Genomic DNA, 288,358 nt, shown 5'->3' with positions numbered 1-288,358 from the left:
CTGGTTCCATGAAGGCCCAAACCAGTTTGGGAGTATGAGAGGGAAGCCAAGAATGGTGAAATTTGAGAATGAATGCTTATACATGGTCTTAGGGATCATTAGAATAATAGAAGTATTGTGATTATTTCAGAAATGTTTTCCCATATATCTGTAAGCGGTATCTGTGAGACCTCTCTGCTCTACATTTTTATTGCAATTACTTACCTTAATAAGCCCAGCTTGTCACACTAACTGTTCACTGTGCATATATGACATAGTCACAGGTTTCTTCACAGTATGAAGGTTTGTTTCTATTTGTCCACATCCCCTTCAGTTTATTTTTAGGATTATTTCATGTAACCCTATTGTGGCCCCTTGTGTAGTATAAGATGTACACATAAGATGTAAACCAATAAAATACAATTTATTTTATAAATTCAGGGCCTGAATCCCCTTTGTTATGTGAAAGATACTGGCAATTTCAATGCAGTGCCTCCTTCTAGTGGGCTGAGGAATGACACCTCAAGAAAATTCCACTAGGCCCAATAAAACATACCAGTGCAGCAAACAAAGAGAACTTTATATACATAGTTACATAGTTACATAGTTAAATTGGGTTGAAAAAAGACAAAGTCCATCAAGTTCAACCCCTCCAAATGAAAACCCAGCATCCATAAGGGCAGAAATGTAAAATGTAATTACAGTTCATCCCTGCATCCAGGTATCCATGTTGTAACTCCCAATCCTGGGAAATTACACATTTTCCAAAAGAGAAGTATTTTGAATTTTCAATCTCAAAACCAGGATACCTTTCTGCATGAATTCCAAATTTGATGTTACACGCTATTTTTCTTAACAGGATATTTATAACTCTTATATACATTGTACATTCTAGTCGTAACCTTTTACAAATATTGTGTATTCTTGCTGCGTCAATATAAACTGTGGATTCTTGTTGTTATCATTCATGTCCACGCTTTGTTCATTTAAAACATATTTATTGTGAAAATCCATTGTATATTTTGTATCTCTCCCTTTGGATTAGGCAGTAGCTCCCATGTAGCAGGCACACACGGACAATGCCTGTCCTCATACAGGGGACCACACGCTGGAGCCTTTCAACAACCTCCCTCACCAAAGACTCACACTGAAAGTACAGGCATCCAAAGAATCTACAAAGCATTTTTAATCTTCAGGATGAGGTCCAAAGCTATCTAGCCAAGCAGACAAAGCTTCTTTCCTTGTTTTCAGGGCAAGCTTTATCTGGAGTGTGAGCACACCAAAGACTGAGTCCACCAAGGGCCTTACCACCCTATGGGCTTTTTCATGCTCCATCCACATCCACTCCCTCCTGAAGTGGAAGGGAAAAGAGACTGAGCACATGACAGTTCTCCTGGCCAAATCTGGAACTGCCAGGGCACACTTCACTGGGGAAAAAGGAATCACTCCCACTCCCATATCCAATTTAAGCCCAATTCCTAGCTGCCCACACCAGGGGATTTACAACCAGGGGATTTCCAGAAAATAGGTGAAGTTAACCCTATGGACCCCTACATTCACATATAAAGTTCATCATTCACTATAGAAAGGGCTACAAAATGCATTCTGCCTACAATGCACCCCACTGGGGTTGCACCTACAGACCATAATGGAATGCAAAGAGTTGTTCCCATCAATGTATTCCTTTAGTCAGGGTGCAACACAATGGCACAACCCTTTTGTGTCCTTTAGGAGTAAGAAGATGGAGCACCCAAGGATGCAAGGATCGTCCAAACCCTTAATTCAAGACCTGTTGAGGGCTGGTGTTTCCAGGGCTTCCATCTGCTTGTGAACGATGAGCTCTGTACCCAGTGCTGTTTTTTTAAAGCACAGGTCGTATCTTTTGAACATATGTATGGCTTCTAAAGGGATCATTTTTTCCATCACTTGGACTATAATAATCATTGAGAACCTTGTAGTAGAGCTGGTAGCACCCTCTAATCAGCACATATATATTTACCAGAGTTTTTAAAGCAAAGTAGTGCTGGACCATATATAAATTTTAACAAGCCATAAGTCCATCAATGAAATGACTGAATCACAAAGATCCCCTTGCAGGACCCATCATACTAATTATAATCAGTGAGCCTTCAGGCTTCAGTTTGCAAAACATATATTTAATGACAAAACATTGGGATAAGCATTAAAATATATGCGGAACCATTACACGGCTGGGTAATTTTGCAGCTCCAATAAATGTTACTCTTGCTAAGTCTGCAATTACTGAGACAGTTTTGGTTCTGCAAAGACATGTGGCCTAAGGATCTATGGCAGTAAAATAGAATAAACAAAATTCTAAATAATGCAACCATGGTTTGAAATTCAAGATGGGTTTTGCAAAATTTCAATCATTTGGAGTAAATCCACATTTGGTCAACTGCAGTTGGTTGTCAGTAAGATGCTGGAAGTTGGACTTCAACAACATCTGGAGAGGACCAGGCTGCCCAACCCAGCAATACATATTCCTACCAACAGGCCAAAATGTGCAGGGACAGTCTCAAATCATGGAACCAATAAGAAGGTGTGTTTATTAACAAGTAAGTGGGATTTTAGCCTGTCTGGTTATAACTTGACAAAGTCAAAGCAGGTCAAGGCATGACCTAAAATATCCTGCATTTTCATGTTTTAATGTTAGAAGATAAGTAATAAAATGTATCATTTTTAACTGATAAAGAATATATAATAGATTTTTTAGTGAATACATTGGTAATTCAGTATATGCCATATTGTCAACAGATGGCACCAGGGACGCCATCAGGGGGGACAGCAGTGTCGGGCCGCATGGGTTTTTGTGGAAGATGGTTGCCGTGAACTCAGATCACTGAATCTGTACTGAGGGGTAAGTAAAAAGTATGGGGCATTTCCCCTGGGTAGCAGCTAGGCTGGGGGGAGGAGGGAGGGGGTCTATGTGGGGTAGGGGGTAGGGTTTTTTTTAGTTAAGGGTTGAATTCTCCTTTAAGGCAAGGAAAAGCCAGACTGGGGGCAGAGAAAAACAGGGATGTGATGTCAGAGGAAGAAGCAGTTCACTTCCTGGAGCAGGAAAATACATTCCACCCACCCTCCCTTTTTTTGCATATTTTCTGAAATGTATGGAGTTTCTCTTTATGTTCTCATATTATCTATTAATAAGCAAATGTGGATGTATACCTGCATGAACTGTTATATTGTGGTGTTGGTACAGTTATACAGTATTAATATGAGAGAGTCTACATGTTATTATTCTGTTAAATGAATGTCAAATGCTTGATCCAGGAAATGTTTCTGAATTGGCAGTGGCTTCAGGCTGTTTTTTTGCCTTTCTCTGGATCAAAACAGTGGATATATGATAATGTATTTTAAGTTGTATTTGTCACAGCAGCGGTAGGACCTTGCCAGAGAACTGCACAAGTAAATTTAGAAGAGGGAGAAAGAAGGCTCTCTCCTGTGACTGCACAGTTGGTTAATTGTTACAGATATTACTACTTGTAATGTGCTAGGTAACAGCCTGCTTGGATTTCCTATCATTGAGACACTGCAGATTCAGGGCTGATGAACTTCTATCATGGTGGGAGATGCAGCTCCTTAATGTAGCAGAGTTTGGGGCCATCCTCTCTGTAGGTAGAGGCAGCCTAATACTCAGTGGTGGATATAATGACATAGTGCTGATCTCAAGTGAGCATAGAGCAGCAGAGCATAGTAATGATCTCTTATGGAATTCTGGCTTTGAATATTGGGGAGAGGCTGGCAAGGTCCTATTTATTTGATAAAATTTGAATAAAGGCTGTGGCCATTTTCACCATTTCTGCCTCCTGATGTTTCATTATGGTATGTAACAATGGGGTTCAATGGGATGGCTGAAGGCAAGGGTCAATTGAGGAGTCTCCTTGTCATGCATTCGCCTTAGTAAATGAGCCATAAGGTTGGTGTAGGGATTAAAATACAGAAGCTCCTACAAAACTAAATTCAGTTTCCCACACAGAAGAGCCCACAAATACTCAACATAAAGTGAGCTCCTTTTAACAAAACAGTAATTTTCAGACTACTGAGCAGAGCAAGACATAATCAGCCCACTTCCCAGATCAATATCATATCATGGTTTATTAAATATTTACTTAGCTAGCGGAACCTGGTAATAATATTGATTGCAATTTATTATTAATATTATGAAAATGAAATGGATGTAGGATCAGCACTAATGCAATCCTATGAAATTAAAGAAAGCGGCAGTCATCAAAGAAACATAAGAGTTTAATTTTGCCTAAAAACATTGCACCTAATTTTGTGAGTAACAGTAACACTGGCAACATTGGATTTATTTAATTAGGATTAGTATTATAAACACATTTCCTATTCCTAGACAATCAGAAGGAATGTAGTTATGGGATAGCAGGTATCGTGCTCCCCCTCAGAAATGGGAATTGGTAGCTTGGGTAAGGTTGCATGTAAACAATGTTGTGTGCTTTGGGCAACTCTACTGTGTGAATTAGCAGGGGCAGCTGTGGCTCTGATGATAATCATGGTGGGCTATTTGTCCAGACAAATACATTGTCAGAATGTCTAGTCCACTGATTAGTCTTAGGTTGCTCTCTGGTTACATAATATGCTTTCATGGAGGCAGGCAATATGGTACCAAATGGTCTGCATATGTTAGAAAAGGAAAGCAGAAGCTTGCATCAGGCTATAGGTGGACCCTGCTGGGTGCCTTTGGGTAACGGCTGCAAGACATTACTTAAGGTCATGATGGCCACAATGATTACTATAGTAGTGTGACAAAGAATGAGAAGTAGATGCGACTCAGTAGAAGTAAGGTGGCAGCTATAGGCTCAGAGGGATGAACCAGCTTTTCCAGGACTTTGAAGATGTGCTGCAATATAAAGAAACTTAGGGTTCACTGCAAAGTGTAATTAAAAGTTGTTAAGGACAAAATTATATTTAATTGGATGTTTCATCATCATCAGTCTAGATTGTACGTTCTGAACACGGCCCTCTAATCCTGCTGTTTAAGTCTCTAGCCCCTGTTTATTCATTCTTTCATTCATTCACTATTAGTATCCCACTGTGAATGCTGGGTAACTTGTTGGCACTATATAAATCATGATAAGATGGCATTTTGCAAATTTATTTTTTTTAAGTGATCCTCCTATGACTAAACTGAATCTGAATTAAAGTAATAGTGATACATTCCCAGAATGTTGCAGCATGGCTTCAGTTTCATGCTATAAAATGTACCTTCAGCCTCTCCCAACTCACCCGATTAGTTGCCTCCAAGAGTGCACAGATACACCAACAGTGCTTTCCTGTAATCTGTCTCAGGAGTGACATTGAGGTTTGGGGTTGATGCAAATACAAAAAGACTAAAATAATTCTTTGATCCAGATTATATTTTACTGTATAACACAACAGTGACAGTGTACAAGTCTGCACATTTTTACTGTATTTCTATATATACTGTATTTCAATCACTTTGTATGTTCACATGGGAAAGTGTACTTTCTACCTACTTTTGTTCCTGCAAAGAAATAAAAAGCATTTCTGTCTTGCTTTATGGCAGGGATCCAATATCTACTGTATATATATATACTTATTATCAATGTAGATAGTCTCATTGTAGATATCAATCACATAAAAAGGCTCTTACATTTACTATTATGGAAGATGCAAACTATGAGGGTAGATTGTCTGGCTAAGTGGAATCTGTTTTCTATGGAATAAAAGACGTTTGCAATGAGACACGGTTACTATTTACAAGTGCAGTAGATGGTATTATAGACAGATAGCGGGAGATCTTTCTTACCCTATAGGGACCCTGTCATTGGAAAACATGTTTTTTCAAAACTACTCCAGCAGAATTCTGCACTGAATCCATTTCTCAAAAGAGCAAACAGATTTTTTTATATTCAGTTTTGAAATCTGACATGGGGCTAGACATTTTGTCAATTTCCCAGCTGCCCCTTGTCATGTGACTTGTGCCTGCACTTTAGGAGAGAAATGCTTTTTGGCAGGCTGCTGTTTTTCCTTCTCAATGTAACTGAATGTGTCTCAGTGGGACATGGGTTTTTACTATTGAGGGTAAGGCCAGACGAGGAGATTCGGGGAGATTTTGTCGCCTGGCGACTTATCGCCACTTCTTTTGCGCGACTATCTCCCGAACTGCCTCAGCGTCTTTTCCCCATAGGCTACAGCATAAAATCGCCTGTGCTATGCGCCAATGCGTTTTCAATAGTCTCCCAAAGTTGCCTCGGAGGCAACTTTGGGCGACTATTGAAAACGCATCGCCGCGTGTGCATTAGCGCAGGCGATTTTGTGCTGTAGCCTATGGGGAAAAGACGCTGAGGCAGTTCGGGGAGATAGTCGCGCAAAAGACGTGGCGATAAATCGCCAGACGACAAAATCTCCTCGTCTGGCCTTACCCTGAGTGTTGTTCTTAGATCTATTAGGCAGCTGTTATCTTGTGTTAGGTAGCTGTTATCTGGTTACCTTTCCATTGTTCTTTTAAGAAGGATCAATGCACCAGACACCACGCCTTTAGACTAGAGGAAAAGAACTTTCATTTGAAGCAGCGTAGGTGGTTCTTTACGGTGAGGGCAGTGAGATTGTGAAATGCCATTCCAGATCATTGATCATTGTTGAGGTGGCAGATTCTATTAATATATTTTAAATTGGCTTGGATGATTTTCTGAACAAGCATAATATTAAAGGCTATTGTGATGCTAAAATCTACAGTTAATATAGATATGGGTAAACATGTATATACACTAGTTTATATAAGCAAGTTTAGATATCGATATAAGTATGTGTATATAAGTGCCCTGGGGATTGTTTGGAAGGGTTGAACTTGATGGACTTTGGTCTTTTTTTTTCCACCCAACTTACAAAGTACTATTTAAAGGGGGACATAAACACATCATATATTACGTGTTTTTATACCGCCTATATCATTATGGAGTAACCCTAATGCCCCCTGCTATGTGTCAGAGGGTGAGGGCTGGGCAGATTGGCAAATACTATTTTTACTGAAGCAGAAGGGATCTCCTGATGGTTGGGTTCTCATTTGTCCTGTTACAGTGAATGATAGAACTGAGCACAGAAGTTCCAAGAGATGCCTCCTGCTTCAGTGAAATCCCCCTTGCAATGGCTTGCAATGGAAGTACACAGAAACCTAATGCTGCAAATTCCACTTTACTTAGCACTGGCCTGAAACGTGTATAACCTGCAGGGCTTCACATAGATGGAACCACTGGTATCACCAGAATTCTTCTGATTAGTCTGTTATTACACAACACTCACATTAAACATGAAGCCTGCCCACATAGTCTAACCTGAGTTGTTAGTTACTATTACAATGAATAATCATGAAGTATCTCATCCCTAATTATCTCCACAATTTTTTGTTAAACAAGAGAAAATAAATCCTCCTTTAGTTGCAAGGCATGACTCATTGTTTAGAATATTAGGAAATATTTGCTATCTATATTCAAACTCCCCCCTCCCACCCACTGCCTCACACATATTGTCTCCCCCTGCTGTGACTCCATTAATTCATCTTAGATCACTCAATAGCTGCTGTAATTGTACCCTGGTCAAACACTTTTAAACTGTTTAGAAAAGGCTAATCCAGATTCTGTAAAGGTCAGGAGCTGGCATTTCTCTGCTGATTGTAAAGGAAAAGAATGAAGGGGGGGATGCAAAGAGGACATAGAGGAGGGGAGCACTGATGGAGATGAGGAGAGACAGCTGTAGAAATATTCTTATAATGGGAAAAAAATATAAGCCATTGCTTTCTAAATTTGGTAAAATTTGGTATCCCTGACCCAGGATCCTTGGGGTCGGTTAGTTGCATCTCTCCATTTTACTTATAACACAAAATTATTGTAAAAGTGCAGCTGAATCGCAAGCCAGTTACAGATCTAAACTCCTGAATGTCAGGTGTGGCTGCTAGGATCAAGGACTAGTGAAAATTTGGGGCGTTTCGCTTCGCTGAAAAATTAGCGAATTTCGCTGGAAATCCACGAAACAGCAGAAATTTTTTTTTGTTCTCTGCGAATTTTCGCCGCAATTCGCGCCTGGGCGCCCATCACTATGAAGGACCCAAAAATTGCATCTCTAAAGGGTCCATACATGGACCACATGTGCCTATATTAGTGCATTTGGCCCTTATTTGCTCTGTTTGTACTTGCTTATGAGAACTATAATTCTATCCATCTGGAATATTCTGCATATACACTATGTATTACAAATATATATGATTTTTGGGGACAACGTCATATTAGTGGTATCTGTTACATACAATAGGTGCTCTGCTGATAAAATAAAACCTATGAATCCCTAAATACTGTGTAAGAAATTTATTTATGGAAAATAATGCATTTTATCCCTTAAAATAAAAAAAATCTGGTGCAAGGTACATATCGCAGCTTGAGCAAGAAGTAAGTACAGGACCCAATGTGGCTTGTGTGCAGTGCTGGAATTGGGGAGGGATGCACGGGGATGCCATCCCTCCACTTCTTTATTTTCTGTGAAATAGCATCCTCTCAGGGGAGATGCAAGAGTTTTGAATCCCAGAACTTTTTTATTGTAATACCGGAGCTTTAGTGCTGGGAGAAAAGTAGAGAAGATATGGAGAAGTGTTATACAGATGAAGAAGAGAGAAGAAGAAAGCAGGGGAAAAAGGCAAGAAAATGACGGCAGAGAAGAGTAGAAGATTGAGGAACGGTAAGATAATGATTTATATGAAATAATGTGGGATAATACAGAATATGCTGGAGTTGTGTTACGACACACAATACACAGGAAATTGAAGTCGAATTGGCAGGAAATTTGCACAATTTTTATTTTGGGGTCCCTACAGGCTACATAAATAAATGTATGCATATTGGGCATCAAGCTGTTCATTAGAAAGACATACAAAAATTAAAATAGCAAAATGGCTTTACTTTACAGTGGCTGAAACCAGAAAGTGTTGGTGGGTGAGGTTTATTATAATAGCAGGTGTGGCTTTAATTTGGGGAGTGGCTTATTTTAAGCACACCATGCTACACAGGGGGAATTCCTCCACTTTTTTTTAGCCCAATTCCAGCACTGCCTGTGTCCACTACATCTCTCCTAAACTTGCACATCTGCATGACATACAGCAGGGTAGAGGCAGCTCTTGGGTGCCTACATATAAAAAGGGAATTATTCACAAAATATCAAAGCTCTCTCCTCACAGCAGGATACCTGCAAAGAAATCTGGCACAGAGCTGAGGGGGAGAGGGGCAACTCTCTTCAGTCTGTAACTGTCTGTGTGCACCCACCAAGTGTATCACGAGGAGGGTGACTTGGAGTGAAGGAGTGACTAGGGCAGCACCACATATAAATCTGGCTCGAATTATGGTTTCAAAGATTTGCCTTATGTACCACAACACTGCAATATATGAGTTTAAGTTTCTGTAGAGAAGCATAAATTCACAATTCCTGGTGCAGAAACTTCTATACAATATGCAAAACCAGTAGTAGGCCCAGATTTGTGGCAAGGCCATAAAGGCCCGGGCTTAGGGTAGCAATGTAATATGCCAACCAGCATACTAGAAGCACTAGGGGACTCGTTGCTGTGTGCCTAATCACCAGTGCTAGGGAGGGTGGCTGTGCATGGGCGCCTGCGTACTAGTGAAGGGCAGATGTATTCTTCTGAATACACTCTGTACACATGTATGAGAGGGAAAGATAAACCAGAGAGTGTAATACAATTTTAATATTTAAAATAAAAAACCCAAAGGGGATTCTCACAATTTAATAACATAGTCAGCATTGTACAACAGATAAATCCAAATCCTTGTTGGGCTAATGTCCTATATGCGTTTCACATGGAACACCATGTTTCCTCTGGAGACATATCATACCTGCCATACATCAACTGATTTCATAACTTAGTCCCTTTATTTTTTTTTAAGTTACTTAAAGTGAAGTTTTTGACTACCTAGCTCTGCAAGAGCTTAAGAAATGGCAGTATAAAATTTGGTAGGGGTCATTTACCAGTGCCAAAGTGCTAGTACTATAGGGTACACAATTATGAAAATAGATTGCTTTGAACCTGCTAATTTGCAGGTTTGTGTAATTAATACGAATATGCCTGACATTATGCTACATGGTGCTCTGTGCAAAAGAACTGCACCTCATCCCCATTCAGCTTTCAGAACTATGTTAAACTTAGCTCTTTATTAATTTGATAACCCTTTGTTTGTCCTTGGGCTCTGCAGCACTCACTGGGCTCATTTATACATTTTGCACAGGGCAAAATGGTTTGCACAGTGAATATATGTAAGAGGGTGAACAAATTGATGTAATTGATTTATGTTCAAAAGTTCGTTAAATAATGCATGAATGAATGTGTTAAAAGTGTTGGATTATCATGTGGTCAACTGGCCACCAGGTGGTGCACACAGGTAGAGAGTGTAAAGGGTATAAAAGGGAGCCACACCCTAACCCTAGAGTTAAGGTCTTTTGATGGGAGGAATCTGCCAGATACAGAGGCCCTGTGATGAAGAAGACCTAAAGCAGTAAGGGAAGATAGCAATTAGCACAGAAGTTGTAAGTATAGCAGGCACTAGGTGTCTGAGTTAGGGAAGTTGGAAAGGGTAGCTTGTGCCCCAACTAGGAGTATAGTGGGAACAGTTTCCTGTGGATACCCCATGAGATAGGGACCCAGAGGAAGGGATTAGGTGAGATAGAGATAACAAGGGCTGCTAGTGAATCCTATCGGAATAACAAAGGGGTGCTGGACGAGCACCGGATTGTTGAGACGGGAAGGCTTGGCAGAATGGTTAAGGGGTGCTAAGGTGCACCGGATTACCGAACCAGGCAGAGGAAAAGACCGGAGCTGTGAGTGTTAACCCACCCTAGCATCTGGGAAAGGCCCTATGGGATTTTGGCACGGAAACTGTGAGCCCAACTGGAAAGTGGAATGATGTTGGATTCATGACTTGAAATGTACATGTGGTCGTTTGGATTTGTGTGCCTAAATAAAAAGAAAACATTTTTATTCACGACTTTCTGGCTCTAAATTGTTTATGTGAGGGGTTAATAGTTGGTAACTACCCTTCCATATTTTTGCTAGAGCATGGTAAAATGTATAAAGCTGGATAAGAGCGGTGTATTTAATGTGAAAACAGAATTTAAAATTTTTTTCTGCACTGTGAATGCCCAGAAAAGCTTTTAAAATATGGCAAAAATTGCAAAATGTGAATATTTATGCACACACTTTGCGGTTGAGTTACGCCACAACTTTTGTGGCAGAGAAAATATTTGCGAAACAGTTTCGAAAATTGTGAATTTAAACTAATGTCAATGCTATTTTCGCACACAAAAATTTGTGCGCAATGTGAATTCGCAAAAAACAGAAAGACGGGCTTAGCAGCGCAACATTTAAGCATTCAGCAAAAAATATGGACAATACAACCATTTGCAAATAAATATGCACTGCGAGAACTTTACAGATGACCCCAACTTCATTTAGTTTGCTACGTCCTAACTCTTATGAAACAAAAGCAATACTCTTTTTACCAATATAACAGAATTTAAATATTTCTCAACCCTCTATTTGGTATCAAGTGGGTTTGAAAGCTTTTAGGCCTATAAATGACAGTCCTCCTCCCTAACCCCCAAGATTTCTTTCAGTACTCACTCCCCTGACAGCATGCCTGTTCAGCAGCATCTGAGTTTCTGTCAGCCAGTTCTCATTGGATTTTTTTATTCCAGATGGCTCTCTGAGTGTGAATCTCCTTCCGACGCTCCCCTTAGTCCATCATTGAAAGAGGCAACATCTGCTCTAAGCTTCCCCTGATACTTCAGTCAGCCAGAAAACAGGAGATATGCTGTTTAGAAGTATCCCCTGCCTCGCCGCCCTCCTTTTTTTACCTGCTGAGAGCAGAATAAAATTTCATCCCTGTATTATGCAGAAACACTCCCTTGTGGTGCAGAAGATGAAGGGTCAATTTTGTGGGTGCTTGCCATGTACAACTGCAAGCAATTCCCTTTTCCAGATTTATGTTTGATATCTTCATTGAGTGTTGCTGTTGAGTTCAACAATTTATTAAGGGCCATGCTAATGTATCTATCTCATATTATCAACATCCAAGAATAGGAAATATGCAATGTAATACTGTAGAATCTACAGTACATTAGATGTAACTGAAATAAATCTACAATGCAACATCTCTGCTGTCTGATGGGACATTAACAACTCACTGCCCCCCACCCTTGATCAAAAATATAGCACTGTAGCTAATTGTCCATACAGTATACCTTAACAATCAGCCAGTGTATGGTCACCTTTACTTATGTACCCCCTGCCACATTGATTTTGCTTCCACCCTCTGCCTTAGAATTTTCTGTCAAAGTCCACAGAAGCCATTTTTTGCTAGAAAATCCAGCAACAATGCTCATTTTACTTAAGACGTTGCCAATAAAGGAGCAGTTACTCAACAAATTAATAAGTGAATTAGTAGTCTTTTTAATAACTATACCCTAAGGGTAAGGTCACACTGGGAGATTGGTGACTAGTCGCCTCTTCTTCTGGGTGACAATCTCCCCGAATAGCTTTCCCCTGCCTTCCGTCTGCTAAAATGAAAAATCGCCAGCGGCATGGCACTCGCGGCTCTTCGTTTTCGGAAGTCGCCCAAAGTTGCCTCGCGAGGAAACTTCGGGGGCCAGTGCCATCCCGCTGGCGATTTTTCATTATACCCAGCGGGAAGGCAGGGAAAGCAATTCGGAGAGATTGTCGCCCAAAAGAAGAGATTATTCACCAGGCAACTAAATCTCCCTGAATCTCCCCGTGTGACCTTACCCTAAAGACTCACTGTTTATCTCATACCCAGATATCACTACAGCATATCAGCAAATAACACAATTCAACAGATAATTTTAAGAACTTCAATATAACGAATAATGAACTGCAGGGTAGGAATTTCTAACATTGCTCTTCACTGAACTTTACTGAGCCAATGGACCATGGCCAGAACTAGGGGTAGGCAGAAGAGACACCTGCCTAGGCACAACAATAGGGACAGTTGGTTAGGTATCTGTTAAAATGTCTTCTACCTACCCCTAGTCTGTGTTTACTGCCCTCTGACGCTCTCCCCTCCCTCCGGCGATATTGGGCTGACCCGATCGTGGGCCCTAGGGCCCGACTTTCGGCCAGATATCGATTGGGGAAGCCCGTCAGGTGGCCCCACAAATGGGCCAATAAGATTCAGCTTTTATCGGCCTGTGTATGGGGGCCTTTAGCAATTTTTACATGAATTTGATTTACATTTCATCTAAGAAACACTGGTACAGTATAGACAAGATGCCACCCCTTTAGGATTAGGGAACAGAAACACACATATTTTTGTTGTGAGGGTAGAGAGGAAGTGGAATAAATGCCTTGCTGGGTGATGGCAGAGACCTTTAATGATGGAAGTTAATGTTTTTATACAGTATTTGTGTATGCTTGTAAATCTGTATATATGTTTAAATAATAGAATAACTGTATATGTACAGAGAAAGTAAGTACGTTTTCTGTTCCTCTCCTAATGTGATTCCATGATGTGATCACATGACAACAAGGGTTTCACTTGATGCAAAGTTGTCTTTTTGCAACACACCCCACAACATTTCTTTGCCCATCTACTGCCAAAATGAAAAACAATTTGCAATGCAAGGCAGTAAGAGGAAGCATAAAAGAACTGTCACCCTGCAGAGTCATATTGATTAGCTGCATTGCTTTCCAACTGATCAAAAACCCCCACACATCCAATGTCGAAAGTCCCCTGATGCTCTAGTTAGCACAACGATCAATTTGCCTATTTTGTAATCTGGAGAAATAATCTGGAGAAGTCAAGTAGAACAGCTCTGTCACTTCCTTTTTTTTTAAAACTCTGCCATTTGTGCGAACCTGCCCAACGTTATAGCACTGTTATACAACGTTATAGCACTGTTTTATGATTTTAATATGAAAGATGCGTTCAAATGATTGCTTGGTATAGACTTTGATCTACAAATGAAAAGATTTAACAGCTTTAAAAAGGGCTATCTTGGTAGAAACGTTGACCTGTCTGTAATCTCTGAACTTTAGTTTATCTAACCTAGATCAGATTACTAATGGCCCTTAATGGGAACTGTTAAGTATGAATAATTAGCTCTTTAATATGAGGGTTGACACTTGTGAGAACCTCAATGCTGATACCAGAGAGGCAAATGTACCTGCAATTATCACAACAGCACCGCTGTATGTACCGCTGTATGTACCGCTGTATGTAGATTATCTAGAGGTCCATAGACGTTTGAACCTTGTTTGTACCCGGAATTTTTTGTGTCTTAGTAGTGAAGTCAACTGAGTTGCAGACAAGGCTAGTTTTGTCTTAGTATTCTTCAGTCCATATTAGATCGGACTGCCCACATAAGGAAAGCACTCTAGTCTACTCATGTTAGGTTTTGGAACTGTGAGTGTTTCATAGGGGTAGAGTGACATACTAAAAGCTGAATTGATAACCAGTCTGGTAGACAGTAAGGACAGTCAGTTGGGGGTTGAGTGCCCTGAGGAGGCAGGTTTATTTATACAACCATACAAATAAACATCTGGAGGGAAACACACAGTTCTTCAAGCATGCGCCTCCTCAGCATTTGCTTCTGAGCAGAGTCAACAGTCAACCTTGGCTAACAGAGTCATACAAAAAACAAACAGCTTAACAGCTATGTCAATATCTGTGATGCCTTAATAATGCTTTGTAGGCTGGAAATGCTTTTCAACAGCTCTCTATAAAAAGGTTACATCCTTAGAGTTAATAATAATTTGCAAACAATCTCCAGATTTGCATTACATCAAATGATGTTATTATTAGTTCAGAAACTAGAAGGCTAATTTCATACTTAAGAATGTTGGCTCTCTCGTTGCTGCACGTGCAGATGGTTTTGTTCCTTATAGGCTCTTCACAGAAGATTTTTTTCAAACTGGTTAAAAGGGACTTGTCTTTTACAGCTAATAGGTTTTGTATAGAAGTCCTGTTTCCATCAGCATTTCACTGGATCACATTTAAAATATTTTGCTTTCTCGGCTTTCCATCGGCCAAGGACTCAACCATGGCACAGTGGGCCTTGAGGACCTGAAATAAGAAGGGCGATACAAGGAACAATCATTTTATATGCTCAAGTTCTGCTCTGCTGCAGGATTAAGCAATGCCACAGAAGCCTCAAGTACTAGGAAGATTTCCTCTCTGAGAAGTAAAGCAGCTTTCAACCTCCATAGCTGCAGGGGAAGCAACTATCGGATTTGGTTTGTCATTCCACTTTCCTACTTAGGGCAATTTAGCAACTGTATCTGGTACTTCTCTTCCATAAGCCAGTGTGCAACTAAATACAAAAGTATGTGGAGGTCCAGTGGGTTGTAATAAGGTTGTAATAAAAAATTAAATTGTATCTGTTTGGCCAAAGTTTGTATCCTTTCATCACAGCCAACAGTTGTGGCCAATTGAATGGTTTAAAAGCTGGTGTTACATTAGTCATTATGAATTTTCTTTGTAAATTACAATGTGCCATTTACCAGCTTGGAATTCCTTTATTTCAGAACACCACACATTTATTATTAAAGTCAGTTCCTAAGTTTATTTAAATATCCACAAGATTTTTTCAGGGTAAACAGTTAACAGTACTAATCAGACATTACTATGAAATACACTATACAAACCAATTATGTGACAGCTCTTCTCTTAAAATTATATGGTGAGAATAAAAACAATTGCACAATCCCAGCTTTTACAATGTGAATTTCCTAGCATAAAACACTAATAACTCCGCCTGTAGATAAAAAAGTTTCCTACAGTATGTAAAAATCTTGCTCCCTGCCAGGGTCTACAAGTTGAAAATGAAAGCAAGGGAGCTCTGCTTCTCTGTTCCCTGCTGTGCATGGTATGATATCATGCCATGTAAACATCGTGTCCTATGTCACCACACCTAATCTTCCAGTGGAACTCGGGCAGAGCAAACTTATACAAACTTAAACATACTTATATAGGTAAACTGTTTTATCTACAGGGTGTTCTTAGTGCTATTTTAAACTGCAAAGTGTTTAGGATTTAAAAGGGGAACTTTTATAGATATAAAGAGTGTTTTAAGGAGGAAATTCCCATTGTAAATGTTGGGATTGGGCAATTGTTTTTATTCTTTCTTGATAATTTTATGAGAAAAGCTGTCACATAGTCAATTTGTATAGTGGAATTCATAGTAATGTCTGATTAGTACTGTTAACTGTTTACCAAGAAAATATTTTGTGAATATACTACTCGATTGGTACATCTGGTGGAAATTTTACCCACTATTCTTCTGTCGTATCAAATAGCTTCCTCAATGCACATGTCCAAAGTACAGATCTATAAATATAGAGAATCAGAGACCTTAAACACCTTTTAAATATTGTAATTATATTGGCTTTCCATTGGGGGGGGGGCATAACTGGAGAAGAAAGTGTCTGTGAGGATTAAAAATACTGGCCTGATTAAAAGTGAAGGAATCGCTTTAAGGACTCATGGGTCCTTAAATACTCCATTAGACTGCAGAACTTCATTAATATTAAATTTTCTTATATATTAAAGGAAAACTGCATATATCAGTCACTCTTAACTGTAATTTGTTTAACAAATGAACTTTCTAGCTGTCCACCCATCTCTCCTACTTAAAATTGTGGTAGTATCTTAACTTAAAGGTATTCTGTCATGATTTTTATGATTTCGTTTTTATTTCTATTTACACTGCAAATAATTCACTCTACAATATAACATTTTATTCCTGAACCAGCAAGTGTATTTTTTTTAGTTGTAATATTGGTGTGTAGGCAGCCATCTCAGGTCATTTTGCCTAGTCATGTGCTTTCAGAAAGAGCCAGCACTTTAGGATGAAACTGCTTTCTGGCAGGCTGTTGTTTCTGCTACTCAATGTAACTGAATGTGTAGCAGTGGGACCTGGATTTTACTATTGAGTGCTGTTCTTAGATCTACCAGGCAACTGTTATCTTGTGTTAGGGAGCTGCTAGCTGGTTACCTTCCCATTGTTCTGTTGTTAGGCTGCTGGGGGGAAAGGGAGGGGGTGATATAACTCCAACTTGCAGTACAGCAGTAAAGAACGACTGTTTATGAGCGCACAAGTCACCTGCCTGGGGGCAGCTGGGAAACTGACAAAATGTCTAGCCCCATGTCGGATTTCATAATAAAAAATAAAAACATCTGTTTGGTCTTTTGAGAAATGGATTTCAGTGCAGAATTCTGCTGGAGCAGCACTATTAATTGATGTGTTTTGAAAAAAACATTTTTTTCCCATGACAGTATCCCTTTAAGTATCTTAAAGGGATCCTGTCATCGGAAAACATGTTTTTTTCAAAACACATCAGTTAATAATGCTACTCCAGCAGAATTCTGCACTGAAATCAATTTCTCAAAAGAGCAAACAGATTTTTTTATATTCAATTTTGAAATCTGACATGAGGCTAGACATTTTGTCAATTTCCCAGCTGCCCCTGGTCATGTGACTTGTCCCTGCACTTTAGGAGAGAAATGCTTTCTGGCAGGCTGCTGTTTTTCCTTCTCAATGTAACTTAATGTGTCTCAGTGGGACATGGGTTTTTACTATTGAGTGTTGTTCTTAAATCTACCGGGCAGCTGTTATCTTGTGTTAGGGAGCTGTTATCTGGTTACCTTCCCACTGTTCTTTTGTTTGGCTGCTGGGGGGGAAAAGGGAGGGGGTGATATCACTCCAACTTGCAGTACAGCAGTAAAGAGTGATTGAAGTTTATCAGAGCACAAGTCACATGACTTGGGGTAGCTGGGAAATTGACAATATGTCTAGCCCTATGTCAGATTTCAAAATTGAATTTAAAAAAAATCTGTTTGCTCTTTTGAGAAATGGATTTCAGTGCAAAATCCTGCTGGAGCAGCACTATTAACCGATTCATTTTGAAAAAAATTTTTTTCCCATGACAGTATCCCTTTAAGTACTCAATACTCATGATGTACTCCGTCATTCCTAATAAACCTCAGCTTGGCCAAAACAAAATGTCATTATAGTAACATTCCACATTTAAAAACTACTTAGAAGTCATGCACTTCTATATGCCTCCTGGACACTACTGGAATTATAACAACAGAACTGGTACCTTGAAGAAATATAAATGACAGGTTGAAAATAGCTTTCCCTGTAACTTGCCGATGAGTCCACAAGGAGATAACTTTTTAGTAGGGATGCACCCAATCAACTATTTGGTATTCGGCCAAATCCCCTAATCCTTTGTGAAAAATTCGGCCAAATACCAAACCAAATCCGAATCCTAATTGGCATATGCAAATAAGGGGTGGGAAAGAAAAAAGTGTGAACATTTTTTTCACTTCCTTGTATGTGATTTCCCATTCCCGCCCCTAATTTACATCAGCAAATTAGGATTCGGATTCGTTTCGGTCAGAAACAAGGATTCGGCCAAATCCTGGCCGAATCCCGAACCAAATCCTGGATTCAGTGCATCCCTACTTTTTATGATCCATATGTGACTACATAATATGCAAAGCATACTTTTAGATACTTTTAGATGAATTAAAACTAATATGCTCCATGGTATTGGATTGATTTTGCTCTATGGTGGAAGTGAAACAGTTTATGGGAATTGTCATATAGTGGAGCAGACCTGAGCTGAGATTCCCCAGTACCCTAGCAGATCAGTCAGTGAAGTGAGCTTTTCAGGCAAGTGTTTTGGATTTTTTTTCAGTTTGTGCCATATTGATTACATTTGTTACAGTTTATTCTACAAATGTCCCTCCCAAAAGTCTCTCATTCCTTTCTTTCTCTCCTCTCAATCTTTCTGCTGTTTCACCTTTGCTCGGAAAGCTTTTCAAATGAATCTTAGATCTGAAAGATGCTAAAATGCAGGAGAAGGAGTGCCATAGAGTGCACTTTCCCCTTACACAGTCTCAGAATGCTAAAAAGCAAACAAAACCATCAGATACCTGTAAATAAATGGGAAATTATGTTTAACCTATAAAGCCAAAACCACTAGCACTGAAGCAGTGTGAAAAATGCCACCCACTCCCTCAAATAACTTGAGAGTACTTACAAGAAATGCAACTGCCAGGAGGTACTTGCATTATGATAAGAACTAAAGGAGGTCACATTTGTGTTGAAAATGTCACTATTAAATAAACATATATTTCATTATTGATTCCTAGCCCCCATTTTTAATGGCATTTGCGCATTCCATTTCCTTTACCAGATGTATGTGTGCGTAGGAAAGCATAAATGTATTCTGAACCTGCTTGATACAAGAAGAAAAAATTAAAGCTTGTTCCAAGCAATGACGTCTCCCTTTCTAATTATTTTTGTGTTTATCACTTGATATCCTTAATTTGCAATAAAGTAATTTTTTTAAAGAATTTTTTCCATGGAGAATGACTCCTGGTAACACTTATAAAAACTTAGTAATACTTAATACTATGAAAATGGAGAAACAACATCAAGGGTGGGGGGCTCCAGTAGGTTGTGGTATCAGTATTTACCTTTAGTCCCACCTTCATATTTTATAGGCCATATCAAGGGGGTAATAACTGCATACATACTACATGGAGGGTATTCCACTACTTAGTCAAGCCTACAATATCTTGTGCCACAACAGTACATGCCTGAAACTTGGGCAAAACTAGGGGTTTCTGCCTCAGCAATAATTGGACACCCCTCTTCCCTAGCATGAATCCAAGAGACTAAAATATACCTTGGTGTGATCACTAACCAGAACATTGCTATTCTGTCTTTACCCCAATCAGAGTTGGACTGACCAGCTAGAGTAGCAACATATCTCTTGATGAGCCCGAGCCAAGGACAATTCCAATCATTTATTTCTTAATTCCACCATACTTTTAATATGGCTACTACATTAAGCAGTGTCGATATCTAATTGTTGTGAGATTGGGTCTTTAATTTCAGGTTTTTGGTGGGTCTTAGAAAGCCCAGTCTGACACTGACCCCCGGGATTCAAGAAGCTGATATACCAGTGTGGTCTGGAATCACATGGGACTAGTCAGAACATTTTCATTCTCTCCCTCGCTCTCTACCATAGGGATACACTTATCCAGCAGAATCTTTCACCCATACTTTCATGGTATGTTGGTTTGCTCAATCCACTACATCTCTACATTCATATTGGCTAGCTCCAATCTATAAGTGAAAAAACGGTACATGTATCCATAAAAAGGCGGAGTATTGAATAGTGTTTTAGTCCCTGCGTTATCTCGTTTCTCTCTAACTATACTGACATACAATTAGTTCAACCTCATTAAAGTCATGCATTCCAATTAAGCAGTTATTAGAACTCAGCACAACAGCTGGTAAAAAATGACTGTCACTGCTTTGCTGATCTCTTTCAGGTGCAGCTAGTTGTGCATTAAATTCATTTTACGGTAAGTACTCACTGCAAACAGTAGACTGTCACCGCAAATATACGGTTCTACAGGGCAATTTCATCAAAGTCTGCCAAACTGGCATGTAACCCGGGCATAAATGGAGTGGAATGCTGGGAATCTAAAAGAAAATAAACAACAATTACATTTTTATTGATGAATTTTGTTGTAGTTTTATTTCTCCTGTTTGACAATGGAGAGCAGACATGATAAATGGCCCTCTTAGTCATTGTCTACGATACTGCGCCTTACATTATTACCATCCTAATAGCAAATTAAAGCAAAACCAGTTACCTGCGCTTATACATAGATAATATTTTCTAACGTTCATTTATTGTTATTAGTCTGCAAGACTGCACAGAGCAGAGAGCAGAATTCCTCTCTCCACAATACAAAAAAATTTGACTGCTCTAGTGCTAAGCGATGGCTTGATTCTATTAGTTGTGACAAGAAAGGTACTATTGTATATTATACCTCAATAAATATTATTACAGGAGGGAAGACTGAATGGAAGCTAATTGAGCAAAGCCAAAAACTTTAAAGCTAATCTGCTGTAAAGACATCCTTCTCCCTCCTGGATGGAATGACATTTTACTGGAATATGAAGGCAGACTAATACCAGCCATCAAAAAAGGGGCCCTTACATGGCCACATCTTATCTGTATAGTATGCAGATTGTATTACAAGTAAAGAGGAATTTGTTTATTCTGGAACTTTATCCTAAAACTGCCTGGGTGATTGGGGATTACATTTTATGTAGGGGAACAACCACATTGTCGCTGTTTTGGGTGCCTTGTTTGGAAACCTTATTGGGGTTACTTAAGGCACTGGTACACCCATCCTATCCCATTCATTGTAAAATAATAGTGATAGTAATAAAAGTAATAATAAAGCTGCAGAGCAATTTAGCAAACATTTTGCATGCAGTGGGACATTTATACTGCATGCTCAAGGGTTGGATTATATTAAAATAATATTCTATAAAAATGCCTGTAGAGCCTTTAATGCCCCACAGACTAGGGGGCAATAAATCTCTTGGAAGGCTACCTCTGCCAGCAGGAGACAGTCCAGCTGTAGATTTTGTCTGTAAAGTCTGTCAATAAAATTAACATAACACATACAGTAAATTAAATTTCAGTTCATGCCCCCCTTGAAGGTCTAACCTTTGGTTGGGTCCCCCATAACCTATAATATGATAAAGATATTGGATAATATCGGAATATTAGCCGTAGTTTGAAAACGTGTTTTCTTCCCAAACGTAAACCAAATTCACCTTCAAGGTTAGTAATCCTTGCTACTGTTCCAAGCAACCCCATGGGGGGCATGCCCACAGTTAGAGAAGCTTTGATAAAAAGCTTATTGCGAAAGGGGTATTTTGGACACCTCTACTTGAGCTTCTTGCTGCTGGTCACTTTCCACTAATTATCATTAGGAAATGTACAGTGGATACTGTACACCCAATGTTCTTAAATCCATCAGTGTTGGGTTCTGCAAAATAGCACCATCCTATGGATGATAAATGCATGGGTTGTAAGATACACCAACTAGCTTTCTAGTACTTTCTTTCTAGCCTTTGCGCATAATCAGTGAACCCTAATAATTTTAATTTGATCCATAAAGGAGCATGTTTTAGGGGTTTTTGTGGTCGCGACTACAACTAAGCTCAGTGTCCTAAGTAAATAATAAATAATTTAACATGTAGCCAGACTTCCAGTGCACAGGTTCCTGCTAGTTGATGGAGTGATTGGAAATGTGTTGTTCTATTAAAAACCTGTGGTGACCACATATGCCAAAACATTCAATAGTTAGGGAGGTGCCAGCCTATATTGTCTGTACATTGACAGTATTTGTTTTTTAACTTTTTATTTATTGACTTAGTATTTTTATGAAAGCACATATGCCTACAAACCTGTTTTTAAAACTACCTGTAGATAAAATGCATTGGTCAGTCCTTGTTCTGTGAGCATGTGCTTTTGTATTATGTTTGTACGTGTGTGTGTAGATTTGGAATGAAACAGTCTGATATTCCCTAGGTATCAAGGAATTAAAAATCCCAGAATCTCCATAATTATTTGTATTCGTCATGCACTAGTGTCACAGCTGCTTATTGTGAGCGCAATTCAAGTAATTATGAATGAAATTTCTCCCCACATATTAAATGTTACACTGCTGGGTTATGGTTATGTGGATCCAGCTGTACAGCACCTGTGCTCCGATATTTTAGTACAAAAGGGCATCATTGTTGTAGTTTCCTATGAGGTCTCATAGCTAGTAAAGGTTTGGCAACTTGTAGCCCTCCAGATTCACCCAGCATCCTCTGCCAGCCTTCAGCTTGTTCCCCAACCTTACAGTAAAGCACAAAAACTACTCACCTTTAACTGCACCATCATCGAACACATAATTATGACATAAGAACGGCACTGAATCAGGTGCACAGGGATGTGCTTAGATTTGATTTCATGTCATTGATGTGAATGGCAGAGGATGCCATCAAGTGTTCAGAATATGAAATGCTCACTATCGAGAATATAACTGGCTGCATTATAAAAGTCTGGTTCCGCTGGAAAGAATTTTGTTGGGCATATTGTTATTATTAGCGGTTTGTACACTGAACACTTTGACAGAAGTGGGCAAAGATTTGTCAGGAGAAGCTCCCTACATCTGTAAATTAAGCTTTAGTCATTCTGTCAGGTCCATTAACAACAGCAGGGGGACCTTCTGTTACACATTCATGATGTTAGTAAAAACTTCTTATGTCATGCAATCTAAAAACATTCAAGCAAAAGTACCCAGAAGAGCCTTTTGAGTAATTTTACCTTTCTATACAGGTGAATATATGTGATTTTTAATTTTCTGGACAATTGATTGTTTATTCAGATGATCCTTTGTAAATGCAAAAGTTACAAGGGCTCATTTACTAATGCAGCTGCAAGTGCAGTCATGCTAAAATAAGTGCAAATATTGCACAGATTGGTCTGTAGGATACCAGAGAACTTCCTCGCTGGTCCAACTGTATGACATATCCCATCAGTTATCTTATTTAAACCACAGAACTGTGTACTACATATACAATTTAGTAGAATTTATATTTAATAGTACATACGTCTCTAGATGTCAGGTTCTCTGGCAGGCCTAGGAGGCACAGCCTAACTGTTAATAAAGAAGTAGAAGATATCTAAGAGAACAATAGACAAATATGGAGTCATTTACAACCATGGGGTTTATGCTCTCTGAATGACATAATAGAAAACAAAATTAAGAAAAAAGAATCTTTGGGGTGGACTCAGCAAAATGTATAAGGGGTCCAGGGGCACAAACCTAAAACCTTCAATCTTGAAAAAAAAAAGATTGTTAAGAACATAATCCTCTTGATTGTATAGGCTGGCAAAAACCGGGCCATTTTAATTGCACCACTATTGTGATGGTGCCACAGCCTAAACAATTAAGAGGATAATACTCTGCAAGAAGTGCCTGATCAGAAATCCAAAGACACAGGCAGTGAAGAAAAGGGTCCTATTGTGGCTGCACCTCCTTTGTACTTTGTGACTCCCAATAATGCATACATGGCTCCCCCATCCATCCATCCCTCATTAATACAGCACTGACTAATGTTGTGTTGTGCTGGTGAAGGAAGGCACACCTGAACACAGCATACAAAGTTCCAGAAAATATCCAATTGCAACCTTTTTTTTTTTAGCACGGTTGACACTGCGTTTGGGTTCTCAAATGAGCCCTATAGAGTAATAGAAAAGTTGGTTCAGTAACTAGGAAGGAAGGACAGTTAACTACTGTAGTTCAGCCATTTCTTGTCAGCTGATGTATATGTCATTAGTGCCACACACTGCATAGGAACAGTAAACAGTGCAGTTAAAATATGTGTGAAAATATTGATATTTTTGGAAGCACCATACACCTAAAGAGCCCAGGCAATAGCTAGGCACCAGCAGTCCTGTCCTCCAGCTTCCCTCTAATACATTCCTTTCTGCCTTTTGAAAGCAATTAAAGTAGATTTCTCCCATCCCCTCTCACAAAGTGAATATGTTACGGTATCACGTCTTTGCCATTACAAATAATTACTGGCAATAAAATGGGCAGGTTCTGTTTTATTAATATATCTATATGTAATGTACCCTGTGCACAGAAACACTGCTGAATTGATGGCAAGGATGGCATTTGTTATATTACCATTGGATCCTGCAGACCAATACAATATATTATATTCTCTTCTCGTAGTACAAAGAGTTAAAGCATACATCCCCTAAGCAAGAGAGCAGGATGCAGAGCACTCATTACATTGCAAGTAGGGACTAATGTGGTCAACATGCTGGTAAATAAGATCTGGATACCCAGTTGGCAACCCCCATGGCTACACAGCAGCTTGTTTGTATAAACTATAGTAGAGTTTCTGAAACACACCAGTTTTACCAGTGTAGGGCAACTGTACATTATATGGTCATTCCTTTAAACCACTTTAATTTTTTGAAAATGACTGTTCCTTTAAGCACAGGACACAATACTCACTGATTGCCCAAATGTCAGTGAAATTAACGTAAATGTAAGATAAACTGTACCTCTGATAAAAAATAAAGTTCAGGATTTAGTATCGCAAATGTGTAAAAAATAATAATAAGCTTCCAGGCATACAGACCATACAGGGAGTTTGGTGCGCTAAGTCGATAATCTGTTCCCAATATCTAAATAGGATAGAAAGAGTATATAGTGCAATATAGCCAATATAATCTTGTTCAATCAAACAAATGTTAGTACCAAGCTGTTTGCCACTGAATAAACAAAAACAACCATCAGATCCTTTTAAGACTGGAATATCACATGGATTCTTTGCTTGCAGAACATGTAAAGGGTGCAAAACGAGTAAAGTAAACGAAAGAAATGTTACTAATTTTAAATCAAATATAACCGATGCAGAATTTGCTATTAAAGATATAATAACTTGTAACAGTAACAATGTTATATATTTATTACAATGTCCCTGCAATTTGCAATATATAGGAAGAACAAACAGACATTTAAAAACACGAATTGGGGAACATATGAATAACATCAGAAAAGGACTAATGACACATAGTGTATCTGCACATTTTAAAGTTCATCATAATTCAGACCCTTCGTTACTAAAATTCATCGGAATTGTCCTGAAAAAAACACATTGGCGTGGAGGCGATATAGTTAATGCAATTTCGAGAGAAGAGACACAGTGGATACACAAATTAAAAACACTGACACCACAGGGTCTAAATATAGACATTGATTTAAAATGTTTTTTAAATGACTGATCCATTATCCGATGTCTGTAACATTTTTACTATTTTAATAATGTATAAATTTAATGTAATTATATATGTAATTCGAAAATACTATTTCAGCTGTATTGAAACAATCATGCAATTAAGCTAATGAGCAACCATGGAAGCTATTTATACACCAGAAAAAAACATGGCGTCTACCCCTGATGAAGTATATGAAATACGAAACGCGTTGGGCTTTTATCTTTTGAATAAATATATATTTTTTAATATATTTGCTAGCCAAGTCGATTTCTATTCCCTCAAAGACCTCGAAAACCTTTTTAACATCGTACCCGAGTAGCTGTAAGAGATCGCCGGTAAACCTGCACTTACACGCCGGAAGATTCCACGCTGCAAACGAAGACGTGAGTGACATCCAGGAGGGTACGATCACCGTGCCGACAGCCCCCGTGCCAAGTTTGAGATTGGAGCTATTGGTCCGTACTCACCGCCTACCTCAAAGCGTTGAGACCGGTAACATACAGAGCACTGTTCTGAATGAACTTTGACGCACCGAAGAACATCGCGGAAACTACAGACTGCATTACCGCAAGCCCAATACCCATTGTGAGACGGTATTCCGTGCTACAAGCGAAAATCTTTAAACGCCTACATTTACCCTACACTCGGTGAGTACAACTAACCCTCAAAAACCTCTGAAAGACCTGACAGTATTACACTATTGCAGCTATCCATTGCAGGTTTACGCCAAGGATTGACTTCAGCGTGAATAAGCCAATTAAAAGCCCGTTAAGAAACTCAAAATTGTGAGTAGCTCTGAGTAGCATTTTTTAACAAGATTATATTGGCTATATTGCACTATATACTCTTTCTATCCTATTTAGATATTGGGAACAGATTATCGACTTAGCGCACCAAACTCCCTGCCTTCTTATTCATTATCAATTTGCGGACCAGGTGGACCCGCATAAACCCTTTGGTGCAGAAAGCAAGAATCTATATGTAATTGGGACTGAGCGCAGCACTTACAACCCCTAGATATACAGACCATACAGTTCATATTTCAAGGGGCTTTTTAACCCTTAGAACAGAGATGGATGCCTAAAAATTAGATTGTTATCAGTAGATCTTGACCAGCAGATCACATCAGCATTGCATTGTTTACATACAGCACCATTAGATTGCCCTTCTGTTAAGGCAGTGATATTTTAAGGCAATTTGCAATTGGTTTTAATTTTTTATTACTTGTGTTTTTTTGAGTTATTTTGCTTTTTATTCAGCAGGTCTCCAGTTTGCAGTTTCAGCAATCTGCTGGGGGTCAAAATTACCCTAGCAACCATGCATTCATTTGAATACGAGACTGAAATATGGATAGGAGAGGACCTGAATAGAAAGGGGAGTTTTACAAAGTGGAAATAACAATACATCTGTAGCCTTACAGAGCATTTGTTTTTAGAGGGGGTCAGTGACCCCTATTTGAAAGCTGAAAAGCAAAAGGTGTTACTACCTGCTTTCTTTTATGAAGCACGTTGGTTAAATTCCCAAAGAAGTCCAGCTCTCACATAGATGTGAGTAATACAGGCCTATATCATTGCTCAACTGTGATATGAAAAATTGATAACAATTTTAGCTACTAGACTGCTACTAGGGACAGATTCATCCAGACCAGATTGGCTTGTTGCTGGCTAAAACGACTGATGTGAATCTCAGGTAATGCAACTCCACTGGGTGATAAGCACCTTGGATACAGAAAAGGTCTTTGATACAGTAACATGGACCTATCTGTGGGAAATTAGATATGGCTTTGAGCCCGTTATAGATCCTGGGTGCAAGCTCTATATGCCTCCACATAAGCCAGAATCCAAATAAAAGGAACAATATCATCTACCTTTTCTCTTCACAGAGAGACTAGGCAGAGATGTTGTTTCTACTATAGGTTCTCCAGGAATTTAGCAGCTTCTCATGGCTCCAGGTGAATTACATCAAGTCCTTAGTCTTCCCCATTCCTTTTCCACAAGACATGATCCATAAAGACAGTTACAGCTTTACATTACCCCTATTACCCCAGGACCAGACTCACCATTACCATTCTACAAGCCTCCTCCACCAAAGTGGAACCCACTTTGACCACTTAACCTTTTGCCTGGACTTGATCATTCTTCTTCTTCAAACTGTAACAACTTACTTCCCCGGTGGTCCAGCGGTGCGGCGGGGACGCCAGCCACGACATCGGCGGGGATGCCCGCCTCGCCGTCCTGTTGTTCCTGAATGCACCGGTAGTTAGTGCGCGTGCGGAGAACCTCTGCTGCATTTATTGGCGAATGCGCGCTGGCGTGTTCATAGCCAATTCCGGATAGGGCTCTCTGATACTGTCAAGGACAGCTTAGTACACTACCCTCTGTCTACTAATTTGGATGATCTAATGTCTCTAGCCATCCAAGTAGATAGAAGACAAAGGGAGAGAAGAGGTGAGAGGGGTACTTCTTTTCTTAATGGGTTTACTAATACTAAACCATCAAACCCCTCAGTGCCTCTACCTCAGGAGGAACCCATGCAGTTGAGTATAACTCATCTAACTCCTGAGGAAAAGGCCCGCAGGCAGTCTCAGGGTCTGTGTATCTACTGTGGGGAAAAGGGTAATTTTCTTAGTGTCCTAAGAGGTCGGGAAACTTCAAAGCTTAAATGGAGAAGGGGAGCTCCATTTGGGTCAAGAAGTTTTCTCTCCCCAATATTCCTCTAGGATCATGGTACCTGTTAATTTAACCTGGCCTATTGGCGGTTTCCGCTTTTGTGGATTCTGGGGCTGCAGGGAATTTTGTGGATGCTGCCTTCGCAGTAAGGTTTAATATTCCTCTAACTCTTTTAATTCCTCCCATGAGAATCTTAGCCATTGACAAAAGCCCTTTGGGGTCAGGTCTGGTAACCAGGAAAACTGTGGCCTTGTCCATGTGCACTAACAATCTGCACTCTGAGGAGTTATCTTTCTTTGTTATCAAAGGTTCTTCTTCTCCTCTCATTTTAGGTTTACCTTGGTTACAGGTACATAACCCACATATTGATTGGGTAACTGGGGGGATTCTTCAGTGGGGTCAAAAATGTAAGGGCTCTTGCATAAGTGTTCCTCAATTGGTGGCAGTCACGTCTCTAGAGGGGTTACCCGTGGCTTATTCTAATTTTTCTGACGTATTTTCTAAAAGAGCTGCAGAAACCTGCTATGACTGCCCAATTGACCTCATTCCTGGGTCTACTCCCCCTAGAGGGAGAACTTATCCTCTTTCTTTGCCCGAAGCCCAAGCAATGAAAGAGTACATTAAAGAAAACCTCGAAAGAGATTATATTAGGCCTTCTAGTTCTCCTGCTGGTGCTGGGTTCTTTTTCGTGGGCAAGAAGGATGGAGGTCTTCGCCCATGTATCGACTATAGAGGTCTTGATAAAATTACCATCAAAAATCGTTATCCCCTTCCGCTGGTCAAGAATGCTACTATTTACTCCAAACTTGACCTTAGAGGTGCATATAACCTCATCTGTATCAGGGAAGGGGATGAGTGGAAAACCGCCTTCAACACCAGGGACGGCCACTACGAATATTTAGTGATGCCATTTGGTCTTTGCAACGCCCCCGCAGTGTTCCAGGAATTCGTCAATGATATCTTTCAGGACTTACTGGGGTTATTCGTAGTGGTATATCTTGACTATATTCTAATTTTTTCCTCTAACTTGAGTGACCATCAAAAACATGTCCGGGAGGTGTTGCTCAGTTAAAGGAACAGTAACACCAAAAAATTAAAGTGTTTTAAAGTAATGAAAATATCATGTACTGTTGCCCTGCACTGGTAAAACTGATGTGTTTGCTTCAGAAACACTACTATAGTTCATATCAACAAGCTGCTGGGAAGCAATGGCGGAAATTGAAAAACGGCTATATGGCACAGGATAACTAATGGATAACAGATAACACCATTAGACAAACAGAGCTTATTTGCTATCTGATGTGTAACCTGAGCCTTTTCTCCTTTGAATGGCTGCCACCATTGCTACACACCAGCTTATTTATATAAACAATAATAGTGTTTCTTAAGCAAACACAACAGTTTTACCAGTGCAGGGCTACACTGCATTATATTTTCATTACTTTAAAGCACTTTTATTTTTTGACATTACTGTTCCTTTAAGAAAGAATAATTCATTTGCAAAGCTTGAGAAATGCACCTTCTTCTGTCCAATTTTTGGGGTTCAATATCTCCGGTAAGGGTTTTGAAATGGATCCTGGGAAGGTTAAGGCCGTACTGGATTGGGCTCAGCCTCTTTCTTTATGTGCAACTCAAAGATTCTTAGGCTTTGCTAATTATTATCTTCAACTCATTAAAAACTTTTCTTTGGTGGTGTCTCCAATCACGGATCTAACCAAAAAGGGTGCAGATCCAAGTATGTGGCCTCCCGAGGCTATTCAAGCTTTTGAATTTCTTAAAAAAGAATTTGTGTCTGCCCCCATTCTCTGTCACCCTGATACTACTCTTCCTTTTATTGTAGAGGTTGACGCCTCAGAAGTTGGGACAGGGGCGGTCCTTTCTCAAAGGCATCTGATAACCAACAAGGTGCATCCATGTGCATTCTTCTCTTTGAAATTTTTATCTGCCGAAGCCAATTATGACATTGGAAATAGAGAATTGTTGGCTATCAAATGGGCCTTTGAGGAATGGCAACACTTGTTTGAGGGGGCTAAACATGCTAAACATGTATAACAAGAATCTGTTATACATCGAGTCTGCCAAACGGTTGAATCCTAGGCAGGCTAGATGGGCTTTATTTTTTTACCCAGTTTAATTTCTCTCTCACTTACAGGCCTGGTTCCAAAAACACTAAGGCCGACGCACTCTCTAGGAGTTTTGAGTCTAACCTGTCTGAACCTAGTGAGTGTGTTCCCATCATTCTGGGTGAGTTGATTGTGGCAGCTCTGAGATCAGACCTTGCCACACTATTGTCCTCAGTTCAGTCTTCTGCCCCTGTAGATACTCCCCCCCCCTGGGAGGTTATTTGTACCTGAGGGCTTAAGGGAACAGGTTCTGGGTGAGGCTCATAATTCAAAAATGGCGGGACATCCTGGTATCTCTAAAACTGTCTGTATTGTCTCATAATGTGTGGTGGCCTTCATTTAAACAAAATTTTGTTAATTCTTGCGCTGTTTGTCAGATGTCAAAGTCTTCTAGGAACCTGTCACAGGGATTGCTAAGGCCATTACCTATTCCTCACAGACCCTGGTCCCATCTGTCTATGGATTTTATTGTTGACCTCCCTTCATCTCAAGGGAAAACTGTGATTTGGGTGGTGGTGGATAGGTTCAGCAAAATGAGTCATTTCATTTCCATCCCACACCTCCCATCTGCTAAGACGTTGGCTGAATTATTCATTTCTAATATTTTCAAATTACATGGTTTTCCAGTTAATATTGTTTCTGATAGAGGGGTACAGTTTGTTTCTAAATTTTGGCGAGCATTCTGCTCTTTGGTTGGGATTGATTTGTCTTTCTCTACTGCATATCACCCTCAAACCAATGGTCAAGCAAGAGCCGAGAACAGGGTGCTTAGCATTGGTTTTGAATTTAGGGTACCGACCGTGACACAACACCTTTGGATACCTCAAACTGTGTTGGACTTGTTACATCCTCCTAGGTCCACAAATACTAGCGGAGCTTTCGGGCCCTGACAGTTTGTGGCTGGAACTGCACCTGATTCATGAGTGACTGCTCATGCTATTTAGTTAATTTTGATGTTCTGGATGCAATTGCATCAGTAAAATCAACACATTGTGGTGGAATAAAGGGAAAAACTGTATTGTGGGCAAAAAAACTGGTGATATCTTCTGAAAGTGCACCAAACTGCCCTTGTCAGTCACAATGAACCCTTATCTATTTCCTCTGAGAAGGATGATAACTTTGGCTCATGGCACCCCTCTACTAGAAAGTAGGGGTGAAACCCGTGGCCCTACAGATTCCACAATTTTACTGAACCAACAGCTGGCTGAGACTGCTGGGCATTAAAGTAAAATACAGTATTTTGTTTCGCTTTAATGTTTCAGTCTATAAACTTAGTAGATTACATTCTATTTTTTTATGAAGCATTTAAACTTGGCAATGACGCATGAGATCCTTAGGGGTAATTCAGAAACATGCCAGTGGCTCTCTGATAAAATTAGGTTACCCACTGCTGATTTGTATAAACTGTGTTTGCATGCCATTATAGAGGCAGACAGTGTGAGCCACAAAGTAGCATACAAGCCCTGGGGAGTGATGTGCTTACCGACAGTCTATGTATGCCAAGGGGGAAATGATGGCAAGCTGGTAGGTGCTTAGTTGTAGTAAAGGAAATGAGAGATTCCTGTAATGGCCATATCATATTTGCTTAATTATTTCTGTGCCAAAGGATATTTGCAGACTCTGTGCTTTTCTCATATTATAGGAAGATTACAATGCCTAGATAATGTGATTTTGAAATTGCCACCATTGTTGGCAGAGGGTATCTGGTAAATATGTTGCCAGTGGATGGAGTGCTCAGCCAGTTGTGATTGCCAGCAACAGGGTGTAGGGGTGAAGAAAGTAGTCAACCCATCGCCCTCAAGATACTGTTGAACTTAATCAAGCTAAAGTACAACTAAGGAAAGCAATAGAGGACATCAGAAGTCCAGGAATGTCCAGTCCAGCATTGGACTGGGGTAACTGGGGCCCAGAGGGAAACCGGACGTCTAGGGAACTCCTAGTCAATTTGACCATTGTTATCTTTCATCCCTCAACCTGCCTGCATAGTTAAATCATAGTTAAATCAGGTTGAAAAAAGACAAAATCCATCAAGTTCAACCCCAGGCAGCAGTTAGTGGGAAGAGCAGAAGAGGGGCCCACAGGGGTGGGGCAGTTGTTTGAAGAACTACAACGTTCCTTGTCCACAACAGTCTTTGTCAACAACCAGGGTCAGACTGGGTGGATCCAGTGCCCTCTGTGGTTGCCACCTCAGGAGACCTCACTCCCCCCCTTAGGGGCCCCAGTCTTGAGCTTGTCGGAATTGGGCCCAACAGGATTTTTCCTGATGTCCTGCCACCCAGTCCAACCCTGTCAACAACTGCTGGAAGGCTGCAGCTTGGACATCTTTGTAGTATTTAATGAGGTATATCTAGCAATTGTTACATTTTTACAGTTTTAGTGAGTTCGAGTTTGGTATGTTTTCAACTTTATTCACATTTTTTAAAAAAAGACTAGAATTCACAAATTCGAATTTTAATAAATAAGCTTTAAATAATTTTGATAAATATGACTGTACAAAACTGTACAAACCTAGTGTGAAATCTGCACAATACTTGCATTTAAGCACAAACAGCAATTAGAGAAATACTGTACATGCCTTTAATTTGGAAAAACACTGATGTTCTTGGTGGCAATAAAATATGTGGTATAATTGTGCATTTATCGGAAACAATATTTTCACCTACGTTTCCATTTTCTTTCATCTCTTTGTGTCTTATCTGATAATTATTGTTCTGTCACAGGATCATTTTAAACTAATTATGCCGCTATTGTGAGGCAAACTAAACAACCAAAGGAAACCACTATAACTAGAAGTGATTTACAATCAAACAGCGCAGCCGAAAAACAATCACAAAGGAGATTAAGATTTTGAAATATTTGTTTGCCTTTTATAAAGATATTAACAGCACAAAAAGGAATATAATGAATTAACATATTTCTGACAGTAATCGGTGTATTTAAATAGTCCACAGGGACAATGCAAACAGCTGGTAACGTACTTGAATATTGTCCAGTTTGGCTTTTAATGGGTACCGTCAAACATAAGGGACCTACTTATTTCGCCTGGGGTTAAAATGACTGCGTCACAACACAAGTTGGAGGTGGGTAATAATTCAAAATCTGATCAAATTGTAACTGCAATCCAAATGCAACTAACGACAGTCTGTTACTCAAGGAGGTAACAGTAGTTTAACGTTAAAGATGGCCATCATGTATGGTACCTGCCCATTAATGAATGTACCGGTAACATACGAGTGGCCAAGTACAGTATGGCCACTTTTCTGTTGTTTTGTTTACACTGTTCGTATATCATGAACTGCCCAACATGGTGCACTGGCAGGTGACTTTTTCAAGCCTGCCAGATTAACAAATCAACTAATAACCATGGCACATAGATATTGGGTGGGATTGTCTTGTAATGGTGAGCAGGTCAGCCTGAGACCAGAATATTATCCTCTGTAGCAGATGTTGGCTATTAGCAACATTTCCGTCTCACTGGTGACCCTGACCTAGACCCCCATCACAATACAGTGTGTCCTGGCCCCTATAGTGATTTGATTGCTATTTCTCAACTAACCGTAATCACTATGGCCGGGTTAGCAGTGGGAGGGATAGGGTCCCCAGGAGTCCACAAATTGTTAACATCATTGTCATCCAGCCAGCACAAACATACACAAAACAAATCATTTGTATGATTTTATCAGTAAATGGACACATGATACACTGTTTTTTCTTCTTATCTACATGCACCCCTTGCATTACAGATACTCCTTCTGTGCCCTGCTGGTGAGATGAATTTTATCTTCTTTGCACAAGCATCACCATAACCTAATTTTTATTGTGCTAAAACGTCCTTGATCATAACCATATAATATAGGTGCTGCATTTGCTGTTATAGTGGCCAATGAAATTAGTTTTTGCAGGATGAAGCGTCCCACTTATATCTTATCTTATATCTTATCTTATTAATATCTTTAGCAAGAACCACAGCTACTAATGCTGAACATGTATCCCAAATGATTGCTATATATATATGTGTACTATATAGTCAAAAATAAAATGTCATCTCTTCTAACTAATGCCACACCCATTGCTGACATAGGAGAATAATTAAACACACAACCATGTAATCTTAGGTAACAAACATGTCCAGTAGACTTGTTTGCAGTTCCTGTTAAAAAATGATAATGCCCCCTGGGACATAGCATGGTCCATTAGTAATAAAATAACTGTGGGATGAACCAAATGATGACAGATGATGAGAGTAAGGCCTTATACCCAACCTCATGAATACTCTTGTGGATAAATGGAAGCCAATCCCAACAACATTTGCATGAAAAAAATCGAGATTTTCATATTAGTATTCTGATTAGTTACGCATTTTTTATTAATTTGTGCTTTTAATGTTAGGCTGTTTTAATAAATTATTTGGCATTTGTGGTTTTAGAGATTAGTTTTCCCTGGACGCTCCATGCCATACACACAGGATAGCCCCACCCCAGTACTCCCACTAGAAGGACCTTCCCCAAAGCTTTAAAAACTCAACTCAGCCCCACCCCTTCTCCAGTGTCTTTTTGTCCTTCTGCTCTAATTTAATTTTTTGCTCCCATTGGAAGAAAGTTTTTATTTTTAGCATTAGGACTTGCAGGAAAGCGTCTTAGGGACTGGGGTTATTTGGTCCTTGAGATCTTCCCCTCCCCCAAGCAAATTACCTCATTTGTATGAGTCCTCAGGGTTCCATCTTCTGGATCAGGTAGGCACAGTGGTACTGTGGCTGAAATCACTAGTTTGTCCATGATCCATGTACCATCCCGGCCTACTCATAGCTTGCCCTGTGGCAAGTGCTCTTTCCACCCATCCGTGTTCCTTACCAGGTTTGTCTGAAAGAGCATCCAGCGGCAGTGGTGTGTATGGCCCCTACATCCCGTATGATTTGTGCTGATGGGAGGGGGCAGTAAGCTATGGTATCTGTTATTTTCAGAGATTTCAGCTGGCCCAACCCATTGGGGTGATGAGGAATGAAATAGCTGACTTCTTCATTAAAGTTTGGCTTTTCGCACTACTACGAATGTGCACCCGCGCAAAGAAAATAAAGCAAGAAGCCAGTCGCTCCGTAGTGCTCACTGGAAGAACCCCTGGCCGGTGCAGTTTTCTGCTGATAGGAGCACTGGTCCGGGGTATTAGGTAAGTATATACAATCACTTGGGAGTGCCTAACACCAAGTAAATACAGCCTTTCCTTATCATTTAATTTAGGTTTCAAAGCCAGCTGCCTCTCCCACAAGTTTTTTCCAAGGTTGAGGTAACTTTAATTTTAAAAAAATGTTGCTTTGAGTGCCATCCTGATTTCCAGTCTATTTATTCTTAAAATGGATGGGTCAGTTTGGACAAATGGACGCGCACTGAAAATCAACAGTGTAGTTCTACCCTAATGCCGACCAATGCAGTAACCAGCTGTAGGTAATCGGGTAATTATTTTGGCTAGTGTGCAGGTGATGAACTGGTAAGTTCCCCTCCCACTCTGTAGCATCAGGTATGATTTCTGTATTACAATTCAGTCCTGTTACTTTACAGGATTGTTAGTTTAAAGAACTAATATTTTACTTACAGCTAGTTCAGAGGCTAGGGATATGTTGTCTTAACATGTTAACATACTAGTAACAGCTAGTGTGTACATTGGGATACTATCTAGCAGGGAATTGCAGCCAGAGAGACTGTGTTCTTCACTTTTTAGCAGAGTACTCGCAGGCTGGTGTAACGGGCTTGCATAACGCAACAACTGGATTGAATGTATATACTGACATTTTTTAGTGGTTCCAGACCTGGGTAAAGTAATCATTAATTATAAATGTACAGGATGCACATTTCTCTGGTTTTGGCACTGTTTAATTAAACAACCAAACTGAATGGATATAATATCCATAATAAAATATTTCAATGGTTCCCATGGCTCACTAATGTAATAACCAAATAAGAATGTGCAGGTTTTACATTCCTCTGGATAAGGTAACAGCCAAACCAAACATATATGCTTAAGCAGCCCAATGTGTACCGTATATAATGTGTGTATAGGTGCAAATTTATTTATATTCCTATGCACTTAGGTTATATTGGTGTCATTGTTTTACAGACTTGCTTTCAGGTAAGCGGTTTACCAGATCATAGCTCAGTCAGCTGGCTAAGGATTGCTTCAATGGCCAAATTATACTGACTGCCACATATAGTCGCCTGTAAAGGAGGCACACACCGTTTTTGCTGCTGCAGCTAAGGTGGTAAATTTGTTTAGAGACTGTCTATGGAAAACAAAAAAATATATAAAAGAAACCTGTTTTCATCCAGGTTAATGTTGCGGTCTGTTTTCTCATTATATAATATTATATTATGGTTGACAATTGTGTTGCTCATGAAGCATGTATGGCATGAGTTGGAGTTTCCTTCAGTTTGACATAGACCTGCATTTCTAGTTGGTATTCAAAAACCTATGGAATACTTTTAGGACATGCTGCTTTACAGAAAGATGTCCTATGGATATGTTTAGACCAAGGTGTCCATGTTAGCCTTTATGTAGGGCCCTGGTTATGGCATGACTGCCAATGGGCTGGTATGTAGATGAACCGCACCTCTCGTCCTTCCTGTCATTTTCCTGCCTTGGTGGTGCAGAGGTCCACACGTCTGTACAATGCAGATAAGTTCTTAAAGAGAGTCAGACAGGCACCATCATATGTGTTCCCAGTGGGGAGTTTACCCCTTTTATTGTGACCACCTGTGCATCAACGTTTCGGGGAGTTAATTCATTCAGAATTTGATGAAATTTATCCAGCTGGCCAGTGAAATTGTGTGACATAGGGATGCATATTCCAGTCAATAAACTGCTACCTAATTAAGAACCATTGGTTTCTAAATCATAATTTATGCTGTGAAAACTTTTCTTCCAACCTACATTTAGGTCTCATGTGAGTGACAAGACTTCTGTGTAGCCAGTGTTCTACTGAAACAATATCTAATCTAATATTACTAGATACCCCTACAGCTCAAGTTGAGTTTTGGGTAGTTGCTGGTAGAGGTTTGGACTGTCCCAGCTCCATTTGGTAGATGTTTGGACTGTCCCAGCTCCATTTGGCAAAGTGTTTTGCTCTAACACCAGCAATTCATCCTCTATTCTGCATGATTCTGATTCCTGGGAAAAACATATAAAATAGTAGTAAGATGGGCAAAAACAGGCATATTTATGAATCATTTATTTGTGTGTTTAGGTGCGGTTAGCGAGCAGCAGGTGAAAGATAGGTGCGCGGTTCTGAATCAGACATGCCCAGATCTCAGTGATTTAAGAGACTTTTCATTACTGTGAACAAACATCTATTAATCTTGTTTTAGCTAAAACTTTCATGCATGAAGATTTATCATCAACAGGAAAAAAATGCCAAATGTGGACTGTTCCTAGAGTGTCATGGAAATAGCCTCATAATCCAGCAATTTAAAACATTGATTATGCGGCTTATTGTAAAATAATTTGTAGTAGGCATCTTTATGAGCAAAGCAAAATTTTTTCAAGAGATGAGATCCACAGGATAATTATTATGGATATATGCACATTAAAGGAAAAGGGTCAAATATCGGAAATGCAAAGATCAAAGACAACCCTCAAGATAAGGCCACAGGGAGGAAGTGGGAATGAATACAAAAACACCATGGCATGAGAGAAAGAAGGGGTTTTATAACTTATTCCCCAAAGCCAAGCTTCCTCCTCTGCTATAGTGCTGACCCTGTGTGAGTCATATATGTTACCTGTAATTCCCCCTGGTATACATACAGCATATATAACTCCTCTTTCTTCATGCTGAACACCATGGGGTCCTGATTAAGTTAGAAACACATTCTGGGCACGATAATGGATCAAGAATTGCAAATGAGGAGACAAATGCAATATTTACTCAGAGCATGTTCTCTCACCTTTCCTGTCAAACACTTGTCACCTTCCTGACATGTCTCCTGCAGGGACTCACCCTCTTGCCATTTTCTGACGTCTGCAAACTGATAACATGTAAGATCATTGTACAACTCAGCTACTACATATCAGCATATTTAGGGCTTGCCACCCTCTCGGTGCCAAAGAGACTTGCCAAAAATAAAGATTAAAATACCACATCAAAATAATAGTTTAGTAAGTTAACAATTTAACTAAATTAGACATTGTAAGCCCATTGTAATTTCTTTGTTCTCCCGGTTTACAATGTCTAATTTAGTTAAATTGTTAACTTACTAAACTATTATTTTGATGTGGTATTTTAATCTTTATTTTTGGCATTGTAAGACATGTTTGACAGATTGATATTTGGATATACCTTTGCTTGTATGGACTGCATAACAGCCTCACTACTAATATATATTATTATCTGATAATTTACATCCCTTTATCGTGTGCTAGTGCACGCTTCTATGTGATCTTTTTAACCAGGTGTTTCTTTTTTGATCTTAATGATAACTGCTATATTAGTGTGAGCCCAGTAGGGGGCACCTATGCTTCTGATGAAGTGACTCAGAGGTCACGAAACGCGTCAAGCACATCCCCTGCCCGCTTGTGATTTTAGAAGGATTCTCAATAAAGCATGTACGATTTTATTAAGATGGTTTCCACGCGATGACTCAGTTTGTCCGGTGAAGTCCCTTTCCTATTCCTTGAAGTGTTTGTAAGCCGCGGCCAGAGCGGCCCCTTTTGGGATATACCGGCGTGCAGATCACCTGTTCAAGGGCGCTCCCGACCGGCTACAGACTGCTCCTAACCCCCATATTTCACCCAGACACCCCAGTTTTCGGAATCAGGAAATCTGGACAAGACATTGCAATCAATGGCATGGCAATCAGCCAATCACTGATGGCCATATCATCAGCCCTGCCCCAGATGTAACCCGTCCACGACATCACCCTCCTCCCACCCGGATCTAATTTAGAAATAAGGTGGAAACCCTATGATAGATACATAAAGGTACATACTGTGTATCACAAGTATAGGCAGCATTACTTACAGCTTATTGTTCGTCCTCTTTTTTTATACACTTATATGTATTCCGGTTGGTCCCTTTTCTTTACAACCAGTGGGTTATAATCTTGAGCATGTGTGGGGAACATGGAATGCCCTGTTATACTTTTGTCTGGGTTCATGGGGCAGCACTGCACTTGGGATTGAACCCAATATTGTATTGGGGCTCTGTCCCTTGAAAACGATCTTTGTCTCATTACAGATTATACCAGCATTACATAAAATGTGCAGAAGAAATAAAGATTAACCTATTTATTCATTGGCCACATTATTATAAACTAAAGAATTCAATTACTAACCATGGAATTTTCCTCTAGGAACTTGTCCAGTTTCATCCTGTCAGCAATGAATTTGCCTTAACTGTATTTTCCTCCAGTTTCTTCTGGGGTGTAGAGAGATGAGCTATTGCTAGACCAGTTCTATATCTGATGTGGGTGCTGGAGGCATATCTGCTTTTGTGTCACAAGACTGCGCCATATCCATTTGTTCAGCACTGACCCTAAAGCTTTTCTTGTACAAAGGGTCATACTGCATATTGTGAATTCTTCAGGCACCAAAACCCCTTCAGTTCAGGGTAAATAGTGTACTTTTCTTACATCAGTATTAACAAGTGGAGCTTATTATATTCCAAACTCTTAACAGAAATATTTAAAAGGACTGATACTAAAGTATTTGTTTTTCTATACAAAACAGGGGTCGCATTCTTAAATTTACTTGTATGTATATGCTAATGTATATTCCTACTGTATGGCCTGGAATTACACAGCCGAGGAACAATATAAAATCATGAACCAGATTTTAAAATTATAATTTAGTTTAGTTGTTCGAGGAAGAGTTAAGTGTGTACCTTGATCATAAAATGACTGAACTTCTGTATAGTTGTGCTCAGTGCCTGATCTCCTTTATTATCCAGTGAAATTATACTTTAATGCAAATGGTTTAAGGTTACCCTTTAACATGCACCTCCGTGTATTTTACAAATGTTTTCACAATCATTCATCTTTTAATGGGAGCTACAACACATGCAAGCATCTATAAGCAAGATGCCAAAATTTACTATATACATATGGGATCTATTATCTGGAAACCCAGAAAGCTCAGAATCATGGAAAGGCCGTCTCCCATAGCCTCCATCATAATTAAATAATCCAGTTTTAAAATTAATTTTAATTTTCTCTGTAATAATAAAACAGTACCTTGTCCTTGATCCCAACTTCAATTCTTTTTGGAAGCAGAACCAGCCTATTGGGTTTATTTAATGTTTACATGATTTTCTAGTAGACTTAAGGTACGAAGATCCAAATTACAGAAAGATTCATTATCCAGACAATCCCAGGTCCCGAGCATTCTGGATAACAGGTCCCATACCTATTATTATGCTGTATAAAATATAATGTGTATGTATATCTGTCTATAAAATTTCTCAACGTGTATATAAAAGCCACAGCACTGCCAATGTGCTAGTGTTTATTTAGGTCCCGAAAACTGTGAGGTGTGGGCAGTTATTTGGTTCCCTGCATTTTCTCTATGCTCCCCATAAACACAGTTTAACCCTACACCAGAAATGATTATGTATATTGTGATATAATTTACACGTTTTAAATTTTAGTTCTTTACCTATATAAAAGTGCTTGACCTGCAACCTTGTGCTTTTATATTGTAACAGAACCTAAAAAATAATGGCAGAGCACCCGACCTGCAGCCTTCTCTGACCCGGCCTAGTCACAGATATCCTCAGTGACTTTTTATATTGTTTTACAGTAGGAAGTACATTATGTGAAATGTGTGCGTATATGTATGCACTATGATTTTTAAATATGTCGGCTTCTTTACAGCCAGTAAAAGCCAAAGCAATCAACAGTTTCTGTCCCTCATAATACATTAATGATACTCAGAGTTCCCAGTATAACTCAGTCTGCAGCCTTGTGCTTTTATATGGTCACAGAACTCTTCAGTGACTTCTAATATCCTTATAATTTACATCAAATATGTACATTTCCCCTTATATATGAAATGTATGTGCATATATATGTATGTACTATGGTTTTTAAATAGTCTAGCTTCTTAACAGCCAGTAAAGCCAAAGCAATCAACAGTTTCTTTCCCGTAGTGTTTTCCTACTCCAATTTAGTCTTCAACCTCCATGTCGAAATTGCATATTGGCTCCCAGAGTGGAATGTGCAATCTGTTCAGCTTTTATGAGTGAATGAGATGTAAGTGAGAGGCCAGCGCTGCAGAGAGCTCACCCGTGCTGTGATGGGAACTGAGTTATGGGGCACTTCCTGGAAAATTTACAATGGTGGTTATTTTTAATAGGTCTTGAAAATGGGAAAACTGTAGGCATGGTAAAAGAAAAGTAAGGCCAATAGAGAAAACCTGTCACTATTAAAAATATATATTATACGCATACATATATCTGTTTATTTTTAGCCATAAATTCAACCTTGGACTTTCACAAGCTTTGCTAATCCCTTTGAATTGTTGCCTTTACTTCTAGTATTTTGAGATGATCTGAACAAGGCAGTAAATTATGTGCTGCAACTGATAAAAGGGAGTTCAGAGTTATTGTTCCATATAACTTATATGTAGGCAGTGTAGTAAAGTTTAAACTACTAAAACTGCAGAAGTCTGTGATCCCTCCAGGCTCATTTCATAGGGCACAATTGTGTTAAAGGGCCACTGTGCTTTTAATTAACATATTTACCTTTGTATTATTAATGTACAGTTTTGCTTTGTTTTCTGTTGCTTCTATGAATATATTACTAACCAGTTTTGCAGTTTGCCATTCTTAAACTCCTACTATCTGACCCTTGTTGGGATGTTGGAACTTTTCTGATAGCAGTGGTGTGACCAGATAAACAGTTTGGATAAATAAGAAACTCCACAATATGCCAGTAGAGAGATCTCCCTAAACAGAGCATAATTCATCAGGAGTAGTTACCTTAGTTTGCTAATAGCCTGTACAGAGAGATTACATAAAACAATGACCGCATAGGCACAATTCAGCAAGAGCAGCCCCATGCATTTGTTCATAGGCTGTATAGAGAGATGTGTATGTAGGCTTTAGGGTTAACACAAATACAGACTAATTATTCTATCCTTAAAAATGCTTACTTTGCTAGATATACAGTTTCACTATGTTTAACTTGGCATCAGGGAAAGCTGTTCCATTGCCCTATACAGCAGCAACATCCTGCCAACTAACATTAACCCCCTCCTGGTGTTCTAATAATAGACCATGTAGCCTACAGGGTGCCGATTCCTACTGCCTGGTTTATTCATCCCTGCGGTTTCATTTCCTAGCCTGGCTTTGTATTGAGATGAGGAGGAATATGCAATCCTCTGCTCTTTCATGTACCAATAAAAGCTCATTCATTGGAGGAAGGTGTGTGGCTCCAAAGAGGAAATAATAATTCTCCTACCAGTGCTCCATGCAGTAGTTGGCAGCAATGGTCCACAGAAATTTGTTAAATTTGTTTGGCCAATAGTTGAACGTCAATGGTAATATATATTATATTTTTGATTTTTACAATAAAATCATAGTTATTCATTATAAGTCATGTAAATGTGATCTCTGATAGCATCTACAATTTACTACTACGTGGATTGCACCCAGGCGTCATTAAAAGCCTTAGTCGTGAGTGCTGGGACCCTCGGTTTCATTAATATATATATAATATATATATATATATGTGTATGTATGTATGTATGTATGTGTGTGTGTATATATATATATATATATATATATATATATATATATATATGTGTATATGCATATATATATATATATATATATAAATATATATATATATTATATATATAAATATATATATATATTATATATATATATATATATATATATATATATATATATATATATATATATATATATATATATATATATATATATATATATATATATAGTGAAATGGGTTGCACACCGCTTCCCAACATCACCAGTTGCACAGTTAAGGCTTGCATATGCTTTCTAGAAAAGAACCAGCAACACCGGGATATTCTTGAATACATAAGGATATAACTTATGTTTTCAAGAATATCCCGGAGTTGCTGGTTCTTTTCTGGAAAGTATATATAGATATAGTATATATATATTTGTCTATTTGTCTATATATATATATAGATAGATAGATAGATAGATAGATAGATATATCACTCTGTAATCTATGAATTAGTCCTCTACTGATAATGTATACTGCCTTCCTATGATTGGAATCTGTGCATATGGTACAAACATATATACTGTAAGCATGCACCCCTCCGCACCCTGAGCACTCATGTTTAAACATACATGAATGCTACATATATTTATTTATTTATTGTGGTAGAGTGATTCAGGAATGAAAAAAAAGGTATGTTTTTCCTTTGATTTCAGTAGAAGATGTAGGCACGAGGATGGGCGTTAATAAACAGAAGAGTTACTCTGTTTAAAGTGTTTGGTAGCCAGGTCCTGGAGGATGGAGTATTCAGGAAGGAGCAAGCACACCAGGTACTCCGATCGAGTAGTCCAGCTCACGCATTAGAGCTCACTTTCCACAGGAAAGCTGTGGAAAGGTAATTAATTCTAGTGAGACTTGTAGGATGGTCTCTCAGAGCAGGGCACAGAGCAGGAAAGATACCTGCCTGTGTGAGGAACTTGTTATGTTTTGGGTAGCCAAGGATGAGTACAGAATAACAGTGCTTTATTAGCAGGCTCTCATGCAGCCATTTCACAACAGTAACTGTCACTTTTAAGCTACCAGGAAGTATGCACAGTATAAGTCTGGGCACAGTGACATCTACAGGCCATTTGTATAAACACCACATATTACCTCTATAGTAGGAAAGCATTTGGACAACTATAATAAACAGCAACAATTAAACAGTATGCATTTTAAAACAATATTGTACATTCTTTATATCACAAAGTCCTCGTCCATGCAGGTAGTTTTCTGATTCTTTCAGTGCGCCTTATAGGTTCACTTTCTTCAGCCCTATTGCAGTTGACATCAGAAGTAGGAAAATGTCCTTCATCAAATGGAGCTTCTCCCAAAGTCAAATCTAACAGGAGCAAGACAACTTGCATTCCATATGCGTCCATCAGACAGTTCATATGTGTATGGTCCTCGCTGGCGCTCACTTCAAGCGGTGTAGTAAATTTAGATTGTCCTTGTTTCATTATTCCTGGTTTCGTAATTCTGACTAAAGATCCAGGCTGAAAGTGTACTTCTCTGGCACCATGTTTTCTGTCAGTATAAGCCTAACATTTGGCTTGTTGATGTTTGACAATGTCAGCAGTAGACGATTTAGTAGGCACAGTATTTTGTGGAAGCTTGATGTCTGCAACATGTAACTTAGTGCGCATCTGTCTGCCATGTAATAATTCAGCTGGAGATGATTGGGTTGTTGCATGGTGCGTTGCTCTGTAGTTATGTAGGAACTCTGTTGTAAATACTTTCCAAGATTTCCCAGTAAGATTTGCTGTCTGTAGTGCTTCTTTCAGACTTCTGTTGAATCGTTCGATACCCTTGCTTGTGGGTAATACACTGAAGATTTCCTATGCACAATATTCCTCTCTCTCAGAAAGGATTCAAACTCAGATAAGACAAAATGTGGTCCGTTGTCTGATATTTACTCCTTTGGATTACCTTCTCTGCTGAAGACTGTAGACAGAAATATTATAACTGTAGCTGATGTTATATGAGAAACAAATGCAATTTCAGGCCGTTTACTGTAATAGTCTATCAAGGTTATAGCAAATCTACAGTCTATAGGAGCATCTGTAAAAGGACCGACAATATAAATAGCAAGTTTTTTCCATTCTGAATCAGGAAATGGTACTGGTTTTACATCTGGTCTCTTGTGTACAAGGTTCTTTGCACAATCCAGTGCAGTGTTGCAGGCACTGGTGCTGTAGTAATGAGACCATCAACTAATTGTAGGTTTAATGCAGCAAAGAGATCCCTTCCAAGTATAGCAGTTCCCTTATTAACAATGTAAAAGTCACATTTTGCATTCAAATTGTACAGTCACTGGCTAGCAACCAAGCACAGGGATTGGATCCTTTAAGTAACTGAACAGTTTCAGGGCAGGTGCAACAAGCGGATCTTTTGCAAAGAATTTCAAGAAAATATCCTTTGGTAGTATAGAAACAGCTGAACCTGTATCAAACATCAGGTTAATGGAGTGTCCCTTGTCAGCAGAAGCAGTACTGACATTGACACATATGCATATAAACTTGTCTGGAATAAATGTACCAGCTTTATCCACACTTAATACTGTGACATTTGTAGTAGTGCCTTCATGAACATCTTTAGCAGAACTACGGCAGATCTTAGCAAAATGTCCTACTTTTTGTGCAGTTGCAGCACCGTAAAGCTTTTGCAGGACATGTAACATAATTTGCAGTGTGTTGTGTTAAACTACAGCAAAAGCAGTATTTTCTATTTGTATTTGCTGCATGGTTTTGCAGTGAATCCCTTTCCTTAGCACTGTATTTTGTCTGTGACTGTACATTATTAGGCCACAGTGTTGAATTCACAGTCTGTACATTCCCAGCAGTTCCCCTGACTGAGCGTTTTAGCCTCTGCCACTGCTGTTTCAATTTGGCTAGCAACTGTAATAGCCTTTGCAAGGGTTAAATCCTGCTATAGGAGCAGTCTCTCTCTAATGTGAGGTGAGTTTGTTTTTTCCACTATTTGGTCTCTTAGCATTTCATCTGTTAGATTCCCAAACTCACAGGTAATAACCAGATCTCTCAAAGCTGCTACAAATTGTTCTGTGGATTCGCCATTACGTTGTCCACATTGGCGGAATTTATATCTTTGAACAACCACATTTACTCTTGGCACAAAAAAGTTCTTTATAGCAGTAAGAGCAGTTTCATAAGGTAATGGTAATGTATAGAATATACACTGTCCCTCTGCTCCCAGGCAGTGAATAAGTAAAGCACGCTTTCTAGCAGCAGAAATCTCCCCTTGGTCAGCAGCAATAATGTTATTTTTAAACATACGGATCCAAGCAGTTAAAGGTATAATAGGTTTACCAGGGTTTGGAAGAAAAGGTGCAGGCTGCTGCAGAGGTAGAAGATCCATCTTGTCGTCAATTTGTTATGTTTTGGGTAGCCGAGGATGAGTAGAGTATAACAGTGCTTTATTAGCAGGCTCTCATGCAGCCATTTCACAACAGTGACTGTCACTTTTAAGCTGTCCAGGAAGTATGCACAGTATAAGTCTGGGCACAGTGACATCTACAGGCCATTTGTATAAACACCACAGAACTCCCAGAGGGTCTGGGGAGCCGTCTGCCACTGCAAGGTAAAGAGAGAGACAAGACCAACTGACAGAGAATCGGTCTGAGCAGGATTTATTTTTGTGATTTGTGTTTTGTATCTTGAGATGGTCACCCCTGTGTGTAATAAACTGCCTAAAAGTAAAGTGTTTTTATATATATATATATATATATATATATATATATATATATATATATATATATATATATATATATATATATATATAGATATATATATATATATATATATATAAATATGACTCAGGGCTGGCCTACTTTGGTGGGAGCCGAGTCAGTACTGCCCCACAAGTAGCCGGGAAGAGGTTTGAATTGATTTTTTTTATCCCCGTATTTTTAGTATTCAACTAAACAGATTTAAAGGGATACTGTCATGGGGAAAAAAAAAATTTCAAAATGAATCAGTTAATAGTGCTGCTCCAGCAGAATTCTGCACTGGAATTCTCCATTTCTCAAAAGAGCAAACATATTTTTTTATATTCAATTTTGAAATCTGACATGGGGCTAGATATATTGTCAATTTCCCAGCTGCCCCAAGTCATGTGACTTGTGCTCTGATAAACTTCAATCACTCTTTACTGCTGTACTGCAAGTTGGAGTGATATCAGCCCCTTCCTTTTTCCTCCCCAGCAGCCTAACAAAAGAACAATGGGAAGGTAACCAGATAGCAGCTCCCTAACACAAGGTAACAACTGCCTGGTAGATCTAAGAACAGCACTCAATAGTCCCACTAAGACACATTCCCACTAAGACACATTCAGTTACATTGAGAAGGAAAAACAGCAGCCTGCCAGAAAGCATTTCTCTCCTAAAGTGCAGGCACAAGTCACATGACTGGGAAATTGACAAAATGTCTAGCCCCATGTCAGATTTCAAAATTGAATATAAAAAAAATCTGTTTGCTCTTTTGAGAAATGGATTTCACTGCAGAATTCTGCTAGAGTTGCACTATTAACTGATGCGTTTTGAAAAAAACATGTTTACCGATGACAGGATTCCTTTAAGAAAACTTGGAAAAAACAAGAGCTACTTTTCACCATTTAAGGTCCAAAACTTTTTCATTCACTGGAGTTGCCCAGGTTCTGGATAGAGAGCAATAAATTCTTTGGCAGCAGTGTGAAAAGGCATGGTTTTGCCTAAGGCTGTTGCCAGTTGTGGTGTTCTAATGTGTCCAGCCATATTGGGACACAAACATATTTTTCAGCCTAAACATGGTGAAACGCTTCTCCTTTTATAACCATATTAATACTACCGCCAAAACTTGTTGCTTCTTCCTCCACAACGTAGCCAAGATACTCCCCTTTCTTCCAGAAACAACAGCCAAAACATTAACTTTCCTATCCCGTTTAGACTATTGCAGTCTCCTACTAACCGGTCTTCCCTTCTCTCTCCTCTCCAATGAATCTTAAACTCTGCTACCAGGATCCTCCTGCTTTCTCCTAAGAGAGAACCTGTTCAACCTCAACTAAAATCTCTAGTATGGCTGCCTGTTAAGAAATGGATAGCATATAAAATTCTTCTGCTAACATTTAATCCCTTCACTCCTCTGCTCATCACTACATTTCTGCACTTCACTTGTACATTCCTGGTCATCTTCTCTCAGAGCGACCTTCTTCACACCATCTACATCCATTGCCACCTCCTGTCTCAAACCTTTCTATCTTGCTGTTCCTTACCTCTGGAATTACGTCCCTGAATTCCTCCATAAGTGCTCTTAATCACTTGTGGCGGATTAAGGACATGTGAGGCCCCTAGGTTACACTTTCCACGGGGCCCCCTTCTAGGGTTGGACTTTATTTCGGCACGGTACGTACAGTGTTTTTTTTTTAAAAACCTGGTCGCCGTGTAAATATGCTAGCGGTTTCAAGCTTAGGCAATGGCACATGACGCTATTGTTTTTAAGCGGCGAAAAAAAATAACAAAAATGATTTCACTGTCTGCAGAAATTATTTCACTGTCTGCAGGCCACTAAAATGATTTCACTGTCTGCAGAAATTATTTCACTGTTTGCAGGCTACAAAAATGATTTCACTGTCTGCAGAAATTATTTCACTCTCTGCAGGCTACAAAAATGATTTCACTGTCTGCAGAAATTATTTCACTCTCTGCAGGCTATAAAAATGATTTCACTGTCTGCAGAAATTATTTCACTGTCTGCAGGCTACAAAAATTATTGGCTGCATGCTGCAAATTTTCTCTGGCTGCAGTGCAGTACAGCAAAAATTACTTCACAGACAGAGACTGTTTTATGCGCAGGCTGGCTGTGCCTCTAGAGCTGTTGCTGGGCCCGGCGGGTGCCCCCTGCTGCTGGCTGACCCCCGCCTCACGGTAGCTTTTAATTTAATTTAAAAAAAAAATCTCTGCCCGGTGCCCACTGGGCCCCTACCACTAATGGGCCCCTAGGCAGAGGCGTAACTAGAGGGGGGCGGGCCCTGACGTGGGACGTGCAGCCGGGCCCCGCCCCCCTCTGTACGGCCAGAAACAGCCGCAGAACTGAGTGGTGCGCGAGCTGACGGGGGGCCCTGAGGGGGTGCGGGCCCTGGCCCAATCGCACCCCCTGCTCCCCCGGTAGTTACGCCACTGCCCCTAGGCTATAGCCTAGGGTAGCCTAGGCGTTAATCTACCCCTGCTGGTACCTATTGGACAATGTTTTTACCTTGTGCACTTTTTCCCCCTCCAATTTGTGCCTGTATGTTAGCCACACACCCACCTAGACTGTAAGCTCTATGGGGCAGGGACCTCCTTCCCACTGTCTCTTACCACATACTGTGTGTCCTGTGTATATTTATTGTATGTACTTTTATATATTGTCATTTTATGCATTGTACAGTGCTGTGGTTCCTTAAAGGGGTGGTTAACCTGTAAGCTAACTTTTAATATTGTAAGCTAACTTTTAATATAGAATGACTATTTCCAAACAACTTTTCAATTGGTCCTTATTTATTTGTTATAGTTTTTTTAATTATTTGCCTTTTTCTTTTGACTCGCATGGGAGTCACTGACCCCTTCTAAAAACAAATGTCTGTATGCTACACATTTTTTGTTATTGCTACTTTTTATTACTAATGTTTCTATTCAGGCCCTCTTCTATTCACATTCCAGTCTCTTATTCAAATCAATGCATGGTTGCTAGGGTAATCTGGATCCTAGCAACCAGTTTGCAGAAACTGCAAACTGGAGAACTGCTGAATAAAATGCTAAATAACTCAAAAACCACAAATAATAAAAAATGAAAACGTATCACAAATTGCCTCTGAATATTACTCTTTACGTCATACTAAAAGTTAACTCAAAGGTGAACAACCCCTTTAACAGCACTTTACTAATAACGTTAAATATACATACATAGAAATATCTGGCCAGCTTGTTGAACTAATCAATTTTCTTTAGCATTTTGGCCATCCCAGTCTGGACAGCCTGAGAACTCTTGGAGATTACACAGGTCATCTATTATATTTATGGATAATATTCATTTTACAGATTTAACACAGCCTGATTGATATCTGTCTGATAGTTGGCTTTGAATGTTATTTGCCAATGTAAGAGCACCTTCTCAAGCCCCAAGGAAGGAGCTCCAGAATTATGATTCATTTAAGCACTATGTTTACTTTAATTATCCTCTGTTAATTTCTATATTTCCCTGTGCCCTTATCCCTGCATAATGTTAAGTGCCTCTTGAAGAGCTTGGTGCTGATTAAAGTTTACTCATTGTTTCTTTTTATAAGTAGCAGGTTGTCTGTGGTGGATGAATCGTGCACCTCCTTCTCGCCTGACATCAGTTATGACCACACAGAGGATGATCTGGTGAGATGTCCTTATAGTTAGCCAGGTTGTAACATCATAGCTTCCCCTATGCTAAGCATCTATGTGCGAGGAGGTTATATGTGTACAGTATGTTAATCAGCATTTTGCTTTTATGTCCACACTTAATTTTTCTTTGAACTCAGCCCTCAGGCAACCTGTGGCTTTTCCACAACTTCACTCCCTCTCACTCCAACCCTCCTCTGCTCTCTCACATAGACTAGGAGCTCCTGGGTCCTTGTAAAACGTTTTTCCCTTTTACCAGCACTATGCTCTTGCTCCCTTCCCTCTTCTGACAACTGGTTTATATTTATTAATAAAATAAAACCACAAAATCTCATTCCATCCAATTTAAATGCTAATTTCTGTCCCTTTCGGTGTAACCGGGAGCCTTTTGCAGAGCGTTCAGCCGAGAAAGGTCCCTGTGGGGAGTCTTCTCCCCCCTCCACCCTCTTTAACTCTCCCTCCCTGCTCACATACAGTGCTCCTGAGAATACATCCTGTTTGTAATTTGCTTTCCTTAATGCTTTGAACCATCCAAAGCAGCCTGTGGTGTCTCCAAGAGGCAGCATTAATATTTAGTCAGTGAGATGGCTCTGCAGCCTGGGATACATTGTAGTTTCAGGGGTTGGGTCACATGCCTGGGTCATCTACATTTTCTACTATTTTCCATGCTAAGAAAGTGTCCTTTGTACCCCGAAAAGCTCACAGGGATGCCTTGCCGTGCTCCCCAGCTGCCTTAATACGTCTGACACTTGATATGCAGTATGCAAGTTTCTAATGCTTATTTCTCTTTTATGATGGAATCAGCCAACATTAGGATTTTAGGTGCAACTGATTACTGTGTAATATATTCTCTTAGGATTTGGATGAGTTGGGAGGAAAGCCACTCAAGTTAAAAGCCCGGGAAAGAAGGGTAAGTGCGGGCAATGGGGGTAGGAATTCTTATAAAGAGGAAATATTATTAGGCTGGCATAGTTGCATTTCACAAGGTAATATATTATCCTCTCATGCTCATAAAAGCACGCAATATACCATACTGTCTAAAGGGAAACAATATGGCAGCTCTAATGCTTATGTGTAAATAACAGAGCATTCAGTGCATATTATTTCCAACAACGATGTTTGGCAGCAGGCAGGAGAGAATCTGACTTCTAGCCTCCCACATATGTGAAATGAATCATTTGTCTCACAAGTATCTTCATCTCCCACTTAGCGCTCATCTCTGGCGCCACTGATTGCCATGTCCAAGTGAAGCTGCAGCTATAGTGGCTGAGAATGTGAGTGACAATCTGTACTATAAACTATTAATCTGGGGCTACATGAAATGGTCACGGTTATATAATAGACCTGTTTGAGGTCACTGAGGAGTTCTGTGCCCATATAAAGGCACAAGGCTGCAGGCTGAGTTATACAGGGAAAGTAGGATCTCTCATCTATTATAAAGGATTAATGTACCCCTTACTGTAAATTACAAGTCACTGGGGGGGTTCAGGCTCATAAAGGTATAGGGCTGCTTACCAAATGCCCTTTATACCAGGCAGATCACTCATTAGTGATGTCTTAGATCCCTATGACTTCTAGAATGGATATGTTAACCTTTATAATGTGAAGGCTTTACTTATCAGATGGCAAAAAGTAGGTTGACTGGATCCTCAGAAGTAAGTGACGGAAATGACATTCACTATATGTCAGAAGTAGCAGAATGTTTATATGGCTACACATTATCTGAAGTTTCATTAATATAAATGTCTCATCTATTATAAAGGAAATGCTATGGTCTCTGCAGGTACATTATCATTCTTCCTTATGAATCTGATTATCCACTGTTAATGGAAAATTACTAATTTTCTATTTGAAAAACTGTAATGAAAGGATGTATTTTGAGTAAACCAGTGGGTTGGTTAAAGGGGTTATCCGCCTTTGAATTAACTTTTAGTATGATGTAGAGTGTGATATTCTGACAATTTACGATTGGTTTTCATTTTTACTGTTTGTGGTTTTTGAGTGATTTAGCTTTTTATTCAGCAGCTCTCCAGCAATTTCAGCAATGCACTGATTGGAATAAGAGACTGGAATATGAATAGGAGAGGCCTGAATTGAAAGATGAATAATAAAAAGTAGCAATAACAATAGACGTTTAGCCTTCCAGAGCATTTGTTTTTTTACATGGGGTCAGTGGATCTGAAAGCTGGAAAGATTCAGAAGAAAAAGGCAAAAAATTACAAAAACTATAAAAAAAATTTAAAAAAAATAATGACCAATTGAAAAGTTTCTTAGAATTGGCCATTCTATAACATACTATTCCCTTAATTTTGTTTATTAATTTATGGATTTATTTGATATGAGTTCTTTGTATGTGTGGATTACTTGGGCTGTTGCTGACATCTGGTGTACATTTCATGTCAATAGCCCCATTAGAAATATATTTACTGAAAACAATTATGTGTTCAATACTTATTTTCCCAAGAGAAAAGTACAAGAAGGACAGGGTTTTTTTTTTTAACTCTTGCAGGGTGCTGGACTAACATTCTCACAGGTAATGGATAAATGGAAGAGAGTGGTAAGAGCACGATTGAGCAATGGATAGCCCTACTGCCTTACATACATATGCTGGAATTTAGTTCCTGCCAGGACTCTTATCTCTACAGAGTTTGTGTTTCCCCATGTCTCTTTGAGTCTCCCTCAAAAACATTGGTCCCCCACCCCCCACATTCTCCAAAACATACAGGCAGGTTAACTGTGTGTGAATGGCATGGGGATCTTCGATTGTAAACTTCACTAGGGCAGGGGCAATGTCAATTATGTAAAATATCTGTAAAGGGTCACAGAATATGCTGGTGCTATATAATTAAAGAATTAAAAATAATTAATGTAAAACTTCTTTCTGATTTGAAGATAGTTGATCTCAGGGTAAAGATCAATGCTCACTTATTTTCTCCTTATTTATAGAAAGTTTAAATGCAGCCAGAGAAATAGAGACATGCAGGGTTGGACTGGGGAGCCCAGGGCTGCTGTCTCGGGGGCCGAACTCTCCGCCCGTACCACAAAGCCTACTCTGGGTCCCCTGCCACATGCGCACGACCCCCACCCCTGTGTGCATTAATGCTCGATTTATTGTACCTTTCGCGAGCAGGAGGAGTAGGTTCAGCGCAGAGGTGACAGGGAGTGTGTCTGTGCCGGCCGGGGCCCACCGGGTTTTTTCCTGGTGTCCTGCTGGCCCAGTCCGACCCTGAAGACACATTATACCATGTACCTGTCATGGCTTCAGTGCAGCTGCAGTTACACATAGGGATGGACGAATATAACTTGTTTCGCCAAAAATTTGCCACCGGCGAAATGTCGCCGCCGCCCATTATAGTCTATGGGCGTCAAATTTTGATGTGCTGCAATTGTTTTTTTTTCCTGCGCATCTTTTTTTTTTTTTTGACGCACGACACCATACAAGTCTATGGGCGTCATTTCCGCAGTGAAACAAGGGGGAAAAAATTCACCCATCCTTCGTTACAGGCACAAAGCCCTAGGTGACTTGTACATTCCAATCTTCCAGCTAAAGTGATAGATGTTGTGGCTTTTATAAATGTGTAAAAAAGATGTACATTGCCTTCTGTGTAAGTCATATTTTGGTGTGTGAAGCTAATCTAGAAAAACAGCATATTTCCAGATATTCCATATCCCAATACACCCCCGAATTCTCTTTAAAAAAAATATATATATATATTGTGCCCCTTTTGTTAAAAAAAAGTAGCATCCATTTAATGTTTGAAGGCTGAATGGAGATCTCAGCTGGCTCGGTTGGACACAACCCTACTTATATCTTTAAAGGACCTTTTTAAATGTGTAGCAGATAGAGGATTAATTGTCTAGACCTTAAATCTCCCTTCCCGGCTCTCGATTCCTGCACAGAACAGTAGTTTTGCTCCAAGGGAAGAAACAAATTTGAGGAGAGGGAGGAAAATGCAGCAAAGAGCACACAGTCTGGCTCCTGTCACAGAACAAATGGGCAGTACAATAAACAGCCTGCCGAAAAGGTCAGTCTACTGAACAACTTTGGGAATCCAGAGTATTATACACCAGTGATTTATATATGTTTTTTAATAGCAAAGTGTGGCCCTTCCTCACCCACCAAATTCTTTTTACTTGTACTGTCCATACTGCCTGGCATATCACAGAACACACACATAAATAGTTGAGCAGAGTGTAGGGTAGCTTTATAACATAACCCCATTATCACATCTTGCCTCTTCACAGCAGCACCTGTAGTTGCAGTGGAGAAAATCGTCTCTGGTCCAATAGGTTAAAAGGGAGGAAATGACAGGAGCATTTACCAACTGGAGAAATATAGATTAATGCTCATGTCCCCAAGAACAGTACCCCAGATATTGGTTATTTCTAGGGATGCACCGAATCCTCTATTTGGGATTCGGCCGAATCCTTGGTGAAAGATTCGGCCGAATACCGAACCGAATCCGAATCCTAATTTGCATATGCAAATTAGGGGCAGGAAAGGAAAAAGCGTAAAATTATTTTGTGTCAAAAAGTCATGTGATTTCCCTACCCGCCCCTAATTTACATATGCAAATTAGGATTCGGATTCGGTTCGGCCAGACACAAGTATTTGGCCGAATTCGAATCCTGCTGAAAAACGCCGAATCCTGGATTCGGTGCATCCCTAGTTATTTCAAATACTTATTCCTGTAATCTTAGGTACACTAATATTGGCAATTTGAGCATAATAAACAGATGCCAGAACTTGATCCATATATTGGAGAGATGGTGCTATCTGCTGGCCAGTACCAGAAATGCTCCGGTGAGTGTATTAAATTGAAGACCTTATAGAAGCAGATTTAAGTTCAAAAGGTCTGTGCCCAAAACATGGCATTCATTACACATACAGTAGTTGATTATGTAGCACACGCCCCAATGTGCAGTGTTTCAGTTTGAAGCTGCGCACAGTCTATACCCTCACCTTCACATCTTCAGACACCCCATGGAAAGGTAGTATCTTGTGCAATAAACAAAATACATTTTAATAAACACCTATCAGTCACCAGAAAAAGCAATTCCACAATTAGCTTGAGTTTTGCAGGCTGCTCTCTTTACTATGGGCAGCTTTGGACGTTTGGTCCTGGCACATAAGTTGGTTATTTGTTTTTCCCTTTGCTTTGGTTGTTATGGGCCAGTGGAGGCAGTCTAAAGTTTGATGGACCACAATATCCTTCTAGTGCCCAAATTGTTATCACCCTGCCTAAAGTGATTGACTAAATCCCCTAATGAATACATCTCCCTTATAATCATTCATTACACATTTTCAATGGTTTTGGTTTTATTTGTAAATGTAGTTGCAATTGAAAGCATTCTACCTGTCTTGTTAATATTCTTTGCCCTGCTGGTTCCAACTCCTGAAACAATTTCGTAGAAGCCTACTAATTATTAGACCACTGTTAATGTGCAATGTATATATATTGGAAAATTAGCTTTTTACTAATACAATTTGGCTTTACAGGAGGATATAAATTCATGTACAAAGCAGATCTTAAACCCACTCCTGCACTGAAATGTTTTTTCCCCCACATGTGACCTCTATTGGCTGCAGAGTAGGGATGTCGCGAACTTGTTCGCGCGAACATCGGCTGTTCGCGTCCGCCGCAAGTTCGCGAACGTCGCGCGACGTTCGCCAATAGGCGTTCGCGTCAAAATCGTTCGACCATTCGATCGCTAAAATCGAAGGATTTTCGTTCGAATCGAACGATCGAAGCCATTGGATTGAATGAAATCATTCGATCGAATGGCTTCGATCATTCGATTCGAACGAAAATCGTTCGATCGAACGATTAAAATCCTTCGATCGTTCGAATCTAACGATTTTCGGATGTTCGAAGTTCGCGAACTGTCCGCAATTTTTGCCGGTGTTCGCGAACGGCGTTCGCGAACACATTATCGGCGGTTCGCTACATCCCTACTGCAGAGCTGAATAGCTGGTCATCAAACCTTTCCACACATTCTAGGGCAAATTTGTACTCTTATTACTTAGATCTGTGGAAGGTTAGGCCTGAGCAAATAATCACTTACTCGCATCCTCCACCTCTAGCACAGGAAGCCTTTTAGCTCATGGAGCTGGGACTTGCATGTCAACATCTATCGGCGAGCGTGGATAAAGCAGAGGGGACTGTAATCCCCTTAAGCTCAGGTTCAGAGAGATAAAAGGATTTGCCGGTATCGTGCAACTCGTCATTGGCGGTGATTGGTTTTTCCATCAAACATTATGCTGCTCGGCTTGCTTACATGTTTAACCAGTGAAGAGATACAAAGCATATGAAAGGGGAAGGATGATCGGAGACTTCAAAGTGTGGATGGGTACAATAGTGATTAAAAAGGAGCCAAAGCCCGGTATTGCTGCTCATATCAATATGTAGTAGAAAGATGATGCACTTATGTAAAAATGCAACTGAAACAAATGGTCAGGTCCAGAGGGGGTAGAAATGACTAGTGATGGTTGAATCTGTCCCGTTTCGCTTCACTGAAAAATTTGTGAAACTCCGAAAAAATTTGCGAAAAATTCACAAAATGTGTCAATGTGCATCCAAATTATTTTAAAGCGCATAAATTTTGATGTGCGCAACTCTTGTCCAAATGCATTAAACTCAATGGGCGTCTGAATAATATTGACGCGTAACAATTTTTATGGGCGCAACAATTCTGACGTGGGACAAATTTTTTTTGTCACAATGAATTTTTCCATGGTGAATTTTTGCAGCAATTTCACAAAAACAATTGCAGGCCGCGAAGTGCAGAAATTTGTCTCGAATCCATACCTGGGGAATAAATTAGCCCATCACTAGAAATGACCAATAATTAATTGATGCAACTGGTGTACAGGCCACTCCATTCACTTTAGAAAGGGGGAAAAGGGGTGTGGATGTGTGAGTCAGATACTTTTATTAAAGCAGAATCCCCCCAGGGGTGTATCAGTTCAGGGTACCATTGTGTGTGGGTTATTTGGTGTTTGGGGTTGAATACTCTAGGCTTCTTTGGTGAAATTCCTCTCCAGAAAGTACTTGCTTCCAAGCAGTGAAACACACTTTCCTCAGCTCCATAATAATGCCTTGCTGTTTTGTACCCATTTTAGTACCTCAATGACATCATTAATCCTCAATCACCTAGTCTCGCTTATCTATGTCTGCTTTCCTGGTCTGTAGCATGAAATGTGGGTAAACAAATACCATGCATATATGCGCCCTGGGCAAGGCAGAGCAATAATTTTTGGCTAATGGCACATTAGGTGCATCCTTACATTCTCTCCACCTGCATTTTCTCTCTGCTAGTGTGCTCCCATGTACTAATGTCCGTGCACTGGCAGGCACAGTGTCAGACTGATATCAGTGCTGGAACATAATATGCTTTGTGCTTTGGTTCTCCTCTGTAGAGCGTAATGTATTGGCACAGCATGTAACCATTGGTATGGGATCCATTATCTGGAAACCCATTATCCAGAAAGCTCTGAATTACAAAAAGGCCATCTCCTATAGACTCCATTTTATCAAAATAATCTAATTTTTAAAATTTCTTTTTTTTCTCTGTAATAATAAAACAATACCTTGCACTTGATCCAAACTATGATATAATTAATCTTAATTTGAAGCGAAATCAGTTTAATGCTTACATGATTTTCTAGTAGACTTAAGGTATGAAGATCCAAATAGGGAAATATCTAATATTTGGAAAAACCCAGGTCCAAAGCATTCTGAATAGCAGGTCCCATACCTGTACGAGGGTAAGGGTGAAGTTACACCCAAGTAAAGAAAAGATTAGTACCAATACTTTTTAGCACTTAGCAGCAGGGAGGAACTGGGCAATTACATGAAGTTCCGTATTTTTGCCTTCCAAGGAATGTGCCATATGCTGCATATGTCCATAAGAATGGAATAATCAAAATGAGCTGTGGGTTATCAGATATGTATATACATGTGCGGTGATATGTAATGTGCACATTAATTACAAAGGGTGCAATTATGTTTCTCTTGTTTACAGGTAAGGGAAACCGTTATAGCAAATACCTCCTTGCTAGTCACAGACGCAGGTCCCATTCATTAGAATAATATATTTTCATTATACAAAAAAAAAAGTTGGGGTGCATTTCTCTTTTTAAGGGTTTTTTAAAGTTTTTAATAAAGCAGCAGTACCATCCTCAGGTCAGACATTCTAGCCATGGTCTCATCTCATTGTATGAGGACAGAAGGGGTGTGAATTGGATGATTAAGGGTCATATTATGAGATAATGGAAAGGGGTTGTGTAATGTCAAAAAGGAAGGACTAAGGCAACCTTTAAAACACCAATAATGAAATGTCTAGATATGTAAGGGCTATGGCAAAAAAAAAGGATGGCTAAAAATGCCATATTTTATATACTGAACTAATTGCACCAGACTAAAGTTTCAGCTTCTCAATAGCAGCAATGATCCAGAACTTCAAATTTGTCACAGGGGGTCACCATCTTGGAAAGTGTCTGCAACACTCACATGCTCAGTGGGCTCTGAGCAGCTGTTGAGAAGCTAAGCTTAGGGGTCATTGAGGTTTGTCTTTAATATAAGCTGATTATTAAATTCTGATGCTAATTGCGCTGGTTTCTGAGCTGATGTAGTAATTATCTGTATTGATTACTAATCAGCCTTATATTGTGACATTTATATTCTGTGAAGTGAATATTTTGAGTTGGTCCCTGTTGTTGAGTTGACAACAGCACAGAACATGTGCAGTGAATCAGTAGAAAAGAAGATGGGGAGCTACTGGGGCATATTCAGAGGCACAGACCTTCCCTGTTAAAGGGCTTTGGCTGCTTTGGGCTGGTACAGAAGCCCAACAAAAAATTAAAAACATTTCAAGCCTACTTCTTTAGTTAGGCTTTAGTTCTCCTTTAAAACACCAATAAAGAAGTGCACCAATATGGAAGGGCTATGGCACATAGGGCACATTCACCAATTCCCTGATAGTACACCAATTTGGAAGAAATGAGGCAATGGGGTGGGGTGGACATGTTTGCTAGTATCCTTAAAGTTGACCTGTCATGCAGACACAAAAATCTGTATAATTAAAGTCCTTTTCAAGTTAAACATGAAATCCAATTTCTATTTTTTATTAAAGCATTCATAGCTGTTGTAAGCTCATTTAAACATCTCAGCTGTCAATCAAATATTGTCTGCCCCTCCTCTATGCCCTGGGTATAGAAGCGGGGCAGACAATTACTTTTACTTTCCATTCAGCACTTCCTAGATGTCACTGCTCTCCCCACACATTCCCCTGTTCTCTTTACTTTAATTGTGTAGCCAGGGCATGGGGATGGACATCGGGTCCCCCATTTTGGTGCAAAAACAAGACTTTGAGATGATGCAAGGCTTGTCTTAATAACAGTGGCCACAAAATGACTCCTGCCTGCTTGCTATAATTTTGAATTCCCAGACTGAAAGAAACAAGATTCAAATAATTTATGTAGTGTAATTAAAGTTCATTTTGCTTGACTAATGTGATAAAAAAGGATTATGAATATTTTTTTGGGGTGCCGGGTCCCCTTTAAGACACCAACAAGGGAGTGCATAGAATAGAAGGGCTATTTCAGGAAATGCCCCATGTCCAATAACCCTACTAACAATAATGAAACCTTGCTGTACTGATGGTGAAGTCTTTTTTTTTTTTTTTTGTGAGAGGACCAGGCATTGTCTAGTTATGCAACTGCACTGAGATTTTTAAAAATTTGCCCCCCCCCAATATGTACTTCCATATTGGGGTTGTTGGGCACTGTGCTATGTAGGAAGGGATTTGCATTGTAGCATTATACAAGGATCCCCCTTGGGTTCTGTTGTGTAGCTCTCTGCCTACATTTTATATTAGTCCGGGATGTGATAATAAGAAGCTGTCCAGGCTGCATTTGCTAAACAGCTTAGAATGAATTCTGTGGTGGCTTTAGAGGTGACAGTGGCTAGAACTGCATATGAACCAAAACAACCTATTTTAAAAATCCATTATTTTCCTTTTGTTTTTTTAAAGGAATGACTAGACAAGGGGCATTTTGTTACGGATTTAATTCCCTTTTCATATCTTTCAAGTTAACAAATGATCAAGTGTTCCAGGCTCCCCGGATTTTTCTTTGCAGGGCTGCCACATAGTGCAAGGTAGTAGTTTTAATATATGGAGCAGTCGGAATGGGTTATTAAGTGTGTCCCTGACTAAGCTGACAAGTGAACCCTAAACAAACAAACCCAAAGATCTAATTTAGTCATAGAAACTGCATTAGCCTGGGGGGGCTGCTGCTACATTGTCGTTGGGAGGAGTGTGCTTTTGTAGACAAGCTCTTGGAAACAAGGTGATGACTACATAAGTACAGCGCTGCAGGCTGTTCATGCAGAAAGCCAGTCGTCTGCTTCTTTGAAATGTCAGCTGTTCTTTAAAAAGTAATGGAATGAAATAAAATGGAAATCTATGTTCTGTGTGTAGATTTATGTGAACTGTGTTTTGACGCAGCGTGCTCCTGAATATTAACAGTTAGGGCAGAGATAGATGAGAAGATTCGGGAGATGCCAGTGGGATGGCACTCGGATCGCTTTGTTTTCCAAAGTTTCCTCGTGAGGCAACTTCGGGCGAATTTGGAAACCTAAGCGTTCAGAGTGCCATCCCGCTGGTGATTTAGATTCTAGCCAGCAGGGAGGCAGGTCGGGGAGATTAGTCACCAGACGACAATCTCCCCGAACTGCCTCCCTGCTGGCTAGAATCTAAATCATCAGCGGGATGACACTCTGAACACTTTGGTTTCCAAATTCACCGGAATTTGCCTCACGAGGAAACTTCGGGAAAAAAATTGCTCCGAGTGCCATCCCACTGGTGATTTAAATTGTAGCCGGCGGGAGGAAGTTCAGGGAGATTAGTCAGTGTCGGACTGGGATGTCAGGAGCCCACCAGAAAACCCTAGACCAAACTATTATTCCTCCTCTCCTCACTCAACCTTTTTATTCTCCTAGTCTTTTATATCTACAGTACATACTATACTCAATTCTTCCATTATTAAGCCTCTTTGCTCCCATAAAGAATTAGGGAATGACCATGAAATAGGCCAAATGATTAGAAGCAAGAGGGCCCACTGACACCTGGGCCCACCAAGGGGTAAATTTATCAAAGAGTGAATTTCCGCCACTAGAGTAAAATTCCGCAGCTCTCAATTCATTTCTATAGGAATTTTGAAAGGCGTATTTATCAATGGGTGAAAGTGGAAGTTCACCCTTTGATAAATACGCCTATAAAAATCCCATAGAAATGAATGGAGAGTGGCAGAATTTCACTCTAGTGGCGGAACTTCACTATTAACTTCACTCTTTGATAAATATACCTCCAAGAGTTTTCCTGGTATCCCGTGGGCCAGTCCGACACTGTTAGTTGCCCAAAGAAGAGGCAATTTGTCGCCGGGCGACTAATCTCCCCGAATCTTCTCGTCTCTGCCCTTAAGGACCTGGGATTCAGTTCCAAAAGTTCTCTATCTTAAAGATGGGTAGGACTGATGCCTACAGTGGGGATCAGATAGGATCTTTATCTTAGTCATAAAGCACGGCAATACTTTAAAGAGATCATCTGTTTCTTCCCAGTGCAAGCACTTAAAGTCATAATCGTGTAAGGCTATACATGTCCTAATAAATAATCTTTAAATTTAATTATTTTTGCTACTGTCTTCACTGTTAGTTGGTCTCCATACTTTAGTGTTCTTTCTAATTTTGGTAACCCTTAAACTGGCATCCATGTAGTGAGACCGAACATCACCATTTTCTACATTCTATACTTTAGCATTAACACTTGTTTTTGGAGTAAATCTACACACTATTCATTCTCATTGGTTTTGTCTAATTTCTTTTTCCAAATTTATATTTATTTTATTCCATTTTCTGATGAAAAAGCAGTATATTACTGTTTTGTCTCATTGCACACAGGTTGTATACCAGCTGACAAGAAATGGAGATAAATAAGACTAACTGAGTAGAAGCTTTGCTAATGTGTTTTACTGGACATTTATAAAAAAATAAAAATAAATAAATAAAATGGATGTGATTCTTTTTTAGAGACAGAAGATATTTCATGCCTTAAGAAGTTCAGGCCTCTGTTTAGGGGAACAGCTCAATTTTTCTTTATGCCACACTGTTCTGATACTGATGGATCTACCACCTCAGTACCCAGACCCAATCCATCCACTGAATTTAAATCCGCTCTGGCAGATATAGTTCATAGTTCTGAGTGATGGAATGGCCAACAAATAAGGTTATTAATATCTCTACTGTTTTTTTCTGCCTTGAGAGTGTCGGTTACAAGGAACCTCTTAGTATTTCATGATTAGGCCTCTGGCTCAAGTGTCTTTTTAAGTTGAAGAAGAAAAGTGTGCTCTGCTTAAATTGTTTTGCGGCTCTGCCCAGACCCATGTAATGACAGGGTTACATTGGGAAAGTCTACTTCGTTTTCTATTGTTAGAATGTTCTAAGTCCCTTTCCTGTTTTGAAGGGGATGTAAACCCCAAAATAAAACATTGCCCAATGAAAGAAAATATAAATCTAATCAACTTCCTAATACACATTCATACACATTTTTACTGGTTTTAAAGTTGTATTTGTAAATGTAAGTTATGTTGCCCGCAAGGAAGTGAAGTGAAGTGTAGTCACAGTTTTGCAGTTCCCTTCTCACTTCATGCTGCTCTAGTCATTTGCTTATCACAGCCTAAACTGGGATTCAAAATAGGTCCTGGCATTTCAAGTACACACAGGCCCAAGAAATCCCCCCACAAGTCCACTAAATAGTGTCTTACAGCAGCACCTCTGGTCTTTCCCAGAATCCACAGATTGCCAGTGCTCATTAGCCCACAAAACTGACACAGTAGAAAAGCCCACTAGCCTGATGTACAGTATACCATACAGTTATTCCCATGTATCGGCACTAGTCCAGTGCCAAGGTATCATCCCCACCATTCCTGAAACATAAGGACCTGTTGGTATTGTCACTCAGCAGATTGTAATGCTGCAATTCTCCCCTGTGTTGGACTTAGATCACACTTCAGCTTTACCCCAAATTAATGATAATGAAAAAGAGATGGAACTATAGACTGTTCCAGTTACACCACCGAATCCAACCCGGACACATGTATATTTATCAAGAACGGTGAGAAATAGCATGAATGTTGATGTTTTTGAAGAATGTGCTGTTTTGCTTTATGTTGGCCACAAGGGTTAAGTTATCATTTGTATTTAACATTGGCCTTTCCAAGCTACAAAGCTCCATTTACTGGTATGGGATCCATTATCTGGAAACCTATTATCCAGAAAGCTCCGAATTACTGAATGGCAGTCTCCCATAGACTCCATTTTATCCAAATAATACAAATTTTAAAAAATTATTTCCTTTTTCTCTGTAATAATAAAACAGTACTGTTATGTTTTGGGTAGCCGAGGATGAGTAGAGTATAACAGTGCTTTATTAGCAGAGTCATGCAGGCATTACACAACAGTAACTTTCACTTTTAAGCTGACAGGAAGTCTGCACAGTATAAGTCTGAGCACAGTGACATCTACAGGCCATCTGCACAAACACCACATATTCCCCCTATAGTAGGAAAGCATTTGGACAACTATAATAAACAGCAACAATTAAACAGTATGCAATTTAAAACAATAATATACATTCTTCACATCACAAAGTCCTTGGTCCATGCAGGTAGTTTTCTGATTCTCTCAGTATGCCTTATAGGTTCACTTTCTTCAGGCCTATTGCAGTTAACATCAGGGGGCAGATTCACTAAGGGTCGAATTTCGAAGTAAAAAATACTTCGAAATTCGACCCTCGAATTGAAATCCTTCGACTTCGAATATCGAAGTCGAAGGATTTAGCGCTAAACGTTCGTTCGATCGATCGAAGGATTTTTCGTTCGATCGAACGATTAAATCCTTCGAATCGAACGATTCGAAGGATTTTAATCCAACGATCGAAGGAAAATCCTTCGATCAAAAAAAGTTTAGCAAGCCTATGGGGACCTTCCCCATAGGCTAACATTGACTTCGGTAGGTTTTATCTGCCGAAGTAGGGGGTCGAAGTTTTTTTTAAAGGGAAAGTACTTCGACTATCGAATGGTCGAATAGTCGAACGATTTTTCGTTCGAATCGAAGTCGAAGGTCGTAGTCGAAGGTCGAAGTAGCCCATTCGATGGTCGAAGTACCCAAAAAATACTTCGAAATTCGAAGTATTTTTCATTCGAATCCTTCACTCGAGCTTAGTGAATCGGCCCCCAGGAGTAGGAAAATGTCATTCATCAAATGGAGCTTCTCCAAAGTCATATCTAACAGGAGCAAGACGACCTGAATTCCATATGCGTCCATCAGACAGTTCATTTGTGTATGGTACTCACTGGCGTCTCACTTCAAGTGGTGTAGTAAATTTAGATTGTCCTTGTTTCAGTATTCCTGGTTTCTTAATTCTGACTAAAGATCCAGGCTGAAAGTATTCTTCTGTGGCACCACGTTTTCTGTCAGTATAAGCCTTGCATTTGGCTTGTTGTCGTTTCACAATGTCAGCAGTAGATGATATGTAGGCACAGTATTTTGTGGAAGTTTGATGTCTGCAATATGTAACTTAGTGTGCATCTGTCTGCCATGTAATAATTCAGCTGGAGATGATTGGGTTGTTGCATGGCGCGTTGCTCTGTAGTTATGTAGGAACTCTGTTGTAAATACTTTCCAAGATTTCCCAGTAAGATTTGCTGTCTGTAGTGCTTCTTTCAGACTTCTGTTGAATCGCTCGATTCCTCCATTTGCTTGTGGGTAATACACTGAAGATTTCCTATGTACAATATTCCTGTCTCTCAGAAAGGATTCAAAAACATATGAGACAAACTGAGGTCCGTTGTCTGATATTAACTCCTTTGGATTACCTTCTCTGCTGAAGACTGTAGACAGAAATTTTATTAATGTAGCTGATGTTATATGAGAAACAAATGCAATTTCAGGCCATTTACTGTAATAGTCTATCAAGGTTATAGCAAATCTGCAGTCTATAGGAGCATCTGTAAAAGGACCAACAATATCAATAGCAATTTTTTCCCATGCTGAATCAAGAAATGGTACTGGTTTTACATCTGGTCTCCACTTAACTTTGTGTACAAAGTTCTTTGCACAGTCCAGCGAAGTGTTGCTTTGTGGTGAAATTTTAGACACTGGCTGTGTGGCAGACACTGGTGCTGTAGTAATGAGACCATCAACTAATTGTAGGTTTAATGCAGCAGAGATCCCTTCCAAGTATAGCAATGCCCTTTTTCACAATGTAAAAGTCACATTTTGCAGTATTTGTTTCAAATTGTACAGTCACTGGCAAGCAACCAAGCACAGGGATTGGATCTTTTAAGTAACTGACCAGTTTCAGGGCAGGTGCAACAAGTGGATCTTTTGCAAAGTATTTCAAGAAAATATCCTTTGGTAGTATAGAAACAGCTGAACCTGTATCAGCATCAGGTTAATGGAATGTCCCTTGTCAGCAGAGGCAGTACTGACATTGACAGTGCATATAAACTTGTATGGAATAAATGTACCAGCTTTATCCACACTTAATACTGTAACGTTTGTAGTAGTGACTTTGTGAACATCTTTAGCAGAACTACGGCAGATCTTAGCAAATGTCCTACTTTTGTGCATTTGCGGCACCGTTTAGCTTTTGCAGGACATGTAACATAATTTACAGTGTGTTGTGTTGAACCACAGCGGAAGCAGTATTTTCTATTTGTATTTGCTGTATGGTTTTGGAGTGAATCCCTTTCCTTAGCATTGTATTTTGCCTGTGACTGTACATTATTAGGCCACAGTGTTGAATTCACAGTCTGTACATTCCCAGCAGTTCCCTGACTGAGAGTTTTAGCCTCTGCCACTGCTGTTTCAATTTGACTAGCAACTGTAATAGCCTTTGCAAGGGTTAAATCCTGCTATAGGAGCAGTCTCTCTCTAATGCGAGGTGAGTTCGTTTTTTCCACTATTTGGTCTCTTAGCATTTCATCTGTTAGATTCCCAAACTCACAGGTAACAACCAGCTCTCTCAAAGCAAATTGTTCTGGGGATTCGCCATTACGTTTTCCACGTTGGCAGAATTTGATTGATTTTATTTAATGTTTAAAGGATTTTCTAGTAGACTTAAGGTATGAAGATCCAAATTACGGAAAAATCCTTTATCCAGAATACCCCAGGTCTACATTCTGGATAACAGGTCCCATATCTGCACAGTGCTGCTTTCCTTCCCATGGTCAGGCAGGAAGCTAGGTCCTGGATACGATCTTTCAGTGCAAGTTTTTTTATCATTAATAACATGTATTTATATAGCGCCAACATATTTCGCAGCACTGATTATTATTTAAGACAGCCATACATAAGCCAATCCTATATAGTATCCAGGATAGTGACCCACATGTCAAATGACAGACACTTGAGGTCCTCATTTCTACTAGTTCACGTTGAGCATCTCAATGACTGAAACAGCAGGAAGTAAAGAGGAGCTGCAGATTTCTCCACTTCCTCAGCTGCCGTTGCAGCATTCACTGGCCTACCCAGTGCATTGGTACATTAAATTGTAAAACCTACCCATCAGTGAACTAACAGATATCTGTGAATTGGTCTTATCTGGGCAGCAAACTGTACTAAATTCAACAGGGAGTGAATGGTAATGAAAAGTAGCCACTTTGGGTCACTAGAGTCACTCATAAGGCTCACAAGTATTGAATCTCTTTCATATATACTACTGATACTAGATACCACTCCCATTAACCCCTAACATGCTTTTTAGATTGTTATTCCACTGCCTGACAGATTCGCCAATATACAGTGAAGAGACTGGTTACATGGTTGTTTCCCTACAGATGATCCGAGCAGAGGTCTGCTTGGTTTGTGGACAGAAGGTCCGTTTTGGCAAGATGTGCCTGAAGTGCAAGGATTGTCGTATCCTAATACACCTCGAGAGTAAGGATTTCTGCCCCAAAATGTGCTCTTCTGCCTTCCCAACCCCCAGTATAAACTTCAAAAATGGGCCGGTAATTACCTTTTTTGTGTTTTGTACTCCAAGCCTCTGTATTGGCACCTCACACACTCTCCCCTCTATACAGGGAATTGTGGCAGATTTCATACCTGCAATGCCTACCGACTTGCACTTTCCCTACAGTGAGTTGGGTCTAAACAGATACATTGTGCAATCACATCTGATTCATCCCTCATTGCACATTCTAAGGTGTATGAATCCTTGGGAAAAGGTGCATTGTGGGGGAAAAAAATCATTGCAATTGCCTCCAAAAATTCACTTTGTTAACTGCGTCAGGGTAAGTGAATAAGCCCTACTGTTTTATTAATTTTATAGATGATTAGTTGCAGTACCACTTCCAATAGCCAGTTTTCCTTTCAGGGATGCAATAGAACAAAGCCAACATTGGACTAGCGCTGCAGATGTTTGAACAAATGATCTCCCAGAAACAACATCCCCCTCGTTTTAATTAGCTAAGTTGGCTCTGGAGTATATGATTTCTATAAATGTCTCACACCAGCCCTTACACACGATGAAAGTAGTTAGTGTCTATTTTTGTGCCGTTTACAGCTTGTCTTGGTTTTTATAAAAGCATGGTCTCAAAATATCTGCAGCCTGTGAATATGACGGTTTGGGATAATTACACATGGCAAGCAATGAATTAGTTCAATTTACTATATGCTGCTTCGGAACAACCAATGGGGTTTCACATGGTTTCTATTGCTCTTTATCCCCTGCCAGACATTCTTGATGAGTATGACGGAAGAGCTGAGACTTGTCAGGCTGTGCATGCTCTGCCTGCTCCTAACAGAGACTAGAGATGTCGCGAACTGTTCGCCGGCGAACTTGTTCGCGCGAACATCGGGTGTTCGCGCTCGCCGGAAGTTCGCGAACGTCGCGCGACGTTCGCCATTTTGGGTTCGCCATTGTTGGCGCTTTTTTTTGCCCTCTCACCCCAGACCAGCAGGTACATGGAAGCCAATCAGGAAGCTCTCCCCTGGACCACTCCCCTTCCCTATAAAAACCGAAGCCCTGCAGCGTTTTTTCACTCTGCCTGTGTGTGCTGAAGAGATAGTGTAGGGAGAGAGCTGCTGCCTGTTAGTGATTTCAGGGACAGTTGAAAGTTTGCTGGCTAGTAATCGTTTTGATACTGCTCTGTTATTGGAGGGACAGAAGTCTGCAGGGGTTTGAGGGACATTTAAGCTTAGGTAGCTTTGCTGGCTAGTAATCTACCTTCTACTGCAGTGCTCTGTATGTAGCTGCAGTGGGCAGCTGTCCTGCTTCTGATCTCATCTGCTGACTGCTGCAATAACAGTAGTCCTTGTAAGGACTGCTTTTATTTATTTTTTTGTTGTTTTACTACTACTACTACTACTACTATAAGAGCCCAGTGCTATTAGTCTAGCAGTGTTGGGGAGTGGGACTGGTGTGCTAATCTGCTGCTCCTAGTAGTTCAGCAGCACCAACTTTAATTTTTTTTTTTTAATATTCATTTTTTTTTTATTTTACTTTTTTTTATTTTACTACCGCTGTAGTAGTGTATAAGTTGACCTTTTAGGCATTATTTGCCCTGTAGGCATTATTTGCACACTGTTTTCTTCAACCCGCCATCTAGCTGTGTGACCTTGTTCACATTCTGTCTAAATATCCATAATATTACCGTCTCCAGAAAAAACACCGGAGTGACTTTTTTCAAGCAGCCATAATATATTTTACGTAATCCGTATCCACCGCTGTAGTAGTGTATACGTTGACCTTGTAGGCATTATTTGCACACTGTTTTCTTCAACCCTCCATCTAGCTGTGTGAGCTTGTTCACATTTTGTCTAAATATTGATAATATTATCGTCTCTAGAAAAACCACTTGAGTTACTTTTTTTCAAGCAGCATTCATATATTTTACGTAATCCGTATCCACCGCTGTAGTAGTGTATACGTTGACCTTGTAGGCCTTATTTGCACACTGTTTTCTTCAACCCGCCATCTAGCTGTGTGACCTTGTTCACATTCTGTCTAAATATCCATAATATTACCGTCTCCAGAAAAAACACCGGAGTGACTTTTTTCAAGCAGCCATAATATATTTTACGTAATCCGTATCCACCGCTGTAGTAGTGTATACGTTGACCTTGTAGGCATTATTTGCACACTGTTTTCTTCAACCCGCCATCTAGCTGTGTGACCTTGTTCACATTCTGTCTAAATATCCATAATATTACCGTCTCCAGAAAAAACACCGGAGTGACTTTTTTCAAGCAGCCATAATATATTTTACGTAATCCGTATCCACCGCTGTAGTAGTGTATACGTTGACCTTGTAGGCATTATTTGCACACTGTTTTCTTCAACCCGCCATCTAGCTGTGTGACCTTGTTCACATTCTGTCTAAATATCCATAATATTACCGTCTCCAGAAAAAACACCGGAGTGACTTTTTTCAAGCAGCCATAATATATTTTACGTAATCCGTATCCACCGCTGTAGTAGTGTATACGTTGACCTTGTAGGCATTATTTGCACACTGTTTTCTTCAACCCGCCATCTAGCTGTGTGACCTTGTTCACATTCTGTCTAAATATCCATAATATTACCGTCTCCAGAAAAAACACCGGAGTGACTTTTTTCAAGCAGCCATAATATATTTTACGTAATCCGTATCCACCGCTGTAGTAGTGTATACGTTGACCTTGTAGGCATTATTTGCACACTGTTTTCTTCAACCCGCCATCTAGCTGTGTGAGCTTGTTCACATTTTGTCTAAATATTGATAATATTATCGTCTCTAGAAAAACCACTTGAGTTACTTTTTTTCAAGCAGCATTCATATATTTTACGTAATCCGTATCCACCGCTGTAGTAGTGTATACGTTGACCTTGTAGGCATTATTTGCACACTGTTTTCTTCAACCCGCCATCTAGCTGTGTGTATTATCGTTTCCAGAAAAACCAACTGAGTTTTTGTTGTTGTTGTTGTTTTTTTAAAAATAATGCCAGGCAAAGGCAGGCCGCCACGCAGAGGCCGTGCTAGGGGCCGTGCTGCTATGCAATCCTGTGGCCCTAGCAAATTGCCCAGTTTTAAAAAGCCAATGACCCTGAACTCCCAAAATGCTGAAGAGGTAGTTGACTGGCTTACACAGCACACCCCATCCTCTACCGTTTCTAACTTTACCACAACATCCTCCTCATCCTCCACTGCTATGGCCACCCCACGTAACACTTCCTCCACCACCGGTGCCCCTTCTTCACTGGGGTCAGAGGAGTTATTTTCCCATGAGTTTCTTGAACTGAGTAATGCGCAACCATTATTGCCAGAAGAAGATGAAGGAGATGAGGACCTTACACCAGATTTAATTCTGGCAGAGAACACGATAGAGATGGACATAATGAGTGATGAGGAGGAGGTCCCCGCTGCTGCTTCCTTCTGTGATGTGTCAGAAGAAATTGATGCATCTGAGGAGAATGATGATGAGGAGATTGATGTTTTGTGGGTGCCTAGTAGAAGAGAGCAAGAGGAGGGTAGTTCAGATGGAGAGACGGAGAGTCAGAGAGGCAGTAGGAGAATAAGACTTAGAAGAAGCAGGGAGGACAGCCCGCAGGGATCAGTAGGGCAACAACATGTATCGGCACCTGTGTTCAGCCGGCCAACGCACCCGCCATTGCCGCCAATGCCGCCAACTTCTACTGTTACCGCCAGATCGCACACTTCCAAAAAGTCAGCAGTGTGGGATTTTTTTAATGTGTGTGCCTCTGACAAAAGCATTGTAATTTGCAATGAGTGCAGTCAGAAACTGAGCCTTGGTAAGCCCAACAGCCACATAGGTACAACTTCTATGCGAAGGCACATGAGCGGCAAGCACAAAGCACTTTGGGAGCAACACCTCAAAGGCAACAGGCAAACTAAAAGCCACACTCCTTCTGGTCCAGCATCTTACTGCTCTACCTCTGCTCTCCTTGACCCGTCTGAACCACCCTCCACTCCGCCTTCCACCTTGACCACCTGTTCCCATTCCCAGTCATCTGCCACCAGCCAAGTTTCTGTGAAGGCCATGTTTGAGCGTAAGAAGCCAATGTCTGACTGTCACCCCCTTGCCCGGCGTCTGACAGCTGGCTTGTCTGCACTCTTAGCCCGCCAGCTTTTACCATACCAGCTGGTGGACTCTGAGGCCTTCCGCAAATTTGTAGCAATTGGGACACCGCAGTGGAAGGTACCCAGCCGCAATTTTTTTTCTAAAAAGGGAATACCACACCTGTACCAACATGTGCAGAGCCAAGTTACCGCATCTCTGTCACTTAGTGTTGGGCCAAAGGTCCATATGACTACTGACGCATGGTCCTCCAAGCATGGTCAGGGCAGGTATGTCACCTACACTGCCCACTGGGTGAACTTGGTAATGGCTGGGAAGCAGGGAATGGGTAGCTCAACAGCAACAGTGGAGTTGGTGTCACCGCCACGGATTGCACGCGGTTCTGCCACCACCTCTACTCCTCCATCGCTCTCTACCTCGTCTTCTTCTTCTTCTTACTCTGCTGCTGGGTCCTCCTTCTCCTCCTCCACACCTGTGCACCCCCAGCTCCCCCTAGGCTATTCGACGTGCCAGGTACGCCGTTGTCACGCTGTCTTGGGGATGACGTGCCTGGAAAGCAAAAACCATACCGGATCTGTACTCCTGTCATCTCTGCAGTCACAGGCCGATCGGTGGCTGACCCCACACCAACTGCAGATCGGAAAAGTGGTGTGTGACAATGGAAGCAATCTGTTGGCAGCGTTGAGACTAGGCAATTTAACACATGTGCCCTGCATGGCACATGTGTTAAATTTAATAGTCCAACGTTTTGTCTCCAAGTACCCAGGATTCCAGGACGTTCTCACCCAGTCCAGAAAGGTGTCGGCCCATTTCAGACGTTCCTACACAGCCATGGCACGCCTTGCTGACATTCAGCAGCGCTACAACATGCCAGTCAGGCGTTTGATTTCTGACAGCCAGACTCGCTGGAATTCAACGCTCCTTATGTTGGAACGTCTGCTGCAACAACAAAGGGCCGTCAACGAGTACCTTTTTGAACTGGGTGGTAGGACTGGATCTGCACAGCTGGGGATTTTTTTCCCCCGTTACTGGGTGCTTATGCGCGATGCCTGCAGGCTCATGCGACCTTTTGAAGAGGTGACAAATATGGTCAGTCGCACCGAAGGCACCATCAGCGACCTAATACCCTTCGCTTTATTCCTGGAGCGTGCCGTGCGACGAGTGACAGATGAGGCTGTAGACCAGCGTGACGAGGAGCTGGAAGCGCACGATTTCTGGTCGGAATCACCAGAACGAACCCAGGCACCTGCTGCAACGCAGGGAGAGGTGCCAGAAGTGGAGTCAGAGGAGGAAGGTGGCTTTGTGGAGGAGGAGGAGGAGGACCAACAGGAGCAGGCTTCCCAGGGGGTTAGTGGTGACCTTTTGGGGACCCCTGGTCTTGTATGTGGCTGGGGGGAGGAGACCGTGGATGATGCAGTCCTTGATAATGAGGAAGCGGAGATGGATAGCTCTGCATCCAACCTTGTGAGAATGGGGTCTTTCATGCTGTCATGCCTGTTGAAGGACCCCCGTATCAAGAGGCTTAAGGAGAAGGACCTGTACTGGGTCGCAACGCTACTAGACCCTCGGTACAAGCATAAAGTGTCAGAAATGTTACCAACATACCACAAGTCCGAAAAGATGCGGCATTTACAAACCAGCCTGCAAACATGTTGTACAATGCTTTTAAGGGTGATGTCAATTCAGGAACTCATCAACATTCCAGGGGCAGAGGTGCCAGTAATCCTGCCACGAGCACACCTGCAAGGACAAAGCCCTTTGGCCAGTCTGTAACGTCAGACATGCAAATGTTTTTCTGTCCAAGGCAGCGCCACAACCCTTCTGGATCCACCCTCAAAGAACGCCTCGACCGGCAGGTAGCGGACTACCTGGCATTAACTGCAGATATCGACACTCTGAGGAGCGATGAACCCCTGGACTACTGGGTGTGCAGGCTTGATCTGTGGCCAGAGCTGTCACAATTTGCCATGAACCTCTTGTCTTGCCCAGCCTCAAGTGTGCTCTCAGAAAGGACCTTCAGTGCAGCAGGAGGGATTGTAACTGAGAAGAGAACTCGCCTAGGTCACAAAAGTGTCGATTACCTGACCTTTATTAAAATGAATGAGGGGTGGATCTCGGAGGGTTACTGCACGCCGGAAGACTTGTTCTGACTTCTATGCAGCTGTCCTTCTCTTCAAGCCTCATGACTCCACACACAGCTGTCCTTTAGCGTCCTCCTCCTCCCTCCGCCACCATTACAAACTAGGGTGCAAACCCTACTGGTTTAATTTTTTCTGGCCTCTGTGCTTCAGTGGCTGCAACCAAAAAAACTGGGCAAACAATGTCTACAAGGTCAACGTATGGCAAAAAATGACTATTTTCAGCATTTATATGGCATATTTTTTCTGGCAACTGTGCTTCAGTGGCTGCGTCCAAAAAAATGCATATTTTCTGCATTTATATGGCATAATTTTTCTGGCCTCTGTGCTTCAGTGGCTGCAACCAAAAAAATGCATATTTTTCAGCATTTATATGGCATAATTTTTCTGGCCTCTGTGCTTCAGTGGCTGCAACCAAAAAAATTTATATTTTCAGCATTTATATGGCATAATTTTTCTGGCAACTGTGCTTCAGTGGCTGCGACCAAAAAAATGCATATTTTCAGCATTTATATGGCATAATTTTTCTGGCCTCTGTGCTTCAGTGGCTGCAACCAAAAAAATGTATATTTTCAGCATTTATATGGCATAATTTTTCTGGCAACTGTGCTTCAGTGGCTGCGACCAAAAAAATGCATATTTTCTGCATTTATATGGCATAATTTTTCTGGCCTCTGTGCTTCAGTGGCTGCAACCAAAAAAATTTATATTTTCAGCATTTATATGGCATAATTTTTCTGGCCTCTGTGCTTCAGTGGCTGCAACCAAAAAAATGCATATTTTCAGCATTTATATGGCATAATTTTTCTGGCAACTGTGCTTCAGTGGCTGCGACCAAAAAAATTACTATTTTCAGCATTTATATGGCATATTTTTTCTGGCCTCTGTGCTTCAGTGGCTGCGGCCAAAAAAACTGGGCAAACAATGCCTACAAGGTCAACGACGTTGACCTTGTAGGCATTGTTTGCCCAGTTTTTTTGGCCGCAGCCACTGAAGCACAGAGGCCAGAAAAAATATGCCATATAAATGCTGAAAATAGTCATTTTTTGCCATACGTTGACTCAACGTATATGGCAAAAAATTACTATTTTCAGCATTTATATGGCATATTTTTTCTGGCAACTGTGCTTCAGTGGCTGCGACCAAAAAAACTGGGCAAACAATGCCTACAAGGTCAACGTATGGCAAAAAATGACTATTTTCAGCATTTATATGGCATATTTTTTCTGGCAACTGTGCTTCAGTGGCTGCAACCAAAAAAACTGGGCAAACAATGTCTACAAGGTCAACGTATGGCGAAAAATTACTATTTTCAGCATTTATATGGCATATTTTTTATGGCAACTGTGCTTCAGTGGCTGCGTCCAAAAAAACTGGGCAAACAATGCCTACAAGGTCAACGTATGGCAGTTGTTTAAAGAGAACAGTAGATTACTATCCAGCAAAGCTACCTAAGCTAAAATGTCCCTCAAATCCCTGCAGACTTCTGTCCCTCCAATACAGAGCAGTATCAAGCAGATTACTAGCCAGCAAACTTACTATCATCTGTCCCTGAAATCACTAACAGCTCTCCCCCTACACTATCTCTTCCAAGCACACACAGGCAGATTTTTCAGATACATTTTTGCCCTTGATCCCCCTCTGGCATGCCACTGTCCAGGTCGTTGCACCCTTTAAACAACTTTAAAATCATTTTTCTGGCCAGAAATGTCTTTTCTAGATGTTAAAGTTCGCCTTCCCATTGAAGTCTATGGGGTTCGCGAACCATTCGCGAACCGCTCGCATTTTTGCGCAAGTTCGCTAATATGTTCGCGAACTTTTTTTCCGACGTTCGCTACATCCCTAACAGAGACACTCTTGCCTTCCTCATCTTGCATCTCTACAGGTACTGCAACAAGCACCACCCAAGTTGACCTCAAAGAATTACCTCTGTCTATACCCACCAAAGCCAAAATGTATTGCACTGCCATGTCTTTCATCTTAACCATAAGCTGCCATTACAGAACTTTATCCTAACACACTACTTACATTAGAGATCCTACTGGGAGGATGTTAAGGACATTATAGTCATGGTAGCTCACAGATAAAAAAAAAAACATTTTAACTGCCCCTCCGGTAGGGATGCACCAAATCCACTTGGCTGAACCAAATTTGAACCCTAATCTGTATATGCAAACTAGGTTCAGAGAGGGACTTTTTTTTTTAGTCCCTTGTTTGTGTTACAAAGTCACATGATTTTAAGGATTTGGTTCGGCCAGGCACTTGTATTTGACAGAATCTGAATCTTACTGAAAGAGGTTGAATCCCAAACTGAATCCTGGATTTGGTACATCCCTACCATGCAGAGCTGGTCAGTAGGTTATTGTGGTATGAGGAAGAACCAACAGACTGGCTGGTTAAAACCTATTGAAGTCCTGTCCAGACATCTTTAGATCAGGGTCTGGATAGGTTCCTGGGGCCAAACAACTGGATCATGCTTTAAAGGATCATCCTTTCTCTTCCAGAGTAATGCAGAGCCCAGAGTGTAAGATGGACCAGGCTAATATATCTCGGATCTTTGGGCCCACACTGGTTGGATATTCTGTGCCTAATCCAAGCCGTCTGATGATCATGCAGGATACCCCTAGGCAAGCTAAGGTCAAGTCATATGTGTGTTCCAATAATATAATTTCCTGTATTCGGAGCTGTAGTATTACCCCTGCCTAGTGCCATACTAGTGTAACAATCATGTACTTAGCTGTTATGAATGTAACCGTGATGTGCCAGTTACAGTGCATTGAAGACATTTAGCCTTGCAAAAGAACAATGGTTCACATGCTTCTTGGTACACTGAGCTATAAAGTGGACTTTACCCCATGATTTTCTATAACTCCACAGGTGATGTCGCTGCTGCTCTCTATCCCCTGTCTATTCTGGGATCAGTTTCTCTTTACTAATCAAGAAAATACAAACGTAAGCTCAGCAAAACTGGGCCAGGGTGAGGACCCTAGATACAGAAATGAGGTCTGGAACATTTATGCCACCTGTAGGATAGGGGAAGGAGTGCCCAACAGCACAGAATTCTAGTCATCATACTGAACTGTGATGTTTAAGATGTCTATAATTTCATAGGAGTTGTGCTTAGGTAATTTAAACTGTCGATCCACAGACAAAGATATACAGTCGTGTTTAGAAGAATAGCAGTCCAACATCACTAACTTGATCAATCACTGTTTTTGCTACAAATTATATTTCTACATGGCAAATAATTTACTAGTAGGTGGAGTAATAGTAAACCAGCAGAACCAACAACAAACTGAAGTTAAACAGAGCATTGTCTCTATTGCTCTTTGCCTTTGTTTTGTATCAGGCAGAGAGAAACCGCTACAAACACCTCCGCACACAGAGAAATTACTGTTCATGACTTGCTTCTAAAGTTGGTTCATTTTGCACTTCCCTTTGCAGAACGGCTCTTTCATCCCCTGACTTCTCCAGAAATAAACTCTTCATCCTCTGGCCATCTAAAAACCACCCCTTACCTGTAAGTACCCATTGGTTTCCAGCAGGGTTTGGAGTTTACACCTACACTTAAAGGGGAACTAAATCCTAAAAATGAATGTGTCTAGAAATTCCACATTTTATACTGCATATTGAACCGACCTAAAGGTTTAGCATCTCTGTAGTAGTTATACAAAGTCCTTCAAAGTTGTCACAGGAATTTCTCATTTTTAATTATGTTAGGAGTGTCTGTGACACGGACACACTCAGTGGGCTTTGAGCGGCTGTTGAGAAACTAAGCAAAGGGGTTGGTGCAAATAATCAAGCATAAAATGAGGTTTGTCTGTCATGTACAAATAATCTGATTGACTAATCAGTATTGCATTGTGAATTTTATACATATTCAGTATATTGCGCATCCGGTAAGTGACAGTAGTGCAGTGAATCAGCATAAGAGAATATGGGGAGCTACTGGGGCATCTTTGGAGACACAGATCTGTACTGCTAAAGGGCTGTGGCTGCCTTGGGCTGGTAAAAAAGCCCAAAACATAATGTACAACATTTCAGCCCTACTTCTTTAGTTAATGTACAACATTTCAGCCCTACTACTTTGGTTAAGCTTTAGTTCTCCTTTAAAGGAAAACTGTACACACCGAACAATGTGGGTCTCCATAAAAAATATACTGCATAAAACAGCTCATATGTAAAACCCTGCTTAATGTAAATAAACCATTATCATGATATAATATACTTTTTTAGTTGTATGTGCCATTTGTAATCCTAAATAGACACTTGGCATTTTAAAAAGAAGGGCCATCCGCTGGGATGACAGACAGAACTCTGCCTTTTGCTTCAACACTTCTTGATGTTACAGTTAGAGTTGTAGTATTTCTGGTCAGGTGATCGCTGAGGCCATCAAGAAAGGGTGGTTCAAGGCAAGAGATGTAAAAGGGCAATATTTACTAAAATATATACCAGTTTGGTAAGATTCTTTAATATAAATGATCTGTTGCTTAAGTATAATTTTGGATGTATAGTTTTCCTTTAAGCCATACACATATTATTCTTGGTACAGATATGACCTAGACGACATGGATATCAATCAGTTCATTGTATAATGACTAGTGATTGGATATCTTTACTATGTGTTATATGCCTGAATTACTAATATCTTATTCCTCTCTGAGCAGAACACAGTCCTCAAGTAAGAATGCCCAAGAATCTGTTGTTCCATGACCATATAAAAACACGAGGCAGAGTGTTTTTATACAGGTCATGGAACTCCGAGGTTACTTCTAATATCCTCATATTTTCCGACAAGGGGTACATTATTTATTATAATACACACGTTTTAGTGAGTCATGTGACGAAAATTACATCACTATTCACCATTTATAACTGATGACATCACTAGTCACCGTTTATAAGGATATAATTTAGAGGATAGTCATGGCTTTTGTGTATTATATACAAATACATTCTGCACATGGAGCCTAATTTATTTTCATTTGAGTATTTTCAATTATACAGGATTCGGCTAGGATTTAGCCTATTTCAGCATGATTCAGCCAAATCTTCTGCCTGGCCAAACAGAATCCTAATTTGCATATGCAAATTAGGGGCAGGGAGGGAAATTGCATGACTTTTTGTGACAAAACAAGGAAGTAAAAAATGTTTTCCCCTTCCCAAACGGGTTCAGTATTCGGCAGCATCTTTCGCAAAGGATTCGTGGATTCGTGCACCCCTACTATATACACAGACTCCAATGAAACTGCACTTTCCACTGACCAAATGATCATTGATTAAAGTAGTATTCATACTTTGTATTACTAAGCTGACACTAAAGTACCTTTGTTTCTGTGCAGTGGCAGGGAAACAATATAGAATACCTGCCCGTTCTGTTGAATAGCAATCACTATTTTTTTGCAGATGCACTTTTGACAGAGGTATAACTAACATACAGCAGGACCAAGACCAAGAGGGAGACTCGAACAAGGCCTTCTGCTCAAAGAATTTTTTTTTTTTTTTGGGGGGGGGGCCCTTCTACATCACACCACTGACTTCATTAAGCAGGAGAAAATGTGACTCTGACTAATACATTTCTGTGACCTGCAACTCAAAAGTGGGTATGCAAAGTCATGCTGGAAATGTTACAGGCAGCAAAACACTCCAAATTGCCCTGTGCATTGTTCCAAGCATGTGTTTTTGGCTAGTTTTGTACCCATTTAAAATACGCAGATATCATTGCCTCTGAGTATCTAACATTTTTTTAAGATAGAACACCCCAAAAACACGGGAATCTGAGAATCTGGAGATGCCTTTTGTGATGTTTAACTTTAAATTGCAGATCATTTGCAGAATAATCCTACTTGAGTTATTGCACTTTAGCACCCTTGTTACTCTGTGGCACGTAAGGTCATTATGTGCGTATTGCCAGTTTTTCCACCTATAATCAGTCTCTAGCACATTTCCCCTTGAAATTCTTTGCCACGTTCCCTGTTCCACTGATGGCGTGCCTTTCTTCCTGATGAGCCACTTGGGTGCTGAACTCCATGACCGTTGTTTCCAAGCCAATCTCAATAAGGAAATCTCCGCAGACAAATTCCTTTATTGGCTCAGCATGACTGCTCTTAGACATAATTGGGACACAAGCTTTCAAGGCTTCGGGTAGCTCTGGAGTCTTGAGGTTGTTCTGTGGTGGGAAGTCTACTTGTTATGGAGTAACAGGTCAAAAAAAGGCCTGACAACTTCTATTTTAATAAGCCGTTTGAGATCCGCTCACATGAAAGAGATGAGACGCTCAGAAATAGAAACCAGAACAGAATTCTGAATACATCTCTTTGAACTCTAGTAAGCGCACACACTTTCAGTTTTATTTACCTAAAAGACAGTTCATTTGCACAGAGTGACTGGTGCCTATTACACAATACCATTAAGTCTGTACTTTCAGCCAGTCTCGTAGCAAATGGTGCAGCAGATATCCTTCCTTTATCCCTAGCATTGTCACTGAATGCATCAGAGGCTTCTGGAGTGGGACAGGTCCTGCTTTCTGCTGGGGCATACCATATATACACACACCAAATAGAAAATCCTAAAGTTGCTCTGTCCACTACAGAATAATCTGGTTCTTGAAGCTTCTGCTCAACTCTTTGTGTGGGAGGACAATGGAGTTTAATATCACAACCTCAGCAGGAATGGATACATTACATCCTGAAAAGAAAGAGGTGAACAAATCAAAATGGGAGCAGGAGTGTGGGAGGAGTGTGAGTCTGTGTGAACACTTAAGATGGGGGTTGGCTACATGCACATTCTACTATGAATGCATCTATAGCCAAGCAAAGTCTTTCCTTTTTGCTCATGCTATTGCACGACCCTCTAACCGTGCAATTATATTACTGCTTATCATGGGCAATTATGTGCAAGCTAGCTGGGCTGACTGAGCTTCAGTTAAAGGAGAAGGAAAGGCTCTATTTACTTGGGGATACCAAAAGATAGGCACCCTCAAGTGATTGTATATAGTACTTACCTCACATGCCGGACCGGTGTTCCTATCCGCAAAAAAGTGCAATGGTCAGGGGTTATACCAGTGCGATCGGCTTCTTTCTTTGCGTGTAGCCGAACTTTAAAAAATAAGTCTGCTATTTCACTCTACTGCGCATGAGTCTGCCCCAGGAAATTTGAAGAAAGAAGGAGGGAGCCGATTGTTCCGTGGTGCTCGCTGGAAGAACCCCAAGATGGAAGTTTTTTTTTTTTGATAGGAACACCGGCCCGGGGTTTCAGGTAAGTAAATACAATCACTTTCGGCACCTCAATAGGCCTTTCCTTCTCCTTTAAGAGAAGGGAGCACCAGCAAGTTCCCTCTAAAGCCAGTATGACTCTGCCTAAAACAAAATTCTAGGTCTGTTTAGCAGAGCAGAGTTGTAGTGCCCAGACCACGGGCTACCCATGGCAGCTATGTAGCTGCAGTGGTTGTTTAGGCACAGAATTAAGCCAACCATATTACATGTTTATAGTGAGGAAGGAAAGAATAATGCTGCTGCTCATACCTAAAATTGTGATAGAAGGGGTAAGCTTTCCATCCCTGAACAGGGTCTCACTGTCAATTTTGGAATATGGGTCGTTTGGATTGGGGTCACTGGGTGTTCCTTCCACGCGTGCCCATCGCCCAACCATGCTATCCCAGCCAACAATAGTGTTCAGCACGCAGCTGTGGTCCTGTGGGGAAAGCAGAACATTATCACTATTACAAACAGAAAAGGCCTTGTATGCAGCACAAAATGCCAGGCAGAACCCATTTTAGGTTGCTGCTCCATTTAAATGATTACCTGCAGAACTGCTCCATGCAGGATAATGGATTCTCGAATTCGCACTCCGGCCGCAACAGTCACCCCCATACCGATAGATACATTAGGGCCCAACTGCAAGAAGAAGGCAAGGTCATGTTTGCTGGCCAAAGTAATGTTCCTCTATCAATAGACTCTACAATACAAGGCTCTATTAGTGCAATGGAACAGAACTTAACTAGATTTACAGTCAGATCAGAAACCTCCTGATACTAGTGCACCCAAGGAACAGTAGAAATAAAGAAAGAATCCAATATCTGCAATGGGATAAGTCCCAAGAGACATTTTGTAATGGAGCTTATGCAACTTGCCCTGGTTTAACAAATTAAAAGTTGACAAGATGGTGCCCAACCAGCGATGTTGACATGTACTCACCACTGCCGAGGGATCCACATTAGCTGTAGGATGTATATATACGTTGCCTGAGCAAAACACAAGTAAAAACACATTATTTCTCCAAAACTGGGACACAATTTCATTTGATTCCGAGAACAGATGCCAGAGCTTTACCTCTGATAGTTGGACCTCCCTCTTTTGTACTAGCCAGCCGCTCGGGATGGGTTGTGCCATACTGGCTCAAGTAGAGGCGACTGGCATAAATGGCTGATCTGTAGAGAAATTGAAGGGGTAGTAGAAACAACTATATCTCCATTATTCCCAATGGAGCCCCTGCAATCTACTGATCTCTTCATTCTCACCCTGCTGATTTAATCTGGCTCCAGCAACCTTCTGTTTTGTAGACATAGAGCTTTCCGCGTCCAGCGAGGGTGCTGAACACGTCCTGCTCAAGGCGAATAACTTCCATGCGCTGCCAGCTTGAGTTCTCCTCACTGTGAGTGAAGAAAAAGTTCTAAGTGTTTACTGCTATAAAAAGAACCGCCAACATGAAAAACTCATGTCGTTAGCAACCTTAGGTCAGGTCTACAATTCCCAGCATCTGTCTTTTACCTAAGCTTAAGTAGTGATGCTGGGAGTTGTAACAGCCTAAGAAATAATGCTGTCCTAGAGAGTGTGAGGAAAGAGCAGAGGTGGAAAATGCTGCTGTATAGGGTATTAAGGGAAATAAGAGTTCTACCAGAGGTTACATTTTATTTATATATAATATTAAATATACATGTAATTAAGGATGCAGAAACTTCATAATGAGAGATGGATTCTTATAATGATTTCCTGTTACTCCTGTCACATGGCCTTGTTTAAGTGCTGTTACTTTCTTGTTCTAATTTATTCATTGCATACAGAGATCGGCTTTTTCTAGTCAGTGGCCTGTCTAAAACACAGCAGTCTGTTAGATTCTGACCTAAAGCTGGCCATAGACGCAAAGATATAACTATCGTACGATTGCTGTCATGGCCAGAACATTGTCTGATTTGTTCTTTTACTACTTTATTAAATCTGAATGGTTAGTGGCAGATTGGAAGATTACGACGTCCGATTGTTCGGGTAAAATCTGCATGTCTATGGCCATCTTATGTCTGCTAAAACAATGTAGTAGAAGCCAACTCTATTCCAAACAAGACTATTTTACACAATGCTTCTTCATAGGTGTGTTAAAGGGGTTGTTCACCTTTCAGTTAACTTTTGATATGAAGTAGAGAGTGATATTCTGAGACAAGTTACAATCGGATTTAATAATTTGTGGTTTTTGAGTTATTTAGATTTTTAGCCAGCAGCTCTCCAGTTTGCCCTTTCAGCAATCTGGCTGCTAAGGTGCAAATTACTCTAGCAACCATGAACTGGTTTAAAAGAGTGATTGGAATATAAATATAAGGGCCTGAATAGAAAGAGGGGTAATAAAGGGTAGCAATAACAATACATTTGCAGCTTTACAGAGCATTTGTTTTGAAGATGGAATCAGGGATGCCCATTTGAATGCTGGAAAAGGTGAACTGAAGACCAATTGAAAAGTAGCTGAAAATTGGCCTATTTATACATAATCACCCCTTTAATCAGCTGGCTTCTGCTACTTTGTGTCTTCTTATATTGTGTGCCAGTGAGATGCATTTTGGCAGTTTTGGTGTCACATGATTTATGCCACAGACTGCTACTTACCCCCATACAAGCCACAGATTGTATGTTATTTTGAGAACTGTGAAGACAACCACATCACACCAATAGTTGGTGCTTAGGAAAAATAATGAGTTTGTTTTGCATTTATTTTTCCTTCCCTGATCATATAGAACAACTACCTCTGTGCAGGTTAACATCTATGTGCAGCTCCATCACAACTCAGTGGGTCCCCAGAGCCAAACACAGACACTGGGTGGGTGTGTCTTACCGCAGGCACGAAACTATTTAGGAGTTGCGATGCTGCATGTATTTGCTTAGCCTCTGTACATTGACAGTTACATACTAGCACATTAAATGGTTCTGTTCAATTGGCAGCTGTAAAGTATGCCTATGGCCTCATGGTCACTGGCCATTCCGCTATGATTTTAGTTATATCTACTGGTTTTTGCATCCACTGAGTTGAATTGCAGCGAGTGCACATTCTGGTTATACCACTTGCCTCTGTTGGTCCAAAGTGGCACTACCCACTCGAGGTGCCAGAGGCAGATGGACTGCAAACATATCTCACTGCAATGGAAGTTAAAGGTATGACTTAACTGTACTGTCTAAGGTTAAGAATGTGGCAGCTCCACCATGCATAGACCCTATTTAAAATGGTTCTGTGTACACAATAATATATGAAAAATAAACGATAACCCACATTAATGTCTGTATGTCTACTGCAAAGCTCAAACAGCATGTGCCACCAAGCTCACATCTAGGTGCTGTACCCATGCCATGTGCCAGTATCACACAGCACTCACCTGATACAGGAAAACCTGGACCATGCAGGAAGAGGTACAAGGGATATAGAAGCGGAGGAGAGAAAGAAAAAGCATGATTGAAAAAAAAAGTATGATGAAAAGAAAGTATGATGAAAAGAATGTAGAAGACCTGGACAGGGAGAACAGTGGGAAAAGGATAATGTGGGAGAAGGGGACAGATTTGGGGGACTCACAGCTGCAGCTCCTGCTGGTTTTGCTGGAAAACCTCAGCGATGTGCTGGAAGATGGATGGTGAGAAGAGGTAGATCCCGCAGTTAATGATGTCACTAACAAAGGTGCCAGGCTTTTCTACATAATGCAGAACCTAAGGGGATAAATGCACAGCACATATGACTGCTCCATCCTGACCTGCCCTAGGCTTAACTAATATAATACATTTGAAACAACAGTGCCATCTGCTGTTCATTTTGGCCAACTGGCAACAACCGAAAATAAATTTACTGAGTGTTGTGATGTTAATTTGCTCAGAACTGACCAGACAAACATCAAATGACTATTCTGTGCTCATTAAATTAATTTTCTGAGCAGCATCACAAGGGAATTCTTTTCTCAGTTAAATTTATTTTCTACTGACTGTGTAAAGTTAACAGAAATAAACAGCAGGTGTTTCAATCTTACATTCATTTGTTTTGTAGTCTACATTTCCTTTAACTTCTTAAAGGAGAAGGAAAACTTTTTAAATAAAACCCCTCTCAGATGTTCGTCTTAACCTCCTCTCCTGAAACGCTGCCTTATTAACTTTCAAATCGTTACCATTCTCACACATTATTAGTTAAAAAATCCCCGCTATTTAAAAGTTTGCTGTCGCCATATTCTTCTGTGCATGTCACTTCCCTTTCTCCACTGTAATGCTACTGTGCTCTCACCAGAATTTGACCCTACCACGTCGTTTTGTAAATTGAATGCTCTATTCGTACAGACCACTGTCAGACAGACCTGAACGCAGCTGATATATCTGTGTGCACTGCTCCTCCGCTCCCTGATACACTGAGGAGAAAGCAAGTGAGCACAGTAGCTTCAAAACTTATCTTAACTTTGGGGTGTCTCCATGGCAACGGGACAGCAGTAATCCTACTGGTGCTTGAGCTAGAGCAGGTGGGGGCAGAGAGGTCTGCAAAGACTTTCAAGTCATGTGACATCTCTACTCTGGGCAAAGCTTTGGAAGTTGTGCGCATGTGCAGGGTCCTCAGAAACGAACTGTGCGTGTGTGTGCCCTGAATAGAAGAATTTATGGACGGCAGCAGAGGTATACTTTGCAACAGTTTAAAGCTTATTTTAAAATCGATTCCACCTTCAGAATAACTGACTAATTGTTAGAAAAAATTACTGATGGTATGTATATGTACATTTTATGGGCAATGATTGGAACATTATTTTTAGCCTTTCCTTCTCCTTTAAGTCTACAAAAAAAAAGTCTGCTTTGCACTCACAGCTGCCTTAATGCAGGCCAATCCACAGTGAAACAAGATGCAGCAGACAAGACAATTTTTGGGGAGCTCTGAGCAAGATGTCAGATCCACTCTGTTGACCAACCCAATAAGGGGCACACATTGTGAGGGGTGGCTGAAGAAAAATGAAGAATGTACGTGGTGGACTGAAAGGAAATTGGATGGAAAGCAGAAGGAAAAATATGCAAGATGTCCTCCTACACAGAGGGATGTATAGTAAATAAAGGGGTGTTAAAGTATATGCTCTACGTGATTGGCTCATAAGTAACATCAGACAAGCCATCAACCAACCAAGACTGAAGTTAAGAACAGTTTACTTTGTCTGACTAACTATGGAGGGACATAGGGACAATCACTCTACCGTGGCAAGGAGAAAAGAGTGGATCTAGGTGTACACACAGGAAAAGACAGATATGGAAGGAGAGAAGAAAGAAGCACAGGCAAAGGAAAAGTTAAGGCAGAAGCTTTAATAAAGGGGTAAGTAAACTACTCAACCTGAGATTTCAGCTAAACATGACTTGTGTCATTAGATGGATAATCATCCACTCCGGGCATTTTAGCACCTTATCTTATGTTATCCACTTAAAGGGAAGAACTTTGGTGAAAAAATATCCAGGACTGGATCATTATCCCCCTAATGGCATGTAGTTAAGGGACATTCCTTCTCAGTGGTGGTAACAACCAAGGAGGTTGATGCAGATGCTTTCCTTACCTCTTGTGTATCCCTATTTGCCACGATGCAGCCATAATTCAGTGACTGTGTGCGATTGGCCTGTGGAAATAATAAGTGTTATATATACGGCTCCCATACACATTACAGTCGCATGTACTGTTTTTTTTTTTTTATAATTCAGAAGTACTTATATATTCACAAGTCCAACTGGAGTTGGTTTATTTGGCCTTGCTATGTGATTATATAAGCAAGGAAAAAAAGCCCTTGGCTGGGCGTGCTTATTGTCTAAGGGTTACTTTATGTTTAAAACAAAATTGGGCAGCTTGCAGCATTCCAGATGATCTGAACTCCCAGCATTTCCTGATCAAAAGTTTGTTTAATTCGCAGTTGTAAATGTTTTTTGTTGGGAGTAGCAACATATGGGTCTTCCCAAGATTATAACTTATTTATTAATAAAGAAATTGCAGGGTATTCACATTAAACATAAAACATTAACAGCTCAGTACAGACCCAGCTAGTTATAGTGGACAGAACCTTGTCTGCCACTTACTGTGGTTCCTAAGATGACGTAGCTTTGTGAGCCTCCATGTTGCTTGTGGAAGTCCAGCATGGGGACAAGAGGGAACTCAGAGCAGACATCTGCATTCATGACAAAAAAAGCCTGTGGCCCACCAGAGAGAATCTGATCCCGGAAGTGGTAAATCCCACCTCCAGTGCCGAGGGCAGAATACTCCTGCAGGTACCTACAAAAGAAGGAAAAATGTGGCATCTCAGTATTAAATCACAAACCCCTCAATGGGCAATATAATATTCTTTTTCAGCTGACTGTAGGCAGTTGGCCAAAATTAAAAAGCAGGTGGTGATGTTGTTTCAAATTCATTCAAGAGCTGTAAAAACTGCTAATAGTTTGAAAACTAAAATAAAAATTATGTAAATTGCTTAGCACTCTGACCAATTTTACATTCATTTGTTTTGTGGTTCTTTTCTTTTAAGCAACAGATAACTATGCATTGCAGAAGAGAAATACAGAGAGAATTACAGTATAGTATATGCTAACCTATGGCTGATTTGCCATAATCTCAAACATTGCTCACCTAATGGCTACTTTGAATTCCTGCTGGGCTTTGAGAAGGAAGCTGTTCAGAGCCTCATTCGGTTGATAGAATCCAATCAGTAAAATCTCCTTTAGATTGGGAACCTGGAAGTATATCATAGCAATCATTTTCCTCGTTTAAGGGCACTACTGTAAATAGGTACTGGCTGTTCATTCACTGATATGTGTAGCACTAATCAGCAGTGACCAACCAGGTGACCCCCTGTGCAATACTGGCTCTGAAAATTAATGCTAGAGCCCCAGATTCTATATGGCTAATGAGTAAAAGTCCTGTACAGTTCAAGCAGGTATGTGATACACAAGGATAGTTTTGAGCCCTGGTTAGTCACTGGCCCTCACAGATTGCATGCCACAGACACACGATCAGCATCTGACCATTACCTAGTCACTTTCAGACATGTAGTGCCATGTTAGCCTATCACAAGCCCCTTAGTGAAAGTTATATACATGGCAGATCAGAACGTTGGCTTTACCTTGCTGCAGGCTTCAATGTGATGCTGGACCATAGGCACCCCTGCAACTGGAAATAGAGGCTTTGGCACCTCAAAGGACAAAGGGCGGAACCTGGTACCTAGGACAGGTAAACAATACATCAATTAATATGACTGTATTTAGGGACTCCATGGGATAACCTTAAGGATATGACATTTGGCAAAAAATGAAATCAGTAGCACAACTACATCTTCCATGATTCCCTATGCAACACAGCTAAGTATCCTCTTAGAAGCCACACAGTACTTCACTAAGCACGACTGTGGCACAATTGATTAACAGCTGGTCCTCTGAATGAAGCTTCAGTGCATAATGTTGAAGGCCCGGATCATTACTGGTAGAGAGATTCTGACACTTCAGATTGGCGCAGTAATTTCAGTATATAAAATACAGCATATCTACTTCTCAATTAACACTCTGTTTGCTTACCTCGCTAGCAGAGTCTAGTGCCAGTATATCTATCCGCAGGAGATGAAAACAAAAGTCCCAGACCAGGTCTTCCATACTCACCCTTTTGGGGGCCACCAATCAGGATGACAGCTTTCAGCATCTCTGTAGCGATTCTAAATGAGAAATAATAGTAATTATTAAATGTACAGGCTATGGAGATCCCATCTATACCCCTTTTTTAATCCCACCTTGTACATGGAATGGCCCATTAATTATATACAGTAACCAACAATCCTGCTACTTTAACTGTGCTCCATAACACATCAAGTGTGTAGCAATCAAAGCTTACAGAGTACTCAATTATTCATATGCAGTAACCAGATATTCTCATTCACACACCTGCCATAGGGCTAATTACATTATATAGTCGCAGTATTATGGAAAATTCATCCAATTAAACATACCCTGTACAGAGGATACCCTACACATGAAGCCCATTCTTCTATACGTATAGTAGTGATCACTTCCCATTAAATACCCCTTTACAGGCGATAGCTCATAATATAAATGTAGTGACCAGGGATTTCCCCATCTCATGGACAGCAAACGGGTATAAGAAAGCTAGAGATATAATAAATAGAGGTTGGGCTGCAGTGACTATAAAAATGATATAAAAAGCCCTTCTAGTTGGGAACCTCCAGGATCTGGTAAACTTACCATGTAATAGATACCCCTTATAAACACATACTCTGGCAGCTCCCTGCTATAGTGCATCTGTATTTGGGTATCTTCATACACACACACTCTTTCGCATTAAATACCACCATTATAGGTCCTCCCACTAGCCCTGTCCCACTTGCACTCATACAGCGCCAGTACATCACTCACATTTCAGAAAGTCACACAACTGTATGTGCCAGGAATGCACTAATCTGTCTTTCCCTGCCTCACTTCCGTGTTAGTGTCTCCGACTGTCCTGTCATCAGGCGCAGGGAATGCCGGGAAGTGCTGTCAGCGCGTATGTTCCAGCTTATCTGATCCAGCGATCTGATTGGCTAGATCGTACCAGGTGCCAGACACGTTCGAGCTAGCTGCGCGGTTTCCATGGTAACGGAAGAATTACATACGTTCTTATAGAAAGATGGGTAGACAGATGTATAGGGTGAATGCAGTTGCTTAGTTTACGCTAAGGCTTTCCGTACTGTAAGGAAATGGAGGAAGACTTTGGATAGATAAATACTAAGACAAATTCTCAGTGAAGTGAAATATATATATATATATATATATATATATATATATATATATATATATATATATATATATACACCAAACAAAGGAAGGTTGTGCTCACCACTATTTTTAAAACCATTAGGCGGGGGTGCAATGAGGCTGTGACCACAGAATACATATAGTCAAACACAAGAGTCCTCTGCACTCAACCCATTATCAATATATTTAAGACAGCGACATTTTGTGCATACTGCTACTAAAAAATGCCTTACCCTTTAAACAAAACAGGGATTGTTTGTCCATATATTGCAATATATTTAAGCTGGCCAAATACGTCAAAGTCATCCCATATCTGGCCAGTCCTACGCTTAATTTTCATCTGATTCATGGGATGACTTTGACGTAGTTGGCCAGCTTAAATATATTGCAATATATGGACAAACAATCCCTGTTTTGTTTAAAGGGTAAGGCATTTTTTAGTAGCAGTATGCACAAAATGTCGCTGTCTTAAATATATTGATAATGGGTTGAGTGCAGAGGACTCTTGTGTTTGACTATATGTATTTTGTGGTCACAGCCTCATTGCACCCCGCCTAATGGTTTTAAAAAATAGTGGTGAGCACAACCTTCCTTTGTTTGTTATAGTTTATACAGGAGCAGTGACCAGCTCCATGTTGTAGCCCCCACCCTTCCCAGCTATAGTTAGGTGATCCCACTGGTGTCTAATAAAAGGGCAGCCAAGTATGGAGGTTTACTTTGAAAGCAGCTAGTAAGTTGCAGGTAAAACCTAGTCCCTTTGTTTAATGAAGCAATAGAATTCTTAATGAATCAGATGAAAATTAAGCGTAGGACTGGCCAGATATGGGATGACTTTGACGTAGTTGGCCAGCTTAAATATATTGCAATATATGGACAAACAATCCCTGTTTTGTTTAAAGGGTAAGGCATTTTTTAGTAGCAGTATGCACAAAATGTCGCTGTCTTAAATATATTGATAATGGGTTGAGTGCAGAGGACTCTTGTGTTTGACTATATATATATATATATATATATATATATATATATATATATATATATATATATATATATATATATATATATATATTGGAAGGGCAGAATGCAAGTGGGTGTGTAGCAGTGTACTGTCTGTGCACCAGGCAACTTTGCTTTACACCTCCCTGGAGCCATTAATTATCAAAACAATTTAAAAAAGCAGCTTGGTCCCCATGTATAAATGAGGAGAACGTTTCTTGTATGCTTGTATTTACATTTTATATTTATATAGTGCTACTTATCTACGCAGCACTCTACTGCAGAACAATAAATTAATAGAACAAATTGGGTCATTAAATAATAGTAAATACAAAGAACAGTTACAATAAAGACTGTGACAAATGTCAAAGAGGAGTTTGGTCTCTGTCTTTAAGAGCTTCTTAATAGGAGGGTACAGACACAAATCGGTCGGACGATATTAAGTGCTGCAGGGAACAGTGGGTGACACTGCAATATAAGTGCCCATTTCCAGTTCAGGTATTATGTGAATGCTCCATGAGGTAGTTTTGAATTCAGTTCTGAAGAGACGAAGGGTGGATTCAGGGATGGAATTCCAAATGTAAGGCTTTCAAAATAAACATCCACACACATGACTTAACTCTGTTGCAGTTGTTGTAAGCCTCTCACACCCTGATCCACTGTAGAAAGTCCACATGCAACAGAATACATAGTGGCAAACAAAACATAGTTTCAACAGGGAATTACATCCCTTCCATTAAAACTATTATATAATAAATATATATATATATATATATATATATATATATAAAACTATTATATTATTATGAATTATATAGTTCAAACAGTGTGTTGCATGCACGTTTCATTGGGTCCTGCCTTCCTTCCTTCCTTCCTCAGATGAAGATGGGGAAATATTCCCCTAAAGGTTGTGCGTAACACACACTTTGCACAGTATAATTCATTTATAGAACAGATTTAGTTCCCCATTGAAATACGGGTGTAGTTGCCTCCATTCTGTTGTATTCCAAATGTAAAGAGTACTGCAGTAGTAGTGGGGGCTGTTGTTGTCTGAAGATGTGCATCTCTGTGTGTCATTAGGTGTATTTTGTAATGGAAATGAGTTTTTAACCAATAGAATGATCTCTTCTAATAGAAACTCTGCACACTTACAAGAGTGGAATAGACATATATTTCTGGGTCCCACAGCAAATAATTTTTAGGCAACACCAAACTGCTAAATCTGGGAAAAAAAACATGGCTTGCTCTGAAAGGGACAACAACAAAACAGTGTAATTTCTGGGAAAATGTAAAATCTGGTTTCTACTGTATAACAATATTTGTATTGTGGAGCCTAATCCCAGTCAAATGCTCAGAAAAAACATGGCTGTTATGAGTCCACTCCTGAGCCAATATCCGAGGCAGGCATTCCTGAACTAGTAGCCCCTTTTTACTAACAGAGGCTCTGGTAACCCATAGCAACCAGTTAACAGTCTTGCTTAGTCTACTGCAAATTAGACAAAGAAAGCAAATGAATGATTGGTCACCAGGGGTTACCATGTTGGAACACAAATGACATCTATGTTGTTAGTAAATAAACCCAAATCTCTCATGAACATCAGGGCTGAATAGCCTGAATATCAGGATATTTCCAATAGAAAGAGTACAGCCCTAAAACTTTTTGCTAGTAACTCGGTTATTTGCAGATTTATCCCTGAAGGTCATTGGGCAATGGCTGGGAGCTGTAGGGTTTCATGTTGGGAATGAAGCAGAACATTTCTGGAGTGACGTTTATTTACTGTTAGACCCCACTTGGGTTAATTTCATACATTGCAACATACCAGAATGGAGCACCTGTCATTGCATGTGGTGCTGGCAGGGCATTAGTCAGTTTGCTAGAGTATGCCCATGTCCTGCTATGTTCTGCAACTCCAGTACATAGCAAAGGCATGTACTAACAGCACCACATCCATATGTACCCCTGTATTTATTTTAAGCCTCTAACGCCCATATATAATAAAATGCCCTAAGTTTGCCCTGGATCAGTAACCCATAGCAACCAATAAGATGCATGCTTTTAAACAGGTGACCTGTAAATGCAACCTGCTGATTGGTTGCTATTAGTTACTGTTCCTGGGCAAACTTAGTGACTTTTATTACATAAACCCATTATTGTCTTACTCTGTCCTGTGCTCCATTAGACCACAGTTTACCTGGGCCAAATCCCAGTGGCCATTGTGCCCTAGGCAGGCCCGGATTTGTGGAGAGGGCACCAAGGCCCAGGCCTAGGGTGGTAGCATTTTAGGGGGTGGCATGCTGCCCAACCACACCCACACTGGGTCAGAAATACTGGGGATGTGCAAGAGATACAGTCGTTTTTTACATTTCCAGTGTGGCAATCCCCATTTTCCCGAATAAAAGGGAGGGGACAGGGGAGATGAACGTCAGCGTGCCTAGGGGTGCCCGATATTTAAATCCAGCCCTAGGCAAGGTTCTAACTCACTTGCCACCATCACCTTACTTCACTCCTATATGCACCTTCACTGGCAGCACAAATGGACAATTCATTAAAAAAAGACAGCAGAAGAATATGCGTAGGATTCTAGCACCCCACCAACACCAAGTTGCACCCTATGCATATGCTTGTGCAGCCTATCCATAGTTTAATCTCTGAACACAAGGGATTTCTGTATTATCCGATAAGGGCATCAATCTCAACCTAATTAGGATTTAGGCTGTCTGTTATGTTTTGGGTAGCCGAGGATGAGTAGAGTATAACAGTGCTTTGTCAGCAGAGTCTCATGCAGCCATTATACAACAGTAACTTTCACTTTCACTTTTAAGCTACCAGGAAGTATGCACAGTATAAGTATGAGCACAGTGACATCTACAGTCCATTTGCATAAACGCCACACTGTCACCATATCCACTGTTTTTGGCCCTACAGGAGGCCAGTCTGATGGTTGCAGAAACTCTGCTCAAAGCTGTACACTTCCACACACATATAAAGGCACCATTGCACATAATTATGGTGCATACAAATAATGTCAGTGAACGAACAAGTTGGTGCTTCTTTAGCCCAGCACTATTTTTTAAAAGTGCACAAAAAGAGGGTTTTTTTCATACAAAGCTTGAAGGGATTTAGAGGGACTATAGAGTACAGCAAAGATGTTAGATGGGGGGGGCAGGGGAAAGCAGAAGATTGCTTGAAGGAGTAGTCATTAACTGTTAACTCTTTAAGCATTATAAGTCAGCCTCATAGAGTCCCCAGCAACCAGAATGCTGTATAATTAGAGCTTGGTTGTTTTTTATTAATAATTTATTATTGCTTACCAATCTATTTAGGTCAATGATGTACAGGCACCAACTGTTTTCATGCTGCAAGAGCAATATAGCAACAAAACACCATTTTATTTATTATATGTGATTTGCCATCTTCTATGGTATTTGTACCTATAAAACACTGTGCAAAATCTCTTACCCAGGATGATACATAGGTCCCCACAATTGCAACAGTGGTGAGTTTACTTGCAGAAGAATGGGCGCTTTGTCATAAATTGGCCAGAACCCGTGGGCCACTTCTGTGCCACTGCAGGGCTGTAACTATAGAGGATGTACAGTATACCCTGTGACTCCTGGGGGCAGTGGGGCACTGACTAATAAACAGTACACTGTATGTTTATGAAGAACATCTAATTGATTTAGAAGGGCTGTACAATAATTTTACTGTAGGGCCCACTAACTTCCAGTTACACAGCTGTGGATAAATAAGAGCCTAGAGACCCTGTAATTTCCACTTGGACAGAGTGGTGCACTATGTGCCAAACTAACCACACACTGGGGCACAACTACAGGCATGGATAGTAACAGTCGCTAAAGATAAATGATCCCTATTTCCAATATGTCTAGTTTATAGTAGGTGCTGACAACCAAATTCTTTCTCTGTAATGCTGAAACACCAGGACATTTCTAGGGAGAGTAAGAGAATCAAAACCAGGGACTTAAGGGCCACTGGCAACAATATTACCTGAATTATTACTTTCAGAATTAAAGTAGAAAATTATATTGTGTTTTCCCATAATGCCCCATCCTTCACTTATTTCCCTCCTTTCTGTGTCATTTCCCCACATAATTCCCTGCTTTTCCCTCCCGGCTCTCCTTGTTTACCACTTCTCTCCATTCTATATTGTGCCTCCCAACTCCCTGTCCTGGGGGTCCCATTGTCCTTGGATACAGTTGTGTTGTGCTGAGTGGATTGTGTTACACACAGGGAAGGGTATGTGTTATGGAGACAGGGGGAAGTGACAGTTGTACAGCCCCAGGCTCCCTCCTCTCCCTCCGGTTACTAAGGACTCTCTGACTCCTATATAATGGGGCACAGGGAAGGCAGGTGAGCTCAGAACTCCAATATCCCAGCACATAACTTATTGGAACCAGGAGACTATCAGACAACAACATGGTGAGTGTGGGACTGGGACTCTCTTCCCCCTTGGGATATTATTGCAAGTTAGGGGTAATGTGTTTTCATATAATTGGCAGCAAGAAATAACTCTGCCACCTGTTGTGTACCTGCTATGTATTCTGTGCACTCCTACTCTGTGCCATCTATTCTCTGTGTGCTGCAAGTCTATGTTACAAGTAGGGGTTCAACGTGGCTGGTAAAAATGAATATAGGAAGGCCAGCATTTTTTTTCCAGAAAAGATGGCAAACATAACCACAAGATCATGAATGCTGTTTAGCCCTCTCAATGTTCATATTTATACTCTTATCTGGGGGGTGGGGCCAAGGGTGAAGATAACTTTATTGTCCAATTTTTTTAAACGAGAAGGACTGTCTAACCTATGGCCCTTCTTGTGACAATGAAGAACTGTCTCCAGCCTCCTTTCTTCATATAAAGGGCAAATAGACTGTCGGTGTAAAATAAATCACTGTATTTCCAACCAAACGTTATCCACCCTTCCCTTGCATACATACTGTATGTTGACCTATTCTCAACTAGAATGCAATTTGGGATAGGGAGACTTTATTTATTATTCTTTAATACATTTGATTCACTCATCTTATTTTTTCTGTTACATTCACTAAATTTGCAACTTGGCATGTTTACCAATGGCATAAATAAAATGATTCATAGATTGAGCTCAAGCCCCTTTTTCAATCCAGGTTGAAACTGTTGTACTAGCTTCTTACCCTTATATCTTTGTGATTTCCTACCACAGAGGGAGTGCATCTCAGTCCATGTGGGGCAGGCAGGAGTGCAGATTGGCAATGCATGCTGGGAGCTGTATTGCCTGGAACATGGGATCCAACCAGATGGTCAGATGCCCAGTGACAAAACCATTGGTGGAGGGGATGATTCCTTCAACACCTTCTTCAGTGAGACAGGAGCTGGGAAGCATGTCCCCCGTGCTGTGTTTGTGGATCTGGAGCCAACTGTGATTGGTGAGTTTTACTGTACTGGTTTCTGTATCGCCATCAAAATGGAGATTTGATAAAATAGGTGTTTTGGATAACAAGCTTCCCATAGCCATACTCAAAGAGTTATGCTCTTCGTACTAGCCATGCTCATTTGAGTGTTACATTCTAACCAATATAAACTTGCCCTACAGATGAGGTTCGGACAGGCACCTACCGCCAGCTTTTCCACCCTGAGCAACTCATCACAGGCAAAGAAGATGCAGCCAATAACTACGCCCGTGGGCATTACACCATCGGCAAGGAGATAATTGACCTAGTCCTGGACAGAATCCGCAAGCTGGTAAGTTTAAATGGATCTGACTGGTCTGGCAACATTTTACCACAGCCCCACCAGATTTAAATTACAGTATTTCAAGTTTCATATTTTAGTATAACACAGGCTGTGTTTCAATCCCAAGGCAGATCAGTGCACTGGACTCCAGGGTTTCCTCATCTTCCACAGCTTTGGGGGTGGCACTGGCTCTGGATTCACCTCCCTGCTGATGGAACGTCTCTCTGTTGACTATGGCAAGAAGTCCAAGCTGGAATTTTCCATCTATCCAGCTCCTCAAATCTCTACTGCTGTGGTGGAACCCTATAATGCTATCCTCACCACCCACACAACCCTGGAACATTCTGACTGTGCCTTCATGGTGGATAATGAAGCCATTTATGACATTTGCAGAAGGAACCTGGACATTGAACGTCCAACCTACACAAATTTGAACCGTCTGATTGGCCAGATTGTGTCATCTATCACAGCTTCCCTCAGATTTGATGGAGCTCTGAATGTGGACCTGACTGAGTTCCAAACTAATTTGGTGCCCTACCCCCGTATCCATTTCCCACTGGCCACCTATGCCCCTGTTATCTCTGCAGAGAAAGCTTATCATGAGCAGCTCTCTGTAGCTGAGATCACCAATGCATGCTTTGAGCCAGCCAATCAGATGGTGAAATGTGACCCCCGTCATGGTAAATACATGGCTTGTTGCCTGCTGTACCGTGGTGATGTGGTGCCCAAAGATGTCAATGCTGCTATTGCCACAGTGAAAACCAAGCGCACTATCCAGTTTGTTGACTGGTGCCCAACTGGTTTCAAGGTTGGTATCAACTACCAGCCACCAACTGTGGTTCCTGGTGGGGATCTGGCCAAGGTACAGCGTGCTGTGTGCATGTTGAGCAACACCACCGCCATTGCCGAGGCCTGGGCTCGCCTGGATCACAAGTTTGACCTTATGTATGCCAAGCGTGCCTTTGTGCACTGGTATGTAGGGGAGGGCATGGAAGAAGGGGAGTTCTCTGAGGCCCGTGAAGATATGGCTGCCCTGGAGAAGGATTATGAAGAAGTCGGCACTGACAGTGTAGAGGGAGAGGGAGAAGGAGAAGAGGGAGAAGAGTACTAAAAGCATCTCCTAATTGGAAATGAATTCCATATTCCTGAGAAATCTTTTAATAAATAAATCATTTCAAACCTTGTCTTTAAAACAGAACATTTTATTTCTCTTTCATTGAATCCTGACATTGCCAGTGTGCCAACAGGGCCTCACTGCTTTGTGGTACTGCAAAAAATCTTCTGTAAAAATAAGGGTCTTAGCTGAGTGCCCAGGGTACCCCTGGAACTTTAACCAGGTGACTGTTATCCCAATGTTTTATATATCTGTAACCTTGTAATGGTTACATAAGGGGCCCAGCCTGAAAGTCAGTTAGGGTGAGATTTGGACTGAATGCTTATTTGTGTCCTGGGAATTATAAGGTGACCCCAACGTTTCTGTATATCTGTTATCTTGTTACAGTGCTTATATGTGCCATGGGTACCCCTGGAACTAAAGCAGGGTGACTATGTTTCTATTATATTTATATATCTGTTCCCAATATTTATATATCTGTAGCGTTATGAGCTAGGGGGCAGGGTTGTATTTAGGTCCAGTATCACCAACGTATAGGTGCTTGAAGTCACTTCTGTCCCACATCAATTCCAGCTTGCACTGCACCAAGGCCTGTACCCCACACCTCCACCAGCGGATTTATGCAGTTAGTGTCCCACAGTGGCTGGGGGGGATTTACATTTTATTATAATGTATCTAAGTATATAGGTACCCAAAGCCAGCCCCCAAAAGCTTAGGCCTTTTGCACAGTCCCTAGGGTGCCTATATAAAAATACAGCCCTGCTAAGAGGGCCCAGTTAGGGTGAGCTTTGGGGTTTGTTCTTATTTGTGCCCTGGGTACCCCTGAAATTATAACCAGGTGATGCCTCTATATATCTGTAGCCTTGTTATGAGCTGAAGGCCTGAAAAAAAACTACTCTATATATTGATGTTTCTGATACTGCTGGATTCCATTTCTATTTTAGAAGGCCTAACAAAGTATTAGGACTACAGTGCAGCAGGACCAGGCAGTGAACATTAATGGACATATCTCTGTATAAGCTATGTTTATTGGTTATCCCTTTTTGTTCTGGTTGTTCCCATTACTGTACTGTCAAACTCAATAAAGTGAGGCCATGCAATTTGAGGCTGTGTGTAAGGCCATTCAAACAGCACAAATAATGGGTCAGTAACACATTTCATAGAAACTAGGGGAAGAAAGAGGAAATTAATTTTACATTATTTCTTATAATTAACAACTACAAATCCAAATATAATGGCCCTTACTAGTTTGCTAGTTCCCTCCCTACCCTACCACGTGAAGCCTCACCATTTGACCCCATAACAACCCCAATTTTTATTCTTATATGTTTTTTATGTTTATTATTTCAAGTCAACAGGACAGGGATTTGTCAGTAATACTAATTTTACAACATTATTGTTAGTGCTTATAACATATAAGCACTGCACTTCCTAAAATTGATTAGTATAGCTTTCAATTCTACTCCATATTATACACCAAGTCAGCCATTGTTGGTTTTAATTCAGTCAAAGTGAAAATTTTACACATTTGTGGGTCAACTGTCTGGCTGTCCTTAAATCTGCCTTTAGAGGTCAAGGAAACCCTGTTTCACTAAATATACCAATATGTTGCACTGTCAGGCATCACATGTGCAAGTACAGTAGATGCCCATCAACAGAACAATGGAAAGGTAACATCTGCATTGCTAAAAATAATCCCCTGCCCCTAATACCTAGTGGAAGCACATGACCTAGTGGAAGCACATGACCAAGCAAAATTACCTAAGATGGCTGCCTACACTAGAGTCCTGAACGTGTCATGTTGGACAGACCCATGCCCAACCCAGACCCGCTAGGCAAGAGCCAATCCCAGACCCACTGGCCCTCTATAAATCCCCCCTCCTCCTGCTCCTGAAACCTACCTGCAGTGCCCTAATTTAAGGCCCGACCGGGACCCTCGAAAACTATAAGTGACGTCACTGGTGGCCATAAGTGACATCACTCGGTATTTTGTGTCAGAAAGATATACTGCTGGGAACAGATAGAAGTTGTGTATCTGACCTTGAAATGTATCAGACACTGTCAGTAGTGTATTGTATCACAGCATATTGTATCCGTACCGACCCAACCAATCTCTGACGTTACAAAAAGGGGTGGAGCAGGGCAGATATGAGCCTATAAAAAGAGGCTATCATAGGCAGAAGCTGACAGTGTAACGTTGTCGCCTGTGATCAGGCAATCTTCTGCAGAAGTTGACCTAAATCCGCCCGACTTGCGAGTTTCAGGCCACGTCACTAGACTGCAGGTCAACTCTATCTTTACTCACCTTCTCCTTACATACTATCATCAATTCTTCCTTCCATTTATCCTCTTTGTTTTAATATGTACAGTAAATAGTGAATGGGCCTAGTACAGGCATATAAGGCAAATAATTGGTGAAGTAGGAAGGCCCATCCACACCTGGACCCATTGGGGGTTTTGCTGGTATACCAGGGGCCAATTGGACACAGGTACTAATTCATATATGTCACCAGTTATATCCCATCCATACAGTGAAACAGTAGCATCTACTGTCAGAATTCTTGCTTAAATTTACAGTACCATGAGATGCCATATGAAAGCAGCAAAAAGAAATCTACCCTTCAGGTCTGCAAAATGTTCATTGGGTTCATTACAGTGTATGTACTCTCTGAAAAGTTTTTTGAAAGTTTTATTTCCAAAATGGCAATTTTCCTGTGCTGGCAATTTTGCAGATACAGCCACTGGCATAACCCAAAGTCCATATAGCAATCTATTTGTTTTAGAACCTTTTAAATATAAGAATTAGTGATGCTTAGTGATACTAATACTGTAAATGGTTCATACTTTATATTTAAACCATGAGATATGAGCAATGATCTGCATTTTCTGCAACAGAAATTGTATTCTGCTTGCAGCAAACACCCAGATAAGTGTAAGAAAAGAGAGAAACAATCTGGTTTGATTTATGGGGTCGTGCGTCTTTTTGTAATTTTATTTGTAGTTTTTTCCACACCAAAAATAAAGGGGGGGGGGTAGACAAACACAAAGAAAGCAACACATAGGTGAATAAATACAAATCTACTTAGAATGAAAGAATAAATAAACCACTCAAGAGCAGCTCAGGGGAGAGGCCCCCACCAAATGTACAAAGTCAGAGAAGGGAGCGTTCAAGTAAGTTTGATCCCCCTCCAGAGCTGATTCATTTAGCCCTTTTACCCCTGGATGTGCAGAGCCTCCTACTCTCCAGTGGGTACATCTTGTTTCAACTCTTGGTACCTGGCAGAACAATGTCCAGCACATTGTGCTGACCAATAATATTTCCCATTAACATACACCTTTACCCATATTATTCCCTGCTTGTCTATAACACTGTCTTAAACGCACCCCAACATACATATGCTCTTTCTCAATAATACATCTTTACTGTGTACTAGTCTTTCCTTCTCTTTACTGTGAGCGTCATGGCTGTGTACAATGAAAATAATCACATTATCTGGTGGTTTCACCCCTGCATTGCAAAAGTGCCTTATAGGCCATGCTTTCTCAGGTGCCATATAAATCTCAAATGCCAAGTTACAAATTAAGCAAAGAAAGAGAAAGCATTGGAGGCAAGGAAAAGCAAAAGCCACTTCCATAAGCTCCACTGTATATTAATTTTACGTTTTGTGAGACAAAATTTGTGCCCATTTCCGTGCCAATATTTGCTATACAGTAGAAATGCAGCTCTAAACTCCAATGTTTGATGCACAACGACTCAGCTCACCCCTTTTGTTCCAAGTTCCATACAGTAACTTTCAGTATCTTTAGATCTTAGTTATTCTGTAGCTCCACTATCTAACAACTTTTTTAGGAGCTTGGAGAATTAAGTTTTTCTCTAGTAACTCATCCTTTAAGTGCCAAGAGGAGACATCAGTACAACTCAGAATGTTTCCTCTAGAACTCAAAGGATGAGAAATAAGGTGCTTAGGCTGATATGTCAACACTTTGTATTTAGTATTCAAAGTTGTCATGAGACCATTTATACGCCAGTATTTCATAAAGCAAGACATGGCAATTATGAAACCATTCCTAGGAAGGAATTATATGGCTGTTAGTAAACGACCATTAAGCCTTTTTTCCAGGCAAAGCCTTTACAAAACCATTCCTGAGCCAGTATCTCAGGTTGGAACAAACACGGCTATTATGAAGCCACCCCTGACTCAATATCTCGGGTAGGAGCAACATGGCTGTTTTCAAACCATTCCTGAGCCAATATCATAGGTAAGAGCAACATGGCTATTTCAAAATCACTCCTGAGCCAATATCTCATGCAGGAACAATATGGCTGTTACAAAGCAATTTATGAGCCAATATCTCATGTAGGAACAACTTGACTGTTATAAAGCCATTCCAAAACCAGTATTTTAGGTAGTGACAGCATGGCTGAAATTATTTCATATAGGAAGACACAGCCTTCATGAAACCATTCCTGAGCTAATTTCTCAAGTAGAACTGGACGTAGCATGACTGCCCTGACCATTCTTTATTTGTTAAGCAACCTAGGGAAGTTTTATTTGCCTAAATACATAAGAAAAACACCTTAGTTAAACATTTGCCCAACTAAAATTTAAGACCACTTGCTGTGTTTCCTTCAGGACGCCAGACGGTTTTTGGGAAATTAGTATTTGTGTAAACCAGGGGGTTTATAATAAAAAAAACAAGATTACGGTTACTCAGAAAAATCTCTGCAGCCCATAGTGGAACCTTAGGTTACATCCGGCTGAGATCAAAGGTGAATAATTTTAAGCAGTTGCCAGCTTTTCTTAGCTTTAGCAGTTGGGAGTTTGTCACATGCATCATGCACCCCATTTTCAAGTGTTTCCTCCCCCTCCATCTTATTAGACTTCTCTGCTGCTGTCATTGAGGTATATTGAGCTAATGTTCTTTTTTTCATAGGCTTCTCTGGGATTCCTTGTCCCAGTAGATTGTAAGGGACCCTCTCTGTATATAGACAGGGTATGACTTGTATCTCCTTCTCTGGCCAGTCCGACTTCCCTGAGACCCCTGAGGGTCCTCCATGATCCAGTGGAATGCTCCTATGGCTTCTTGGCCAACTTATTTATTACAAAGTCTGCTCTTAAAGATCACTGAGTGACAGGAGCTGAGGGCTGGCTTCCATGGTACGAACGAAGAAGGACTTTGTGCTTAGTGGCTGTGTCTGCGCGTCTCCTCTGTTGCTCTACAAGGAACTCTTTGAGCTTGTTAGTGGTGAAAGTAAGGGTTTGACGTCTGAGCTTCATTAGGTAGGCATCCTGGAGCCATGGATTTGAAAAACATTCCTTGAGTGATGGCCGGCTCCTGAAAAATATATAAAAAAAAAACACAACACTTTAGAAGTATAGTCTTCCCCTATTGTATTTAGAATCACCCATACATGATTAAGAATGTTCTCTCCTTTCAGTAGTATAGAGAACTAAATTCCTTTGTGGAGGAATCCTGCCCACCATGAATACAATGATGACAAATGCAACCAGCAAAGTATTTATGGAGAAAATGCAGTTCTCTGTGCTTTGTTTGGCGTAGAGACCTGTGAAAACTGTCCTACATACAGGGCTGGGCACATAAAGCAAAAAAACATGTCAGACTGTTGCAGTTTTTTTGTGCCCTGATCTTTCAATTAGTCCTGTTACAACAGTAGTAGCCAACACATGCCATGGAGACCTTGTATATGAAGGACTGTCATGGAAAATCTTTGTATGAATGTCCTTGATGGAAAAAATAGAGTGCAAATGCTTTTTGTTACAAAATGTATTTGTAAAGAATTGTTGTAGATGTTAAACTATAAACTGTAGATGTTACGTTCTATAAAATTGATTGGAAGACTGATGTAATGATCCTTATGATATTGATGTCAAAGAACTTGATGACTGATGGCAGAAGCCCAAACCATAACCAGGAAGCAACTGGAACACTGAACTCTTCACTACCATGCAACAGAGACAGTAGGCTGCAGTGGTGTCTGCTAAGGGCTTGTGATCCCCAATTCTACAGGTTTCATGTATGGTAAAGGGGATCACAAATATATTTTGTTAGGGAAATCAGGCAGGTCGAGTAGGCTGTAGCCACACACAGCTCAAAGTAGTCATAGAGAACTACTCACCAAGGATATATGGTCAGGATCTTGCGAATGAAGAGGGAAGCACTTTGGGAGGCATTGGAATACAACTTAAAAATATCAAATCGGCCTGACAAAATCTTGTTCTCCGTTTCCACAGGGTCCAGCTCATAGAACGGAGATCGCCCACTCAGCCTGCACCGGGGGGAAATAAAGAGTGAAGAATTGCAGGAAAGAAGAAGGTTAAAATGAAACAAAATAAAAATACAAGGAAAGATAGCTGTAGACTGCCCCATGCACAGGATACACAGAAAAGGACCATGAGGGAGATCTTTGGTGAGATACTGTGCCATGTTCTGTTAAAACTTTGTGCAACTTTCAGCCTTTAAATGTTGGTGAACTATAATTCCAAGAAGCAATGCTGGTAGATTCAACTAAACAAGATCTGGGGGGCTGCACCTTTCCCATCTCTAGTTTAGAGTAACAACAACCTTTATTCATTTATTTAGAGCTTTCCGGCATCAGCAGAATTGTTCCCAAAGGCCCATTCTTGTGTTCTGAAATATCATGAACTCAATCAAATTCATAGAAGACTTAAGGGCTGATTCACCAACTGTTTTATACGTTTTTTTGATTTTACAATATATTTTTGGGATCATGGGCGGCTAAAAGTGCTTAGTTCTGCCACAGAGCAGGGCTTACAACTATCAAGCAGTTGAATACATTTGACTGAATTTACACAAGTATCAGGTTTGATAAACATTCTGGGCGGTGCAAGTATTCCATGACCTTAGATAACAGTGCTATTATAGGGTATATGTATAGTATCAAAATATCGTTCCAGGCACAAGCCATTCTGCATATAGAAACCTTTTTTTTTAATTAAACTAAATAGAAATTAGAAAAAGTTATTGCAAACACTTACATTAGGTAAGTCAGCACTCCGACACCCCAGATATCAGCTGCTGGACCTACTGCATCACCTTTGAGCATCTCAGGAGCTGCACATGAAAGGCACAAGGTGAGAAAGGTGCTTTAAGAAACAATAAATGCAAAAGTAGGAAAGAAAAAAAAATGAATGTGTCAATGAAGAAGAGTTAGGCTAGCATATATGAACAGATCAGCCTGATTTGGCCATGCACATTAGGTGGGCTATTCCAGGCTTCATCTGATAGGATTTTCAAACCTGCTGAATGGATATCTGGATGATTTTCAACCAGCCTTTTTCAGCAAGGCATTGCAAGGGTTTACTCTCATACACTGGTTAATAAGCTTCCAACTCACTCTCAGCCAGCAGGTTTCATCAGTGGTGTATGGCCAACTTTACAGACTATATAGCCTATAATAATAGAGTGGAACTTTCACAAAGCAGAGAAAGAACTCCAAGCTGCTGTACACTAAGAGCTATGGTACATGTGGCATTTACATCACTGCATATCACTTCCCAATTGCATAACTGCCTGCAAGAACAGATTCACAGAGCTTTGCATTCATGTGATTTGTATCTGTGGCAGGTACTGATGGTCAGAATACCAAGGGACCTTGTACTTACCACCTCATTTTGTCAGTCTTTATATCCAGTGCAGTGTGTTGTAGCAGCCATACATTGGCTACGCACAAATCTTCAATACATGGGACTTTAATGATCTTGAGTTTGTGCTTTTAAGGTTGTGCCAAGCCCTTTGTAAACGAGGCCACAATGTTTGCTATTGCCCTATTGGGGTACCTATTTGTTAGTTTATACTAAAAATTTAATTATCACCTGAATTGTGGCTTCCGATAGGTAGCAGGGTCTTTTTATGATGAGTTTAATAGGACCCAACCACAAAACACAACCTATTAATTAGTATCAATTAGCCTCTGAGGTTTGTACCAGTGTTGATAGACATGAATGCTACACATGCCTGTGTTTTAAATGCAGATGCATTCTGCTCACCTGCAGCTTGCTGCTACATCACTTTTAAATAATAGGCTGCTAATTTCTTGATCAGCTGTCAGTTATTTAACTTAAAAAAGTGACTTACTTAATATAATAGATATGTATTTTTTCAAATACTTTTTAGGTCTATAAATAATGCCCAATAATGCAAATAAAAATCCCCTAATGTCACAGGAAACTAGGGAACTTTCAGAAAACTATAGGAATCCACATTACACACAGACAAACTCATTAAATAAAAGATGTATAGCAGAAAACAGGTACATGTACTACGCACACATATATTCCAGAGTTCCCACTCGTTTGCCAAGAGGTCGCAGGACCAGTGGAGTAAAGTTCTCGGCGCTCCCTAAATCAATGATCTTGACAGTATTCATATAGGACACAATGACGTTCTCAGGTTTTATATCGAGGTGTAAAACCTTTTGTTCATGTAGATACTCCAATCCCTGTAGGATCTGCAAAAGGTAATTGACCACGTCGTCTTCAGAATACCGGAACCTGCAGAGGCAATACATAATATAATAATAAGGCAATTAGAAGTTGATCAACATTTTCCAGGGAAAACCAAAAATGTGCTGTCAGAAAATGTAATCAAAAGCAACAATGGATGCTCAGAATTCCTATCCCTCTCACAGGACCCTGTATATCCTGTAGGCCACCAGCAAGAGCAGAAGAGCAGCACCACTGAACCACACACCAATCTGCTAGTTTTTGTCTGCTGTTTATTCCCTTTTTGGCTCCAACATGTGGCCCTTGCACTATTATTGTACTTTGAAAAAAATCTTACCTCTCAACTAAGCAGTAGAGCAGTTCCCGTCCTGTGCAGTTTTCAGAAATCAGCACAAGGTAGCGAGGGGTTATGTAAGCTTCGTGAAGACTCAGGATCCGTTGATGGCGCAGCCCCTTGAGGACTTCATACTCCTGCAGCACGTTTTGCTTGTTTTCTGGTTCATATGGTATTATCTTTGCCACAAAGTGCTTACCAGTTGCGTTCTCCTTACACTCTCTGATCACTCCAAACCGCCCCCTGTGGCAAGCAGAATACAAGGCATAAAAGGCAAGGTTTATATCGAGAACAGTCACAAATACTGTATGCCTACACGGGTATGGGACCTGTGATCAAGAATGCTTAGGACTAGGGTCAGACTGGGCTGGCGGTGCATAGGGAAAAAACCTGGTTGGCCCACAACTGTTCCCCCAATCGGCCGCCCCCCAAAAGAAAGCAATGTTCTGCAGGCATTCACACATGCAGGTGTGGGGCCTCAGAAGTTTGGAACCCGGTGAGCCCCAATGATCCAGTCCGATACTGCTTAGGATTGGGGGTTTCCGGATAACGGATCTTTCTGTAATTTAGATCTTCATACCTTAAGTCTACTTGAAAGTCGTGTAAACATTAAATAAACCCAATAAGTTGGTTTTGCTTCCAATAAGGATTAATTGTATGTTAGTTGGGATCAAGTGCAAGGTACTGTTTTATTACTACAAAGAAAAAGGAAATTGTTTTTAAAGGAATAGTTCAGTGTGAAAATAAAAACTGGGTAAATAAATAGGCTGTGCAAAATAAAAAATGTTTCTAATATAGTTAGTTAGCCAAAAATGTAATGTATAAAGGCTGGAGTGAACAGACGTCTAATAAAATAGCCAGAATCCAACTTCCTGCTTTTCAGCTCTATAACTCTGAGCTAGTCAGCGACTTGAAGGGGGCCCACATGGTACATTTCTGTTCAGTGAGTTTGTAATTGATCCTCAGCATTCAGCTCAGATTCAAAAGCAACAGATATGACCCATGTGGCCCCCCCTCAAGTCTCTGATTGGTTACTGCCTGGTAGCCAGGGCAACCAGTCAGTGTAAACCAAGAGAGCTGACAAGCAGGAAGTAGTGTCCTGACTGACTTATTATACATCAAATCACTCCAGCCTTTATACATTACATTTTTGGCTAACTAACTATATTAGAAACATTTTTTATTTTGCACAGACTATCTATTTACCCAGTTTTTATTTTTACACTGAACAATTCCTTTAAAGATTTGGATTATTTGTTTATAATGGAGTCTATAGAAACTTTCTGGATAACGGGTCTCCGGATAATGGATCCCATACCTGTATTGATATTCTATGTACTAGTTTAGTACAGTTTGGCATTTATGTGGCTTTTGACCATTGTTGGCATGATGTTCTCCTATAACCATTTTTTTCCAACATGTACAAATGTAATTCTCTGCATAATGACTACATTAGTATATACATGCCTATACATATAGGAGAAGGAGTAGAATTCTACCATTCCTCAATGGATGGCACAATTTCCTTCTATTTTAGTTTCCCCAATGCTACGTCTATGCTTCATTTTTGCCCCCCTTTCTCCCTTAACCATTCCCCTGACTTCAAGGCCACAACCAACATGCTTAGTTTAATTTTACATCAGCACCTCCAGGTATTTCACTATTCCTACGGGTAGTGTAGATTCACATGATAAAATTAATTCATATTATTTTATATCTCTGGATTAACCGATAGAGCTGTTGTCTCAACACTCACCTTGCTTTCTCATCCAAGAAAGTGTATGGTTTTTGGGGTACTCCTTGTCGGAGAGTGGTGCTTTCTCTTCCAGAGGGTGTAACTCTTCCTCCAGGTGTATAGCGTGTGTCTTTCCCAGGGGTCACACTTTTTACTAGAACGCGTGTAGGGACAATTTGGGCAGTGGGGGTAATTGGGGTGGTTGGGTAATGGGGGTAGGTGGGGTGGTGGGGGTAAGAGGGGTAGTTGGGGTGGTGGACTCAGTAGGAGTAGAGGGTGAAGGCACTGGCATTGATATAAAGGAAGTCACCATATAAGCTGGTGATGTAGGTGTTAAGGGTTTGGTTACTGGGCTTGTAGGAGGAGAGGGAATAGATATTGTTTTGGAAGTGGGACTTGAAGCAGGCAGGGTTGCAGATTTAAAGGGGGGAATGTGCAGCATAATTGGAACAGAAGGGAACTTGGTAGATGGTTTTGTAGCTGCTGACTGTGATAGCATCTGTGGTTCTGTAGAGGGACTATGTGGAAGACTTGATGGTTCTTCGGTTTTTGCAATACCTGGGATAGGTGTTTTAACCTGGGCAACAGTGGGGACAATGGCAATTTTCTGGGTTTGCTCTGTTGGCACTGAAGGAGTTTTGGATGATTGTATTTGAGACACTGGTAATGGTTTTGCTGTTGGCTCTGGAATAGGTTTTGCTTGCTGCACAGAAGTAGAGGAGGGGACCCTTAAATTGGACACTGAAGAACCTGGTGACATAGACACAGTTACTGTGGAAACATGGGAACATACAGCAGGAGTTGCCACAGAAGATGGAGCTCTGTTATTAGGAAGAGTTTGGGGAGTGATATTAACACTGTGCGTAGTGGCAATGACAGGCTTGTGCATAGTAGGGGGAGTAGATAGTATTCCTCTATGTTTCCGTGGAGGGGTTGCAGGTGGAGGTCCTTTGGGGAGAGGCTGAGCTTGAGAAATGTTTGCAGTTGTAGTTATAACAGTTGAGGAAACGGCAGGAGCAGATCCACAAGATGGAGGTAATTTGGGGGTAGAGACAACAGGGGGAGAAACAGTTGTGGTAGAAGGAGTCCAGAGAGTCATTGGAACAGTAGTGGACACTCCAGTGCCCACTGGTTGAGCCTTCTGGACAGAAGGTGTGACTGGTTTACGATCTAGGGAAAAGAGGGAAAAAAGAGCCTTTTTTAGACTGGCTTGTTTCTATTTAGCCCTCAGTCTGACAGCCCTGGTTCTTTTCTGAGGCAGTAGCCCTGTACCAATAATATTTCAAAAATATTCCTCCTTCTAGATGACCATATCAACATTTTAACCAGCCCCAGCTTTAATTCCCTATTTACCTTCTCCATCTATGATGACGGTTTTGGAAACATTGCTGTAGGGTCCCTGTCCAGCTTTGTTGACACAAGCGACACGGAACCTGACATTGCCTGTCTGAAGCTCAGTCACATTGTAGTAACAGTCAGTGATTACAGAACTTATTGCCTTCCAATCTCCTTCACCTGAGACATAAATGGAATGTTACAATACATTTCAAATTTTCCCCTTTTAATAGTTCCCAAACATGTTCACTGGGTTAAAGTCTGGTAAATATTGAGAGTGCCCCGTATGTTGGTGTGCCTTTCTCTTCTTTGTGTTTAGGATCATTGTCCTGCTGGAAAATAAAGCTTCCTCAATGTAACTAGAGGAAATGTATGTATGTATGTATGTATGTATATTTTTATTTGTAAAGCGCTCCTTGAGGGCAAAGCACTGTACAGCAAAACAATAAATTAGTAGTAACAAACAAGGGGTCATTGGAATAAAAAGTAACAAAAAGTGCATTATTAGAATACAATTCACATAAATATAAAAAAATATAATTACAATACAGATTAAGTCTTCGGTGTCAAGGAAACAAAAGGCTAGAGTATTTGTGTATGCTTGTAAATCTATATTAATGTAATATACAGTCTAAATGGGAGGGTAACATACAGACACAATTCAGAGGGGTATTAAGGTGCTGTGGGTTACAGTTTGTTACACTGTTATATAAGTGCCAGTTCAGGGAAATGGCATGTCTCTGCAGAATAGAAAGGTAAAGTACTTCTCCTTGATTATGGAATGCACTTTACAAACACCAATATAAGAGAAATAATTTGGCCGTACGCTGCTTAATTTAAAACTAAATTAATTGTATTATTACACTATACTACACTATATTGTGAGCTCTTTTGACAATGTTACATACAGTTGTAAACTTTCAATATTCTTAATGTTTTCCAGGAGCAGTGTCCATAACACATGGAGGACCACAGTAATTAAATAACCAACACAATTGGCACTGTTTCTATGGAGGACCACATTAATTTAATAGCTTTCCAGTATTAGTTGTTAAATAACCAACAAAATTGCCACTGTTTCTATAGAGGACCACAGTAATTCAATAGCTTTCCAGTATTAGTTATTAAATAACCAACACAATTGGCACTGTTTCTATGGAGGACCACAGTAATTTAATAGCTTTCCAGTCTTAGTAGTTAATTAAACAACACAATTGGCACTGTCTCTATGGAGTACACACTATCTCAATTATTTATGCATCTTCACAGAACATGAAAAAGAAGCTCAGATAAAAGTGCTACAACATTTGATTACTATTATTCCTAAATAAGGTATGAACTGAGTACCAGTGTAGAATTTTTTATTTTAAAGATAAATAAATGCAGTTTTCGTGGATGGACTTTTGGATACTACTACTGTATACAAGCACATAAATCTTGGTAGGTTAAAACTGCATTAAATACTATGAGCTCGCTGGCAGCAAGTGTGTGTGCAGTCTCAACTCCCACCTACCATTAATTTGTTTCTCCAGGACGTAGGTGCAAGGAGAGCTGTGCTCATGTGCCTTCCATAGAACCAGCACTGTGTTTTTATACTTCTGTGGAATCTCTGGGGTCCCAGGAGGATCAGGTATTCCTGCCATGAAGGAAGACAAACATGATGAACGAATTGTGTGGCAAGAGATTATGGGGGGTGCACTAAGGTGTTCATTTCAGAAAGCACTTGCACCCCTTGTATGCTTTGACCTGCACTGCACACTGCATGCCCCACACAGTGTGCAAGTGCATAAAAAGGCTTCAATCATGCTTTTTTGCACTTTTCCCACTACCTGAGGCTTTATGCAGATAGCTACAGGCCTTTGCAGACCTGCAGACTGAGTCCTCTTGTCACTCCGTACCTTGCTCGTCTGAATGCCTAACACAGGTAGCGTTCCATTCAGGGAGCAGTCTGTAGGTCTCTGCACTCAAAAAGAGACAATGCCCCACGCAATAGGCAAAGTGCAAACAAATTGGCTAATTTCAGCCCTGTAAATAACCTCTTATATGTGTGAACTCAGAAGTCAGTATTAAAGGGATGCTGTAATAAAAACAAAGCATATTATAGGTGTATAATATAAAGCAAACTAGACTGACATTGCAAAATAAAGTGTTATTTGCTAGTTTGGAAGCTTGTGTCAGCTTAAAAAATGAGACCCTAGACCAGTAATTATAGGTTATTTTTGGATTAACTTCTCTTGTAGGGTCAAAGACAAATAAGTATTTACCCCAAAATCACTACCTGGCCTTCAGGCTGAGGCTTCAAGAGCCTCTGAGAGATGAAATTAGCATTCTCCTCAGTCTCACCCAAACAGTCCTTCAGACTGGGCCCTCCCAAGAGTAACCAATTCCTGAGTTTAATAACAACTGCCCAGGTGTTTATAAATAAATAAATAAGACAATACATACTTGCCACAGACACTGTGCAGGAGCTAGCTACAGAACCCAGGGCATTTGCTGCAACGCATTCATACAGACCGGCTTCTCTCTGCCCAGCCACTGGTATGATGAGCTGCTGTCTGCCATCAGGGCAGGATTTTATATGCACCTTTTCTGCTCCATCCAAGAACATCTTATCTAATTACATAAAGCACAAAGCCGTTATCACAACAGAGCTGTGTACGAAATGGAAGTACATAATGAGAAATACTCTAATGCAATAAAGAGAGAATAGTTTGATGCAGGTCTAGCAACCCATAACAATTAACATTTACTAGTCAGTAAAATTGGAAAGCAAACATCAAGTTGATAGCTACGAGTTAATAGATCTGGTGCAAGCATTCAGTAAATAGAGCAACAAAGCCCACGTTCTGAGGCAAAGGCAGTTATTTTGGAGCTAGGTAGCATCCATCGGCACACTGCTATTTGTGCCAAAATAAATGCCTCTAAGGTCTTTTTGGCCAAAGGACAAAAAATGGTAAAATTATGAAATATGAAAGGTAAAGATATGATGTTTCGTTTTTAAATGATAGCAAATGCTAAACCTACTGTGTGACATTTCAGACTCCTTCTGAATTACTGAATGTATCTAAGTGTGTCACATGGTATAACTGAACTGTTGAAGGCAAAATACACCTAGATTTGAGGGGCAGGACATTCATAAAAATGGCATATTTATGCTATGCGTATTTCTGTATTTATTTCTTCCCCAGTCCTCACTAGGGATGTAGCGAACCGCCGATAATGTGTTCGCGAACGCCGTTCGCGAACACCGGCAAAAATTGCGAACAGTTCGCGAACTTCGAACATCCGAAAATCGTTCGATTCGAACGATCGAAGGATTTTAATCGTTCGATCGAACGATTTTCGTTCGATTTTAGCGACCGAATGGTCGAATGGTCGAACGATTTTGACGCGAACGCCTATTGGCGAACGTCGCGCGACGTTTGCGAACTTGCGGCGGACGTGAACAGCCGATGTTCGCGCGAACAAGTTCGCCGCAGAACAGTCCGCGACATCCCTAGTCCTCACAGGCAACACTGAGTAAAATGCCCAGAGCATAGCAGAAGCAGCCATATACTGCACATATTGCATGACTAATTCCTACTAATTTGTAATGGGGTCAAGAAACCAATCCAGGCGTTAAATAATTCACTCTATGCTCCTTACCTTTCTTCCACAGGATACGGGGGGAAGGGCTGCCAGCAGGTAAGCAGGACAGTGTCACCGGCTCTCCTTCTAGCACCACAATGTCCTTTAGTTTGATATGGAAGACTGGGGGGAAGTCTGAAACAAGAGAAAGATCATTCTTAATATGAGCAATCTCCAAAGCCCTTAAAATTTATAAATTGATAAATGGTTGAATGGATAAACATGCTACCCTCCAGATGCAGGCCCTTGTCCAGTGATTGGATCACATGTGGGGCCTGTGCAAAGTCATTGACTGCCATCCACATCTACAGCCTCAACTTATAGAATCATCTGCCAGCCCACAGCTAGACCTATACAAGAGCCAACCGCCTTCCAGTTGTTCAAAAGGGACTGATTGAGCAGTTCACATCTGCCGACATATGTGAGCTGGAGAGAGTGCAGAGACGTGCAACTAAGTTGGTTAGGGGGATGGAAGACTTAAATTATGAGGGTAGACTGTCAAGGTTGGGGTTGTTTTCTCTGGAAAAAAGGCGCTTGCGAGGGGACATGATTACACTTTACAAGTACATTAGAGGACATTATAGACAAATAGCAGGGGACCTTTTTACCCATAAAGTGGATCACCGTACCAGAGGCCACCCCTTTAGACTAGAAGAAAAGAACTTTCATTTGAAGCAACGTAGGGGGTTCTTCACAGTCAGGACAGTGAGGTTGTGGAATGCACTGCTGGGTGATGTTGTGATGGCTGATTCAGTTAATGCCTTTAAGAGGGGCTTGGATGATTTTTTGGGCTGACATTATATCAAAGGCTATTGTGATACTAAGCTCTATAGTTAGTATAGGTATGGGTATATAGAATTTAATTAAAAGTAGAGAGGGGTGTGTGTTTGGATGCTGGGTTTTCATTTGGAGGGGTTGAACTTGATGGACTTTGTCTTTTTTCAACCCAATTTAACTATGTAACTATTTAACTATGTTCACCTCTTGCTTGTGCTTGTGTACACTGGGGCTTTAAAAACAGTTCATTGCCTATACCACCTAACAGATATTGCTGTACTACAGTTCCCAGCAGCTCTAAATATCTATTCAAGCATCCAGGCATAGAGTTGTAGGTTCATGACATCTGGGGTTGCAAGGTTGAAAAACAGGGCTCATATACAGACCCCTACTGTTGGGTAAACCAAGAGGTGTGCTGCTATACATAGCAGATGTATAGCTTGGCCCACTGCATCTCAGTAAGTATCATGAGCCAGCCACAGAATTCATGCCTGTACCTCATTACTACAACTGACATTGTCCTCAGAATGTAAGTCTATACCTCTTTCCTAAGACTGAAGGCCAGATCTGTGCCAACTGCTACCTGTACATGGAGTTATGTGTAGGTACCACCTGCTACTTTGCCCTTTACTAACAGGTAATGTTAAAGACATTGTTCTGCTGGTCCATGTTATTTGCAATGTGCAGTAAAAAAAAGTGCTAGAACACAGAGGCAGCCAGAGCTACGAGTGTCAGCATCCTTGACTGAAAACATATTAATTCAATTTGTCAAATCACACAAATGCGCAGTGAGACACTTTCTCTTATTACAATGAATACAAAATAATACAGAGATTAAAACCATCTTATGTTCTTGTAGCCCACCTATTTTTCTACATAACTTCCTATCTCTACTATTTCCCTCTGAATTCCTTGTCTTTTCCTCCTTGGGGGGTCCCGTTGTCCCTGGATACAGTTGTGTTGTGTGGATTGTCTTACACACAGGGAAGGGTTTGTGTTATGGAGAAGGGGGGGGGGGGTGACAGTTGTATAGCCCCAGGCTCCCTCTGGTTACTAAGGACTCTGCTATATAATGGAGCACAGTGAATGCAGGTGAGATCAGAACTCCAATATCCGAGCACATAACTTATCGGAAACAAGAGACTATCAGCAAACAACATGGTGAGTGTGGGACTAGGGATCTCTGCCAATAAGGACAACTGTGCTTACTATTCTGTGTATATCCAGAATATATATATATAACCTATTTTGTATTCTGCCAGTCTTTGTCATCTATGCTGTTTATTTTTGCCATGTATTATGTATCTGTTCTGTGCATATTTTCCATCACTTCTTTGTTCTGTCAGCCTGTGTTGTCTATGCTGTGTATACATGATATACAGTATATTCTGATTTCTGCTAATCTGTGTCATCAGTTCTGTGTGCTGCCAGTTTCTTTCATCGGTTCTCTAATGTATGTATCATATATTCTGTCACCAGACTGTGTCATCTGTCCTATGTGTACCTGCCATATATGGAATGTGCTGCCAATCTGCCTGCTTTGTGCCTAAACGCACAGTATTTTCTGGGTTGATAGACTGTCCCATTTGATCTATATGTGCCTACTGTATTAGCCTGTGGCATGTCTGCCTGTGCCATCTGTTAGCTATATACCTGCCACATTCTGTGTGGCGGTCTTAGCCATTTGCTCTTTGCTTACCTACCAAATATTCTGCATGCTTCCAGTCTGGCCCATCTGTATTTTGACTACCTGCCATATATTCTGTGTGCTGTCAGTCTGTGCCATCTATCTTGTGTGTTTACAGTGTTTGCCACACTATGGATGGCTGCTGGTCTGCAGATCTGTTCTCAATATAATATGGTCACACTGATGTACCAGCTCCTGAATTTGTCTAAATTCCTACCACAGAGGGAGTGCATCTCAGTCCATGTGGGGCAGGCAGGAGTCCAGATGGGCAATGCATGCTGGGAGCTGTACTGCCTGGAACATGGGATCCAACCAGATGGTCAGATGCCCAGTGACAAAACCATTGGTGGAGGGGACGATTCCTTCAACACCTTCTTCAGTGAGACAGGAGCTGGAAAGCATGTCCCCCGTGCTGTGTTTGTGGACCTGGAGCCCACAGTTATTGGTGAGCATTAAAGATGCCTTGTACCATAAGTGTTTGACAGTGGTATTAATAAATATAAACTACCTGCTAGAGTTTTGTACAGCTGAGCCCTACTGTTCTTCTGAACTAACACCTAATTTACTCTCTGTGTTTACTGGTCTTTGTGTGGTTTCTAATAACCCATAGAAGCCAATCAGCAGGTATTATTTAGTGGTTGATCTGGATTACACTTGCACCTTTTATATACTTAACAAGGGCTTTCAAACTAAAAAATATAATTAAACAACCTAGTTTAGAATCAACATAGTATAGGAGCAGAAGCCTGCCCAGACAGAATTGTATATTCTATGTTTATGTAAAGCTTTATATTATTAGACCTATACCCAGCAGATATGCCACAAGCCTATTCAAGGGGTAAACGAGTATAGGATCATCTGTGGCATTGGTAAGTAAGTCTTTGGGGGTTATGTAATAAAATATACTAAGCTTGCCCAGGAGCAGTAACCCATAACAATAAATCAGTGTGAAGAATTTAAGCGGTCACCTGTTTAATTGCAAACAACTTATTGGTTGCTATGGGTTATTGCTCCTGCGCAAACTCAGTGACTTTTATTACATATGGGGCTTCTGTATTAGGTATTAAGTATTGAGTAAATAGTAATAAGTGTTATGACAACAAAGGTTTATCCAAGGCCAACATAAAAAATAAAGTGGATTGCCTTAGGCCTATACGTGAGAATGTAATTTCTAGAAAAAACTGCTATGATTTAAGAAATGTTACATTATAGATATGAGCAGTTGGCATCTTCCTCAAGTGTTTTGTTGTTCATACTGACAAACGTAAACTTTGTCCTACAGATGAGGTTCGGACAGGCACATACCGCCAGCTTTTCCACCCTGAGCAGCTCATCACAGGCAAGGAAGATGCAGCCAATAACTATGCCCGGGGTCATTACACCATCGGCAAGGAGATCATCGACCTGGTGCTGGACAGAATCCGCAAACTGGTAAGTTTATTATGATCTGACTAACCATGGAACAAGCACAAACAGGGGCACATCCGCGCACTTTGACGTTTGGAGAGTGGAACTTGCTCAGCCAGGCAACAGGGAAAGTAAGTGCCTGGCACTCTAAAGATTTGCACCATAGGCATGTGCCTCTTGTTCCTACCCATAGTTGCAGCCCTGCATATTTTTCATATTTTTAATGACTCATTTTAATTGTCTCATTTCTAAGGCTGACCAGTGCACTGGACTTCAGGGTTTCCTCGTCTTCCATAGCTTTGGGGGTGGCACTGGCTCTGGATTCACCTCCCTCCTGATGGAGCGTCTCTCTGTAGACTATGGCAAGAAGTCCAAGCTTGAATTCTCCATCTATCCAGCACCTCAAATTTCTACTGCTGTGGTGGAACCCTACAACTCTATCCTCACCACTCACACAACCCTGGAACATTCTGACTGTGCCTTCATGGTGGATAATGAAGCCATTTATGACATCTGCAGAAGGAACCTGGACATTGAACGTCCAACCTACACCAATTTGAACCGTCTGATTGGCCAGATTGTGTCCTCTATCACTGCTTCTCTCAGATTTGATGGAGCTCTGAATGTTGACTTGACAGAATTCCAAACCAACTTGGTGCCCTACCCCCGTATCCATTTCCCTCTGGCCACCTATGCCCCTGTTATCTCTGCAGAGAAAGCTTATCATGAGCAGCTCTCTGTAGCTGAGATCACCAATGCATGCTTTGAGCCAGCCAATCAGATGGTGAAATGTGACCCCCGTCATGGTAAATACATGGCTTGTTGCCTGCTGTACCGTGGTGATGTGGTGCCCAAAGATGTCAATGCTGCTATTGCCACAGTGAAAACCAAGCGCACAATCCAGTTTGTTGATTGGTGCCCAACTGGGTTCAAGGTTGGTATCAACTACCAGCCACCAACTGTGGTTCCTGGTGGGGATCTGGCCAAGGTACAGCGTGCTGTGTGCATGTTAAGCAACACCACCGCCGTTGCTGAGGCCTGGGCTCGTCTGGATCACAAGTTTGACCTTATGTATGCCAAGCGTGCCTTTGTGCACTGGTATGTAGGGGAGGGAATGGAGGAAGGGGAGTTCTCTGAGGCTCGAGAGGATATGGCTGCTCTGGAGAAGGATTATGAAGAGGTTGGCACTGACAGTGTTGAGGGAGAAGGAGACGGAGAGGAGGGAGAAGAATACTAAAAGTATGCCGAAAATAATTCATACGTTACTATGTGAGATTAAAATTGCATGTGTATATATATATATATATATATATATATATATATATATATATATATATATATATATATATATATATATATATATATATATATATATATATATGTTAGTTTTTGTCCACAATAAAAAATTCTTTTTGCACATTTAAGACCTGTGAGGTCGGTCTCTATAGTTCACTTCTATAGATATATATATAGATATAGATACAGATATATATATATATATATATATATATATATATATATATATATATATCTGGAACTGGCAAAATATCTATCTGTTTCTTATTGCAACAATTTGTCACTGATGTCAGTGTATGTTCTACCAAGGGCACCACAATTAAATAGCTTTTCAGTACTTTTACGACTTTAATATTGGATTGGTTTTCAAACAGGTCCACATGACCAGTCATGCCATCCTGCTGTGTATCAGATGCTCAGCATGCTAATATCTGTTCATATTGAAACCAATAATCCAGTGCTAACCTGAAACTTTACTTCTGCTGTTTTTGTCATCCAAACAGACTAAATCTACTACATACATAAGATAATTGACCATATATTATCTTTTATTTGTAACTCCCAGATGATGCAATAATATGCATCATTTGTACATGGTTAATGAAGGGTAATATCAAACTCATTTTTGATCACTGAGGGAGGGGACTCCCTGAATAAACTCACCTAGTTCCCTATACAAAATAAACCAACTCACACTGGAGGCAAAGACAAACACAAATGGGTATCAAACAGCACACTGAGATTACAAATGTGGCTGGTTATTAGGGCTGCCAGTTTGCACCAGTGCAGTAACCAGACATATGTAGTGACCCAGACTGGTAAAAGCTACAATATTTGTTAGATTGCAGTCTACCTTTTGGGTACCCATTTGTTCCCCCCACTGAAAGTGTGGGCTAATACAGCCCAAACTCTGGTTGGGGGAAATAATAGTGTTGAAAAAAGCACTGTGCAAAGTGCCACACCACTTAAATTGTTATGTGTAAGCTGCACTGGGAGCTCATTTGAGGTGCCAGTGGCATAGTGTTCCCCAAAAAAAAAAAACATGATTTGCTAGTTTCCTCCAAGCAGAGTGTGGGCCCTATTATTCCACACCTATGGTGGGGGATCAAGGCCCTTTAGCACTCATATTTCCACGTATAGTTAGTACAGGTCAGTTAAGTTACCCAGGGTAATCAATGTAGCATTAAAACACCAGAGCACCAGTTACTGGCAACAGAAATTGTATTATTATAGAAATATTATATTAAAGAAGAAGAAGTATACACCTTTGTTTGACATGAGTTCAAATAAAAATGGCCTATGCTGAAAATACTTATTGATTTTTATTATTTGTCGCTCTAAGCATGGCAAACTGGGATATTAAAGCTACTCCACACTTGATAGATAATTAGATTCCCAGTGCATAGACAAGATTGTGCTTAGTAGGCTTATTTAGAACCAAACTGTATCTTCAATTTCCCTGTTTGCCCTATGTATCTAAAATATTATAAAGAGTTATTCTGATTAAAACAAAAGGCAAAAAGTATGTTAAGCACAAGCCCTATTCATTGCGCATATGTAAAGCAAGAGGGGTATATTGCCCCTTTAAGCATGGAATTAAAAAAAACTGCTGAAGTAGCTGGTTATGGGTTAGAACAAAAGCGTTAGCAGTAGTCAGTCTACTGGAGTTAAAGCAGATCATTTTATATACATATAAGCTGAATAAAGCATATAAAAAGGTGTTCTGCCTGTTCTTTACATTTTGTTTAGTTAAAGTCTTATTTTAACCAAAGGTATTAACATGCCTCATATATAAAACAAAAAATTAAAGGTTTTAACTCTCATCCAGGCTTATTGTATTTCTTTATACCCTAACTTCTACATTCTTCCATTTGGTTACTCTCTCAAGTCCTTTTCCTCAGAAGCCTGATAAAATCCAAGAAGACTGAAACAGGCTGTCTGTAAGTGGGTTAATAGCTCTGTGCTAGTAAACCAGTGGTTCTGGATGCATAGTTGGCCACAGGGACATATATGAACAATTTACTTCACTTATTACATAGTTTAAGGGCTTTTTCTCTATAAACCAAACTCAGTGTTTTGATAAGCCTCTTCTTCAAGTAATGGTTCCCTTTACAATGCGTACCTGACTCATTACGGATGTATTGTCGGCCAACTATACTGCCGTCCTCATTCATCAGACTGGCGGGGATACTTGGCTGAGATGTCATCTTCTCCTTTTTGTTGCGTGACAGGCCCCAGCGATCCCACCTTGATCGCCTATCGTCTGTAAAGGAAGGGGTTAATATTAGCTGTCACAATAATGGAGAAATCGTCTTCCTACTTATGCCAAGTAAATCCCATACGTTTTCAAGATAGGGAATGTTACAGCATGCAGTAAGTTTGCTGTGGAGGAAGTGGAGATCAGCTATGCTTATATCTAGGCCCAACTGAATATATTTGTCACATTACATAATTTGTGAAGTATCCTATAACAAAAAGCTAATAATCTTTCTCATGCATACAGATGTAATTGAAATATTGCTAAGGAAAACAACATTTATATTGCCTGAACTCACCCTTGACTACCATTTCAGACTTGATGCTAAGACGAGATTCAATAGACTCTGTGGATGGAGCTGAAACCTGGGAAGCAAGTTGGTTCTGGGGTATTCCTAGTTTCTTTAAGTTCTCTCCTTCTGAGTTGGATCTCCTGAGTAAAGACATTAATGGGGAGCTTTTGTCTGTACGTACTTCTTTCTTCTCTGTTCGCTCTGCATCCTTTCTATCTTCTGATTGGCTTCTTAATTTCATAGAAAGTCGATCCATGGTACTACCTATTTTCTTTCTCATGGCCAACACTGGTGATTGACTACTCTTTTTCTGGTCCTTTATATGTTTATCTGTGATGGTTTCTATTGAGCCCATTTCAGAATTTAAGCTCTCTGTGTCCTTCTTGTCTTTGGAATTTCCTCTGCCTATTGACCATGACAGTCGTCTACCAGTACCTTCTACTTCTTCTGCTGGTTTCTGCTTCCTTTCAGTTGGTGGAGTTCTCTTAAATTTCAAAGATAGCTTTCTCATAAAGCTTGAATCCCTCTCAGCATCTGGCAGATCTTGCACTGACCTTGATCGTTCATGCAGTCCAAGAGCTGCAGGAACAAGAAACTCTAGTGGGACACCTACAGGGCTAGGTCTGTACATTTCTTCTTCTCGTGATGCATGGGTTGCAGCTAAATTCTTCTCTTCTGACCAAGTCCTGGTAAGCTTTTTCAGACCTCGGGTAAGAGAATTTTCACGGTTCCTCTTAAACTTAGCTTCAAAGATTTCTTCTGAATCAATGTTGCTGATAAATGGGACATTCTCTGTGCTGGAAGATCTGGTGGTGTTAATAAGCTTGGGTGCTTCTGATGGCTCTTCCTTGCCTTCTTTCTTTGACACTTGTGATATTACTTGAGCCTTTGCAGAAGACTGATCCTGAAATACTAGTTCAGCTTTCAACGGGGTATTTGAAATTTCCTCAGGAACGCTAGCTGTCTCGAGCTCCTGAGGCATTTGAAGTGTCTGAATCATAGGAGAATAAGGTGATTGTATAGCTGTTGTCTTATCTACTTGTTGGATAGCTGGAGAAGATGTTTTTTCTTTAACTGATACATCTTTTTTAGGCACTGCATCTGCAATCTGTATGTGTGCAGCTTGTGGTAATAAAGTTTCTTTATTTTGATCTTGCAGGTCTGTTGTTTCTATCATTGTTATGGATTCCTTGTCCTTAATAGGTGAAGAGTACTTCTCTTTCAATTTAGGCATCTCATTTGTCAGTGCAGAAGAGGGTAAAGGTTCATTTGGCACAGGTAAAGACTGCATAGCAGGCAAAGGCAAGGGTGGTGGCTTTGTTGGCACTGTTTCATTTGATGAAATAGTAGCTGGCAGGTTCATATCAGCTCTATGTAATTTTTCATGTACCCTATCTGTCTGAATACTTTGCAACTCTGTTTTAGATGGCATTTCATCCAAAGGTGGAGTCACTCTTGGAAGAACAATTACCAAGTCTTTCAATGAATTTGAAGCTTTCTCTGTACGATGCTGAATAGGTCTGGTGCCTTTCCCAGCCTCTTTATCACTCTGAGTTTCTGAATCCCTATTTTCTGCCTTTGATTGCTGTGCTTCTTGGGTTAGAGATTTAGGAATCACCTCACGTGGTGTTTCAGGACGTGATTCTAAACGCGACTGGTCTGTCAATGCTGAAAGAGAAGGAGACTCTTTAAGACGCTGTGCCTCCAACTGAGCAAGAGGTATTTCCAGGGGTGCCCCTGATCTGCGATGCATAACCAGTGGCTCTGTGTCACTGTGAGAAAAGGAACTGGCTTTCCTTAAGACTCTTTCTTCTGTTGCTTCTCTACCAGGAGCAGCCTCACTGGAAGCAGCTCGGGTTAGTTTGATAGCAGGAATAGGACTTAGAGAAGATGTATCACTTCTGGGGGAGCGCATAGATATCTGATCTGCTAGTTTCTTGTCTACAGAAAGTGTTTCTATGAGTGGGCCTCTAAGACCACTGAGTTTTCCATCTGCTGAACCTCCTCTCAACAGCCTCTGCCTCATCATTTCTAACCGCTGAGCATATTCTTCATCAGCTGATCCAAACTTTTTTCGTAGTGTGCCTCTATCCTCTAATCTACTTGGGCTCCTGCTTCGTGTTGGTAGCTCCATTGAGGCAGCTTTTATCATTCCCTTATCTGGTCGATCTCTCTCTTCATCCCCATCTGTTGTCAACAAATTGAGCAAGAGAGCGCTATCTGCAGAGCTTCCCCTCCTCAGTTCCCCTCTACGAGCAGGTATTAGTTCACCATCAGGAATGTCGGAAGATTCCAAGCTGGATCCCTTTTTCAGAGGTCTCCGTGGATGCTCCTGTCTTTTTTCAGTTTCTGAAATTTCCTCATCAGAGGAAGAACCAACTTCAGCTTCAGCAGATCTATTTCTGGTAAGGGTTCCCTTGACATGCTTGGACAATGGACTCACTTGGACTGTTGCTTCTTTCTGTGGAACACCTTGTTCTTTAAATGTGCTGCTAATTTCCATAGCCTGACTTCTTTCTGCTTCATCACCACAGCTGCCATTGTCCTGGGGCTGAGCTGGCTGTTCCTCATCTGTTGGAATCTCATTCAAGGACATGCGGGATCCAGAAAACTGGACCTGGAGAGGCATAGGGACAAAGGGAAGCTCTTCTAGGTCATCAGAATCAGAAGAGGATGACAACCCGGATGATTCCTTGGAATTCTTAGGTATAGCAATGGACAAGTGATTGCTTGTATCTTGAAGCAACTCTGGAATAGTTCTCATCACCATATTGGACTTATAACTGATAAGTGAACGCTGAGAAAACAAACACAAGAAGACATTTATTTTGTTAATGTCCAACCAACCCAAAGTTTGTCTGCAGCCATACTGTTGTGAGGGCAACCAGTTAAATCTCATCCAATGACCAGTGAAAAACATGTTTTTTTATTTTAGTCTAAACTCATTAACTTGTATACAATAGCCTCCCATTATCTAGAAATCTTGTTGGTGCTGACCTTTCAAGCATAGTTCTATTTACATTTATATTCAGAGCTATGGGAGGTGATTCCAGGCAAATAAAAAAGCAGTGGTCAAAAGGCTGCAGGGCCACAGGCAAGGTGGGTTATGATTTCTCTTTTGCCTGTGAACAGGTCCATGAAGCCACATGGTAGATTGCCCCTGTTTTATTTGCTTTGCACCCTTCCCCACCAATGGTAAATGACCTCTAAGGTGTTATTTACAGGTGCTATCTTACTTACTATTCCCTATTAAAGATGATGAGCTATTTCCTTAAAGAGTTATACAGTTGAATTTGACATACCTGCCATTTACGGCGAGACTGAAACAGCTTTAGATGATCTGTGCTGATGCTTTTCCCTTTTGCTAAAGTCTGAAAGGAGATTAAACATATTAATATGTACATATACATTAAAAAAGTTCTAATCCACAAACTTCAAAATTGTAGCAATCTGTAATATTGTAAGAGCTACAGCAGCAAGTCATGACAAACTCACTTTGAACCATGGGTGCTCCAAACTCTCTTCAGCATTGGGCCTCCTGCAGGAATAAGGTCAGTGATGTTAGTAAAAACATTAGTAAATATTATATATATATATATATATATATATATATATATATATATATATATATATATATATATATATATATATATATATATATATATGTATATGTTTGTTGATTCACAAAAAAGAACATTTGTTACCCATTGCATTAAAAAATGCCAATTATTGCTTATTTTACATATGTCTGATCCTTGGACAGTTTACAGTATCTATGGAAAGACTGTTTTATACAGTTTTTACTCTACTTAGTAATCTCCCCTTGATTTACTGTGTCTGAGAGTACAGTCAATACAGATCTTGAGGTAAACGATCATTCTTCTTCCTTGCACTGCATAGTAAAAGTTACAAAGGTTATTATCATTTGTTGAATTGGAAATGAGCCATTCCAAACCTAATTTAGGTTCTGCAGGGAAAAAAAGTGAATAAACAGAGTAGCAAAGCTCAACGTTCTTCCTTGCAGCGGGAGGGAGAGTGAGGCTGTTATTTTCTGCAGCCTATTTTGCATGAAATAATGAAGTACAGTAATCTTTATTTGTTCACTGTGCGTAAATGCAAAAACTCTGCAGAAGCTCTACTCACAGCTTCTCATTGCCCATGACTTTGATTAGGAAACCACGTGCTTCTCGTGTGAGACCAACAAACATCTTCTCTTCAAATGCAACAGTGTAACCCCGGATATTCATCAGTGTGGTGTAATCATTCTCCCCAACAAAGGGGGACACACCTGTAAGGCTATTAAAGATAAAAGTAATCAGTTTCACTCTTTGATACTTAATTAATCCTCTGTTATAAATTTCTTGTAAAAATCCATGTACATCCTGTAAATAACATTATCTGACTTGTTAATAACACCTATAATTAAAACAAGTTCTTTCCGCTAAAGGTGCAGCCTGCACTCCGGTTGAGGAAAACAATATTTTTTAACCCTCCTGAATATTAAGTCAACTGGGAGGGGGCTTATAATGTGAACAGCCATGCTGAGACACTAGGCAAAGTGTCATATGCATGTGTGTGACGTTACATGCATATACATAATGAATGCACCGGGAGAATCGCCCGGGTAGTTTATCTATTACAGGATGCATTTTTTTAGTAGCCTACACCTCCAGTGAAGGAAACTTTTTTGTGACAAAAGGTGCCTTTTAACAATACAGACAGTAGAACACCATTTTATTGATTGAGGCAAATAGGGGAAACTGAAGCAACTCCAGGTTTGATGCTTCCAAGACAGGAAATTAGATGACCAGTGTACAGATTATCCCCCTGTGTAAAGGCTAGGGCCAAATTATGTATACCAATTCAAATCTGCTGCCCTGCTGCTCCCCTTGCTTTTTGAACTGGAGGGGGATTTCGTCAAGAAATGCAAAATGTTGCATTTCGGCATCAAAATCCTCCACATCTGCCTGCACCCAAGTAGAAGAAATGCTTCCAGGTGCAGGCAGAGCAGGGGCGGAATAGCAGCAGGGCAGTGAATTCAGCATCACCAGGCCCTAGCCTAATGGATTCCTGCTTATATGTAAGATAAAACAGTCACAACAAAGTGCTATGGCTGCAGGTACATGGAGCATAGGCTCCTCTACTCTGTAGGCTGTGAGAAGCAGATCACTCAGTGCACCACGTCCATAAATTTGAACATGTTTCGATTTCGCGCAGTCGCGCAGTTAAGTGGAGGTTAGCCCAAACAAAGCAGGCATTTTCAGGTCAACCTCCACTCCACTGCGCATGCCTGCATGCAAGCAGAAGCTGTACTTTTCAGTGCCAAGGAATAGAGATGGAACACAGAGCAGATCTGATACCCAGGCTAAGAGCAGCGGAGCCTATGCTCCATCTGCCCTTGGTCTAAAGAAAGAAGTGGTTGTATATGAGTAATCTTTTTATGTTCCTTGCAAGGACCAAACATGGTGAAGCTTAATTTTCCTGATTGTCTTGTAACAAAAATCATCAGTTTGTGACTAAAATAATAGGCACTCATTTTCACTCTCTATCCCTATAAATGACTTGGCAAACAGGATTCTGCTACATTGTTTCAAGAACTAGTGAACAGAAACATAAACAAGTACTGTTTCATGTGTAATGACATTTACAATTAAATTTGATACCACTGGAAAAAAAAACATTTAATGAAAAATTGCATAGAATTACACTTTCTTTTGAAAAAGTTTATGGGTGGAGTTCCCCTTTAAGGTTAAAGAATATAAGCCTTCACATGGAGAAAATTCTCAGACAGCGATTCCTCATCTTTACCAAATAAAAACAACCATTGGTGTAAAAGTGTCTTGAAATGTTCTTAATCCATAATGGTCAGCATTATGGCAATCGAATTGGCCTAATTCCATATTGCTCCAGCCTTTTAAATCCCTAAACAAATCTAAATTAATGTTCTGAGAGCACTTTATTTACACAGTGAACTTAAATCTAAAAGATTTCTTATAGGGACACTCCAGTCTATGTAGCAATGTTGCTGTGCTATATTCAATGTGCTATCCAATGGAAAAGTAAAATATAAGTTAAAAATCTTACCACAAATATGCCAGGACACCAACTGGCCTGTGGAAAAGAAATCACAAGATTAAACAGACAAAAGTGACCACACACTGAGATTACAGGAGTAGAATATATAAATAGAACACCCACTTGCCTTCTATCTATTATCACAGGCAATTCTTATCAAAGATGCTGTTATCAGCATAATATTCAGAATAATATTATTAGTGCCTGGAGACAGAACGTGGGGTTGACAGAAATAGAGACATTTTTGGGGGAAAAAGCAGTTATACTTGGGTGAAGAATTGTTATATACTGGTAGTCAGGACCACCATCAGCAGGTTGAGGGGAACCGTTTTCCTGTTTTCCTGGGGGGGGGGCAGTCGTATAGTGCAACATTACTTATTAACTTACATTAAAACTTAGGGCAAATGCCACTGACACTCAATGAGCTGACTTATGACTTATAAGCCCATTGATTAATGGAAATATGTATATTAACTACTTATTATAGATGAACATCAATTGTTTATAATGGCATTTGTTTACTGAATTATATAAGTATCTCCTACATGAACCTTTTGGCAACAGAATGACATTTTTTGAGTATTAAAAAAATATGTTGAAATCACCCCACGTGCGATTGCCTTTATGCTGAATTGGATTGGCTCCAATGCAGCACACAATACAAGGGTGATTAGATAGATGATAGATAGATAGATAGATAGATAGATAGATAGATAGATAGATAGATAGATAGATAGATAGATAGATAGATAGATAGATAGATAGATAGATAGATAGATAGATAGATAGATAGATAATTGATGGATAGATACTGTAGATAGATAGATAGATAGATAGATAGATAGATAGATAGATAGATAGATAGATAGATAGATAGATAGATAGATAGATAGATAGATAGATAGATAGATAGATAGATAGATAGACAGATAGATAGCAATAGACAGGCAGACAAACAGATTATTACCATATGTCAGTTACTGTAGAAATTGGCATCTGGTTTACAATTTCAGGTGCAACAAATTCTGGGGTTCCATATTTGCAGTACTGAGTATCCCCTGGGGTTAGTTCCTGCGCATTCCCAAAGTCACAAATCCGAATCTGTTCACTGGTCGTATCAGCCATCAGTATGTTCTCTGGCTGCACAAAAAGACTTGTGTTAATAACACTCTTTTGTCCTAGTGCTGAAAGTGCCCAAGGGCTCATTAAATTACAAAGGCACTAGACTAACAGTTCAGTAAACCATAATAAACAATCAGACAGTTGCTTTGCTTAATCTATGTTATAATACTTGCATTTACACAAGCAATCTCTGGCACTCCAGCTGTTGGAGAACTACAAATATAACCTTCCAAAAGCTTTTGGGGTAAGGGGTGCGAGTAATTGTAGTTGTGGTACAGCTAGATCACCAAACATATTCCTGCATCACCTCACAGAAAGAAAGGCTGTCCATGAGCTCACCTTTATGTCCAGATGCAGAATGTTTTTATGGTGCAAATAATCTAATCCTTCTAGGATCTGGCGTATAAACGAGCGGATCTGTAAAAAATAAATAAATAAATACTTTGTAACTCAGTAGCTCATGTCATATTAAAAAATAATTGTGAGATTAACTGATACAGGCAGTGCAACCTGCAGGATGAAAGAACCCCAATCTTGTTACATTAAAAAAGCCCATGTTCACTACGTAAAGAATTACAAATACTTTAGTGGGCATTTACTATGCCCCTGGGCAGAAGTGCTAGAGCACTAAGGGGCCCAATAGCATGCCACTTGATCTGTTCTTCCTAGGGGAATGGTTGTGCTATGCACCTAGTACCAGATTTTACTTTACTAAACAGAGATCCAGTGCATGATACCAGTACAGAACCACCCAGAATACCTTCATTCTTGGTTTATCATACACAAATACCTTCAACATAATAATGAAATAGAATTACAAGTTAACCTTGGGAGCACGTTAAATTTCATATGTAATATATTAGCCAATGAAGGGTTTAATTTAAATTTTTCATCCTGTTTCTGTCAATGACAAAAAAGATACAACATTTTGATCCATTGATGGAAACAAAGTATATTGCCCTTCTCTGCATCTTTTTTCATGAAGACACTTACAGTGCAGAAAACCATGACTGCTACATGTTTTTATTTGGCTTCAACTGTTTGGGGGTTGCTGACTTGATAATTGGGACAAACCACAAAATATATGTAATGATTAATAAAGGAGGCACCATTCCTGTTCGGTATTTATGTTCATGTGGCTATTATCTCTCTTCTCACTGCAAAATACCAGTAACCTGTTATTGCATCACAGATACAAGTTAATGGGTAATGCGCTCACCTCTGATTCGCTCACTGTAAGCTTTCTTGTCAATCTCTCTAGAAGTTCCTCTTGAGAACAGCTGCTGAGGTCAAGGAAAATCAATTGTCCAGAACGGCCATAATTATAGAGGAAAGAGCATTTGTGACCACTAGAGGGCCCAGGAGGTAGAGGAAGACCAATAGATCAGTAACCAATAATAAACTTCAATAAATGTCTATAAAAAAATGCCAAATGATTTTACTATGGGGCACAGTAACCTCTTGCTATACCTTAACTATAATGGAAGCAGTCCTTGTTACTGCTGGGGAGTCCAGGAGTTATAAGGGGTCCAGTGGCTGATAAGCATTTGATACGTTTTTGATATGTTTATAAAAATTCTAGAAGGGGGGGGCTAAAATTACATTACTATGATAGTCAGGCAGTATGTTTGAAATTCTAACTGTCCAATCAAATTTGGACGTGTATAGCCAGCTTAAAGAGATACTGACACCGGAAATTAAACCTTTTTAAATATATCATAACATTGTTTTTGCATGCTATTTATAACTATGCCATACAAGTATTTGCCTGGTGCTTTTACAATACCTATCTCATGCCCATGTTCCTTAATGAAAGGGGGTTCCATATTTGTGCAGCATTAGTTCATCAGCATAAGAAACTCTAACTGACAGATTGAGAAGGGACAGTCAGGGTGGCAAAACAACCAGGTTTAGAAACTTCAAAGTGACACTTACAAAAACAGACCTATCAGTGAAGAACAATCAGCAAGAACTATATGTAACCTTTAATGTAAATTAATAATTTTAAGAGTAGTTCTTTAATGTCAGTATCACTTTATCCTTATGTATTTTACTCATTCCAAGCAGCAGTGTAAGGCTAATGTCACATGATGAATTAGAAAAACTAGAGAAGAGAAAATGCTGGTGCTGCCCTGAGTGTGTCATAACAGGCATTAATGGGATTCACCGGTCACTGTGAACATGGACAGATTTTGGCCAAATAAAGGTCATGTGTGCATTTTCTGACCATGCTTCTCCCAATGTGCACAGCAAAAGGTGGATCCCATTCATACCTGTTACTGGAGACATAGGGCAGCATCTTGTTAGATCAGGATTGCATTGTGTGACATGTTCCAGTGGGACAATTGCTTTAGAGCACATTACAGGGATAACTTCTAGCTCTTTTGGGGTGACACCATTATAGCAATTCCATTTCTCAGTGAGCACTTCTAGCAGCGACCTTTTTGAGGATACAGTTCCATGACAATGATAAGAGCACTTCTTTTCTCAAAAGCATCATAGAAGTAGACAATCCTGTCGTGTCTGAGCTTGGACAGTATGTCACGCTCCCTGCGAGCACTCTCCCTTGTTGCCACGCGGATCGGTATGAATTTGGCAGCGAAATCTCGCCCGCTGCTCTTTTCTATTACATGACGGACATAGGAAAAGGCCCCTCTGTCAAAAAAGAGCCATTATATCAGTTTTTTTGCTACTCCAACAAAGCCACATTCTCAACACCAATATATTTGTAACTACATTTACATCATATATGTTTGCATATATTTGCATATACAGTATATATCTGCCTTTAAATATCTGTTAGCCGGGGATGTAGAGAGTATGAGGAAGCAGGGATGGAGAGAATGCAGGCATCAAGAAGAGGAATAAGTTTACATTATATCAGAGGTAATTGAAATTACAAGAAAGCAGCTTTCAAATGTCCTTTTAATCTTTACACAATACAAAAACAAAGCTTTATTTATTACTATACATTATATCAAACATACATTTGAAAACCTTATGTTATTTAGCCCTCTGGGTCCAGTGGTGTAACTACCGGGGGAGCAGGGGGTGCGATTGGGCCAGGGCCCACACCCCCTCAGGGCCCCCGGCTGTTCTACAGTAATTGCTGCCGTTTCCGGGCGTACGGAGGGGGCGGGGGGCCCAGCTGCATGTCCTGCGCCAGGGCCCGCCCCCCTCTAGTTACGTTACTGTCTGGGTCTAGGGTCATCTGCAAAGATTTTTCTTGTAATCAAGTGCAAGGTATAGAAAGGGATGCTAACCTACCAATTCCTATTCCAAAATTGTGCACTACTTATATTTAATGAAAACTGATCATAGTTCTCCACCATAAATATTTAACACACATGTGTATACATATAATAGTCTTTAAGTACTTTAATTTCATTGCACAATTTAAATATTTGCTAAGTGCATGTAACTCACAAATGGGGGTTTGTAATCAAAGGCACTAAGTTTTCCCAGGTGCAGTAACCTATAGCAATCAGCAGGTAATATTTACTGGTCATCTGTTTAAAAGCAAACATCTTATTGGTTGCTACTGGTTACTGCTCCTGGGCAAACTTATATTACTTATGGGGGTAAGTGCACTAAAATTACCCATATTCCAAAACATTACTCGAGATAAAGTGCATAAAATTATCTAAGTGCATAAATAGAGTAAAAATATCCAATTACTATAAATTAAAAGCAAATCAGACCCCTACAGTACAGTACAGTAGTACAGCCTACATATAAGACCCTATACAACATACACCACAATTTTTTTACTTTCTTGATTTTGCACTAATAAATGTCTGAAATACGTTACATTGCATATATTAGTGATTATTTGCAAACTGTGAACCTCACTTACTGGATCAACACTTTTACAAATTTCTACCTTTATACTATTGATTTATGGTGAGCTACAGCTCCCAGAGCGGGTCATTAACATAAAAATCCTTTCAGCCCTCACAATAAATGAAAACTCACTAAAATAAATTGGCCATACGCAGGGCAATCTGGTACACTCTCTGACCAAACACACACACATGCCCTGCCAAACAGATGAAGAGCATATGAGGGGCCACACATTGTACAGTCGTCTTTCTAACATGCAAGTAGCACACATCATCATAACAGAGGGAAGTGAAGAGTTGTGGCTCTTGTACTGGACAACACAAGTGCATTGGTAGATGAAATTTTCAAGCCTGTCTGATTCCCGAACTGACTGATATTCATAGTACTTAGATATTAGTCAGTATCATGATTGATACAACATTATTGATATGTGTATGGCCATCTTAACGCACAACACCCACCATCTGAGTCACTGTTTCAAGTGAATTCAACTCTTCCCCATGTATTAATCCTAGTTCACCTGGGCTTTATAATATATGTATTAAGGTTGTAAAAGTTATATCTTACCTGCTAATTTCTTTGTGGATGTTGTAGAAATCAATCAGTCTACGAGCTTTTAGTACATCTATTTCCTGCTTTGCAGATCCTGCCCCTGCTTCATCTGTGAAGAGAAAGATTAAACAAAATCAGTCTTGCTCCCTACACCCCATATCTTTAACATTATCAGATTAAAAAGTGAAAAGATACCCCAGTCACAATTACACTTTCTAACACAGAACCATACACTGTAACTTTCTCTGCAGCTGTAATATACATTGTAACATACTGTATACTGTAACATTCTCTGTAACATACACTGCAACATACTGTAAATATATACCACAACATACTTTATACGAGAACTAGAACTGACCATCCACAAACCAATATAAGCTGCTGACAGAGTGACAGACCAAGTCGGCAGCTAACTGTATTGTGTATGGAGCTATCCAACCAGGCTTCCACAAACGGCCCCAAATCGGGCAGATGTTGATCGGCCAGGTTTAAAAATTCTGTTGGATCGAGAACCCCATCTGTTTGTTGGGCGGTCCTCAATCTGACCAATGGTATTTCCTGCATTATGATCAGCTGATATTTCACCTCAAGGTGGGCATATCAGAGAGATCCGCTTGTTTGACAACCTTGCAAATGAGCAGACCTCTGTGTGTATGTAAGATATACTGTAACATACTCTAGATGAAACTGATGTAAGACAGAAGTGGTTGGATTTCTTAAGCCTCCCTTTAAGGTCCAATATTTGATCAGGATCCCTCTTAGACCTCAGATATATAGAAACATTGCTACATCAGTAAACTGGCCATACTTCCAGGACAATTCTGGTAAGCAACTGATCTTTAAGCTTAAAGGAGAAATCAACCTGTGGGGAAAAAAATGGCAAACTGCTCCAACTGCGCATGCGCAAAAATACCAACCTCGCAGTCAGCTTACAGAGGAGGCAGAAGATGGACACGTGGAACTTCGCTGGAAGAATCTGCGCCACAGGGTAAGTATGGAGTATGGGGTATGTCCCCGGGGGGGGGGTATTTCACCATGGGGGGAGGAGGGAGGGAGGTCTAGCTGGGGTGGGGGTTAGGGGTTTTTTCCCCACAGGTTGATTTCTCCTATAAAGGAGAATTCAACCCTAAAGTTAAAAAAAACCTACCCCCCTACCCTACATAGACTCGACTTCCTGCTCCTCTACCCCGGGAGAAATGCTCCTAACGTTTTGCTTACTCCTCGGTGCAGATTCAGGCACCGTAGTTCACAGGCGCTATCTTCTTTTCTTCTGAAATCTTCGGAATCAGACCTGCGTGGCGGCGCATGCGCAGTTGGAGCCAACTGCACTTGCGGCAAAACTCACAAAAATTGCAGAAGCATCGAACTCCGATGCCTGAATCTGCACCGAGGGGTAAGTAAAACGTTAGGGGCATTTGCCTGGGGTAACACTTAGGCTGGGGGGAGGAGGGAGGGGGGTCTATGTAGGGTAAGCATTTTTTAACTTTAGGGTTGAATTCTCCTTTAAGCAAGAGGGCCCACTGACACCTGGGCCCACCAGGAGTATACCTGGTATCCTGGTGGGCCAGTCCCACACTGAAAACAGGATATTTCCACAAATATAACCCTAAGACATGAATTTTTGGGTCAATCTCTGCTCCGTGTAGTTTCACTAAGCTTGGCACTGTGCCTGTAAGTGGAGCTACACGCAGAAGTGTACATGGTTCTCTCCATCTGTGTACCAAATTCTGGCAGGGGAGTAGACCGTACAACCTGTGTCCTCAGCCTAACTGAACATTAGACTGGTACCCTGTTCTTGTGCCCCATAGGGGGCCAGTCACCCAATTTTGGAATCGGTGCAATATTACCTGATATTGTATCATTGACAAATTTGGATTTTGATAAATAACCCCATCTACTAAATAAATCATTTAAATATGAAATTAACCCAATAGGATTGTTTTGTCTTCAGTAAGAATAAATTGTATCTTAAAGTGGTTGTGCACATTTGAGGCTAACTTTTAATATGATGTATGGTTTTCATTTTTTGATTATTTGTGGTTTTTGAGTTATTTTGTTTTTTAATCAGGAGCTCTACAGTTTGCAATGTCTGCAGTATGGTTGCTAGGTCCCAAATAACCCTAGCAAACATGCAAGGATTTGCATAAGCCACTAGAATGTGAATAGAGAGCCTGAATAGAAAGAAGAGTAATATAAAGTATCAATAACAATAAATCTGTAGCCTTACAGAGCATTTTTTTAGAGATAGGGGCAGCGAACCCCCTTTAAGTAGGATCAAGTACAAGGTACTGTTTTATTTATTACAGAGAAAAAGGGAATCACTTTTAAAAATGTGAATTATTTGGTTAAAATGGAGATGGCCTTTTCTGGATAACAAACGTTTATGCTTGTTCTTTGCAGACCTTTGAGTCTCTTACCTGGGCACACTTGCAGCTCTGCCTTGCAGGAAATTTCCCCTGAAAGGTTACGTGCTGTGCAGGTGTACACTCCAGAGTCACCAAGTGCCGTGTTTAAGATCACCAGAGAGCACTCAGTATCATCATATACAAAGCTGAGGTGACCGCTCTCTGACAAAAGTACCCCATCCTGGATAAAAAGAGTCAGCAGTTAGGCAATGAAAGAAAACGTCCTCCCAAACTCAACAAGACAGCTGACCGTATTTATGGCATGTCAACAGGATAGGCTTTTTATGTCTTCCCGAATTTGTATGGCATTCTTATGGTAATATAATTCAGCCCCCCAAACACAATGGAAAAGCAATGCAGTGTGAGGAAGAAATATAACATACATATTTGCATATCTAGATTTATGTATCAATGGAATGCATTGCACTTATCTTTAGCCATACAGGGGCTATATTAATCCAACATTAAAGGGCTGATTTTTCAAAATGTGAAATTAGAGCTCACCACAGAAATTTGATATATAAGCTTCTAAAAACCTGATGAGAATGAATAGAAAGAAAGTGAGTTTTTCTTCGGTCAGCTCTGATCTCACTATTTGATAAATCTGATGAACCTAATGGTTGGGAAAAATATATATTAAGAGTGTATAAAAGTTGATATAAGAATGTTGCATGTTAAAGATCATGGGCAGACAATTTTTTCAGTGAATTTTATTTTACACAGCATAATAAATGTACCCCTAAGTCTATTACCAAGACTAGCACCCACCCTCTATTTTTCTCCAAAATATTAATGTGTCTAAAACCAGAGCCTGCAAATTTTCAGTGTCCTGTATATTTAAAAATCCATTAAGACCCCATGAAAGCTTGCCAGTGAATCTGCTAGGGTAAGACCTACTTTGTACCACATGATGTCAGGAATAGGCTTCCCATCCACCACTACCACAAAGCGAGCTGTTTCACCAACACCAATCTCTATGTCTTCCATGATAGACTCAAAGCGGGGAGCCTCTATAGAAGCAGAAGATAATAAAATTAGACTTCTATAATGTTAAGTAATGTCATGCACACTTACAACATTGATTAATCAAAGTCTTATACAATAAATGGAAAATCCCTGGCCCTCCAGATGCTGCTGATCTACAACTACCAACAACAAACCAACAGCCTTTCATTGTCAGAGGGATTGTGGAAGTTGTAGTATAATATCTGGAGGGCTGCTGATTCAACATGACCTGTTTACAATTTGCATGCAGAAAACAAACACACGGGTATATCCAGACAACTTTACCTGCCAGCTCGATGGAAATGGTACAGCTATCTGACCCATAGCGGTTCTTTGCCACAAATGTCAGCTGTCCTAAGTCAGACTTTCTTGGGCTGAAGAATGTGAGTGAGTGCTGGTCGTCATCTGGCATACTCATCTCATACATATCCTCAACATTGTTTAGAACAGTGTCTATTCTAAGATGAAAAACATTAAGTATTTTTTATAATATGCAGATTGGTAGGAAATTGGATTTTCTGGCATAGGTTTTTAGAGAAGTGTGATTGACCAGTAATGTAACTACAGTAACTACAAAACATGTAACCATTTCCTTTTCTCACATGCCCTAATATGGAATATGGAAGCATCCCAAACATGAAGAAGAACTGTATTAAAAAGAACTGTATTCCTACCATTATCAGCATGTTTACACTCTGTGTCAGGAAGGGTAATCGCCAAGGGCATAACTACAGAGGAAGGAGACCCGGCAGTTGCAGAGGGGCCCATTAGTGTAGAAGGCCCTACAAGGCCCCAATTAAGCCGTTTCAATATGTCTTGATAGAATAGGTCAACTTACCAATGTTTGAACCACAGTTATGCCAAGGAAAGTTTAGGATATATTTGTAGTTTTCTGAGTGACCAGTGATCCGTAAGATTGTAAATGATTCATAAAAATTAAAAAATCTGTATAATAGCACAAAGTACATTGCTTCATTTACCTCTGCCAAGTGACTTTGGCATGCACATGGTTCAGTGTCACAGTTATGCAGAGAGGCTGGTTTTCCACCATATACAAGATTTCAGGACGATCCAGTATAGAAGGCATCTCCTCCAGGTAGGGACCTATGGCAGCAGGATAGAACTGTCACATTACTATTATTACTTTCACATATTTATATAGCACTAAAATAATCTGTAGTACGTTACAAAGATAATACACCCTCAGAGCAGACCCTGTCCCAGTGGAATTCATAATTTAGGTCTCTACAACCCTACACTATGATACACACACTATGATCAATATTAGTGATGGGTGAATTTGCGGCGAATTTCCAGGTTAAGCCGTCAGCAAATAAGTTTGTGAAATTGCAGACTCCTGTATATATGTTTAATAGCAGCAAGATGGCATCAAAATACTGGTAAGCAGGTATTCCACTGGTGAATTCTCTTGTGTCTGTAAATAAGTTTGTGTCATTCTATTTTAGAGAGCCAGGAGGCACACTGGGGAAGATGTAGATGCTGTTTAGATTATTAAGAACAGGACATTAAAAGCGTGTCATAGAGGAGGTATTTTTCTAATGCACCCCATGTGACCCCAGGTGCTTAGTTTGATTTAAAAGCCAGTGCTGTAAAAAAAATTCTTGACAACATTGAATTCCTGTACCAGATTGCGGTACCATGCTAATTGGCCAAATACTGTTAATACCCACTGTCCTGGCCCTATTGCATGCTCACTACAGATTCTAACCAATAGCACATGTACAAAAGCACCCTGTTTACCATTAAACCCTTTAGTGTCCATGCATGTGGTCCTGGACAGAAAATCTCAACAACACCTAACATGATAGGATGGTGAGGAAGTCAGGTATAAAAACATTACAGGGACAGGAGGAAAGAAGATATGGACTGGCAAAAAGATCTGAGACACTGGGGTCACAGGGATGCCCCCTACAAAATATATTTGCCAAGCTTTGTTCTACTGAATTAGCTTTAAAGAAAATGGGCTTCAGTACAGGTGCAAGCAGAGTTGTGGAGTCAGAAGCAATTTTGGGTACCTGAGTTGGAGTACCAACTCCGACTCATAATAAATCTAAATTGTAATGAAAAAAAATTATGAAAACAAAAAGGAGAAAGTACCCCGTTTGACCTATTGTACTATCACTTCACTACTCTTACTCCTCTATTTATATATAATATTAAATTGAAGTAGGGAAATCAATTTTTTACTAAATATTACTAATTGATCCATTTCTTTGGAGTATAAAGTGCAAGTGCTTGTAGTGAAATATAAATAACTAAAGTGCAGTGCAAGGATATCAATTCATTCCTTGGAGTAATAAATAGATAATGCTAATTAAAAAACAGTAACTTGGATCGATTAAAGCACCAATTCATTGAAAATTCATAAATTAGTTAAATAAATAGTAATACAAAGGATCTAAAGTGAATACTTAAAGAAATTTGATTCCCGAATACATTCCAATAGTTAATTAACAAAAGAGGTGATAATCTTAATTTCACCGAATAAATTATAAAACCACTTGCTCAGATTAAAAAGAAAGGATGAGAAAATGGTATAAAGAATGGTGGAGTTGTCCCAAAAGCTGCTACCTGATGATTTCTATCCCTGGGACACCACAAAGCTGGAGAAGGCAGGGTAAAGGTGACTATGGTCTCGAAATTTAAACTTGCCCTAAGAACTAACTTAGCCTGAAAACCACAAATCAGCGGCCCCTTGGAGCAAGTAGATATTTCACAAATAATTGTCATAATAAAGTACTTCTCTGTTGTAAGAAAAAAGCTCAAGGCGTAGTCGTTTCATTAGTGTGTAGTCCATCTGAGCTCTTATGACATTTTTGTTTAATTTTTTTTCTTTCATTCACACTTTAGGTTTAAGGAATGTTTGTAGTCTCTTTAATAAATAAAATAAAAAGCCACAATAACATATGCTTAGTTATATTTTTAGACCCGAATGTGAACAGTAACATAATTCATGTTGGCAGTGACAGGCTTGGATGGCCGATAGGGTAGTGTGTCAGCTTCCTAGCTTGTTCCCAAAAGCAGACAAAATCTTCCTATGGCTTTAAAATGAGTTTGGCAGTAATGAAATGCTTTGTACATTCTTTCAACAAATAACAAGTCCAAGTTAGAGGTACCATAAATAAAGGAGTTGAAGTCGAAGGATTTATGTACCGACTCCATAGCCCTGACAACAGAGGTAACTCATACCTACAGCTGGGATGCAAGTCTATACTGTTTGCAGGTGTCTGGGGGAGGTACCACATGGGTGAATATATTCTTACCTCTATCCAGAAGACAAACACTTTCACTAGGAGGGGAAGGTTTACTGTGAGAAGTTGGGGTGTTTGTTGTCACACGGAATAGATACTGATGTTCCTTGGTCAGAGCTTTGACGCAATAAGAAGTGTCCTTTAGGTTGGTGGCGATGACCGTCCATTGGGGAGACCCCACTGCCTGCTGCTGGATTGAGTATGTAATCTGAGCCAGATCTGAGGCCAAAAAATTCTACACATTACCATTGGTCATCTGTTTCCTAATACATTGACACACACCTAAGTAAGCACACAGATACTATATATATATATATATATATATTTATATATATATATATATATATATATTATATATATTATATATATATATATATATATATATATATATATATATATATATATATATATATTCAGATCAACACTATTACTGTATATCCATTACCTTACATCTGTTTTTGTCATCCAGACACAAATACATATACAGTGTGCACAGATCAACAATAAATCTATCTATCTATCTATCTATCTTTCTATCTATCTACATGGTTGTATCAATCAAGACACAGGATCTAGCAGTAACATACCTATGGCTGGATCCAATCTTTTGGGTGGCTTCCATCTAAGATTCACAATTCTCCCAGTTACCAAAGTAATGATGGGTGGACCATCAGGAGGAGTGGGTACCAAATCTGCAATGAAAGTTGTGTCGTTGAAGTTAAGAAATACACTATTAAGGACACTGATACACACCAACCAGGATTTGGGATGATGTTGATGAACTGTGATCAGTGATATAGAACTTTTCTATGATATAGAGGGCCAGTGGGTGAACCCAATGAAGTTTTCAAGAACTGACAGTTAATTTATGCACATGCATGGTGGTATTTACATACAGAATTATATTAACTCAGACCAGAAAGCATTTTGTGTTCTGGATTTTGCAACACCCCCTATTAACTTACAGTATATGCCTCACTAACACAGTTGTATGCTCTCTACCAAATACTACCATAAAGTTTAGAGCTCTTACCAGTGACATACAGGTGTGCATAACATGCTGCTTTCCCAACTTTGTTTGAGATGACACTTTTGTACACTCCGGCATGAGAATGGTTCACAGAGGAGAAAATCAGGTGGTGGGTGTCTTTATCTGCAGCAGACATAAAACAATGAATATTATTAGGAGCACTACAACTGATGGAAAGTATTCACTAGAAACCTTATTAAGCTCTTTACCAGACATGGGTGACCTATGGAACACCAAATATTATGTTTTTTTTTATTAAGGCAAAACAGCAATCTTAGGGCAAAATGGTGCCATGCAACATTTGGCTTTTCAGTTGGCTCTAAGGAGGGTGCTGGAAAGGGTAGAAAAACATCTTCCGCACTCTGTATTCTAATTTATAGCCATGTTGTACCTCATAAGCAAATTCCATTACATTTTGACATAGGGGTTGATATTACATCTAGCACAACAGTAAAATATATGAAGGAGTGCTACTGCAGGAAAAGCTCCAGAGAAGATTGGAAAGGAACCAGTCAAATTTCAGTTTAAGAGAATATCATTTAATACACAGTTCTGGAAGGTTCTTCATTAGGCAAAATGTATAGAAATATCATATTTCGTTAAAGTCTATTTAGAAAATTAATTAAAGGCTTCAGTTCCCTATCCAGTCAGCCTAGCTGCTGATTGGTTCCTATTCTACAGTGCAGTGTGCTGAGTGCCACCAGCTCTCCTGCGCAGCCAGAGAATTCAGTGGGCAGGAAGTGGAACAGATGGGCAGGACTAGTAGGGTTTTTGTGGAAATACAACTTTTGAAAGCACATTTCTTCTATATCTATAAGAGTTTAATTCATAATTTGTCTCCTTTAAAGAGGCTGTTCACTGACGTACTTTAATCGCGCAAATAAAAAAATATAATTAAAACCAATATTCATCAACAATTAATTATAACATTTATTAGAAATGTAGGAATAAATTTGTCATTGGACAAAAAAATTGTTCCTTACATTGAGTCATTCTGCGATCATCAGAGCTCTGGATCTTCTGACCATTGTGATACCAGATGATGGTAGGGTACGGCAACCCGGTTACCTGACACTCAAGTTGTACCTCTCGAAATTCCACCACATCAATGTCCTGCAGAGGTCGCAGGAAATCTGGCATCATCACACCCTCGACCTCACACTCCTGCATCTCTGGTTCTTCTGGAATGGATGGCATCTTCTCCAGCTTGGAGCTACCAAGGAGATTGTATACAGTAAGATAACAATCTACTCTAATGTACTGATGCTCAGGACAATGTGCAGATTGGTAACATTAATCACTGACAAGCCAATGTAAAGCATGCATAATACAATAATACAAGTAAAGTAATGCTTTTGTGTACAATGATCACGCTAGGCTGTGTACTCGTGTGCAGAAACTACAACAAATTGCAGTGCGTGAAAAAAAAGAGTGAATAGGCATATAAAATAATTCACCACAAAGCTGATACAATGCAAAGTGTTTTCAAACATGCAAGGACTACAAATGTAGACATGTGGCACAGATTCTAAAAATGCTGCACAAGACTTTAGTGTCAGACTGGCGTGGTGATGGCCAGGAAACCTTAAGAAGTCATGGGGGTGCTTGATGTCCTACTTGTACTGGGCCCCAATGTGCCAGTAGGATTTCTCATGGTGACTATGCTCAGGAAAACACCATGCTGAGACCGGATGGAAGAAACACCTTTGAAAGTCCTGAAGTGGCCTAGGGTAAGGAAGGACAGCCATGGAACTAAGTCAAATGGCTGGGTTGAGGGCCCATTGAAGCCTGTGCCCACCATGAGATTTCCAGGTTACATGAAGGGCCTATCCAATTCAGCAAAACAATAATTCTGAACAACCTTCCTTCTAATAAAAACATACTAAAGAGCATTTGTGAACTAACAACAAAGGCCCGGGGGGGGGGGCACTTTTCAGCCAGTACCATCACTAACACTAGTGATAATACATGGTTAAAGTTCTATCGTAATTTAGCCCTAGGGATTTAACTAAGGTGGGAAATGTCTTTTCATAATCATTAAGGTTCATTTATGAAAACTTGGCAAATTTGCTCCTTGACAGCAGCCTATAGTAATCAGTAAATGATTATTTTTTTCAAGTAGAACAATGAAGCAGACATTTGATTGGCTGCCATAGGTTCACTGGCCGTTTACAAATTTCCAAGTGTTTATCAATGAGCCCCAATGTCTTCTAAAACACTGAAGACACATAGTACAGTTATACTTTGAATAAATGTACAATGTTCTGAAAAATTGGAGGGGAAGCTACTTTTTGAATATATTCATTGGTGTAAAGTTTTGAGAAAGTTAAGCATGAGCTAGGAATTTCTCTCTCATGGCATATAAGGTCTTATGGCTAAATGGATAAAGGGGAACTACAATTGTGATTCATAATATTCTTCTATTGTATTGTTTATTAGAAGATCCTACAACCAAATCTTTTTGGTGCAAACAACTCACTAAGAATTATAGCAGGAGCAATTGATTGTATTAGGTAAAAGTGTTAGGGTTAGGTTAGATGTGTCATAGCTCAGAACCCAGCTGCAAAGCAGTATAACCGGGTTACTTTGCAGGTAGAAAACAAAATGACTTAAAAATTCTTTTACAAGATTTTTTCATCCTTAAAAAGATAAAACATGTGTAACAGCTACGGCAAACTCCCATTCACTGCAGGCCATTCTTACATATGAGATGCTGCAGCAGACCGAGGCTCCTCCACGTAGAGTTCCGCAGAGCATTCGGCCTCCCCATGCTGGTTATGGGCAGTCGCTGTGTATTGCCCCTCGTCCTCATTTGCCACATGGGGTATCAACAGGGTGTGATGTCCTCCTTCTCTAATAATATGGATGTTCTCACTCTCCTCTATTGGCTGTCCTGTAATAACACATTAGGAGTACAGTATAGGAAGCCTGAACTGGCACCATACATCTTTGGTTTTGAAGTAGTGCATTAGTAGGTAAGACATTACGTGACCTAGATAGGATCTCTGATATGCCATCCAAATTCCAGTTTCCTTTACAAACATTCCTACCTTCCTATCATTACATTTTTCAGTTAATAAGTTCAGTAAGATTTGGTAACTAATACAATTTTTAGCAGCTGGGGCACTAAAAGAACTGGCATGGGGTAACCATAAGAGCAACACACAGAAAAGAATTGGCCATTCCATAACATACTTAAAGTTATCTTACATTTAAAATACCAATTTAAGACCACTGACACAAAAGATGGTTTGCCTCCTGTTCTTGTCAAGTTTAGAACAATGGTGGTCAAATTAAGGACATGTGAGGCCCCTAGGCTACACTTTGCACAGGGTCCCCTTCTAGGGCAGGGCTTTTTTTGGCACAGTATGCACCACGTTTTTTTAAAAAAAAAGCCGACCGCTGTCTAAATATGCTAGCGGTTTCAAACTTAGGCAATGGCACATGACGCTAGCGTATTTACGCAGCGGTCAGCTTTTTTAAAAAACGTGGTGCGGGCCGTGCCGAAAACACGGCGGATCCGCAATTAACTTCCAAATTATTAACTATTAGTAACAGTAAAATGATTTCTAAAAAAAAACAACCAAATGGTAAGCTTACATTTTGGCATTGGGCACATCATAAAACGAGAAAGAGCACAATAGAGACCTGGTTGAATAAATGCATATCAAAAACAACCTTAAAACATTGATTGCACTTTGATAGTGTGTGTACTGCACTGTAACTGAGCTGAACACACAATTATTTCACTGTCTGCAGAAATTATTTCACTGTCTGCAGAAATTATTTCACAGTCTGCAGGATACAAAAATTATTTCACTGTCTGCAGAAATTATTTCACAGTCTGCAGGCTACAAGAATTATTTCACTGTCTGCAGAAATTATGTCACTGTCTGCAGGCTACAAAAATTATTTCACTGTCTGCAGGCTACAAAAGTTATTTCACAGACAGACTGTTTCAGGCACAGGCCGGCTCTACAGCTGCTGCTGGGCCCGGCCGGTGCCCCCTGTAGCTATCTGAACCCCTGTGAATGGCTACTACTCGCACCTGCTACTAAATAGCTGGCCTCTCACTCTCAGTGGCCTGGCTGGCTTGATATATTTAAAAAAAAAAAATTCTCTGCCCACGGACTGCTGCTGGATCGGTGCCCCCCCCCCACACCGCCCCCATGCCTTTCTCTCTAGCTAGCAGTTAGGCAGAATCGAAGGTGCAGGGCAAGATTAGTTAGCTAAGCAGCTAATAGCAATAAGGCAACTTGGCAAATGGCAAGAGTCACGAAGAACATGACAGAGACAGTCAGACTGCATGTTTGTTCTCTGCAGCGTCGGACTGCATGTGTGTGAGAGCGCACTCAACTCTCTTAAGCCACAGGTGTGCTTCGGCGCACATCAAAATTCCCCTTCCACCATGTGCCTAAGTTTGGCAGATTTAATATTTTAATGTTATAGTTTCTTCTTGATAGAATATCTTACCAAAATGAGTCCATGTGACAACAGGGGGCGGGGTGCCACTAATTTTACAATCCAGTCGAGCTGTGCGTCCCTCTATGACATCTCGATCTGACAACTTGCGAGTGAAGAGAGGAGCCAGTGATGGGTGTACAGTTAGCATAGCACTGCAGGTCAACTCATCTGCCATGTTTAAATAGAGAAGGGAAGAAGAAATGCATAAAAACAATATAAAATATTCACTTATGGTACCACAGAAAGCCAGGTAGTAATGGGGAGGGGGTGCATATAAAGTACTTTCACTTTTTACATTTATTTTTACATTTTCAATGTATTTCCCATTGCTTTCAATGATTTGCTCCTGCATATTCTGCATTTAACATGCATATAATATACTCCAGCGAGTAATAAAGTAAGAATTTAAAAGTAGCTGTGATGGAGTAACTAGTGTTTTCTATGGACAAACTATCCCCATTAACTTCCACTTTGGCTGATAGCTATCCATAATTTATTCAGAGAATGTAAAAGGAAGGCAAAAGTATTATCCAGGTATTCACTGGAAATAACTGTAACTGTAGAGGAGTAATTTATGTTGATTAAGCAGTTTCATTGGCCACCACCTCTCATTTATTTATTTAAAAAGTATGTAGGATCTACCAGCCAGAAAGAGGAAAAGGTAAGCAAAAGCTTTCTCCAAGTAAATATTTAAATTAATTGTAGGAGGGAATATCTTTGGTTTTCTCCAGACCTATGAGAGTTTTATAATCTCAGCATCTTACAATTCACAAGACGTTATTTGAGTATTAAAGCGTTTTTTTACCTTTCAAACACTATTTTTCAGTTCAGTCGTTTTCAGATTGTTCCCCCGAAATAAAGACTTTTTTCAATTACTTTCCATTATTTATTTTTTTTACATTTTTCCCAAAATCTAAGTTTGAAGTTGAATGGTCCTGTGTCTTGTGTTTGGGTCTGACAGCTCAGTAATTCAGGTGCAAACTCTAAATTGTTACAATTTTGCAAAATACTCTCTGGAGTATTAGCAACTATTGTATCAATTCTAACAGATGCCTGTAATGAAAGTGATTCTGCTCAGCAAGGACAAAGATCAGAAAAGATAAGAACAGTTTACAGGGTCGGCGACCCCCCTCCCAGTGCTGCTTTAGAAGGTGAAAAATTACACTTTATACTTCAATATTTGAAAAACGGTGACACATAGAAAGTAGAAAGTAATTGGAAGAAGTTATTTCTGGTGATCTATCTGAAAACAACAGATAGGTGAACAACGCTTTAAGGCATAGCCAACATATGGCCCTCAAAATGTCCATCATCTCAAAGGTCTTTTTCTGGGGTTCTTGGGGGTTAGGTTGGTAACATCCAGAGATTGCCCATGCCTGTATTAGAGTAAATGAAATACAATGCATGGTGATAAAATGTAAGGGTAGTTACCTCTTGCAGTGCTTAGTTTGCAGGTGTAGATTCCACTGTCATCTTCATGGACTGAATTCAGGAGCAGCACACACTGCTTTCCGTTGAAACGCATCTTACAGTCCAGCAGAGCCGGCTGAAGCAACTTTCCACGGAACATCCAATCCAGGTCCATATCGGTGGGGCCCGACACCACGCATTCAAACACTGCTGCCTCCCCAGCGCACACCCTCACATCCTGCAAGGGGGTCAGAACCTCCAAGCTGGTGCTGCCAGGGGACGCTGCTCCCACACAACATCAAAGCATAACAGGACAGCACAAAGTGACAACACAGTGACCAACAGAAAAGACAACACAGAAAGAGGGAAGAGAAATGTTACACCCAGAGATGAGAAAAAGAATGGATTATGGTAAAAGTGATACAGAAGGTGGAACATTTGTCACAACATTGAGATCTTCTCTTACACTTAGACATTACAGAACTCTCAATGTTTTTGAGAAAATGTACATAAAACATGGTGATTAGGGATGCACCAAATCCACATTTTTTTCAATTCTTTTTGCTAAATTCTAATCTGGATTTATCCTTGGTGTTCAGCCCAACCAAGTTAGACTTACTGTAGGTCTCATGCCAGTTAGATTTGGGTTTTCAGAAGACATGGAGCCAGTGGCGTAACTAGATATTACTGGGCCCCACAGCAAATTATTTTTCAGGCCCCCAAAATGTTTTGGGTTGACAATATCTTCCTCTATAGTTACGCCCCTGCATGGAGCATTCTGTATTCGGCTGAATGCAGAAATGATGGATTCTATGCATAGTTAGTCAAATAATAAAGCAGAAAATAGAAAATACAGACATCAAACGGGAATCAACTGCTATTAATTTAACTTCATGTTAATGGGCGATTATTCCTTTTGTAGTTGGTTGAAAACATGGGATCTGCCTTTTTCTGGAAGATGCTTTATGTAAAAGTTATTCAATGTTTTATATTGGTTAATGTTTCTGTAACCTGTCTCCAAAGAAGCTAATGCTGATTTTCAGCTTTTAAATTCAGTTTAAGCAGGTTCTGAAAATGATAGACCCCTTATTTATCAGTTGGACATGATCTATAATAAAGCTTATTGTAAAGATATGATATATTGTAAGATATAGAAGCCAGTGTTCTATAGTATGCTAGATACATACACAATTACTGTTGCCATACTTTCAAGAAAAAAAGCAATACCTGAAATAAAATAATAGAAATTATACCAATGGTAGAAATTGTGTTCTATATGTGTCTATGAAACCATAAACCATTTCTAAGGTTTAAGTATTATGCATTCTAACTGCACCCAGATGAGTAAGTTTTTGGGGAAATTCATTTCATGGAGATCCTTCATATACATCTGGTTATATTCTATATTTCAGTGATGTGTAAAATAGTAATACGAATCTTGTTTGTAGAATTTCAAATTATCCTTTTTAGCTTTAAACTGACTGACTGTTATAGTTATTACTGAATAGCCATTTGTGGGACGATGCTCTATATGCACAGTATCACCCCCAATATGATCTATCCATGTGTAGCCAGACTGCATTTGCCTAACCAATTGGTTTGCATGGGAATTGGGTATAGACCCATAACTACATCCCTGGCCTAATGCAAACAATTTCCAACAGGATTTTTATTTGATATTTGGTCAATCCTGGACAAGATATCAGTTGCTGTTTTGGGCCCATACAAGGACTAATCATCTGTATCCTCAGACAGAAGTTTGTGTGTGTCACCAATCAGTATTGGCATTTACTGTTGTTTTATGCATAATAGAGTACAGCCACCTGCAAAGATTACTCATCTCTCCTAAATTAAGATCATCACAAGGGATATATATACTGTAATTTAAGTACAGAAATCTAAAGTTAAAACATTCAACTCTTTCATTCTTATGGAAGGATGTCAACCAACCACATGTCATGAGAGAGATAATGAATCTAAGGACTGGATACTGAGCTTTTTGACATCTTATTTCATTTAGTGTGAGAGGGATTCATAATTCAAATGAATACAGCACTGGATCATTATCTCCCTCATAAGATGGGGTTGGTTGATGTCTTTGCTTATGAGAGCTTGTATTTTCTTTTGCTTTATTTATATACATGATCAAATGAATGAGACTCCAGAGACTTGTACAGAACACCTGCCACTGAATACAGATCACTGCACAAACTGACATTGTATTGATGGACACATTCCACAGACAACACTATAACAATTTAAACAGGAATTTCAAGTGGGAGAGCCTCCCCCAGCTGTAAACTGAACTACAACTCCCATAATTAAATGATGGGAAATGCTTGTGATTAATAACAGCTGGTTGGCCAATGGGTTAACTTCTACAGTTCAATGCACAAACGGACGGTCTAATAATTCTCTTTATCACAAGCCATAATCAAAGTTCATAATCAATAACTAATAGCAGAGTGATTTGTTTTAAAAATCTACACTTTAATCCACAAAGTGCAGGATAAACTAAACCGTGTTGGCACATAAATGGTTAATGTTCTGGCAACAGGCAGTTTGGGAGCATAATTCAGTTCTGAGCATAGGACTTAATTTGTACCCAAGATATTTGTTTAGCAGGAAACTTGCATCAAATAGGGCAATATAGAAAAAGCAATATTTTTTTCATACAAATCTTTTGTTCTTTGTATGAAGGTGATGCAAAAATGAACACATTACGCCAAGCTCTGAACTGATTAGCCATCCAAATTTGTTCCAACGAAAGGTAAGCATTGAACAGAAACAAGTTATTCTTTGCAGCAGTTTTAAAAAACTGTTTATGGAGCTGCTACTTGTCTCAAATTGCATAACACACTATATATATAGACCGTGAGCAGCACCGTTAAACTCGTACACGAGGAAAGAATCAAACACACAACTGTTCAAAATCATGATTTATTGGGACTACAAAAAAAATAGATTTATGTAAAACAAAATTTGCTCTATTGTAATTGTTAAAGGACAGGGTTTGTTCTGCAAGTGAGGCACAGAGTACGAAATATTAGCAATAACTATCCTTCTTCTACACTCTCTAGACCGTTCTTGTTTAACACAGACCTTTTACGCAGGCCTGGACTGGCAATCTGTGGGTTCTGGCAAATGCCAGAGGGGCTGCTATAAGGTGCCATAGAAAGTTAGTATTTAGTGGGCTGGTGGGGGCTGTTTGGGCCTCTGTGTTCCTGAAATGGCAGGGCCTATTTTAATTCTCAGTCCGGACCTGAAATGCAGACTTTTAAAGCCCTCTTTGGCAGCCCCTGTGTTAATTAATTAAGTCATAAAACCATTGTTCTAAATATAATACAGCTAGGAACAATGTTTCCCTGTATTATAGGTCTGAGCCTTAAACATGTGCAAAAAGAAACTGTTAGAACTCTATATTCCCTGTAATTATTGATGCATAGATCATTCATTGCATTGCTATGAACAATTTACAATATGTCTTCTCTGCTGGACTTGTTGCTTCCTCTGGCTCCATGATAAAAGGGTTAGCTGCTGGCCAGTTAAGATCTAAGCAAGTTTCTAAGCATTGCATTTTCAGTGTTCAGTATATCTGTATACCACTCACCCAGTCCAAGGATATTAGCTGATCTATTATGTCATACATAGGAAAATAAAATAAAAAGAGGGTACCACCTTTCAAATATAGTTATTGTTTCACTTTTTGTCACTTCATCTTTACAATGTCCTATAATTCTGCATAATTGTATACTCTGGGTCACTGGTGATTTTAATGGATTTCTTAATTGGGTGTGAGCTAATGTCTACACATAGGTACAGTAACCTCTGCAAAATTACAGAGTCCAGTCTACACAATTTAAGAGCAAAATGAAGTGGGGCCAATGAGTTGGTGACATCAGGTGACTGTTGTGCATCTACTTTTGTGTTGTATCAGATATTTCTGCCAAATAGTTTCCTTCTGAATTATGTTCTTACTGATATCGCATGGAAATAGTAATGAGGGTGTGTTTTGTCACATATTGAATCATCTAAAGGTGGTTATAGAAGCACCAATAAAATCATATGAAACAAATAGACCTGGGAATCAGGTCAGAAAACATCAACAACTGTTAGTGCTGAATCGTCAGTTACATTTAGAATTCTATTGTTTTTACCTGTGCTGTATATCTGACGATGCAGCTCTATCACGTCTGTATTTAAAATGAAGGATTCTTTGCAGGAAAGATTGTAATTGTTCCATCTATGCCCACCGTAAGCCAGCAACTGGATCTTAGCATTCGATATTAATTCCTACAGTCCTACTGTAGTGTTATCATCATACAAGGGCCAAAAAAGTGCTTGGCATAGTAGGTATGGAACTTGGAAGCATGACTTGATGTTATTGGGGAATGTTAGAGAAATGTGGTAAAAATTAAAAACAACCCCAGAAAATGTTTTATTAATATAGCCTGTAAAGAGAAGTAGGAGAATAAAACTCTAAATATAAATATGGCTAGAAATAACATATTTTATATACTGAAGGTTCAGCTTCTCTATAGTAGTAATGATCCAGGCCTTTAAAGTAGGGATGCACCGAATCCAGGATTCGGTTCGGGATTCGGCCAGGATTCTGCCTTTTTAAGCAGGATTCGGATTCGGCCGAATCCTTCTGCCTGGCCAAACCGAATCCAAATCCTAATTTGCATATGTAAATTAGGGGTGGGGAGAGAAGTAAAAAATGTTTTGCCTTTCCCACCCCTAATTTGCATATGCATATTAGGGTTCAGATTTGGTTCGGTATTCGGCCGAAACTTTCGCAATGGATTCGGGGGTTCGGCCAAATCCAAAAAAGTGGATTCGGTGCATCCCTACTTTAAATTTATCACAGCAGTTTCCCACCTTGGATTTTGTTTGGAGTGTCTGCGACACGCACATGCTCAGTGTGTTTTGAGCAGCTGTTATGAAGCTCGATTAAGGAGTTATCATAAAGCAAAAAAGAGGTCTGCCTGTCATAAAATCTGATGCTACAGGGTTGATTGATTAAATTTGATGCTAATTGTATTGGTTTCTGAGTTGCTATGTACCAATAATCTGAAATATTTACTAACCAGCCTTATATTGTGACATTTATATGATATATATTTAGTGTAATGTGGGTCAGTCCCTAAACTCAGTAACTGACAGCAGCACCCAACCAGTAACCTGACATCAACAACATTTCTACTTTACTTCTTTAGTTAAGTTTTCCGTCTCCTTTAAATCTGTGCAGGCATGGGTATTCCACTATATTTATACACTGTATGTATAAAGGGGTATTTTACCTTTGTTTTGTTATATTTTTTAAATAGTACACCAGGGGTCACTGTAGCACATTGCACTTATTGGCAATTTTTTTTAACTTTTCACCCTGCCCTAAAATAAGTGTTAAATAATAAACAATAAAAACCTATTGAATAAAGTCATAAGGGGTCAGCCAAAACTGAAAGCAAAAGAAAACTCTATTTTTTGTAGTCTGTGCACTACCTTCTGCTCTTTTCTCTATTTTTGCTGCCCCTTCCACGTATTTAATGCTGACTGTGTTAGTAAGCTCTGTATTATTAGGGGTGGGGGTATTTTTAGGTACAGAGTGCAGCATTCACCAGGGTCAGGGGCGTTTCGGTGGTCCTTGTTGCCCTGAGGTTGCTTTTCTGATGCCACCCCTGGAAAGTTAAAGTTATTTGTAAATATAATTGCTATTGAAAACTGAATCTGTCTGTCCCTTCTGTTCTCTTAAAACAATGTAACTAGTCTGGTCTCCTAATGCTCCGCCAGATGAAAAATGTCGGGACTCTCCACACATGGTCCGAAAATCGTATGAATCCTTGATTCGTACGATCAGATCTTTGTGTCTATGGCCAGCTTTAGTCTTTAAGGCTAATTACCTATAATGGGCTTTGTCTCTCAAGAGAGATCATGTTCTGGGTGTAGTTACCTGACTGGAGAGGCTTAGACTCGGCTATTCCAATGTATTGCAATGTAAAGGTATTTCCAGGTGCTTTGCCATCTACAGGGATAATAAAACTATTAGCCTTAATCAGCTGGCTTGCAACATAGTTTCAGGAGTCAGAGAATGTTAACAGACAGATACTGCTTTGAATATCAATTCCTTCAACAATGTACAAATAACCATTTTTCATTAATGTACACAGTATAATGGAAATTTGCTGAAAATTACATTTTCTTTCATTACGAGGAAAATTATTGTAATAGCAACTCAAAAATCACATTGATTTCCCAAATATCAAATCAGATCTCAGGTTGGGCCTTTATATCTTTTAATTGTTACATAAACCACCCCTATATCCGTTTCTTTAGAATCAAAAACATGTGTATATCTAAATATAACTATTCTTATAAGGGGTTAAGGACTGAGTACTGTGAAAAGCTGTATGTGTGTAAATGTATAAATAATGTTAATAAATAGCAATAGAAAATGATAAGTGGGTTAATTCCTGTTTGTTTTGCTTTAGTAGATAGATTGCTGGTGCTGTGTGTGTTGTGCCAATTCTGTCAGCCATGCTGGGTGGGGTGGGCATCACACAGAGCAATATTCTATCTTTTTGTTAGCACAACACATTGGACTCTCTTAATGGTTCATTCTGGCATAGACAATTTCTGCTGTCTATTTGAATATAAGGCTGGGGCAATATATGTGATCCTCTTTGAGGTAGCTAGCTTGACCTGTGATCTGAACAGGAGTTAAATCAGTCTGAAAGGCATTTTAAAGGGAACCTGTCACCCTAAGAAATAATGCCAAATATTATTTTATGATTTTACTCAAAGCAATATAATATTCACTTACACTGTATACATTATTTTAATCTTGTTTTGTTTAGTCTTGAAAGTCACATCAGGCAGACAGGAGCCATTTTGTGGATGATATTATTAAATTGAGTTTTAAATCATGCCAAAATCTTGTTTTTGAAAAACAATGGGGCACCTGATGCCAATACACAATTAGATTGTAAGGAGGAAGAGGGAATGTGAGGGGTGCAGGCACATCTAGGAAGTACAGAATGGAAAGTGAAAGTAATTGCCTAAGGCATAGAGGAGGGGCAGGCAATATATGATTGATAGGTGAGACTGTTAAACAACTTTATAACAGGTATGGTTGTTTTAATAAAAAAAGAATTTGGGTTTAATGTTTAATTTGAAAATAACTTTTATTATACAGCATTTTATGCCTGGGTGACAGGTCCCCTTTAAGACCTAATTGTGGGTGCTTACCCAGAGTGATTGGAAAGAATATTGCTGGTTTGCTTGATGCCACATGTAGCTCTTTTTGAATCAAGCCCTTTATGTGTTGCTTTGTGACATACAGTGGATATGTCTGCACACAACTGTGGCTGTGCACTGATACACTTAAATATATCTGCTAAGATGGTGTAGGAATGAGAATCTGTTCCCTGTAAGAATAGAAAGGAATGGGAGCACTCCAGCAGTCTAAGTGCAACAGTGTACTATAATTAGTATACTATAATTTACATTGGTGCTACTCACTGATATATGGCCCTGGCCTCCAACTGAAGCAACACGAAGGAAGCTAAGTACATACAGTATGCTGCCAAAAGTAAATATTATTTATTTAGCCAGTAAACCTGTGCCACCGCTGTAGTGCTTTTATTTCTTTTCATATTGCTTCAGTCTGTTTCCAGTGCCACCGAGATACATGTAGACACATACCGGTTTGATAGATTTGACTCAGAGCTATAATAGTCTTTTTTAATCTCCTATTACAAGAGTCATTTATAACAACACTGCTGGTAAGCTTTATGAACCATATTGCATTGTACTGAGATAAGTGGAGTTACCCTGTTATCTGAGCCATCAGTCTCATGACTACATTTATACAGTTTAGAGGCCATCTCATGCCTGGCACAGGTGTATACCAGCAGTGGTTTCAGGAGCGGTATACCAATTTAGTGCAGTCTGTCAGTGGTCTCAAAGGGTGAGCATCAGTGACATAAGGAGACCCCTTCCATACGTTCTTTGTTCCATTATTTGCAAGAGGAGGCATCTCTTGCTCTTATGTCTCTCATCCCTGGTTCAGACAGGCCAGGGCTGTTGTTTCTCCTTTCGGCACAGTCCATTTTCTCGGACAGCTGGATGGCTCCTGTATTAGTTTGTTAGTGATAGGAGATTATCTGACTCCCCCTGTATACAGACAGAAACTGCAGTCAAGGTGCGTGCGAGCTGGCCATTCAAAGCACAAGCCAAAAGCTGTCAATGCATGCATTATACAAATGTAAAAGTAATGAAATAGAAGAGTGCATGTTAGGTTACTTGTGGACCATACCATAATTTAAAAAGGCAACCAAATCCCTCAACAGAAAAACCTGCCAGCTAATTCAGTGATAATGACAATTTAGTTATGCAACAAATTAGCTCTTTAGCGGGGAATGAATGTGGCTAGTTAAAAATCCAAAAGAGAACAGGAGAAACCCTTCAAAATCAACTCAAACCTAAACTCAAATATTTGAAATATCCTGTAACTCAAACGCAAAAGGTGGAGATCAGATATATATATATATATATTGATTACAAGGGCCACTATACCTTATATGTTTTGACAGAATTGTGAAAGTATATGTTAATAGTTTCATTTATAATTTTATGTTATGATCTTCTTAGGCGATAAAAAAAACCTTGGGTTTTTGTCCTTGCTACAGAGAATTAAGTCGATGGCAAAGTTTTGCTGATGGACCATGCCCTTGAGCTGTTAGGCCATCCCCCCCCCCTTTTGGTAGATTGATAAGGGTATTACTAATGCAATAGGAGGGCTATGAAAAAGCAAAAGGAAGACTATGACCAGCCAGCTTGAGGGACAATGACAGCTTTAAAAAAACCTATAACTGCAAGCTAAGCTAGTAATTCTTTTATAGAAGAAAGTAAAAAAGTATAGTGGTCCTTCAAGCACACTGGCACATTTTTCTTATGTTTTAGTTGCCTTTTAAGAACATAGATAGCATTTCAATATTTTATCAGTCATAATTAGATATATTAACATGCTAAACACAAAATTTGCAAATTACAGAAAACTGCGGCACATGCAAGAAGCTTAAGTGTTACAGATTTAAGGTAAGATACATTTTTTAAAGTTAAAATATTACATTTCATCATACAAAAGATCTGGCCAATAAGAACCCTTCATTATAAAGTGACAGTGAGCAAGTTTTAAATACAGGAGAACCCTCATTTTACGTTTTTCAGGGGACCAGGAAAAAATTATGTAAAATCCAGGAAAATGTAACATCAGGGAAATGTGTTAAAGTAACTTTTTCTTCAAGTACTGAAAGGATATAAGACAAGAGTCTGTTTTACTTTGAGATACAATATTTACTGTGTTAATAACAAGAGTTAAGCTTTGCAACATTAATGTTACACTAAGGGAGGCATGTGGAAGGCCTCTCTGTCAGTCACATACACAACCTAAAGCATTAAGTGATTGGTGCAGGACTGTATAAGGGGCAGACTAATTGGAATTGACCATTTATAGGCAGAATCATGGCAAAATATACATCTGGTTAGTATTTTAAACCTCTTTATTTCACAAATAACAACATTCATAGAAGGGGAAAAAGCAGTTTTTGGGAACATCAGGACAAAATGTTGATGTAAAATCCGGGAAACATTACTTAAAATCAGGTAAATGCACCCATTAAAATGCATTATAAATTGGTGGGACCACAAATAAAAAAAATTAAAATGCGGCTTAACTCAAAATCAGGGTAATTCAAATCGAGGTTTCACTGATACAGGTTTCACTGTATCTTTCAAAATGTTTGATTATCTAATGTAGCAACTGCAATCTGAGATCTGTCAGTCTACTGTAAATGCATAGAGAATGGATTCTGCATACTGTATTTATAATAGGGATGCACCGAATCCACTATTTTGGATTCGGCCGAACCCCCGAATCCTTTGCGAAAGAGGGAAGTATATGTCTGAATAGCCACAATACACCAACTTGATATTGTTGAGATATTTATAAAGCAACATAATAATTACTCTTCTCTGGATTGCAAAGATTTTGCACTATTGGCAACATATGTGCCTGTGCATACATTCAGGTTTTGGGGAAAATGGGGTCCCAGATCTGTTTAACATTTCTCAATAAACCTTACAGCCCAAACACAAAAACACAGGGATTTCTTGCTAGGCAATCTTCATGAACACTGTTATATGTGACCATGACCAACCTTCAATCCAACCCCATGGGTCGTTCATTGCAACTCTTTGTGTAACCAGATACTTTATTAATATTTATTTTCCTGAGCAAATAATCTATAACATTATAAACTGATGATCAGCTATCTCCAGTGGTATCCCAAATCTGGTTTACAAAGCTCTCATGCAGCAGGTTATTGTTTGGGGATAGTGCCATGCAAAGACCAGAAGGAGCATATCTTCAGGGAGAGGCAGCATGCAACAATGTAGTTAGGAAGATTCCTCTGTCTGAGTTGCCAGATCCACTATCCAAGAATCATGGAGTATACTGAACATAATATCTAAAGAAATCATTCTTCTCTGGGCCCTATATACAGACACCAGCTTCTTATAGAGCAGGTCACAAATACATCTGATTTCTTAGATTAGAGGGCATGCAAATAGGGACAGCTACCCTGGACTCTACACACACTAGAGATAAACAGAGTAGAAGTTCTATTTAAGAAGAATGGTGGATAACAGGTATAGTAAGTCAAACTGGCGACAGTAGGACAAGATGGCAGCAGTAAGTCAAGATGTCCAAGAGAGCATTTATCTCACTGTTGATCAGTCTGCATCCTTTTAGTTTTTGAAGTACAACTACCAACACATTCAAGTAGCTTTAAGCAGGGGGGTACTGATAGGATGGAAAATATAATTCCTTGTAAATAAGAGTGCCCTAAAAAGTCTATTTTTCTGTCAGTCCCGCAACAACATGGATCTGCCTAAGTATAAATCAGTCCATGAGTCAAGTAGACTGATATGTAATTACATTAGTGTGTGACAGATTTCTTGATATCTTTCATCAAATCTAAGCACAACAGTGGTTCTATTTTATATATACATTGGTAAAATGCTTATAGATATCCCAATAAAACCAATTTACAAACGTTCCACATACATCTGTTGTACACCAAAAGGTTCTACTTTGTCATTTTGCAGAATCTGGCAGTTTTGCAGATCAACTTTTTTTAGTTGGTGTTTTCTTGACTAAAGAAATCATAGGCTGAAACTTTTCAAGGTCTATTAAAACCTATGCGCACCCAAACATGTAATTTAACTGAACTCTTCCTCTACTCAAAGTGGTCTAGAATTCTCAATTCTTTCTTAAATTGCTCTTTTACCATTAAATATAAAACTTACACAAATCTCTAATCATTTCCTCAAGAATTTTCCGGACGGAGAAAACTTGTGTTGGATTTAGAAAACTCAACCAACAGATTATAAATATATACAGTAAATCTAGAAATGCTCAAAACTGATTTTGCCTTTCAAATTTAGAAAATGATGTTATAGAGCAGAGGTCCCAACCTTTTTTACCCTTGAGCAACATTCTGATGTAAAAAGAGTTGTCGAGCAACGTGGTCATGAAAAATGTTCCTGGGTGTCACAAAATCAGTGCTATGATTGGATATTTGGTAGCCTCTATGTAAACTGGCAGCCTACAAGAGACCAGCACACTGGTTTTATGCAACCAAAACTTGCCTCCAAGTCTGGAATTCAAAAATAAGCACCTGCTGTGAGGCCACTAGGAACAACATCCAAGGGGTTTGCTCACAAGTCACTGGTTGGGGAGCACTGTCATAAAGGGACCTATTTTTCTTTTTTTTCTTGCTGCCATGGTAATTAAGCCATAGCAATCGCACACATTTTTAAATGGCCATACCTCAGAGCTATATAACAAAAAAGAATTCTATAAACATGACAGATACCCAAAGACCTATGTATTAAATCTAAAGACAAAGACAAAACAATAAATACCTGGCTGATAGTAACAACTACAAAATCGATGCATTTTTATTACAGCAGTTTTGAACAGCAGTGTTTTATGGGACTCAAGATTATTCTAAGGAAAATCGAAAACCAAACAAAGATAAAAGGTTCACTTAACTAATAGAGCTTAGTGCCATTAAATAAAATAGTATACACAGTAATTTGCCTTGATTCATCCCTTATATATCTACAAAGAACTGTAACGATGCTAATATGTTTGTTGAGGTCTAGCTTATGGGACATTAATCAACTAGATGTTAAGGGTCATCTTAATTTATTCATTTCTAACCATTTCCTTTCCATACACTGCTAAAATGGCAAAGCTCTATATGATTATATTGGCATATGAACATCCACTTACCTAGAACCTCAATCTTCGCTTCACATTGCTTTGTCCCATACTCATTTATTGCTTTGCAGGTGTAGAATCCAGAATCTCGTTTATCAGCCCCTGCAATGTGTAGTGAGAACATCCCCCAAGGACCTTCTGATATTCGAAACCTTCCACCAGGCCTCACCTGCTGCTTGTTCTTCAGCCTTCAAGAAAAATGGAGCGGCAGTTAGGAGCAAGATCTTAAGGAGAAGGTAACGCATCAAAACTAAAAAAAAAAACTCCGAAAATAAGACGTTAATAAACAATATGACTGATTGGTTATATTATGTACCACATAGTTACTGTAGGACTTTTGGCAAGTGTGAAGGAGATAAAAACACATAATTTGTCTTGAAATCAAATTGATATATTCTACATGGTTTCTGTATTTTCATTTTAATTAGAGATTAATTCATTTATAATTGACATGTATAAAGCAACATGTACATCATTATTACAATGTTGACAATTAGCATAAAAAATTGTAGCATAAAGAAGAGAGGAAAAAAGAAGCAAAGGAAAAAAAAAGAAGGGTGATATTCTCGCTTATTAAAGTATTCATTAAAGGATTTCTCCCTGCTAATTCCTCAGACATATACCACGTAGTGAATCTGAACACATAGGCAATTTCTCTTTGTCTAACAGAGGATAGTGTTTGTATGTATTTTGTCCAAGTGGCAAAAAAAGATGTAACCTCCGCTCTCTATCCAGAGTGGCTTCCAGCCAATCCATACGGTAGGCATAATCAAGTTTAGTAAACATGACTTTTAGTGAAGGAGGCAAATTCGATATCCAGCACTGTAGTATTGCTTTTCTACCGACCGCAGAGACAATGTTTGATAATTTCTTGTCGACCTTTGGTATTTTTGCTGTGTCTCCAAAGATTGACCATGTAGGTGTAAGATAAATCTGAATATGTAATATGAGTTTACAATAGTCAGTGACCGCATTCCAAAACTGTTTGATCAATGGACAGGACCATAAACAATGATAGATGTCAGATTTCAAGGCCTGGCACTTTGGGCAGGCATTTGAATCGGATCAACCCACTTTTTTCCGTATATCAGGAGAAAAATATCCCCTGTGCAGTATGTTTTAAAACATGACATGGAAGTGGCTTGAATTTAGAAATGGTAACGATTTAACATGTAGCGTAAATAGTTTATCTCGTGTAAGATGTGGAATTTGATGCAGCCATTTCCCTATACCTCTATTAAAGTCCCAGTCGGACAATGGTGCTTTTAATTTTATACAGAAGGGAGATGGAAGGTTGTATTGTGTCTGATGGAAATAGGCGGTCCATTGTCTACATCCTGAACAGGAATAGAGCTAGTCACTGTTTGCGCATAGTGCCTGACTTGTAGGTATGAGAAAAAGTCCCAGGTCAATGAGGGATATAATTCTTTGAGTTCGGAAAGGGAATAAGGGTTTGTGGGATTACGCATAAAGTGTCTAACTTGTATAAAGCCCTGCTTTGCCCAAGCATGAAATGGGTTTCCAATATAGTTATTTAGAAACTGTGGATTACCTACAAATAGTAAAAAAGGAGACAGTGAAAGAGAGACAGAAAGCCTATGGCGTGCTGCCCGCCAAGCTCTGTTTGTGGTGTGTAGCAATGGATTATCCTTCACTATCTGTGGGATTTGTTTCTCGTCTAAGTGTAAGAGAGAAGTCAAAGACATGTTTGGTGAGAGTGTCTGATCTAATGTAGGTAGTGCAAAAAATTCTTTATTATTAACTCAATCGGTTGCATAGCAGAGGTTACAAGCCAAGTTATTTGTCTGCATGTCTGGAAGATTTATCCCACCATGGGATTTTAATTGTTGAGGTTTAGTCCTGCTGATCCGGGGATCTTTACCTCCCCAGATAAATTGACTGAGTGCTTTGTTCAGCTTGGTCAGATCCTTGCGGGTAAGGAACAGTGGAAGCATTTGTAGCGGATATAACAGACGGGGGAACCATATCATCTTGATTAGATGGCATTTTCCTAAATAGTTCACTGGCAGTTTTGACCATACACTGAGCTCTTGAATCAATTTATTCAGTAAAGGAGCAACATTTGTATTATATAATGCATGAAGTCGGGAGGGGATCTGAATTCCCAGGAACTGAATTGCCTTTGCAGCCCATTTGCAAGGGAAGGGACCGTGCCATGTGTTTTTCAGGCAAGGATTAAGGGGCATGGCTACCGTTTTGGCCATTTTTACTTGAAATCCTGCCACCCTACCAAAAGTTTCAATACTGGTTGAAAGATAAGGGATTGCCTCTGATGGGTTAGTCATACATAGCAGTATATCATTTGCAAAAGCAGTTAGTTTAAATTGGGTAGGGCCAATTTGTATCTCTTGAAGGGCTGGAGAAGCAAGCAATATCTGCAAAAAAAAGGATCAAGAGCCAAATTAAATAGTAATGGGGAAAGGGGGTACCCCTGGCAGTTGAGGGGAGAGGTATAATTGACTGCTTTATCTTACGTCCATTCAGCTGCACACTTATTGGTCAGGTGCTAAATCCTGTGCTACACATTCTAATTACTTAAGGTTTCTACCAAGTAAACTTTTAGGTTTAATTGACTTAATGATAACTACCTGGCCTCTGGAGTATGAAATGTCCAGTGGCCATAGAGCTAAGCTGGTGACCATCTCAGTCAATGAAAGATAGGAAAATGCTTGGAACAGGAGCAGGCTCTGAGAGAGTTGTGTGTGATCACTCACCAGTTGATTATAGGTTTGGGTTCACCTTCCACCTGAACACTGAGAACGATTTCTTGACCTTCAAACCCTCGCTGGTCCAAGAGAGTCATCTAGAAATAATTAAATGAGTGAGAAATGGTTAATACAACAATTAACAATAATTCTAAACTCTTCTAGCACAAAAACAATGTCAAATTAACATTGCAGCAGCTCAAAAGGAAAAGGAAATGCTTATTGTGTCTTCAAGCAACTCTGTATCTAGTTGGTCAACTTGTGCCTTGTATGGTTCAGTGATTACCTTCCTGCACTTTCCCATATGTTGTAACAGAAGGGGAAAAATCACATTATACACAATAATAAGTTATTAAGTGTAGTTTATAAAGGAATAGCATCAACTACATTTTATATTCAAACCAGTTCTCACCTTGAAAGTAGGAGGAGCTTTGAATGTGGGACCTTTGCCAGCCATCTTATGCTGGGGTGTAGTAGGCTCACTTAGATCTTCCTGGGGGCTGAGGTACTCTTCATCAGATGTTATGGGGCTCAGAAGATCACGAGGTGTCCCCCGATGTGCAGGCGACTCTTTGGTAGGTGCTGCAAAAAAAAAAGAAAAATCCAGAATTAAGAGTCTGAAAAAGATATACATGTTTAAAAGCTCACATGTTGATGAGTGTTAATCAGATGGCAGAGAAAAAAAAAGCATTTGTATCAAATAAAAGCTTAATAAAGTTTGTCAATAAAACCATTGCTAAATATAAAAAGCGTTACAATATAGCAATGTGTGCACCAAAACTGTTAATTTAAAGCTTACACAGTGGGTGCTTTTTGTAGACGTCTGGTGCCATGTTTTTGGTCCCACCTAGGAAAAAGTTGGTACAGAAGGTGCAGAATATATATAAGATTAAATGAGATCATAGGTGATATGCCAGAGGGGGTATTACAGTTACACCTCTAGTTAAAGTTATTATATAGTTTGGAAAGAGAAAGTCATCTCTCTTCATTTTAGGTTTGATTTTGACAACTTGGGAGTGTTACCTCTGCACCTACAGTCAAAAAAACTAGCAGGTTAATAGGTTTCCAATTAAAATCAAATTCTGCCAAGTGTATGAGTGTAATTACCAGTGGTAGTGAGATTAGATAGTAAGCTCCACTGGGACTGAAGTGTACAATGAGATATTCTCTTTAAAGTGCTATTTGTCTGTGCGATATAAAGCCAAATCATGTTGTCGCATGCACCTTTCAGATTATAAATCTCTGGTTAATCTAGTTTAGTTCATATGTCACCATTATATGCTTTTTCTTTTTTACATAGATTCATTAAACTTTTGTTTTCTACACGTTGCAACATGGCCCAAGTTGTTACAATGTTTTCCTTTAGTATGTGGGCATTTAAGAGTTCACTGTTTTGCAGGTATTTTTAGTAGTATGCCATTTATTATGTCCACATCAAGTGCTTCAAAAAAGCAAATGGTTAATTGGGTATGAAGACTGAGAAGCATATTGCTTGTTTATGGGAATTAAAATCACAGGGTGTTCGAATCCAACCAAACAGAGTAAATCCCCACAGCTATTTGGAAATGTATGAGGTGTGTCTCTAAGTGCTTAGGTGTATTATCAAGGTGGGCAAGTATTAAAAATACAAATCTTTCTGTTGTCCATCTGGTGTTTGTGATACTGTGACCTTTGGACACTTTTCAATACACTTAGATATATTTAACACCCACAGAAACTTAAACCTGCCTATAAACCGATCTGCACCTGTGCCACATTCTCAAGCACTGATATTTAAGCACCCTACAATGCCCACAGTACCAGTGCTCAGTATAGGTTGCATACATGTGCAACAAAGATCCTTAACCACTTTTCATATATGAGAGCTACAAAAAACATTACTCCCTTCCATAACAATCCATAGAATCACATTTTGACCACCATCTCATATATTAAAACTTTTCATCAAAGATTCTTCTAGGAAGTTGCACCAAAATAAATCATTTGTAACCCACAAATTTGTATGTGGAAGCACAGTGAAACAACCACTAATACCTTAAAGGGCTTGGTGCCAGACACCTACTCTCCTCCCCCCATGCTTAGCAATGGCATCATTCCTTACTGCCAAAAAAAGACAGTGTGGAATTTCTGCTAGGAGCAAATGGACAAACACTGACACAATACTACAGAAACACAGAGCAACAACTCACCGAAACAGAGCTACAGACCCTCAGAATCATTCTGCCTATATAGAACTGCAGGCTGAAATTGGGGAAATTCTAATCTTAGAGACTTAGAAAGAGACATGAATAGAAGAGAAGAGGAAAAGGGTAAGAGTGCAAGAAATTATGGAGAGAAAATGATAGAAGGAAGGAGAAAAGTAAAGGAAGAGAAAAGGATGCACATTAAAAGGAAAAAGCATAGAAGGAAAAGAGGGAAGGAGAAGGGTGGAGAGACTGTGCGTGACGAGGTCACCTCGAGTACAATTCGTTGCTGTATTTAGACTTTCACCCTTCTCACTCCCTCCCACATAGTCCAAAACAGCAGGGAGAGAGAGAGACAGAGGACAGAAAGGAACATGGGAATGAGAATGACGAAGCATGGCAGTAGCTGAGGGGAAAGCGCCAACTATTGCTATGCCAGGTTGTTTTTCTTATATTGGCAGAGATCATATGACAAAAAGTAAACTCTCATAGCTTGTTTTCTTTCAAGAATATTTACATAGAAGCTGATTTACTAGAAGGGCTCATTTACTTTTGCAAGTGCAGTGTGCAAAATGTCTGATGTGCCAACACAAATGCGATTGTGCTTGATGCAAATTGGCCACAATTGCATGTCATAATTTAAGGTGTTCCGCAAATTTCCACGTTTCGCCGCCGATTAATAAATCCGCAAAACTGCTGCAGAAATTCGCCAGGAAAAATCTGCTGCTTTGAAAAAAATTAATCGTGAATCAGAATAGTCGCGTGCATAAACACTGTCGCACGTCAAAATTATTTGGATGCCCATTGTCTTTAATGCATTTGGCCAAAATAAGCGCTCATATAACAATTGTCGCGGGCATCGAAATTGATGCCTATTGTTTCGCAAATTTCTCCGGAAATTCGTGAATTTTGCCCATCACTAGTGCTCAGCATGAAAATCATGTCTGTGCCCATGTTCTCTAGGTGCGTGTGTTTGGACACTGTTTGACACTGGTGGCTGTAGCTACCAAAAGAAGCCCCAGAGTTCCCCAGTGTGATCAGTTCACTTACACATCTCACACTTGGCAGTGCAAGAAGCAACTTTGGATGCAAGTACCTTAACCAAAAGGCATCAGTTTGTGCAATGACACAAATGTGAGTTTTATGATATCCTCTAGAACGGAGGTCCTCAACATTTTTACCCATGAGCCACATTCAAATGTAAAAGTTGGGGAGCAACACTAGCAACAAAAAAGTTCCTGGGGGTGCTTAGCCCCTATGTGGACTGACAGCCTACAGGAGACTCTGTTTGGCAGTATACCTGGTTTTTATGCAGCCAAAACTTGTCTCCAAGCCATGAATTCATAAATAAGCACCTGGTTTGAGGCCACTGGGAGCAACATACAAGGGGTTGGCATGTTGCACACAGGGGCAATCTTGTCACTGCTGCTGTCTCAGGCAGCAGTCTAGATGGCACCCCCACTCTGAGCTTAAAACGTTGGTGTTGGGGCAGGTCAAAGGGGGCGCTATAGCACTCTCTGTACTAGTGGACCCGAATTTCCTGGTTAAAAACCTGTTACAGAAGGTGACTTTTTTGCCACCCCTGGTAACTGTCCACTCACTGCCGCCAGAGGAAAGGTTCTTATCTTGCCTCATGGCAAGAGCAGCCCTTGTGTAAGATTTCCTCCTGTCCTTACCTCTGCTCGTTTGAATGGGGGCTGGCGCCCGTCTCAGACAGCAGTCTAGATGGCACCCCCACTCTGAGCTTAAAACTTTGGTGTTGGGGCAGGTCAAAGGGGGCACTATAGCACTCTCTGTACTAGTGGACCTGAATTTCCTGGTTAAAAACCTGTTACAGAAGGTGTCTTTTTTGCCACCGCTGGTAACTGTCCACTCACTGCCGCCCGAGAAAAGGTTCTCATCTTGCCTCATGGCAAGAGCAGCCGTTGTGTAAGATTTCCTCCTGTCCTTACCTCTGCTCGTTTGTACTTTCTTTAATGAAAAAGAAACCTATCTCCAATATACTTTAGTTAAAAAATCTGTACCATTTTATAAGAGACCTGACTGTATGCAGTGAAATTCTCCCTTCATTTACTGCTGTTGATAGGAATTGTCAGACGGTCCCTAACTGCTGAGCAGGGAAACAATCATACTTATGAACAGCAGGGGGAGCCCCCGCCTTACTTCCCAGCCATGCAGAACTCAAGCAGCTTTGTTTATGATGATCCCTAAGCAGCCCAGACCACACTGAGCAGGTGCACAGTCTTAGTCTTGCAAAGATGTTTAACAAAGTTAAGATGGTGACCCCCTGTAGCCAACTTTGAAAGCATAAATTGTTTGTTTGATTAGGCTTGCGGTGCAGTAAGTTCATGTTTATATTTAGTATAAAAAATACAGCATTTCTAACCTTATTCTATTTTAGACTTTACATGCCCTTTAAGGCTTAGTTCATATTATACTGTCATTTTTATGAATGGCCTCTAAACGTTAAACTTACATGATCTAAACTTAAAATATCCCCAGATTTTACAAACAGATCCCACCATCACCAGATAAATGGTTGCAAATGTGTTGCTTGTAAAGCCCATTTTATTAAAATAACAAAGGGGTTGAACATAAGTGACCATCTTTAAAAGTCTGTTGTAATGTGGAGCAAGGCTATGCATTACCTGCACAGTGGTTGTTTGTTCAAATAACTTTGCTTCAGTTACTGGTAAAATATATTTAATTACACAATGAAATTAACTGCAATCATAAATATGGGATTTATCTTTCAACCTGCAGTTCAAGTGGTGGGCAGACTTCTAGGACCCTTAAACAACACAGAAGGGAAAAGAATATAGATATCAGATATGGAAATGTAACCAAAGTAGATTTCTTTTATATGTTAAGGAGATTGTTTACTGTTTTTGATGATTTCTGTTATTGAGCAAACATGGCTAGGACCCAGAAGTGGTGACATTTCACAAATACTAAATGAAAAGAAGTTACATTGATTTTTTCCTACATACTACATTTGCCATTAGTTTGAACTCTAAAGTTTGATGTGACATGTGACTCCTGTGACAAATTTGTAGTCCAGGATCATTGCTGCTAATGGGAAGCTGAAACTTTAAGCTGATGCAATTTCAGTATATTAAATATGGCATTTTTAGTCATGTTCATTTTAGGCTTTAGTCTCCTTTAAGTTTACCTGCTTGTTGGTTTCAAGCAGTGAGGGTGGTCACTTCTTAAGGGATTGGTCGATTGTTGTGTTGGGATTATCTAAAAATGTCATTTTCGGGCAGGTTTTGCATAAATTGCATATACTGCAACAATTTATGAATATATTTTTGCTGCGTTTCTATAGGTTGCTTAGCCTGCCCATGTGTCAACAGTAATTTGTCTAAATTGATAACGTGAAACATGTAAATCTATTTCTGGTTATATTTTCTCAATAAAATTCTACTTTTTTCTTTTACTTTGGCCTGTTGTTGTATTTCTAATGTTGCACCAGTCCCATTTATACATATATTTTTGGTATTCACCCACTCTAGCTGATGGTTTGAGGCTTGGCACACATCTCCAACATTTCTTCTTGTGAGCTTATACTTTTTCTCTCTAGTATATAACTAAATATACTAGATATAATTATTACCTGGTTTTACTGTGAGGGCCCCGCAGCTGCTGGCTTCCCCAACTTCATTCCGTGCAGTGACTGTATAAATACCAGAGTCTGAGGGCAGTGCCCAGCGTAGTAGCAATGTGTATCTCTCGCCTTCTGCTCGGATTTGATGGGTTGGACTGTTTTTCAGCAAAATGTGATCCTTTCTCCAAAACACTTTGTGCAAAGGAAGTAAAAGAAATTGAATTTATAGGTTATCATGAATGTATAAGACAAAACTTACATTTTAAGGACTTTTTCCTTAACTGGCTTAGTTAAATGGAAAATCCACAAATTATTGCAATCATTCCAGGTAAAATGGTTATATCCTTTCCAATATCTAATGAGACATTAGATCTGATCTTATATATGTCTAGAATCCATGTCATAAAGAAAGACAGGACTGATGTTTCTTGCCAGAAAAGAAATAGAGCCTTATGAGCCTATTTAGTAAGTTCCCTTTTGCCTACAGTATCCTTTTGCTGTTTCTAACAGCAGTATATACACTTTATGAAAAGGTAAGTAAAAATAGAAACAAAATGAGGTACCGTACCTTTTCATAGTTGGTCTTCAAACTCTCCCACTCTTGGCAAGTGAATCCAACCCACCACCACAAACAACAGTAAATATTCAGGTACAGAGATCTGCATTTAAATGTCCTTCTCCTGTTCTCCTTACAATGACAAGTAAGTGGCAAAGACTGATCCTTGTTGTAAGGTTTTTATTTTTTGCTTTGATACATATTAATAACCCATTTTAAATTTCTTTCCTTGGTGTCAAATATGGGTACTGAATTTAGAGCATTCCTATGCCAAATATCTGGTAGAGTTTCAGTGATATGTAAAGGAGCAAAATTATCTTGCTAGGATACAAAGTCAAGTGTTGATTTGATAAAAGTATGTTAGGCTCTTACCTTCTGGAGTAGGGTTTCCAGATATAATGCATTTTAATAACACCTCAGTGCCAGCATTTACTAGTGCACTTTGTAGAGGAATTTCAAACACAGGAGCTTCTACAGGATCCTCTCCCGCCGACACATATGAATCATCTGATGACTCTATAATGGCAGCAACAATCAGTGGGTGAAAAGATAACATTTAAGAAGCAACAATATTTATATTAAATGATATAATATGTCTGCTAAAAAAGAAGATATTTGTATCAAGCCTTAATTTTACGCTTAATTTTATGTTTTCCTGTAATTGTAGCCTTACAGGGCAATAGGGTTTTTTTTGACTGACCCACATTTAAAAGCTGGAAAGAGTTAGCAAATAATTACAAAAACTAATACTAAAAAAACTACTTTTTAATTATTTGCCTTTCCAGCTTTCAAATGGGAGTCACTGACCCCATCACAAACACAAATGCTCTATAAGGCTACATATTTATTGTTATTGCTACTTTTTATTATCTCATTATCTCATCTTTCTATTCAGGTCTCCCCTATTCATATTACTTTATCATACTAAGAGTTTATTTAAAGGGGAACAACCCCTTTATCTCTTTTGTAAATATCCTTTCCTTATATTTTGCTTTTTACTACATTTCATTGCATCAACATTTACAAAGTAATATTGACATAGCTATTGGGGTTTAACACATAAAAAAAATATTTTGTGTCATCTCAGGAAAATGATTATTTAGGGTTAGGGCAGACAGGCAGGGTCGACTAATCTCCCTGAAACTTCGGGCGACTTTGGAAAACAAATCACACATCCCGCTGGCGATTTATATTTTAGCCGATGGGAGGGCAGGGGAGGCAGTTTGGGGAGATTAGTCATCCTGAAAAAGAGGAGATTTGTTGCCGGACAACTAATCTCCCTGAATCTGCCTGTGTGCCCTGACCCTTAATGGCCAAATTTAATGTCCAAACCAGTTGGTGCATTAAAGGGGTTGTTTGCCTTTAAATAAACTCTCAGTAAGACATAGGGAGTGATAATCGGAGACAATTTGTAATTGGTTTTGATTTTTTATTATTTGTTGTTTTTGAGTTATTTGCGTTTTTATTCAGCAGCTCTACAGTTTGCAATTTCAGCAATCTGGATGCCGTGGTCCAAATTACCCTAGCATCCATGCATTGATTTGAATGAGAGTCTGGGATATGAATAGGGGAGGCCTGAATAGAAAAACAAGTGATAAAATGTAGCAATAGCAATAAATGCGTAGCATTATAGCGCATGTTTTTTAGATGGGGTCAGTGACCCCATTTGAAAGCTGAAAAGAGTCAAAAAAGGCAAATTCTTAAAAAAATAAATAAATAAAAAGTGATGGACAATTGAAAAATTGCTTAGAATTAGCCATTCTATAACATACTAAAAGTTAATGTAAAGGTGAACCACCCCTTTAAAGAATGGTAAATAAGAAAAAGATCATATGTACTCACAGCGAATGTACCTGTATCAAGATTAGAGGAGGGAGTGCACAAAAGAGTGAACATTGTGTAGGATAAGTGGTATTACAGTTGCTATTAAGTATGAAAAACAGGGATGCAATAAAGAAGCTCAGCTCTCTTTTTCATTTACACTATTCCATTTTCTACCTGTATTACTTTATAATAATTGTATGCATGCCCTTTATGAAATGAACCCTTACCAAGTTCTGGTGACAAAGGCCTGCTTCGACGGCTCTTTCCCTTGCTTCTGCTGCTTTTGTTGCTTTTGCTGCTGGTGTGTGCATCACTGTGCTTTTTGACCTGTCCCACACCCTTATCCTGTGGTGTTTGGCTGTTGTTATTATTTCCAACGGGGAGTGCCCAGGGTAGATACCTCTTCTCTTCACTTACAGATTCCTTTTCTTTAACAAGTCCTCTCTGAGCTATGTCTAGGGCTGCTGGGGCATGTGTGCTGGACAGTGGAGGTGCGCTTCCAACATCAGGAACTCTCTTCAGCTGTGTATCACTGACTACCTCTTTTTGGGATTGTGCAGGGAGAGTCATAGCTTTGAATACTTGTGGGGGAACAGTTTTTGGTGCAATGATTTTTCCTGAAAGGTGTGGTTGTGATTTCAGATTTGTTTCTACGTGCCTCACAGAGTCCTGATAAACTGCAGAACCATTTGATGATTTTTCTGACCGTGTAGGGGGTTGGCTTGTAAAACCCAGGGGTTCCTTAATTTCTGATATTTGGTTGACAGTGGCAAAGCTTCTGACTAGTGGTTTCCTTGCTGGTTGCTTTTCTTCTGTTTCCGAAGGCTTTGAAGCTGTTGACACTTTGGTTAGCTTTGGGTCCACAGGAGCAGGCTGGGCAGCTAGGGATCTTTGGGGTGATGGTGATCTTCGAGATAGATCCTGTGATGAACGAACGAGCTGTTGCTGGGACACAGTTCTTTTGATACGAGTCAGCTCTTGTGAGAAGCGGGTCTCAATGTCACTAATTCGTCCATAGAGAGCTCCCCTGTCGTCCAGTGAGGTAGTCTTATGTCTCAGAGATGGGTACCTCAAAGTAAACCCACCTATTTCTGATCTTACACCATCTCTTAAATCATCCCTTAGCTCTTCATTTGAGGAACCTAGACCAGCACCAATCCCCTCAGCCCCTGGCTGATCAAAGGATCGTGCCTTACGGAGAGGCAACCACGAGTGCACTGGAAAAGGACTGTCAGTCTGGTCTAGACTTTTTCTTCTCTCTTCAAGACATCTAAGTTTTTCAAAGATTTTAGAGCCTGAGCGGACTAGTTTTGGGGATGCCCTAAGGATAGACACCCGTCCTGATGTCTCACTTAGTGGAGTTACAGGACGAGAATCTTGACCACTGGCCTGAGAACCAACAGAGGACTTTGGTCTCCTAATCTTTTCTTCAAATTCCTCAGTCACTGTGTCCTGGAACTGGTTGGGCATTATGGTTTTCTTTCTAGGTGTAACAGGAGTGGAGGGTCCACGGCCTGCAGGAATGATAACTGGACGCTGGCCAATGCGTGGAGAAGGTGGTGGTATGATAGGGGGCCTAGGATTCACATAGTTTCGTGGGGAGTCTGTTACAGACCCATTGATGCTACCTCTCCGCAGACCCCCTTCTGGTAAGAAGCTGCAGAGAAAGCAAAAGAAGTAAGAACAGTTATCCCAATATACTAGAATATGCAAATGATCTTCAGAGTATTTAGTGAGATCAAGTTTTTTAAATTTTGGGTTTTTTTTGTGTTTCATGCATATAAAAATGATGGACCTGATATTTAAGGAAGATCATATTTTTTACTTTTGCCTACCTGAGATTGTTTAACTAATTCAACTATAAGATTAAAGCTACTTGATTTTGTTACTAGTGATGGGCGAATTTGCGCCGTTTCGCTTCGCCGAAAAATTCGCGAATTTCGCGCGAAATTCGCGAAACGGCGAAAAATTCGCGAAATCGCGCCGGCGTCTCGTTTTTGACGCCGGCGCCCGTTTTTCCAACGCCGGCGCCCGTTTTTGGCGCCAGCGCCCGTTTTTCCGAATTTTCACGGGCGTTTCGCGAATTTATTCCCTGGCGGCGAATCAAGCAAATTCACCGCGAATTCGCGCCTGGCGAATAAATTCGCCCATCACTATTTGTTACTGCAATTGTTAGAGGTGATGTTCACCTTAAAATTAAAAGCTTATGAATGTCTTATGAATGTCTTATGAATGTCTTGGTGGCATAAATTAAATCTATACACATATAGGGATGAGCTTTGTGCACTGTCCATTTTCAGTGCAGGCCAGACAGGTGGCAGTTCAGGCAAAGAGTAACGTTCGTATGAGTATAGCTCTGTAGACATCATAATCAATATTTTTCCTGCATTGCTACGCTGGATGGCTAGAGAAACAAGCAAAATTTTATACGCAATAGTATACACAGTTAATGGGATTTTGCACAAATGCAATTCTAGCAGAATGTTTTAGCTATATGACACTAATAGGTTGGACTTGACAGATATACGTCTTTTTGTAATATGTAATATGTAAGTCACTGTGTTGCCAAAATGAGATGTTGTTTTAATCTGCATAGATATGAGGGACAAATCTAGTCTATCTGACTGATTTACTGGTAACAATGGTGAGAAATTGCATCCATGCATTAACCCAAAGCAGACAGACATATATCTAGTATAGGTAAATCTAAAAACAATTGGACTTGCTGAGTAATCAATGAAGACGTTTCACTACTCATCCGAGCAGCTTCTTCAGTTCAACTGACTGGTGTGGGAAGTTTTCGGCATATACAGTAAACTCTTCCACCAATCCATTTACAATGGCACATTGTAACTCTTCAAAGAGGTGACATCTGAAGAAGTTGACAGAGGTGTAGATTCTGTGTAGTTGTGATAGGATTATCCAATGTGTCATGCAACTCCTAGATACAGGTGTTACTTGTGAGAGTTGCATGAATAGATGTGTGAAGTGTTCTGAAACCGCCAGGGTAGAGATGTTAGAACAGCATTGTATGTAGCAGACAGGTGGTGTCGAAGGCCCCCGCCTCTGTTCAGAGATGGTTTCTCCACATTGACACGAATTGCCTCTTTCACGCCTCGTTCAAACCAGCGGTCTTCTTTATCCAAGGTTTGGACCTTGCTGTCTTCAAAGGAGTGTCCCTTGTCTTTTAGGTGTAGAAAGACAGCTGAGTTTTTGCCCTCTATAGTTCCCCCTCCCATGCTGAGCCATTCACTTGGAGAGCAGTTGTTTGTCTCCCCAATGTATAGATCTGTGCACTCCATATACCACATTGCTTTGTTTTTCTTTTGGTGTTGGATCCTTTGAAGTATACAGGAAACCCACTCATACGGATCAATATCTGTTGTATGATTCCCACCATCCGCTGGAACACAAACTGGGTGTCACCTCTGTGAATTTCTTCAGATGTCACCTCTTTGAAGAGTTACAATGTGCCATTGTGATTGGATTAGTGGAAGAGTTTATATGACAAGAATTTCCCACACCAGTCAATTGAACTGAAGATGAGTAGCTCAGATGAGTAGTGAAACATCTTCATTGATTACTCAGCAAGTCCAGTTGTTTTTAGCTTTACCTATACTAGATATACCATGAGCTGGATGAATGAAAATCTGCATAGTCAGACAGCCATAAGTCTGCTTTTATTAGGTAATGTGCAATTGACTCATCGAAAATACTAGTTTACTAGTTTTTCATTTACAATAGTTATACCATTGATAAAAAATATGAATGTTATGAATTTTCATTGGAAGGGAGAATGCATGGGAAATCTTGTGTCAAGGATGGTGCATATGATGTATTCTAACTGCCACACATAAAACCTAATAACCTCAGAATAAGCAAAATAGGGGCTACTGCCTGATGCTGGACAGCAGCAATAGTACAGGAAATGGATCGTTTGTATGATGTAAATGAAGGATGTAAATGAAGTAGGAATCACTAGAAAGAGACGGCAGCAATAGTACAGGAAATGGAGCGTTTGTATAAAAACAAAAGAAGTAAACATACAGGTGCAACAAGTAGGAGCAGAGGAGAGTGCAAAGGGGTCAGCCTTAAAATATGAACTTAAATTACTGCTAAGGTTTGCAGCAAAATAAAAAGAACCAGGATAGAATGCCACCAAGTCCAGATTTTGGAACTATAACAGGTTGACTTTTGTACCAATGTTTTTGGATATCTGTAATATTGTTATGAGCCAAGGGGCAAAGCCTTAAGGCCAGTTAGGGTGAGATTTTGTATATACTTAAGTACCATGGAACCATAGAAGGGTGACTGTCATACCAGTAGTTTCATATATATATTGTATCTATAACATTGTTATTTCCTAGGGACCTAGCCTGAACACCAGACATAATTGCTAGCTGTCCTAATTTCCTGGTAGAGCCCAAACTTTTTTCTTTAAATATATGCATGGAAACTGCATGGAAGTTTTGTACAAACAGAAAATATTTCATAAAATATTCTCTTCTTAGTTACTGTTAATAAAAAGGGCTAATAAAAAGCTGGCAAAGCTGTAATAATAGTGCCCACATGGCATTTAAATATGGTAAGTACTATATTTAAATTTAGAGGATGTTTAATGAAATCAACCCTTAATCAGTCAAATTTTTAATTACAAAAAATATAATAACCTTGCTTGGAAATCATAATAGTCGCCTGCTATTACCCGTTTGCTCTTAAGTTAAAGGCAGTCAATAGCAAGAATTGTGGCAGCAGAACTCCACATAAGATAATGCAAAAAACTTAGTTTAAGGTTTGTGGTTCAGGCATGAGGTAGGACACTATGCTGCCTTTCTGTGCCATGATGCTGTAAAACATGCTGTAACCACAATTCTTAATATAGATTGGAAAGTTTATACAGGTATGGGACATGTCATTCTGAATGCTTGGGACATGGGGTTTTTCGTAATTTGGATCTTCATACTTTAAGTGCACAAAATAATAATTTAAACATTGATTAAACCCAACAGGACTGTTTTGCTTCCATTAAGGAGTAATTATATCTTAGTTGGAATCAATTACAATGTACTGTTTTATTACTATATAGAAGAAGGGAATCATTTTTAAAAATGTGAATAATTTATTTAAAATAGAGTTTATGGGACATGGCCTTCTTGTAATTCAAAACTTTCTGGATAACGGGTTACAGAATAACTGTATGAGAATGTATTAGAATAAGTATTTTTCCATTGATTTGTATCCAGTGTGTAATTGAGTAAATATAGCCTCTCTAGATATTGTAAATGAGCAGTTCTGGGTTTGGTGGCTTTTCTACTGTCTGGCTAAAAATAAAGATGGAAGATGATGATGCCAAAATAAAATAGTTGGCAAGATGGATTTTGAGATGGCCGAGCTGGTAATGATGCTTCGAGATGGCATTCCAGCTGCTCAGGGTTACTTACACCCGGATGGCACAAGATCTGCCTCGGTACAGGCTGAAGGCGCTGCTATACAGATCACTGAACCCAGAAAGGCTGACCTCTGAACCCCAGACACTGCCTGGGAACTCGTTGCTGGAAGCTGGAATGAGGGGCTCCACCCCCAGGTGGCGAGCCCCTCCACCCTGAGTGAAGCCTTGCCTTGCATTTCTCGCGTCCCTTTCTAGTACCGTCTGTTGGCTGCCTGACCAATCGGAGAGCTCATCTGTTTGAGAAAGTGCAGTCAGCGTGCTGGGAGTAGTGTGCAAGGAGCTAGCCAGCAGCGTATCTGAATCCCCTAGGAGAAAGCAAAAACATTTTAGAGAAGTGCACAAATGTAAATTTAATAAATAATTGTACAGGAATGGGACCTATTATCCATATGATCAGGACCTGGGGCTTTCCGCATAATGGATCTTTCTGTAATTTGGATCTTCATACCTAATGTCTACTAGAAAATCATGTAAACATTAAATAAACCCAATAGGCTGGTTTTGCTTCCAATAAGGATTAATCATATCTTAGTTTGAATCAGGTATAAGGTACTGTTTTATTATTACAGACAGAAAAGGATATCATTTTTTAAAAATTTTGGATTATTTGAAAAAAATGGAGTCTATGAGAGAGATGGCCTTTCCGTTATTCAGAGCTTTCTGGATAATGGGTTTCCGGTTAACGGATCCCATACCTGTTTCATTATTACAGTTTATTAACATTAATCATTATTGGTTTAGAATTGTGGAGAAGTCTCCCTATAAATATTATGCCAAAAACAATTAAATGAACAGTGTCATAAAAAATATAGGGACCTAAACATGATTCCCAGAAAGAATGTATAATACTCTGTATAGTTTTGTAAAAAAAAATTTAATTAACTTTATTATAAGTTAATTGTAAATAATGTTTATAGTTAATAATATATTATTGTACAAAATGTGTATGACATGGTGATATTCCTGTTTCCAGCTTTTATTCATATTTCCAAGGATGACAATCAGTGTTTTTCGCAGACGCAGTCCCACAATACAATTACCCTCTGCTTATAAGAGTTAGTAGCAGCCATAGAGCAACTAAAACAGGAAAGGTGGGGTGAGACAAGGAGTTGGTCAATTAGTAAACCATTTACAGTAGATAGTAAATTGCTTTGCTGTGCCATTGTGGCTGATGTGTAAAGAGGTCCGAATATGATCCTTAGAAAGAATGTCTAAATAATAGTTTTGGAAATGTAATTTCCTTATTAAAAAACGTTTGTAGTTTCTTTGTTGTTTATTCTGGCAAATAACTACTATGAGAGACTGGTGCCAAAAGCAAATTGCATTGATTTATTTACACCCAACACGTTGCCTCTGCCTGGGTTGGTCTTTTTCTAATTATATGAGGAGACAGTTAGAGATTTTTGGCACAGACAGAATAACAAAGCAGTTGAACTTTTCTGACCCACTTAACAAGACAGAATATAACACAGAACTGTAGGAGCTTGGGTAAAAATGGAATTATACATGAGTAATAATGTAATGACAGAATCCCTGTCCAGTATCCATGTTTTTTATTGTGGTCTTACCCAAGTCTTTGTTTTATACAGAATATAACCATTATTAGTGCTTGATATGGGGAGACATAGTAATTATGCAATGTAGGATAATGAAGTGGACAATCTGATTAGGGAAGCACAGGGAGAGGGATTTTTAATTTAACTTGTCATTTGAGTGTGTTCTGTACATTATATTATGAATAGCACATTGTAAGATTGCTACTGAGTAGAATAATCAATGCTAATGGTAACCAGATGGGCCTACAGTTAATGTCTCTGTAATGTGCCCCAGGCCCCTCCGGCACCATATGATTATTGCTGTGCAGTACGTAGTGTTTCACTGTAGCAGCATAATGCTTTCACTTGATGGTTATTGATTGCTTTGTAATGTTTGGCAATGTAAATCAGCTTGCCAGTTAAACTAAATGGTTATAGCTCAGTAATGGGTGAAAAATGTGTATGGCATGGTGATTGATATTCTTGTTTCCAGCCTCTTGGTTAAAAAGAGCTTTCCTATTCATGCCAAGGGTGGCAATCAGTGCCCCACACTTCCATTAGAATAGCACCCTCTGTCTGGAAGAGTTAGTAGCAGCCGTAAAGCAGGGAACACATGAAATGTGGGGAGAGACTAATAGTGAACCAGTAAGATAGAGTATTGCTTTGCTGTGTCAGTGTAACTGCTATGGCAAGCACTTAGCATGCTCAATCTCTTCCTTTTTGAATGGTTGGTACTTATACATGCTCTGTATTTTGTCAATGAACTGGCATTCCACAGGCCATGGATGCAAGTACATATTTTATGAAGTTGTGTGAGTCCTGCAGCAGGTTGGGTACCCGTGGGTACCGGCATGTCATCCACAAAGAAGTGGGTAACCTGTATGTTGCAGATGTGGGTAAATGTGCAGGTCTGTGGGTCACGTTGCAAATCTCATATATTGCCCTTCTGGTTTAATGGCAGTCAGCGTGTTGGTTGGGTAGCATGTTCAAGCAGGTAAAACTGCAGACTGCATGTACATGATCGTGGGTCTGGAACTACACATTACTAGCCATACCAAGCTAATGCTCTGTAATGTGCAACTAGTCCATTCTTTTAGCCTACCTATGTTTAATTGAATGCTTGGTTCATAATTAGACTCATCAGCTCTAGTTTAAAGGCCCTAATTGTCATAATAAAACAAATCATCTTATTCACATAGAAATATGGAAATACTGTAGCAAAACCCCTATTGGCCCAGTATAGTATACTATAGTGAATAATGTACCCTCTATTGCAAGATATAAGGATATTTTAAGTCACTGAAGAGTTCCATGGCCATATGTATCCTCGTATTTTACAACATGGTGTACATTATTTATTATAATGCCGTTTCAGTGAGTCATGTGACAGAAATGACATCATCAAGCGCCAATTATAACTGATGACATTACTAAGCGCCATTTATATGGATATCATTTACAGGATATTCATAGCTATTGTGTATTATAAAACAATAATAGAAAAATATAAACTCTTATAGAGAGATATAAATCGTGTAATTAACAGGCCATATGCCTTGGCCATTTTAAAACAACCCTTTGCCAACGTAAATAGTAAGCTTATTCTATTTCGCTCACTGTACCAAGCTCTTATTATCTTTTCTTCCTTTTGTTCTTCTTAGGCTGCCCTCTCTCCCAAGAACAGGTAGTCTAGAGAATGAAACCACTATGGCCCCTTGTTCAAGTATACTGTATTGAGTGTTCAGAGGGATTAGCTTGTTAGGGCTAACATTTATGCCACCAGAGGTGGTCTAAAATAAATTACAGAGCAACAGAACAACATACTGTAGGTCTGGACTGAAATTTAGAATGGATCCATCATCCTGGCATTTCAAGTATACAGAGACCCATAGATCCCCTTCAAGCCCAGTAAATAGTCTATAGCATCTTACAGTAGAATTACAGATGTGGGCCTGGCACCGAATTGACATACATTTTTTTAAATACTCAGCAAACTGAAGCAATAGCTATAAAGCATGAGGAGTCCAGGAACACATAACCTTGGGTTAAAAAGCAGCCTGCACTACACAACTCCATCATATCTGTGTTTACAAACTGGGATGTTTCAGCAGCATTAAAATGTTTTATACTGAAGTCCTATCTATAAAGGCAGATGCTCATAAAATATACATACTTGCAGGCTGTTCCAGTGGAATCCTGCCGAATGCATTTTTTATAGGAGCTGCACAAAATCTTCTGCAGCGTCATGGGTTTAGTGTGCAGTTCTGCAATGCATTACAGATGTCTGGCAGCAAATAGGAGATACATTTATAGTCATTCCCATGCCCCCAATCAACTGTTTTTTTCCTAATCCCTGCTCTCTGTCCACTTATATACCCCAGACCTCCAGTTTGGATTTATGGCCTTCAAATGGTCTTTTGTAACTCTGTGGTTAAATTGTATTTGCTGATCAGATCTTAAGGTTGCCACACACTGGCAGATTTAAGATGCTGATTCGGGTGCCAGATATCAATCAGGCAGGTTTGATTCTCCCCATGATCATGGACCACATTGGCTAGTTGATGCAGTCTTTACCCCATCGGCACCCATTCCCATGGTTGTAATCCAATCATTGGGCCCTATGGCTGATATTGCTTGAAATTGCCCTGCCTTTGGTGGGAACATTGGGAAAAAGAAACGCTTGTTTGGCAACCTTCGCCATACGAGCAAATCTTATAGTGTATTGGCCACCTTTAGCCTTGGTTCCAATGTCTGCATCCCTATATAATAAAGCCTTAGATGGTTGCAAGGGAAATCAACCAGCATTTGTTTTATGCTCACACTTAAATGGATTTTGCAGTCATGTTCAGACAAAGGCATATGGTATAAACCAGATACACTCCCTTACAGAAGTCTTTGAGAAAAGTCACCATGGCTAATTAATCAGACCCTTGCTTTCCAGAAGTTCTGTTTGGAACCCGATTGCCTACATGCAGATCTGTACTCACCTGAAGGGGTTCCCAGAGGTGTATTGTTGGGTGCCCGAATAGTGCGTTGTAATTGGGGACCCCCGGCATCTTCTTCCCCTGGTTCAGAGTCTGAAAGAAAAACAATAATTTTTCAGACCAATAGCCAGCTAAAACTTTCAGTTTGGTTTAGATTATGTGTCTGAAACTGACGCTTATATCAATATTATTTAATCGCGGAATGCATCTCATAATAGTCAGTATGAAAAACCAGTAAGACCATTAATAAGCCACAGAATAACAATATATAATAACCACCTTAATTTAATCATTATGCTTATTATGGATTTTACAGTTTATTTTCAGCCCCAGACAAAATGTTTTATTAGCTTATCATCATATCACAGCAGAGGATGACATTACATTATAAGTAACCAGAAGTAGAATTTTGAGGTCCTACCGTAGCTGTGTTTCCTGCAGGAGCGGAATACTTCGCTTCCATAGGGGCAGCGAGAGAGAGATATCACAAACTGTTAGTAACAGCACAAGCAAATATTCAGCTCAAGAACACAAAAAAGTGTTACTACCGCATGCAAGCACCAGAGGGCAGGGTGACACTTGTTCTTTAATGGAAAAAGGTTAAATGATATGATAAAGGATGTGAAATATCCATTTTTTCTGGTCCCAGGTCAGGAGGCCTCTGAAACCATTATTTTCACAAGAAAACGGATAGTAGTCATTAAATAATTTAGATGGCTTAAAATTACAAGCCATCTAGCAGGCTATGGAAGTCTAAAATAATATTAAGACGCATTTAATAACTCCAGACGCAAGCATTGTATGTGCAGTACACATAGCACTTCCTCTAAAGGCCCCCATACACGGGCCATTAAAAGCTGCCGACAGATCAACTCAACAGCTTATTGGCCTGTGTGGGGCCATCCAAGGGCGTCCCCAATCGATATCTGGCTGAAAGTCGAACAGATGCGAATCGGGCAGGGTAATAACTCCTGTCGGATCGCGGCTGCATATTTTCGTTGATGCGGTCCCCATGATCCCAATGATCGGATCAGCCGATATTGTCACCTCAATGTGGGCATATCTGGGAGAGATCCGCTCATTTCGCGACATCAACAATCAAGAGGATCTCCCTGTGTATGGTCACCTAGGCAGTGAAGCTATGTTCTGCTTGTTCTGCTTTTAATGGAGAAAGACATTTTACACTTTTCCCAAAGATGTAAATTCATACACATGGGGCTTAGTGGAGGATTACCACAACAAAGAACCTGAAGATAAAAAGCGTGGCTTGCATGGTGCCCATTTCAGCAGCTATTGGGTCTTATTTACCCTAGCAACCAGGCAATGGTTTGGATGAGAGATGGAAATATGAATAGGAGAAGGCCGGCATAGAAAGGTAAGAAAAAAATTAACAATAACAATAAAATGGTAGTCTCATAGAGCAATCGTTTTTGGCTTCAGGGGTTAGTGACCCTAATCGAATAGCTGGAAAGTGTCAGAACAGGAAGGCATATAATTCAACTGTAAAAAACAAATGTAACATACTAAAAGTTAACTTGAAGGTGAGTCACCTCTTTAATATGCCTACCTACTTATTATTATATACATTACTTCTTTTAAACCCAATGCAAAATATACAGTATACATAGAAAATAAATGTCACAATATAATGCTTATTAGTAATTAATACAGATAATTACTACATGACAACACAGAAACCCGTGCAACTAGCATCAGAAGTTAATAATCAGCCTTGTAGGGTCAGTTTATATTACAGGCCAACTTCATTTTCTGCTTGATAATGTGTGACGACCCCTAAGCTTAGCTTCTCAACAGCTGCTCAAATCACACTGAGCATGTGAGTGTTGCAGATACTTTCCAAGATGGTGACCCCCTGTGACAAGTTTGAAGTCCTGCTATTGAGAAGCTGAAACTTTAGGCTGGTGCAGTATATAAAATATGGTATTTTTAGCCATTTTCATTTTTAGAGTTTAGTTCTCATTTAAATCACTTTAGTTAGGGATTTGGCCAAATCGTTTACTCTTTGATATTTGTTAATATCTGAACCATAGAGATTGTAATAAATGAATCCATTTGGGAAACAAAGTCAAATAACACTGACACAAAAACAAAAAATTTGTAGAAAGCTACACTTTTTTAAGTTATACATAGATACTATGGGGCAAATTCACTAAAGGGAATGATCCGCCACACTTTGCGCCAGTTTGACAGGCACAAATTCGTTACTAGTACTCTAAGTCACTAAAATGCGAAGTTGCGTCTCAACAGCCGAACCCTGGCAAAGTTTTGTTAGTGTTAATTCTTCAGCAAGAACATTTCATGCCGATCTTTTGCTAGCTTTCATTTCTGCCTAGCGAACCTTCGTTAGTACACTTGTGCTTAGGTCAGTTTGAATAGGTCGGGTACATATAGGTCATATATATGTCTTTATTGGAGATGTTGGTGCAAATGCTTGAAGTGGCCACTTATTATTACCAATGTCCAACCTGAATAAAGACAACATAGATCCTCTAATGCCCTAGACATGAGCCCACCCTAAAACAAATGTGGCATGCCCCTCAAATGTTTGGGAAAGAAATGTTAACACAAAAATCTTTAGTAGTTCAGACTTATGAAGGGAATCCCACTTTAAAAAAATGGATAAAACCAGCCAGCATTTTTTATAACTTTTATGACTTTCTGGCATACAGGATATGATGTCACTGATATAAGATTGAGGATGTAGCTTTAACTTTTCAGTTCGCCTGGTCTAGGCGAAGGAAACTCTGACATAAGAGGTAACGTTCTGTAAAATTCGAACTTCAGTGAATTTGCAGAGTAACGATCGTTCACCTCGTTGAAGATTCGCTTGCCGATAGGGTTCAAAACTGCGCTAGCGATGGTCTCTTTCGCTAGCGAATTGTCGTCTACGCCTGTTAGTAAATTGGTGATGTCCCTGCGGATTCGATTCCTGGCAAATTTTTGCTAGCAATGGGCACTTTACCCTTTAGTAAATCTGCCCCTATGTCTTTATAAAGGTGAAGAAAGCCTTAAAATGAATTTAAAGCTAAAATAAATAAAATATTACAACTGCAAGACTTCCTGTTCTCCTGAACTCACATCCACTGCCACAGGGTCTGTGCCCCCCCCCCAAAATTAACACCATTGCCCCCTGATGCCTAATGAAGTCCAAGCCCCATCTATTTGCTTGACTTTGGAAATAGAGCAGCCCAGGAGCCTTCCCTATTGCCTGACATTGGAAAGACAGCAGTGAATACAAATAAATAATAATTGTAAGCCGAATGGGGCATTGCCCAGGTTTCAATCGTAATGCATAATATCTTATGGCTTGATATCATTGAATACATTTTCTAATGACAAAAATTCTCCTTTTAAAGTTCCATAACCTCCACAAATTAGATTAGTTTAATGGAATCCAACCCCCCACAGTTTACAGCTAGGAGCCTTCTGTGCTATGAAAAGGTTATGCTGTTCAGTGAACATACTAAATGCGCACAGTTATTGTAGAATGGAAATTGCTCTGTGTATCCATGACAATGGTAGGAGCATGGTGCCCTGTGTCTAAAATTTCTCATCTTTCTGAAATGATTATAAATAATAAGAGTCTGTGATTTCTGCTGAACAACACAAAACTGCATGGAAAAACTGATGAAAAATGACAATTACACCATATCTGCAATTATTGGTGCAGACACATTTTACAGTTCATTTATTTTCCATGGTATAGAGAAATGAGTCCTTTAGATCTGTTTTTGTATTTGATATTTTATATAAACATTAGTATGTTAAAGATCCTTTATTCTAAGCAACGTAATGATTGGTCATCTTTATTATATATAGTGTTTAAAATATTAACCTTCTGACTATTTTCAAGCCAGCAACTGAAAATGCTATCTGGTTGTTAGTGTCACAGACAGTGGCAACCAAAAGAGATCTATTATGGTTCTGTTTTACTGATATTCTTATTTTTATTTGCTTGTCCTTCTTTTATGGCCTTTCCTATTGATGTTCCATTGTAACTTCCAAACTGCTGCTTGGTAACAAATGTATTTGTCTTGGCAAAATAGCAGTTGAAATTCCAAGATTAATTCTTAGAGAATAATATTACATTTTCTGTAAAACAACCATACTTGATACTATTAAAGAAACAGTAACACCACAAATAAAAGTGTTTTAAAGTAATGAAAATATAATATATAGCAAACCAAACAATGAGAGACAGACCAATCCATATAAATTAGAAAATTTGTCATCTACTGTACATTTATTTATTGAATAAGTAAAAAAAATAAATTATAATAAAATGGTAAATATCTCCAGAACATTTGTTGCTTAGTGCATTCAGAAGAGAACTGATAAACTCAGTGAGACGGGTTGCTATGGTAATATAGGGCCTTATGTTAAATGCCATTATGTATTTATTTTTAAAGCTGTTTCCAGTTGATGGATGCCATGTTTTATTACTATTTAAATTTTAAAAAATTACAACTGGCCAAATCATGTCAGCTTAGTTTTGTTCCTATATTGATTTGATCTTTACTGAATAATCATAATCTTTACTGCAAACTTAATAGAAAGTATGAAGTATGAAATATGAAGTATAATGTTAAGTAACACACAACAAATCCTTTGGCAAGAGACTGTGGGATAGCAGGAATAGTAGGAAGAGATGGTGTCTATAGTAGCAGTGACATAATAGTCTCTGGGAAGGGACTGTGGCTGTGGGATAGCAGGTATAGTAGGGAGAGATAGTGCCTATAGTAGCAGTGGGATAATAGTCTCTGGGAAGGGACTGTGGCTGTGGGATAGCAGGTATAGGAGAGATGGTGCCTATAGTAGCAGTGGGATAATAGCCTCTGGGAATGGACTGTGGCTGTGGGATAGCAGGTATAGTAGGGAGAGATGGTGCCTATAGTAGCAGTGGGATAATAGCCTCTGGGAATGGACTGTGGCTGTGGGATAGCAGGAAAAGTAGGGAGAGATGGTGGCTATAGTAACAGTGGGGACAATAGCCTCTGGGAAGGGACTGTGGCTGTGGGATAGTAGGCATATTAGGGAGAGATGGTGCCTAAGTATTGATTGTACCCCACTATACCAGTGTTAGCAGACCATGATGGATTTTGAAGTACAGCTTCAACCAACCAACATGTCAGCCAAACAAACGGATTGCTGGGACTTGTATGATGATGGATTGGACAGTCCTGATCTGTATAATGAATAAGGCCCTGCTCTGGGCCCCTCAAACATCAAAGTCATGCCATGAGTTATCTAATTATAAATATCCTATACCCATGTACTTACAATACAATCTGAGGCCAAAAGATTGTTCTAGTCTACCATTCTCTGACCTTGATTCCCATCATCACATTATATGTCTTCTAGAACTGTGCAGATGGAACTGGAGTCATTGCTGCACTGCTGAGAGGGAAATTAAGTCTTTGACCCCAGTTTATTTTACTACTGCACAGAACATCCTAACATTCATTTAGTTAAAAAAAAACATACGGAAGAGCATCTTGTAATCATTAGCGATATAGGTCAAATGAAGATGTAAAACTTACTATTGTAATAGTTTTCTAAGCATTTGTAATAGGGATGCAGCATCCATTGTGATGAGCGAAAAATTTTCCCCAATTTTTGCCTTAAAAACCTCCATAGACCTCAATGGGTCAAACGCCATAGACCTCAATGGGTGAAAAAAATTGTTTCGCAACAAAAAAAATTTGACGCCCATAAGCTTTAATGCATCTTGGCCAATTTTTGGGAGATTTGTCATCCACATCAGTACAGATTTATTTGCGGCTGACAAATCTCCCCATCTGCCATCACCCTTGCATAGTGCAAGTGCCAGTTGCACCTATTCTAATGCATCTGGCGTAAGGAGCAGAGCGTTACATCCTGGAATGCAAGGAGCCCTGTAATTGATGTTTGGTATAGGTCATGAATGCAGTGATAACGGTGCAAATTAGGGATGCACCAAATCCACTACTGAACCGAATCCTAATTTGCATATGCAAACTAGGGGTGGGAAGGGGAAAACATTGTTAACTTCCTTGTTTTGTGACAGAAAGTCACACGATTTCCCTCCCCGTTCCTAATTTGCATATGCAAATTTGGATTCGGATTCAGTTTGGCCGGGCAGAAGGATTCGGCCGAATCCGAATCCTGCTGAAAAAGGCCAATTCCTGGATTTGTTGCATCCCTAATGCAAATACAGGCAAGCAAGGTGCAGTGTGCATATTATATATCAGGTAATTGGTTCATTACTTTGAAAAGGTTGGACAACACTGATATAAAAGTATAACATGTTTTAGCCATGAAAAAAAATAAAATAAAATAAATTAAAAATAGCTGTACTATAATATTTTTGGAAATCACCTTTACCTTTAATGTACCTTTATTTTCTCAATACCCATGATGGTAACGCTGGGCACTAATTATCAGATTATGTCTAAGAAAATTCTGAGCACAAATAGAAGATAAAATGTCAAATAAAAAACAATAAACAGGCCATTTGTATATATATATGGCTGCGTTGAGCGAACAGGTATGGTTAAGTGGAGGGTGGGATGGTGATGATAAAGCAACGCACCATGAGTAAAGCGTCCGAAGACCCTCCGAGGGTGTCCCGATTTCTAAGAAGGAGAGAAAGAAGCATCTGTGTTAATTGCCTAAAAAGGTGGCAGATCTTTGTTCTGGTCAACCTTCAGAATCCTGTTTTAGAACACATAAGTTCATGTTAGTAAAAGAATTTCAATGCATCAATTAATAATGATCCCAGTAGGAATTCCTGTTCCATTACCATGACAACAGCCACTGACCCTGTCACTTTTAGTAAAGGCCCGCAAAAAATGCTGACCCACTAGAACACTGATATGAGAAGGTCTGTAGACTTTATAGCCTACACTGTATCAGGAATGATATGTCATGTACAACTATAATGGGTATCAGTAACAAAAAAAAATTCTTCTTAATAGGTTTTTGGGTTGAAGCATTTTGTGAAAAAGTAAGGATTTTATAAATCCCCAAAGAGTTTCACATCAACATAAAGACACGGGGCTGCAGGCTGAATTATACAGGGTTTTCTGAGTATCACACATGTATTATAAGGGATAATGTACCCCATACTATAAATTATAAGGATATTAGAAGTCACCGAGGAGTTCTGTGACCATATAAAGATGCAGCGCTGCAGGCTGATTTATACAGGGAACTCTAAGTATCACTCTTGTATTATAAGGGATGATGCATCCCCTACTGTAAATTATAAGGATATAAGTACTCACTGGAGGTTCTCCGATTATATTAAGGCCTAAGGCCTGAGCAGAGTAGCATTATACAAATAATGGAACGTCTTGTTAAAATTTAACTTTTTTATGGCACTGATTATAAGGATTTATAAGGATATAATTTAAAGGAATTTCATGGCTCTTGTCTATTATGTTATGTTATACAGCCATCTTTTTCTATTTTCATAAGTAGCAAGTAAATAGTAAAATATAAGGATAGTATAAGTCACCAAAAAGTCAAATAACTGCACAAGGCCAAAGGCCAAGTGCATTTATACAGGGCATGGAAATCTGTGGTGCCTTTTACTTTCCTAATATTTTACAACAGATGGTACATTATTTATAATATACAAGTTTCAGTGTCATGTGGCCAAATTATATCACTAACCACTGATTATAACTGACATCATCAAACACGGTTTATATAGTGAATAATGTACCCACCATTGTAAAACACGATATCAAGGTGCTTTTACACAGGTCATGAAACTCAGAGGTGACTTCTTATAATCTCATAAAATTTTAGTCATGTGACATAAATCACTTAGCAGGGATGTTAACTGATGACATCACTATGCACTGTTTATGAGAATATAATTTAAAGGATATTCATGGTTCTTTTTACCCTAACAGCCATTTGGGCTGCTGACTGAGCCTTCCCATTCCAAAGCTTTATTGCACTGTAAGTGATTAGCTCCACAGATTGGAAACTTTTTCCCATAAGGGCTAAATGTGAAGGAAGAGCATGAGATAGAAACTGTTATGTTCATTTCTGCTAGGTATTTCCTGTAGCACAACAGCATTGTCAAGGTTGTTGGCAGTTTGCAGTATGTATAGGAGACTTACATAAAGAGATATAAGGGGTCATGTCCCCAGACATGAGTTCTACACCACTTAGGAGGGTGCAAAAACTTCCCCTTTAATGCTCATTTAAGAAGCATTTGTGTTTGGGGTCTTGCTGAGCTATGCAATTGTACAGGATGAAAACTCCAGTGCAAGGCACAGAGCAGTGTGTGGGGTGTACTGTGGGGCAATCCATCTATCCATGAATTAATACATATGTACAGTAACAGGACTTGAGATGTGGTACTAATTATCAAGGAGTCTACCTGTTCTATTTTAACCAAAAATTAGCTGGTTATTAATAACATTTAGTAAGTAATTTGATTAAAATTTTCGGGTCGTTCGTATTTGATCGAATATTAGACGTTCGACTTTTTTCATAAATAACCTCCCATTCGAGTTGTGAGGACATTTGAATTTATTTATTAACAATTTCAAAAATTGACATAACTTCGAAATTCTACTTTTGATAAATCTGCCCCTAAATGTCACAAGAGGGAATCACATAAAGCACAACACTATCTGGACACTATGCACAGCAGACTTTCCCCACTACAGATTTAGATGATGCAAAACTAACATACATTATTTCATTTACTGTAGCATTGAACACCAGCATGTCAAGTAAGGCAATTATAATTATGAGGGATGAGATGTCTACAGTCTGACGCCTTCATGAAGCAACTGGCAGGATAGTTTAGGAATGCAGAAATACTATATATAGTAGTGTTTCGTAACTGTTTGCTCAGGGGATGAATCTGCTTTGTGGTCTAAAATTTATTTAGATCCTGCCATATATATTTTAATTACTAGGAGAAAACAACATTACTAAAGGGATCATAGGGTCCCACAGTAAACAGCATTTTTGGGTTCCAACTCATTAAAATTAAAACCCTTGCTTTATAATATATACATTTGTATACTGAGTTGGTTTAATAGGACTTAGCAATGTTGGCCATACTATGTCTAGTGGCTATTTTTTCTTTCACCAAAGTGGTGCCACTGAGGCTGTATAAGTCTTGCATTTTCCTCAGAAGCAATGGGGTAGGCAGTAGGCATATACATCCTTAAGTAACCTTCAACAAGGAGAGACCTCGATTCTGGGATGGCAGTGGATGTGATTTACATAGACTTTGCTAAAGCATTTGATACAGTGCCACACAAAAGGTTACTGGTTAAATTAAGGAATATTGGCCTGGAACATATTATTTGTACCTGGATAGAGAACTGGCTAAAAGATAGACTACAAAGAGTGGTGGTAAATGGAACATTTTCTAATTGGACCAGTGTTGTTAGTGGAGTACCGCAGGGCTCTGTACTAGGTCCCTTGCTTTTCAACTTGTTTATTAATGACCTGGAGGTGGGCATTGAAATACTGTTTCTATTTTTGCAGATGATACTAAATTGTGCAGAACTATATGTTCCATGCAGTATGCTGCCACTTTGCAGAGTGATTTGTCTAAACTGGAAAACTGGGCAGCAAACTGGAAAATGAGGTTCAATGTTGATAAATGCAAGGTTATGCACTTTGGCAAAAATAATATAAATGCAAGTTATACACTAAATGGCAGTGTGTTGGGAGTTTCCTTAAATGAGAAGGATCTAGGGGTCTTTGTACATAACACGTTGTCTCATTCTGGGCAGTGTCATTCCGTGGCTACTAAAGCAAATAAAGTTCTGTCTTGCATAAAAAAGGGCATTAACTCAAGGGATGAAAACATAATTATGCCTCTTTATAGGTCCCTGGTGAGGCCTCATCTGGAGTATGCAGTTCAGTTTTGGACTCCAGTCCTTAAGAGGGATATAAATGAGCTGGAGAGAGTGCAGAGACGTGCAACTAAATTGGTTAGAGGGACGGAAGACTTAAATTATGAGGGTAGACTGTCAAGGTTGGGGTTGTTTTCTCTGGAAAAAAGGCGCTTGCGAGGGGACATGATTACACTTTACAAGTACATTAGAGGACATTATAGACAAATAGCAGGGGACCTTTTTACCCATAAAGTGGATCACCTTACCAGAGGCCACCCCTTTAGACTAGAAGAAAAGAACTTTCATTTGAAGCAACGTAGGTGGTTCTTCACAGTTAGGACAGTGAGGTTGTGGAATGCACTGCCGGGTGATGTTTTGATGGCTGATTCAGTTAATGCCTTTAAGAATGACTTGGATGATTTTTTGGACAGACAAAATATCAAAGGCTATTGTGATACTAAGCTCTATAGTTAGTATAGGTATGGGTATATAGAATTTAATTAAAAGTAGGGAGGGGTCTGTGTATGGATGCTGGGTTTTCATTTGGAGGGGTTGAACTTGATGGACTTTGTCTTTTTTCAACCCGATTTAACTATGTAACTAACTAACTATGTAACTATGTTATGGGGAGTGATGGGAGTTATAGATCTATAATAGTTGTGCCAGTGGGTCACTTGGAGGTATACCTATTGTATGAGTGGCATGGAGCAAATTATTCTGATGATTGCAATGCATCAACACTGTTCCTGGATTACAGGCAATAGTTATTTGGACATGGTCTAATATAGGGGTGGGTTAACACATCAAGGTCTATTTATAGGTGTCTTATTGTATTATTGTGCCAGTGAAGGCAAAACAACTGGATATGAGAAGCATCTATAAAATACTTATTATAGGAGCCACCCATTTACCTGATTCTTTTTGTTTGTGCCACATGGTATAGCTGAATCAGTGAGGGAAACAGACCTAGATATAAGGGGCACCCATGTAACTCAACTTACATAAATGTCATAGAGACATGTAAAAGACTGGTGTAGAGATTTCTGGTTGATAATAGGTTTATCACAGCAACACATTTTGCAGGAATTTCAAACTCAAGGCCCGACAGCTGTAGTGAATAAGCTCTCAGCAGTGGCCAAAGTGATTCTGGTAAATGCTGCCAATCCACCTGTCCTAAGCATTATATTTATGGAAAACTGCATTTATGAGCCATGAGCATTTATTTGGTAAATTGCCATCTGTTCTTAGCAGGGGAAGGGATGGTGTCCCTTATTCTATGGGGTACTAAAGAAATAAAATTCAATAAATGTGGGGTAAGATATTTACTCAGCAGCATCAGGTCATGAGGATAAGGGCAGAATGTACTGTGATGTATCTGCTCTGTAACCCCCTCTCACTGTTTGATTCCTGCTTGGCTGCCAGCCTGTCCCTTGGAACCAAGAAAATCAGATGATTACTTGCCTGATGGTTTTAAACATCAAGTCAATCTCACATACCAAAGGCAAAAGAAGAATCTGATAATATTGAACAGTAAAACATTCCTTCTATGCATGTATACCCAATAGATCAGTCCCTTACTGGATCTTCCTTACAAGTCACAATTTCCATAAAGCAAAGGAACACTCCTAAAGTCTGTCCCATCTCCAATTCAACATTTTTTTCCCTGGGACTACGCAATTAGCTTCATTTGATCTGTCTATACAGAGTCAGACTGATCTGCTGAGTACCTGGAAATGTCCTGCTGGGCTCTGGTCTTGGGTGGGGGCAGGGTCTTTCCCTTTTATGACTGGAGAGATATCTCTATATACATAAATATTCTACATAGACTTCAGCGAGCCGTTATCCATAAGCAAATTGTATTAAAATTCAGTAATCGGCTATATAAAGTTCAGTAAACATCTCACACTATGACATACAGTATCCTGCTTGCTCTGGGGTGTGTCAGAGACAACAGAGAACGTAACCCTCTGGCACATTGCAGAGCAGAAAGCACACTGTGCATGGAGAAGTTTCACATCAGCGGTGAGCTAAAATAAACGCTATGGTGACTTTTCAAACCAGTATTTTTATTTAGTGCCTCTTAGGGGCAATTTAGTAAATTGCAGGAAAAATCAAAACTGCACCGAATTTTCACTAATAAATCTGCTCTATATGCATAAGTTTAATTGCACACAAGGCATTCATGTGTTGGTATTACTGGCTGTTTCTGCATTCTTCACCAACAAGAAGCAATTCCTCTGGGACTAAGAAAGGGTTAAACCCATTAAATAATGTAAAGGAAAGATCTGACCATCTAGTATGCGAGTTAATTGCAAGCCGTATCTGCAATACATCATAATCAGGCAGCCTAGTCAATAAACACCTTTATATCATCCCCTCTATTGAACAGGACACAAAAGCATAAACATCAGTAGTAACTCATTTTTTTGGTGCTTCATCTGTTGTCTACTTCCATTTGACTCAAGCTCAAAAGCTCAAAAATCCTGAAAAACACAGGCCATAGTTTGCAATGCATAATTTGGTAGTGAATAATTGCCCATTATATGGATAGCGTCGGCCAACACTGCTTTGAACCACTCCTAGCAAACTGTGCAAATGATCCAACTGGTTTTCATGGAACGGACCTGATTACATAAATGGAATAAGGGTCTGAATTTCATAAGCAGTGGCCTGGGAAGTGGCCGAGTGGCAAGAAGTCAGTGCCGGTGTAGATGGCCGTTCAGACCATACAACTGGATGGGTTGGGTAGGTGACTTGGAAACTAATTGGGAGGGAAGGGGCTTCAGAGGATGGGACATGGGGCATGAAGGTATTGGTGCCAAGTTAAGAAGTATTGCCTTGGGCACCAATACTACTTGACCTTGGCTTAGATACATGACTCAACAGACCAGGGAAGGGACAAAGTGATAATAGTGATAAGCAAATACCTGTACAGGGACAGAGCAGGTAAGTATCTGTATAAGGAAAGATCTGGTAGGTATCAGTACAGAGAGAGAAAAGAACTCTAGCAAATGTGGTGCTCTGTACAAGTAATAATTAAACACGGAATTATATTAGGTTCATGTTACTTTGTAGTTCTCATTATACTATATTCCTTAATGTTTTATTTAAATGATTCTTCAACCTAGCATTTTGTTTCATGGTGCAACCAACTGACTCATTCTTTCACTCCCTGACAAACAGCAGAGATCAGTTCACACTAGGGGACGATTGTTAGGTTGGGGGGAGCATGACACAATTTAACTAACTGACTCATGCTGTATGAGTCACTTTGTAACGGGCAACTTTATTCCAATCAGTGAGTCATATAGGTAAATGGCATCAATTGGTTATGCCAGTGAAACAAAAACAGTTTATTTTAGTAAAGCGTTAGATCACAAAATATTGCAAAGAATTAACAGTTGTGGAACAGTTTTAAAGAATCCAGTGATGCGTGGTTGATTATTATATTCACAGTTCCTATAAGTGGTTATGCCGCAATTCTGCCCCTAACTTTCCTTTTGGAGTTGGGCAGAAGCATTTGACAGTTTCTGGTAGCTTGCTGTGGCATTACAGCCTCTTATACAATATACATTTGTGAGTGATAGGGGAAGAGGCTGCTTGGGTTTTTTTGCATAGCGTCAAACATAGGGATGGAGGGTTGCTGATTTCATGTCAGCTACAGAAACAGGGAATGGGAGTAATAGCTATGACTTGAAAAGCCTTGGAAGGTTATTTCTGTTAACTTTTTCCCTACAATTGGGAGCACTATCATATGGGAAAGAAACAAAATGAAATTATTGGACAGGTTATTGTCAGCTCTGCTTTCATGTACCATACACTATGAATTTTAAACAGGATCTTCAACAAAAAGTGTTTTTAGCATAATGAAAGAAAATTTAATTCTGAGCAACTTTCCAATATAGCTATTACTCCCATTCCCTGTTTCTGTAGCTGACATGAAATCAGCAACCCTCCATCCCTATGTTTGACGCTATGCAAAAAAACCCAAGCAGCCTCTTCCCCTATCACTCACAAATGTATATTGTATAAGAGGCTGTAATGCCACAGCAAGCTACCAGAAACTGTCAAATGCTTCTGCCCAACTCCAAAAGGAAAGTTAGGGGCAGAATTGCGGCATAACCACTTATAGGAACTGTGAATATAATAATCAACCACGCATCACTGGATTCTTTAAAACTGTTCCACAACTGTTAATTCTTTGCAATATTTTGTGATCTAACGCTTTACTAAAATAAACTGTTTTTGTTTCACTGGCATAACCAATTGATGCCATTTACCTATATGACTCACTGATTGGAATAAAGTTGCCCGTTACAAAGTGACTCATACAGCATGAGTCAGTTAGTTAAATTGTGTCATGCTCCCCCCAACCTAACAATCGTCCCCTAGTGTGAACTGATCTCTGCTGTTTGTCAGGATCTTCAACAAAAAGTGTTTTTAGCATAATGAAAGAAAATTTAATTCTGAGCAACTTTCCAATATAAATTCAAAGTTATCTGTAAATGTAATTGCGATTGAAAGCAGTGTCTGTCTGTCTCTTAAATTTCCCACCTCTCCTTTCCCTGATTATTCACACCATAGCAACACTATGGGGCACATTTACTTAGCTCGAGTGAAGGATTAGAATGAAAAATACTTCGAATTTCGAAGTTATTTTTTGGCTACTTCGACCATCGACTACGACTTCGAATCGAACGTTTCGAACTAAAAATCGTTCGACCATTTGATAGTCGAAGTACTGTCTCTTTAAAAAAAACTTCGACCATCTACTTCGCCACCTAAAACCTACCAAGCACCAATGTTAGCCTATGGGGACCTTCCCCATAGGCTTTCTAAGTAATTTCTGATCAAAGGAAAATCGTCCGATAGATGGATTAAAATCCTTCGAATCGTTCGAACGAAATTCAGTAAATCCTTGAACTTCGATATTCGAAGTCGAAGGATTTAACTTAGATGGCCGAATATCGAGGGTTAATTAACCCTCGATATTCAACCCATAGTAAATGTGCCCCTATATCATTCAAGCACTTCTCCAGCCAAAACTCCACAATTCCCAAAATGCCATCCATGTTCTGTAATTAATACAAGCAGGAGAATAAGAGCAGTGTGCAGGGCATTGTGGGAACTGGAGAAGTGTTGGGAGGATTGTTGGATCTTAAACCCTGTTATATATATCCCTGAGTTTCATTAAAGGCAGGTAGGTGCTAGGGAAATGTAACAATGAATGTAGCAAATTGTGACAGTTCAGAATTTGCACCTGGATCATTGATCTGTCAGACAGGAACATCTAAGACATTAACTTAAATTTTGGAAAAATTGTTTAAAATATTGGTAGCATTTGGGAAAAGTATTTATTTCTGGTGGACAATCTGAAAATAACAGAACTAAAAAAAAGTGTTTGGAAGGCTAACAAACCCCTTTAAACAAGAGAGGCCTAATTTTGATGTTCAAAATATCATTTGTATAATGAGTCAATGATTAAAGCCTATCCTTTCAGTGAGAGTGGTTTAAAAATCTTTACTGAAACAGCAGCAACATATTCAGACTCCTCCAGCTCTGTATTCAGGGTCAATTGCACTAGTGGGGTGTTTGCAGTGGGTTCTCTTTCTCCGTTCTTGGGCCACTTTGAACCCAGATTGCCCTAAGTGTCAGTTATAGTATCCCCCATATGTAATAAAATACACTAAGTTTTCCAAGGAGCGGTAACACATAGCAACCAATGAGATGTTTGCTTTTAAATAGGTAAATGCTTCCTGCTGATTGGTTGCTATGGGTTACTGCTTGCGGACAAACAGTGCATTTTATTACATAATCTCATGTGTCTTAATGGTTTGTATGCTCCTACAGACTGTCTGACAGAGCCCAATTGGCATAAATAGTATGTAATCTATAACTGCAGCTGAAGGTCTGGGAAACTTGTGTGTCACTATGTGTGCAACACTCCTGTCTGACTTGTGCTGTGAAAGCATTTGTGTCTTATTGGCAAAATGCTATAGAAATATCACAACATTTATTTGTGCTTTGTTTAACATGTAGGTATCCTGATAAACACCTCAGTATTACAAGGAACTTAAGTGTGAGTACTTTCTGCTTCTAGCTGTTAAGCTCAGAGATGAGGGTGCATACGATATAGTGCCAAGTGCAGTGTGGAATATCAGCTTTCTAAGATGCCATGTAAAGATGCCAAGAGTTGGGTACAGCCGTGTGCTTGAAGCATAATGGGAAGCAAAACATTATTCTGAACAGGTGTGAGCAATAAATTATATGTACATTTACATGTTAGGAGGCTAAATTAGCAGGTTCTGCAATCAATTGTTTATGAGGCTTGGTTTAAGACTTCCATACTACAGAGGTCCTCAATCTTTGAGCATGAGGGGTGAATGCTTATCAGCTGGGCCAAACATTTCTTAAAAGCCAGCCTGCTGAAGGCATCCCTGGACCTAGAGCTGTGGGGCCGATAAAATGTTTTCATATATTGATAACCTTGCAGAGATAAGGGACTCTCAAATTGTTGGATCTTAAACCCTGCTATATAAAGATAGGACTCTTTTATGTTGTGTTAGTATTGTGTGAAGCAGGACAGTAGCAGGCAGGGTCATGTAGGTACAGTTGCCCAGAAGTGTAACATACCATGTGAGCATTTAGGGTTGTCTGAAACAAGGCATGTATATATTAGCCAGATATACCATTGCTTTTGTTACTGTATATAGAGGCTGACAAAGGAGACAGAATTTCGAAGTTTTACCACTTCAAAATTTGACCCTTAGTAAATGTGCCCCTTAATGTCTGATAAAACTAAGCCTGGGTACAAACTTGAGTAGAAAAGGTGCACATGGTGGGAATGTCTGATTCAAACCCATACACATATCTATGTCTGTGAATATAATGTTTATGTACTGCATGATTTAAATTGTTATGTTACTTTCTACTGATGTATTGTTTCCCTTCTGTCCCTATTTTACATTTGTTATTAATGTTATTAGAGTCATTAATGGCCAAAGACAGACTGGATGGCCCACTGAGGCTGAGATCTCAAGGGCCCTCTTTGTGACCACAAGAGCTCCTCTCCCATTGTCCACCGGGCTTTTGACTGTTGTCTTGCCAGCTCAGTCCGATGCTGTTAATGGCTGCTAATTGCTGAAATAAATCTATGAAAGTTATAGTCCTAACATTCTAAACAAGTCTGTATCTCTCAAGCTAAATGATTGACCTTATTTAGACTTTTACAGAGTATGATAACTAAGGGTATTCCAGAACTTTTCAGAGCATCATTCCATTAACGCTTCCCTGCTATATAATAGGTCTTCAGAGTATTATTCTGTTTGTTAATCTCATCTGCCTGTTGAAGTAGATCTTGTCTATGAGCTCAGGCAACACTGTGCAGTAGTCTTAGTGCCCTACTTCCAATTTTGCATTATAATATACCTAGCACTAAAGATGGCTGCTGGGGTTTGTTATTTATTTATTTTCTTCAAAACAAGTGGGACAAAGTTTATTACACATAGAAACCCTTACCTTTATTTAGATTTTTATTAGTATCAATGGTAATTGGATAGTGTAATGTTCCATTAATTGGGGAATTTGAAAAGATACCTGCATGTTAAGCTTCACTATCAATATCAATATCTGCTGTCTTTTTGATGCTGGGCCACGTGTGATGGCTGCTTATCTGTACCTACTGCTATGGAGCACTAACAGGTTCGCTGTCCAGTGGAGCCATATCAGGCACTGAATGAGTTTATACATAATCCCCATTATGTTTCATCCACAGACTCATTTATTTCTTATGACAGATTTCCTGGAAGAGTAAATGAACCTTTCCACAGTTGTAAGTTTCATAAAGGAAAAGAAGATTATCACTTTTAGCATTATCCGAGCAGAGATCACACTAATGTAGAAATTTCCAAAGCCTGAGGGCATTTAAAGGAGACAGAAATCCTGTTTCTATGTATGGCATGTGCTTAAAGTAATTCTGAGTGTGCTGTACCTAGCAACATTCCCAGTCAGTAAGCCTGTTGGTAAATATGGAAAATGATCAAATTCTGAAAATATCAGCAAATATTTCAGTGAGCTGAAATTCAGGCAAGAGAGGTAAAACTATGCCAGCAATAACATATTTGCCATATTTGATTACAGTTATCTATCTCTGTTTTATATATCAGCATATCTGGGGATTGACAATATCAATTCTTAGAATAGAAAATAAGTTTGACATAATTTGGCACTTTATCATTAGTTTGGCTTTACTGGGTTATAGTTGAGTTTATAGGCTTCTCTTACATCCAATCAAAAAATCTCCCAATTTAAATACTAATCAGTTATTACTGTCATGCTTCATTAGCTTTCTAATAGAAGTTGCAGCAATCTAAGAGGCTGTTTGCTGTAGATCCGTGGAGAATTAGACTTTGAATGAAATCTCAAGATTGTTACATCTCTAACATTATTTTGGGGACAGTTGTTATATCAGTACTAAAACAATGTGGAAAATAGTGCTGCTCGTTTGCAATAAATCAATCAATAAATAAAATCTGTAGACTACCGCAAACATTATACATATTATTGCATTTAAAACACTCATTGCTGATAACACAGACACTCCTTTAAAGCTGGCATATGTCATTTACAGTATCTTGTGTTTTCTGAATGAACCACATACTGTACATATATTTTCTAGGCCAGTGGTTGTCAAATCTTTTCAGTTTAAGCACCACTTGGAGATTCAGCCTTTGGTTAAGGTCCTGCTTAGCTCATGAAATGAGTACAGGTATCGAAAAATATTGATGTATCAATCATTAAGCCATAGTTCCAAAAATATCTAGGACAGCAAATACACATTCACCCCAAATTTCATCCTAACTGAGCTTCAAGCTGAGCTTTCAAGTGTTTCTAGGAAAGCAAGTAGCCATATTATTCAGTTCTTACCAAAACCTGCCTTCAAGTTAAACCCCTCTGCCACTGCTTTAAGACCTAAGGTGAAAGGGCAACCCCATGATTTGCAGCCATTGCCTAGAGCAGGGGTTCCAAAGGGCCAAAGATAAATATAGTTCATGGCATACTACCATACAATTCTAATCCAAACCAATTCCAAACAAAATGATACTCTAGGTCCAAACACTACCATACATTTGGGAGCTGCTGCTATAGAAAGGGGAGCCAACTCTTGGTATTTTAGATGCAGAATCCTTTGACTAAAGCTCTACTGTATTCTTTTCAGACAAGGTAGTGCATGAATGTATCAAATAAAAGATATAATGGCTAATTCACAAAAAATGGCAACAATCACTTTGTTTGTTAATGGGTGTAACATTTACAAAACGGATGCCATTAAGGCACATCCATGTAGGTGTTCCTGCTTGTACATAATGAATGACATGCAAGTGGGTGTGCACATTTTTAGCCATGGGCCACCTTCATGTATGTGGCCAGTGGCATCCACAGACCCCCTTCTAGGCTACCATTGCAGATCCAGGCATGTATATACCCGAGCCCTCGACTCTGGGTCGGATTCGGCATGTGCCAGTGACATCACTCAATCTACACACATCCAGGCACACACAAGCAGCAGGTGCCCCAGAATGGACCCAGGAGCACAAATAAAATAAACCTTATAAGAAAAGAAAATGGAAATAATAGTAAGGCTGTTATTCTTTATCATAGCTTGATTTTTTTAGCAGAGATGTCTTATATTCAGATCTGTCAAGTGTCAGACACAAGACGCAAGACTTTTTGGATGCAATAGAAGTATTGTCAGTTCAGTGACACACGTTGTACAGTTCTCTCCTTGATGTCTCTGTTTTGCTATATACTGTATGCACAACATTTTACCATAATAAGCTGAGGACAGTTCTGCTACAAATGTATTGCGTTTAGGAAGAGGAGTTCCAACTAACTGGATCTTTGACCAGTGTACAGCAGTGCATTAAAGTAAGCCTGAGTCTAGCCTAACCCAAGTGTTTTTTGACTAATCAACTACTGAATTCCTAGTGCATAGTCATGTGGACTTCTCATGGAGAGGTAAAGTTTGATCTAAATGATACCGCAGAGTAAAATGAGTCACGTTGCTGCACTCATCTAATTAGATGTTCACTCATGTGCATTACTGGTCATAGTCAAACTTTGGTGAGCTACAACACTTTTTAAATCTGACAGTTTCATTTGCTTCATTGCCTAGTGCTTCATATTTTTGCCAGTCACTAAACTCTTTCAACACTTTGCTGATAGTTCCATTTGCGTCATTACGTGCATACAGTTCATCATTGCTACCCTTAATACCTATTAGGCCTTTTCTGTATCCATTACAACTGCGTTTAACTCCACCCTTCTATCGTCCTTTGCTGCCTTGGTTTTAGAACTTTCACAGTACTTTAAATGCCCCTTTAGCTATTTAATTGTCCCATGAAGAGTTACAGGGTTACAAGAGTTAGTTACAAGAGTTAGTTGTTACTGAGGCAACATGGAAAGTATTACCACCATTTATTACAGTCCAGGAATAATTTGTAGTTTGAGTTGGCTTCAGGGGGGGGTTTGTGATTGACAAATAAATAATCCTGGTTTGACAGGTGTATGATATATGATGATTATTACCCCCAAATGAAGCAATTTAAAGTAGTTGGAAAGTAATACTTTTGAATAATACTGGGAATCGCTATGACTAATTGGATTGCCTAAGTTGAGTTCCTAAGATCAGTTGTAAATAATATTGTTTCATTTGGGTAATAATTATATCCTGGAGAGCTGGATGTTTGCTATCCAGATGCCTTGTTAGAAGTGCATATGATATTATTACTGGAAAGAGTACAGTGAGACATGGGAGATAATGAAGGTTTTGAAGAATATTATTGATTGTATGGTATCTCAAATAAAAATATTGAATGTTGGTAGATGTTGAAGTATGTTAATAGAATGGAAATTCCACTAGGATCACAATGGAGTAGGGCTGTGCATTCCACATGGGAACCCTGTTTATGCCCTCTTACAGTAACAGGCAATCCCAATCTGAATTGGTTTGGCCATGCAGTGCCCTTCTTTCATTTGCCAGGTCTATTCTTTCTTCATCAGTCCCCTCCTCTATTCATCCTCCCACCCCTCTCTCCTCCTCTCTCACCTGGGAGCGTCTTTTCATCCAACTCTTCTTCATGTCTAGGAATGGGGGAGAAGGGCAGCGAGGAGCCCCCCAGGCTAGTCTTAGCTGCACTTCCTTGGCTGCTGATGCAGGGTCTCTGTTTACATCCAGTTCAAAAGGTATACCCACAAATGGATGGAGAAAGAGAAGGTGGATGCTTGTTTCCAAGCGATCGGTTGAAAAGATGTCAAATCTCAGTAGCCACTAATTGTGTTCCTGCCGCTCCCAATCCCAGAGCCAAGTCAGGAATACAATGCTTTGAGAGCCAGAGGGAGGGATGGGGGATGGAGACAGAGAAGGGGAGGGAGCAAGCAAGGGAGGAGAGACTGCAAGAAGTGTGTGGCTTAGATACAGGTTTGTGTGTGTTTGCTTTGCATTTCACTGGGCAATCAAGAACTGCTTTGTTATGGCTCTAAAAGCTTCTTTCTGCAGTAAGGTCTACATGGTCAGCATCTCTCCAGCTCTGCCATTGTTCGTTGCTTGGTCATAGGTGTAAACTGCCAGTACCCTAAAAGCAGCATTAGAGCTGGACCTTTGTGTGAACAGGTGCACTTTTCACTTTCCTACATTATTGGGACTTAAAGAACCTAAAGGGTTCTTTGGGCAATGCCAACACAAGGATTAAAGTGGTCATGCTTTTTAAAATTGTTACATTATAGCTTAAATTCATTTTTTATTATTGTTTATTTTGCAATGTTATATGCTTTTTTCACGATAAAGCAAACTGTATTTATTAGGACCCATACCAAACAGAATGATCTGCTTTACACACATGTATTGAACATGCACCGCAGATGCAGTTGAACAGTCCTGCTTTAATAAATGTCACTGTAATCCAGGGATAGACAACCTGTGGCACTGCAACTGTGGGGAACGACGGCTCCCAGTTTTTTGGTGGAGGATGCTGGCAGCTACAGCTTCAGCAATAAATGTCATGTCATTGTTTGCTGGTACATATTTATATGTATACAGTGTAGGGAATTTCCCCACAATCCCATCTCTCCCCTTGATGGCTAAGGATAGACCGAAATTATAAAGCCCAAAAGGGACTGTGTTTAGAGAAGAGTAAGTGGTGTATGTTACTGGGCGAAACTGGCATGTATGGCTGGTAGAATTGAATTCCCCCTTAATTTTGATTTTCAAATGTTGAGAGGTAAGGTAATCTCACTAAGAAATATCATTGGAATTCAATATATTTCAGTGGATTTAGTTGCCTTTTTGAGACATCTAATTGTCTATGCTTCCTACTGAATTCTCATACAAAACGTAGATATGCATGAAGCTTTAAGTTTAGACGAAGAGTGAATAATGACAGAAGCTGAAAATCATTATGCTGTTGTTATTAAGCCATAATCGAGGACAGATGGTGGCGCTTAGGGAAATGGCACACAAGCAATTAACTCTTGACTGAGGGATCCTGCACCCCTGACCAAATAATGCCTTAACCTGTAATGATGGAGAGCTGAACCTTGTGTTATATCTCATGTAGAATAATATATTTATCAATTTAGTATTAGCACATATTTATAAAGTGCCTACATAATCCACAGTGCTGTACAGTGGATGGGTGTAAACATTGAACACATAGATTATATTCCATACATTCAATTTCACAATACAATAGGTATATAGGGCACTGCTGAGTAGAGTTTACAATCTTGTTGATCACTGCTTGTGTAACTTTAAGTGAAGTGCCCACCCTTGGCATGAAACGCATTAGGTTTGAATATGTCCTAATAAAGATTTTTTACTTTTAAATCATCTGGGCTCCTTTCTCATCTAACAGTGTCTATCCTGCCTTTGTATTAATTTTTGCTTGATCAATTAAACAATATGGCCTTTGGACTGGGGTCTGCTTGGGATTAGACTACTGTTAATTAATTTGTAATGAAATAAAGAACTTTTTGAAATTTACATTTATTTTTTGGACAATGTTCTAGCAGTAGAGAGACCCACCACAGTGAATCAGTTTACCCAAATTCTAGGGGCCCATTCACTAAGTTCGAGTGAAGGAATAGAATAAAAAACACTTCGAATTTCGAAGTATTTTTTTGGCTACTTCGACCATCGAATTGGCTACCCTCGATATTCGACCCTTAATACATCTGTCCCCTACTGTCTCTTAAATTGTATTTTATTTTAAGGGGATTGTATTAGTATTTATAGTAGCTGTGACAATTTCTGAAAATGCTTTTTAGTAAATTGCCATCAGTGTTCTAAAGTTTAACACTCCATGACTAACTTTTATGTGAGCTAAGGGAGTCCTGTTGCATCTCCAGTGGGGCTTCAGCTACTTATTTTCACAATCCTGACCTACTGTCTTGCCCTTCTATACTTGCTATCCTGCCCTGTTTCTACTTACAGCTTTCATTCTGAGGTGCTTCAGTGTGTGCATGATGTTGGAAGATGTCTCTATTTGACCTCTATATATAGCTTTTGACTCCATGTGAATCAGTAATTGGCATTGTTGACTTCATGGTTAGTTGTAGTACTGTAGACATCTCTAGCACAATTTCATTGTTAAACTGGTAGCTAATAATAAATTGCTCGTCAATAGGATATGAAAGGTGCAACAATCAGAATGCCTAGTGAAGAGCTTTACTCCTTGACCTTAGCATACACTGGATCTACTGGTGGGCCCTTGCGTGGCAGAAAAACTCTTCCAGTGACAAAACTTCCCATTTGAAATAACCTTAGCTGTTATTTTCCATTATGTTATGTGCTACTTTATCCTCATCCTTAGCAAATAAGAAACCCACCATTAACTCACTATGAACCTGGCAATACACTTTTGAACTCTGAAAATTTCTTACAGATCTGACCATGCTGGGTCTCCTTCATGCTCTCCATTCTTCCACCCCTTGACACTAGGCCTCCTCCCTTTCTTATCTATCAAACACAGCTGTCAATGCCTCCATTGATTTCCAGTCAGATGACCAGAGTGTTCATGTCCCTTGGGTGTTAAGTGAATGGACCAAGCAAAACTTTTGCTGTCTGACCATTAATTAGCACCGGAGTCAGCGTCTCACTAGTCCTGTCTCACACTGCAGTCATTTGCTTTACTTTATTATTAAGTGCACAATAAAGTACGGTTGCGTTAATTACTTGATTAGTTAAAAGTGATTATCACAAGCATACATTATTTTCCCCCTTCTGCATGCAAGCTATTAGCCATGTCCATTCCACTTTAATAATTGGAAGTTAAGTTGAAAAAAAACTCCTGTCAAGTGCAGTCTTTCAAAAACACTCTATAAAGTTATCTAGACGGAAAGTTAGACAAAAGTCCCAGCAGGCCAAGTGACACAATAAATCATTATCCACAGTCTTGATGAGGAAACCAGTTCCATAACCTGACTGCCCTTATAGTAAATAGACCTTGCCTATGCTGATGGTAAAATCCTCTTTCCCCAATTGCAGAACATTTGGTATTGTCACTATACTGTCCAATTGTACCATGCCTGAAGAAGAGACATAGAAAGCTTTTTGATCTTTGGTTAAGGGCTCTGCTATTATGTTCAGGGCAGGGGCTCATTTTCAGTAGCAGCCCTAATGCATTTTGTTGCAAAGGGACATATAAGAAACAACATTGAATTCAGTGTTTTTTTTTTCATTTATTATGTTTGCCTTTATATTCTGTTATTTCCCATATTAAATGTACAGTGTTACAAGGTTGTAAGGGGTTAGTGACCCTTGTTAACCAGATTGATTATGTTGGGCTTGACGTTCATCTCCTGTATTATTTCTTTATTAGTTATATTTTTTTCTCAGCCCTCTCCTAGTCATCCCTTATTCTCAAACACATGGCTGCTTGCTAAGAAGGTTCAAAACCAAACTTGGTAGCTGCAGGAAAATCAAAATCACTCAATTCCAGCTTTAAAAATCTTTAACTAGTTTTAGCCACCCACTCAGTGCACAGAATAGGGTTAATTTGTTTACTAATTATATCAATATGATTAGTATTATAATTATTAAAAACAGGTATTTATAGAATGACAACAGAAGGTAAGAGGGTCCTACTTATAGAACTACTGTACATAGAGTTGTATATCTTACAATATGTAATCCAGATGTTTGGCACAGAGGCCAAAGATTGGATCATCCTGGGTGCAAATGTGATGCCATTGACTATGGACGTCATACACAGACCATGGGCAGTGGTGGAACTACCTGTAAGGGTTGGGTTGTTTTTAGCAGATGAATGGGGTGGTGCAAGTGTGAGGGGCCCATAGAGGTTAAGTTATGATTTTGACCATGGGAATTTTCTGACAAGATCAATATCCGAAATATCTGAAAAGGAAATGGTCACCAAGCATCTGTCCTTATGTCAATACCTTTAGAATATAATTGACATATATCATGCTGAAAGATAATTTAAAGGTGAACATTAGGTTCTTTATCTGTTTATGTATCTGGCACACAGGCACACAGGTAGGTGCTGCTATGTACTGAAAAGTCTCCCCCCACACACACACACACACACATATACAGATTTTCAGATAGGTACAACTCTCTGCACTCCCAGACTGGAAAGAGTTGTGGCTCTTTCTGTAGGAAGGCAACTATGGCAAACATATGGCTTGCTTATGACAGTAGGTGCCTCCCTTGTCTCCCTTTTGCTGTGGATTCTGGCAAATGCCAGAGAGGCTGCTGTAAAATGCCATAAACAGTCACAATTTATTAGGCATGTGGGAGGCTGCTTGGGCCTCTGTGTATTTGAAATGCAAGGGTCTATTGTGAATCCCAGTCAGGTCTGCCATTGTACTCCACTACTGACTCAGTATATTTATCAGGGGCTTACAGCATTAAGCAAAGAAATTGTTGGGTTCAGCAATAAGTATCAGACGTTGTGAACATCCTGGTGGGCTCAAGCCTTCATGGTCCCCGTTGACCCAGGCCCAGTCCGCCACCCAGACTTAGGCCTGCTGCCCCCCTGACCAGGACCAGGCCTGCTCCTCAGCCCAGGCTGTCCCCTCTCCTTGATGACAAGTGGAAAGTTTAGGAAATTGGATGTAAAAGGAATGGGGCACATGCATGGTGGGGGAGAAGGGCAGGTGGAAGGACCTTGCAGTCAGGATGCCAGCTTACATGCCACCTGGTGTGCTGCTATTTCTTAGTTATAATACAGGCCCGGTAATCATCCTATTAAAAAAATGCGATGAGACAGCCATATGCAATTATTCAAACTCGTTAGTATTCTTTCAGTGAACCTTCAGACAGTTGTACAGACTTGATTGATAATGATAAATAAAACAACACAAGCTAATGAAGATAATATAAATACTCTATCATACATATTATCTCATTTAGACCTGCTCTGGGCTTTTTTTTTTAAAACAAAGCTCATTTATCTATTACTTTTCATTAAGCTGTGATTAATCTATGAGTCAAATTGGCTATTTCTTTAATGTGCTTTTCTGTTGTTATGAATCTGGTTGTTCTCACAGTAGGTACCTGGCTTCAACATATGCAGGTTATTGCTGTTTATCCTAGATGACTTAAATAGAGGATTGTCATTCCCATTGCACATTTATTGAGTTATGTCAGCCAAGCCTGGCCTGAGATATACTTGTGCCATTCTCCATACAGGCGTCTATGGAAATGCATGCAGAATGGATTATATTTGTGTACTCTGTGCTCAAATTCATTAAATTGCAACATTTTGTTTTACTGTGTTAAAAAGAAAAATCAGTCAAATGATAATGAAATTAATTTCCTTGTTCATTTTGGAGCACTAAAACCTAACTCTCCATTGCAAAACTGCATGGCATAAAGATTTTCATACTCCTAAATATCATGACCCACATTCTATTTTACCCCCCCCCCACACACAAACACTTGTCCTTACCAGGCCCCTGTTCCCCCGTTAGTGATGCCACTGCTACATCTCAAATGCACGAAAACCCCTACCAATTTATAATGGCCCTTAGGGCCTTCTGTACCGTAATAACCAATTACATTTTTGCTTTTTGACTGCTACTAGGTTAGACCAATAAAAGCTGATTGATTGCAGTTTCAGTACAAGGCATAATTTCAACAAATTATTACATAGCCCCATAAATGCTGATTTTTCCTTTTATCACAATCTGAAGATTTACAGGCCTTAGGCAAAATTCGCAACAGTACCCCATGCCTCTGCTAGCCCTGCGAGACTTGTTGGGCAGAGGCATTACAATAGAGGAAGCAGACCTTGCAGACCACTTATGTCCCTCCCCAGCCGCTCGCCTAACTTTGAGTGGGGACTCCGTGGAACGAGGACCCAGGGAGGAGGGCGGAGAGTAGGCAGGCATGTAGGGATTACTGTGCACCAAGCTCCCTCCAAAGATTTCTTTTGCAAGGACACCCGGCACACACTAGTTATGCCACTGGCTTTAGTGGATTCTGGCTGCACAATTCAGGTCTAACTCCAGGGGAGCAGGGAAAAAGGATCAGGTGCTATTACACCCCTAATCCCCTGGTAGTTATACCACTGATCGCCTCTATTAATACTAAATCAAATTTTGTCAACAGAGGCCAAAGTTCTATTAGCATTTTTGGATGGAATTTACCTGTCAGAGCAATGATTGGTGCTCCCGTTCATACAAATAAAAACATAAATATGCAGATAAACGTCTAAACTGACTGATCCTTGTAAATGTAAAACCAACTTATAGTCAAGTTAAACATTTTCCTCTGATAATATTAATATTAATGCCTTACTCCTGGGAGGAGAACAGCAGGAGCTGGAGAGAAGAGATCCACACACACAAATTGTTCTGCCAAACCATCTATTTATACTCATATTAAGCAACGGTGTCCTTAAGCCAAATTCTACATTACAGAGGGAGACAGGTACATCACATATTAAAGGCTAAATCTGCACAAACTGTGTAGTGCTGGCTGGTGGAGGATTCTGGGAGTTGTAATTGAGGATCTTGGACAGATATACTGCTTGATACAGTGTCAGTTTTTTGGCTTGTACCAATTATTTTCCTTGCAAAGTAGGCAAAACAAATATAGAATGTGTCCAACTGCTTTTCTTTAAGGGTGTCTCCCAGGCAGCTGAGACTGCACATTCACGGAGCTTGCTCTTCTCTTGCTGTAATTTCTCTATAAGGTGTTACACTATGACTTATAGCAGAGACCCTTCGAGCTGTTATTGAACTACAACTTTCCATTGGTAGAGAATCATATTACACTAATTTTGTCCTCATCTGACAATTTTATTCTGCCAGATATTGCTTGGGCAGGACATCAGGAGGAATCCATACTCAGATCAGCAAGCTGCAACGTGGTCTGAAGGGGACAAGTTGCCAGCTTTTTCATGCATGTCCATCTTTGCAATGTGCGTGAAAGAAACTGCTAAAAAATGTGTATTTCTTCTGGAGAGAAAATATGTCAATGTTAGAAGATGCTAGGAGCCTACTACATGTTTATAAAGGGAATTTATTCATTTTTTGATGTCTTTTAACCCTATCACATATGGAGGAGCCCACTCAATGCCTGGCAACCATTTAGACAAGACGTACAATGACGCAAGATGCTATTGAACAGCTTCTGCTATACTGGCACATTGCTCTCTGAATCCAATCTGGCTGGAAACTACATTTATTCTCTGCCATTACTAAAGCCCATTGAGCATGTGCATACATAGGGTAATAAAGGGGGGCTCTATATCATTAAAGAAGAGGAGCATTGACAGTGTTAGGATAGGCAGAAACATTTCGGGGATTGTTTGTGCAGAATAGGGATTGCAATAAGCAGACGAGTCACAGCACATAGTGAGGTCAGTATAGAGCATGATATTAGCAAAGTGTAGGCTACTCTTACCTGTGGATGAAGATGGGGTGGGTGAGAAAGGTCCTAGGAGCTTGAGCTACCTTGTCACAGCTGGCAGAGGAATGCTTGACAGGAGGTTTTATTTTAACATTTTATTGAGAGTGTAGACATGTAATATTGTGGCACATTGGTTCAATGTTAAAGGAGAAGTAAAGCTTAACTAAAGAAATAGCTAGAAATGTTATACAAGGTAACCACAACCCTTTAGCAGTAAAGATCTGTGTCTCCAAAGATGCCCGAGTAGCTCCCCATCTTTTTATCTGCTGATTCACTACACATGTTCTATGCTGACGTAACTTATTGAGCTTGGCTTCTAAACAGCTGCTCAGAGCCCACTGAGCATGTCAGGGTCGCAGACACTTTCCAAGATCGTGAGCCCCTGTGACAAGTTTGAAATCCTGGATCATTGCTGCTATTGTGAAGCTGAAACTTTAGGCTGGCAATAAGTGCAGTATATAAAGTAGGGCATTTTTTGGCCATATTCATGTTTAGGGTTTAGTTGTCCTTTAAACTTTTGCTTACTGTTAATACATTTACTTGCACCTTGGTACGTAGTTAATCTTATGTTGCAGAAGTCTGTTCACCTACAGGTCTTTTTAATGAGCTGGCTTCTGCCACCTTGTTTCAGGACTTAGAACCAGAAAGGCAGAGCATATAAACAGCCAGATAGCGTTCAAAAGCAGTGACATTTCCAAATGTCATTCATTACACTTACGGAATGTTTAAGTGCCAAGATAGGGTGATTTATTTAATTCTTTATATGTCTATATTCAGCAAAAATAGGACATTCACTCTGGGCCCACTAGCACTTGATGGGGCCCCTGGAAGAAAATGAAAGTATATCATATATATCATTATACTTTATATAGCACTTTACGCCATTCACTGCCTCAGTGGAGCTTACAGTCTAAATATATCTGCACATGCGCAAATAAAATTGCAAGGGCTTGCCCTACTTGTATTTGCCATGAGTCCTAGTGTATTTTTCTTGCAGCTTGCAATCTAAAGTCACATGCACTATGGTCATTTAATCGTATGGAATGTGCAAGAGAATCCACACAGGGAAAACAATGCCCTGGCCAGAATTAAATCTAGCACCCAGCAGCAATAATAACCATGGTGCCACCATGCTGCTCATTATATATCATCATACACATCAGAAATGCAGCCCTCCAGCTGTTGTTGATTTTACAGCAGAGATGAGTTTGAATGGATATTCCTTGCGTTTCCTCTTACCCTCCAGTCCTTACTGTCCAGTAGCCACACCTTCCAGTACCTGCCAGTAGGGATGTAGCGAACTGCCGAGTATGTGTTCGCGAACGCCGTTCGCGAACACCGGCAAAAAATGCGAACAGTTCGCGAACAGTTCGCGAACTTCGAACATCCGAAAATCGTTCGATTCGAACGATCGAAGGATTTTAATCGTTCGATCGAACGATTTTCGTTCGAATCGAACGATCGAAGCCATTAGATCGAATGATTTCATTCAATCCAATGGCTTCGATCGTTCGATTCGAACGAAAATCGTTCGATTTTAGCGATCGAATGGTCGAATGGTCGAACGATTTTGACGCGAACGCCTATTGGTGAACGTCGCGCGACGTTCGCGAACTTGCGGCGGACGCGAACAGTCGAAGTTCGCGCGAACTAGTTCGCCGGCGAACAGTGCGCTACATCCCTACCTGCCAGTATCACCACTCAGTGAGTTTCAACAGTATGGCCAGTGTCTGCCTTTAAATGTAATGCTGCATGCAGCCTGCTGACTCCAGGAAAGAGCATCCGTCTCATGTCATTCCCAGCTGTCTCTGTCTTTTCAAACCTTGCACCCCCTTCAGTCCTACACTCTGCCTTCTATGTCACTCTATTTTATGCCTCCTCTCTTCAGTTTGTCATTTCTGCAAATACCTTCTCAGTGCAGAACATCTGTTCCTTTGCCCACTCACCAAGAGATCCATTTTCTCTTTTTACTTACTCTATCTTTCTTACATTTCTTACTTCTCTCCTTGTTCTATCTTTCTGTCATTTTCTTCTTTTTGAATTTCTATCCCCACCATCAAAGTCCCCGTATAACAGTGGCAGATGCAGGCCACACAGAGCCGGATTTACATAGTGGGCACCCCTAGGCCCAATGTCGTTCATCACCCCCGTCCCCTCCCTTTTATTCGCTCAAATTTTCATCATCGGGATTGGAGCAATGGGGATTGACACAAAGGAAACTTAAACAACTGTTGTATCTCCTACGCATCCCCAATGTCTCTGAACCAATGTGGGCGTGGTTAAGCAGCATGCCACCCCCTAAAATCGTGCCACCCTAGGCCCGGCCTTGGTGGCCTTTCCACAAATCCGGGCCTGAGGCCACAACAGAGTCCTGTGCATATATGGTAAGATCAGGGTTCATTTGCTGAGACCACAGACACAAGTGCAAGAGCATTAAGGGTAAATGACCCCCAAGGCTGCTGGGACTATTCATTTGCATTATGTACCAGCTCAGTTGAACCTGCCTATGTGTTTGCAACTAATGTACCAATAGCTAAGCTTTGCGGGAAAAGTGCCCCCCCAGTCTACGAACCAGATTCTGCATACCTCCCAACTGTCCCTTTTTCAGAGGGACAGTCCCTCTTTTGACAGCTCAACCTGCAGTCCCTCATTTGTACTGGAAAGTCCCTATTTTCTCTGCACTCTGAAAAATAAACAAAGTTTCTCACTTAATTGGCTTTTAGCACAGAGCATAGAACAGCTAACAGGTGCAAATAAGATACTTTGTAACAATTTTGAGACACAAAAAAACAGTTTAGATAAGGAGAAATATTTTCAAACTTTCATAACCTGCCAAATTTTATAAAATGAACATGGTAATTAGGGGGTGTGGCCACAGACAGGGGCGTGGTCAAAAATGCACTGTTCTACGCGCGAAAAAAAATTGTATCCTTCTTTTTACTTCCAAAATGTTGGGAGGTATGGATTCAGCAAATCAGCAGTTATCTGTAACTGTTCTAGCGCGGTTAGAAGAAAGAAAGCAACAACTAGCTCTTTGCATTAGGCTACTAAAAAGACATTGCCAAGATAAACAGTGGATTTAATATGAAAAATTGTAGCATAAGTTAATTTATTGTCCATTGACAATAGAATTCTATCCATATGAGCCAGGCCCAAGCAATTCCTGGAATTCCTGCTTGTAGCGTCTAAGATTTCTCTTAGCTCCTAACCTCCTGGGATATATTATTCACTTTAAATTATATTTTCCAGCATCTTGTTTATAATGACATGTAGTGCATCTATTGCAATGAGCTTCTTTTTCTCTTTTCATCTGTTATACTTTCTTGACTGCTTTCTTCTGTGTTAAATAAATGTAAACTTGCTCTTCTAAGCACTTTTGCATTTGGCATAATTTAGCCTTTTCCTCTCATTTTCATTTTTCACTGCTGTTTTCCTTCCCAGACTGGGCTTCTAGGGCTCACAAGAGACTCAAGTCCCACTTACTTCATTGTATAGGTATCATATAGACCTATCACAGGAATACGAGAGATTTGCTGGTATTTGTTCTTGGCTGGAGTCCACATACGTCTGGGCCCATCAGGAGATCCTGTGGTACTCAGGCTGGATAGTCTAAGCCTGCATCTGTCAGTCTCTTTTCTGCCCAACGTTTCCTCAGGCAACAAATCTTCTTCTTGCTTCTCCCGCACATTTTTCTATGCTTCCTTTTGCCTCTCTCTCTCTCTCTCTTTATCTCAACTCCACTCTTCATTATCTCCTTCCTTCTGTTCACATTTTGTAGCATCCTTATCACCCTTATCATCATTTACTGACTTTGTTAAATCATTTTGTTCCCAATTCTCGCTCTCTCATTCTTTCACTCATATTTGGATTTTTCCCTCTCACTGTAACAATTCCATGTTATGTTCCTCTGTATCAGTCTCTCAGCTTTCATACATCTAACTTTCTCTTGTTCTTATTTCATTGTTACATTGTAGCCTGTATTCCATTTCCCTTTACTAAAGATATTTACACAGCTTGGACCCAGGAGAGGAATCAGACTGTTGTCATTTTGTTACCTATGGAAGGGCACAAAGCTTATGTGTCGTCTTTAAGGGAGGTAATGCCTTAACACAAGCTGTGAAATGTGATAACGTGAGATTCTCCCAGACATCCTCACGTCCACCAGCCCCAAGGCTCAGCGTGACTCAGTATCTGCGTTCTCTCTCGCTCATCATGTGCATCAATGCATTATTCCCTCTCAGAGAAGGAGAAGCGAGCATATCTGTCAGTTTCCATGGCAACCCAAATTGTTCTCGTCATCTGCGCCCTTGAAAAGAGTCAGGAAAAAAAGAGAATGTGGCGAACGACAAGTCCCTGGGAATCCCCAAATATTTCTCTGTTTGTGCAATCAGCAGATATAACTGACTTTGGTAGAGTGTATCAATGGGGCTTTCTGGGGGACGCTACCTGACGTCATTTTTTTTTTTAACCAAAAAAGAATGATCTCTATGTAAAATAAAGACTTGTAGGCAAATGCTCTTTTGGCTAAAACAACACTATAAAATAAAATGAAACTAGGTCTAGCTAAAACCCGCAAAAAAAGAATTCTGAACACACAAGGCAAAATCATGTGAAGCTGTGTGAAATGGGGAAAAGATGTCAGGTCTCATTTATGAATATAGGTGCTAAATTGAAGTGCAGTTGCTAATAGCAACTAACAATTTACCTCGAGTTCGAAAATGAATGCAAAGCCCTGATATGGTTGCTAAGCCCTGCTATTGAATATTGGTATAAAGGTCCCTTTTTTCTGCATTTTTCAAATAACTTCATAATTTCCAGAAAGCATTACATTGTATTCAATTTTATTTTGTATGAACCACAAACTCTGCAATAATACAGGCTGGGAGCCAATGTTATGGGATTAAAGGAAACATGATGGGGAGGGTTTAGTTTCACTTTAAATGTAACTTCTCCAGAACTGTCCATGTTGCACTGAATTCATGTGCCCACATGGACCCTAACAGACATATATAGAATAATGATTTCATTTAATATAATTGCATCTCTTAATTATGCAGCACCATTCAGTTTCCAAGTACTGAACAACTACACACGCGGTGCAGACATAATATCCAGACAAATGGAAGCCTATCATATTCACATTAAGTTGTGACAAGTTGTGTGCATAGGAAAGATATCACACCCACATTTTATTGTGACAGCTTATGGGAAGCATATAACACCCACATTTCATTGTGACGGTACATTAGAAAAGTATCATGCTCACATTTAGTTGTGACTATGCACAGACAAGCATGGGAACTATAAATAACGTTTGTTTGTTTTTTTACCTTCAAATTCTGCATTTGATCTTCCATGAATTTAAATGTACTAGCCCGGAATTATATTTAGCTCATTAGCTGTACAATGTGCAATGTTCTCTGCAGGGATGTCAGCTAACCCTGTGCTAACCCTGTGACATTAGCGAGAGAATGATCCACTCCAGGCATTTTTGAGACCTTATTAACATTTAGAGCGAAGATGAATCCAGGACTGGATCAATATCATCCTGATGCCTCAGTACACCTTGCAGGGGGTCTCCAAAGGAAAAAACACAACCCTGTTACGAATATATAAAAACTTGACAGTAACTGATAGATAAGAAAATAAGCTTTTCCTCTGTAACTGGCACCCTGACTGGCCTTCTGGGTGGGCACTGCTATCTATGCCTGTACAGAGGTTTCCCATGTCTCATTGCTTAGTACAATTTACTGTACCTCAGGCAATGATAAAGGAAGAGGGTTGCTTAGCAATGTAATCTTTTTACCTCATTGGCTGTAAAATCCCCAAAAGCATCTCTTGGCAGTGTTTGGGGGATTGCACTGCCACCCGCTGGATATAGCGTGCAAACAGCAGTTTGCTAGTGATATATACCAGTCAGTAGTCAGAACTGGTCGCTTGGTCGCAATTTCCATTCCCATGGGGTTTAATCTAGGGCTAATCCAAATAGGCTTATCATTTATACAGATTTAATTAACCCTTTGAAACAAAGCAAATCTTTTATTTTGACCCAGTAGAACTGGTAAAGAAAGCACTAAAATACTTAGAGTGGAAACAACAAAGATATTCCAGAACCAATAGCAGATGACCTTATAAATGAGTTATTCTGTGTCTACACACACACATTTATGTGCACTCTGGGTATTACTACTCATTGCCCTCAATTTCCAAGGGCAGGGCCATTTTTGGAATATTTGCCACCTGGGATTTCACTATCCTCGGTAATATCTCCGGTTTTTAATTGCACAAGAGACTTTTAGCTTTCCTATTATCATATAGCAATTATCAGTGCCTGGCTTATCTTTATAACCTAGGGAGCTACTACACAAAAGGAGGTGTGTGAGGGATGGAGCTGTGCTCAGGCTACCAGATCATTTATATTGCAGCTGAGCCTGCAAGACAGCCACTTTATAACTCATATCCGGATCAGTTTCAAAGAGCAGGTGAGAAGGGCCATCAGTCTCCTAGCTACCATTCCAAGACCAGTCCAAAATCAAAGTCAATTTATTCTGGCCATGTCTATGTTTTCCCGTGATCGAATGAAAATTCTGGTTATCTCACTAGTATGCATAGCTATGCACCTCCCTCCATTGACCATTGTTGTGCAAATTGAATGTTGAACTGGGTGCCCACCAGAGAATCCAAAACCCTGTGCTACTCTCGAATCAGACAGGTAGTGCCAAACGGTATAAGTCTGAATTTATGCCCACAGTAGAAATAAACATGGGCTCATGGAAATTCTCCTAATTTTGTCTTACTTGGGCACACCATGAGATGATCCTCTGGTAACCTGTGTTTGGTTGAGTTTGAAAACACTGATTGGTACCTGTGTAGAATCAGCATGTTCTTAAAAATTGGTATGTTCTTATATTATAAATGGGTTTCCCTTTTGCCACTCCCCCTGCACTCCCTTTTTAGTCCCTCCCTTTGTTTCTTAATTACTTTGTTTTCTTTACTATAGGGACCACATCCACATTAAATGTATTCTGCCATAATTTTTATGGTGTGTTTTTTCTAAATGTTACTCTTTACATTAAAGATAATTTATATACAATTTTATTCCTGAACCAACAAATGTATTTGTATGTATGTTTGTGTAGGCAACCATCTCATGTCTTTGTGACTAATCCTGTGCGTTCAGAAAGAGCTAACACTCAGGGTTGGACTGGGGGGCCCGGGGCCCAGCGGGACTAATGTCCAGGGCCCCCTCTGACCCCCTGCCCCCCTACTATGATGCACCGAGCGCGCATGCATGAAGGCGCCACTTGGTGCGCCTGCATAAATGAATAGGTGCCACGTGCATGCACAGATGCGCGCCATCTAATCCGATCCGCAGAGGGGATGGCCCAGCGGGGGCCCATTAAGGGTTGGGACCCACCGGTTTTTTTTTCCTGGTGTCCTGCCGGGCCAGTCCGACACTGCCAACACTTCATAATGGAACTGCTTTCAGATAAGCTATTGTTTTTCCTACTCAATGTAGCTGCAGTGGGACTTGGATTTTTTCCTATTGACTTTTTTCCTATTTTACTATTCACATATCTACCACTAGGTGGGATATTGGAGCATTTTTAGCAATATAGGTGTCAGGCAGCTGTTACCTTCCCATTATTTTGTTGATATGCTGCTAGGGGGGAAGGGGGTGATATCATTCCAACTTTCAGGGTAGGGGTATAAAGTAACTGAAGTTTATCAGAGCACAAGTCACATGACTGTGGACACCTGCAAAACTAACAGCATGTCTAGTCCCATGTCAGATTTCAAAATTAACTATTTAAAAATATGTTTGCTCTTTTGAAAAACAAATTTCAGTGCAGAAGCACATAACTGATAGAGAAGCACTTTTAACTGATGCATTTTGGGGGAAAAATATTTTCCCTTGATAGAATCCCTTTAAGTTATGCTTTATTGGTTTTGTTTTGTTTTCTTGTTTATGTTTGGAAACCTCACTTTATTTCATTTGAAGAACAAGAGACCAATTCTAACCTGCAAGTAAATACAATGGCATGATGCTTGAAATCAATCAAATCATTTCATGGCTCAGTGAGCAACTGGGAAAACATATCCTTTCCTAGGGGATTCCTTTCCAGATTACCACATCCTTTGCAGTTATCAATAAACACTGACTCTTCTGAGCAATTTTGCAATTGACATATATTATTTTTTTTTTCTATTTCTTTTACTTTGCTGCTATAAAATGAGCACCTCTGCTGTGGCCAGAGTTACGTAAAAAAGATGAATTTACTGAAGCATCTCCTGACACTTCCCTGCTCAGTTTTATTGCTCCTGTCACAGCAGAGATGTATCAGGGTTTGCTCAGTTGAGCACTATTAAATTAAGTTATATTGTTAAATGATAAATTATATGTCCCCTCTGTTTCATTTACAGTTTCCTGCCCTTTTCTCCTATACAGTGTAAGTGGACCCTTTATATTATACATGCATACAGGGTTGTTATACCAGTCATGTGTGTGTGGTACATAAAGACTATGTGCATTGGAATTCGTCGCCCTTTCAGTTGTTGGTCAGTGCCCCCTTTGCTCCAAATAATTTACAGATCAGAAATGTGTTGCCAGAACAGAAAGCTTAAACAGGTAAAATACTCAGCTTTACTTCACTCACCACAGGAATTGTATAATTTAGTTTAATGCATTACACAATATGTATTGGTGGGACCACAAAAACATGGTGTAAAATGAGGGGTAACTTAAAATCAGAGTACGTAAAATTGAGGTTCAATTGTAAAACTACCCTTTCGTGTAAGACAAATAATTGAATTAATGTGAACAGTGGTTGAAAATGGCCAGACCAGCCTGTGACTTTATGCAGTACAGTACAAGATCTCCATTCCAGCAGTATATTGTTGGCTTTTATTTCAATTTGAAAGGCCATGCAAGTCTCTCTGCTCTTACTGTTCTTGCAGAGTACATGTTGTGTTTACTAAGGGTGCGCTGCTCCTGTACTGTGTGTTTTGTATTTATCTGCACAGATTGCCGTTAATATCAGTGTGTTCTTTAGCCCTTTGTGTGATTCTGTCATTAGAGGAAATGGAACACTGGAATATTTGTGTGCATTTATCCATCCAAATAACTACTATGTTAGCAAAACATTTTGGGCAGTAAATATATCTCCAGTAAGTAGTCTGTAATTTCTTTTCAATGCAAAAAAAATATTTCGGCCTACCTCACCCATTCTCAAGACTTTGCAGCACAGTTAGCAATCTGTTGAGAGGCTGTTGGCTGCACTAGGGTGTAGGATGTTACAAGGAAGTCCAAGCCTGAAGGTTAGTTAAGATTCTCAGTCTGAATATTTGCTGATATTCTTGACTTATACCTAAATGGCTGAATCAGCAAAGTTTTCATATACAGTGGAATCTCAATTTTTCATCCCCTGAAGTTTTCCCTCATTTTACATATTGTTTTTGGTCCCACCTATATATTATGTATAACACATTTCCCTGATTTTACCTTTTCCTGGATATTTCACCATTTTTTTCTGGTCCCCTGAAAAACATAAATGGGGGTTCTACTGTATCACTGTATGTGTGAGACTGGGTATTTATATGTAGAAACAACCTCTGGGGCTTATGTAACTGTGCACAATGGGGCTGCAACAGATACAAATATAACACATCGTTTATCAGAACAAAATATGATTCATAAAAGGCACAATTGTGAAACAGCCATGTAGACATTGTGATGCAGGCAATGAAGCCAGTGATATTGTTGTTAAGCAATTCCAAAACTCTGCACTGCTTATATCTAGCCTGGGTAACCTTTAATGCTTCACATGTTGTCGACATACTGTTCTTGGTATTCCACTACAATTGTCCATCACCTCTTCCCTTGCAGTGACCAGGGTCAGTTTCAGTGACTTCAAGTTTTATTAAAATTCTCTAATAAATATAATTCTCTTGGAAAGATTACCACCACCCCTCCCCCCATCACCACATCTTTACTTCTTTGGAACAATTCCTTTAAAGGAACAATTCCTTTAAGGACACTCCTATGTACTGTGTGAAAGTCATGAGAAATATTAATTAACACTACATTACTGTGCTTACTGAGCTTCTGCTTGCTAATAGCACACAATTTCATCCAACATGACAGCAAATGGTTAACAAACTCTCTATATAAAAGATTGTGATTACTCTATCAGAGATGAAGAAGGTAATAACATTCCTGTAATTCCAGCAGCACATGAGAGAAAGCTATATATAGAAAGCAAATATGCCTTTGACTTACTGATTTAGGAGGTGAATCGCCACCACCACTTATAGGCTGGAAAAGCAATTATTGACATTGTACAGGTATGGGATCTATTATCCAGAATGATTGGAACTCAAAGGTTTACAGAAAAGATTTTTTTCATAATTAGATCATACCTTAACTAGATCACTATACCTTAACTGGTTTATTATTACAGAGAAAAAGGAAATACTGTACCTTTAAGAATGTTAAATTATTAATAAATAATAATAACAGTGCTTATTTAGTTTTGTCAGTGATGAAGCAGTGAGACTTGGTTATTATAAAAAAAAAAAAAAATGTGCCCACTTATCTATCAGGTTATTAGAAGTCACCTTGGTGTTCTATAACCTGTATCAATGGGCCCTCCAGCCCTAACCATTTGGTCGATTTTATTATCATTTCATATTTCTGTATGGGAAAAAAATGTGAAATGGATGGAGGATAGATTCATTGTATTTATGTTTTTATGACATTAAGAATTTGCTTGATGAGAGGAGGGGTAGATAATTTGAAGAGTTAGCCTGTGGTCTTACCTTTATATTGTCACAGAACTCCTCAGTGACTTCTAATATCCTTATAATTTACAGTAGGCGTTACATTATCCCTTATAATACATGAGTGATACCAGAGTTCCCTGTATAACTTAGCCCCCAGCCTTGTGCCTTTATATGGTCACAGAACTCCTCAATAACTTCTAATATCCTTATCATTTACAGTAGGGGGTACATTATCCCTTATAATACATGAGTGATACCAGAGTTCCCTGTATAACTTAGCCCCCAGCCTTGTGCCTTTATATGGTCACAGAACTCCTCAATAACTTCTAATATCCTTATCATTTACAGTAGGGTGCACATTATCCATTAATACAGAAGTGATATTTAGAGTTCCCTGCATAACTCAGCCTGCAGCCTTGTGCCTTTATATGGTCACAGACTTGACTTGTAATATCCTTATCATTTACAGGAGTACAGGGTTCATTATCACTTATAATAGTTAAAGGATAATGTACCCCCCTTGGAACCAAGCACCTGTGCACTCTCAGCACATGTTTAAAAAACTCCCTCTGCCTTGCAGCCTGCGTCATTATTAATTGTGGACCCCAAGAGGGTGCGGGACCAGGTGCAATCCGCGTAGTTCCACTAACTGATTTCCAGCATTCCCTGTATAACTATCTATTTCCTTATATTTAACATCATTCAAGGGGATAAGTTAGGGTTGTCCAACCCTGTAACTCAGCTTGTTGTAGCCTGACAACTGTTAATAACCCCAGCCTCCCTCAGACAGCCTCAGTAAATATTACTATATCTAACAATTATTACTCAATATAAAATGTACAGGACTTTATGTATAATCCTGCTCAAAGCCCACTGATGCTGGGGACCCAAGGCAAATGTTCTTTCTGCACTACCCATAAGCTGGGCCTTGAAGTTCTCCAAATGAAACCTAGAAACGCATCTGCAAGGTAAAATAACTACTATAACTTAATAGTTTGCCATTGTACTTTTGTATTCTGTATTGTTATGTTTCTTTTCTTCTCCCTGCAGACAAGCCTGGCCAAAGGTCAAGAGATGTTCTACAAGAATTCATTTCTGTATGAAAATGATCCAAAGCACTTCTCTGTGACACACGCACTGCTACATTTAGAATTTTAGGTTTAAAGTACATCCTGAAAAGGAAGCAAGCTAAAGTAAAATCCTCTATCGAAATACAATGTTCTCACTTTATGGAGAAACGTGCTGCAGCAGGCAGTTATTATCTTACAATCATATGAATGGGAGAACTAAGAAGTAATTATGTCCTGGAAATGCATGACGGGATATTTGCTAGTATGTATAGCGCAAGCTTCTTAGTACTTGCCTGAAATGTGAGCCCCTCATTGGGGGATATTGTCTGTAGAGTTGCTTAAAATTAGAACCTTTACAAATGAGTGTGCATCTTATAAGAGAGGGTCAGTATTCTCTATTTGAAAATTGGTGGCGGTAGAGGTTTGGACATCTAGATTTGCAGTAATATGTACTTTTTATGTCATTTTTAAATTTGGCATGCATGGCAAATTCAAAATGTTCTCTCTTGACATAGTTGAGGATTGTATGGGATATGTGAAAACATAAGGGGCTATTTCTGCTGAACTGAATTTAATATAGGGCTGTGTTTATGCTGCTGCTGTTATATACCAGTGTTTTGGGGTATCTCTCTTTACAGGCTATGATCTTACAGGAAAAGGAAACCTATAATCCCTGTGGGATGCCAAGATGTTAGGTACCTCTCCAGCTAGTCTAGTAGCTCACTCACCTCCAGAGGCAGGCCAAGCCCAGCTCTCTGCTCCTCTCCTCGTGCACATTAGCCACACCCGCCGCCGACACGCATGTGCGCATAAGTGGCCTCGGACAAGCACTGACATCTGTTAAGCGGCAAGCAGTAAGGAGACAAGGCCAGGAAAGGGGCAGGCAGCAGAAGAGGTACTTCTGCCTACCGCTATTTCTAGCCCTGCCCACCTCCTGTTTTATGCCACACTACCATCTTTTTTCTGTATCCCCTGCTCTGATTTGAAAATGGTGCATATACACAACAGAAACCTGAGAAAATTCCAGGGTGCTGGAAAAAGATAACAGCCCAGCACTTAGCATTGTGTATCCTGGCCAGTTTATTTAAAAAAAGAAAGTGCAAGCCCTGGATGCAAACTAAGTAACTGTAGTCACTGGGGAGTAGGAAAGGAATGTTTGAATAACTGCCATAACAATATGGCATCCACCAATCATATTAGGTTTCTTTGGCCTGATTCATTCAGCCAGAATTGTGCTTTTTTTCAATTATAATTCAGTTACATTATTTTTAGCACAAAATAATTGGAATCATGGAACAAAAGACAAATGTCATTATTTCTATTAGACACACACAAAGAAAAATACAAAAATAAAAAGTTTTCCTTTAATATTGATAGTTTAAAATGATGATGTCCAAAAGAGACCCAAATCCTTCCCCGCTCACTTCCCCCGCCAGCAGGATGGCACTCGGATCACTTTGGTTTTCCGAAGTTGCCTAACGAGGAAACTTCGGGCGTCTTCGGAAAGCCGAAGTGATCCGAGTGTCATCCCGCCAGCAATTTACTTTCTAGCCAGCGGGAAGGCAATTAGTCGCCTGAAGAAGAGGCGATTTGTGGCGACCAATCTCCCCAAGTTGCAGTGTATTCCACCACCCTAAGAATAATGACTACATATATTGGTAGTTAAGTTGCACAAATCTGTTCTAGAAATGACTTATGATGACAACTTCCCCACTTGAGAGCATTGCATGAAGTCCTGTCTTTACTCAGCTCCCCCAAACAAGCACAGTAGCATTTCCACACCAGACAGATGTCTTGTAAGAGCCAATGTTTTGAAAACTGTCACCTGTAAATGCATGTGCAGCACTGTCACCGGGGGAGTATTATACAATATATATTGTATGTCATACCTGGGAGCATTAAATGTTAGCTACAGTAACCACACTTTAAAGTGCTATTGACCTCATGTACCACTTCCCTCTAGAGCACTAAGGAAAAAAGGAGCATTTATAAGGACTTGTAGGGTTAATTTATTAATGATGAGGCAGGGTGTAGTGCCGGGCCAGATTTGTCAGTTGCCCCAGGCAACCCGGCTTGCCGTAAGCAACTTCGTCCCCGCAAGGGCGCGCAACCATGGACTCGCGTGCGTAGCCGCGCGTAACCGAGGACGCGTGTGCGTAATCGTGCGCAACCGAGAACGCGCGTGCGCAATTGTGCGTAATCGTGCGCAACCGAGGACGCGCGTGCGTAATCGTGCGCAACCGAGGACGCGCGTGCGCAATTGTGCGTAACTGCGCAACCGAGGACGCGCGTGCGCAAAGCACTTTGACTTCACAGAGCGCACCCACTTTTCAATGTGGTAACGCCTGCCGGACTAGGGGTAGGCTGCATCTAAAGTACCTGGTGTCCCCAAGCACGTGCCTCTTGTGCCTACCCCTAGTTCCGGCCCTGGCAGGGTGCAAAATTCAAAAACAAATGCTCATGTTTTTCATCTTGCCCCACAATAAGCTTTCACTGACAAAGGACTTTGGAGTAGGTTCAGTAATACCCGTAACCCAAGGCGTCATGAGCTACACCACTGAACAAAAACTATTAACGTAGAAAGCTCACAATTCAATATTCACTTTAGCATGTATCTCTCTTTAGCATGTATCTCTCTCATAAAGGAACAGTAACACCAAAAAAAATAATTACAGTATAATGTTCTGTTGACCTGCACTGGTAAAAGTTCTGTGTTTGCTTCAGACACTTACAGATAAGACCTGTAGAATGGTACAATGGTATTTTATCTGCTGTTTATCCTGTGCCTTTTCTCCTTTTCCCAGCTTGAATGGCTGCCCCCATGGCTACACAGTAGTTTGTTTATATAAACTATAGTAATGGTTCTAAAGCAAACACAGAACCTTCACCAGTGCAGGGCAGCAGTAAGTTATATTGTAATTACTTTGATGCACTTTTGTTTTTTGGTGTCACTTTTCCTTTATCATTCAGTCTGAGTGATAAATGGAGTAACTAAAAGCAAAGTAGAGGCACTATTATCTATTAAACCAAACATGGTATATATACTGAGCATAACCCCCTCTCCAGTGCAACACTAAGCTAAGAATAACCCTCATGTAAATAACTGAAATATTTTCTACCAGCACAGACTTAATGCTCGCATACAATACCAGGAAATATAACATGTGTGACTTCATATAGTCTGTACACCACACACTTTGTGTGTCCTTGGGAAAGCAAAATCAGCACTTTGCTGCTACACATCATTCTGCTCCCCTGCACACAAATGCCTGGATTTTGAACCAATTACATGTTATTTATTATTCGGATCTGCAGCAGCTGTCTAATGTGATCCCCTATCTTGACACTAAAGTCTTGTTTTAAGGCCTGGAAAGGAGAAAAGATGTGCAAGGATCTGTTGCTCACAGCCTTCAAGATGCTTTTGCAGCTGAGCGAAGATAAGCGAGGTCTGGGACCAGGAGCTATATTTAGTCTGTGTAGTATACTAAGGGGGGGTGGAGGTTATTAGTAACATAAAACCTTGTTGCCTTGTCAGATTCTGAGAGGCTGACACATTCCAGTTCGAAAAATAAACCCAGTAAGAAATCAGAGAGGCACACATACACTGACACACGGGAAAGTGGCCACTGAGTACGGTCGGCAGGAAGAGCTTGAGAACTCTGGGGACACAAGGATTGGCCTTATCCTCCCAGTTCACACTTTACAAAGCTAGTGTGCAAGTGTGCTTGTGCACAACATTCATGATACAAGGTTATAGAACTAAACAAAGTGTGACCAGACACAACATAAAATAGTGTGCATTGCTCTTAGATTGTAGGTTGAGCCAATGTAACTAGTAAAACATGCAGTGTATGTGTACCATGACTATACAGTCAGGCCCGGATTTGTGGAAAGGCCACCTAGGCTCGGGCCTAGGGCGGCAGGATTTTAGGGGGGCGGCATGCTGCCGAACCACACCCACATTGGTTCAAAAACACTGGGGATGTGCTGGAGATGCAATAATTTTTTTACATTTCCTGTGTGCCAATCCCCATTGCTCCTGTCCCCCTGGAGGGGACAGGGGCGATGAACGGTATTGGGCCTAGGGGCACCCACTATGTAAATCCAGCCCTGTATACAGTGCTATAGTTTCAGGGGTACCCAGGGCACAATTAAGCACTCACCCCAAATATCACCATTACTGCCCTTTAGTCTGGCCCCCCTTAGCTCATAACAAGGTTACAGATATAGAAACATTGGGGTAACTTTCATCCTACTATAGTTCCAGAGGTACTCAGGGCAGCAAATAAGGACTCACCCCAAAGCTCACCCTGAGACATTCAATTAAAAATGTATTACATTGAAATCTATAAATCATCTCTCACCTAACTTTGAGTTCATTTGGCATGTTAAGTCTTTTTAAGTCTGTAATGCCTCTCATTAGTCCACAATACACACAAGGCTTGTATTGTGCTTCCTTCCCCATCTTTGGATCCTTTTATGGTGCTTTTGAAATAGAGGGCAAACGTCCTTACTGTTGTACTTACTTGTGCTGTAATACCAACCCTAATTTGTTTTAGTTTGGCTGGAATTGATTTGGTTCTCTGAATATGTTATATATATAGCGCAAGGTTGTAGACATCTTCCATAATCACACAAGTGTTTATCTATTGGGATTGTTGATGGCTTATTCAATTAAATTGATTCCTTTTTAATCACTTTCATTGTTTTTGAAGCAAAAATTGATTCCCGAGTGGAACTTGCTGGTGACAAATACCTACACAAATCGTATGTTCCCTTCACGCAGAGAGAGGTGGAATTGTTTATCTCTGCGCTGGAATCTGTTTCAAACAAAGGATTTGCAGAGGTAACAACAATGGCATTTATTGCTTTAAGAGGTGTTAAAAGTTTAACAACATATTGAAATAACAACGTTTGCTATATGTCTAGTAACCAATATGATCCAATAAGCAGGTAGCACATGATGGACAAATGTTCAGAAGCAAACATGTTATTTAGTGTTATGGTCTACAAGACCTGGAGCCATACCATGGCCCAGCTCCAACATAGTCCATAGTGCTGTAAAGTAGCATGACAACTGAAACTTTGTTCTAAATCTTCTAAATAAAGCCTATAACACTGCACATTGTCACATGCTGCTGAGCAGTAACACTGTAACTTTGTTCATTGCATGATGTAACAAAATATACAATGCAAAATAATATTCCATCAGTAGGGGAGAAACATCAGGGCAGGAGAGAAGGTAAAGGAGGCTAGTGTGAAAAGCAAACTGTACATCCAAAAGACTGACTATATATGAGATCAGATGTCTCTTTACATATAAGTATTCTTGCACAGACATTTATTAGATGTACCTCAACAAAAGGTCTCTAGAGGGAAAATTAGAGATAAACAGGAGCCCTAATACAACATTTAAATGATAGGTGCCATATAAAATGTATTATTGTGCTTATGTCTTAGGGTCAGGACACACGCTCTGATTCTGGGAGATTAATCAACCGGCGACAAATCTCCTCTTTTTTGGAGTGACTAATCTCCCTGAACTCCCTTCCGCCGGCTAGAATGTAAACTGCCAGCGGGATGACAATCGAATCGCTTTGTTTTGCCTCACGAGGAAACTTTGGGCAGCTTCGGAAAATGAAGCGTTCCAAGTGTCAACCCGCCGGTGATTTACATTGTACCCAGTGGCATGCAGTTCGGGGAGATTAGTCGCCATGAAGAAGAGGAGATTTGTCACAGGGCGACTAATCTCCCTGAATCTGAGCGTGTGCCCTGACCCTTATAGCCATAAAGAAAATGTATCAAAACTGCTTTATCTCCTGCGCTGGGCTGCATTAGACACTTGCTGTATCTGGTGCTTGGTCTTGCTCTAATGCAGAGCACAACACTGGCAACAAGTAGCTGCCCTCTTGAAACTCTGTTTGCCCTTTAGTTGTTATTTGCACATCTCAGTAGGCTAATTCATTCCTGGCTAGGCATGACTTGCCTATGATTAGAAAACTAGCGTACAACATTCTACCTTACTATCATTCTCCTGTTTCTGGTGTATATATGGAAGAATAACCAGCACCCCAGACATTTGGTGACCATTGTGACCATAGAAATCATATATACCAACATTCAGCACTGATTCACTGATCAGACTTGTTATGACTGCGGCACACAGGGTAAATTTGAGGCTGTTTTCTGGCTACAGTCGCCTAATTAGAGAGGCATTCAATGTATTGTGTATTAAAAAGTCACACAGTCACCACAAAAAAAATCCATTGACTGTAATGTATTTTATGAATGTTTGATGAAATGGGACAGATTAGCCCATCACTTATAATTTTTTTGTTTAGGCTGAATGCTTCACACAGATTTGTCCAAATTGAATCTAAACCCTAAAAATAATTAACTGTAAATAAATGTGTCCTGTGCTTTAAAGTTACTTGCAAGGAAAGCCTGATTCACATGGGTGGGATGTCAATATATCAGGCACCCCCAGTGAGCCCAGTCACTATCTGGACTGACCCTCCTTTTAGGAAAAAATGTACTGACCAGAACCTTATGTAGATAAGAGAAATATTTGGTTTGAATGGATTCAAAAGTATCAGGTGAGGAGCAAGAGATTGAGGCATTGCGATTTTGGGCAGTTGGACTCATATCAGATAGTATAGAAGAGAAACATGACTATAAAGAGCCATTTGCTGGTGCAGTTCCTATGCCAGAAGGAAGGGCAGAGACACGAAGGGATTGAGTGATGGAACAGTTTAGCAGAATGGAAAGAAACATGGAAGTAAAGTGATACTATGTGTTTGGACTCCTGCAAGAGGCAATCCATTAAAGAGTGAACAGATGCATGCGCAAGTGATTTCTAGTTAGTGATATCCTCTTTATATTTGCACATAACTAGCCACAGGTCTTTAGTTTCTATTCTGCTGGACAATATCTGTATGCAGGATCTTGTAAATACCATCACCGAATACAGGCACACAGCCCTACTTACAGAAGTGTCAGCAAAAAAAGTGGTAAAAGGTTTCAAACTTGCAGCTCAGCCACTGGGATGGTGCCAGATTGAAAGCCCTTCATGTTTAAGGCATCCCTAGAGACCGAACACACAGTATCTAATTAAAGATCACAGCTCTTTTTTCCAAGCCACCAGACACAATCTTTTGCCAGAGATGTCATGGCTTGGCCATCTGCCCAGCTTTTTGCCCTCTAGTTGTGTAAAGAGAAGAAAACACCTCCATAAGTGACTCATTTACTGATCAGTGAGAAGGGGTTAAGCAGCAGGAGGTGTGAAAATGCAAAAAGTTTGGCTTGTAGGTGGCAGTTCAGCGCTATGTCTGTTTGTTTAGGGGATGTTGCACCTGCCATATTCAGAATTGGGCTCCATTTATTAAGGGGAAAAAAAGCCATCACAAGTTTGTAGTATTGTATCAGCTAAAGTCCTTAAAAACTAAAAGCGGTCAAGTACAGATTATGAAAACTGAAATGTATGCTTGCTGACCAAAACAAGGCTGCTTCTGCGGCCAAGCCATCAGTACTGAACAAGGGTTTGCTCAATTATTTCTGCTGTCAGCATTAATGCCTTGCTGTGCCAATATATGAATACTGGTGGGGGGGGGTCACTGCTGTGTTATAATATATATAAATGAGTGACCCCTTCCAACCAGAGTGAATAGACAAAATAGGGATGCCACCTTTATGCAAACAGATAAATATTAAAGTGCCATATGAATCCTTTGGGGTCTTACTTTGTACAGTATATATAAATGATAGGCTGGCGTCCCCCAATCACAGTGAATGGACACAATACAGTATGGTTTTAGGGTCTCCATAACAATTACTACTTATCTGGAAGGGCTGGTCCCAATAATTAGTACACCTTCTCAAGCCCTGCCAACTGAATCCATGCCAGTCCATGTTCCTAACCCAACAAGCCAAACTCAATTATCATCAAACATAGCCACAACCCCACCCACTCCCCCGCATGTTCTGTGAATTAGACCTTTGTGTCTTTCAGGGTCTCCCCTTGAGAAAGGTCCTCTGACTGGATTCCTCCCTCTAGCTTACGAAAGGCAGCCCTGCATTTGTGCTGTTCCTTTATAAATATGTGGGAATATCATTCTCCACTAATGTTATATAAGGACCAGCACAACATTGTGGAGGTCTTGCAGGGCCTTGGTGAAAGGTGGTCATAAAGACTCATGGAGGGGACTTGTTGACAGATTACACATCAAATGCAAAGCAGATAATGTTTGTTCATCTGTTTCTGACACATAAATACAATCCATGAGGCATGAAATCTCTAGGGTATGAGGTCCAGTCGTGGATAGAACTGACATGAAATTAGAGCAAGAGTAGCAGATAGATAAGAAATATACTAAATCTAGGGTTATTGACATGCATTTATGAGCAATATGTCAGTATATTGCTCAGCACACCCTGTATATGGGCATTCATGTATATGGGGAAACCATGTTTTTGTTTTGTCACTTGTCTTTATAAAGCTCTGATAAAAGAGCTGGCATTGCTGTCGGGGATAATAGTTCAGAGTTGAACAGGGATGAAGCCTTGGATTATCCCACAGCTGTTAGGGGGATATAAGGCCATATTACCTACAAATCTTTGCTAGCATTTTTGCAATGCACAGTATGCATACCAATATTACTACCTTCAGAGCAACAAGACACATCTTGCAGTCAGAACACATCTCCTGCAGCCTCTCTTCCTAATGTTATACATTGTGCAGCCTGTCTGGACTGACTAGACTCTCCTTCTTAATTATGAGTAACTGGCAAAGCAGTAATCAGACTTGGCTCTCTGTACATCTCTTTAGCACATTACTGTCACTGCCCAGAAGCACCAAAAGAAGGCAGTTTTAACTCTTTAAGTGCTGTAGATGAAATGATCAATAGCAACTTGTGGAAATAAACACATTGCCTAGCTTCACATGCTAACAGGTGTGATCTCCACACCTTGGTTAAGGCTAAAAGGCACAAATGCCAGGCCAGTGGCGTAACTAGATATTACTGGGCCCCACAGCAAATTATTTTTCAGGCCCCCAAAATGTTTAGAGGTTGACTTGTTTCTCCAATATTTATTGAAATTGTATATGAATTAAGGCCTCATGGGGCCCCTATACCTCCTGGGCCCCCCTGCAGCCGCAGGGTCTGCTTCCTCTATAGTTACGCCCCTGTGCAAGGCCAAGAATCAGCTGTTCCTCAGGAATAAGCTCAATTGTGTGTCTGCAGCCAGAGCCACTGTGTCTGCCTGGGTGCAGACATATGGGTGGATTTAGGCACCGAAATCCACTCTGTGTTTCTGCAGCCAGGTTGACGCAGTTACTTTGGGTACAAACACAGAAAGCAGGAGATAAGAGTGGAGGAGCTGCTTGTACACAGGCCGAGAAACAGCCCATGTGATATTACTATAAGGCTATTTGTGGAGTGCTGTTGTTAATGAACATTTCCTTTGTTTTTCAATGGAACTTAAAGATGACATTGAGGGTGTTTTGACTGCAGAGGTTCTTCCTAAGAGCACCGCCATGGTCATAAAGTTGCATGAGCCATAGCCTGAAAGGTCTATGTCAGTGAAAAACTGCTACCCCAATCCCCACAAAAGCCCGTTCTTAGTCACTATGCCATAAACGATACTGTATCCATAGCAACACACCTTTTCATGGCATTTGTAAATGGATTGTAATGGTGGAAATGTAGTAACATAAGTGGCACAAGAAGAGTAGCAGGGGAAAAGTGAGCTACAAGTCTTTAAATTTACTTTTAATCTATTTGGTTCCACAGATCAACCAAGTTGTTTTAAATGTACAATAGTGCATATTTACTGGCATGCCAAGATCAAAGTATCACAGAATTTAAAGGGTTAATTAATTGAGTTGTTCAGCACACAGCTCCTTAAAGGGATCCTGTCATCCGAAAACATGTTTTTTTCAAAACACACCAGTTAACAGTGCTACTCCAGCAGAATTCTGCACTGAAATCCATTTCTCAAAAGAGCAAACAGATTTTTTTATATTCAATTTTGAAATCTGACAAGGGGCTAGACAATGGGTCAATTTCCCAGCTGCCCCTGGTCATGTGACTTGTGCCTGCACTTTAGGAGAGAAATGCTTTCTGGCAGGCTGCTGTTTTTCCTTCTCAATGTTACTGAAGGAGTCTTAGTAGGACATGGGTTTTTACTATTGAGTGTTTTTCTTAGATCTACCAGGCAGCTGTTAGGGAGCTGTTATCTGGTTTGACTGCTGGGGAGGGGGGGTGATATCACTCCAACTTGCAGTACAGCAGTAAAGAGTGATTGAAGTTTATCAGAGCACAGGTCACATGACTTGGGGCAGCTGGGAAATTGACAATATGTCTAGCCCCATGTCAGATTTCAAAAATTGAATATAAAAAAATCTGTTTGCTCTTTTGAGAAATGGATTTCTCAGCTGATATAGCAATGATAGATGAGTCCTCTGTTACCCATGGTGTTTTCTTTGCCATGGAAAGTATTATTATTCCAGAAATGGACTGAAAATCCTGTTGTGTTGTAAACAATGGGATTCAGATATACACATAAACCACTGTGGTTTGAATGTTAAACAAAATCTCAGCCATCAGTGTAGATCAGATATAAGAGGTAATTTTTCAAATCTGCAATGAACCGTTGTTTGCACTTAGATGAGCACTAAAGGGGCGCTTGGCACTTAAAATATGTCCTGGGGAATAGAAAATTACTCCTAGATTTGGTGCCACTGATGCCATAGAATGCTAGCAATGCTAGTAATTATTTCCATTATGTCAGTATGAGAGGCATCTTGAATGCCCTACAATCCCTTACTGACCTTTTTTCAGGGGCTAGGGGGACCATAATGGCAAAAAGATGCTTACTATTGATATAAATTGTGGCATACTCCAGCAAACAGCTTTATTTATATATGGTATATATGGGTTTTATACATGCCAGGGTTATTTTTGGAGGACTGGAACCTGCCTTCACTCCAGCCTACTGATGTGTTTATCTAAGGTAGCAGTCAGGAGAGTGCCCTAGAAGCAACAATGTAACAATATATTGCACATATATATGTAACAATATATTGTGGGGACATTCTAGGAAATTCACTAATAGGTACAATGCACTGTAGGTTTAGGAAATGTAATATGCCCTGACAATGCTTTTCAATCTATGTCTAAATTACTCATGTTTTCAACACCATCCCTGTAACCAAGGAATTGTTTTCCCTGTATATCATATACTGTATACTGCAGAAAATCTGACCACGCCAGTGATTTTGAAACATGGTAACCCACATCACTTTAGTTCTACATATGTATGTAATTGCCGGTCTCTTTAAACTACTGTACATAACATTGTACATATTAATGGGTGTTATTAGGAGATGCTGCAATACAGTGTGCTCAGCTGTTAGCCCACAATAAATGAAGTGAAAGCAGGGCCTGTAAGTTAAATCGGGTGTTGACTGTCAGAAGCAACATGTGTGTGTGTGTATAACAGGGTTATCACCCTGTTAAATGAATCTGACCTAATGTTATGTGCACAGAATAATATTTGAACTCACTATGGAGTTGCATAACCACATAAAGGCACAAAGCTGCAAAACAAGTGATTATATACAGCTCATGAAACTCCAAGGCAACTTCAAATATCCTCCTATTTTCAAGGTAGGTCTACATAATTTCTAATAATACACAAGTACAAGAGGCAAGTGACATCACTAAGCACAAATTTTAACTGATGACTGCTAAACATTGTTTATAACGTTATGTTTTATACATTATGTATGGCTCTTTTGTATTCTCTATGTATAGTATATGTTTGTTAGATGCACTCCCCATGTTTATGCTTCCTCTGACTTTATTCTGCTCCCCACATTAACAACAGGCCCCCGTCACCTTCTTGTTTAGATTGCAATGAGCCCAATCACTTGATAAAATGTCATTGGTTACAAAGCCTAGGATAAAATATGCTCTTTTACAACAAACTCTGCTATTTAGGGCCATTTACATGCATTATGCAAACCATTACCAATATATTTATTTTAACACATGACATCTACAAAATGTAAAATTGACATGTTGGATACCAAATATTCCTTAGATACCATTCAAACTAGTCCATTATGTACTATCATAAGGGATAATTAATAAAAATCAATAAAATATGAATGTAAAGATAAACTTATGTACTAAGCTAAATCCCAGACAGGGCATCCATACCCCCATTCCAATGAACATCCAAATCCTGGTATCCTATGCCTTGGTCGCCATAGCTGCACAATTCATCAACTTTACCAAATTATCTGCAAACTGAGGGCAAACTGAGCGCATTCCATTTCATTTAATTCAGTTAGCCAGGTTCCATTTAAGCGTCCCCCAGACAACAGATATTTGGCATATGGTCTTATGTGCACAAAACAACATTTGGGTGAAAGGCTGAAAAAGCACAATGAATCCCAGGCACCTTAAAGTCAAACAATACAAAACACAAAATCAAATAGCTACAACTCACAGAATCATATGAAGGATTTATAGTTCAAACAGAGGCTGAGAACTTATTGCAGGATAGTCACCACCATATGTTAGTAAAGGACAATGAGACCTCTGTCTGGCCATGCCTACCATTTCTACTTTGCCACATTTCAAAGAGTGCTGAAGAAGGTGTTATATACTGTATATCTAAATATATCTTTATATTGCCCATGTTGTGATATCACCCTTCCATGGCTAACAGCCCAAAATGTATAATTACCTTCTAATTCAATGATTGCCAGCACAGCAGAAGTTATAGCCTCCCCCAGAGGATTCTGGGCCACGCAGGTGTACACTCCAGCATCCTCCACCTGGCTGTCCCTGATGCATAGTGTCCCATATTCCTCTCCTCCAGGTTGGATGGGTTCCTGATTCTTGTACCAGTTTAGGGTTGGCAGCGGGTGACCTGCCACTGCCACCTTTAGGCAGATGTCACAGCCTGTGCCTATAGCAGCATTTTTCAGCTTTCGGATAAACTGAGGGGGAAAGGGCTGCCCAGGTTCAGCCATTAACTTGGGATGTTTTGGGGGAATTCCTGGGCTTGGTGGAGACCTAAATTTATGAGTTGGTGAGATAGGGGCTTCCTCTTCATTTCGGGTCAAATTCTTCCTCCCATGGGCTCGATGCATGTCAAATTCTTTGTATAAAACTTATGCTTGGGGTGGGAGGGGGGGTGATGATTGAACCTTCAATGGCCTCCTAATTTGGTGTTGTTTTCCCTGCAAAGAGCAGTCAGTGGTATAGTTGTGTCCCAGCCGATGTCCTGGTCAGAGTGGGGAATAAAGTTTTATGTGCTGGGAATGCAAGAAGGGAACCCAAGCACTTCACCTGTTTCTTGTTATTCTCTGCACAGGGAGAGATTATGAGGAGGAGGCAGTTCCTGACAAAGTGGCACTGGTGAGAGTGGGCATTACAGTTTGTATTACAGATGGTGACACACTTTATTACAAACAGTTCAGTGCCTGCGCATTTAGTTTCTCCCCTGGGTCTCCTAACCTGTATCCAGGTGGCTTCAAATTTTCTTCAGGTCTTGCATGGTAAGAGACCTTGGACATCCCCCAGATCTTCTCCCTCTCCCCTTCAAACTCTCTCCTGCAAAAGAGACCCTGCAGTCCTGCTGAGCACTCAAATTAGCCCCCACTGTTCCTAATGACCCCCCCTTCCCTAGTGCTCCAAAAGTAGCACTGACAGCTGCCTCCCCTCTTGATATGTGACATAACTTGGCTTCAGCATTTTACTCCCCCATCCTTCCCTCACTCCCCTGAACACTGGCCATGGCCATCCCCAGCTATCATCTCCTTGTGCAAAGAATAGTAACTAGGCAGGAATTACCATATTCAGCAGTGACGAACTAAGACAGACAGGTTAAGGGGATGGGCAACAAAAGGTAAGGAAAAGGGACACGTCACTGCTACAGGCTGTATTGTATGGATGCAACATTTCATCATACATGGGTTCCCCTATTTGATATTCTTAATTCTGAGAAACAATGGTAAATGATTTTCCCCACAATTGCACTATGTTAAATAAACTTATTTTCAGACCCTAAAATAAAGCTTATAAGCCTTATTGTATAAGACTCACAAGCAAGCACATGCTCAAAATTTGATTTCGTTTCGGTATAATAAGCCCCTACATTGTTGGCCTAACTTCTCCTTTTCTTCTTCCTGAACAGAAAATGAGCTAAAATTAATATTTAGCAACAAAATCTCCAACTAAGAACTGAATTGTTCCCAGAGGATTAAAACTTGAAAAAATAGTAAATTTAAGGTGTTTCCTTGACTAAAAATAAAAAGCTCCCAAATGGTGAGGCGAATGAGTGTCAGAGTATTTCTGAAAATATATGGAGGATAATTCTTTCATTAATTTGGAACTGGAATTTGCTTTATACTTTCTAGACTCGCCAGGAGTCATTTACAACGTGCAGGGCAGGGTGTAGAGTTTAAACAATGGGCATCTGCTTGGATGTAAAAAAAAAATGTCTAAGTTCTCGGAGCTCCAAAATAATGCACAAAGGCCTGTGTTTGCCCCATTAATACAGTGCTGCCTGCATTTAGTATTATTTAGGGGCAGGAGGTAGAGGTGCATAGGTGTTCTCCCACCAGTAACCTACCCATCGCCTAATTTCGTCCTTTAGTTCTCTACGACTTGGGGTCTCAGTAAATGATCCTTATTGATCCTTGCAACTAGACTGAGTTGCTTGAAATAGTGCTAGAAGTCAGTTTGAAGGAAACCTTGCTTTAAAATCAGTCACTTTTGGTTTCTAGTCATTGACCCTAACAACCAGATGGAATAGGGTCATGATAGAAAGGCACAGAAAATCAAAAATAAACAGAATTACTATAAAAATTTCAAATATGTTGTAAAGTGAGTTCATGTTACAAAAAGATACTAAAAAGATCTTAAAGCTGAATCTCTTCCTATTCTGTCTATAGAAACATTCCACATTGTTTTCACATCAAAGAGATGGACTTACACCACACTGAATTATTTATGTTATTCACTCTAGCAAAATAATGTCAAAAACATAAACACAGTTGTTCTGAAAGAGTCTTTTGATTTTTACATTTCTGCCCATTGCCCCCAGCCCTGTAGCAGTGAAGATGTGTGCATTTGAAGATTCCCCAGTAGTGCCCATTCTTTTTTTCTGCTGATTCCTGGCACCTGCTCTGGGCTGCTGTGATAATACATGACTGATTAGTAATGAATTCAGATACACATTACATGGCAACTTAGAAACGAGTGCATGGGGAATCACAATTGATCATAATCAGCCCTGTAACATCAACTTCTATGACTGGTGTAGCCTCATTTTCTGCCAATGGTTTGATGATTTCCCACAACCCCTAATCTTAGCTTTTCAGCAGCAGTCCAGAGGACAGTGAGTGTGTGCAGTGCCACTGGCAAAGCATGGCAAGCTACATTAATTTACCTGGGGTGGCAAAAAGCCAACTCTGGTAACTTTAAGAACCTAATTTTCGCTCTGCACTAGCAATGGACCCCCAACCTGCTCCAGAGTGGGAGTGTGGGGCAGCAATAGCCCCAGAATTGGTGCTGCTATATATATATATATATATATATATATATATATATATATATATATATAATACAGCATTTCTATCCTGCTTCGTGTTCAGGCTTAGTTCTCCTTTAAAACTGGTGCCAGAAACAACAACTTGTGCCACAGTTTTACCTTTGCGATAAATCCCCTTAGTATCTGAAAGCAGGGCTTATTCTGCAGTCATTGCATGCATCTACAGTAAATTAATTGAATGGCTTTGAGCTGCAGTTGCGCAAGGGTCCTGCACTGCAGGATCCATTAAGCCCATGGAGTTCAGCTGTTGCGCCTGTTGCTGATTCCTGGTACAGGCTGAGCCCTGTTGGGTCAGGATTGTTTACTCAGATGATGTCCTTGAATCATTTGCCGTTCCCCCCTACTGAGCTGATCTGTAGGAAAAACAGTAGAAGTGGAACAGAAGCCCACCAAGCTAATTTATGTAGTACATTCCAATGTTTTTGCTGTTTTACTGTTTTTACTGTTTTACCACAAGGTGCCTTAGAGATTTAAAGGAATAAGGACTATAATGTTGACAGAAATATATTATAAACCAAAAAAAAACCTTTGGAGCAGCCACACAATGAAGGCAATCTTCCACCAGGCAAATGAATTCAAAGTGAGGAGTTAATTGTGTCCACAGCCTAGGTCTGGTGGAAGATTGCCTTCATTGAGTGCCTGCTCCAAAGGTTTTTTTCGGTTTATCTGCTCCCCGTGCTGAGGGCTCAGGGCAGTGCACCTGGGCCTCTTCCCTTGTGTGGTGAGTCATCAATTTCTACTTGTAGACCCTAAATTACAGATTTATTATAGATATATATTATATACATCAGGGATTTCCAGGTCAGATCATGGCCCTAACCCTTCTTCATTGTTTAGGGCTTCTCACCTTCTAACTCCAACCATGATATCAGACAGTTATGGTAGCCACCAATCCTGCTGTGCAGCTCTGTGTTTTCAGGTGAGGGATAGGGGAGCAGGGCCATTCTAAGGAGTCCTGTTGGTGTGGTTGCACATGGGCTCTAGTCTTACAGTATGGGTTTAATTCCCTTTGAGATTGTAAGCTCTGTTGAACAGGGCCCTCTTTACCTCCTGCTTTTATAATTTATACATACCTTGTACAGCACTGCTGAATATGTTGGTACTAAAAATACATGTTAATAACAATAATAATAATTCTCCTTTAAAGATGCTGTTCACATTAGAATTAACTTTTAGTATGATGTGTAGACAGTTATGTATGTATGTAGAGAGTTATATTCTGAAATATTTTTTTATTATTAATGGTTTTTGAGCTATTAAGCTTTTTATTCATCAGCTCTCTCAGGTTGCAAATTGAGCAGTGTGGTTGCTGGGGTCCAAATTACCCTGACAACCATGCACTGATTTGAGTAAGAGACTAGAATATGAATAGGAGAGGGCCTGAATGATGAATAATAAAAAGTAACAATAGCCATAAATGTGTATCTTTCTAGAGCATTTACTTTTAAGTGACCTGCATTAGAAAGCTTAAAAGACTCAGAAGAAGAAGAAGGCAAAAAAAAACCTAAAAAAAAAAATAATGAAGACCAACTGAAACATTTCTTACAATTGGTCATTCTATAACATACTAAAGGTGAATCACCACTTTAAATTGTTTTAAAAGAACCTGAGGCAAGTTATATTACAGTTTCCTTTTTGGAGTGACACCCCTAGCACCTCTCAGTGGATATGAGGTGAATTTGGTACTTACTAGTACCTGCTAATCAAAATGTTGCTTTCATTATTCTGCCTGTATTGAATAATGTAAGCAGACTGCTGAGGATAGTGGATATATGTCTTAACTTTGGTTTCAGAAAAATGAAGGTGTAAAACACAATGCCGTGTAAAAAAAAAAAAACACAATGAAACGAGAATGCAATAAAAAGGAACTCTGAACTCGGTATAACCAGGTAGAATATTCGAGTATGAAAATCGGGAACCAGTGTATTGTGTACATCCAGACCTTCAGCAAAGGGAGCAAACACCAGGAAACAACAAAAGAGGCTGGAACAGGCCTGGACCACACCAAGTAGAGAAGCCGGAGTCAGATGGTAAAAGTTAAAAATGTACATTTTATTTTCCATAATTAAAAAGCAAAAGCCTGAAGCGTTTCGTGTCCACCAAGGACACTTAGTTATAGGCTAGTGACAAAGTGTCCTTGGTGGACACGAAACCTGTCAGGCTTTCGCCTTTTAATTATGGAAAATAAAATGTACATTTTTAACTTTTACCATCTGACTCAGCTTATCTACTTGGTGTGGTCCAGGCTTGTGCCAGCCTCTTGCTGTTTCCGAGATATTTGAGTAGCTGATGTAAACAATGCCTGTATGTAACAGCCCTAAAACTTTCCTAAGCGGCTTAATCTTTCTTTTATCCCCCATACCAAACTGCGCTTATTGTAAGCAGGGCTGTCTACTTTATGCCTTAGTATTCTTAGTCTTAGGTTTGCTGTGTAGCTTTAATTGTGCAACAACCCCCTCTCCTGGCAATATATTATATATACTGGCAAGCTTTTTTAAGTACAGGTATGGGACCTATTATCCAGAAGGCTCGGGACCTGGGGTTTTCCGGATAATGGATATTTCCATAATTTGGATCTTCATACCTAAAATCTACTAGAAAATCATGTCAACGTTAAATAATTAAATAAACCCAATAGTCTGGTTTTGCTTCCAATAAGGATTCATTATATCTTAGTTTGGATCAAGTACAAGGTACTGTTTTATATTTACAGAGAAAAAGGAAATAATTTTTTAAAATGTGGATTATTTGGATAAAATGGAGTCTATGGGAGATGGCCTTTCCATAATTATAATAGGTTTCCGGATAATGGATCCCATACCTTTACTTGCTTAATGGAATATCTGCTTCTTTAGTTCGACTAAACCTTGCAGCTGCTCAATTTGGAGGGCAAAATGAGCAATGTATAAGAGCCCAAGCAGAAATAGTTTAAAAAGGCTGGCAGGTGCAGTAGGCCCTTGTAAAAAGACAGTGGGGGTCATTTATAAACTTCGCGCAGGGCAGATTGGTTCGCAATGTGAATATATTTGCCCTGCGCATGGTTATATTTATAAAGCTGAATAAGAGGGTGCATACAGAATTGCGAATTTTTTGTTCACAATGCGAATGTCTAAAGGGGCTTTATAAATATGTCACAATTCGCAAATTGCGAATCTTTATGCGCACACTCTGCGACTCAATTACGCCACAACTTTGGTGGCAGATAAAATATTCGCAAAACAGTTTTGCAAACTGCGAATTTAAGTTACTGTCAACGCTATTTTCACGCACAACAACCTCGCACATTGGGTGTGCTCGTGCAAACTCCTGTCTCATTTGCGCACCATTTGCGAAAATTTATTCAATCTGCGAATTCGCAAAAAACGGAAAGATGGGCAGAGGAGTGCAATATATTAGCGTTCAGGAAAAAACATGCACAAGACAACCATTTTCGAAAAATATGCGCTGCGCGAACTTTATAAATGACCCCCAATGAGAGATAGAAATAAAACTCAAATATACATTAAACACAAAAAATACACAGTCATATGACCTACCCCCCCCCCAGAGAGGAAAATTGTGAAACCAAAAAGTTTGATCCTGTGCTGTAAATTGTCTTGAGCATGAGCAATGTTCCTTTTAGGGTGAGCACCTTATAATCAGTCCAGAGGCTGAGTCAACAGTATTCTTATGTATCTCTAATACTTCTATGAGCTTTGGTGGTTCCTTTCCAAATACTGGGCCTGAAAAGTGGGCATGAACCAAAAAAGTCTGACAACTACTGAACTAGATGGAGTCTGAGTTTTGCTTAATTGAACGGTCCAGCAAGGAGACCTGTAAGATTTAGCAAATAGCAACTCATGTTATTCTCCCTACAAGCCCAAAAGGGAGAAGGCAGAACAGAGATTTCAGGTTAAAGTTAGTCCGACCCCCTTTTGGTACATAATCCTAATCCATCGGAAAGCAGCACCCACATCAACAGCAAATTCAGGATAGGACTAATACCTTATAGAATGCTGGGTCTGGGTGCAAAGGACCCAGACCTACAGCTCAGAGGTAGAGAAGGACTAAGAAACAAACAAAGGGGTTACACTCCATAAGTAGAAGAGGAAGTATGGGCCCAATAGGGGTCATTTATGAACCGTTCAGGTGCTCCAAGATAGACACAGAGGGGAGTGCTTATTGACACTTCATTCACAAGAACTTGTGTTCTAACACAGTCCTGGTTGTCAATTACTCCATCCTGCCTCTTCTGCGGAACTAGTAGTTCCTGGGCCCCCCACTCCCCTCTGGGTGGGGGGCCCGGGAACTACTATACCAAATACAATTTTGACTGCCTGCTCTGGAAGTGAAGCAACCCACACACTGAATGTGCCAGACATAACATGCACCAAATTTGTCTTAAAACACAAAAAAAAAATAACTGGCCTTACATCCTAAATTGTATTTCACACACTGCACATTCAATTAGCAACCATGTGGAATTGCAGGAGTGCATATCTTTGCAAGTACTGTAATAGATTGGGTCACTATGTGATCTCCATTTTAGAGCCTCCCACTTGCAGGTGTGTTAGTAAATAACCCCTTTGATGGTAATAGTTAATCAGGCTATAAGTACAGGAATATTTTGACAGAAAATGGATTTAACCCTAAATCTGACCCGATAACAATACTCCCCTCCCCCCAACAAGTACTGACATGAGCTCCCATAGGGAGACATCTCCATGATAGGCAGAAAGCTCCATTGGGCTCTCACAGGGGCAGCCACACAGCTCTGGAATCTATTGGAGAGAAGTTAGAATAAGGGTTCATAGTATTTGTGCATGATAGGGAAATGCCTGGTTTGATTTAAATTTAAAGATACTTGTACAGTACAGTGTATGTTCATCTGCTTCTATACGGACTTGTAGTGCCACGTACTGAACTTGGGAGGGAGCCCTTATCGTCTCTGCTCTATGGTGCAACAAAGCTGGAGCAGAAGTAATTATTTGGCACCAGAGGCCCCTGAAGTGGTGCAGATGGTCCAAGAGGAAAATGTCAGTATAAATCTAGTTTGGGACTACTTCTGGTTAACAAGCATGCAAAGTATGAATATGTACCTACTAAGGGAAAGCTGAACTAGGACACTGTTCTGATCCCCAGTGGGGATTACTTAATCAATAGCCGAAAGCTTATTCCAATATTTTGCAGAAGGAAGAGCTGTGACATTGTAGATGGGAGTTTATTTCCCATAAGAGAAGAGGATCTAATTGCTTCCATGGACTTGTCCTGCTATGTGTCAGCCAAGCATAAACAGATATTGCCACGCATGGTGGTACTATATACCATCATTATATTTATTACTTAAATTCATAGCCCTGTCCAGGGCCGGAAATAGGGGTAGGCAGAAGAGGCAATTACCTTAGGGCACATAGCTTGGGGGCGCCAGGCACGTACCTCATAAACAACCTACCCCTAGTCCGCCACGCGTGTCTTGCACTATTGCGCACGTGCGTCCTCGTTTGCACACGGAATCAGGGTGCGAAGTGTCCCCCTGGGTTGCCTGGGGCACCCAGCAGGCAATGTCCTTTAAAAAGTTGTATTAGAAGTGAGTTTTAGGACCCTTCTAAACTTTGGGAATAAGAATTTAGCCTTAATATTTGTTGTTATGCTTTGTAAAAATGTTGGCATGTTTAAAAATGTTTAAAGGCTAGACTACATGGGAGTTAGTAGGAGTAGGATGCTGTTGGATTGATAGAACAAATCCTACAAGTCAGATGTAGTTGCTTGGTAGTTGCATAGGAGATTTTGATGGATCCAACTAATTTTGAGCTTTAGCGTGGCAAGATCAAATAAAATCTTACCCACAAAATCTCCCATGTGATTTAGCCCTAGAAGGACCATGTATATATCATACTTTCCCTGCAGAGGGCCCCATTGCTAACAAACTCCCCATTTGCCCATACCTAATAAAAAGTAGGACATTGCAGTTGACAGCCTTGATCTCTGGCTGCTTGATGTCCTTGCCAATCATGCACGGTTTAAGTCAGGACCTGATCAGTTTCAGTTGTGCATGTTCCTGGTAACCAAGGATGGGTGGTTCAGTTCGGAAGGGGATATCATATATATGGGCTTGCTTGTCCTTAAAAGCAAACTGCAGGGCATCTTTTTATTTTTTACTGAATGCAGATTGAACCAGTCTGGAAGCCTGGCACAGAACACTGTGTTATTGCAGAGGCTGCCATCCGATCTGTGTAGGAATAAAGGTCATGTAAGTGGTAGAATGACAGGCAGAAGGTGTTTGTGGAGGCAAATAAATCAAAACGTTTGTTACTGGGCAGGTTTATATAAATATTTAAAGGGCAATATGTACTAGTTCCAGGAGGATTCTGATGGATACACTGCTCATGTTATGCTGGGACTGTCAGGCCTGGATTTGTGGAGAGGCCACCAAGGCCCGGGCCTAGGGCAGCAGAATTTTAGGGGGCGGCATGCTGACTAACCACACCCACATTGGTTCAGAAACACTGGGGATCTGCAGAGATATAATCGTTTTTAAAATCTCCCGTGCACTAATCCCCATTGCTCCGGTCCCAATTCTGAAAATAAAGGGGAGGGGATGGGGGTGACAAACGGCTGCGGGCCTAGGGGCACCCATTATGTAAATCCGGTCCTGGGGACTGTATCTTTTTTATTGATCAATAAAACAAAAACTGTGGTACCATGTTAGCCAGTAGCAAAATAACAAATAAAAAAACAAACAAATACAAAAAGTATTGTAGAAGTTATACCTATATTGGCTAACAATAAAAAAAAATACATTGCAAGCATTCAGAGCACCATGGCCTCTTCGTCAGGCAAAATACAAATGACTTTTGCCTGACGAAGGGGCCTTGGTGCTGCGAAAGCAATGTATTTTTTTTTATTGTTAGCCAATATAGGTATCACTTCTACAATACTTTTTGTATTTGTTTGTTTTTTTATTTGTTATTTATGAATCAATGACACTTCTCCTTCTCCCAGCATCATTCCTTAAGCAACTCAGCAGGTAAAGCCACAAATCTGGCACAACCATGGAATTAGCATCTAGCTTATTTACAGGAAGGAATTTACTTCTGGGCATCTCCAAAACAAATACAGACCCACCCAACCCCACTCACATACACCATAGGGCAGCCTCTTCTGGAAATTGTTCTTTGCTGATTATTGGAAACCATTTGCCATGCAGTGATGTCATCCCCCAACAGACATATAACATCATCCTGCTGTTCATCTCCCCCTGGTGGTTGCAATGACATGGGAATGGGGAAAGTGCTGCATTGTGGGTAAAAAGTATATTTTACACTGAGTGCTCAAAATGACCCCCTAAATGTATTATAAATCATCTCTCCTCCTGCTAAGACTCCATGCCTTGCACCTCATCTTCTTAGACACTGCACTGCTTTGTGGGAACTGGGGTATTGGCTGGTGAGAGCTGACTAGCTAAAGCAATGCTTCTATGGTGTCCAGATAAAGGTTAGGGCCAGACGATTGTGTGACTGTATTCACTCCCCTGCTGCTTAAAATAATAGTTTCTTTCATTGTGCAGTTTTTGGGTGGATAAACTAATGATTTTGAGCTCATATTGACTGAAATGTTTATTCTTGAAACGTATCTTCTACAACTTAATGTACGGAGCTGTACAATTCATGCCCTAGTTTGCAGTGGGCAAGTCCATTATCAGGTAGGAAATTGGCTGGAGCAGTGGGATTTCTATACAGCAAACCCCTGTGGCCCGGCTCCAACCGCAGCTTCCCGGGTCAGCTTCCACTGACTAACACTAAGATTTATAGGGCATATTTACTTCCCAGTGTACATTAATAATCATTTTCACTGGTTTTTATGATACGTGCTTTCTCTTACCATTGCAGCATTCTATCAGTAATCAGCTCCCCTTCAACCAAAACTCCTATTACCAGAATGCCTTGCATGATCTGTACAAGGCATTGTGGGAATTGGAGTCTTGGCTTTAGGAGAGCTAATTTCAAATTAAGTAGGGAATAGGGGCAGAAACTGCTTTCAATAGGAATAACATTTTCTTTCATTAGACAAAATGTCATTTTCAGCTGACCTTTTTTTGTATATTAAACAGTGTTCATTGTTGTTCTTTCCATTACCGTAGTTACTGTTTTCTCCATAAAAAAGAAGCAGTGAGGCCAATGCATATCTTAACAGATTTATTAACGTAAACATTTTCTACTTATCCTTCCTTTCCATTACTCTGCGTATGTGTGTGTGTATAGAATTCACTATAGATTGTGAAATAAAAGTTAAAAAAAGCACCTAGAGTGAATCAGCATTAAACAAACAGTTTGTGGATTCAAGGAGAAACCTTTATTTTCGCAGGACTTCTAAAAATAGAAATCTGATCTGATAGAATATATTGTGCACTGCTGTATCTCCCACGTGGCTATGAATTTAATGGGATTGTGCTTGCAAGGTTATTGAACCATGGGCCTTTTTTCCTTCCCTCTTATCAGTTATAACATATCCAAAAATTCCTAATAAAAGACAAAATAAAGTTCTATGCATGTTCCCAAGCTGCAGATACATAACCAAACCCTTTGTCTCACATCAGATCCACCCGTGTGTGTTTTCTTTTCGTTAACATTATCCCTTTTATCTTGTTTATATGTAACGTGCTTTTCCACTTTTTTTTTTTTTTTGCCTTGAGCTGCTTTTCCTGAAATTATCAGCACTTAATATAACTTCCACAAGATTCCACATACCCTTAGTGAAGTGCATTCTGGGGAGGATCATAAAATCACTTGTGTGGGGCTATTGGGGGGCTTCCTAGGATTTCAGTGAAAGCATCTCCAGTAAATAGAAACTAGTGAAGAGGGGCTTGATAGACATTTGTGCCTATTCAGGCAACCTCTGTTACTTCAGCTCTTTATGAACACTTCCCATAAGCCTCTGATGACTTGAATTTACTTTTACCTGATCTGATATATTTAAAGGCTTTAGCAGAAAGAAGAGCAGCCTGTATCTTCCATGACAGTCTACAGCCTTGTAGATGATATTACTGGGAGTCGGGGCCATAAAAATATGGGAAGCAGACCCTTTTGCTGTAATGGTGAATGTAAAGGGCCCAGTGAAGTCCTAACCAATGTGCAATTTATTTTATCCTTTGGTATATCGAGCCCTATAACGAATTTGCTGTCAGGTCCAGTAACTTTTACTCATGTCAGAGCTGAGAGTTGCAGTCCAATAGTTTTGGTAGAGTCAGAGGTTGTCCAGCCATGATATATTTGTTAGGGGCTGGATAATTTGTGACACCCATCTAGGGACATTAAAAGACATGGATTCTATGGATGAGGTAGGGGATATATTAATATTAATTATCTGGGCAAGGTATGTTTTGCAGGGGAGATACAGTGCTATTGTACATTTAATGCTACAAGATACAATATTACATTTTTCATTAGAGCATATCTAAGAGAATGAATGGGAACTGAAAGACTTTGTGACTGTGATTTTATTTCTGGTTTCTCTGTATTACTGCTGAGACATTCCCAACATGGATGCCTCTTAGCAGGAGTGTTCATAATGCTGAGCAGCTCCAATATGAGCTCAGGTACTGGGGTCCTTGGAGATCAGGGACAAGTGATAGGTGCAGACGGTAATGTGGTGAAGGTACAGCATGAGTTGCCATTTGTCCAGCTGGGTTGTCCTCAGGCTGTGAATTGTGGGTAATCTTTTTTCCTGTTGCATGCCCACGGTCAAGGAGACATGATGGCAGTTTACAAAATCTCCTGGTGCTGCTGGGAAGCCTCACTCAAAACCTGTAAAGATAATTCATTTGATCAACAATGGCAGACCCACCAGTCAATTGCTGTTTAAAAGATGGTGTTTTCCTGTGATGAAGGTCAAATAGTATTTCACTGGCTGATAAAGTCATTTTGGGACCATGCAAAGTAATTGTCTAGCAATAACTAATTATTAAAGGAGAAGGAAAGCTATGGAGGCATTTTATTGTAAATAGATTAGCTGCAATAGTGCAAGCTAGAATGCTATATTTATTCTGTAGAATGTTTTACCATACCTTCTTTTTAAAAAGCTCTAGAAGCTCTCTGTTTGTTTAGGATAGCAGCTGCAGTATTATCTTGGTGTGACATCACTTCCTGCCTGAGTCACTCCCTGCTCACTTATAGCTCTGGGCTCAGATTACAGCAGAGAAGGGAGGGGGGAAGAGGAGCAAACTGAGCATGCTCACGCCCGGGGCAAGGAGGTTTAAGCTGAAGGCAGGAAGTCTGATATAGAAGCCCATGTGTACACAATAGAAGGAAATAAATGCAGTGCTGAGCAGCGTTACTTTAAGGGTTTACTGGTGTATTTAGGTGGACCTTTCTGATAAGGCTTACGTAGTTTTAACCTTTCCTTCTCCTTTAACAATGCTTCCTATAGTGGCACCATCCTTAAAATACAGCATATCAAAACAGCAAGGGGTTCCATTTGTGAGAAACCTCAGTCTTTCTTCCAGCACTCTTCTTCTGTAAAAAACTGCTTTGGCCAGGTAGCTTTCTTTTAGCCAGTGACACCATTTTGGCAGATCTACTAGGTTTCTGATTGGTTGCCCTTGACATCATGCAAACAGATAAGCCTAGGCTTTTAGCTTATAAAACATAGCCAGTCAACAGATCTAGCAAATAAAGTCATTAGTGGGTACTGGTATCTAGCACTGACAGAGAGAAGTTAGCAAGTGAAGTAACCAGGGGTTCCTTATAAGCCACCAAAGCAGTTTTGGCTTCCTTTAACTTAAGTCACTTCAACTTACAACAGTTTCATTAAAGATACTTTTGCCAAAATGCACTTCTATAGTTGTGCTCAATGCAACTTAGTCCTTCCTGTCTTCCATTCTGAATTGGGCCCCTCTGTGCCTATTGATGCAGGGAAACCCTGGAGCTACTGCCATCTCCGGACCAGGAGGAGCTCCAAGGTTCCCTCAGCAGCATGCATTAATCACTGCAGTTCAGTTATGCCAAAAGAATTGGGTGTACATGCATGCCAAACATCGGAAATGATGGTAGCAAATACTGGAAATAAAACTAGGGATGATTTGAAAATGTTAGGAGCAACTATGCCTGATTTGCAACAAAGTTCCCTTGTAGTTATGTCTATTTTGGAGCAGAGCGTTTATGGAAAGACAATGTTTGCATCTGCAATGATGCTGGAATTCTCAGTGGAAATCTTGCATTGTGGTTAAACCTGATGCTTGGGCTCAAAACTGCACTCTACTCACTGCACCTCAGTAAGTGCGCTCTTATAACATACATTGTTAACTGATGAGTAGTGCATTTTCATATTGGATTAACTTGTATTTACTATACTTAAATACAGTAAAAAAAAGTTGTGCAAAATAAGATTTCTTGTTCACCTTCCAAACACCTTTTCCAGTTGAGTTCTTTTCAGATTGTTCACCATAGACAAATGTTTTTTTCAATTGCTTTCCATTTTTTATTTTTTACTGTTTTCCCAAAATTCAAGTTTAATGTCCATGGCTGTAGTGTTTCAATCTGTCAGTTTAGTGATCCAGGAGCATTCTGAACTGTTACATTTAGTTGATACAATTAGTTGATACATTTCTCAGCAGCATCTGTGAAATATAAGCAACTATTGTATCAATTCTAACAGCTGCCTTTAATGAAACGCAGCTATTCTGCTTAGCAGGGACAAAGATAAGGAATGTATCAACTAAATATCATAAGTATCATCGGCGACGCCCTCCCCGCGAGCTGCTTTCGAAGGTGAAAAATGAAACTTTACACGTCAATATTAGAAAAACCATCAAATAGAAAATAGGAAGAAATTATAAAAAGTCTTTATTTTTGGTGTTCTATCTGCAACTAAAATAACAAAAAGTGTTTGAAGGTGAACAGCCTTACTGCAGAGACCGTTCTAAAACTGCACATGCCAAGTCCATCCAAATCTCACTGGCTCCGGGAAGCAGCTGCTCTTTACTTTTAGAAACATTTTCACAGCAGCTGCCTTGCTCTTTTCTCCCTCCCCCTGTGAATGGTGCGTGTATGTGTGATTTTGACCTGCGTGTCTATGAATATGTGTTTGGGAATCCGCTAAAGAAAGCTGCAGAGTTCAGCATGCGCTATAAAAAGCTGAATGAGAAAATATAACTGAGCTATGGATGAGTAACATGGCTGATGAACAGCCCAGCAAAGACTGAGAAGGGATAATGTAGCATAATCTTAGTTCTTGATGTTTGATTGTCTAGTTAGAGGTGCTTATTTACTTAGGTGGCACAAGCCAGCACATAGCCGTCCCTACTTTAAGCTTTGAGGGCAAGTTATTAAATAATACTCTCAGCCTGACACAGGTAATTGAAATTCTTCTCCAAAAAATCTTGTAAGAAACTGTAAAGAATTTTGCTCTTTTGAACAGTCAAATGGGAAGTAGAAGCTTGACCACTTGCTGGTGAGCAAGTGATCTCCAACATGTACAAGTAGAGCTTATTGGGTGAACATTTCTAAGAGATAGGTTATGGTCACATTTTTTCTGTTACATATAGTTATGTGCTTGGGTGTACAGTCTGCCATTATTGTGCACTTTCCGTCCCAGACTTACCTCACCATCCCTGGTCTCAATCGTCTTGATCATGACTGTTTTCTTTGTGTGAACTTCTGAAGCCCTCTGCTCTGGGCTGGTTTCTGCCAAAGAGAAGAAGAGACAGTCATTTCACCAGATGTCATCAGTTGATTTGTTTGCATTGATAAAGTGTGAGAGGGATTAATGGACTCACCTCTAAAACTGAGTGCAGAAAATGTTTGGATGGGAAGAGTGATCCTGTGAAAAAAACATACACATTTGACTTAAGAATCTAACTAAATGTCTAGCTTTCAAGATACTTGTAGATGATATTTTTTAATTCCTGCCTTGACCTGACTCTCCCCATCTCTCAAAACCTTTAAATGCTTAGCCTTGTTTAGAGAAGCCTACTTGCTGCACCCTGGATAATCAGAAGTCGACAAACCATAAAAAAAGAATCGTCAGCAGTTCTTTCCAACAACCCTGAGTATCCACTTGGATAGGAAACCTCTTTCAAACAAGGCCCTCTAATATAGTTGCATTCTGTATCTATGGTTTGTTACTGTAAAGTGCAAGCTATAGCAAGTAACAGTATCCATACAATGACATTCCTGAAAGCAGTATTCCTGCATTTGCAGGGGTCCCATCTCATCTACGTCTGGCCCCAGGTGTCCTCTCTTACCTGCTTTCCTCGCCCTCTAGCAGTTTACGGTATGTGGCAATTTCCATGTCAAGTGCCATCTTAACGTTCAGAAGATCCTGATACTCGCGGAGATGCCTTGCCATTTCATCTTTCATATTACGGATCTCTTCCTCTAAACGTCCAATGGTGTCCTGGTACCCAGCAGCTTCCCCAGAAAACTTTTCCTCTAGGTCCCTCATCTGGCGCATCAAGGAGTCATTCTGCAAGCAGAAAAACAAAGACACAGTGAGGCTCACAAATCCAGCTGTGTCATTTACAATGGAGGAGCAAGAGTCTTTTGTCTACTATATCCCTATCAAACATACTGAAAATTATAAGAAAAGAAGTAAAGCAACCACTTACTGTTCCCTTAAGTGCATCAATCTCGCAGGTGTAGGACTGGATTTGGTGGCGGTACTCCATCATCTCTTGCTTGGACTGGCGCATGGCATCATTGTTCTTCTTAGCTGCCTGGTTGAGGTCACTGACCTGCAGTAGAGAAAATAAATGTTATTAACGTGCAGTTACATCCATGGGTGGATGTTAATAAAGGCTCCGGTAGGCCACACTTGATTAGTGACAGAGAGCCATCTTACCTTGGACTTGTACCACTCCTCGGCTTCAGCAACATTCTTGGCGGCAATGTTCTCGTACTGAGCCCGGATATCTCTGAGTGCTGCTGTCAGGTCTGGTTTGGAAACATCTATCTCCACTTGCAGCTGTTGCTCTTGGAACTGTGCCTGCAGTTCCCGGATTTCCTGCAAAGACACAAGTGTTTCATTCTGACCACTCAGAACTGGTCATCAGGACACCCACTCCTAAATTAAACTCCCCCAGGGCTATCAAACATAAAGATTATTTGGTGTGCGTTTAACCTTTACAAATGAAGCTCCACTGGTGACATAGGTTCAACCGTGACATACCTCCTCATGAATCTTTTTCAGGAATGCAATTTCCTCCTGCAAAGACTCAATGCGTCTCTCCAGGTCTATGCGGGCCAGAGTAGCAGCATCAACATCCTGAGATGGGACATGGGACAAAAGTCAATGAACAGCAAAATCCTCAAAGAACATGAGGATCAGTACATATTGGCACTGCTCATAGGGAGAAAGATTGTAGGGAAGATCTTACCCCTCTGAAAGCAGCAAGATTGTTCTCAGCATCTTCCTTCAACTGGATCTCCTCCTGCAACCTGAGGAATGAAAGGGGAACAGATACATTTCCATAAAATGTTGATTTAGTCAAATTCAAAAACTGTATTGGATAAGACAACTCAGACGTCATATATATTAACCATATAAACCTAGTAACCTAATCATGAAAGGGGTTGTTCACCTTTGAGATTGATATTCTCAGGCAATTTGCAGTTTGTTTTCATTTTCTGTGTTTTTTGAGTTATTTAGCTTTTTATTCAACAGCTCCCCCGTTTGCAATTTTAACAATTTGGTTGCTAGCGTCCAAATTACCCTAGCAACCATGCATTGATTTGAAAAAGAGACAGGAATATTAATAAGAGAAGACCAAATAGAAAGATGATTAATAAAAAGTAGCAATAACAATACATGTGCAGCCATATAGAGAGTTTGTTTTTTAGATGGGTTAGTCAGAAGAGTAAGGCAAATAATTAGTTTGTGAGTTTGTTTGTCTCTCTGTGGTAGGTGCTCTTCAGCCTCTTCTTGTTGTTACACTGATCTGATACTGGCATTTACCCATTTCTATCTGACCCTGCTTGTGCTCTGCCTGCCCTGATCATCACTAAACCCGTAAAAGGGGCATGGGCCCTCCAGCAATCCTGGTAGGTCTGCTTATGGACAACTGATTGACATAGCTGCAAGCTGTGATAGCCTTATTGAATGGAACATCCCAGTTCGTGTTGCTTCTCTCGAATATGTAGCTACCAGCTTAATTTAACTAACTGACATGTAAGTGAGTCTCCTAAGGGCCACAGATATGATAAGCTCTGAGCTGTAGGGCAACACTGAGAGGTTGCCTCCCAGGCTGATACATTACTGTAGGGATTCATTTTAAGAGCTTTACCATGAATGCAGCGTTGGGGTGGGGGAGAAAGGGAAATGACAGGGAGACCTGGTGCTCTCCTATTATGGCAATAGTGCTATCTCCCTCTAGGAATGAAGATGAGCTCATCCCGAGAAGCATTCCCTGGCTCTCCATATAGGGATCAAAGACAGGAGGGGCTTTCACTTTCCAGGGTCTTCTGTTTTATAGCTTCCTATCTGGGAGGAACTGCTCAGTCACTGCTTGGCTGGGGCCCCACACAGAGGGATTGGGATGGGTCCCTTCTTTTAATGTCATCTGTCAGTTCTGTCTGAGGCTGAGCCGCCATTCCCAAGGCATTGGGACTGACTGTGATCAGTAACTTCCCAGAGACACAATCAGTCCTATTATTTTGTAACCCTTTGCCTTCAGAAGTCCCCAAATCCCTTATTCCTTATTAGCCCTTTCCCTACATGCATTACTATAATTACTGTCAGTCTCATCCTTTTTTAACCCCTTCGCTCCACCCTCTCTGTCTAAATCCTTTGCCTCTGGGTTTCCCAGAATCCCTGTCAGCAAATGATTAACCCCTTCTCTTGTCATACCTACTATCCCAGTCCTTATTAGTGCCTTATATTTCACACTCTCATACTCATGTTTCCCATTAACATTCCACAATAACAATAAGTAGTGTTCCTTATTAGCAGTTTTCTTCTCATTGATCCCTCTCCTCCTCACAATCCCAGACAGTCATGTTCCTCATTAACCTCTTCCTTCTCACAAAAAAGGCAGTCCTTTTTTTTAAACTCATACAGACATTATACCTCTCCACCTCAGACTTCTAGTCAGTATTGGTTTGTATTAACCCCCTTCATTCTCACCATCTTCCATCCCTTCATTCTCACAATCCTGGTCAGTCTGATTCCTAATTAACTTTTTCCCTTCTTACAATTACTGCCTGTATCTCATATTCCTTATTAACCCCCCTCCCTTTTCATACGGTCCTGGTCTGTCTGATTCATATTTAACTCCTCACTACTAATACATACCAATTCCCATTACAGTGTTTTATTCGCCATTAACCCCTTCCCCTCTAATACGCAATCCCAGTCTGTCATGCTCTCACTTCCCCTCACACTCACCCAGTGTTGCTCTGTATTATCCCTTATTCACATTCCCAGTCCATAATTCACTAATGACAGTGTGCCCTTGCCATATTCGCTCAGTCCCTTCACTCTCCCCTAAACACTGTCACTGTCTTGAGCACCTTTAATCACATAATTGCTGCCAGTATATATACTTATCCATACTGTGCAATACTGTCAATACTAGTAAAGTCCTGCAAAGTAACAGACTGTGCACTCTGATAAAAATAGTCTGCAGGAACGCACAGTTGTCTGACATTTAAGGAGCTACACTGATATGCATGGGAAACAGCTGTCTGATCTCTGTACCCTCTATAGAGGGTCTGTCATGCTGCATGGGGGGGGTGGTCTGTAAAAGGGATCTGTTTCATACTGTTCCATGGGGTTTGTGCTACACTTTGGAAGACCTGGATGCTTGCACACCTGTCACGAAATCAGAGCAATGCACGGATCATGGCCTAAAAGCCACTCAAGAGTATTGCTCACAGGATGAGATAAAGTCAGATTATGGTGGTCTGTGTACCCAGAGTGGCTGAAAGTCATAAGGGACTGTATACAGGGGACGGCTCTGAGAAACGACCTGAGCTAAAACTCACTCAATAAGAACAATATGCCTAAAATCTTTGCAAGCAGTAAAAACAAATGAGGGGTTGGTTCAGAAAAAAAGGGTACTTTTTTTATATTTTAATATTCTGCCTCCACAAAGAGGCAACACACAATCAGAATTTTGCTCTCATTGCTCTCTATTGGACACAGCGAGAGAGAGATTTTGAGGATTTCAGACCTTTTATAAAAGGTTGGATTTTAGTGGTTTTTGAGGTTTTTGAAACCACGACTAAACTCGATACAAATGATACGATTATAAAAAAAAGTGTAAATGAATTAAAATGAGGTGAACCATGTGGGAAAAAATATGAAAACCTCTTGATTTAAAGTGATCCAATAGGGTCAGCACAGCTTCCATTGACTTCTATAGCACCTCGACAACTTTTACTTGGCAAAGTTTTGCCTTAGAGGTTTTCTTGTTTTTTACAATTAATAAGTCTTGAATTTTTAGAGCTATATTTGAAATATAGGAATTCATGAAAAAAACTAAATTTGATTGTTAGGAAATAGACCCCAAAGTTTTATGAAACTACAGGGTGTGCTTAATGTTGCTGGGTTGCCTGCTCCCCTGTATTTGCACCTCCTGCTGTCAGTCACAAATCTTTGCATCTGACAGTGAATGGCAAGGAGGTGGGGCAGCTTGTGTTCCACCTCCACACCCACTCCCCTTAGTAGTATTCCATTCATTAAGGAGTACCCATAGATGCAAGTTATGGTACTCTTGTACTTACCATCTTCTAAATACAGCCTTTCCTTGCACTGGAGAGCACTATGCCATTTTTCAAAGGTGCAATTGGCACAAGGGTGCAATGCACGCTTTTACCAGTGAAAATTATGGTCAATTAGCTTGTATAGAATCTGTGCCTGGCTATAATTAAATAAACCCGTGAAACTTAATTTGAGTCTGGAACACGCAGGACTGTCTAACTATTGTATTGCATAGATGTGGCCCTTCAAGAGATTTTTATCACCATAAGTTTGGGTTTTATAGATTTCTTTGTATTATATTGTTATGGAATCCTTGGGCAAGCTGACTTACAGGACAACAGTTGGCATGATGGTAAAATGCAAAAGACTGAAAGAAAAAATGGTTTAGATCACTGTTTCAACAGTTCCCTAGATCAGCGTTACAAACTTCCACTCAAAAACCACTTCAGTGATTGTAGTTATGTGCAACATGCGACTGAATGATTAGCGACTCCCATGGAACTCCCCCACTGCATTTATAGAAAGCTCAAAGTCATACACAGAATCCCAATGCACTGCTGATTATTGACATTAATTAAACTGTGTCTCACATGCCTACAAGATAGTCCCTTATATGGAGAATTCAGGGAACTGGGAGGGGGGAGCAGAAAGTTTTCTCTCAAACAAGAGGATGAGATACATTTTGAGTAACAGAATAAAAAGAAGTGAAGGCCAGTATGATATGCTTGGTAGTTAATTCAACTCTATTTGGCATCTGGGCTCAAAACAAAAATGCAAAGTAATAGAACTTGGTGAGAGGTGAATTGGGATTGACTTGCAGATCAACGGTGGGTTTAACCTTCCCAGCCTTCAACACACTCAGTCTTCAACCCGCCCCCATCTGAACCCCTAAAGCAATTTCTTGTGTCTCCACTTGCTCCCTTTCCTTACATGTGTTTAACATTCTGTATCATTTGTCTTACCTCTGCTTAAGCTTTTGAAGGTCATCTACCAGGTTGTCCCTTTCTACCTCCACACGTGCCCTCTGATTGGTCACAAGGTCCACTTGACGGCGCAGCTCCCTCATCTCTTCCTCATACAGCTCGTTCACCCTGGTGGGCTCCTTTCCCTTTAGTCTGTTGACTTCTGCCACAAGAATCTGATTCTGCTGCTCAAGGTACCGGACCTTCTCAATATAGTTGGCAAACCTGTCGTTCAAATCCTGCAGCTCCACCTTTTCATTGGTTCGGGTTTGCAGGAACTCCTGGTTCATTGCATCTGCAAGACTGAAGTCCAAAACATCTGCTCCATAGCTGCTTCTTACTGGGGCGACCCTTGTTGCTCTAAAACTGGAGAGGCTTGGGGCCGCTGTAGATCTGGAAACTTGGTACACTCTGGAAGACACTGAACTAGAGGAAGCACCTTTAGACCCAAAGGAGGACCTAGTGCTGAATGATGGGGAACCCCCTCCAAAAGTGCGGCGGTAGGAGGAAGCCCTCTGGTTGCTTGAATAGGACTGGCTCATCGTTGCTGCTGGGAGCCTTGATGTTGGCTCAGGTGGGATGAAGTGGCAAGAAGTTTGTGGTAAAAATGACAGGACCAAGAGCCTTCGCCTCTGCTATTTATATGTCTGGTGACATATCCAATCACTCCCCCCCCTCTTTTTGGCCCACCTACAGTATTTGAATGACTTCCAGCCCTGCCTTATTCCTCACAACACAGTCTCAGTACAGATCCTAAGCAATTGTCTCAACAGCTGCTATGTGTCTGAGAGACAGGGGAGGAGGGGGTGGGAGGCGGAAGACTGAAAGAAAGTTTGACCAGAAAAGTAGTGTAGGGGTACAAACAATCGAAGTAGGAACTGGGGGTCAATCATTTTGTTGAATATAGTAGTATGTACTAAGCAGGATATAATAATTGCAATAGTAATGTACATTGTTTGGCAGATAATTCTATGTCTTTCTGAACACTGCTGTAATGCTAAGGAACTTCTTATACATCAAATACACATCAATTATTTGAAAGTTATGTTTAAATGTAATTGCTGTTGAAGCAGTATTTGTTTCTCCCTTTCTATTATTTACTTTACAGACTTCATTTGTCTTCCAGGTTTGCTAATCAGATGGGTCTTCTGTATTGTTTCATGAGTAAGAACCAGCGGAGCAGAGAACATAAAAGCATAAGCAGAGACAGACACTGTTTTCAATGGCAATTACATGTACACCTAACTTTATAAGCAGTGCAAATGCATAATCAATGTTCAGTGGATTGTTGCTTAAAATTCCATTCTCTCTCATTAGGCAAAAGATAGTGTTTGGGTGAGGTCCCCTTTAGGTAGAAAACCTAAACGAAAGACAAAATAGGTTTTTACTGTGGGTAATCTGAAGGTGCTTGGAGAGCTGATCTGACATTAAAATTGGCCCTGGCATTTTAGGTACATAGAAGCCCAGACTGCTACCTACAAGCTCTATAGACAGTGACTGTCTATGGCATCTTACAGCAGCCTCTCTGGCATTTGCATGGAGGACTAAAGTATATAAAGCCAGAGGGTTTTGTTGCCACAAAGTGTTACACCAGCCACTCAATGTCTTTTGTTGGGATGCACCATTTTTCTTTTTCTCTCGAGTATCTCTTGCAGAAGATTAGGCTGGGCTTCTTTTCTATGGTACATTCTGACTTCCAATACAACCATATTTTTGGTACTCCTGGTTGATTGCATTTACGTTTTCATTCATGCATTTCAGTGCACAGCAAGAAAAGTGTTGATTGGTTTCATTCTGCCGTCTAGGACTCCTCTCCCTGGAACCGGCACCAGGACTGACCACAAAAAATCTTCTTGGTCCGAATCTCTTTATCAACATGTGTTCAACGTCAGTGTCCACTCCTATTATGGGCACAGACCTACTGTACATGAGCTAATGTCATAAATGAAGTGGCATGGAATGCAAAACACAATTTGAAATACCCATCAACATATACATTAATAAGTTCCCCTCTTGGCAGCGAATAAGGAGAAATTCAGGCAGCCACTTTACTTTCACATCCCAGTCATATTAGAATAGGAGATGTACGGAAAACATCCTTGAAGTGGTCTAATGTATATGGTTCCACATAGTACCCATGTCACTGATCCTGTGGCAGACACAGATGATCAGCGCTGCCATCATGGTGGCGGGGGGGGGCGGGGACTGTTGCCAAATTGTGGCCCTAGGAGGGTCCAGCTAGTAGCACAAAGTTGCATGATTATGTTAAACATAGACACAAAAATGTAGAACTTATGGGAAGGCAGAGCAGTGTGGCAGGGGCAGGCAGGTGTGTAGGGTTTAAACTTAGGGCAAACTCCACTGACCCCCAGTTAACTGACTGACTTATTAGCACATGAATTAATGAATGGAACTATTTATATGAACTGCTTATTACAGACTTACATCAACTTTCTATACTGGTATCTATTTACCAAATGATATGAGTGTCTCCTACATGAACGTTTCAGAAGTGGAAAAGGAATTATTGGGCCCCACTGCAAGATCATTGCTCACCTAAAGTTTTGGAACAAGAAATTTTCCATAGAGGGGCCCATATAATTCCTGGGCCCCCAGCAGTTGCTATAGTTATACCACTGCTTTTGAGAAAAATGATGTGTGAGTTTGTATCATAGTAGCTGTGATTTAAAAAACCCACATCCATCAAATTTAACCTTTTGTCATAGCAAAACCTGCCTATCTGCTAGCTGATCTTTAGTGCCACATACAAGGGGTGCGTGGCCATAGATTTTGATATTAAGCTTTAGTGTTCATGGAGGGGAAGGGACAAATGTAAGATTTCTGATGGTGGCCCTGCACATGCTGAATTGTTGCAAGTAATATTAAGCCATCTTACTCTGGCTCGTATCACTGCAATACTGGGCTAAATGACTCAATGCACTTTTTCAATGTGGCCTTCCTACCATTTTGTCCAGTCATTAGGCAGAAAAAAATAGAATATCCCTGTAATATCCCTGCACCTGTATTTATAGACCCTGAATGAGTACAGGGTCCAAATATATCCACTTACTGGAAGCATTAGCCCCCACAGATGTCATTTGGAATTGTAAAACCTTATTCCTGTAAGCTGTCTTCTTGGACAGGCCCAATACACACACACACACACAAACACACACACACACACACATATATATATATCAATTTTTTCAAAGACCCGCACTCCACTTCTGTGTTTTATTAAATTGATTTTATTTTGTGCTTATAATACATCCTGAATGTATGATATGCACAAAATAAAATCAATTTAATTAAACATAAAAGTGGAGTGCAGGTCTTTCAACTAATTTATATATACTACTTTTGACCCTGCACCAGAATTTATCATATATATATATATATATATATATATATATATATATATATATATATATATATATATATATATATATATATATATATATATATATATAAAGAGAGGCATGGGGGATACAGTGTTGACCTTTATGGACAGTTGTCTTTACTCAAGCCTAACAATGCAGCTGTGTCAGTGGCATGTAAATAAAGGAGAATGATATGCTTATTTTATAGTAAAAGGGTTATTTAATTAGTGGGACAGAAGTCAGCTGCAGTGGGAGAGAACATGCCTGGAGGAGGGGGAGAGGAGACAGAGATAAACAAGTGGGATAAGGAGGTCTCACCAAGAAGAGGAGAGCAGTTGGCATTAAATGTCAGCTTTACCTTGCCATGATTTATTGGCACCAGGACAAAAAATAACCTGGACACATGGCATGTTTTATGGCTTCAGGCTACCCTGAGTATGTCTTTCAGTAGGGGTCAGAGATGTCATAACTGACACATATCAGACACAAGGAGAAAGGGAATAACCTTTTAAACAATTGGTTGTTAACCAGTGTTAGTGGGGAAAAGACGTTCCAGTTGATATACTGATATAGGTAAGCACTGATCACACCCTCATTGTCCCCCCTGCCATGTTGATATTAATTGATACAAATGGTTCTTCCATGCTGATTATGATGGTTTTTATTCATCCAGTAAAGTTTTTCTAACGGAGCCGGACTCACACACATGTATGCAGTTGGGGAACTTACCCGATTTATTTGACACACCAAAGTATCTGCATTTAGGGGGGTACAACCTTCCATTCATCATCCTGTCTAGCCCCATGGCAAATTTCAAAATGATCTTTTGAAAATGGATTTCAGTTCAGAACATTCAGTTCATTAACATTTTGAAAAAAAAACATGTTTTTAGAACAGGGTGAGCCATGCAAGAAAGTTTCAATTTATGGATTTACTCATAGACCTGTGATGTGTCACATGCCCACATTCTGTGATGGATGGGTGATGGCTATGTTGAGATGCAGGGTATTCCAGCAACTGCCATTGATTCACAGATTACAGGTCAGCTGATTAATGAGGCAGTGAAACACTACCCTACTTATTACTTGCTCTTTAAATTTGCTGCTAAGCCCTGTGAATGCTGGCAGGGCACCACAACCCTGTATGGGAATAAGGACACAACACATTGAATGGTTTTAGTGTAGTGAATCCTACTACTCCAGAATGAGGGACTGTGTGACACAAGAGAGAGGGGTGTCATTTATCGATCTTGACCTATCGATCTTTCGCCCACTCTACTAAGGTTAAGAGCTGAATCATTAGATATGCAGGTAAAAACAAAAATAATTATTTAGCGCGATCTGATGATGATTAGCGGTACAATGTTGATGTTTGGGCACCATCAAAATTTTCAGTCCTGCCCGATAGATGAGACAACAGATATCCAAGGCTTTATGGTAGAGGCACACAATGCTATTTGGGGGAGATTAGTTTCCCAGCGACAGATCGCCTCTTCTTCGGCTGACTAATCTCCCTGCAATACTAGAATCTAAGTCGCCGGTGGGATGGCACTTGAAACACTTCATTATCCGAAATCGCCTGTAATTGCCTCATGAGGAAACTTTGGGTGACTTTGGAAAACAAAGCACTCCGAGTGCCATCCCGCCTGCGATTTAGATTCTAGCTTGTGGAAAGACATTGCAGGGAGATTAGTCTCCCGAAGAAGAGGCGATTTGTTGCTGGGCCACTAATCTCCCCCAAAGGGCATTGTGTGTCTCTACCCTTACACCGATATTGGTTGCCTTGTCTTCCACCACCCACACACACAGATTATCGTATGAAGGAGCTTTTATACAATAATATTAGTTGCAATTTTTATGCCGGATTCGTTGCGGCACAATCATCTGGCGGGCCCTGAGATGGTGCGGGCCTAGGTGCAATTGCACCCATTGTACCACCAGTAGTTCTGCCCCTGATTTTAGGGTACTAACTGATCTGACTCTGGCCAATCTATACATACGGAGAAATGCTAATAAGGCTTTCCATACAGATCCATTTTAGGTACATTCTTCTTATGTTTTACATTTATGTGTCAGAAAAGAACAGATGTAATAAATATAAAACAGATCCAAGCTGGTATATACACTCCTGTAAATGCATTTCATGTCTGGGGGGGCCGTAGCCAGTGGGGAGGATAATATGGCTTTACATGGGCAGGAATTTACAGCTGGGAAGCTTTTATCTGAGTTATGGGGGAGAGGAAATAGATTTACAGGGATCAGAATATACATTGTCAGGGCAGTTAAATAATCTTCCAGAACCTTCTACCTTCTAATAATTCGTCCTGTAGGCTGCTGTATTCCTGGAGATCTCTACAACTCATCATATTTTTTTGTCTAGTTAATATTGGGCTAAAATTCAGAAGATTTGTCCCAGCTGTAGAATGTAGTTTTCCGAGACCTGACGCATCTGATGACACAAGCCAAATATCCAGAAGCTTTTTCTGAATTGACAGTTACATAACCTTTTTTCCAGCGATGCAATTGCTGTACCTAGGGTTGCCACCTTTTCTGTAAAAAAATACTGGCCTTCCTATATATTTATCTTTTTTCCCTATTAATAACATTGGGATCAACCATAGTTTTTACCGGCCAGATGGCAACCCTGTGAGTGTTAGCAAGCAAAAAGGCCCTTCCACCACCGTTTTAAGTTTTTTGTGACTTCGGAAAGCCCCAGTGGGTTCAGGCCCAGTGTGATTGCGCCCTAATGGATGGTTAAGCCATTAATTCCAATCAGAATGGGCCACAGGATAAAACTAATTTCATAAAGCCTAAACAGACAGTCTTGTCCACTGCAGTGCGGCTGACATATAAACATAAATCAACTGGATTTATGGGAACTGTATAATAAATCCATAACACACATAGTCTAAACACAGCCTATGTTGTTTTGGTTTGGATGATGACCAGGGGCGATCCTGGGGCTGCTGCCACCCACAATCAGACATCGGGGGCCTGGGGCCCACTGGGGCTGCTGTCCCAGGAACCCCCTCCAGCCTCCCTTGTTGAGCCGGAACGCCGCGTGTGTGCGTTTGTGTGCATGTGCACACAATGTTTTTGCTGCGACAGCCCGACAAAGGGATGTCACGACACAAAGAAGTTTCCAAACTTCGGATCTGGGTGCGGATCTGGGTTTTTTCCCGGTGTCCCGCTGGCCCAGTCCAACCCTGCTGCCATCTGAGGATGCAGCACTAATGCTGCCTTTTGAATGATGTGGGCTGAACAAATAAATGCCCTTTTAAGCAGTACTATGGGTTATACAGTGTGCTGTAGGTGATTTTATTCACCATTTATTTTCTGTGATGGTCAATAGGACAGTTTGAGTCTGGCCTAAGCCTCATTGTCTCTCAAGTTGGATCATACCCTGATAACTATGCCAATATAGATATTCCTCTATACTGAGCACAATTCAGCAGGAACAACCCCCTAAATTTGCTCATAGCCTGTAGAGAGAGAGAGATACCATAAAACTATGACAATATAAGTATGTTCCTGTACTCGGGGGCACTGCTGCCATGAGGTGAGTTGAGAAAGCAGCCCCCTAGTTACCAGTGACTTTATCGTCATCATAATCATTTTATTGTTTGATCCAACTTTTATTCCCTGATTTATTGCTTTATTCCAGTGCATTTTCTATGTGGTATCTCCATATACAGACATTAAGCTCATATGTCCCCCTCTACTTGCCCCCCTCCTGTGCTTGTACCATATTGGCAGAGATCCCAGAGAGTCATGATAGTGAGCCTGGCAACCTCAAACAAACAAATAGAAAGAGGCGCCGGGAATGTTCTATGCAAACCGCACATTAAAAGAACCAGTTCGGGTAGCAATACTTTCTATTAGTGGGTTCTCTTTAAATAGCTTCACAGCTAGATCATTGAATTGGTTGTTACTTAACTACAACTCCCAGCATACTCCAACATCAAGCTGCTACAGTGGGGGAGTTTAAAAGAACAGTAACGTCAAAAAAATGAAAGCTTATCAAATTAATTCAAATATAATATACTGTTGCTTGTACTGGTAAAAGTTGTGTGTTTGCTTCAGAAACAATGCATTTTGTATGAAAAAAACCCCGACCCGCACATCACTAGTTGGCACCCCTAATTTGGAGAACTGGGCAAGCAGTTTTGACCCAGACAACCCTTCTGAAAACTGTCATGTCCAGGTCAAAATTGGACATGTTGCAACTACAGATAACAGATAAGTTTAGTAAAATACCATTGTATTCTACAGATCTGATCGGTTATCTGCTATGTAATCTGTGTCTTTTCTCCTTTTTCCATCTTGAATGGCTGCCCCCGTGGCTACACAGCAGCTTGTTTATATAAACTATAGTAGTGTTTCTGAAGTAAATACAAAACTTTTACCAGTGTAGAACAACAACATATTATATTGCAATTATTTTAAAACACTTTCATTGTTTGATGTTATTGATACTTTAATAGTAGCAGCACCATAACATAGTTATGAGTTTGTTACATAAGGGGTTTGTAAACCTTATATGTAGCTATAATGTGCTTACTGGTGAAGACTGTGGGGCAAGGGCAACTGAACCCATGTCATTTAAAGAGTAGATTCTGCAATTTACCACTAGGTGGAGCTTGCAGTGCAAGCACAGTTATACATTCTTAGCAAATTAAACTACTACAAATAAGAGGGAATCTGTGAGGCACACAGTGGCTGGTGAATCAGTGCACTAGCTCCTACCTGCATGCTCTGTTGTGTGAGCTACTAAATCAGCCAGTGCATGCATGCATGGTGACCAGTAACCTCTGGTACATAGCAGTGTTTATTTGGGACCAGACCAATCTAAATGTGCTTACCATCCCTTAACCCCAAGCTGGAAACTGTTTTACTGCAAAGCCTGTTCTGGAATCCTAATATACTACCTGGATTCAGACCCTTCCCAGAACTATTCTATCTGCCCTTACTTTTTAATGGACCTCCCATCTGACTTTTGCTGCCTACGTTGACCCCTGGCCTGAACCCTTACCTGACGTACTGCAGTTATGGCAGTTTGGTATCCTAAGTAGGGTTGAACCTCTGTAGCTTCTTCTGCAGAAAGCCTGGGTCCCAAAAAGGCATTGGTGCCTGTTAAGCTCACCTGTCTCACAAGACTAGACAGACCGATGACTGAAGTCTTATCTGTGTCTGAATCTTGCTAAGACTCCATTCCCTTTCACTCCCCTCCAATGCTTCACATAACATATTGTCTCCATAGATCTCTAAAGACATCTAACCAGATTGGCATCCTGAGTGAATTTCAGTTTCCTTGTCCTTTAAGGCCTGCATCTGATCTGCAAACAGACCCAACCCTATGCAAGAAAAATACAGCTAGTTTTAAATACTTTATAGTTCATATACATCTGTGCAGCTGTTGCTTTTATGTTAAATAAAGAATATAAGTTACTGTGCTAAAATTAAATATAATATTAATATTTATAATATTAAATAACTGCTGTGTGGATGGGTCACCATGATCTTGAATGTAAACATCGCTTCTGAGTACTTTACAATGTTTGTTTTCCTATTTTTAAAGATAATGGCCGTTTTTACACTGTTGCTAGAATGAATTTGAAACAGCAGCGCCCCCTGCTGTTCTGTTTGCCTTGCCAGCCAGTAGTCTGAACGTTAGGTTACTAAGCAGGGAAGCATCTCCTGGCATGTATCTTCTTAGTTCAGGCACTTAATTGACACTGAGCTGACCATTAAAGATAGAACTAAGCAGAGCAGTGTCAGGAAATGATTCCCTGCGTAGTAATGTAATATTCTGACGACTGGCAGGCCAGACAGCTGAACAGCAGGTGATGCTTCTTAAAAACTAGGGGAATAATATAATAAATGTAAATTGGGAATTTATATCTAAGCCCATTAACTGAAAAGGGATTTCAATATGAGGTTAAAAATATTATTATTGTTATTATTTGAATTGTCGTATACTCCAGTCGCCTTTTATTTTGTTATTCAAAGCAATGCCTGATTTCTAGGGTAGGAGGGACCTTAGCAACATATATTATTCTATGCTGGATATCCATATAACAAACGCTTAGCTCAAAATACAAAAACAACAAACAAGACCAAAGGCAAGTTGTACTGGAATCTCATTGTCATACTGAAGTATTGAAAGTTTGAACACTCATTCTGGGCTTTCAATAGGCTAATTAGATACCAGTGTGACAAGCACATTCCTGTGATCTCTTGGGGGGGGGTTATTTTTAGGAGATTTAGCAGTTGCTCACAACAGTGTATGAAACAAGTGGCAATAGTCTGAATCAAAAGATAAAATTAGCAAAGCCTTGTTTTTCTTAGGCTGATGTCACACAGGGTAGAAGGGGGGCGCACATCAGATTCCCTCCTGCTCCATGTGAGACAGTCACAGTATTGTAATCCACCTGTCACTGAGCACATGGGGTAGATTTCACCCTGAATTCATTGTAAAATGCTTTTCAAGAGGAGAGGCAATTATTGGTTGTAAGCTACTACTGTACTTTATGGTAATTGGCCCTTGATGTTAAGGAGGGTCAAACGTTACCCCAGCTCTAGTGGAATTGTGGGTAATTGTTGAGGATACTGGGAATTATGTCCTAAAGCTGAACTGATTGACTCTGTTTACAAAAAGATATTATGGGCTGGGAGGCCCTCACATTGCTCTGTGCAGTACAGTAGCATTATTCCTCCTTATTTATATACACAGAAGTGGTTCATTACAACAAGGCAATATCAATATGCCAGCGTTGGCATTATTACAGTGCTAAAATAAACAGACTATTGGCAGAGAACTACTTTCCTGGTCACCCGCAGGCTGATTTCCAAGGGGTTCCATTCATTTTAAGTGTTCTATCTAATTATTCTGCTTTCTGTTTGGCAACATGCTCTGCAATTTTAATAAAGTCTTGCAGGCAGGGGAGTAACTATAGAAAAGGAAAGCACTGCAGTTGCTGAAGGGCCCAGGAGGTACAGTATATGATCCAGTGAGTCAATGACTGAGAAACAGTTTCAGTATGTATCTATAAAAATGTCTTTTTCCCAAAACATAAGGGTCACTAAAATTATCTTTGTCAACTCTTAAAACTCCTAAAAACTTACACTTTGCTTAAGAGTTGTGTAAAGGTCACACTGATTTTGTGTAACACAGTTGGAAACCCACTCTAGCATTTGGGCAATATCACACGAATGTCTGTAGCCCTCACCATTTGGCACAGAACATACCCGGATCACTATAGTTTGAGTGAGATAAGTACATCATTCATTTTTATTCATATTCACTCATAATCTAGCAATTCTGAGGGGGAAAATTATGAATTATGAATTTTCCTTCTAATGTTTCTGGCATTCTGAGAGCAGTGCCACCTTTACTGAAGCCAAGGAGAAGCAGACTTTGCAGAGTCCCATTTATTTATACTGAGCAGAGCTGTCCAATATATCACACTTCAGCTGCTACTGAGCAACAACTGATGGGCCTCACACTTGTTAACAATGATATAAAGTGTTCCAAATGGTCTATTCACCTACTGCCAACAGATGTGTACTTGGTCCAGGGGCGTTTTTTTGCCATCTCTGGTAACTTAGCAGCAGCATACTTCCCAACATTTTGAAAACAGAAAGAGGGACAAAACGTTTTGCTGTGTGCAGAGCTGCAAACATGTTTGACCACCCCAATTTATAGCCACACCCCTTAATTACCATGCCCGTTTTACAAAATTGGCAGGTTATGGAAAGTTTGAACACATATCTGGGGGTTTTAGTGTCAGGTTTTTATGTGTTATTACAGTTTTGCTAATGAAGTTGAATTGCCTTTTCAGCTGCAAGTCACAGTTTCTCCAAGAGACTTGCTTATCTTAAATAGTTATAATTGTTTATTTGCTTATCGTATTCTGGGCTCTCTGCCAAAAGCCAATTAAGTTTTAGAAACGTATCTTTTTCTGGATGTTCAGTCCAGGAGATCAAAGAGAAAGTCGGGACATTTCAGTAACAATGCGAGTTGAGCTGTCCCGGAAAAAACAAGACAGTTGGGAGGTATGTTGCAGGGTGTTGCCACCTGAGGCAAGTTTCTAATGGCAGCAGTGCCCTGTACTATACAGACTGTGAGCAAACTTAGAAGCTGTTCCTGCTGAATTGTGCTTTGTACAGTTAAATTCATATGCTGCCATACTTTTATGGTAATGAACAAACTCAGGGGGCTAATCCTGCTGAATTGTGCTACACAGAGAATACACATGATGGAATAGTTTTATGATTTTTCTCTCCATGCAGGCTATATTAGGGTTGCCAAGCAAAACCATCAACCTAGGCTTTATTTAATAGTGCAATCCCTCGGTATTATTACATCCGTGGCTGTTTTAGACTGGCAAGTACCAGATTTCTACTTGGACTGCTATTAGGCCAGAGGGTCCTCTAAAAAGTGTGCCCCCCCACCCGTGAGCGTGCCCCCCTTGCGAGTGTAGGCACCCTCTGAAGCATTGGACATTAGGCGTGCAGCAGCGCATCCCCAGTGCTTTCATATTGAATCGACCCTAAAATCTTGTCATCCTAGGCCCAGGCTTTTGTGCCATGCCTCCATCTTTTTGAAATGGAATTATAACACAAAAAATGCTGATAAAAAGGCTGTGGTTGAGACAATAGCAGCATAGTCAAAACTGAAACTACAAGATGAAACATTAACGCCGAGAAGGAAACGACTTAAAATATTTATATGTTAATAAATTGCACTGGAGAAATTCAAAGAGAAAATGTTGGTGTATATGACCAAAAAACTATGATTCTTGTTCTTTTCTGCATCGTTATTGTGCTTGGGCATAATAAGCAGCTGACCTAGATTCTGCCCTGCCTACAGATTCTGATTGAACAACTGTAATTTCAAAATAATATGAACTGACACATTAACCATAGTCTGAGCGTTGCCTTTCCTTATTTACTCACAGCCTTCTGCCAACAGCACGGCACCTCATACCTAAGCTTTGCAAATTACTCTGCAATATTTTTATATTTTGTACAGTCCATGAATATCCTGTAAATGTTTTCCTTATAAACAGTGCTTAGCATGCCCGGCCACTTCGCCCCCCTCCATTAGCGTGTGCTCGAAGGTGCAAGTGCGAATGCAATGTAGCAATGCGTGCGGAGGAGCACACACAGAGGCGCACCAGAGAGAAGTGCAGGTGGGGGAACAAGGGTCAGGGGTAGGTGAAAGAATAGGTACATGCTTGGAGCCCCCACTTTGTTGTACCCTAGGCACATGCCTATTCTGCAAACCCCTAGTTCTGGCCCTGGTGCGTAGTTATAATTGGTGCTTAGTAATTTGTGTTACATGACTCACTGAAATTACAAATAGCATGCCTCCTGTTGTAAAATATAAGGATATAAGAAAGAAGTCACCTTGTGTTGCCAGTATATAAAGTCTTCAGTCTCATTCATTTCTATGGTAATGAAACACCTCCCTGACTTCTAATATCCTTATGATTTACAGTATAGTATCCCTTATAATATATGAGTGATACGCAGAGTTCCCTGTATAACTCAGCTCAAAACCTTGTGACTTTATTTAGTCAGAGACACCCCCCCGTGACTTATAATTTCCTTATAATTTACAGTAGGGGATACATTACCCCTTATAATACATGAGTGATACTCAGAGTTCCCTGTATAACTCAGTGTGCAGCCTTGTGTCTTTATATGATCAGAGAGCCCATCAATGACTTGATCACAGAACCCCTCAGTGACTATCCTTATCATTTACAGTAGGGGTGCATTATTATCTGCCATTATCATTGTTAAAGTAAAAAATAGACACAATAGCCTTATAAAGGCCCAACAGTGTACCACTGTCTTGTATCCATGGGAAACCCAAAGACATTCTCCTTTGTGTTCCAAAAGCTCAAAATTCCCCTAGGCAGTGGGTGCACTCGTGCATGGTGGGAATATGCGCAGAGACAGGGATTAGGGCATATGCACGAAGGGGTTAGGGAAAGTCTCTGATCCTCATTCTAAGCACCTAACTAAGCATGATTACTCTCTACACCTGTATGGCAAAAGCGGGCGCCCCAGGCACAACAGTAACAAAGCAGATATAAGGGTGCCAGAGCCCAGAAGTATATTATGGCATCAAAAGTGTTCTCCATAATGTTCATTAAAACAAGATAAAAAGAAAAATAAATATCAAGATTTAAAGCAAACTCTTTTTCCCATATACACCAGTACTACCATATTATACCATGCTGACACTGTGTATAGTGTCCCTCTCCATAGACAGACACACACATAGACGTATTAAAGCTTCAAACAACTGTTACCAGGACAAATGGCTACTTGATATAGGGGGCCATGCTCTGAAGCAACTTGACTTAAAGTGGACCTGTCACCTACACATAAAAAGCTGCATAATGAAAGTCCTTTGCAAATTAAATATGAAACCCCCAAAATGTTTTTCATTAAAACATCCATACCTGTTATAAAGGTGTTTAAATGTCTAAACTGTCAATCAAATATCACCTGCCCCGCCTCTATGCCCGTGGCATAGAGGAGGTGCAGTCAATTACTTTCACTTTCCATTGAGCACTTCCTAGATGTCACTGCTCTCCTCACATTCCCCCTTCCCTCCTCATTCTCTATAATTGTGTAGGGCACTGCACATGGACATTAGGTCCCCCATTCTGGTGCATACACAAGATTTTGGGGTGATACACAATTTCCCTTAATAACCATGTCCACAAAATGGCAGCTGCCTGCTTGCTGTGATTGTATAATTCCAAGACAGAAGGAAACAAAATTTAAATAATAAATACAGTGTAAGTAAAGTTTATTTTGCTCAACTAACATGATAGAAAAGAATTTGAAATTATTTCTTAGGGTGACAGGTCCCCTTTAAGTTCTGCTCTAGTAACTTAATACTGTGTGTAAACTGGGATTCCAAGATGTCACTCAAGAGGAGTTTGTATGGAGAGGCTGTATAAATCTCATGCATTTTGCCCACAATGCACATTACCTCTGTGCACCCACTGTGCAAAGGATGCCCCAACAAGCCATGGATTTTACATTTCTGGTCTCAACTGCTTGGGGGCCGTGACCTATGTACAAGTTAGATACAAATGTTGTCATGACATCTTCCCATAGTTCAGGGACCCTAAATGACCTTGCTTTAAGGCTTGGTTTCTATTACTTACAGCATTGTTCACTGTAGGATAGGATAGTTTTTATTAGAATAAAAATCTCAGTTTGGACACTGTCTTTTAATAAATTTGCTGCTTGGTAGAGGACTGCTAGAAAGGACGCTGATATTTTGTAGTCAATCCCTCGTTGTATTTCTCACTGGTGAACTCTGCACCTTCCCGGCACATATATGGGTTCATTAATTACTTGCCTGAATGTTGCTTCTCCCTCATCGGTTTCTTATTTTGTCATGATATTTACATATAACTAATTAAAATCAAGTGCTTTCCCTTATCTGATCTGTTGAGAGAACACACATGATACCTACTGCAAACACCTTATGAAAAGCTGTCAGTAGAAGCAGCGCAACAGTGGGCACCCACATGCTAACATTACAGATAATAGGGGTGCAGAAATGGATATAGTAAAAGGGATTCTATGTTTATTCAAAACTCAGAGATTTCACGCTCGACGTGTTTACTATAGTCGTGGAATTTCATTTACAGAAAAACAGAATTACAATGTATTAGCCTATCTTAAAGGGGTAGTGCCAAAACCTAAGCCCATTAGTATTAACCCTGAGCAATGCCACAACCCATACAGGCCCGGATTTGTGGCGAGGCCACAACGGCGCAGGCCTATGATGGCAAAGTATTAGGGACGATATGTGATTCCAGATGCTTTCTCACGAGCACTGGTGATTTGCAGCTCCCCAGTGCTCCAGCTCCTCCTCCATGCTCCTGGCACTGGTGGAGGTAGTGCGGGCAGGTACTAGAACCGTGCGGCATAGGGGCGCCAGCCCATTAAATCCGGGCCTGAACCCATACCCTTACCTGTGGTGGCTGAAAGAGTAATCCCCCTATACTCCCCAGATACACAGCTCATACACACATATACAGCATTCCCAGTCCCCATGAAACGAGTAGAACCAATTGTCTTTCTTAATTAAAGGTCCCCATAGACACAAAGATTTTTCTTTGGTGAACGAGCGATTTTAGTGCAATCCAACCAATCTGTCAAATTATTGTGAGGTTAATGGGAATCGAACGATCGTGCATCTAACGATTTTCGTTCAACATCGGTCACAGTGAAATCTATCTATGTTTGCAGGGCCAAGCAGGCAGCTACCCTCTGTTTTCCTGGCTTCAACTAGACAACATCGCTTGAAATGGTCTTTTTACTTGATGGACAAAGTGTACATTTAAACGATCATTTCAAGATAAGCTTGGTCTAACGATAACGAAAAGATCTTTTAAAAATCTTTACATCTATAGCCAGCTTTAGAAGGTTAGTCTCATCCAACTGCTATCTCAATCTGAGCTTAAAGTCATTGGCACCAAGATGATTGCTTTACTCTCTGGCCAACTGTGCTCTACCCTGAGAGCTTATGGTGAAAACACACAGAGCTACTAGTAGCAGCTACTTTTGATGGCTACAAATTGCCTTGCCATAGACAATTTTGAGACTTTTTCAAGCATGTGCAGTGTCTTAGCAAAGCCAATTATCACTATTGGGTTTTTTTGTAGCCATGACAAGTAGTTGCTACTGGTAGCTCCGTGAGTCTTCAACCTAAGGCAAAGTGCTGACTTTGCAAGTGGCTACTGATTACAGCAGAATCAATAATGGAAGGCTCCAGGGCTGAATTAAGGCTCTGCTGGGCCCACTACTTTCCCACTGCCAGGTCTATGTGGGTTTCTCTAAGTGTTCTGTGTTCCTTCAACAGTCTATTAACATATAAGTAGGTTCATTGACTGCTGGTAAAATTGCCATGTGTCTGTGTATTCACCTGTGGTTCAACAGACTACATTGCAATTGCTCCAGCACTGTGTTCCATCTGTTCAAATGACTCTATAAATTTATTAAAAAATAATAAGATCAGGAATGCATTTGCCCAGCAGGTCCTGTTGCTTAATGTGAAGAAGGCAAATTAATTATTACTACTGCTCACAGTGGGTGCCATATGCTGCCTCTCTCCTAGCAAGGGTAGACTGCACTAGTAGATGACATTCTTTGTTTGAAAAAGATGTGCATTATCTGTCACAGATGTGTTATCTATCAAGTAACTACACATCATTCACAACACAGCATTCACAACGTATGTGAGTTTTTATTGTCACCTCTCTGGATAGTTAGATTGCACCATTGTGATTGGATTATTACGAGACTTCTCGTACCAGTCAGCTGAACTGAAGAATTTGCTATGATGAGTAGTGAAACTTCTACAATGATTACTCCGCTAGTCCAATTGCTCTAGATTTACTTCCACTAGATGTATTATCTATTATCTATTATAGTGGTATCCAGTATGAATAAAATTTAATATTCCACAAAACCACATGGGAGCCACTGGATTCCAAGATTCTCCCACAATTTCATGGGTTTCCACCAATATCCCTGAAGCCTACAGGTTAGCACCAAATTGAGTGTGTTTGCTTGGACCTGATGGTAAAAAGGCTACACCTAGAAACAGGCAAATAATGCTTATCTATGTCTCATTAGGGCACTGGTACTGCCACACTAAATAAGCCTCTATTTACTCTGATGGTGGATCCGTTCCAAGTGGTTTGTTCTCACTCTATGTACATACTGGGTGTCACCCATTATGTATTTGTTATATGCTTAGCTTAATTGTCCAGTACTGCTTGCCTCAGCTTGTTTTGTCCCTAGTTGCACCCCTCTAATCCTTGCCAGCCCCCTCCTTTTTGGTGAGCATATCCCTCCGCCCAGCATGAAGCACCCATTTACCCATGCATGCATGCACATATACACACACTGACACGCTCTGCCAACTGCACACACTCTGCACAGACTGGGAGAGAGGCTAGTGTCAAGTGGAGATGGCAGCAAGCACAAGCATTAAGCAGCACCGTTTGGGCAAGAGGGGCTGGGAGGAGTTTGGCTACCCTGATCTACAGGTACAACATTCAGTTGTTACAGGCACCTTAACCTGCTATAGTGCAACTTTCTGTCTTTTGATTTGTATTATACTAATATATATATATTCTAGTACAGGAAACCAGAGCTATGTCTTAAGGCGGTCCATATAGGGGATGACCTGGCAGCCTCACATAGTGGAAGACAATATAATTATCATTTACTTAGTCAGCAGTGTATATAGTATAGTATAGTAGCCCTGGGAATAATAGCCTCTGGGAAGGTACTGTGGGATGCCAGGTATAGTAGGGAGAGATGGTTCCTATAGTAACAGTGGGGATAATAGTCTCTGGGATGGGACTGTTACTGTGGGATAGCAGGTATAGTAGGGAGAGATGGTGTCTATAGTAGCAGTGGAGATATTAGGACTATAGCAGCATATTAAACTAAGAAATTTCTCTTTCCTCATGCAATTTAAAAATTTTATTTATTATGACATATTAAAAAAACATCAATAACCCCACATGGAGCCCAATGCGTTTCATGCTTACCCATCACTTAATCATAGGCAATCCCGGATAAGTCCCATGTCTCCATATATATATATGAAAATAAAACATATATATATATATATATATATATATATATATATATATATATATATATATATATATATATATATATATATATGTAAATTATTCAAATTAAACAAACCAAATCCATATAAATTATACAAAACATGTCACATCAAATGTAAAATTCATACCTAACCTGTAACCGCGTCTGTAAGTAAAAAATCCAATTAGAATGCGTCCACCCTAGGGAGAAAAGTAACAAAATCAGCCCACTGAACAATCCCAAATCATTAAAATGCATTAACAAATAGTTACATAATATAAGAATCTCCAAGCCGTTTCAACCCAATGGCCTTCATTAGGGGAAAAAATGAAAAGGCCCTTTCTTCCTATTGGCACTTAAAACATCAGTGCCGGAGCGGGTCGAAGGGGGGCAATATCGCTCTCTGCACTAGTGGAGCCAAATAAACTGGAAAATTCGGCTGGACACTCGCTGCAACCTGAGGCCCTGGTCCTATGTAGATAAAATCTAGCACACACCAAGTTGTTTCAGTTTATATGTGAGTACAGTTGGATTCACCGAAGGAGAGGCTTGTGAGGGTACACTGAAGGCATATCCAATGACTTACATTGAAGTCAGCATGGCAGTCTAAGGGCACTGATGACTCTGGAAAGCCAAAGCAACTTGTATGTTACCCTACCATGTATTTACATTATTGCTGGTTAAAAAGCATTCAGAGGAGAACAGTGAATTAATGGCAGGGCAACTAATTTCCTTGTCTGTCAGTGGCCTACAGTGAGATTTAATGAGTTCCCCCACGAGACTTCACAACATGACTACAATGTCGCTGTGTAGCACAACTGGGACATGCAAACCTATCCATTTACACAGTAAGACTTTGCAGTCCAACTTTAAGTGTGAGTCCCCTATGAGCTTACTTGCTGCTTTGAAGCAGCTTGAAGCCTGCCCAGATCACCCCACATGGGTGAGTTCACAACCAGACCCACAACTGAGATATCTATTCACTCAGACCCTTGCAACAGTCAAGTGCCTTGGAAAACAGCAATGCTGTGTGGTTTAACAAATACAGTATTGTGTTTAGCTGCTATTTCAGGTCTCAGGGTGGCATAACCAAGGTACTGCTTGGGAGAGTGGTGATTGGTGGGTTGCTAGTCGACAAAGCAATGAAAGCCATCCTCTTTTATCTCTCGATACCTCTATACTAGTAGTAACATTGGCACCAGGCATAAGTTTTATTTGCCAGGCAGACCAAAGGTGTCTGGGCTAGTTTGCCCACATTGAGGTAGGCAATATCGGGCTGATCAGGACCGCATCAACCAACAGATGCGGCCGCGATCTGACGGGATTTTTTACCCTGCCCGATCGGCATCTAGCCAGATATCAGGCATCCCCATCGGATGGGCGCACACAGGCCAATAAGCTACCAACTCGGTCTGACGGAAGCTTTTATCGGCCCGTGTATGGGGGCCTTAAAAGAAGCAAGAATGAGGAATCACTTAGAATTCCATATACTTTGGTTTGGGAATCCATGGGTTTTTGGTGGCGTTCCCCTTTAACGTTGATGATGTGCATTGCAGCCTCCCAGCCTCTAGAGGACCCCCAAGTACCGGCAACTCGGTAGCAGGCATGTGCCTTCCTTTGGGTGGAAAGTCAGTGCACGAGACTGTGCGTGAATCTAGGAAGTGAGGAATCAGCAGACAAACAGACAGACATACAGACAGGCAGCTGATCGATCCATTACAATAAAAATGCAGGTGAGTGTTGCAGAGATGTCACTTGTCCCTGCTCCTCTGGGCTAGGAAGTGGGGGCTGCTCTTTCCAAATAGACAGTGAGACACTCTCCCTGGCACTGGGACAGCTAATGCTCAGAAATAAGTGGTGCGAACTATGTAGCCTTGGGCAGGAATAAACAACAATGAGAGGTTGTTGCCTGAGCCTGTGTCCTGTCAGCTCTGTATGTACAGCTGTACAACTACAGCTCCCAGCTACAGATAAGAAAATTAAAGATTTTTAAGCTCCAGATAAATTCAAATTAGAGTAAGGAAGGGTGCAAAAGAAAAAAAAAATCTAAATGTCGTTTTTAAGGATTCATATTTATACATATTTTTTTTGCTCATGCTGGTGGATTCAGACAAAGCCTACCGAAAAGGGGTGACTCCTTGCCAACTCCCAAACCAAATCTTGGATTTGGTGCATCCCTAGTTTTAAAGTAATGTTTCAAATGTTATTGCTACTGAAAGTACGATCTGTCCCTTTCTCTTCTATAGAACTTCTTTAGAAACAACGTAACAGAAGTCAGTTCTCCAGATCTTGATTGAAATCATTTGGCTTCTGTTGCATTGTTTCAGGAGTCAGAACTAGCAGTGTGGAGTTAGGTGTGTGTGCATTATATATTACAGAAGGAGTGTCACATATTAAGTGTCTGTCTGGTGTAGTAGCCCTTATTATAAGTAACACCCTATAACAAGTATTACCCTACATTACATTAATGTAATATGCTATTGGGTAGCACAAGAGACAGAATAGGCTATGTTATATGATATTTGGTGACATAATGGGCTAATGCATACAAATATTATGTTCAGTAGGGCACAATACAAAAATACATAGTGAGTATTCAATTTGAGCGGTGGGGCACATTGGGCTGTGGATTGCAATATCATAGATTAAAAAAGGTTTAAAAATACATGTTATTGTGCATGATGGGCTAGCATTCAGTTTGTGGTGTAACTGTAAGCCACTAGGGACTATCTAAATGCAGTTTGGGGGGGGGGGGCATTATGGACTAAAGGGGAACAGTTAGAGGTGTAATGAATTTCAGTTAACTGTAGGCTATGGGGGACAGAGTAATTACATTTGGGTATATTGAGAGCCATGGGGTACAGTGGAGCATGTTATGCCCTTTTAAGATATAATAATAGTGAGTTTGGAGAAAGTATAGTTGCATAGTGGGTTGTTCAAATGCATTGTGGAGGGAATAGTAGGCACTATTCCCATTCATTTACTGTGATAGCGAGTTTGTATCTTATCAGCCATTGTATAATTAACTGCTGAAAATGCTGTTTAGGTAAGGGAGGTCGGTATGTGTGTTTGTGCCTGTGATCATTTTCTCCTGAGCACTGGTCATTCCTCTGTGTGTGCCGGATTCCTAGGCTGAGACCCTTATATCTTCCCTTCTTTGGTGATACAGGCAGCCGCAATGAAAGGGACGCGGGGCGAGGCACAAGCTGCAGCCAAAGAGTTTATAAAGTTCCTGAATCGAGGCGTCTCTCCTTATCACGGTAAGGGAATCTCACATAACATGGACTCCTTGTTTCCAGGGTTATATACAATCTGTGCCAAGTGCAACTGCCAACTAATCCTATCACTTCCACTTATGAGAATGGTTCTGGCACAGAGCACATTGAGCTTATGGAAAGCTGGGAATATATCCTTGAGTCAGATATGTAAAATTTCATTTATAATAAACTGGTTGTGATAAATGGTCCCGATTCTGGGGACAGGGTTAAATGCCTTACCCAGAGATACACAAAGCCAATCTGTGTATAACAGATTATACACAGTGATTACTAAATGGCTAATCTAACAGAACAGACTGGATTTATGATGAGGCAGGGACCAAGGGTTTGAGAGAATGGCCTTTAGACTCTGGCCGACCCTCCTCTTTGCCCTTTGCACCTCACCTGCTGCTGCTTTACAAGGCATTTTACCAAGAGACCTGTGTAAGTCATAAGGAATGCTCTGAAAGTGTCTGTTTAGTCACTCCACCCCAAAAAAATGCTGTATTTCAACTGACTTTATAACTTTTATATCAATATAACACTCACTTTCACTTACTTATATAATACTGTTTTCTATACATAATAAAGGGGCATAACGAGTTATGGGGACCCTGGAGTAATATAGACCCTGGTTCCCCATAACATGTTAAATAAATAATATATTTGCAAACATTCAGTGAAACCTCAATACAATGTTTAGATTTTACGTATTGCTGCAGTTTACACTGTTTTTTGTGGTCCCACCAGTATACAACATATGCTACATTTTCCTGGATTTTGCACCATTTTTTTCCAATCCCCTGTAAAATGTAAACTGGTGGGGGGGTTCTACTATATAATAAAAAGGGCCTTAGCCAGAGCTTGAAGGGGGTCACTTTGGCATATATGAATCATGAGTCTGAGCCCTAATGAGGTACTAGCCTGTATAGAGTGCACTGCTACTAGGTTTGCCACCTTTTCCAGGAAAAAATACAGGCCTTCCTATATATTTATTACATATTAATAACATTGGGATCAACCATCATTTTTTACCGGCCAGGCTGGTAAAATACTGGCCAAGTGGCAACCCTAACTGCTACTAGTTTTCCCTTTAACCATCAGAGGCTGGAACAATGGTTCTCTATGTAACTTCTCTGTTACAGTGGTCGAGGAGTGTAAGTCTCGCCTCCTACAGGCTGGTTTCTTGGAGCTGAAGGAAGCAGAACACTGGGACATTAAACCCAACCACAAGGTAAAAGACATCACCATCCTTCACTGTATATTTGTATTTTTATAAAGTAGGCGCTGCCATATAGTCTTCTATAGATAGTACACTGTTGTGTGCACAGAAATTGTCCTTTATCGATACATAACAGCATGGATTTGAAAGTAATTAGATTAATATAAATTTACATTTCTGACATAGTTGCTTTCTGTTAAATAGTTCTTAGCTTACTAAACATAATCTTTTCATACCTAGTACTTTGTGACCCGAAACTACTCCACTTTGGTGGCATTTGCAGTGGGTGGACATTACCAACAGGGGAATGGATTTACCTTAATTGGAGCTCATACGGACAGTCCATGTCTAAGGGTAAGGCCTGTCCCTATCTATTGAGTCTTCTTTGCTGTTTATTCCTGCCATTGTCATTCACTTGTCCTATTGTTCCCTACATCTTCTCCTGGTTGGTTGCAGGTAAAGCGCCGTTCCCGCCGGGGCCAAACTGGGTACTTACAGGTTGGCGTTGAGTGTTATGGAGGCGGAATCTGGAGCACATGGTTTGATCGGGATCTGACTGTGGCTGGGAGAGTGATCCTGAAGGTGATTTACTCAGCGTTAGTACATTCTCCCCATTCATCTTGAGATACCAAGGCCTATATGTTGAATATACATGGTAATCCTCCCCTACATGGAAAGAGCCAATTGGTTGACCTTATTCCTGGGAAAGGATTGTGTTGGGCCTATACATCAGTGGCTGGGATACAGTTGGAAACCTCTGTCAATGAGAAGCTTTTAACTTGGTAATAAACTGCAGCTCCCAGTTAAAGGCTGCCCTCAACATGCCCTCACCCCTACTGTCACTGAGAAGCTTGGAATAGCTCATGGGCTAACTTAGCTGGGAAAAGTGGGAGCAATTGCATTTATTACACAGCACACTCGTTGAAGACTCTGAAGTCACACACATTCCCATAACTCTGCCTCAGGACGGGCACCACCTGCAGCATCGACTGGTACATATAGATCGTCCGATTCTGAGGATCCCACATCTGGCCATTCATCTGCAGAGGACTGTAAATGAAAGCTTTGGGCCCAACACTGAACAACAACTGTAAGTGGCTCTGGTATATACAGTCAATAAATATGTGATCTGCAACAGTTGCACATTCTGGGATCCAGGACACCATGGAACATACCTTCTCACTGTTGTCTCTCTTCTCTCACATGTTTTGCAGACTTCCTATTCTTGCATCTGCAGTACAGGAAAGTCTGGAAAAGGAGACTTTAGATTCTGGAATCTCTTGCCCTTCTGCTCCAGGAAGCAACACCCTGGTGAGTAAAAGGCAGTACTCCTGATGTCCCCACCAATTCTCCATTAGGCAGCACATTTCATGTATGTCCTCATGAGAAGTGGTGACTAGCGGATAAAGGCACTTAGAGCTTTTTGACAGAATCAGCAATGGCCATAGAACTTTAGCACAAGAGACTTTAGCATAACAGAAAAAATAAGGGTTTATGGAATTTAGGAAGGCACACAGTTTGCTCCAAGTCTTGTAACTCATAGCAACCAATGGAATAAGTGGCATAACTGCCTACCTATCAGCAGGAAAGTGAAGTCATGCTACCAAATCAGATGTTTGCTTTCAGCCATGTAATCAGTAAGTCTTACCTTCTGATTGGTTGCTATCTATAGTTAGACCTGGGGCAGAATTTGCATCCTTTTTTACTCCATAATTTCATTGAGTAAATGTGTGGGATGCTTTACTATGCTGTAGAAGGGAATTACAATGTATATTATCATATGCTGGGGTTATCTGTTTGTGTAATTACATTTTGTGCCCTGCAGGCTGATAGGCATCACCCTTTGCTGCTTACTCTCTTGTGTGACAAACTAGGAGTCAAACCTGAGCAAATACTGGAGATGGAGCTCTGTCTGACTGACACCCAACCTGCGGTAAGATGAACCCACAAACACACTTCTGGGGAATGTGACTTGTGGCTGTGGCTTGGGTACAGGGCTCTTAAAGTGGCCAAACTTGGGTTGATTTGGTCCTTCTGAACTGAGTCAGCAGCTTCCGAAAGGCATGCCTGAGCGATATCTAGTCACATATTGACTGCCTGCATTCCTTTTATGGCAGTCCAGTTGATTGGCCCTAGAGCCAAACAATCATATAACTCGGGTATTGACCACCTCAAGGTGGCTGTATTGGGGAAAGATCTGCACATTTGGCAATCTCATCAAACAAATGGACTTTCGGTATATTACAAGCTTTTTTTCCTCTGTTTTTGCAGTTACTGGGCTGCAATGTTTCTCTAGGGGTCTTTCTCATTAGTGGATGTTGGTCAGTGGAAGCAGTGTTAAGTAATTAAATGGAAACTTGCTTTACCAGACAGCAGAAATTAAAATATTAAGAAACTCAACTGGCATGTCACTTGGACCAGGCCCCTTCCCATCTCTGACTATGACAAAAGAGGGCAGCCCAGGATCAGGAAAATATTAAAACCTCTGTACTAGGGGACTAAGACTTTGGTTTCACAGCAGGAGGTTGCTAACATGGCTAATGTATATATATTATATATTCATGTGTGATTTAACTCATTGCATAAATCCTCAGTGACTCTTTACCTGTCCATGGGCCAAACTGTTCAGTAAATTCACCTAATAACAATCGTGTCCTCCTATTAACCTAGTAGGCAGGGCTGATAAATGTGTTGTTTCTGTTACCAGACCCTAGGCGGTGCCTATGAAGAGTTCATTTTTGGGCCCCGCTTGGATAATCTGCACAGCTGTTACTGTGCTCTACAGGTGAGACACTTTTTCACTTACACTGTAAGTTGGAGTAATATCACCCTCCCCCCAGAACAATAGAAGGTAACCAGATAACAGCTCCCTGGTAGATCTAAGAACAGCACTCAATAGTAAAAATCCATGTCCCCCTGTGACTCCTTCAGTTACATTGAGTAGGAGAAACAACAACCTGCCAGAAAGTAGTTCCATCCTGAAGTGTTGCTCTTTCTTAAAGCACGTGACCAGGCAAAATAACCTGAGATTGCTGCCTACACACCAATATTACAACTAAAAAAATACACTTGTTGGGTTAGGAATGAAATTTTACATGGTAGAGTGAATTATTTGCAGTTTAAACAGTGTAATTTAGAAATAAAGTACACCATAAAAATCATGACAAAATCCTTTTAAAGACTCATCAGTGCAATTCTTTATATGACCACAGTGGGGCTCTGTTGATATGGCAAATTGTAACTCACTACTAAACTATTCATAGGCAAAATATATTTGTTTGCTTGCATGCTGTAAGAACATGCAGAGCCAAAATAAACAGAGAAGTAACAGACTAGGATTAATTCTCTCTCTCTCTCTCTCTCTCTCTCTCTCTCTCTCTCCCCCTTCCATTCTTTGTCTTTGAACTGTTTTGCTGTTGCAGCTTAATCTCTTTTTGTAGATCTAATTACAGGATAATTGCTTATGTTATTGGGTTATTCTGTGCCAGACTGTGTGCTGTCATGTACAGTGAAATTGGCTAATCTGCATGAGCCAGTCAGTTGTTATGGTTATATACTACTCCCTAATTCTGATGATAAATGCAGTGGAAGCAATGTAACAGAACTTTGATAGGGAATACTGTGCATTACAGAACTGCATCTCCCACAATCCCTCGTCCCATGTCATCTGCCTGTAGTATTTAATAAAGGTGTAACAAATAAGAGAAGAGTGTCAGGGAGGTTCTGCATGTGCTAATAGTCTGTAGCTACATACTATTTATTTCACATTTCTAGGGTTAGAAAACCTGTTGTGTATTGACAAGCTCTAATTAACAGTAACAATATGTAGGTGGGATCATATCCCTAGGGTAAACATAATAACATAGTAAGTTATACACGTCCATTAAGTTCTATCTTAATTCTATATATAATTTGCCAAACTGCTAGTTGATCTCCAATTTGCCTCAGAAGAGAAAAAAAATCCTTCCTGACTCCAATATGGCAATCGGACTAGTCCCTGGATCAACTTGTACTATGAGCTATCTCCCATAACACTTTTTTCCCTCCCTTGCTAAAAAGTCATCCAACCTCTTCAGGGAGAGAATTCCACATCTTCACAGCTCTCAATGTAAAAAATCCCTTCCAAATATTTAGGAGGAACCTCTTTTTCTTCTAATCGGAATGAATGACCTTGTGTCAGCTGGAAAGACCTACTGGCAAATAAATATTATTATAGGATCCCCTTATATATTTATACATTATTATCATATCTCCCCTTAAGCGCCTCTTCTCCAACGTGAAAAACCCCAAGTCTTGGTCACTCTTTCCTCATAGCTAAGAATTTCCATACCTTAAAACATACATAAACATAAAAAATAGTGTTGATCACTTTGTACAGTCAATGCAAAAAGGTTTAAAGGAGCTGGCAAAGTAAGCCTGGCCAGTTGGTCTTATCATAGGGAATCTAATGTAAATTGGGCAGGCCAGAATCACCTTATAAGAAATGTGAAACAAACAGTAGGGTGGGGCTCACATTGGCCAACTTGTTTAGCTTTCTTACAGACTGTAAGTAAGTAAGGTGATAAATATGGGGTCATTTTGCAACCTGAGTATTGATTTAATGTCCATTCTAACGAGGCATTCTGTTCCTTAAATGGTTTATCAACGAATGCATCTTCTCCTATGTAATACCTGTTGCTGCTCATATCTGCTGCTTCTGTTGGGCACCCCGTGGACCCAATTTGGGCAGCACAGCAAGTCCCAGAGGGGATGAATTTAAATATCAGGGCATGTTGGTATTTCACTGGAGTGCTCTCTTAAGGCATGAGAATAAACAAACTCTTACTAATGTTCATTATTCTTATGTAAAGAACACTTTTACACAAGATATTTTGGGAGTAAATTCAGATATGCCCATATGCACCATGGCTGCTCCTTCCTAGCATGGTAACTTTTAAAGGGACAGGGTGGGTTCTTCATTTATTTTGCCCACCACAGCAATGAGGGCTTAGTAACAGCATGTGACTGGGAATGATGGATGCTGCAGCCCAACAACATCTGTACCGCTGCAGGCTCTTTGCAAAGCGTAGCTGTCAATCATCCTTCATTCCTCTGACACAACATCCGTAGCTCGGCAAAGGGAACTTTATGGAGTGGAACGCCAATTGACAGCTTAGCTTCTTAGAGATCTGCAGTCCTGATGGGATTTCACTTGAAAGCAGGAAAGTGTTTAGGGCCACCCAAGAAAGGCCGTTTAAATGGAGAATTATTTAATACTTCAAGGGTCGTTTAAAGCCCCTTGGGTGCTTCAAACCAGCCTAAAAGAAGTGTGTGTTCTCTGCTTTACCATGGGAAAGAGAGCAGCCCTGGTGGTGACCTGATTAGCTTACCCTCGGCATGTATACGAGTACATGTTGCCTCAGTATGTTCTGTATGTATACGGGTTACCACAATCATTTTGACTTTTGAGCATACCTTAGCCTTACACCCCGCAGCAGCTTTTAAACTACAATTTACCTGCTCTGGTTTGATCTCCTGTGCATCAGTCACCCCCTGTCATACCACTTTTTATATTACTGTCTCCATAAGGCTCTGCTGGGTTCCTGTGAATCTTCAAGCTCTCTTGCCAATGACCCCAATGTCAGAATGATCACCTTGTATGACAATGAAGAGGTAAGTCTCTCTGGGGGAGGAGCAGACATATTGCTTACAGGGGTAAAGCTCTGGTAGCTCCCTCCATGGGCAAGTGTTAGATAATGTGGCACAGACAGGTGCCTAGTGGCTCATAGTAAAGGACTCCTCAATCTGATCTCACACAGAAAGATGTACGAAAACTGACAGCAGCAAACTGATGGCTTTCGCCACAAATCTACATAGTGGCATAAGTCACAAAGCTGCATTATGTATCTAGAAGCTGAATACAGACAAGACTATCTCTGATAATAACATAGCAGCACCGCTGATGATAAAAATGACACATGCAAATTTAGAAATTACGGGTTAATTATACTTCAGATAGAATAACACCAACCATGAAATGCCATAGCTGCTTTCAAATGTTTCTTCTTGTAAAACTGAATTATAGAGCAACACACCCTTGTATCAGACCAGCTCTTACTATCTGCAGTGCTAATGGAGTAGGCTGAAGCTCTGTGCTGTGTAGGTGCGTATAGGCACAATGGAAATGATCAGCTTAGTGAGTAATTCCAAATATATGAATGTAATCCATCACATGGGTGCAGAGGGTCAGCATGTTCCCAGTTCTCACCATGGCATTTGAAGTGATCTCAGTGCTGCAGAGCCCCCAGCAACAGCATATGTGTATATGTCTAATATATATGTTATAATTAATACAGTCATAAGGGTTTGCCAGATTAATTTTTTTAAAGGGGAACTATTGCGAAAATGAAAATTCAATATAAGCTTCATCATACTGAAATAAAAAACTTTCTAAATATAATCAATTAAATATTCTGCATTGTTTCTGAAATAATCAAGTTTATCTTCACTATTCCTCTCTCAGCAATACACTCTATTCTGACCATCTGAAGGCCTATTCGCTGGTTGTGGCCTTCCAAGAGATTATGACCCCTAGGGTGCTCATTGGATGCCATAACCCACCCCCACCAAAAGTAGTTGATCCATGATTTAAATATTTGAGCACATGGAAATCTAATGGTTTATGTAAAGGCATTTAAATTGCTATAAACTGTTCTGTACACAAATTTTTATGATGATTATTGCTCTGTGTCTCACAGGTAGGCTCTGGAAGTGCCCAAGGGGCAGAGTCTCTACTAACAGAATTGATTCTGCGCCGCATCTCCTGCACACCCCATAATCTCACTGCATTTGAGGAGTCTGTACCCAAGTCGTTTATGATCAGCGCTGATATGGCTCATGCCGTGCACCCAAACTACATGTAAATCTTGAGGGGGTTTGTACAAACAAGTAGGCCGGCAGAATATTGCTTGTTACTTGGTGCCAATGATTAATCTATTTGTTCTACAGGGATAAACATGAAGAGAATCATAGGCCGCTCTTCCATAAGGTGCGACTAATTTCTCCCCCATGTGCTATATATTCTCTCTCCCCCCCCCCCGACTTTTCATGGATGTGTTTTGGGGCTTACTCAGAGTTGTGCCAACATATGAACTTTTTGTGAAGTGTATATTTCCAGAGTAAGTGGGGACAATACTTAAACAGACTCTTACTGTTCCTATCTCACCCTTTCTGTATTTGCTGTCCCACTATAATAGCCACTTGGGGTACAAGAGCAACTGCTGGAGGTTCAGGTATTGCAGTATTATTTAATGCGACACAAGTTTTCGAACGTTAATATAGCCCCACGGTACCTTTCAAGATACTGTAACTACAGACACTGTTCATCTATTATCCGACTGCTAAAGGGGCTGATGCAGGGGTGTAACTATAGAGGAAGCAGACCCAGCTGCTGCAGGGGGGCCCAGGAGGTATAGGGGCCCCATGAGGCCCTATTTCATATATAGTTTCAATAAATACTGGTAAAACAAGTCAACCTCTAAACATGTTGGGCCTGAAAAATAATTTGCTGTGGGTCCCATTAATAGCTAGTTACGCCACTGTGCTGATGTTCTGGCTGCACATGGTTGTGCTCCGTACAGTCACCAGGAATCACAGGCTCCATTACTAGTAACTAGCAGGGCTCTCCCACCAGGGTACCCCAACTATTGATCCATTGGTCACCTGGCCCCCTGGGCAGAAGGCCCTGCCAACAAGCAAAATGTGGTCCCTCCCAAAAAAAGAGATACCTGTGAATGAATGACCACACCCCTTACCCACCCCAGTCACACATTCCAACAATCCTGCCCTTGCCCCCCACAATCCGTTTGTTTGTGACCAACAAATCACACTTCATTTGGGGACTCCTCTGCTACAGTAGCCCCTTATAGTGGCCCTGGTTGTGCTATATGACTTTCCCCACACTCTATCCTGTCTGTCTTTCCATCTTCTGCTTGGGTGCCCATGACAGCCACCCCTGCTTAAATCACCTTCCCAATAGCAGCCCTGTACTTTGTCTGTTATGTTTCTTTCCTCAGGGTCCAGTCATCAAAGTGAACAGCAATCAGCGCTATGCCTCTACAGCAGTGACTGAGGCTGTGCTGAGAGAGATTGCTGGCTGTGTTGGGGTCCCCCTTCAGGTAATGTCTAGGTTCCTGCAAGCTTTGCTTTGCTAGTGGTTTTTGTTTATAGTAGGTTGCCTATGAGCCTACATTTATCATAGCAACAATATACTGCCCTAAATCCCTGTTTCTTAATGGTTGTTACCTAGGTGTTGCTAACTACATCTATCAATATAATAATTTTTTGGAGGAATTTGGAATTTGTAGTCCAGCTTAATATTTTGACCAGAAAAGCTATGCAAGCTTTCCAGTATTTTGAATGACTTATCTGGTCACCAGAGGGCTCCGTTTCTAGACTGTGTAAGAAGGTTTATTCCTCTACGCAACAATTGCTTCTCCTGTTCAGACAGCCCACACAAATAATATTCCCCCAGCAGAATTATTTATAGTACCGTTTTATGGAAAATTTTTATGAGGAATAAAGGGCTTATAAATCCTGTTTATAAACATCTTGTATATCCCTTTAAAACATTTATTGGCTTGGTTTCATGTAGAATGTTATGGCCGACCTCTGCATTCATTACCATCATGTTTACGATTTAGATATGGCACTCTAAAGTGACTCTTATTCCCCAGGAATTCATGGTGAGAAATGATGTGCCGTGTGGTACAACAATTGGGCCTATTCTGGCATGCAAACTGGGCCTGCGAGTGCTGGACCTGGGTTCTCCCCAGCTGGCTATGCACTCAGTTCGGGAGATGTGCTGCACCTCAGGGGTCCTGCAGACCTCCACCTTGTTCCAGGTAAGAAGAAAACACATGAGGTTGTGTGCAGGTTAGCCATGTTTTTTTTCTGTGTGTGTGGCCATTTTCTTGCTGAGATCTTTGCGCAGTCACTCCATAGGATTCTTACAAGCTCTTATGCTGATTCAAATGCACATGGAAGCTCAGGGGTTAGTACAGTTTTCTTTAAGAATAAGCGCCCTGAGTTCAATACCAGCTTGAGTCCACTCTACATTTGCATGTTCTCCCTATGTTCACGTTGGTTTCCTCCAGGTACTTCAGTTTCCTCCCCCAATCCAAAAGCATAAAAGCAGCATAATAATATGTATACCTGGCCATATAGAGAGGTTAATAGCAGCATGTAACCCTTCACAATCTGGGACATTGGAGTGGCCCTTTTTCTTACACCCCCTCTGGTTATACCTCAGTGTACAGACTGGACAGTGCCAAAACTAGATTCTTTTCAAGACATACTGATTTATATTTAACAAATACAGTTTAATCCATGGTACATTTTCAGGGTTATGTTATTGCCAATGAATTAAAGGAAAATTAGTATTGAAAGGTTTGCAAAAAGGGCAAGTGACTTGTTTTATTATAAATTTACTGATGGAGGCTGCTGCAGGTTTATGTTCTCTGTCAGCTACTCTGTTGACCTTTAATTTCAAATCTTAACTCAATATCAAAAAACAATGTTATAATAAAATCACATAAATATCTTTTCATACAACGGAAATCCATTCATTCCCCATCCAGAAGTTAGACAGGTTCACCTTGAATTTGTTGGATTTCATTGCCTTTGTAAAACAAATGTTCTGTTATAAAATATATGTTGGCCAGCCAGAGATCTTAAATATAGAGAATCTCACCAGCTTGTATTGAGCTAAATCTCCCAGCATCCTCAGTCAGCTGTAACCATAGAGTTTATTATAGATAACTGTAGGCTTTCTGTTAATACTGGGAAATGGTGACAGTGCTACATCCAGATCATTACAGACTGACTCTTAGTGGGTTGATTCATGTCTCAGCAAGGAAAGTGCCTTTTGTTTTACCAAATTATCCCTCTGTATCCCTTGCCCTCAGCAGCAGAACAGCTCAATAACCCCTTCCATCCATGGATATGGCACAAGGCTACTTTGCTCATGTTTATTATTGCACTGACACTGCTGTGTTACACATCTCTGTATTTAGGAGCTGAGGGGCAAATCAAAGCCAGGGCTACCTGTTCTAAGTTTAGTGACTGCTGGAAGGAGATATAGACTTAAATTGCCCTCATTAAACTGGGCTTTTTTTTATTGTGAATGCATTGCTATATATATATATTTGCAAAAGAAAGTTGGATGTGCTCAAACTCTTCAACTTCTAATTTTTAAGTGTAAAGCAACACATTTTTATTTATTCATACAATCGCTCACCCTGTTACTATGTGGGTCCAGGTGCAAATGCCCAGACCATTCACTTAAACAGTGACCTTCACATGCATTATCAGGTTACTCAATGCTTGAAGTCCCTGGCCTGGGTGCAACGCCCCGAACCCGTAGCTTAGGGAGGCCTGAACGACACTGTACTTCCAATGTTGCTTGCACTCTGGTTTATGGAAGTGCACTCAACATTGGAAGTACAATGCATTGCTTTATACTGAATCATGAATAAATAGTAGTTGAATTACTATTCCCAGCATCTGACCAAATTTCTGTATGGGTATTTTGGGAGCTGCAGTCCAACAACAGCTAAAGGCTTGATCTATACAGAATACCCCCCCCTCCTTATGTTGCTATGTCATTTTAGATCTTCCTGATTTGTATTTAGCATCAGGTGCAATTGCATGTGCTTGTGCATGGCAAGGCTGTTTGTTTTTGTGTGTGTACATCTCATTGTCTATTCATGTGCCCTTTCTGCATTTCTGATTGGATTATGTGTGCATGTTACTCATTGTGCCTGTGTGCTCTTTCATTTATTGGCTGCTGCCATGGCCTTGAAGACAGTGGTTGGTTACCGTGGTAACAGCAGACATCAGTAGGTTAGACTAGTGGTTGCTATGGCAATTCCAGGGCTGCGCTAATGAGCTATAGCATGTACCAGCCTATAGGAGTTCATAATGGTAACTATAGTTACATGAGCCCGCCTCCACTATTCTGATCTTTTGTTGTGACTCTTATCACTTGGGTATAAACCTTCTCGCCTGTTCTAAGCTCACTGTATCAATCCCCTACATATGTCCATAACATGCAAACACACCTTGCTTTATTGCTGTTATTTTAAACTATAGAATCCAGTATCCTTTTTTTATTTAAAGGGGAACCAAAAAACTGAGGCCAAAAAACTATATGTAAGTAAATAACGTTTCATCTTGTGTATTTTCCAGGCTTTCTTTGAGCAGTATCCCGTGGTGAACGACAGCTTGTTGGTAGACTGACACCCCTCTTCTAATTGCAGCACTTAAACTGAGCCTTCCACCAATTCAAACTATCCTTGTCACTTGGTGGGTGGAGTTTGTATAAAGGCAGCACCAGCATCCCTAAAATAAAAAGTATTCTTTAAACATGTGTCTTTTATTACAGTGGTTGATTTGCAAGTGAGATTGACAGCTAAACCTGAGCCTCGATGTCAG

General features: G+C 40.1%; 6 protein-coding genes and 1 pseudogene across 11 annotated transcripts; 4 read left to right on the top strand and 3 right to left on the bottom strand.

The window, feature by feature from the left end:
* Positions 1 to 78,697, top strand: part of LOC108702256 — a 119,631-nt pseudogene extending 40,934 nt beyond the window's left edge.
* A 1,551-nt stretch (positions 78,698 to 80,248) lies between these two features.
* On the bottom strand, positions 80,249 to 89,723 carry gmppa.S (GDP-mannose pyrophosphorylase A S homeolog). 3 transcript variants are annotated; one of them, XM_018237474.2, is made up of 14 exons: positions 89,580 to 89,723; positions 88,812 to 88,864; positions 88,283 to 88,380; positions 87,790 to 87,893; positions 87,246 to 87,438; positions 86,735 to 86,794; positions 84,748 to 84,878; positions 84,554 to 84,568; positions 82,439 to 82,570; positions 82,251 to 82,348; positions 82,116 to 82,162; positions 81,723 to 81,815; positions 81,444 to 81,612; positions 80,249 to 80,607 (listed from the first exon to the last, which is right to left on the bottom strand). In XM_018237474.2, the coding sequence occupies exons 2-14, from the start codon at positions 88,849 to 88,851 to the stop codon at positions 80,507 to 80,509; spliced, it is 1,281 nt and encodes a 426-aa protein (XP_018092963.1). In that variant the 5' UTR covers positions 88,852 to 88,864; positions 89,580 to 89,723; the 3' UTR covers positions 80,249 to 80,506.
* Positions 89,724 to 95,268: 5,545 nt separating this feature from the next.
* Positions 95,269 to 97,861, top strand: LOC108702929 (tubulin alpha-1A chain). Its single transcript, XM_018238734.2, has 4 exons — positions 95,269 to 95,391; positions 96,153 to 96,375; positions 96,543 to 96,691; positions 96,810 to 97,861. Exons 1-4 carry the CDS (start codon positions 95,389 to 95,391, stop codon positions 97,791 to 97,793), a joined length of 1,359 nt encoding a protein of 452 aa, XP_018094223.1. The 5' UTR covers positions 95,269 to 95,388; the 3' UTR covers positions 97,794 to 97,861.
* Positions 97,862 to 100,730: 2,869 nt separating this feature from the next.
* On the bottom strand, positions 100,731 to 233,756 carry LOC108702928 (striated muscle-specific serine/threonine-protein kinase-like). Its single transcript, XM_041578767.1, is given in 42 exon segments — positions 100,731 to 103,133; positions 103,936 to 104,085; positions 104,816 to 104,891; positions 106,107 to 106,330; positions 106,620 to 106,859; positions 108,373 to 108,559; positions 108,562 to 109,521; positions 109,705 to 109,866; positions 111,200 to 111,322; positions 112,132 to 112,299; positions 113,332 to 113,448; positions 120,603 to 120,743; positions 121,036 to 123,826; positions 124,332 to 124,400; positions 124,525 to 124,567; positions 125,173 to 125,325; positions 127,114 to 127,140; positions 128,072 to 128,244; positions 128,566 to 128,643; positions 129,446 to 129,506; positions 130,681 to 130,881; positions 132,637 to 132,730; positions 135,042 to 135,210; positions 135,927 to 136,039; positions 136,320 to 136,492; positions 137,015 to 137,138; positions 139,319 to 139,525; positions 139,894 to 139,998; positions 140,340 to 140,459; positions 141,320 to 141,549; positions 143,040 to 143,229; positions 144,810 to 144,968; positions 146,232 to 146,492; positions 158,572 to 158,747; positions 161,295 to 161,383; positions 161,698 to 161,867; positions 167,085 to 167,267; positions 168,004 to 168,147; positions 169,683 to 171,112; positions 174,897 to 175,209; positions 179,427 to 179,516; positions 232,847 to 233,756. Coding segments are annotated over 42 exon segments (11,307 nt in total). The 5' UTR covers positions 233,256 to 233,756; the 3' UTR covers positions 100,731 to 102,919.
* tuba1cl.3.S (tubulin alpha 1c like, gene 3 S homeolog) lies at positions 115,136 to 118,485 on the top strand. 2 transcript variants are annotated; one of them, XM_018238735.2, is made up of 4 exons: positions 115,136 to 115,251; positions 116,000 to 116,222; positions 117,060 to 117,208; positions 117,438 to 118,485. In XM_018238735.2, the coding sequence occupies exons 1-4, from the start codon at positions 115,249 to 115,251 to the stop codon at positions 118,419 to 118,421; spliced, it is 1,359 nt and encodes a 452-aa protein (XP_018094224.1). In that variant the 5' UTR covers positions 115,136 to 115,248; the 3' UTR covers positions 118,422 to 118,485. The 2 variants fall into 2 exon arrangements, with proteins under 2 accessions (XP_018094224.1, XP_041434702.1); XM_041578768.1 differs by lacking the exon at positions 115,136 to 115,251 and having other exon boundaries at positions 115,898 to 116,222.
* Positions 233,757 to 243,965: 10,209 nt separating the features above from the next.
* des.1.S (desmin, gene 1 S homeolog) lies at positions 243,966 to 254,964 on the bottom strand (the record flags this gene model as incomplete). Its single annotated transcript, NM_001086708.1, is given in 9 exon segments — positions 243,966 to 245,502; positions 248,297 to 248,379; positions 248,472 to 248,515; positions 248,940 to 249,160; positions 249,303 to 249,428; positions 249,536 to 249,697; positions 249,863 to 249,958; positions 250,071 to 250,131; positions 254,356 to 254,964. Coding segments are annotated over 9 exon segments (1,377 nt in total). The 3' UTR covers positions 243,966 to 245,460.
* Positions 254,965 to 271,685: 16,721 nt separating this feature from the next.
* Positions 271,686 to 288,289, top strand: dnpep.S (aspartyl aminopeptidase S homeolog). 3 transcript variants are annotated; one of them, XM_041577840.1, is made up of 16 exons: positions 271,751 to 271,830; positions 273,964 to 274,140; positions 275,577 to 275,667; positions 276,810 to 276,898; positions 277,127 to 277,240; positions 277,343 to 277,468; positions 277,852 to 277,976; positions 278,101 to 278,197; positions 278,712 to 278,819; positions 279,594 to 279,671; positions 282,455 to 282,538; positions 283,624 to 283,784; positions 283,874 to 283,913; positions 284,941 to 285,042; positions 285,601 to 285,768; positions 288,113 to 288,289. In XM_041577840.1, the coding sequence occupies exons 2-16, from the start codon at positions 274,135 to 274,137 to the stop codon at positions 288,161 to 288,163; spliced, it is 1,440 nt and encodes a 479-aa protein (XP_041433774.1). In that variant the 5' UTR covers positions 271,751 to 271,830; positions 273,964 to 274,134; the 3' UTR covers positions 288,164 to 288,289.
* The last annotated feature ends 69 nt before the right edge of the window (positions 288,290 to 288,358 follow it).

The sequence above is a fragment of the Xenopus laevis genome, chromosome 9_10S, assembly GCF_017654675.1.
Source record: "Xenopus laevis strain J_2021 chromosome 9_10S, Xenopus_laevis_v10.1, whole genome shotgun sequence".
Taxonomy (NCBI): Eukaryota; Metazoa; Chordata; class Amphibia; order Anura; family Pipidae; genus Xenopus; species Xenopus laevis.
This window is presented reverse-complemented; position numbering and strand designations above follow the sequence as displayed.

Coding starts and splice junctions, on each gene's coding strand:
- gmppa.S (XM_018237474.2), bottom strand. CDS start 88,851: ATGCTGAAAGCTGTCATCCTGATTGGTGGCCCCCAAAAGG. Junction 87,894..88,282: donor ACATTGAAGCCTGCAGCAAG/GTAAAGCCAACG, acceptor ATATACTTCCAG/GTTCCCAATCTAAAGGAGAT. Junction 80,608..81,443: donor CCCTTCTATCACAATTTTAG/GTATGAGCAGCA, acceptor CTTTCTTTTCAG/GATGTAATGTATCCATTCCT.
- dnpep.S (XM_041577839.1), top strand. CDS start 271,753: ATGGCAGCAAGCACAAGCATTAAGCAGCACCGTTTGGGCAAGAGGGGC. Junction 277,241..277,342: donor CGGACAGTCCATGTCTAAGG/GTAAGGCCTGTC, acceptor GGTTGGTTGCAG/GTAAAGCGCCGTTCCCGCCG. Junction 285,769..288,112: donor AGACCTCCACCTTGTTCCAG/GTAAGAAGAAAA, acceptor TGTATTTTCCAG/GCTTTCTTTGAGCAGTATCC.
- tuba1cl.3.S (XM_041578768.1), top strand. CDS start 115,913: ATGGCTGCTGGTCTGCAGATCTGTTCTCAATATAATATGGTCACACTG. Junction 116,223..117,059: donor CCTGGAGCCCACAGTTATTG/GTGAGCATTAAA, acceptor TTTGTCCTACAG/ATGAGGTTCGGACAGGCACA. Junction 117,209..117,437: donor TGGACAGAATCCGCAAACTG/GTAAGTTTATTA, acceptor CTCATTTCTAAG/GCTGACCAGTGCACTGGACT.
- LOC108702929 (XM_018238734.2), top strand. Junction 96,376..96,542: donor TCTGGAGCCAACTGTGATTG/GTGAGTTTTACT, acceptor CTTGCCCTACAG/ATGAGGTTCGGACAGGCACC. Junction 96,692..96,809: donor TGGACAGAATCCGCAAGCTG/GTAAGTTTAAAT, acceptor TTCAATCCCAAG/GCAGATCAGTGCACTGGACT.